Consider the following 232,837-nt stretch of genomic DNA (forward strand, 5'->3'; position numbering starts at 1 on the left):
AACACGAGTTTAAAGAGAAATATCCCTTGTACAATCTTTATTGTAACAGTTTACAGTCAAACACAGGGCCTGTGATCCGTGCTTAGTGTGTAATGTGCAAAGCCTCCGTGGTTCTGTGAAATGGAGAGATAGAGGAAGTGTGTTTAAACTGTGAGAGCAAGAAAGAGGCAGAAAGCGAGTAGCAAGGGGAAGTACAGTAGTATCAGCAAGAGTGGGGTCACTGGCAGGACAGCCATAACGTGGACAGTACTGTAGATGACATGATTAGCTGTGTTAATGTCTGTGCTGTAGTGTTTATGTGTTGTAAAATAGGTCTGAATTTCCCATTTTGATAGCCTGTAGCCAGAGGGCAAAACAGAAATAAGGCCTTACAGTAAATCCCTTGTATTTTAACAAAAACCTTCTACATGCAGAAATTGAATGGAAGCTCCATTACTAATCTCCATAAAACTAACCGCACGGATCCTGTCCGACCAGGTCGTGACCTCCTGATTAAAATACAACCAAAGTGCAGCTCCCTCCTATCAGATTTGCCAGGTTTGCATTTTCCCTGTGCAGATGAAAGCTATGTATATGCAGTAGCAGGTTTCGTTTTTGAGCTAGTTGTGCCATGGTCACCAACAAAATAAACTAGAAAAATAACGTTGCCATTCAAATTAATATATATACACTATACACTTAAATATCTTGCAACCTGAGGACAGAGTTAGTTGAACTTATCTAGAAATATTCAAAACCTTTAAGAAGAGAGAAACTCTACAAGAGAAGACTAAGTAGATGGAGGGAAAAAAAGACCTACATTCTGTTGTATTTGGGTGCATATACCATGACGAGTTTATAAAGTGGAGAAGAAGAGAGAAGAAAGAAGGAAAAAAGTAAATGGGCAGCAGGTTTGGGGGGAATAATAGAGTGCAAAATTCTGATTTATACACAACATACACATGCAATATATTGTAGTGTTTAGTGTGTGTGCTGCTGGGTTTGTGTAATATGTGTGTGTGTATATATATATATTATAGGTACAGTGGTGCTTCAAGCTGCAGTTCCCTTCAATGGCCACTAGATGCTGGTTCCTAAAACAGTGTTGAAGTCAGCAGAAAAATCATCCAAATGCTCTTCTGAACACTTTTTTTCCACAAGAATTTTTCATCTCATTGTTTCTTTCACTTATTTTAATGTGTGTCCTGGTGGTAATTTTGTGAATCATTGTTCCACCAAGGAAATACTTAATAAAGTTCTGAGTTGAAGATGGTGTTGGAGGTATCTCTTCCTTTCACACTAAAAATCAGACAGTCAAATATCACAGCACAGCAAAATCTTAATGAGTAATGACAATCCAGCATGTACTGTAGCATAATGTATATATATATGAAGAGTGAGAAAACACTGTACATAGCAGGAGTATTTCCTTGGGAGTTGCCTTGTAATTAAAGAAGAAAAAAATCTTAATACACAGATCTTCAAACGCTGAGTCACGCTTTCTTTCCTCTTTTTTTTTTTTTTTTTTAAATGTCATGACACTTCAAAGGCGATGGTCATTATCATTTCACAGATAACTGAGGAAAAGGTGGAGTTCACTTGGATTGGCACACTTAAACATCCTCCCAGTTAACTGCGAACAGAAGTCAAGAAATCTCATTTGTGTATCTGACGTCAGACATTGTGTTACCACATTTAGACATGAGATGGTTAACACTAAGAGCAAAACTTCGCCCTAAGATTGAGCTTCATATTTATTTTGATGCAGACTTGTCCTCAAATAACCTATACACACCATCTTCAACTGGAACACATCTTTATCTCTCATAAAAAATTCCAGTATGAGTTTGTGGCTGACAGCCAACACATGTAACCATTTTGGCTTAATTAGGAAATTCCTCCATTGTCTTCTTTATTTGGTCTGGAACTTGAAATGTTTTAGTTTCTTTCCTGCTTATAACTTCTTTGAAGGAGAGCAAACATTCAAAGGATCACCTTTTCAGACTGATGTTTGAACTTGAACCGGGTCACTGTGTGACTCATTGTGCTATTCTTTGAAGCTTTTCCCAGCTACTCTGATAAAATATGTAACCACAATATACAATCAATCATCATATAGATACAGTCTAATGTAATCAGACCCATTTTCTTTTTCTCCTTCTTTTCCTGGTTTAGTCTTTGACTTTTGAAATACAGAAGTGAACATGACAAAAATGAAAAATGCCACAGTGCACACAAACCTATAACTACTAAGACTACTGGTTAAGATGCAATCAGATGACCTTTGTTTCATGTTATAACCTATCTATTCCTCTGTTTCCTGTCTCTCTCAACTTTTGAATAATGGCGAACAATTTCAGGGCAATTTTTAAAGTCATCCATGTGCTTGACTTATGTGGAAAAAAATATGAAAAAAAAAGGTCAACAGGTAGTGAGTCCATTCAGACAAATTAACAGCATTCATTAACAGATGCTGTCACCGAACATGACTAACTGTGACCTTCATAATTCACCTGAATACACAATTCCCATAAACTGGACCTTGTCTCTTTGTAGAATTATAATTGGTCTGATTTCCATTAGCTACTGTATGTCTTGTTTAGAATATGTCAACATTGTTTGCACTTACCTGTATTGGTGGACAGGAATGGAGACTAGGTCATGTCAAATACAGCAAAAGAACAAAGACAACATTCATTTGTATTAGGTTTGCATTATGTGAATGAAATACAATGTCTGTTTTATCTGTGTTTGCACTTCACGTTATGGGCTGTGGGCGAGTAAAAGTGAAATAAAATAAATGTGACAAACTTGTACACCTATTCCAAGTACACAGCGGTCATGCAAACTTCATAGCTTGATAGCTGTTTTAACTGACTGAACATCAAAGGAATAGTTTGACATTTTGGGAAATGTGCTTATTTGCATTCTTGCTGAAAGTTAAATAAGAAGATTGTCTGTCCGGTAAATATGAAACTGCAGCCTTAAACTGGTTAGCTTAGCTTAGCATAAACACTGGAAACAGGGGGAAACAGGGGGAAACAGCGTGGCTCTATTCAAAGGTAACAAAACCAGTAATTAACCCGTTATATCTTGTTTGGAGTGGCCACCATAAGGTTGCCAGGCAAGCAGGGGAGATCCCAGGAAGTCGCTGCACCCACTGTTGTTTACCTCTGTTTTGTCTCTTGTTGTTTACTCTCCTTGTGTTTCAATTCAGTGTAACAAATAATCAAAGTGTAAATTCATTCTGGTTCTGCTTTATTTAAATGTCTCTTATTTCATTGTGTGGAAAATTAGTAGTTATGCTCAGTAGGCTTTCTCTAAAAGTGACAAGATAAAGATGATACCAAAGATGTACCAAACCACACTAGTATCATAGCCTTCAAGCTGTGATCTATTCATAGCAGGAAGTTACTGGTTAAACCATTGTTATCACTGTTCACACCTTGTATAGGCCTAAATATACAGAGTTTTTGATTCCTGATTCATATTTATGCAAGAGATGGACTAAATTATGTATAAATGATTCCATAATGACAATTCATGCATGAAAAGCATTCATTCATGAAGGTAATGCTTCATAAATTATTGGGAATGTACATGAATTAACATAATCTCATGCAACTATAAAATCTAAATACAACAGTAAATATTATGATTATCATGAAGATGAGGACAAAAAAATACAAGAGGGAGAAAGAGAGCAAGAGAAGGGGGGGGTGGGGGGAGATTAAAATGCCACAAGGCTAAGATCCTGATAGGGCAATTACAAGTAATGTTCTCCATTATTTGAGAAGGGGTCCTCGACCTTTTTGTGGGGACTGGCAAGCTAGCTAAGAGCGGGTCTTATAACCAGACTGAAGCTAGTTTGACAAACAAACAAATGCATTCAGTCAAGATAATCTGTCAAAATAAAAAAAATAATATCTATATAGTTAATTTATTTAATCCTATAGTTCAAAAGCAAGCCTTGGTTAGCTTACTGTTATAGTATGTTAAAATGATGTTGTAATACACATGTATTGATGAACATGTCAAAACCATGGACAGCATTAAGAAGAGGGAGAAAGAGACAAAAAGGCAGAAGGTGTGCGTGTGTCAGCAAGTGAGAAACGGGCAGCGTGCATATATGGACAGAAGGTGAGAAAAAACTCCATGTAAAATTAAGTGCACCACTTACTCAGTAATTCAAGTATATTCACAAGTAATCCGTTCTAGTGTGTAAGATCAATATCAGCAACAGACAGAGGATGTGTCTTTTTTCAGTTTCTTTTAGTCTACATTTTTTGAGGCTGACAGGCAGAGAAATGCTTCATGGAAGTATGTGGTCAGGAAGGGCAGAAAGGTTTGAAGCAGGGATGACGCATTTAAGTTAATCATGTCCAGTCATCTAATTTCGCTACTGCATAAAATACTACAAACCAAAAGTGGTGCTGCTACTGAATGAGTAGCACTATATATACCGTATGAGCACACTGTAACTTCAGTTCACTCAGACTGGGATGTTGGTGTCTCATAGGTTTAAATGGTGTGTGCATATTTATTTATTCATGCAGATAACATGACATTTCTTCCCTCAGCCCGCACACTATCAGCATCATCTCACACATGAAATTACTTGACTCTTGATCTCTTGACGGAGTTGGTGGGGCGACAAACAGAAAAAAAAAAAAAACATATACTTTATATGGCAGCAAAAGCACAAATGGAAAGAACAGGCCTGCAGAAAAAAACAGACATGCTGCGACAATCCCCAGAGGATTACATAACATTTCCTTGGGAATGGTGGGTCATAGTGACCAGTTCATATCAGCTCTATCTCTATTAGCAATCATCAGCAGGCCTCTTGTAACAGCCATTATAAAACAGTCTGTCACAAAGCAGTGGCAGCTTCGGCATCCAGTCTACTGTTTAAAGGTCAAAAAAAACACCCGCTCAGCGCAGCACATTTTTAGCAACACAGTGCAAGTCAAGAGGTGTTAATGTTACATGCAACCCAGCAGAGCAGTTCACAGTTATAAGAATATTCACTTTTACCGACACTTTAAGCGATACTCCACCCATTTGTCTTTTGAGTAACAAGCACTCACCCATTGCAGGCTTGAACAGTGGCTGTAAAAAGTATATAGCTTGCATGTTGTATCCCTGCTCAAATTCTCAAAGTCTGTTGCAATGGTGACCCAGTTTCACTGAGAAAAAAGAAAAAAGTATCAAAACATGCTTAAAAACGTCTCAAAATACGTCTCTATGACAGAGAACCCAACTCTCCAATGTACATCCATATTGTACAGTTTTTACAATGTAGGCCTACCATATTCCATTTTTTAATTCACTTCTCTCTGTCGTCATGCTTCATCTATCAAACTTCAATGCAGCAATGTTCAATGATAGAAAATGCAGCGTTACACAAGGTACTTTAAATTGTTAGTTACATATCTCTCTAGTCTGGTTACAAACCTCACTACATGTCAGCTGTCTTTCAACCATTCAAATAGAGTTGGTTGCGCTAATTGATGCCTGTTGGAAGAACAACATCATCTCACTGTGACAAAGCCAGAATTGCCACAAAAATGGCAACAAGCACGGATGAAACCAACACAGCTGTACAGAAGTTGTGATTCAACTTATACAAATAGCTCTTAAATCTGCAGATCTGTTACCGTATTGTTACTGACTGGTTAGGACAATATAAACATGATGTCCAACTAAATAATGAAGCAAGCCAAGAATTCAAACAATATTTAAAACGCTCCAGGAACGCTCACGTGAAGTTTTATTGTGTTGAGATTAACAATTCACCTCCAAGGTTTGTTCCAAGTGTTACGTGTTCAAGTAATAATCATGTTTTCACCATGTTAATTGCAGCAGCCATGGTTCTACAGTGATGAATTAACAACCCTCTCATACTGAAGACTCTTGATGAAGTGGAGGCTGTAGTGCATGGGCGTAGATCTGGCTGGGCTAAAGGTGCAAAGCGGCCCCTGAACTGACAGCTCACAAAACTCAGATCAAACTGTCAAACTAGGCAGTGCTGATCAAATATGGATCAAATTACTGCTTTGCCTATTTCTTGCCTCAAATGTTTTCAGAAATCTATTTTAATGTACTGTTTAGCTGTAATATGAGAAACTTTGTGACCGCCTTTGTGGCCGCCATGTTGGAAACCGACGTGGGAGGACGTGGAGGGACTCACATGCACAAACATGCAGGCACAGCCGGACTGGCTATCAAAACAAAGAACAGAGAAGCTTGGATTACAACACACATAGAGGGAGTGTGACTTCATTCCCCAGGATGCCATTACTTCACTATATCTTTACATAGCAAATTGTTGTTTGCTGACATTTAGTGGGGCAGAATGTCGTATATTGCACCTTTAAGGAGTTACTGAATTGTCCCTACCAATAGTTTTTGTGAGTGACAGAACAGGATATAGGGGGATACTTGACCAGATGATCTGGCAACCAGCTTGTGGTTATAACATGGGAAGTCGTGTACACAACATGCTTGGCGTTCAAGTGGTGAGAACTTCTCGCTGTTCTCGTTATTCTTCGCTTCTTTCCGAGAAAAGTTGACTTACTTTGCATTTTAACGCCATGCGGAGGAACAAGAAATGAGATGACAAGGGTGATGAATTTTTATATAATTTAACCGTCACTCATAATGTCAAAGGAAAAAGATGAGGCTGTTGGGAATAACAACATTTCCCGCAGACATATTATAAATATAGAAAAACTCTATATGACTAAAATTACAATGTATTAACTTAACATCCACCAAAAAATTTACTTCCATGGCCTCTGCCATTTCTGAAAATGTCATACATCACAACTGGTGAAGTCAGAGCTTTCATTTCCACTTCCGAAGTTGTGAATCCCACAAGAGGGGGGCATTCATATGGACTCTTCTCATGAACATGGTAAATATGACACCATTTGAAGGCACCAATAATTTGCTATCTATACTCAGCACAGTGGAGGTAAAAGCCTGCACCTGTGTAAGACAAATGAACTGCGGTCAATTTGAAGTTGTAGCCAAAGATGTCCACTAAAAAGTGAAAAAGGGAGGTCATCAGGTCCTTTTTTAAGAAGATCCAAAGTGTAAGTAAAAAGTTAAGCTCAAAAGAATATTCTGTAATCAAATCTTTAAAAAACATACAACATACAACATAAAATTTGGTTTTCATACAAAGTGCAAAACATTAGAATAAATATGCAATAACAGTGACAATCACCATTTTGCCTTCTTTGAATGTAAGACTTATTTTAATGTTAAGTCAGACTTCTGAATACATCATCGTCGTCATCATCATCATCAATACAGTTTATTTAATAAAGAAATATTTTCAGTAAAAATTCTTACCCAACAGTATTTTAAATATGCGATTCTGTGTAGGATGCACATTTTTCCTTGTTGCTATTCTGTATAATGAACATTTCATATTCTGTTTTAAATATAATTACTTTTTGTTGACAGCATAACTTAAAACCACTTAATTTTAAAATGGAAAAACAACTAACAATTTATTCAACAATGAAATAATACAATTTAATAATGCTCTGATAGACCTGATGCATGATACATTACATATTGTGATTCAGTTGTTTTCATTTTGCATGAGATTTTGAGTTTTGTGTACGGTTTTGTACAGTAAAGTTGTTTCCACTTGTGTTTTGTGTTGAAGCTTTTGCACATTAAAACTCTGTTGTGAAAACTGAGCCAAAGCAATAGTAAAATACTGTAAATTATCAATTATTTCATGCATTTGCAGATACAAAACAAATATTTATTGTTTTGCATCATGTCTGTCAGAATGTGAAGGTCAGATTGATCTGAAGGCATGGGAGAATCAGGTCAGCTGCAGTGGTATGGACATTTTGGGACATGAGCTGAACCAGACTGATCCAAAAGACATCGACATACAGAGACTTTAAAATAAGATCTTGATGTTTCAGATAAATTGGTACAGGCAATATTTTTGGCTTCCTTACAGCCCAGACTTGAAAAAAGTACTTTGCTTTTAGCATTAAAGCTTATGCTATCAAGATTAGTACACTTGAAAATAAAATCAGACCCTGCTTTTTCCTCAAATGGCTTTAACAACTGGAAAAATGCTCTCCCTATCAATGCTCAAGAGGGAAGGCCAATAGATACACAGCTATCAAGTGCCTTGGCAAAAACAAGAAAAGGCAAGGCATTGTCTTGAAGAAATTGTGGCTGCTGTAGGATCTTGCCCGGCAGTGTGTTGCTTTTCGGGGACATGATGCCAGTGAGGGAATATATTCCACCTCATAAAGTTACTAGCAAATGATGATCCAACTCTTGGTTCTTCTGTTGTCAGGACTATGTCAGCCCTCAGTGCCAAAATGAGTATTTAAACCTGTTGGGCAATACAATTGTCAGAGGCATAGCAGCAAGCAGGTCTCAGCCAGTTTGCCAATATTCAATATTAACTGATGGCAATTGTCTTAGGTACATAGACAACAACCTTGTTTCCCAAGAAGTCTTTATTGGCTTGTATGAGGCACCTGGAACAACTGGGGCAGAAATTGCAGAAATATCGACATCCTTTTAAGCTTTAACCTTCCCATATCTGGATTGCATGGTCAACAGGCAATGTTGAAGAGAAAGCAGCCATTGGTTCTTTATATGCACTGTGGTGCCCACTCTGTAAACCTCATCACACAACATGCTTGCAATGCATCTCCTTTGATTTGTGACTCTTTACAGTGGTTACATGAGCTGGGAACTCTACGTAACCAGTCAGGAAAATTCAAGGCAGTATTTGATGGACAGGCAACATCAGGACAAAACAAAACCAGAACACTGAAACCTCTGTGTCCAACCAGGTGGACAGTTATGGAAGACTGATACTGCTGTTCTAGGTCAGTAGGAGAGTATGTTGTTGAGTTTGGAGGAGATGGCCTATTGTAGTTCAGACACTGGAGTCAAGGTAAATGTTCTCCTAGAACGTTTTCAGAAAGGGAAAACTGTCCTTGGTCTATTTCTAGCATCAGAGGTAATTGGGGAGCTAGAATACTTAAACAAGTTGCTGCTGAAGAAAACACAGACCATTGCAGGCATGCAGGCTGCAGCAGAATATGTGAACTCCACTCTGCAAAGTAAAAGGAATGAGGAACACTTTCAGAGAGTGTTTGACAAGGCGTCGTTTATGGCGCACTCCTTGGATATTGAGGCTATCCAAATCCCTCACCAAAGCTAGCCCCTTAAAAGATACACTGGTGGAGCAGCTAAGCGTAGGACAAAATCACTAGAAGAATATTACAGGGCTGAATATTACAATGTGTTAGATACTGCGGATATGCAGTTCAAAGAATGGTATAATCAGGCAGATATGCAAGTCTTGCGCAAATCAGACAATGTTCTCCTCACTGGGGAAATGAACAATGTTGTCTGTCAATATCCAGAGTTTAACAAAGATAATTTGAAAGTCCAAGTACCCATGTTCATCTCAAAGAACAAGAACAAGTCCAGCAGTGAAGCTGAAGATATTCTACAAAAAATGCCTCTTGAGGTTAAAGGTTTTTTGATGAGGTTGAAACTCCTGTTAGGCTGCGGTTGGTTATCACCATCAGCTGAAGCTGAAAGAAGCTGGCTCAGGTCAACAATCTCACAAATGTGTCTTAACAACATTGTAGTGAGCCATGTCCATCAAGAAAAACTTGATGCCACTGACCTCAGAGCTGTTTGTCAGTAAATTTGTGTCACTAAATGAGAGGCAAAGACATGTGCTTGGTTCTTTTACATAAAAGAGGCCACAAGCTGGACACTGGAATACAAGCAGTAGGAAAAATCAGGAGACTCTGTAGAGTAGCCTACTAATCTATTGACTATAAGTAAAATGCTGTTTTTATGTTCTGTGTACTGTGTTGCTTATACTGTATGTCTACAGTACTTGTTAAATGATCTGGTAGATTTAGGTTATACACTGGTACACATCCATTCAATTCCAGCGTTTCATGAAAGTAGTGTTAGGAAGATTCAAAATGCACCAGCGGTATGTTTACACACAGTTTATTGATTTTCATTTTTTGGTTAAAACACAGGAACACATTCCTTTCTGGTTATTTTCATTTATTCTCTAGTGACATTATTACAAAAAATCTATCATATGTCAATTTTATTTTTATTTAAATTAACTGAATTTGAATAAATTTTAGTTTAAGATGCACCCAAATAAAATAAACAGTAAAATATCTTTTCAAATGCATTAAAAAATCCATGTGATACAAGTCATGTTTTCGGAAGTCAGCAAATACTTATGAAATAAAGCAAATATTTTACAGAATGTGTCTGTGTGTGTGTGTGTATGTGTGTGTGTGTGTGTGTGTGTGTGTGTGTGTGTGTGTGTGTGTGTGTGTGACATAGATAGAGTGTCTATATACCACTGGTCATATGACAAAAAATGTCCCCACCAATGTTAAAACCAAACCTACGCCCTTGCTGTAGTGAACATAGTTTTACTGGAACAAAGACTAAATTTAATACAAATAATAATTAGAGGAAAAAAACTGGTGCTCACAAAAGCTGAGACAATACTATGACGACTAGACTAGGTCATAACTGCAGGGCAAACAGGAATTAAGCATAATGGATAAAAGAATAAAGACAGGGGGTAAGGAGTACTTGGTGCCATGGATTAGATTATAATCACATACAAATACAAAATTATCATCCAGTAGTAATTCATTACATTGTTTATTGTCTACTTCTACATGGTGACACAAGGTGGACTGCGTCTGTTTTACAGCTAACCATGCATAAGAGCTGACTGTTATTTGCTGTTTCCTGCTGAGCGCCCTGTGACGAGGCAGATAAAAATGCTCTATAAATAAACTTTACATGACCAGCCCTTATTGTGCACACTCCCATATTATATTTTATTCTCGATTCTCCCATTAAAAGTCTGGTGCTGAACGGTAACAGAGCAGGTAGAAACCTCTCAACTATACGTTACATATGTGTTCTTTTAGTAAGAGTAAATAAAGCCTGGCTTCAGTATCTTTTACATCACATTCATATCCTCTGTTTATCGTGGTTTTATATCTCCTGTGCGTCATATGGGTGAAGTAGAGGTGTTGACTACCTGGGGCCCCAAGGTGCCTGAACTAAAATGTCTTTTGTGCTCTTTCACTGTACACTGCTTCTTTGAGGTTGCGTGTGGGCGTTATGCTGTGTTTGCTGATGTCACAAAACACAGTTGAATTAAATCATAACCAGAGTTGGGCAGGTTATATGAAAAATGTAATTAATTACTCATAGCCTACTAATTGAATAGTAATTCATTTAAAGAGTAATTACATTACTTTACTAATTACATCAAAACTCAGGCCAGCTCCATCAAAGGTGGTTTTACACAGTTTCAAAACCCCCACACCCACATGTCATATATTCTGAGAGAGAATGAGAGAATGAGACACTGTGGTTTAACAAGCAGCCAGCCAACGTCCATCAAACTCCCAATTTAACCTGAAAAATGCTGAAGTAATGGAGGGGTAACTGTAATCTAAATACTGAATTGTAATCCTGTACACTGCTCATTACTGAAAATATATTTTATATTACTATATGGTAATCACATTAACTGTCCAACTCAGTGAATAAGTTGTTCCTCCATGACAGGTGCAACAGAATTAACACATGCACACAGTCCTTAATCAGTTGAACTAAAACAGCTCTGTAGGCCATAAAGCTGCATACATTTCTGCAGGTTCAAACTATGGTAAAGTGAATGATTCAGACACCTGGAACCAGACTAGTAGTCAGGTAACATGAACACAAATATATGTACTGAAGTGATTAGGCATTGTCAGCTTGTGTCCTGTTACAAATCCAAAGTTTGTACAGAGAATGTTTTCAAAAATAGATAGAATGATTTTTTTTTTTAAAATTTGGATTTAAGTTTAATAGTGGAGCTAAGGTAGATTTTTTTTTCATAAGGTGTGTGTGTCATCAGGTGTGGCAGCATTTTTATTACCGTTTTTCAATCATTTTAGAGCAGCTTTCAGTGATTCAAACAAATGGTCAGAGGTGTTAGGTAAGTGCCGTTCATGATGACTGCGTATCTTTCTGACTGCCACATGAAGCCCCCTTAGACCCTGTCATGCTTAGATCCCATCATTCCTTGCTGCGCCCCTACACAAAATGCACCACCATCACTTGTAGCAGTGAAACACGGCCAATAAACTCAAGGAAGTTTTCTAAAAACATTTGCCTTGGCCGCTCGGCTTTGTGTAGTCTTTAAGGGGACCCCATGGATACATTCCTTCACCCTGCGTGGCCAAGTTATGGCAAGAATGTGGGATGACTCTTTTTCATTTCTGCATGACCAGGCAGCCCCTTCCTCTCAGTCCAAACAGTTTAGGCAGACACATGGCTGGTGATACTGAGGCAGAGGGGGGGTTAGATGATGAGAGGAGTGGCCGCTACTTCACTAAACTTCCCCGAGTGACGCGCCTGGCTGCGCGCTCCTCCCCGTTAACACCGAGAAAAAAAACTTTCCCCGTCACACTTAACTCTCCTGATGTAGATGGCTGTTTGACGGAGTGTTACGACTAAGAAATTCAGTTAATGGTTTATTGTCATTTCAAACGAGAACAAAGTTTGGACATGAAATCACTCACCGGCTAGAAAAGACACTCGAAACTTTTCCTCAACAGACCGGCATCATGAAGCCGCTGCTGTGCCTCAGCGTCTCTCTGTGGACTCTCCTGCTCTTCAGTGCTCTCCTCAAGGTAAAGAGGCCTCATTCATTTATATACATCACAGAATAAGATGTGACAGTACGGTTTTGTAAAGGGGGACGACAACAGGGCGCTTTGTTTTGAAGGATGAAGGTCTGCTTTCAACACACGGGTGTGACTGTGCACCTGTTGTGCAGGTAGCTGCCGGGATGTGAGGTCACATCAGCTCAGCTTCAGGAGGAAAGTTTGTTGAGGGAGGGAAAAAAAGCAAAAATAAGAAAAAAAGCATTTCAAACTGTTGTCAAAGAAGGTTTGGCAGCTTATTTTTTGCAGATTGACACTATGGTTTACTATAAGATGAATAATGGTCCTTTGAGAGTTATTAATTAAGCTGCTGACCTTCAGTTGGAGAGGGTGAACAATGGTAGGCTGTTCATTGGAAGACATGCAGAGATTACATTAGGTTTAACAATTTGAGACCAAAATGTTTGAGTTATTTAAACACACCGACATGTTTGAGTTCTCTCTTGTTTTGAGGATGAGAATCTCCTTATTGGTAAATTATTTATTCAGGATTGCAAAGGTCATCGGCCTGACCTGTGGTGTGAAATGTGTTATAAATGCATCCCATTGAACAAAGCTTACATAACAGATAGACCAGGGCATCCGGCACCCACGGACCCACCTGTCCTTGTTGCACTGGTCTTTCTAGAGGGGGGAGAGAGAGAGAGAGAGAGGGCGAGGGAGGTTGAGAATGGCATGTGAGGATGTGTGTGGCCGAGACAAAGGGGTCAGGAATGGAATGAGGTGCAGCTCAGTGTCCCTGTCACTCCTGCAGCCACAACTCTACACACTGAGACTCCACACGCACTGCGTAACCAGTTTATTAGGTACAGCTACAGTCTATTGTAATCCAGTAGAACAGACAGAGAGGTGTGTGTGGTGACCTTTGGACATTTTTGAGGCTGTAATTAGGAGGTGAAGGTGTTGTCTTGGACTATATTGAAATGTTCAAATAAAGATTTAAAAAGTTCTAATAAAAATTCCCTCTAATAACCAGAGTACTGATGTTTTTTATAACCCTGCGAGGCCAGTCATCATCCAATATTAGGACATCCTTTTTAAAGATGCACTAATTCAACTTTTTCTCTCCTAGTACAGATTCCAATAACTCGAGGTATTTACCAATACCTGGTACAAATCTGACACCTGTGCTTTCTTTTCCACATTTAAAATCTGTTTACCTCACTGCGTGGAACTCATTGGGATATTTTTTATGTAAGGTGACATGAGGCCATGAAAACTGCGTAGGCGTTGACTGATAGCGGAAACAGAATTATATATTAAGGAAACAGATAAAGTGAATCAGTCCTGTTGTGGACAATAACAGATCCACTAAATAAGGTCAATATTGGCACTGATGGTTCTGGTGTATTTGTAAATAGTTTAGATGGATGTACTAGTGACATGAATAATGTGGAGACTGTTCTTACTAGTAAAAAAAGACCAAAACATTTTAATTTTCTGGACAATTGCAAGTGACCTTTTAAGGTCAAAAGCAAAGGCCGCAAATTGGCATAAGTGGTGTGACGGTTTTATACCACAAAACCTCTAAGAGAGGAGGTTGGGGTGACTTTTTATGTGTACACAATGTAAAATGTGTAACCTTGACAACCAGAAACCGTGGTTTGTGTTTCGTCCAGATTAAACTGGATTCTTTTAACGATAACCACCAAAATGCTCATATACAAATTGTTTTGAAAGGCACTGACAAACAGCCTATTTTGTCATTTACGTATGAGGACATGGTTGGTAATGCACTGAGTTGATTGATGTTGTGCTGCAATATCCTAACATCACACAAAGCAGCTCAATTGTTTAAATAAAGATAGAAATTCAAGGTTTTGTGTGTCGCTTTCACTCCCAAAACCATTTAGAGGAGTTTCCTCAAACACAGTGGCTTTATTTTACACATTGCCATGGCACATTGGTCTATTTTTATACTTCTCAGCATGATCCTGTATTGGTTTGTTCTGTAAAATGTAAAATTAAACTACTAAAGACACATGCTTTTGTTGTAAATATGCTGTCGTTTGAGCTATTGAAACTTGTTCTTTTTCATTTAGTGCCAAAGCTCACCTTGGAAGTAGTAGTGCTACAAAATAAACCTGAAGAGGACTGTGAGATGTAGTTGAAAGGGCCGAAAAAAGATAGTAAGGATTATTTTGTCAGAGTGCAGTAATACATGCAGGTTAGGGTGAAAATACACAGGCTCTGTGCCCTAATGGCATGATAAATGTGTTGGTTTGGATGAGGAAGTAACCGTAATAGGTTCATTTATGCAACTTCTATGAAGAGTACACATGATAAGCATTAATGAACACAGGGCACATGATACACATGCAAATGTGAACCTGCCTCCAGCAGCACGGTTAGGGTGCAACAGGTAAAATAAGGAGACAGACTGATGATCAGATATAATGGCTATAACCAAGTGCTTTGTTATGAAAAAGGACTTTACATTGTGTTGTAAGCATACAGCTGTGACTTAAACATTTCAGGAATTATAAATATAAGTTGTTATGGTAAGGAAAAGTAATCCAGTGTTGTTTCACTTGAAAATTTAGATAATGGAACCTAAAGTTGTGATTATAAATAATTTCCCCAAAAAGATAATAGACAGGACAGTCAGGATTTTCTCGTTTAGAGACAAAACCTGCTGCAGTTAAAGCATCTTGTCTTGTGATGAAAATAGAGATTAGATTGTCTCATTTGCAGCTTTTGGACACTTGGAATCAGCCCTCAAGTGAGCCCAAGTTTGGGCTGTTTCGTTTTTAAGTTTGAGTTTAAAGTGTTATATCTGCTAATTTAAATGTGTCAAAAAATTTTCTACCAACACGAGTTTTAGATCTTAGGTGGAAATTTTAAATGAGGAAACTTAGAAAAAGTAACACCTACATGTTACAGACATTTGAAACTAACTATTCCAACATGGCCACAGAGTAGTGCAGCATTTTATATAGATATGATCTTTTTGTGTTTGGAACAGGGTTGTATTGATAGTGCTTTGATGACAAATACTGTATCATTTTCTTTGTGTGTATCAGATCACAGCTCTAATGTGGCGACGATGATGATGATGACGGCCATACTGAGCAAAACAAAAAAACATGCAATGTTTATGACAAAAGCAAATATTTGTTAAAGGCGGATGATTTTTTCTTACTCTTCTCTTTTCCTTTGTTGATTTTTCCGCTTCCTCTTTCCATCTTATCTTTTCCGCTCTGTTTAGCAGCTTAATTACTCTTAATGACTCTCAATCTTACTCTTTATTCTTGTTCTGATTTTTGTGTTGACATTATCTGTCCTCGCAGCTCTCCTTTTAACACACTTTTCTGGGTTTGAGGGTCTGTCGGGAAGTTAATGCAGGACACAAGTGTCAGTGCTTCTTTGTAGAATTTAGGAAGTAACAGTTGTGATGGGAAGGCACGCCTTAGTGCTCCTGTTAGGTCATGGAAACCCGGCACAGAGGATGAGTCCTAGGTCATAACTTAATAATAATAATACTTAACACCACAGCAGTTTAGGGACAGCAGCATGAATTTTGCTTCAAAAACAGAATATGCATTTGGAGACTTCAGGATACATTGGATCTGAAATTTTGTTAATGGTTGACAGTCAGAGTTTCAAAAAAAATGTAAATTTGGGAACATAACCTGACTTAAAGCGCAAAGGAAGTAGAAAAAGGGGAAATACAACACTTCCCTGATAGGAACAGTTTTGCATGATGACATTTTCCATATATCAAAATCTGTTAATAATCCACTTAACTGCACATCCCACTCTGCATTTTAACTACCTGTCGAAAGTGAATACATTATATATGCAAAGGTGTTCTATTTTATTTGTTTGTTTCTTAGTTCAAGAAACAGTTGTTCCCCTTTAAAGAAAGACACAAGCAAACTGAACAGTAATACTAATAATACAGTTTACCTGCTTTCAAAGTCTATTTTTAGATTTCTAGTCTCACATTTATCTGGTGGAAAAACTTTGACTAAAATATGGGATATCTGGTTTTGGGGATGAGTCTGAGGAGATACAGAGAAGATTGACAAGTATAATCCTGACATATAGACCTGCCTTTTATGTCAAATACATAAATAAGTTATTGAAAAGTGGCTCTAAACATATATGGTAGAATTTTTTAAATTTAATTTCTATTTTATAACAAGATATTATAGTGACATTTTGCATTTTTATATACCTTTCGTTAACCACGAATTTGTAGTAAAAGATGTCAGGGTTTGTTTTACTATGATGCAGCTCGTCCCATTCCCAGTTAAACCTATTGAGGTTTTTGTGCTCATAGATCACTCTAGTCCAGAACTGAATACGCTCAACATACTAATTAATCATATTATAATTTGTTAGTTATTTGTTTAATTGCTTATTCCATTCTTTTCCATATTGTGTTTGTCATTTTCCATTCTGAATCCTGTTACGTTTGCTGCAGCAACGACCTAAACTCCCAATGGAGACCATTAAGGTTTGATATGTAAGTGTTTATATTAACTTAATATATAACACAAAATTAAACAGAACTGGAATGCTAACATTTTAATGAATAATTCAGTATTCATTGCTACTTTAATGATTTTGTCCTTTATCTCAGCCACACATCCATTCTGTAAAGACATATTTTCTGCTCGAAAGATGTCCATTCAGTATTTATATACTATACATCTTTTTCTTGTATTGGGGAACTTTTCATGTTATTTGTCTGGCCAACATGCACAACAGTGGAAATCAATTTGAAATGGGAGTAAAAATAGAACAAAAAATTAAAGCGTGGTTTGTTAGGCTCAGTCCACAGAAAGTGCGTGCAAATCGCAGCTTGACACACACCCACTAATGACCCAGGAAAAGTACAACACTTTGCATGAGTTTATCATAGTACGGAGCCTTTCTCTATTCCCGTCCACTGTATCTGTTTCTATATCTCTTTCTCTGTCTCTGGCCTTCTCACAGCTTGGAGAAATAAAAGATCGGTGACGTCGCTATCAGTGGGAAGCATCTTGGAACAAGGAAATGGGACGTTTTCTAACACTTACAAGAACTGGCTTGTATCTGGCTTTAGACACTGTGATGAATACTACTTAAAAATGTGGACTCACACTACACCACTACAAACACAATTCTGTTTATGTCCTTCACGAGAATTTCTGGAGCCTTTGCTGACTTGATGACGTCTGGCCTGCATCTGAATACACGCATTCCCCTCGAAAATGTACTCTTCTCGCTGTATCTAAATTAGAAACCATTGGCTTCCTTGTGTCGTCATCCCGTTATTAGTCTAAAGTGCAAAAGTCACAAATCAAGCCTTCCTTTGTGGAATGCTGCACCCTCCACCCACTCATAACCCCCCTTCAACTGTATGAGGACAGTCCCGTTTCAAATTAACATCCCCAAACATGCTGTACGAGATGTACAAGATGAATTACAAAGAGTCACAGTTCCCCAGTACATGTAAATGAGACGCAGGCTCCTCTCTCAGCCTCAAAGGCTTTATTGTCAGCAGATAGTCATCATTTTATCAGCAGCCTCTGAGCGAGTCATGGCCAGGCAAAGACGTAGTGGGGATGAAAAATTATTGTTTTTCCCTTGTTTCACCCTCTGTCACTCCGTCATACTGCCTGTCTTTATTGAGTGAGATTTAAAACGCCCCGTTGTTCCAAATGACCATAATAAACTATGTAGCAGGTTCATTGGGTCATTGCTCAGTACTAATCACAACCAGGTGCAGAAATGTGTTTTAAAAACTACTACTCAAAAAGACTACTCACTTGTATGTTTTTAGCCACGCTAGCAGTTGGACAGTCGGTCAATCATTCAACCACATTGAGCCAGACAGAAATATCAACAAAAATTTGATGGATCACCATGAAATTTGGATGCTCATGTACCCCTCAGGATGAATTGTAAAAAAAACTTTGGTGATCTCTTCACTTTCCATATTGCGCCATCCTGTCATCATGTCAAACTTTAACCTGCAAAAATAATGATGTTCCCATCAGCCTCAACTGTACTTTGTGTTTTGTGGTAATTACCATTTGCTAACATGCTAACACACCATACTAAGATGGTGAATATGGTTAACATTCCACTTGCTTAACATTAGCATGCTGACATTAGCATTTACGCCAAAGCACCGCTGTGCCAAAGTATAGCCTCACAGTGCTGCTAGCGTAGCTGTGGACTCTTGTCTTGTTTACAAAACAGGCCTTCTCAAAGATGGAGGATAGCCCCACTTTCAAGTAACCAGCCATCACATCTTTATTTCAAACCACAGAAGGAAACGTCAGAGCGGTTTTACTTCACATTGACATCTTGCTTCTTGAGTAGCTCTAATTAGCAATCTACTACTAGCAATCAAACTACTGCAGTTCTACCATGAAAATGTTCCTTATACTTCTGTGAATGATAGAATCAGTGATGATGAAGATGTTGCATGTTCTCGATTGTTTATAGTTCCTACTTAAATTAATTATTTAGTGTTTCTGTAAGAATGGAAACCATTAAAAGAATATGTGTATATGTTTGTGTTGAGAGAGGCAGACATGGTGTAAATGTAGCTGTGAAGAGAGTCAAACATTACTTGTAACATTCAGAAACTGTTTGAAAGCTTCACAAAAGTAAGAATTACTTAATTTTCGGAACTGGTCATGCTGTTCAAGGTCACTGGGGACAGGAGCCTGTCCCAGCATACATTGTTCTTCGGAGTCTTTTAAAAGAGAAAGGGCGTGTATAGTCTAGTTTCTTTGATAATTTAAAGGCACACCCTTGAATAAAGTACAAAAAACTCACTATTAATATAAAACCTGTATCAGGCTTTCTCTGTGCTCAGCACACATCACAACCAAAGCTTCACTTTCACACATTTAAAACTTCACACCTCCACGATCAGTGTAATTGCTGAGTCTCTGTGTCCTGGGTGTGGGTACGAACGCATTCATGCACCTCTTCCTCTTGTTGCACGGCCAGCAGCATGTGGAGGAAGCTCTAATGGCAAGTGCATTGTACTCAGATGGGTATCTGCAGCCAGTAGCTCAACCCTCTTCACAGCGCAGCACAGTGCTAGGGACGGTAAATATTACGTCACTGATTTCCATATCCTCTGATCTGGCCTGTGATAGCAGTGGCAGGACTGTGGTGTGGGAGGCTGATACCTGGAGACAAACACACTCATACCTAACGCTGTCATACGCAGGGAGCATTTGGAGGCAGCAGGTATTTTTAGACATGGCTTTCGGCATTGTTTTATGATTCATGTTCCTATAGTATCCCACAGGAGGATACTCAGATTTAATTTCTCTTGTGCCATGTTGTACCACAGAAATGCTCAGACGATATTTAATATATGATAAATCAACAGATTTGGTCCAAGCTAAAGGAACAACAACAACAATCAGAATAATTTAACTTTTCTTCACCTGGTTCATTTGTTTTCTTACTAACTTGGACTAATTTTTATTATTTTATAAGACATATTTTGACAATACTATAGCTCCATCAAACACTTTGAGCTCCGTCAGTGGTGCTGTGAACCTGGACACTAATGACACTAATAAAAAGACTACAAATATGTCAGTTTTGCATACAACTCTCATCTTCTTGAAAGTTATAGAAGATTTTCCCATTTACTGAGTATCAATGTTTTAAAAAGACTCAAGTGCATGTTCATCATAAATGTGTACACTGAATGTCCTGATCACTGTGGAAATCCAGAGTTTGACTAAAGCAATGTGCTACTTACTGTTGAGTAAAATTATTAGCGTCAACTTTCTGAAGCCATGTAGAGGAAGATAAGTCAAAGGTCATTAGTTCCCCTGACACTGTGAATTATTCACTAGGCAAACATCTTAACATTGCACAGCAGAATCAGTTAGTCATGTGCTATGATACAGTTCTAAACAAAATTTAATACATGTCAATTTACTTTTTAGTTAATATCAATTATATTCCATTAAACCATCTCACAAGCTTTAACCAAGGAACTTAATTTGAATGACAATACAAAAAGTCATACAGCATGCACATTATTCAGTATAAGTTAAAAAAAACATATTGCTTGATGATGTAAAACAAACCCACAATTACAGATTGGTATGAGAGAATTACATATGGCACACAATAGAGGAAGGAGCACTAATACTTTAAGATAGTTTAAGCTAACCCAGACAGTTCAAGTGGTACAAGCATTGATTTATTAGCCAATGTCATGTGGCCCTTTCCTTCCTTTATTTGACCTTAATGAGCTGGGATATGAAGTACAGCATAAAAATCCCTTTATGTTGTTCACATCTGTTATCAAGGGTGTCTGGGTGGGTTCAGGAAGCGTCAGGAAGTCGTGTTAGTACAGAAACAATGAGTGGGTCGCTCATGAGAAACTTCTGAGGCAATGAACTTTAAATAGAGAACAAGCTGCCAATTTATTAGAAGCTGACAGAAGAAAGAGACACATATCTCACATATTCTCTCATATTCACACGTCATATTTGATGTTTACATCAGAGGATTAAAGTCTGCATTTGGAATAGGAAAGAGACAATTTGGATAGTGATGTGCCTGCGTGTACATTGTTTGTTTTTTAACACACAAAGACACAGACACACAAAGGCAGTTTTTAAAGCTTTATACACAGACAAAATCATTGTCTTTCATGAAATAGTTTGTATACTGATTTGAGTAGACTCAAATCTTTAAACACAAGGAAGAAATGTTCACAATATGCAAAGTGATTGATGAAACAGTATGTCATAATATTTAAAGGGCCTGCACACCCACACAGGTGCGGGTGACTGGCTAATTAGACCTCGGGTCAAGTTGAAGTTGTCTCTATTTGACATTTGTTTTACTGAATAAAAATGTTTATGCCATAGAAATGTGTAATTTTAGGGGGGTAAACAGTAAGTAGATTTGTAAGACCTAAAAAGCAGGTAAAACAGTGTCCGTACTGCGGCCAGTTATGGTTGTTGGCCTCAGCTAAAGTTAAATTACCCACTTTTTCCTGTTTTTTTGAAATTGAAAAATTAGCGTTGATGCTCCAGCGACTTAGTAACTAAGTTTGCTATACCAAAAAAATAAGGCAATTGCCAAATCTAATTGTAATGGAGAGAAAAAAGTAACACCATATAAACTAATCTTGCTATAAGGTAACTAGCCAAGCTCACAGCCGATTTAAAGAATTAAACAAAATCTACAAAAACAAAATCAACTTGATGACAGGAGATGTCAACACACCAATGCTGCAAGAGGAGAAAAGAATAAAAAAAGAATGAAGTGCAGATTTATTGGCACTGAGTTATACTAGACAACAAGATAACTGGAATAAAGCTACTACAAAGTAGCAGAAAAGGTCAAGAGAGGAAAAATCAATAAAGAAAAGGAGAAGAATATATCATGAACCTTGGGTATTATGTGTTGCTAATCATTAAGACACACACACACACACACACACACACAAATGTTTTGGTTTGAGTCAGATAACGTGATTTTGCAGAATTTACTGCTGTAGAGGAATCCTCTTACTCCACTCAGCAAGTCAACAAGGGCACAACCATGGCAACCTCAAAACGTTGGGTAATTCAAGGAGCAGAAACAGTCTAATTTTTAAATGTTTTTGTTCCAAGTTATCAGATTATGAGGAGCTAAGGTTAAATAGACTGATCCCTGAGCAAACAGTCTTTAAGGTGATTTCTTGATTGTTTTTGGGTCTGAGTGTTATTATGGAGGAAGGAACTGGGGCGTTATCAGGAGGCAAGCAGCAAAGGCAGACTGTGAGGAATGAGAGGGAATCGGAGTGGCAGGCCGGCTGCCTTTTGGGTTGATGTAATGTTTATGTAGTGGTCAGTACAGCCATTTCCTCCTCCTCCTCCTCCTCCTCCTCCTCCTCCTCCAGACAGAACAGTCAAAGGGCACATATACTGTACACAGGGCAAGAGGGTCCCAGCCAGGTATGTTACACAATGAACATTAAATATCGCTCTTCAAGTGAAAGTGTAAGTATGAGAAGGAACAATGAGCTTCTCAGTGCTGTATATCACCAACCTTTGAGCTGTGTCTAAAAGCAAGCAGCAAAATTATTTTTCTCCTTCTTTCAGTGGCTTTAATAGAAATATTATCCTGCCATTAGTGATTTTAAACAAACACCACTAACATCCTGTTAGAACATATCTCTAACACATATAATTTAGAAAGAGGGTTAAAGCAGAACAGGGGGATGTGCACAAGGGTGGAGCTGAGTCCCAGTGGATTCATAAAAAAAAAAAAAAAAAAAAAGTCCATTATTTGAACTTCAGTGTTTCTAGGCCACTATTTCTAAAATGGGAATTTGAGCTTGGGTTATTTCTTCTCGCTGAGTCAGTGCCAAAGCATAATGGCCTGAGACGTTGTTTTGTTTATTTAGCCAGGAGAAAATAAGTGACACTCAGGAAGAAGGCCAAGGGGAAATAAAACATTCTAGCTCAGAGAAGTCATATCCCCAGAGGTCAAGTTAACATGAAGATTTGTTTGAAAACATGAGGTTGTCATAGCATTAAGACACAGCTTTCACATACTGGTATGTGACCTTTACCATATTCTTGTGGGGCTGGAAGAGGTTTTATTCCTTAAGATTCTGTTCAAACACAAACAGCAACAGTTGTTCCTAAAATCAAACTCTGTCTAGTTATAATGTCTTTTACTTCTGGTCCGGTTCTGGTTCACACTGGCTTTTTACAAAGAACTGTAAACATGAAGTTATACAGACTGACAGGTAAGTCACTCATTGGACAGTGCTAGTGATGTCATCCTGCATCATCACGTGGGGACAATCAAATTCTGGTGACTGACAGCAACACATGCTGCACTTTAATGCTTCGGAGCGTATGTTAATGTTCTGCGGTATCACCGAGAGTTCATGAAGAAGTAACTATTAGTATTATTAGACTACTAATTGGCCACATGTAAAGACAAAAAGATAGAGACAGGATGGAAAAGAGGCATTTTGTACAGTATTACGGTGGGATTAATACTATGTCACACACTTTTAAATGGACTTGATGAACTGCCAAAGTACATGTAGCCTAGTAGGATACAAGCACAACACACTGCAGTCATCCATGCTTGTCTGGTTGATTGGGGACAGTCCCTGCTTTCACCTGTTACCATAGTTACCAAATTATTTGCATAACCATACACATCGCTTATATACAGTACATGGTTATTGCATCCTGAATGGTTCACAATCAACAGATGAATTTTATAGTGGTTGGTAGTGGCTTTGAAAACCAGTCTACCATCACAAATTCCTGTGGTTGGTCTGTTTGCATTCAAACCACAAACAAACTGCACCAGAATCTGATTTGAAGTAGACCGAGACCCACCATTTTAAACAGTCAGTCTGCACCAGAGTTCGATTGACAGCTTTCACGCCAGCCCACTCCACTAAGTAGTGTGGAGTTAGTTTAACCAAACCAAACAGGTCAGGGAAAACCAGTTTTTGAAAAGAGCTTAGCCGGTTGTTACTGAATAGGCCTATATGCCTGTCAAGGTTCAAAGTTCATTAATGACCTTTGGCTTCAAAAAAGCCAAAACAATCTCACCACAAGGTCTGTTTAGTAGCTGTTCTAGAGCTTTTGCTCACATAACATGATCTGTTTCTGCAGATGTTCAAATTTCCTTTTCTTTGTGAGCACTTAAAGGACCTCTTGTCCCTGTTTGCTTAAAACATTTAAGGAGGTTTATGTTAAGCTCCTGTGTGTGGAGTCTGAACATGACTACCAGTGGTACTCATACTCTCCAGAACTACATGAAAACTTACAAAATTAGCCAGAGAGGGGGCAGAGGACAAGCACACTACCCTTTACTGAAGTTTTTATATAAAGTACAAAGTTGCTCTGGCTAAAATGCAAAGAGTTGACTATTTACACATCATGTAATTACAGAGAAACATTAGGATTCATTTGTATCCGTTGAAAGTTTAGTAGGCTAGCATGTGAAGCTACCTCCTTTTTTAGCCTGTTTGTAATAGTAACAAACATAAACACTAGCTAAGACATTCCTTAACAGAAATAACAAATATGAATAAAAATGGGAGAACTAATGGTCAGTAAAAAAGAGAGGAAGGCAGAGTTTTAATTTTGAGAGATTTGTTAGACTGTGACCCTAACAGATGTGGATATTTTACCAACATACTGTCCAAACACAAGTCTAGACAGTGGAGACCATTACCACTGTGGAGGACAGTATTTCATCTCTCAAAAACCATCTATGTGGTGGTAAAGGGAAGTATGTCACTGAGTTGCGGACAGCAAGAAATTTTCTTAACAGCCATTTACACCCTCTGACAGGGCATTAGTGGGAAGTTCAGCCACTCTAACACGCGCTGCTGCACACGCAGCTGAGGTATAGACATGCAGATGTTAACTTCCTCATACATGCATACAAAATTCACCCAAAGTGACAGGATTTTTTTTCATACTAGCTGATAATGTAATAGTTTGTTGGTTGGTTGGTTATTATATTTAATTATAGTGTCAAGTGTCAAATATTGTGAGTGACTTCGGTAAAAGTGGAAACGCACACTGATTACTCTCATTTCATTGAAATGTATCTTATATAGACACTCATATTGATTGTCATATTGATGATGATGTTTCTTAACACATAGTACATTTTATCGCACTGACTTTCTCATACGCTATGCAGATACCCTCCACGAGAACCAAGAGCACTGAAGCCTTGAACCCATCCTGCATCACTGTGTGGCACCCTTGTGCTTCAGAAAGAATAGGGACCCAGACGGTTGGGAGGAAGGGCAAGGTCACTGTTGTGAATAGAAAGGGAAAAGATAAGGAGAGGACACTGGTCTCCAGGGACAGGCGGGTGGTAGGGGCATGATTAAATGCAGCATGTACCTTTTCTTTTTAGAATTTTTGAGTCTGGTCTTTTCTATTCTCTTAAAATGGTGTGACTATAATTAAGTACCATAATGCAAAAACATGTTGTGTAAGCTTTACAATGTAAGTATAAATGTGAAAGAATGAATGTACATAATGAAAATACAACAGTATTGTTTGCACATTACTACACAGTGTATCTGTACTACTGAAGACAAGAAAGAACTACTTGTTGCAAGCAAATCATGGAAAGAAAAAAAAAATACACTCAGTTGCCAGTTTATTGCAGTAGGTACACCCAGTTAACACTAACGCAGTCTAATACAACAGCTTTATAATAAAGCAGAAATGAACAGTTGATTTATCGATTACCTCCAAAAAAGTATGTATTATTTATCAATAATTAATTGTTTAAGTCTTTTATCAAGCAAAAATTCCAAATATTATCTGGTTCCAGTTTGTCCATTGTGAACATTTTCTGCTTTTCTCTGTTTCATATCATTGTAAACTCTGAGTTTTAGACTGTTGGTCAGACAATAAGACAATAAGACATTTGAAGACATCTTTGGGTTTCTGTTTTTTTATGATGGACATTTTTCATATTTTTTTGGACAATTTATAGACTACACGACTAGTCAATTAATAAAAAAAACAAAAACAATTGACAGATGAATCAGTAATGAGAATAATCACTAGTTGCAGCCCTAGTTGTAATGACTCTTATTTTGGAGGCTGTAGTTTGTGGTGCTATTGAATTGTATTGTGTTATATATTAAGTTATTAAGTCTAATCTCACATTGATAAAAACTGGGTTGACAAGTACAATATCAGTTTATTTTTAAATATATCCTCAAACAAACTGTATTTTCAGCTTACACCCTATAACTGAGTCTATGTCTTGTACAGTGAAACATACCTGCACTTGTCATTTTGCATTTCATTTCAAAGTACACCCTGTCTGATGACCCCGATTAGGTCTTTTGTGATGCAGGACTGCAGTAATGACCACTCTGTCACTGTTAGGGAGAGTTATTGATTGGTCCTATCTGTGATCTTTTATGGGGGGAGAAGAGAGAGTGATGTAATTTGAGCAATGATGTCCTGTGTTTAATGTTTAGCTGTGTGGTAAACAGACTGAAAGGCAACATGTCAGCGAGTGACTCTAGACTGTTTAAGTTTTGGCTAATAAGTAATTTTGTAACCAGAGTTGCGTGTTAAGTCCTGATAACCAGGACACAGGCGGTAACCAGAGTAGAGATATGGAAAAAGAGGTGTATGGAAATAAAGTTGTAGGCCCACATGTGATATTATTGTTTGCTATGATCAGCATTTGTTTGTAATCTTTTTGGGGCGTTTAAGATGAGTCACCCAGATGCGATCCTACGAGCAGGAAGAACAGTATCCTTAATAATGATTACCAGAGTTTACTTCCTTGTTTGTACTAACTGGCGTACAAACATGATCTATTCGTCAGTTACAATGGGACTTTATCCCATAATACAGAGCTTTTGGGTGTTAATTTACATCACGGAAGAAGGACGTGCAGCAATGACTAAAACAAATGAAGTTGGAGCTATATGACCTACATGGATTTGTGGATTTTACATAGCAGCCTTAAGGGGAGCATATCATTTATAAACTTATATATGGTGGTTATTTCACTGTCTGATTCTAGCATGCTTAGACAATATACTTAAATTTGGCTTCTTTTAGGCCAACAAAAGAAGTAATAAAGAACTAGGGCTGGATATCAGTATCTGTGCCTATGCAGATACGTTACTTTGAGCAAATAAAACCATGTTTTTTCAAGCATGACCTTTCCATATTTAACTCTGAAAAGAAAAACATAACACCTGCTGAAAAAAAACCTTTTTTGCTGACCTCCAGTAAGGTCATTTCTTATCTTGCTGCAGTGATGTGCAGGTGTATTGTGACATCACTGTTGGGTGTGGTTACAGGTGTAACAGAGCACATTTCTGTCAGAGGCCTGAAACATTCAACCACAGAGGGCAGTAAAGCACTGCTTTTCTGACTGCTGTTACTGCACATTGCTCTTTAAAAAATACATTAAACTGCTTGATGTTTCAGTGCAAAATGAAATAAAAATGCTTCAGTACAATAATGTCTTCAGTTAGTAATGTTGCCTTATTTTAATCAGGAAACATCTGATCAAATAAAAGAAAAAACAACCCAAACAATGTGACCAGGTATTCAATACCAACTTTTGATTATTGATGCTTTTTGATAATGGACTATGTACTCAAAATGTGTAGCAGTCACCCACCCCTATCAAGGACTCAGCATTTCCCCACCAGAGTTTTTAATTTTTTAATTTTGTTTTAATTTTATAAAAAAATAAGCAAACTGTTGATTTAATATATCTGCCTTTATTGCCCTGCTTTCTCATCACAGTTTCACTGTGACCAGTAAGATGCTTTTGGTAACCATAAAGAGAATGAGAGAAAGGTGCATCACTGTGTCGTCTCACTGGAGGAACCACATCTCATATCATGTGTGGCATGGGGTTATAAAAGGTTGTTATTTAATAAACCGAGGAAATCTTACCGCTTCAACAAGAGTTCCATTTAATGATTTCAAGGCTTTCATATCAGGCTTGTTCTATCAGTCGTCACTAACTTCTCTGACGCCCTGTGACATTGAACAGGTGGTTTGGTTTCTGGTTGATGCTTTGAGGTTGTTCCAAACTCAATACTGACCTCTTCTGGTGCAAAATGATTTACTTTGTTTTTCTCTGTCTTTATCCCTACAGAACTCCCGAGCCGCATGTGCCGGTAAGTACAGACTTGCTGTTTCCCTATTTAGTTTCATGTGCCACATTTCTGTTCATTTGTCTCTGCATATTTAAAGAAATACAAGCTCTCACACAGTACCATATTTGGTGTTTAATGTAGGCTTGTTAATTACTTCACACCTGTCAAAGAAGTTTTTTTTAAGAAATTTTGCTTTTTAAAAAATCTAGTTGTGCTCATTTCTTCTTTTTGGTCTTGTTTTTCTTCTTGTTCTTGTCCTCGTTCGCCTATCTCATAGATGGTGAATGTGACAGCAATCAAACAATATTGTTAACAACAGACACAACAGTCACGATTCAATCTAAGCCAAACTGCACCTTATCGGTTTCAAACATATCTGGAAATGGTACGCTAGTTGGTCTGATTCCTGGAGCTGTCTATAATATCTCCATTGATTGTTTGAACTGCTGCAAAGTGGTCACAACTAGTAAGTCAATTTACTTTGTCAAATCACTTGTATTCCAGTCATCAACAATTACTTTATACAGTGAATTATCTAAAGCATGTTATATTAAAGATTCAGCATCTTGTTGTTTGTACGACTGCAAACAAAGTGCTCTCAGTATGAATAAACAGAAATAAGAGATGATAATAATGTGTTACACATATGATGAGTGATGAAGACCTAAAATACCAATATTTTCTCCCCTACCCACCTCTCTGTCACTCACAGTGCCTGCAGTAGTCAGCGGTCTTAATGTCACTGGAATCACAACAACCTCTATAAATCTCACCTGGACTAAATCAGAGGGAAACATCTCCTTCTATAGAGTACAGTGGACAGGTGGAGAAACCAATCTGACTGTAAATGTGACTGAAACATCTAAAACCATTACTGACCTGAATCCTGGGATCCAGTACAAAATATCTGTAACTGCAGTGGCAGATGATGGCCTTACTGAAGCAGCAAGTGCAGAAATTTCTCAGCACACAAGTAAGTATGCATTTAATTTTGGCTTACATTGTAAGATGATCAATAGAATTCTTATTGTCTGACTCCAAATATCTGCAAATAACTGTGAATATTTGCAGCATTGATTGAGTGCATTTAAAAACGATCTACTTCCAGTGTAACCATTTTATGACATTTGGACAAAAGTTTTTGATCTATCAAAGAGTCACATTGCTCAGCCTTTTCCTTCAAAAAGACTCTTACCATTTATTCGCTCTCAGATTCAGAGGATATTTACATTAAGTTATATTTTCAACTTTCCTATGTAGTGTTTTTCATGTGCTTTGTCATACACAAATTACACAGAGCCTGAAGTAGTCAGGAATCTCACTGTCAGTGAAATCACAACATCCTCTATGACTCTGACCTGGACTAAACCAGAGGGAAGCAGCTCCTTCTATAGAGTACAGTGGACTGATGGAAATGCAATGAGGAATGACAGTGTCACTGAAAGATATATAAACATCAGTGAGCTGACTGCTGGAGTGCAGTACAATTTTACAGTCACTGCAGTGGCTGGAGATAACAAAACAGTAGGACAGGCAAAGACAATTTCACTGTATACAAGTAAGATGTGTCATACATCACTTTCTACATTTATCAATATATGTTGCCATTATATCCAGTTTAAGCCCTCCTCCAGTTAACCTTTTTAACTGTGGTTTCCATGTTGTTACTTCTGTACTTGGTCTTAGATGAATTATATATCACTGTCATCTTTTCTCCTTTGCGTCCACCTCTCTGTCACTCACAGAGCCTGAAGTAGTCAGGAATCTCAATGTCACTGAAATCACAACATCCTCAGTGTCTCTGAAGTGGACTGAACCAGAGGGAAGCAGCTCCTTCTATAGAGTACAGTGGACTTATGGAAATACAATGAGGAATGACAGTGTCACTGAAAGATATATAAACATCAGTGAGCTGACTGCTGGAGTGCAGTACAATTTTACAGTCACTGCAGTGGCTGGAGATAACAAAACAGTAGGACAGGCAAAGACAATTTCACTGTATACAAGTAAGATGTGTCATACATCACTTTCTACATTTATCAATATATGTTGCCATTATATCCAGTTTAAGCCCTCCTCCAGTTAACCTTTTTAACTGTGGTTTCCATGTTGTTACTTCTGTACTTGGTCTTAGATGAATTATATATCACTGTCATCTTTTCTCCTTTGCGTCCACCTCTCTGTCACTCACAGAGCCTGAAGTAGTCAGGAATCTCAATGTCACTGAAATCACAACATCCTCAGTGTCTCTGAAGTGGACTGAACCAGAGGGAAGCAGCTCCTTCTATAGAGTACAGTGGACTGATGGAAATACAATGAGGAATGACAGTGTCACTGAAACACATATAAACATCCGTGAGCTGACTGCTGGAGTGCAGTACAATTTTACAGTCACTGCAGTGGCTGGAGATAACAAAACAGTAGGACAGGCAAAGACAATTTCACTGTATACAAGTAAGATGTGTCATACATCACTAACTGCATTTATTATTATATGTTGCCATTATGGATGCACCATTAGTGGTTCTCTTCCAGTTAACCTTTCTAACATATAATTTACATTGTTTTTTCTTATGTAGTGTTGTGCCTGTTAATTGTATGTTTCACTGTCATCTTTTCTCCTTTGCATCCACCTCTCTGTCACTCACAGAGCCTGAAGTAGTCAGGAATCTCAATGTCACTGAAATCACAACATCCTCAGTGTCTCTGACCTGGACTGAACCAGAGGGAAGCAGCTCCTTCTATAGAGTACAGTGGACTGATGGAAATACAATGAGGAATGACAGTGTCACTGAAAGATATATAAACATCAGTGAGCTGACTGCTGGAGTGCAGTACAATTTTACAGTCACTGCAGTGGCTGGAGATAACAAAACAGTAGGACAGGCAAAGACAATTTCACTGTATACAAGTAAGATGTGTCATACATCACTTTCTACATTTATCAATATATGTTGCCATTATATCCAGTTTAAGCGCTCCTCCAGTTAACCTTTTTAACTGTGGTTTCCATGTTGTTACTTCTGTACTTGGTCTTAGATGAATTATATATCACTGTCATCTTTTCTCCTTTGCATCCACCTCTCTGTCACTCACAGAGCCTGAAGTAGTCAGGAATCTCAATGTCACTGAAATCACAACATCCTCAGTGTCTCTGAAGTGGACTGAACCAGAGGGAAGCAGCTCCTTCTATAGAGTACAGTGGACTGATGGAAATGTAACTCAGAGTTACAATGTCAGTGTCACATCTATGACCTTTACTAACCTGACTGCTGGTGTCCAGTATACAATAAGTATTACTGCAGTGGCAGATGATGATCACACTGAAGGACAGAGTACCACTGTTTCTCAGTACACAAGTAAGTAAGCATTTAAATGTAGTTCATACTGTCAGCTAATGACAGTCTGCTGAGGACACCTGGTGAAGGTGAGACAGGTAGTGATTGTGTTGACTGCTGGTGCAGGTAGCAGATGCAGTGATGCTGCTGTTGTTGTTCTGGTTTATGGATAAGTGAGATCACATGTCCAGTTCTGTTTTTACTAAAACTTTGAGATTATGGTACAGCAGCTGAAATGAGGTTTCTTCACAGGGTGGCTTGCCTCACATATCATTGTAGGGTTCAGTAAGTCTCTATGTCAAACTGCTGTTACTCTGTTATAAGATGAGTCAGCTGATGTGTTTTGGTCACCTGTGAAGGATGAAGGTGGATCCTTTAACACAAGGATGCTAGATGAACTTGCAGCTGCATGGAGGCAACTTGAAAGTGTTTCTGGTGCAACGAGGCTCTGGCTGCACTGTTATCACTGTGACTTTGACTCAAAGAAGAATTTAATAAAGTTACAATGTAGTGATTTTAAAAACTCTTCATTTCCCCTTATGACACCTCCTCCCTCACAGAGCCTGAAGTAGTCAGGAATCTCAGTGCCACTGAAATCACAACATCCTCTATGACTCTGAAGTGGACTAAACCAGAGGGAAGCAGCTCCTTCTATAGAGTACAGTGGACTGATGGAAATGCAATGAGGAATGACAGTGTCACTGAAAGATATATAAACATCAGTGAGCTGACTGCTGGAGTGCAGTACAATTTTACAGTCACTGCAGTGGCTGGAGATAACAAAACAGTAGGACAGGCAAAGACAATTTCACTGTATACAAGTAAGATGTGTCATACATCACTTTCTACATTTATCAATATATGTTGCCATTATATCCAGTTTAAGCCCTCCTCCAGTTAACCTTTTTAACTGTGGTTTCCATGTTGTTACTTCTGTACTTGGTCTTAGATGAATTATATATCACTGTCATCTTTTCTCCTTTGCGTCCACCTCTCTGTCACTCACAGAGCCTGAAGTAGTCAGGAATCTCAATGTCACTGAAATCACAACATCCTCAGTGTCTCTGAAGTGGACTGAACCAGAGGGAAGCAGCTCCTTCTATAGAGTACAGTGGACTGATGGAAATTCAATGAGGAATGACAGTGTCACTGAAACATATATAAACATCAGTGAGCTGACTGCTGGAGTGCAGTACAATTTTACAGTCACTGCAGTGGCTGGAGATAACAAAACAGTAGGACAGGCAAAGACAATTTCACTGTATACAAGTAAGATGTGTCATACATCACTAACTGCATTTATCAATATATGTTGCCATTATAGCCAGTTTAAGCGCTCCTCCAGTTAACCTTTTTAACTGTGGTTTCCATGTTGTTACTTCTGTACTTGGTCTTAGATGAATTATATATCACTGTCATCTTTTCTCCTTTGCGTCCACCTCTCTGTCACTCACAGAGCCTGAAGTAGTCAGGAATCTCAATGTCACTGAAATCACAACATCCTCTATGACTCTGACCTGGACTAAACCAGAGGGAAGCAGCTCCTTCTATAGAGTACAGTGGACTGATGGAAATGTAACTCAGAGTTACAATATCAGTGTCACATCTAAGACCTTTACTAACCTGATTCCTGGTGTCCAGTATACAATAAGTATTACTGCAGTGGCAGATGATGATCACACTGAAGGACAGAGTACCACTGTTTCTCAGTACACAAGTAAGTAAGCATTTAAATGTAGTTCATACTGTCAGCTAATGACAGTCTGCTGAGGACACCTGGTGAAGGTGAGACAGGTAGTGATTGTGTTGACTGCTGGTGCAGGTAGCAGATGCAGTGATGCTGCTGTTGTTGTTCTGGTTTATGGATAAGTGAGATCACATGTCCAGTTTTGTTTTTGCTAAAACCTTGAGATTATGGTGCAGCAGCTGAAATGAGGTTTCTTCACAGGGTGGCTTGCCTCACATATCATTGTAGGGTTCAGTAAGTCTCTATGTCAAACTGCTGTTACTCTGTTATAAGATGAGTCAGCTGATGTGTTTTGGTCACCTGTGAAGGATGAAGGTGGATCCTTTAACACAAGGATGCTAGATGAACTTGCAGCTGCATGGAGGCAACTTGAAAGTGTTTCTGGTGCAACGAGGCTCTGGCTGCACTGTTATCACTGTGACTTTGACTCAAAGAAGAATTTAATAAAGTTACAATGTAGTGATTTTAAAAACTCTTCATTTCCCCTTATGACACCTCCTCCCTCACAGAGCCTGAAGTAGTCAGGAATCTCAGTGCCACTGAAATCACAACATCCTCTATGACTCTGAAGTGGACTGAACCAGAGGGAAGCAGCTCCTTCTATAGAGTACAGTGGACTGATGGAAATGCAATGAGGAATGACAGTGTCACTGAAAGATATATAAACATCAGTGAGCTGACTGCTGGAGTGCAGTACAATTTTACAGTCACTGCAGTGGCTGGAGATAACAAAACAGTAGGACAGGCAAAGACAATTTCACTGTATACAAGTAAGATGTGTCATACATCACTAACTGCATTTATCAATATATGTTGCCATTATATCCAGTTTAAGCGCTCCTCCAGTTAACCTTTTTAACTGTGGTTTCCATGTTGTTACTTCTGTACTTGGTCTTAGATGAATTATATATCACTGTCATCTTTTCTCCTTTGCGTCCACCTCTCTGTCACTCACAGAGCCTGAAGTAGTCAGGAATCTCAATGTCACTGAAATCACAACATCCTCTATGACTCTGACCTGGACTAAACCAGAGGGAAGCAGCTCCTTCTATAGAGTACAGTGGACTGATGGAAATGTAACTCAGAGTTACAATGTCAGTGTCACATCTAAGACCTTTACTAACCTGACTCCTGGTGTCCAGTATACAATAAGTATTACTGCAGTGGCAGATGATGATCACACTGAAGGACAGAGTACCACTGTTTCTCAGTACACAAGTAAGTAAGCATTTAAATGTAGTTCATACTGTCAGCTAATGACAGTCTGCTGAGGACACCTGGTGAAGGTGAGACAGGTAGTGATTGTGTTGACTGCTGGTGCAGGTAGCAGATGCAGTGATGCTGCTGTTGTTGTTCTGGTTTATGGATAAGTGAGATCACATGTCCAGTTCTGTTTTTGCTAAAACCTTGAGATTATGGTACAGCAGCTGAAATGAGGTTTCTTCACAGGGTGGCTTGCCTCACATATCATTGTAGGGTTCAGTAAGTCTCTATGTCAAACTGCTGTTACTCTGTTATAAGATGAGTCAGCTGATGTGTTTTGGTCACCTGTGAAGGATGAAGGTGGATCCTTTAACACAAGGATGCTAGATGAACTTGCAGCTGCATGGAGGCAACTTGAAAGTGTTTCTGGTGCAACGAGGCTCTGGCTGCACTGTTTTCACTGTGACTTTGACTCAAAGAAGAATTTAATAAAGTTACAATGTAGTGATTTTAAAAACTCTTCATTTCCCCTTATGACACCTCCTCCCTCACAGAGCCTGAAGTAGTCAGGAATCTCAGTGCCACTGAAATCACAACATCCTCTATGACTCTGAAGTGGACTGAACCAGAGGGAAGCAGCTCCTTCTATAGAGTACAGTGGACTGATGGAAATGCAATGAGGAATGGCAGTGTCACTGAAAGATATATAAACATCAGTGAGCTGACTGCTGGAGTGCAGTACAATTTTACAGTCACTGCAGTGGCTGGAGATAACAAAACAGTAGGACAGGCAAAGACAATTTCACTGTATACAAGTAAGATGTGTCATACATCACTTTCTACATTTATCAATATATGTTGCCATTATATCCAGTTTAAGCCCTCCTCCAGTTAACCTTTTTAACTGTGGTTTCCATGTTGTTACTTCTGTACTTGGTCTTAGATGAATTATATATCACTGTCATCTTTTCTCCTTTGCGTCCACCTCTCTGTCACTCACAGAGCCTGAAGTAGTCAGGAATCTCAATGTCACTGAAATCACAACATCCTCAGTGTCTCTGAAGTGGACTGAACCAGAGGGAAGCAGCTCCTTCTATAGAGTACAGTGGACTGATGGAAATACAATGAGGAATGACAGTGTCACTGAAACATATATAAACATCAGTGAGCTGACTGCTGGAGTGCAGTACAATTTTACAGTCACTGCAGTGGCTGGAGATAACAAAACAGTAGGACAGGCAAAGACAATTTCACTGTATACAAGTAAGATGTGTCATACATCACTAACTGCATTTATTATTATATGTTGCCATTATATCCAGTTTAAGCGCTCCTCCAGTTAACCTTTTTAACTGTGGTTTCCATGTTGTTACTTCTGTACTTGGTCTTAGATGAATTATATATCACTGTCATCTTTTCTCCTTTGCGTCCACCTCTCTGTCACTCACAGAGCCTGAAGTAGTCAGGAATCTCAATGTCACTGAAATCACAACATCCTCTATGACTCTGACCTGGACTAAACCAGAGGGAAGCAGCTCCTTCTATAGAGTACAGTGGACTGATGGAAATGTAACTCAGAGTTACAATGTCAGTGTCACATCTAAGACCTTTACTAACCTGACTCCTGGTGTCCAGTATACAATAAGTATTACTGCAGTGGCAGATGATGATCACACTGAAGGACAGAGTACCACTGTTTCTCAGTACACAAGTAAGTAAGCATTTAAATGTAGTTCATACTGTCAGCTAATGACAGTCTGCTGAGGACACCTGGTGAAGGTGAGACAGGTAGTGATTGTGTTGACTGCTGGTGCAGGTAGCAGATGCAGTGATGCTGCTGTTGTTGTTCTGGTTTATGGATAAGTGAGATCACATGTCCAGTTCTGTTTTTGCTAAAACCTTGAGATTATGGTACAGCAGCTGAAATGAGGTTTCTTCACAGGGTGGCTTGCCTCACATATCATTGTAGGGTTCAGTAAGTCTCTATGTCAAACTGCTGTTACTCTGTTATAAGATGAGTCAGCTGATGTGTTTTGGTCACCTGTGAAGGATGAAGGTGGATCCTTTAACACAAGGATGCTAGATGAACTTGCAGCTGCATGGAGGCAACTTGAAAGTGTTTCTGGTACAACGAGGCTCTGGCTGCACTGTTATCACTGTGACTTTGACTCAAAGAAGAATTTAATAAAGTTACAATGTAGTGATTTTAAAAACTCTTCATTTCCCCTTATGACACCTCCTCCCTCACAGAGCCTGAAGTAGTCAGGAATCTCAGTGCCACTGAAATCACAACATCCTCTATGACTCTGAAGTGGACTGAACCAGAGGGAAGCAACTCCTTCTATAGAGTACAGTGGACTGATGGAAATGCAATGAGGAATGACAGTGTCACTGAAAGATATATAAACATCAGTGAGCTGACTGCTGGAGTGCAGTACAATTTTACAGTCACTGCAGTGGCTGGAGATAACAAAACAGTAGGACAGGCAAAGACAATTTCACTGTATACAAGTAAGATGTGTCATACATCACTTTCTACATTTATCAATATATGTTGCCATTATATCCAGTTTAAGCCCTCCTCCAGTTAACCTTTTTAACTGTGGTTTCCATGTTGTTACTTCTGTACTTGGTCTTAGATGAATTATATATCACTGTCATCTTTTCTCCTTTGCGTCCACCTCTCTGTCACTCACAGAGCCTGAAGTAGTCAGGAATCTCAATGTCACTGAAATCACAACATCCTCAGTGTCTCTGAAGTGGACTGAACCAGAGGGAAGCAGCTCCTTCTATAGAGTACAGTGGACTGATGGAAATACAATGAGGAATGACAGTGTCACTGAAACATATATAAACATCAGTGAGCTGACTGCTGGAGTGCAGTACAATTTTACAGTCACTGCAGTGGCTGGAGATAACAAAACAGTAGGACAGGCAAAGACAATTTCACTGTATACAAGTAAGATGTGTCATACATCACTAACTGCATTTATCAATATATGTTGCCATTATAGCCAGTTTAAGCGCTCCTCCAGTTAACCTTTTTAACTGTGGTTTCCATGTTGTTACTTCTGTACTTGGTCTTAGATGAATTATATATCACTGTCATCTTTTCTCCTTTGCGTCCACCTCTCTGTCACTCACAGAGCCTGAAGTAGTCAGGAATCTCAATGTCACTGAAATCACAACATCCTCTATGACTCTGACCTGGACTAAACCAGAGGGAAGCAGCTCCTTCTATAGAGTACAGTGGACTGATGGAAATGTAACTCAGAGTTACAATATCAGTGTCACATCTAAGACCTTTACTAACCTGATTCCTGGTGTCCAGTATACAATAAGTATTACTGCAGTGGCAGATGATGATCACACTGAAGGACAGAGTACCACTGTTTCTCAGTACACAAGTAAGTAAGCATTTAAATGTAGTTCATACTGTCAGCTAATGACAGTCTGCTGAGGACACCTGGTGAAGGTGAGACAGGTAGTGATTGTGTTGACTGCTGGTGCAGGTAGCAGATGCAGTGATGCTGCTGTTGTTGTTCTGGTTTATGGATAAGTGAGATCACATGTCCAGTTTTGTTTTTGCTAAAACCTTGAGATTATGGTGCAGCAGCTGAAATGAGGTTTCTTCACAGGGTGGCTTGCCTCACATATCATTGTAGGGTTCAGTAAGTCTCTATGTCAAACTGCTGTTACTCTGTTATAAGATGAGTCAGCTGATGTGTTTTGGTCACCTGTGAAGGATGAAGGTGGATCCTTTAACACAAGGATGCTAGATGAACTTGCAGCTGCATGGAGGCAACTTGAAAGTGTTTCTGGTGCAACGAGGCTCTGGCTGCACTGTTATCACTGTGACTTTGACTCAAAGAAGAATTTAATAAAGTTACAATGTAGTGATTTTAAAAACTCTTCATTTCCCCTTATGACACCTCCTCCCTCACAGAGCCTGAAGTAGTCAGGAATCTCAGTGCCACTGAAATCACAACATCCTCTATGACTCTGAAGTGGACTGAACCAGAGGGAAGCAGCTCCTTCTATAGAGTACAGTGGACTGATGGAAATGCAATGAGGAATGACAGTGTCACTGAAAGATATATAAACATCAGTGAGCTGACTGCTGGAGTGCAGTACAATTTTACAGTCACTGCAGTGGCTGGAGATAACAAAACAGTAGGACAGGCAAAGACAATTTCACTGTATACAAGTAAGATGTGTCATACATCACTAACTGCATTTATCAATATATGTTGCCATTATATCCAGTTTAAGCGCTCCTCCAGTTAACCTTTTTAACTGTGGTTTCCATGTTGTTACTTCTGTACTTGGTCTTAGATGAATTATATATCACTGTCATCTTTTCTCCTTTGCGTCCACCTCTCTGTCACTCACAGAGCCTGAAGTAGTCAGGAATCTCAATGTCACTGAAATCACAACATCCTCTATGACTCTGACCTGGACTAAACCAGAGGGAAGCAGCTCCTTCTATAGAGTACAGTGGACTGATGGAAATGTAACTCAGAGTTACAATGTCAGTGTCACATCTAAGACCTTTACTAACCTGACTCCTGGTGTCCAGTATACAATAAGTATTACTGCAGTGGCAGATGATGATCACACTGAAGGACAGAGTACCACTGTTTCTCAGTACACAAGTAAGTAAGCATTTAAATGTAGTTCATACTGTCAGCTAATGACAGTCTGCTGAGGACACCTGGTGAAGGTGAGACAGGTAGTGATTGTGTTGACTGCTGGTGCAGGTAGCAGATGCAGTGATGCTGCTGTTGTTGTTCTGGTTTATGGATAAGTGAGATCACATGTCCAGTTCTGTTTTTGCTAAAACCTTGAGATTATGGTACAGCAGCTGAAATGAGGTTTCTTCACAGGGTGGCTTGCCTCACATATCATTGTAGGGTTCAGTAAGTCTCTATGTCAAACTGCTGTTACTCTGTTATAAGATGAGTCAGCTGATGTGTTTTGGTCACCTGTGAAGGATGAAGGTGGATCCTTTAACACAAGGATGCTAGATGAACTTGCAGCTGCATGGAGGCAACTTGAAAGTGTTTCTGGTGCAACGAGGCTCTGGCTGCACTGTTTTCACTGTGACTTTGACTCAAAGAAGAATTTAATAAAGTTACAATGCAGTGATTTTAAAAACTCTTCATTTCCCCTTATGACACCTCCTCCCTCACAGAGCCTGAAGTAGTCAGGAATCTCAGTGCCACTGAAATCACAACATCCTCTATGACTCTGAAGTGGACTGAACCAGAGGGAAGCAGCTCCTTCTATAGAGTACAGTGGACTGATGGAAATGCAATGAGGAATGGCAGTGTCACTGAAAGATATATAAACATCAGTGAGCTGACTGCTGGAGTGCAGTACAATTTTACAGTCACTGCAGTGGCTGGAGATAACAAAACAGTAGGACAGGCAAAGACAATTTCACTGTATACAAGTAAGATGTGTCATACATCACTTTCTACATTTATCAATATATGTTGCCATTATATCCAGTTTAAGCCCTCCTCCAGTTAACCTTTTTAACTGTGGTTTCCATGTTGTTACTTCTGTACTTGGTCTTAGATGAATTATATATCACTGTCATCTTTTCTCCTTTGCGTCCACCTCTCTGTCACTCACAGAGCCTGAAGTAGTCAGGAATCTCAATGTCACTGAAATCACAACATCCTCAGTGTCTCTGAAGTGGACTGAACCAGAGGGAAGCAGCTCCTTCTATAGAGTACAGTGGACTGATGGAAATACAATGAGGAATGACAGTGTCACTGAAACATATATAAACATCAGTGAGCTGACTGCTGGAGTGCAGTACAATTTTACAGTCACTGCAGTGGCTGGAGATAACAAAACAGTAGGACAGGCAAAGACAATTTCACTGTATACAAGTAAGATGTGTCATACATCACTAACTGCATTTATTATTATATGTTGCCATTATATCCAGTTTAAGCGCTCCTCCAGTTAACCTTTTTAACTGTGGTTTCCATGTTGTTACTTCTGTACTTGGTCTTAGATGAATTATATATCACTGTCATCTTTTCTCCTTTGCGTCCACCTCTCTGTCACTCACAGAGCCTGAAGTAGTCAGGAATCTCAATGTCACTGAAATCACAACATCCTCTATGACTCTGACCTGGACTAAACCAGAGGGAAGCAGCTCCTTCTATAGAGTACAGTGGACTGATGGAAATGTAACTCAGAGTTACAATGTCAGTGTCACATCTAAGACCTTTACTAACCTGACTCCTGGTGTCCAGTATACAATAAGTATTACTGCAGTGGCAGATGATGATCACACTGAAGGACAGAGTACCACTGTTTCTCAGTACACAAGTAAGTAAGCATTTAAATGTAGTTCATACTGTCAGCTAATGACAGTCTGCTGAGGACACCTGGTGAAGGTGAGACAGGTAGTGATTGTGTTGACTGCTGGTGCAGGTAGCAGATGCAGTGATGCTGCTGTTGTTGTTCTGGTTTATGGATAAGTGAGATCACATGTCCAGTTCTGTTTTTGCTAAAACCTTGAGATTATGGTACAGCAGCTGAAATGAGGTTTCTTCACAGGGTGGCTTGCCTCACATATCATTGTAGGGTTCAGTAAGTCTCTATGTCAAACTGCTGTTACTCTGTTATAAGATGAGTCAGCTGATGTGTTTTGGTCACCTGTGAAGGATGAAGGTGGATCCTTTAACACAAGGATGCTAGATGAACTTGCAGCTGCATGGAGGCAACTTGAAAGTGTTTCTGGTGCAACGAGGCTCTGGCTGCACTGTTATCACTGTGACTTTGACTCAAAGAAGAATTTAATAAAGTTACAATGTAGTGATTTTAAAAACTCTTCATTTCCCCTTATGACACCTCCTCCCTCACAGAGCCTGAAGTAGTCAGGAATCTCAGTGCCACTGAAATCACAACATCCTCTATGACTCTGAAGTGGACTGAACCAGAGGGAAGCAACTCCTTCTATAGAGTACAGTGGACTGATGGAAATGCAATGAGGAATGACAGTGTCACTGAAAGATATATAAACATCAGTGAGCTGACTGCTGGAGTGCAGTACAATTTTACAGTCACTGCAGTGGCTGGAGATAACAAAACAGTAGGACAGGCAAAGACAATTTCACTGTATACAAGTAAGATGTGTCATACATCACTTTCTACATTTATCAATATATGTTGCCATTATATCCAGTTTAAGCCCTCCTCCAGTTAACCTTTTTAACTGTGGTTTCCATGTTGTTACTTCTGTACTTGGTCTTAGATGAATTATATATCACTGTCATCTTTTCTCCTTTGCGTCCACCTCTCTGTCACTCACAGAGCCTGAAGTAGTCAGGAATCTCAATGTCACTGAAATCACAACATCCTCAGTGTCTCTGAAGTGGACTGAACCAGAGGGAAGCAGCTCCTTCTATAGAGTACAGTGGACTGATGGAAATACAATGAGGAATGACAGTGTCACTGAAACATATATAAACATCAGTGAGCTGACTGCTGGAGTGCAGTACAATTTTACAGTCACTGCAGTGGCTGGAGATAACAAAACAGTAGGACAGGCAAAGACAATTTCACTGTATACAAGTAAGATGTGTCATACATCACTAACTGCATTTATCAATATATGTTGCCATTATAGCCAGTTTAAGCGCTCCTCCAGTTAACCTTTTTAACTGTGGTTTCCATGTTGTTACTTCTGTACTTGGTCTTAGATGAATTATATATCACTGTCATCTTTTCTCCTTTGCGTCCACCTCTCTGTCACTCACAGAGCCTGAAGTAGTCAGGAATCTCAATGTCACTGAAATCACAACATCCTCTATGACTCTGACCTGGACTAAACCAGAGGGAAGCAGCTCCTTCTATAGAGTACAGTGGACTGATGGAAATGTAACTCAGAGTTACAATGTCAGTGTCACATCTAAGACCTTTACTAACCTGACTCCTGGTGTCCAGTATACAATAAGTATTACTGCAGTGGCAGATGATGATCACACTGAAGGACAGAGTACCACTGTTTCTCAGTACACAAGTAAGTAAGCATTTAAATGTAGTTCATACTGTCAGCTAATGACAGTCTGCTGAGGACACCTGGTGAAGGTGAGACAGGTAGTGATTGTGTTGACTGCTGGTGCAGGTAGCAGATGCAGTGATGCTGCTGTTGTTGTTCTGGTTTATGGATAAGTGAGATCACATGTCCAGTTCTGTTTTTGCTAAAACTTTGAGATTATGGTACAGCAGCTGAAATGAGGTTTCTTCACAGGGTGGCTTGCCTCACATATCATTGTAGGGTTCAGTAAGTCTCTATGTCAAACTGCTGTTACTCTGTTATAAGATGAGTCAGCTGATGTGTTTTGGTCACCTGTGAAGGATGAAGGTGGATCCTTTAACACAAGGATGCTAGATGAACTTGCAGCTGCATGGAGGCAACTTGAAAGTGTTTCTGGTGCAACGAGGCTCTGGCTGCACTGTTATCACTGTGACTTTGACTCAAAGAAGAATTTAATAAAGTTACAATGTAGTGATTTTAAAAACTCTTCATTTCCCCTTATGACACCTCCTCCCTCACAGAGCCTGAAGTAGTCAGGAATCTCAGTGCCACTGAAATCACAACATCCTCTATGACTCTGAAGTGGACTGAACCAGAGGGAAGCAGCTCCTTCTATAGAGTACAGTGGACTGATGGAAATGCAATGAGGAATGACAGTGTCACTGAAAGATATATAAACATCAGTGAGCTGACTGCTGGAGTGCAGTACAATTTTACAGTCACTGCAGTGGCTGGAGATAACAAAACAGTAGGACAGGCAAAGACAATTTCACTGTATACAAGTAAGATGTGTCATACATCACTTTCTACATTTATCAATATATGTTGCCATTATATCCAGTTTTAGCCCTCCTCCAGTTAACCTTTTTAACTGTGGTTTCCATGTTGTTACTTCTGTACTTGGTCTTAGATGAATTATATATCACTGTCATCTTTTCTCCTTTGCGTCCACCTCTCTGTCACTCACAGAGCCTGAAGTAGTCAGGAATCTCAATGTCACTGAAATCACAACATCCTCAGTGTCTCTGAAGTGGACTGAACCAGAGGGAAGCAGCTCCTTCTATAGAGTACAGTGGACTGATGGAAATACAATGAGGAATGACAGTGTCACTGAAACATATATAAACATCAGTGAGCTGACTGCTGGAGTGCAGTACAATTTTACAGTCACTGCAGTGGCTGGAGATAACAAAACAGTAGGACAGGCAAAGACAATTTCACTGTATACAAGTAAGATGTGTCATACATCACTTTCTGTATTTATCAATATATGTTGCCATTATAGCCAGTTTAAGCCCTCCTCCAGTTAACCTTTTTAACTGTGGTTTTCCGATGATGTTACCCCTGTACTTTGTCTTAGATGAATTATGTTTTACTGTCATCTTTTCTCCTTTGCGTCCACCTCTCTGTCACTCACAGAGCCTGAAGTAGTCAGGAATCTCAATGTCACTGAAATCACAACATCCTCTATGACTCTGACCTGGACTAAACCAGAGGGAAGCAGCTCCTTCTATAGAGTACAGTGGACTGATGGAAATGTAACTCAGAGTTACAATGTCAGTGTCACATCTAAGACCTTTACTAACCTGACTCCTGGTGTCCAGTATACAATAAGTATTACTGCAGTGGCAGATGATGATCACACTGAAGGACAGAGTACCACTGTTTCTCAGTACACAAGTAAGTAAGCATTTAAATGTAGTTCATACTGTCAGCTAATGACAGTCTGCTGAGGACACCTGGTGAAGGTGAGACAGGTAGTGATTGTGTTGACTGCTGGTGCAGGTAGCAGATGCAGTGATGCTGCTGTTGTTGTTCTGGTTTATGGATAAGTGAGATCACATGTCCAGTTCTGTTTTTGCTAAAACCTTGAGATTATGGTACAGCAGCTGAAATGAGGTTTCTTCACAGGGTGGCTTGCCTCACATATCATTGTAGGGTTCAGTAAGTCTCTATGTCAAACTGCTGTTACTCTGTTATAAGATGAGTCAGCTGATGTGTTTTGGTCACCTGTGAAGGATGAAGGTGGATCCTTTAACACAAGGATGCTAGATGAACTTGCAGCTGCATGGAGGCAACTTGAAAGTGTTTCTGGTGCAACGAGGCTCTGGCTGCACTGTTTTCACTGTGACTTTGACTCAAAGAAGAATTTAATAAAGTTACAATGCAGTGATTTTAAAAACTCTTCATTTCCCCTTATGACACCTCCTCCCTCACAGAGCCTGAAGTAGTCAGGAATCTCAGTGCCACTGAAATCACAACATCCTCTATGACTCTGAAGTGGACTGAACCAGAGGGAAGCAGCTCCTTCTATAGAGTACAGTGGACTGATGGAAATGCAATGAGGAATGACAGTGTCACTGAAACATATATAAACATCAGTGAGCTGACTGCTGGAGTGCAGTACAATTTTACAGTCACTGCAGTGGCTGGAGATAACAAAACAGTAGGACAGGCAAAGACAATTTCACTGTATACAAGTAAGATGTGTCATACATCACTTTCTACATTTATCAATATATGTTGCCATTATATCCAGTTTAAGCCCTCCTCCAGTTAACCTTTTTAACTGTGGTTTCCATGTTGTTACTTCTGTACTTGGTCTTAGATGAATTATATATCACTGTCATCTTTTCTCCTTTGCGTCCACCTCTCTGTCACTCACAGAGCCTGAAGTAGTCAGGAATCTCAATGTCACTGAAATCACAACATCCTCAGTGTCTCTGAAGTGGACTGAACCAGAGGGAAGCAGCTCCTTCTATAGAGTACAGTGGACTGATGGAAATACAATGAGGAATGACAGTGTCACTGAAACATATATAAACATCAGTGAGCTGACTGCTGGAGTGCAGTACAATTTTACAGTCACTGCAGTGGCTGGAGATAACAAAACAGTAGGACAGGCAAAGACAATTTCACTGTATACAAGTAAGATGTGTCATACATCACTAACTGCATTTATCAATATATGTTGCCATTATAGCCAGTTTAAGCGCTCCTCCAGTTAACCTTTTTAACTGTGGTTTCCATGTTGTTACTTCTGTACTTGGTCTTAGATGAATTATATATCACTGTCATCTTTTCTCCTTTGCGTCCACCTCTCTGTCACTCACAGAGCCTGAAGTAGTCAGGAATCTCAATGTCACTGAAATCACAACATCCTCTATGACTCTGACCTGGACTAAACCAGAGGGAAGCAGCTCCTTCTATAGAGTACAGTGGACTGATGGAAATGTAACTCAGAGTTACAATGTCAGTGTCACATCTAAGACCTTTACTAACCTGACTCCTGGTGTCCAGTATACAATAAGTATTACTGCAGTGGCAGATGATGATCACACTGAAGGACAGAGTACCACTGTTTCTCAGTACACAAGTAAGTAAGCATTTAAATGTAGTTCATACTGTCAGCTAATGACAGTCTGCTGAGGACACCTGGTGAAGGTGAGACAGGTAGTGATTGTGTTGACTGCTGGTGCAGGTAGCAGATGCAGTGATGCTGCTGTTGTTGTTCTGGTTTATGGATAAGTTAGATCACATGTCCAGTTCTGTTTTTGCTAAAACCTTGAGATTATGGTACAGCAGCTGAAATGAGGTTTCTTCACAGGGTGGCTTGCCTCACATATCATTGTAGGGTTCAGTAAGTCTCTATGTCAAACTGCTGTTACTCTGTTATAAGATGAGTCAGCTGATGTGTTTTGGTCACCTGTGAAGGATGAAGGTGGATCCTTTAACACAAGGATGCTAGATGAACTTGCAGCTGCATGGAGGCAACTTGAAAGTGTTTCTGGTGCAACGAGGCTCTGGCTGCACTGTTTTCACTGTGACTTTGACTCAAAGAAGAATTTAATAAAGTTACAATGTAGTGATTTTAAAAACTCTTCATTTCCCCTTATGACACCTCCTCCCTCACAGAGCCTGAAGTAGTCAGGAATCTCAATATCACTGAAATCACAACATCCTCAGTGTCTCTGAAGTGGACTGAACCAGAGGGAAGCAGCTCCTTCTATAGAGTACAGTGGACTGATGGAAATGCAATGAGGAATGACAGTGTCACTGAAATCACAACATCCTCTATGACTCTGAAGTGGACTGAACCAGAGGGAAGCAGCTCCTTCTATAGAGTACAGTGGACTGATGGAAATACAATGAGGAATGACAGTGTCACTGAAACATATATAAACATCAGTGAGCTGACTGCTGGAGTGCAGTACAATTTTACAGTCACTGCAGTGGCTGGAGATAACAAAACAGTAGGACAGGCAAAGACAATTTCACTGTATACAAGTAAGATGTGTCATACATCACTTTCTGTATTTATCAATATATGTTGCCATTATAGCCAGTTTAAGCCCTCCTCCAGTTAACCTTTTTAACTGTGGTTTCCATGTTGTTACTTCTGTACTTGGTCTTAGATGAATTATATATCACTGTCATCTTTTCTCCTTTGCATCCACCTCTCTGTCACTCACAGAGCCTGAAGTAGTCAGGAATCTCAATGTCACTGAAATCACAACATCCTCTATGACTCTGACCTGGACTAAACCAGAGGGAAGCAGCTCCTTCTATAGAGTACAGTGGACTTATGGAAATACAATGAGGAATGACAGTGTCACTGAAACATATATAAACATCCGTGAGCTGACTGCTGGAGTGCAGTACAATTTTACAGTCACTGCAGTGGCTGGAGATAACAAAACAGTAGGACAGGCAAAGACAATTTCACTGTATACAAGTAAGATGTGTCATACATCACTTTCTGTATTTATCAATATATGTTGCCATTATATCCAGTTTAAGCCCTCCTCCAGTTAACCTTTTTAACTGTGGTTTCCATGTTGTTACTTCTGTACTTGGTCTTAGATGAATTATGTTTCACTGTCATCTTTTCTCCTTTGCATCCACCTCTCTGTCACTCACAGAGCCTGAAGTAGTCAGGAATCTCAATGTCACTGAAATCACAACATCCTCTATGACTCTGACCTGGACTAAACCAGAGGGAAGCAGCTCCTTCTATAGAGTACAGTGGACTCATGGAAATGTAACTCAGAGTTACAATGTCAGTGTCACATCTAAGACCTTTACTAACCTGACTCCTGGTGTCCAGTATACAATAAGTATTACTGCAGTAGCAGCTGATGGTCACACTGAAGGACAGAGTACCACTGTTTCTCAGTACACAAGTAAGTAAGCATTTAAATGTAGTTCATACTGTCAGCTAATGACAGTCTGCTGAGGACACCTGGTGAAGGTGAGACAGGTAGTGATTGTGTTGACTGCTGGTGCAGGTAGCAGATGCAGTGATGCTGCTGTTGTTGTTCTGGTTTATGGATAAGTTAGATCACATGTCCAGTTCTGTTTTTGCTAAAACCTTGAGATTATGGTACAGCAGCTGAAATGAGGTTTCTTCACAGGGTGGCTTGCCTCACATATCATTGAAGGGTTCAGTAAGTCTCTATGTCAAGCTGCTGTTACTCTATTATAAGATGAGTCAGCTGATGTGTTTTGGTCACCTGTGAAGGATGAAGGTGGATCTTTTAACACAAGGATGCTAGATGAACTTGCAGCTGCATGGAGGCAACTTGAAAGTGTTTCTGGTGCAACGAGGCTCTGGCTGCACTGTTATCACTGTGACTTTGACTCAAAGAAGAATTTAATAAAGTTACAATGTAGTGATTTTAAAAACTCTTCATTTCCCCTTATGACACCTCCTCCCTCACAGAGCCTGAAGTAGTCAGGAATATCAGTGCCACTGAAATTACATCATAGAGAAGGTAAAGGTTGGAGAACTTATGGTTTAGGGCCGATAAGTTGGCATCTGTTTTCAGTGTGCACTGGAGTGGTTTAAAGTTGGTATAACACAGGCTGGATGAGATTCAGCTCAATCTGAGGTTACTGTGGTTGACTGCTAGTTTGGACGTCAGCTACAGTGATGTTGTTATTCTACTAGACCATGGTGACAACAAAAGAGTTCACATGTGAAGCAAAAGTCCAGATCTTCCTTTTTTTGGATAATACTGGTCCAATCCTTAGCTTCGGTCACAACCTCTGGGTAGTGACTGAAAGAATGAGGTCATGGAAACAGCAGTTGAAATGAGTTTTCTCCACTGGGTGGCATGTTTCATTATAGTGTGAGAAGCTGGGTGATCCAGGAGGGACAGAAGTGAAATGAGGTGGTTTGTCACCTCTCAAGGGTGACCCGAAGAAGTGTGGTGACACCACTAACTGAAAGTGGATCCCATAATGCCAATCAAACTCGATGAATGGATGAATCAGCTTGATAACTTTGTCACTATTACTACTGTGATCTTGATTCAATGAAGAATTCGGAATATGGTCCATAAAAACACAATTACACATCTTTATGATAGGTTTCACAAAGATACATAGTAAGATGCAATTTGAAAATTCTTTATTTCCCCATATCATCCCTGTCTAACTCACAGAGCCTCAAGTAGTCAGAAACCTCACTATCGCTGTATTCACCACATCCTCTGTGTGTCTGAGCTGGACTAAACCAGCAGGAAACAGCTCCTTCTATAGAGTACAGTGGACTGATAAGACAGCCAACTAGAATCTCAATGTCAATTAAACAGAAATAAATGTCACTGCACTGACTGCTAGAGTGCAGTACAATTTTTGCTGCGGTTTTCTGATGATGTAACTCCTGTACTTTGTCTTAGATGAATTATGTTTCGTTGTCATCTTTTCTCCTTTGCATCCACCTCTCTGTCACTCACAGAGCCTGAAGCAGTCAGGAATCTCAATGTCACTGCATTCACAACATCCTCAGTGTCTCTGAAGTGGACTGAACCAGAGGGAAGCAGCTCCTTCTATAGAGTACAGTGGACTTATGGAAATACAATGAGGAATGACAGTGTCACTGAAACATATATAAACATCCGTGAGCTGACTGCTGGAGTGCAGTACAATTTTACAGTCACTGCAGTGGCTGGAGATAACAAAACAGTAGGACAGGCAAAGACAATTTCACTGTATACAAGTAAGATGTGTCATACATCACTTTCTGTATTTATCAATATATGTTGCCATTATATCCAGTTTAAGCCCTCCTCCAGTTAACCTTTTTAACTGTGGTTTCCATGTTGTTACTTCTGTACTTGGTCTTAGATGAATTATGTTTCACTGTCATCTTTTCTCCTTTGCATCCACCTCTCTGTCACTCACAGAGCCTGAAGTAGTCAGGAATCTCAATGTCACTGAAATCACAACATCCTCTATGACTCTGACCTGGACTAAACCAGAGGGAAGCAGCTCCTTCTATAGAGTACAGTGGACTTATGGAAATACAATGAGGAATGACAGTGTCACTGAAACATATATAAACATCCGTGAGCTGACTGCTGGAGTGCAGTACAATTTTACAGTCACTGCAGTGGCTGGAGATAACAAAACAGTAGGACAGGCAAAGACAATTTCACTGTATACAAGTAAGATGTGTCATACATCACTTTCTGTATTTATCAATATATGTTGCCATTATATCCAGTTTAAGCCCTCCTCCAGTTAACCTTTTTAACTGTGGTTTCCATGTTGTTACTTCTGTACTTGGTCTTAGATGAATTATGTTTCACTGTCATCTTTCTCCTTTGCATCCACCTCTCTGTCACTCACAGAGCCTGAAGTAGTCAGGAATCTCAATGTCACTGAAATCACAACATCCTCTATGACTCTGACCTGGACTAAACCAGAGGGAAGCAGCTCCTTCTATAGAGTACAGTGGACTCATGGAAATGTAACTCAGAGTTACAATGTCAGTGTCACATCTAAGACCTTTACTAACCTGACTCCTGGTGTCCAGTATACAATAAGTATTACTGCAGTAGCAGCTGATGGTCACACTGAAGGACAGAGTACCACTGTTTCTCAGTACACAAGTAAGTAAGCATTTAAATGTAGTTCATACTGTCAGCTAATGACAGTCTGCTGAGGACACCTGGTGAAGGTGAGACAGGTAGTGATTGTGTTGACTGCTGGTGCAGGTAGCAGATGCAGTGATGCTGCTGTTGTTGTTCTGGTTTATGGATAAGTTAGATCACATGTCCAGTTCTGTTTTTGCTATAACTTTGAGATTATGGTACAGCAGCTGAAATGAGGTTTCTTCACAGGGTGGCTTGCCTCACATATCATTGAAGGGTTCAGTAAGTCTCTATGTCAAGCTGCTGTTACTCTATTATAAGATGAGTCAGCTGATGTGGTTTGGTCACCTGTGAAGGATGAAGGTGGATCTTTTAACACAAGGATGCTAGATGAACTTGCAGCTGCATGGAGGCAACTTGAAAGTGTTTCTGGTGCAACGAGGCTCTGGCTGCACTGTTATCACTGTGACTTTGACTCAAAGAAGAATTTAATAAAGTTACAATGTAGTGATTTTAAAAACTCTTAATTTCCCCTTATGACACCTCCTCCCTCACAGAGCCTGAAGTAGTCAGGAATATCAGTGCCACTGAAATTACATCATAGAGAAGGTAAAGGTTGGAGAACTTATGGTTTAGGGCCGATAAGTTGGCATCTGTTTTCAGTGTGCACTGGAGTGGTTTAAAGTTGGTATAACACAGGCTGGATGAGATTCAGCTCAATCTGAGGTTACTGTGGTTGACTGCTAGTTTGGACGTCAGCTACAGTGATGTTGTTATTCTACTAGACCATGGTGACAACAAAAGAGTTCACATGTGAAGCAAAAGTCCAGATCTTCCTTTTTTTGGATAATACTGGTCCAATCCTTAGCTTCGGTCACAACCTCTGGGTAGTGACTGAAAGAATGAGGTCATGGAAACAGCAGTTGAAATGAGTTTTCTCCACTGGGTGGCATGTTTCATTATAGTGTGAGAAGCTGGGTGATCCAGGAGGGACAGAAGTGAAATGAGGTGGTTTGTCACCTCTCAAGGGTGACCCGAAGAAGTGTGGTGACACCACTAACTGAAAGTGGATCCCATAATGCCAATCAAACTCGATGAATGGATGAATCAGCTTGATAACTTTGTCACTATTACTACTGTGATCTTGATTCAATGAAGAATTCGGAATATGGTCCATAAAAACACAATTACACATCTTTATGATAGGTTTCACAAAGATACATAGTAAGATGCAATTTGAAAATTCTTTATTTCCCCATATCATCCCTGTCTAACTCACAGAGCCTCAAGTAGTCAGAAACCTCACTATCGCTGTATTCACCACATCCTCTGTGTGTCTGAGCTGGACTAAACCAGCAGGAAACAGCTCCTTCTATAGAGTACAGTGGACTGATAAGACAGCCAACTAGAATCTCAATGTCAATTAAACAGAAATAAATGTCACTGCACTGACTGCTAGAGTGCAGTACAATTTTTGCTGCGGTTTTCTGATGATGTAACTCCTGTACTTTGTCTTAGATGAATTATGTTTCGTTGTCATCTTTTCTCCTTTGCATCCACCTCTCTGTCACTCACAGAGCCTGAAGCAGTCAGGAATCTCAATGTCACTGCATTCACAACATCCTCAGTGTCTCTGAAGTGGACTGAACCAGAGGGAAGCAGCTCCTTCTATAGAGTACAGTGGACTTATGGAAATACAATGAGGAATGACAGTGTCACTGAAACATATATAAACATCCGTGAGCTGACTGCTGGAGTGCAGTACAATTTTACAGTCACTGCAGTGGCTGGAGATAACAAAACAGTAGGACAGGCAAAGACAATTTCACTGTATACAAGTAAGATGTGTCATACATCACTTTCTGTATTTATCAATATATGTTGCCATTATATCCAGTTTAAGCCCTCCTCCAGTTAACCTTTTTAACTGTGGTTTCCATGTTGTTACTTCTGTACTTGGTCTTAGATGAATTATGTTTCACTGTCATCTTTTCTCCTTTGCATCCACCTCTCTGTCACTCACAGAGCCTGAAGTAGTCAGGAATCTCAATGTCACTGAAATCACAACATCCTCTATGACTCTGACCTGGACTAAACCAGAGGGAAGCAGCTCCTTCTATAGAGTACAGTGGACTGATGGAAATGTAACTCAGAGTTACAATGTCAGTGTCACATCTAAGACCTTTACTAACCTGACTGCTGGTGTCCAGTATACAATAAATATTACTGCAGTGGCAGATGATGATCACACTGAAGGACAGAGTGCCACTGTTTCTCAGTACACAAGTAAGTAAGCATTTAAACGTGGTTCATACTGTCAGGTAGTGATATCAGAGAGAAGGTAAAGTCTGGGGAACTTATGGTTTAGGGACAATAAGTTGGCATCTGGTTTTAGTGTGCACTGGAGTGGTTTAAAGTTGGTATAACACAGGCTGGATGAGATTCAGCTCAATCTGAGGTTACTGTGGTTGACTGCTAGTTTGGACGTCAGCTACAGTGATGTTATTCTACTAGACCATGGTGACAAGAAAAGAGTTCACATGTGAAGCAAAAGTCCAGATCTTCCTTTTTTTGGTTTATACTGGTCCAATCTTTAGCTTTGGTCAAAACCTCTGGTTAGTGACTGAAAGAATGAGGTCATGGAAACAGCAGTTGAAATGAGTTTTCTCCACTGGGTGGCATGTTTCATTATAGCGTGAGAAGCTGGGTGATCCAGGAGGGACAGAAAAGAGATGAGGTGGTTTGTCACCTCTCAAGGGTGACCCGAAGAAGTGTGGTGACACCACCAACTGAAAGTGGATCCCATAATGCCAATCAAACACGATGAATGGATGAATCAGCTTGATAACTTTGTCACTATTACTACTGTGACCTTGATTCAATGAAGAATTCTGAACATGGTCCATAAAAATCCAATCTGCATTTAATATTATATGTTACCATTATAGCCAGTTTAAGTCCTCCTCAAGTTAACCCTTTTAACTGTGGTTTTCCGATGATGTTACCCCTGTACTTTGTCTTAGATGAATTATGTTTTACTGTCATCTTTTCTCCTTTGCATCCACCTCTCTGTCACTCACAGAGCCTGAAGTAGTCAGGAATCTCAATGTCACTGCATTCACAACATCCACTGTGTCTCTGACCTGGACTAAACCAGAGGGAAGCAGCTCCTTCTATAGAGTACAGTGGACTGATGGAAATATAAATCAGAGTTACATTGTCAATGTAACATTTAACACCATTACTAACCTGACTCCTGGTGTCCAGTATACAATAAGTATTACTGCAGTGGCAGATGATGGTCACACTGAAGGACAGAGTACCACTGTTTCTCAGTACACAAGTAAGTATGCATTTAAATGTGGTTCATACACTTTCAGGTAGTGAGAGTTTGCTGAGAAGATGAAGTGCACTGATTTCAACTCTCACTTCAGGGTTGGGTTCTTGCTCCGAAATACTAGTGATGCACCTTTTTAGTTGATGACATTGCTAATACTCAATTTTGTGCTTTACTGCTTTGCTTTTCTTACATGTTGATATTTTTCTTTGTGTTGATTCTGTTTTTCTTCATTTTCATGTTTTGGATATTCTTCTCTCCTCTTCTTTAGAACCAGGTACAATTGGGCATATTGATGTATCCACAACCACATCCTCCATCTCACTGATCTGGAAGGCATCTGCTGGTGAATCACTGACCTACAAGGTGGAGTGGCACAACGGTGGAGCACCGGTGTTCAGAAACACAACCAATACTTCCACTGTGCTATCTGACTTGAGCCCTGGTACAAACTACACAATCACAATTGTTGCCATTGCTGGAGATAATCAGACACAAGGAGACCCCTTCATATACTCTGCAGTCACAAGTAAGCCACATGTTCTGTGTTTAACATTTTCAATTTAAAAATGTGCAATTGTGACAAAAGTTACTTAAGAGGTTTCCTATTTGCACATGGTATCAGAAAATGCAAAGTGTTCTGTTCTTTCATTTCCCCATACAGTAAGTTTTCCACATAATTTGGGTTATTGCTGGTTTTGATGACAAATCTGTCAATGTATTATTCTATAGCTATAAACAATGTGTTGTTTTTATTCCCTTCTTCTTGTGTTTATCCTACATTCTCAGAACCTTCTGTGGTCAGTGATCTTACTGTGACTGCAGTCACAACATCGTCTGCGTCTCTGACCTGGACTCAACCAGAGGGCAATGTAACCTCATACATTGTTCAGTGGACTGCAGAAAAAACCATCAATAAGGCCACCAATGAAACCTCATTAACCATCCAAGGTTTAACCCCTGGATTCCAGTACAACATTACAGTGACTGCTGTTGCTGGAAATTCCTCAAACAAGGGAGAAGGAACCTCAATAACTACCATCACAAGTAGGTCCATGCTTTTGCGGGAAAGTGTATCTTTGTAGAAGCAAAAGTTGTGAGATAAAGCAAACAAAACAAAAAATAGAAGCTAAAATTAATTAAATAATAAAAGTTAAAAAAAAAAAAAAATTTATTTATATATGTAGGAATATATTTATTGATTTTAATTGATTAAATATCCATGTGCTGCAATTATTTGTATTATATTTAATATATGCCATTTCAAGATGTGGCCTATTTGTCTATTGTTTTTACAATGCAATCACTGTGTAGTGCCTGAGAATCCTGGAAACATCACGGTCACAGCACGAGGAACCGATAATCTGAGCATCAACTGGACCTTACCTGAAGGGAGGGCTGATTACTACATGGTGAACATCTCAAATGAGAATCTGCTATATTCGTATAGCAATACAACAGCAAACACCTCAGCCCACTTTACTGGTTTACATCCTGGGAGAGTCTATGTTATCACAGTGACTGCTGTAGCTGGAAACTTCAGGAAGACATCTGACCAGTCCTCATTTGCCACTGGTAAGTTCAACATCTTGCTGTTGACTTTTAACGTTTTTGTCATTTTCAGATCTTGTGCAGCAATTGAATGCAGTTTATTTAAATGGGTTTAAACCATTAAATCAGATCTGAATGACAGAAACATAGAAAGAAATGCTTAAAAAGTCTGATTGTGTGTCAGTCACAAACATTTTTCCCTTGTACATAATAGCCTATATTTACATGTATATCAGTACAAGAGCTCCTCAAATAATGATCAGTAGCCAAACAATTATAGAAAAATATAAAGTAATAAGTGTGTGTGTGTGTACCTGAAACTCAGTCATTATTTAAACTTTTATTCAAACCTTTTAGTTCCCACACCTCCTGGTTCCATCGTTATCAGTCAGGTGACAAACACTTCGCTCCATCTGCAATGGGCGACTCCCGCCTTGATGGAAGGTGCTCCAAACATCAGCTATTATATCACCTATCAGCGCCAGGGTGGTGAACTACAAAATAATAGCATCACAATCAATAACACAGTGCTGTCCTCGCTGTCCTCTGGAATGTCCTACAATATAACTGTGAAAACAATTGGACCCCAAAATTTAATGAGCGAGGTTGTCAGTAATTCTGCATACACCCGTAAGTGCTTCTCTATTCCTTGGAGTGATTAAATTCATTTTGCACTGTTTGTAATATTTGTTCTATATTCTAATTCTATATATTATTATAAATGTGTTATTTATATAGAAATTTCCTCTTATTTTTCTTTGCAAATAAAATTTTCCTTACTTGTTGTTGTTCTAGGGCCCAACCCTGTGTTGAATCTTGTAGCCAGCCCTAAATCCACCACCTCAGTAAAAGTGAAATGGTCATACCCACAGGAAGACCAGCCATACTACGTATACGTTGTTCAAACCTACAATTCTACAGGAACACTTGTTGACAACAAAACAGTCAGTAATAAAAGCACTGATGTACATGACCTTGAGCCAGGAACTAGATACAATATCACTGTCACGACAATAGCAGCACAAGGAAGTGAATCCACGGCAGAACAGACGTTCAGTTACACAAGTAAGGCCTTACATTGAAATGCTTTCAAACTGCTGAAACATTAACGGGTTCAGCAGTATCTATGTACATAGGATACCACAAAAATGCAAATTACACTTTTCTGTTGTGGTCTTATTTTACATAACCCTCTACTCTATTTGCTGCAGTGCCCAAAGCAGTGACCAACCTTACAGTGACGGATGTACAAACAACTGCCATCCAGCTGACGTGGCTCAGACAAAGCGATCATAAGCCTTCCTACTCCTACTGGGTGGTAGCACTCCAGGACAACGAGGTGGTTCAGAATAATTCAGCAAAGATGGAAAATTACACCTTCTTCAATCTGACCCCTGGAACACTGTACAGTTTCAATGTGTTCACGGTTGTAGAAGGAGTCAAGTCCACTGTGGAAAGCACATCAAGCTACACAAGTATGCCTTCAAAGTTTCTAAAATGTGTTTTTTTATATATTTTATACGTTGTTGCTGGTTTAAAAGATTAATTTACCTAATCAAAATTGCAGTGAGTAGTACTAACCTAAGGATTATAGAGCTCAGTAATGTATTCTGATTACTCTAAAGGGGTACTCCAACGATCAGATCTATGATCAAACTCAAAGGAGCAGAGGTAGAGATATAATGGCTTTTAGTCTCTGGTATGGGTCAGTCTCCAAAAACGCTGGAGCGTACAATATCCATAATGCAACTCAGAAGTGTCTTTCATTAGATCTCCCCTGCCAGTGAAATGCCCACTTGTTTCATACTCCACAACTCCAGTATTTAACAAAAGCTTTCTGCTAAAATTTGTAAGTCTCAAACCCGAGCCGAGATAAGCCAAGAAATAGTTTATTATTTATTTTAGTGGGTTCCCATTGTGAGGAGTGCCCCTTTAAGAATAACTGCACAAATAATAAAAGGGAAAAATTACAGGTTTAGAAAACGTATTTCAGCATTTTATATCTCAAATGTAATTTTGGTCAGAATGCACTTACATTTTGAATGTGTTTAGAATACATTTATGTGCTACAATTGTTTAGTTACTACCCAACCTTGTGTATTTCTTCAAGTTAACTTAATGTGTGTGTTTTCATTGGCTTGAGCAGAGCTAAAACTAAAGAGTTTCTAACTGTAAATTGCATTGAATTTAAATCTTTTTTTTTTCCAGGGCCTGCAGCAGTTTCTGACATTGTTGCCATAGGAGGCACAACTAACATGTCAGTGAGTTGGACGCTTGCATTAGGACAGGTGGACTCCTACACTGTCCTGCTGTACAGAGACTCACAGTTAAAGACAAACCACACAGATCTGAGCAACACCACTGTGAACACAGTGTTTCAGGACCTGAAACCAGGAGTGCTTTACTGTGTGGTGGTGATCACCAAAAGTCAACCTTTTCAGAGCAATAATGCAAGTGTTTACAACGCAACTTGTGAGTCGCCATCATGATATATTATATGTATACTGTATGTATTTTGACCAGTAGTTATTTTGGAAATGCCTGTAGTGTCGTAGTGTTGTTTAGTGTAACTTAGCACAAATGAAACAGTGTTCTTTCTCCTGTTCAGTTCCCAATCCTCCTGGCCTCATCAATGTGGAGTTGCAGACTGTGGAGTCCATCAACTTTACCTGGGCCTTTCCAGAGGACATGAACCCCTATCAGTACAACTTCAGCGTGTCCACTCACATAGGCTCTTTTATGACCCAAAACAACTGGTTCCTGCTGCTCAATCTCCAGTCTGGAACCCTCTACCACATCTCTGTTGTTACTGTAGGTGTGCTGGACTATGAGAGCACAGCTGTGACAGCAGAAAACTATACCAGTGAGTGTTATTAACACACACCAGGGCTATTACTTTGGGTGCTCTCACCTATGGGTTTTTAGATTTTCCTTTTGTTTTTTTTATTTCAGTCCTTTTATTAAAGGATAGGTTCACTATTCTTTTATAAGACTTTTTTAAAGCAATTATCAGTGGCCTGTATGAACACAGAAATAGGTTTTGCTCACTGTAATCATTTCTCCTGTTCATGGGGATGCACAGACACAGTTTATTCTATCTCTCTATCCAACCTAGTTTTCCAGTCTGTCCAGTAGTATTGAATGGTCGACAGTGTCAAATGCAGCACTAAGATCCAGTAACACAAAGATCGAACTTTAATAAGAACAGTTTTGGTGCTGTAACAGGATTGAAAACAGAGTGAAAGCTTTACACGTCAGTGGATGGAACTAGTGAGCGAGATGGAGAATGTCAGTGTCAGCGAGGAAGAGTTGTGTTCACTGACCGTTGTTGCGTTCAGGTGTGCTACAGGAATGATTTGTCATGTGCATGTGGTGGCGGAGACTATGAATATGAGAAAATGATTACCGCTGTTCTTAAAATTCTAAAAAAAAGATATTTATCAGTTTATCGAGAGAATGGCTGTGGTGTTATACCAAGTGATAATTGCTCAGGCCCCAAAAGGAGCGTGCACTGAAATATGGTGTCTATAGCTTTGCTTATTTCAGTCCAATATTGCTGCAATATGACTACCTCCCCCCGTCTTCACCAACAACTTGATGTTACCTCCTTGGAACACTTTGACATAATAACAGATGTTTTAAAGAAACGTAGTTGAATTTTCCAAGAGTACTCTCTCCAAATTAATGAACTTTCCATGTGTTTTCTTTCTCCCCAAATAAATGTATTAATAATTTTATCCCATTGGTTAAAGTTTTTTTTTTGGTACATGAATTGGCAAGTTTTGAAATAAAAAATAAATCTTGGTAAAATATTTGTTTTAATGATCTCAGTTCTCTCTGTTATTGTTAATGGGATTAATATCCATTTTTGTAAATCTTGTTTAATTTGGCTCCCCAAAATTATATTGATAAAGCTAATTAAAGTCTTGACAAATGGTCACCCCTAAATATCTCAGTTTATTTTGTTCCCATTTTAGGTTATATTTAGATTTAATAGTATGCGATATTGGCTGCCCAACTACCATTGCTTCTGCTATACCCATGTTTAGTGTTGTTAGTTAGGTAGAGAATCAAGCATATGTAGCATATATCGCTAGTTTGTGCTCTTCTTGTCCCAATACCAATCCTTATGTTTTAGAATTGTGTCTTATTTTCTCTGCAAATGGTTCCATTGCCAAAATAAACATTAGAGGGGAGAGAATTTTTGACATACCTAAAATATAAAAGACTAGGAGACCCTACACTGAGAAATTCACTTTTTCTGCATCTTTTGTTAGGATAAGCATTTGTTGTTTCGTTTTTGAAGAGTTTTCTTTAATATTTAAGGTTTTTCTGACATTATCGCCCAGAGTTCTATTGGAAACAAAGCCTGACTGATCAGGTTTATAATATTAGGAATAATGGTTTTAAGTCTATTTGCAAGCATTAAAGTAACTAATTTATGATCAATATTTAATAAGGATACTGGGCAATATGAGGCACAATCTTTTAATTCTTTACCTTCTTTATGAATTAATTCTGAGGTTTTGCTCCCTGTAATCATTGTTTCATGGGGAAGCACAGACTCAATTTATTCTATCTTTCTATCCCATATGTGATACATAAAAACACACACCTCTTCTGTATCTCATCTGTCTCATTTTCTCAGGACCGCTCGCTGTAACCATGCTGAGACAGACAGAAATCACCACAAATGCAGTGACCTTGGTGTGGGAGCAACCGGAGAGCAAACCTAACTACTCATATGTGGTGCAGGTCACAAATGGATCTTTTTCTCAACATGAAGTAGTAGAGTTCCCAAAAACCACACACACGATCACTCGACTTCTTTCTGGGAGCAACTACACCTTCAGTGTCACTGCACAAACAGCAGATGGCACTCAGGCAGATCCTGTGACAGTGTCCTACTTCACACGTATGTATAAATCCCATCTATGTGGGAAAAAACAATATCAACCCCAATTTAATTAAGCAAAACAACCAAAGTAAATAACAATTAACCAATTATTATTCCTTTAAGTTTTAGCTGTCTCTGTAGCATTTGTACTGAGGGAAGTTCTGCTTATTTGATAGATATGAAAGAAGATTGTGAGCTTTATGTTGACTCATAAGAAACACTTTCTACTCCGTTTGCAGGGCCGTACAGTGTTAGTGGGTTGCGGGCTGAAACCTTGAACACAACTGCTGTAGATCTGGCTTGGGTGAAACCAATGGAGTACAAGGATGAATATACATATCGGGTTGAAACAACCGTCTGTGGCCGCAAAAACAAAACCCTGACAGAAGAAGACATACTGATCTCAGAGCTCACCCCTGGGACCAGCTGCACCTTCTGTGTTTTTGTCAGGGCCAAGGATGGCACAGAAGGGAAAGCAGAATGCACCTCTCAGTACACTCGTAAGATTCTAACTTGCCATTTCTGTTTCTTTATTTCAAACTGTCAAGGTGGTTGATCAGCTTTAATCCTTCCTCCTCCGCACATTAACAGGGCCTGAGACGGTGCATCCCAGTATCTCCAGCCAGGGCTCCAATAGTTCAATCCGGGTGTCATGGACAAAACCTCCTGGGAACGTGGAGTATTATATGGTTTATCTAAAGAGCACTTCCCCAGATCCAGATTTTGAGCAACAGCAGATAAACTCTACCGGTATCTCCGAGCTGTTTGAGGGCCTGTCAGCTGGAAGGAAGTACACCACCTGGGTGACCACACATAGTGGACCCTTCAATGCATCATCTGAACCGGTCACTAATGCTACCTGTAAGTATGATGAATTTGTTATATTTTCAGGTTTTGTGTTGCATCATATTCAGTAATTTACAGCCAGTAACAAGTTCCAAACGTGCCAAAAACGTGGTTTGGCACACATTTTCACAACTAATTAGATTACTTTACGTTATTGTTAATTTTCTGAAGCATACTGTGAAGTTTTAGGGTTTTTTTGGAGCATCTTCTGCATCTTCCAGGAAACTGCAGGTTACTCGACTTGAATTTCGTCTGACATTAGGAATCAAGTTAAGCAGTTAAATATTCTTTGCCTTTCATGTGTCATCACGTAGTACTGCCGTTGTAAACACAACTGATGTTCAAACCTTGATGGTGCTTTCAAGGACATGATGGTGCTCAAAGATGACATGCTAGGTCACACCATCATTACTGCACTTCTCTGGCATCAAACAGGTCCTTCTGCATGACAGCACATATGTGCGGTAGGACATTAATACAAGAAAAAAAAAGTTCCGCCTGCAACAGCAATGCATGGCAGCAGACAGGTGTTGCATTGACAAACTGTGTTGTAGGAAAATCTAATGGACAAACAGGCAAACATGTATATAGTGAACAGGATGATTGGTACTTTGTGGTCATCTTCCCAAAAATTAAAGGCAATTACTTATTAACTGAGATGGTTTACCTGTCTTGAGCAAATTTCTGCAAGTTGAATTTCTTACGGTGGTGAAGTGACTGGAAACCAGTGGAAGTAAGAGCAACTAAAACGAAAAAGTATGCTTTGGAAAATGGCCTTCTGTAATGTCAAATATTTGTGTTTTGTAAACAACAGACCCTTTAAACATGCACGTTTTTGTTAGTAATTAAAGAATTTTGATGTTAACGTGCTGCAATTCCATCCCCTAAGTTCCTAACGCTCCCGGGCCAATTGAGATCGTGATGAAGACAACCAACTCCATTCACATTAGTTGGACGGATGCTCCTCTGATGACCGGTGCATCATTCTACTACCAGCTCACAAATATATCATCCCTGGGAGGCGAATACATCACTACCACAAACAACAGCTATACTTTTGCCCCCCTGGATTCTGGGACTTCCTACAACATCTCCGTGGTAACAGTGGGTGCCATGAACTTTATGAGTGAGAGGGTTCAGAGACATTCAGTCACCACACGTAAGTGTTTTATTTCTGTACCCAAACAATGTGCAGGCACAAGCCATTTTCTCTTGCTCCTTTATGGTCTGGATTAACTTTTACATTTCTCCAATCTCTTTAAAACAATCAGAACCATTCGGTGTGGAGGTTCCTAAGGCTTCTACAGACGAGGAGAGCATCACAGTCACGTGGAACCGCCCTCATGAATACAAAGAAAGCTATCAGTACAATTTGACCTGGCAAAGCTCAGATGCTTCCATCATTAACCATACCTTAACGAAAGACGTAACGCTTAAGATCAACCACCTGGTTCCTGGCAGCAGCTATACGATTACTGTCACCACACAGACCACAGATGGAACACGGAGTGATTCAAGATTGATTTCCGCCTGCACAAGTATGGACATAACAGCAGCTTGATTCATTTCATATAGACATATACGTATGAAAAATGTGAAAAGCAAGCATATTTTGAGAGTGATTCTGTATACTAAGTTTTTAAATGTTATTTAATAAGGATTGATTCAATCTTAGCTACTATTTAGATTTTTTTTTTTTAATCAAAAATTATTTCTTTGTATCCTGTGAGTCCTTTTTAAAGTTTCTGTCAGTTGCTCATAATGTTTTTTTTTAAATGATGGAAAAGAAGCTACCCCAGGTGGCCAAGTTTTAAACCACTCAAAGACATTGCAAAATGTTTTATTCATGGATTATCAAAGTTATTGTTTATCTGACTTTCATTTCTGTTTCTGCTGCAGATGCAAGCCCAGTGAAAGACTTAACATGTGAAGGTCCAAACAAAACAAATGCAGAAATCATCCTGTCCTGGACAAAACCTGATGGCCAATACAAAAGCTTCCAGATCAATAGAAGTAACAGTGAGACCATCAAGTTGACAAGCTCCTGTAACCCAAATTGTAATCACACTATCTCCAACCTAAGTCACAACTATGAATACAAGCTGGTTATGGTCACTCTGAGCTGTGGACTACCCAGCACTCCTCTGTCTCTCAGCTGCATGACAGGCATCACACGTAGGACATTATTCTTTGTTGACAATATAATTACAACTTTTAACTTTTAATTACTTTTATATTTTTACAATATTTGACAAAGAACTTCTCAAAATCTAATCTTTTCTTTCTCATATTTTTCTGCAGATCCACCAGTTCCAAAAGACTATAACAAACTGACAATGGTGACTGACACAGTGTACAACAAGTTCTCCCTTCAGATCAGTTCTGAGCTGCTGGTTAACACCAATGGGCCAATCACTCATATTGGCGTGCTGGTGACAGACAATTCACCGGGTGAGTTTCTTTTTCACCTCTTAATGTCAGAGAGTGTTGTGACTACGTCATGCTATCATTATCCCTTAGTGCTGAAATGACCCCTTGTTTAGCATGACTCGAATGCTGGACAGCAATTTAATTATCCCTAGTGTTACTTGCTGTATTATTTATTTGTTTTATATGATAAATAAAAAGAACTTCCCTGTCAAAAGCCAATAACTGTTTTCTGTAATTCCTGTCCTTTCAGACGTTAACGCTTCTAATCTGAGGGCGTACTTGGGGAAAACATATCAACAGTGGAGTGAAAAGAGTACTTCTGTTTTCCTGGCAACAGTCAAAGACAACGACTTCCAATCGCGCAGTGGAGAGAGCTATCTGATTGTAGAAATAGGAGATGAATCTAAATGGAACAGCTACACTAATGGTGCCCTCAAGGCCACTGAAAAATACCAGTAAGTATTGAAACCATATTATGTATAATAGATGTGCTGCAGCAGAAAATGTAGTAACTTCTCAAAAAGAGAACAACTTGTCAAAAACTGGTAAGATGACCTTCTTTATGTGTTATTGCAGTATTATGTAAAATCATTATTGTATGAATTGACAACTACTACTTCTTATGTGGTGAATTGTTTGCCTTTTGTAAGTAGTCATTAAAATGACTGATGATGTAGAAGTATGAACAATGCAATAACTGGAATGATAAAGAATTTGTGTGTTAAACAATGTATTTTAATCATTTTATTCTAACAGGTTATGTAATGGAGGATGTCATTAGTCATGTAACTTGTAGTACAAAGTCTGGTTACTTGTGTTTTACAATTTGATATGTTTAATATAATTTTTGACACATTAGAATGACTGTACACTTTGACAAGTCATTGCATTATTCAGCAAATATTAGAGCACGAGTTGCTTGAACCTAATGCTGTAATGGAACTGACGATAGTTTGTTTAATCCTGCAGATATGCCATCGTGTTGTTCACCAGTCTGAGTGTGGAAAATGACCTTGTGAATTATCAAAGGTCACTGGTCTCAATAACACCTTTTTATCCAGCTCTACAACTCCCACAGAACCCAGGTACCACATTCAACTTATTTTTGTTTGTTTGTTTTTTAGTTTGTTGTTTTTTGCTGTGAACTGTTCCCATAATGTGAGGAAATGTTCATTGTGCTCTTTCTGTGTCTTTCCATCATAATCTTTGTCAACATTTAAGCCGTCATTGGGTTTGCTATCGGAGCAACACTGGGAATTTTCTGCATTCTCTTCATCATCCTCATCGGCTTCATTATCTACTGGAAAAGGTTTGTCACCATCATCACTGGTGAAAATAACTATTAAGTGTGTAGGACTAAACTCTAAACTCACTGTTTATGTGCTGTAGGTTATCCAACAAAGAATCATCAGATATCCAGATTCATTCTATGAGGTAAGGGTTTTAATTTTTACAATGTTGAACAATTAAACTAAATAGAAAACAATTGTTGCTATAATTATTGATAAATATTGCATTTTTTCTTCTTTCTTTTTTCAGAGCCAAAGTGTAAGTATAAATCCTTTAAATTGCATCAAAGGTTACACATGATGACAAGTTGCACGGTCGGTGATTTTCAGAGCGAAACTTACTCCTCTTGTCTTCTGGTGTCCATTTGAGCAGGAGCGTTGCTGTGAGGGTGGAGGACTACGAGGCTTACTACAGGAAGCAGAAAGCAGACTCCAACTGTGGCTTTGCTGAAGAGTTTGAGGTGAAACATTACCTCAATATTCAAAGCTTATCCATATCAGTGCATCAGTGCTTAAAATTATTCTATCATCATAATTTTGATTTTGGGACCAATATCAAAATTATTCCCAAAATATTGTATATCATGAAATAAACTGGGATGTAATGCCAAAATAAATGTTATACTGCTATATATTTATTGTTGGTAAAGGCCGAAATGACCATGAAAGAAATTTTGATAATTGTGTGTCCTTGCTGTCATTAAGTTGCTTTTCTGGACCTGTACAAGCACCAGATTTTGGGCATATAGTGAGCCACCCAATCAACAGTCCCACTTTTTGTCTTTCATTCAAAGGACCTGAAGCTTGTTGGTACAGGTCAGTCGAAAACCAGTGCTCTGACTCTGGAGAACAAGCCCAAGAACCGCTACAACAACGTGCTTCCCTGTGAGTCACTTTAACAAATCCACCTCTGCTACTTCCAATCATAACACTCATTACTCTTTAAACTATATCATCTACTATCATATCTATTACCATCATCACACTTCTGCTCAGACATTAAATCAAAGTTATCTTTCAGTTCAATAACACAGCACGGGGAAGTATAACTGCAGTAATTCAATTCATCTCAATGCTTAACATTGTACATATATATATATATAGCAGTCCTTTCTATTACATTTTTTCATTTCATTTACCCTCTGCTCTCGCCCCCTAGATGACTCGTCTAGGGTGAAACTGTCTATTATCCATGGGAGCCCATATGATGACTACATCAATGCTAATTACATGCCGGTGCGTACTGACACTCTTAAAAGCAGCTCTCTGCCTCGTTCATTGCTTCAGTATCAGTAAACATCCTACTGGACCACATAGCTGCTCATTCTTTTGCTTAATGCCATGCTATTTAAACTATTCTGCCTTCGTCCACACTGATGTTTGAAACACTTGAGAATCTCCTTGAAATCTGAACAGAGTGGATGTTTGTGTTCTGTTGCTGGGCTCGTGTTCTGTTTGGCAGGGTTACAACTCCAGGAAGGAGTTTATTGCAGCTCAGGGTCCTTTGCCCACCACAGTCAACGAGTTCTGGAGGATGATCTGGGAGAAGAATGTACAGACCCTGGTCATGCTGACACGCTGCATTGAACAGGGAAGAGTAAGTACGAACACAAAACACCACAGCTAGCAGTGACACGTGTGTTCACATCCACAAACATAGTGATTTTTAGTGTGTGAGTGTGATCCATCCATAGATACATACAGTGTATGGTCCATCAATTAATAAGTGAAATAAGTGATGCAGTCTGTTACAACTCAACCATTGTCTTCCCACTTAAGGTCAAATGTGAGCAGTACTGGAATTCTGGCACCAAGCACTTTGAAAATATCACTGTGAAAACAACCTCTGAAATACCACTTGAAGACTGGACCATCAGGGACTTTGACATTAAAAATGTAAGTGGCAAGATATAATCTTCCTAGGAGGGTAAAAATCAACAGTGTGTCAGTAAAAATCATCACCTATTAGTGATTATTTAACAGCTTTAGTTTGGAATACTTGTCCCAGAGCCTTAATAGTTATATGAGTCAACAAACAATACTCAACACAATGTACACTAATCACACAGGACTACAAATATTTAACACTTAACCTGTGTTGGTATGTGCTCCAATTACTTTCTGGGCACCAGGAATTGTGATCTAACTTGTCAGTAATTGTGAAAATCTATATATTAGCATGCTTAAAGTCTGATTGTTCACAACCTTGTCTGTAATTTAATTCAATCAACTACTACAAACATTTTTGACTGTTCATATGTGTTAATTTCTCAGTCACAACTATTTTATGTGCATGTTTGCCCTTCAGATGAAAACAGCAGAGACCCGCACAGTTCGTCAGTTCCACTTCACAGCCTGGCCGGACCATGGGGTACCAGAAACCACCGAGCTCCTCATCAGCTTCAGACATTTGGTCAGAGAGCACATGGACCAATACTCCAGACACTCTCCTACCGTGGTCCACTGCAGGTCTGCTGTGGATTTTGTTCTATATAACTGTTTCAGAAATGACAAAAAAAACTCTGAATAAAAAGTCTGTTATTATATCTGTTATTCTGTCTCATTCTCCTCCCTCCTTTGTCTATGTCTTTACTCAGTGCTGGTGTGGGGCGCACAGGTACCTTCATAGCCATTGACCGTCTGATCTTTCAGATTGAAAGGGAAAATATTGTGGATGTGTATGGCATCGTCCATGATCTGCGTATGCACCGGCCCCTCATGGTGCAGACAGAGGTAGGACTGTGCCCAAACACATTGGTTTTTGTCACTAAAGTCTTACATGTTGATGATCACTAAGCTGCAGCTCAGTGAACTTTTGTACTCAATGTCTCTGCAGGACCAGTACGTCTTCCTAAACCAATGTTCAATGGACATCATCAGATCGAGAACTGGAACCAATGTGGATCTAATCTACCAAAACACTGCTGCACTCTCCATTTACGAGAACTTAGACCCCAAAAAAGGTTTTCACAAAAATGGGTACCACAACGCATAGGCCCAGGTAACCACTTCTCTCTTTACTCTTAGCAAGAAACTGAGCAGATATTTGTAAAGGGAACACTTTTAGCAGATGTTGTGCTGTATTTATTTTTTTTATAGTCCACCAGTGACGCTCTTATTAGGAATCTTCTAGTTGCCAGCATTTAAACTTTTTTCTGGTATTTATTTCTTAAAAATGTTGAATATTAGATAATGGAGAGAACTGTATATGGGGATACAATAATCAGTGACCAAAAATTTTGATTATATGTAAACTTTTGTCAAATAGAAAATTGGATTGTTTCTTACAATGGCATATTTTTGTAATGTTTAGCTGTCTTTTTTTATTTTTTGCTTGCTTACTACTGTATATGACTGCTCAGGTATGATGGATGCTGTATAGGTATTATATATAATACACTTTTGTCAGAGAAAAACTTCATTAAACCTTTGGAATTGCCTTGTAAATGTGCCTTTTCAAAACATGTGTGCTGTAATACCAGTAGGTGGCACTCTTCCATTTTTGTTTTTATGGCTGAGGCCAGAAATTACTGTTATATTATGTTAAGTGTCACAATCTATAGTATGACATTTTACTTAAGTTGGTTAGTACATCCAACCAATTCCTTTTTGACAACTTTGCACCTCTTAAGTTAATTTGAAATGTGCAATGCCTTTAATGAAGGAGTTTTGTTATTTGTTGTAGAGTCTCTTGTATGTGTATGCACTGTAGGGAATAATGCACTGGATGCATTTGTGTTTCTACTCTGTCCACTTTTTTAAACTATGGAGGTGTTTTTGTTTTGTTTTTTTATCAGGAGTGGTTTGGCCAGTGCTTTATGAAACAGTTTTGCTTTTGCTATGTAGGCATTTTGCTATGTACCCCGAATTTGATTATTACAATTGAACTAGATTACAAATTTGGGTCACATCAAACAAAAGCTCAGGAACTCAAACAGTGAAAGCTGAACATTGAACTGGTCGGTAATCCATACTGCACCAGTGTGTAGTGTGAAGAACTCAAAGGTCATATCCATTGTTTTGTTTTGTTAATGTCCTTCTTCCCTGCATTGTACATTCCTCATAAAAAGAACAATGTTATGTCACTTCCTGCTGCATATCTAGTCAATCTATGGACATTTCCTGTGATGTTAAAATCACCAGAGGAGCACAAGCTTTTTTTTTTTCTTTTGCTTCTTAAGGGCAAAATTTTCCATGGGGCAGGTACGTTTTATATTAAAAAAAAAAAATCATTCATGTGTGTGGTTAGCCTGTCGATATTTTAAATTTGTGTTTTGTTTTTATTGTATCATAATGTACTTAGAAAATAATTGAAAGCACTTATGTTTTTGATGAAAAGCAAGAACAGCAAATAGTCACAAAGGATGTGTAGGATGTTTTTGAAATGCTTTATGAGATGCTTGCTGGTACAATGCAAAGACATAAAATGAGCAAGGATTTATTATTTGTGTACTGTCATACAAAATGGGATTAAAGATGTTATTACATTTGAACCCCCCCATTTGTCTATGGCTATGTAGTGTGTGGTTTCATCATCAATCTTCCCTTTACTTGAATCCAACAGTTTCAATGACAGCTTTTCACACTTGCCATAATGTACTGTAATCGGTTCACAATCATGATTGATTTATGATGCTCTGAGCTGATGTTGCATGCTAGTTTTTGTGTTAAATAACATTTTACAAGCTAATATTATTAAAAACATGAATTCTGCAATCTGTGTGACAGTTGCACACTAGATACTGAACTGCTGATAAATTCATTTTGCAAATAGTTTCAAAACTATTTTAGTCAAGCAGAAAGATCAAAGGGAGCATAACAATCAAATATGCTGCAGGCTACAGAGGAGGACTGAGCTGGCACACCTCTGCATTATTTAGAGCAACTTTGAGGTTGCAGGTAGCTAAGTGCACCCTCAAAGGATGAATAGCTAATGCCATTTCTCTTTCTTACTTCATAGGAAAAAGCTTTTACAGAGACAAGACCGGGAAGCTTCAAAAAGTTCTAATTTTACAGCTAGCAGTCTTGGGGATTTTATTCAATATGAAGGTGTTTTTAAGGGCAATCATTTCCACACAGCACAGGGCTTTCCTGGCATGGTGGTAATATAAGGATTTTGTCAGCACGTCAGCTTCAGTAAGCCTGATATTTCTCACATCTCATATGACCTCTCTGCCCTTACTTTCCTCCATTCTCCATCTCTCCCCTCCACTCCTCCTCCTCTTCATTTTTCATGTCTCTCAGAGCCACAAATTGCATCTAAAAATAGATTTAACATTTGGATGCCTCTCTCTAGTTTCCTATGCTGTGAGATGCAATTAAAAAACAATATACAGAGAGCTAGAACCATTATATGGTAATGCAACCTGCAAACACAAAATGGACAAAACTGGGTAATCCTAATTTAATGACTCAAATGCTTATGTGCCAGCAAATCCTCCATAATGGATTACACCACGATATTTCAGATTATTATGGAAGCGGTAACAGGTGCATGTCTCTGAAAATCAGGATTCATGACCTGTGAAGTTGAGGAGAACACAACCACACAGCTATGGAGCAACCTGACCTTTAAGTTGAAGTATTTCTACCTGTAGTTACACTGTACATGAATGAAGACTACTATGTGTGCATATGGCTCTTGTTGAAAATCATGTCTAGGTCAGTAAAGCTATGATGGACTCTCAGTTTGACAAAGCCAATAAAAGCAAACATATTAATCCCAATACAATTTACAAGGATAAATACTTCTTATCAAATTGGTAACAACAGAATGAATGTTCTCTTGCTACAGTGCAGTCTGTAGTATTACAGCTGTTTTGTTTTGGTTCTCTACTCCAGTGCATTTGGTTTGAAATTAAACAATTACTGTGAGGTCAAAACTTTCCCCCTTCATTTGATTGTCTTTACATCCACCTGAGATAAACAGTGTAGAGACTGTGGCCCTTATACCCACCAACAGGAGTAAAAAGGTCTTTGATTCCCACACTGTCAAGCCAGTTTGGATGTCTGATCTGTACCCTCATAGTCTCTTGAAATGCACCATGCAATGTAACTACGTGCTGTACAGATTTTAGGTTTTTGTACTTTACTTGAGTGTTTCCATTTTCCGTTACTTTCTACATCTACTCCACCACAATTTAGATGGATATTGTACTTTTTACTTCACTTCATGTATTTGACAGCTTTAATTTAAGGTTTTCCCAATAAAACTGTTTAGCAGAGGTAGCAAGCCACCTAGACACAGACGCATATAAAACATGTGATATATATAACATACAGTATGATCAACTTATAAAATATGATGTATTGTTGTGGGTTTTATTACCCAACAGTAGATAAAGTAGGTAAACCAGCTCCACCTGGAACAGCTATAACAATAAAATGCCACTTAAATGTTAATTCATCATTAGTAATCATGCACAACTGATCTTTTTTATAGCAGACACTTATAGGTTGTCATAACAGGAAGTACAGGTGTTAATGTTAGCTGTGTTCCATTTCATCGTGTGAGTCAGCCATGTCAGTGAACGAGAGTACACAATGGATCATTTTTACAGGAGACATTTTGACATAGCAGGAAAAGCTGGAGTGGAAGTAATAACACAAACGATGGCTCAGTTCCATTAAGTGTCCCTGTACCCAAGTGAACCAGCATACACTACAGCAGGGAAGTGGCTAATCTAAATGGAACGCAGCTGTTATTAATGTTACTGATTACACTTGTGTTTATCCTGCCATTGATAATATATGTATATAACACTGACAGAGGCCATTGTGCTGCCTAATGACTGCTTTTGTGTTTGAGCCTTTAAGAACATTTTGATGATAATGCTTATAAACTTTTACTTTATCTGTAATAGTGTACTTTTACATTCTGCACTGCTATTTTTACCTAAATAAAAGATCTGAATACTTCTCCCAGCACTGTGAAATACATCTGTTGCTAATATTATACTTAATAAAATGTTAAAGGCTTCTCTCACCCCAGCTTGTAGGCAGTAATGAAGTATATTCAGAGCTTTTACTTCAGTAAAATATATATATATATATATATATATATATATATAAAAACCCTCAGTTACAAGTAAAAGTCCTGCATTAAACTGTAGGCTACTTAAGTAAAAGTACAGAAGTATTATCAGCATAATGCACTTAAAGTATCAAAAGTAAATGTACTCATATCATGCTATTATATATTTTTATTATCAGATGATACTGATGCCTTCATGTGTAAGCAGCATTTTACTGCTGCAGTTGGCCGAGTTGGAGCTAATTTCAACTAGATTGTAAACAATTTTAACAACAACAATGCACTGTATTTTTATGTTTAGGTTGATATTAAGTTGATTTCTGTATGTAAAATCTTAATATACAGAGTAACTACAGCTGTGATCCATAAAAACCTCCACCAGCAGACACAGGAACAGAAGCTGTTGCTTTACTGAACTGTTCAGTTATCAAACTGGACTTTACATATCACATCCCTCTTTTAATCTCTGCACTGGTCACTTTCATATCGACTTAATATTCTACATTGCAATCAACTTCCCTTTTTACATAATTTAATTATTTATTGTACATGTCACATATAATTTTTGCACTTGTCACCATTTCTTGGTCCATATTTCCTTTGTACAGTCAATATTTCACGTTTTTCTCCCATTTCAAAACTATAATTACTCCATTCCGTAAATAGATTTTAAATTTTTCATTTAATTTTAGCACTACTTTGTTTATTTTATCATCTCATTATTATTATTACCTTAATCTTGTTATATTTTCATTCCTCTATGTATGTATGTATAATTCTCTGTATGATTGCATACTTGGCTAATGAACAGATTCTGATTCTGGATTAAATATTGTTAAATAGACAATACAACATTTCCTTCTGGACTGTGGTGGAGCAGTACTTTCAATAACGCATAAAGTACAGACATCTAAAAATTGTCCAACCTGGGTAAATGTACTTAGCCACATTCCGCCGCTGCCTGCAGGTCACATTAATCAAGTTGATCCGCAGCTCGGAGCCATGCAGCAGGTGTGGTGCGCTACTGTGGCCGCAGGTGTCGCCAGAGCTCCCTGTGTGGCAGCAGACTGCAGCCACATGAACCGCAGCAGGAGGATCCAGTCCAGTCCGCTCCTCACTCTCCATGTTGAAACGGAGCAACTTCTCCTTCAGCAGACTCCCACCTTTTTACTGCTCCCCCACACAGCCCCGTGCTATGACGCCGGACTGGGAAGGAAGCTGGGAAACAACTGTATGAGCGCTACCCTGGTCGACACAGAGTAAGTTCACATTTTAAGTTAGCTCCTCTGTCTCACTACACCACACCAACACGCCGAGAAAGATAACTTGCTATTAATCTTTTTTTTTTTAGCCAACGTTACTCGTATTTCTACAACTAACGTGCGGAATATAATTTATGCGCTATTTTTACGCTAGCTAGCAAAGATAGCATTGACTCACAAGAATGAGGAGGATTTGTCTTCTCCACCAGAAGCCAGACGTGTAGTTTTGAGCATCTTAACGACGCAAATGTTTGAAGGAATTTGGTCACTTTATGTGTTTGGTTTACCGTCTGGCTAACGTTTCTAGCTAGCTACATAAAGTCAACCCTCATCACCATGTTAGCGAGTTAGCGGAGCGGACGGAGCCCCATGCGGCTGCAGCTTGGGTGTCACTTGTTTGCATGGCAACCATGATACCTACCCGATGTCTGGGGTGGCTATGACAAGCATCTGGACGATTTCCTTGTATATCAGTCGTTTTACCTTCGTGCTATCACCTGCGCTAAATGGGAAACTGTGTGTGGGTAAAGGGACCAGTCAACGGAATAAGAGCACATGTGGCAGAGCAGTCATCTGAGGAATAACCATAGCGATAAATGGCACTTAGTAACAACCTCCATTATTTAAGGCAATGCTAAGACTACTTAAATAGTACTTAATGACATGCAGCACGCAATGTGTAGCATGCAGCATGTGTAATGACATCACATAATGTCGTGTGACTATATGCAGAGGAGTCATAAAAAGCCTTGATAGGTTTGTAGGCATTTAAATGTCAAATAAAGGCACTGCAGGCCAAGCTGTAACCTTTGTGATGTGTTCACTACCAGCACGTTATGATTGTCAACAGACTTTTCTGCAGAGTCCTCTCTCAGGTGGTGTTAGGGGCATTTAGAGGTAGTTTTTTAGTTATTTGAGAAGGTTATTGCTTTGTTTAGTTTCATATTATCTGCTTTATGACACAGCCATTATGTGTGGTGTGAACATGACTGTCTTGACTAGAAATTAAATGAGGGGCTTTGTGATTAGAGCTAGTCAGATAATTCGGTAGCGCCAATATATCAGCCAATATAGGTTTACTGCAGACATGTCTGTATGTATGTTGGTTAATAACTCAAAATTTGCAGTAGAGAAATGCCAAAATATGCTTGAGATCACTTGAGAACACTTATGCACTCAGTACGTGTCTTTGGCCCCAAGATGATACTTATCTAAAATGATATATCTTTTATATATAAAAAAAGACTATTGGCTGATGCATGATAATCTGATTTTTTAAACTCTCAAATGAAAATATTGGCCTCAAAGACCCTAGCATTGGCAGGGCTTCACTTGTGATATTTGATCTTGATGAGATAATAACTAAACGTGGAGATTTTACAGTGCCACATCGCCTCATCCATCTCTGTCTACTCCCAGTAGAGACAAAGATAGAAGAGCTCATCATCTTTAATTGTGGGGTATTATGTGGAGTTGGGCTTGGCTAGAGATGAGAATAACACCAGAGTGCACTTTAGGTAATAGTTTAAAGGGTTAGTTGAGTGTGTCACTCAAAATACTGGGAAAAAATAAATCTGAAAAGAGGCAATCTGAACACAAGAGGAAATGATTACCAGAGTGCTGAAAGTGAAATGTCTAGTGATGTTTGGGAAATTGCAACCAAGTGTTAACAGACAGTTTAACAATATGTCTCTTGTTCCCCGCGTTCTGTTTTTATACTAGCTCTGCAAAATCCTTATTTGCTTTTTTTTTTTTTTTTTTACCTCAGTCTTTCTGCAATCTGTCTTCACTTTCAAGCAACATATTTTAGTTATACAGAGCAATAAATGTCCAGTATTAGAATTATTTGTCAGACTCGCATTTCACAAAAATTGATCTGATATTGAATGACCTCAAAATGTCATACTGCAAGTGGTGTCAGTAGCAGAGATGGTAACAGATTGGGCATTTGAAGGTCATTAATACTAAACAGCCATTTGGAAATGGGTCAAGAGATCAATAACAACAGACACTATTTGCTTATGCTAGTCTGTGTTGCTTTAAATACTAATGGTGTTCTTCAGATTAAGCTTTAATCCTCTACAACTAAGCAAATCAACATCTATTCCATTTTTCCAATATAGCTTTTGTTATGATGGGAGGTATTCTGTGCTGACCTGTAAACACCCGAAGTCTGGTCGTCATGCCATGTGACAGTCTACCTTGCACTAATCAGGCAGGGATATTTAATGGTGTTGGTCTCTAAGCCTATCAACTAGAACTGTGGCTTTGCTCTGCCATGGATGACAAATGAGGCGAGAGTGATACTGAATGAAGGAAAGAGAAGGGTGGTGAGAATGTGAAGAGCTGTTTGAGTCACTTTCTGTGGGTGGTTAGTGCTGTGTTTTTTTTTTTTTTTTTTTGTTTGGTTTTTTTTTTAATATCACTGCTTTTTCTAGGAGGAAGACACAGCAACAGATGTCCCAACTTCCATGCTGTGCTGTGAGAAATACTTAAAAAAAAAAAATAGCATGTCCAAGCAGACACTGTGGATCTGACCTAGAGAAGAAGCCACCCGTGTCCCTGGTTTCAGTCCAGCTGGGGAACTTTGATGCATGTCCTCCTTTTCTCTCCCCTCATTTCCAGTCTAACCTCTAATATCCCCTCTAAGAAAATGTGAGAAAATGCCCCGAAAATACTTAACAAGAAAAGAGGCTAGGGTGTCAGAATAAGGGAATCTTTCTTGACATTATAGCAACAGAAAACACAGTGACACAAATGACAAAGAGGATGTTTCAAGCCAGAATCAAATCAGTTCACGTCTGGTGGCACACTTCTTAAACCACTCAACCAGCGGAACAGTCATTGCATATTCAGGTTTATCTATGGGCAGAGTCAGTCATGAGTGAAGTCTAAAACGAAGAATGGTCAGCAGTTTGGATATTTCAATACATGCACCTGAGCATTTGAGAGGGCTACAGCACTGCGTATCTTTTGTCTCTGTCTGCTAGGGATTTCTGGAGCCAAACTCTCTCTGATACTTTTGTGTTTCAATTAATGATATGTCAGCCATTGTGTGACAGGAGGACAACCCTCTTGGAACAGTTATCTTGTGTATTTTTCAGTGACATTTTTCAGGTCAGTGTTTCCCCTATATTCATTCTGCAGCAGCGCACAGCTGCTAAAATTTTCACACGATCATTAATATCAATAGGCTGCTAATGATCAATTTTACCACCTCATATAGCAGACGCTTTAATCCAAAGCGATGTACATCTGAGAGTTTATACAACACGAGCAAGAATCAACTGCTGGAAAAGAGAAGGGAATTAGCCCTGAAGTTAGCAACAATGAGTAAGCCTAACCTGACCAGGCTTACCTAAGTCGACTGACCTTTATGGTGGACCAGCTATTCTCATTTTAGTATCTATCTCAGCCACTTCTAAACAAAGAAATGTCTGGCTGCTGAGTCTCTCCTAAGTCTTAGGAAGCACACCCCCCCCCCCCCCCCCCCCCCCCCCCCACCCTAAAGCAGTCAACCTAGGGGAAACACTGCAGGTGCACCACACCTCTGAATTTCTATATGCAGCTCATGCAGCTTTATGCTGTATTGAGTGTGCTCTGTGCAGTTGTAAAATTAAGGTACAAAACAGAAAACTAAAAAATGCATTTCCTGCATGCATACCCGCCATTGCTTGCAGCTAAAATATATTTACTTAAAAAGCTACAAGCTGAACTGCATTGCTGGAGAAGGTGGATGTGGTGTTGCCTGAAGGGTGCGTTACACCTCTAGACTTATGCAAAGTGTACTCTGTACAGGTGTAATATCAAGGGAAAAAAGCACACTGGTGCATCAGCTAGGGCTGGGATTCAAGATTTGGTATTTTCAAGATTAGTCAAATTTTGACAAATGTTAAATTGACAACAAATAGCAGCATCACATACATGCAAGTCAAAAGATATCACAAGTAGATTCTCACCTAGCTACTGTAAAACACAGGAGTTACTTTTGTTTTCCATAGTTTCACCTTTATTTTACTGGGTTATATGTTCATTCAACAGTTTGGAACATTGCTGTTTTTTGATCAGATCCAGTTTGTCATATCAGAGCTATAGTGAAGTTTATTTATCCCATGCAATGTTTCAGATGTTTGTTTCTCTGCCAAAAGCTTGTTGACAAGGGTGTTAAACTGAAATTGAAACTGACTGTTCTGATTTGTTTGTGTCATGTTGTCGTGCCTCATTGTTTAATGTTTAACTGCACCATGACCATGTGTTCATAGTGGCAGTAACACCAAAAAAAAAAAAAAAAAAAAAATCAAATGAGTGCCAAGAGGCGAGGAGAGACTAGACAACAAGGACTGATGGCAGGTTTACTTTCATAGCCAGTAAGTGGAGCTTTTGCGTGAATTGCAAAATACAAAATAGGCAGTACAAGGTGCAAAGAGTGCACTAATGCAGACTCTTGGCATGCTGTATTGCCAAAGAGTGTCACTTATCACTATAGCAGTCTTTTCCATAAACTTTGATTGCACTTGATTGTCAGGACAAGTGTGAAAATTCTTCCACTGCAGCAAGCCTAGTAATTTTCCAAAAAGCGAGTCCTGTGAACTATTAGTTTGAATCTGACTGCTCTTTACAATGGAAGTGTCCTACTCCAGGGTTTGATAAGTGGCTCAGGGCCTTTCCAGTTCCCCCGAGATGTGAATGCTTTCCCCGACATCTAGTGGGGGAATCTAGGCTAATACTGCTCCATATTGAATCTGTCTCTCTGCCCCTCGAGAGTAAACGCACTTTTATCAGCCTCTGTTGTGCCAAGATTCCCTTCCCCCTCCCTCGGTCTTACAGAGTTTTTGTCATAAGTAACTTTACAGCTGTAAGTTGTCCTTTATGTCAAAAAACAGGTTTTGTTCTTGCAGAATGTCATATTTTTCCCAGAGAAAACTCATTTGTGTGAACAAAATAGGGCAGTGCTGACATTTTCAAAGTTATGGTATGGTTTCATTATTCAATAGGGAAAAAAATAACAAGGTGACGCACTGTGTGCTATATGGCCCTATACATATGTAATAAGCTGTTGAAAGCTTTTAGAACAAGTATATCGCATTATAAAAGCTACATTACATCATTGTGAACTTTGATACACCTGTCTTTGATGTGGAAATCCATTCTGGCTCAGTGTGAACTGTTAAAATGTTAGCTATTCTTCATGAAGACACCAGGATTATAACACCCTGTTGTGTGTGTAGACTGTAGTCTTTTGTATTGGTACCACATTAATCTAGGGAAGCTGTTTCTCTTTTTCTTATTACGAAAGTGAGAAAAAAACACTTCAGACCTCATAAACTGCATTTGTGACATTTTACAATATAACTGGAAACTGGATTTTTCCATTATGCGATCTGTATGCAGATTGCAGAATGCTGGCAATGTTACTTGTATTGTGTGTTTTATAATACTTGATAACAAATAATCTCTGTCTCTTCAGGTTTCTTGTTGTTATTTTCTTAACTAAAACCTCACAGAATACTTGACATCTCAACAGTGTGTACTTAGTTTTGAACTGCTTCGTGGGTTCAACCGGGGTCGCTTGTGGCAACCTGTATTAATTTATGTATTGCAAAATTCTAAATAAAATTCTCTCTTTAATGTAATTTGGTAGATATTTGGCTATAACTGAAAATGCAGACTATTTTTTTAATTTCTATTCTTTGATCAGAAAAAGAGTTTACGTTACCATTCCTCCAGCGTCTCTCTGATTTACCACATACACGTGCACTCACACACCCACACACAAATTTAGGGTCTGCGACTAACCCTCATGACCCCTGACGTTTCTTCCTAGGCTGCAGGGCAGCCGGCCTGTGTATTTATAGAGCAGGTTTAACACCATAGATCCACTGTTCTTTTTACAGAGGCAGCAGCGGCCGCAGCAGTCTCACAGTAGCTAGCGCCTCTGCAATCAATATCCACCTCTCACTCGTCTCTAGCTTAATGTATGGAGCTGCTAAGTGTGTAAATGCTGCCAACTTTTTTTGGTACCTAGTCTTTCTGTTTTGTAGAATTTATAGGTACAGTTGCAAAACTTCACAGAGAAACAGAAAATCAGACAAGTACAAGCACCATGAAACTGTCCAATGTGAAGAAAATATTTATTTAATGCCTGTGTGTGTCTGTTTGTGTACATGGAATACACATATTATTGAGTTATTAGGTAATAACCAGTCACATGACTTCACTGAGTATTCAGACTGAAGGTTGATGCTTCCTGCATGTCCTATGTTCATTGATATTGTGTGTATTTTTATTTGATGTACTTCTGTGTAGCGGTCAACAATTGTACAAGTTAGTGACAAGTATGTGGCAATGGCACATAATGTCCTCGTCACTGTCTACATCTGTCTAAAGCTGTGACAGGCCTTGCACAGAGATTTGGTCCAGTCACTGAAAATGATTGGCATCGTGCACACCCCATGTCAAATGCTGATAATCTGCAGTTTCAAGGGATAAGCTGCAGCGTCTGTGTTGAGTTTACAGCAGGGTTGTTGTAGGTTTTTGACATACAAACTGTTTTATTACGAAAGAGGTGTTGTTGAGAGGCTTGATTACGTCATGGTTTTAACATCAGCCTGTTAAAGCCCTCTTTGGAGGGTCATCACGGTGCTCTGTGCAGACTTTGTCAGATTGGCTCTAATTTTTGGCTTTTCGTGTCATAGCATGTCATTGCCTACAGACAAATTGATCGGTGACTATCAGTGTAATGTCATAACTTTGTCACATTGTATTTATGAGACTCTGTTTTGCTAATGAAGTAGTCAGGTGAAGGGAGAAAGTGACACTGTGTTAGATTACAGTAAAAGTAAACTGGTGGCACCCAGGTGTAGCTGTCTTTGCCAACCACCTCCCAAAAAGCAAGCCTTAACCTTTTAGAGAGACCTCAGGTTTCACAGCATGGACGGTTTCCATGACACGGGACCATCATCTGACTTTGGTCTTAAAGTGATACTCCACCCAAAATCTGTCTTTTGGGTATTTTCACTGTCTAGTATTGAGAGGTGGCTGTAAAAGTGTTGCAGCTTTGACTTTTTCCAATAATAGTGCCCATGGTCAGCTTGAATCATGTTGGTTACAATGGATTCCCACAGTGACCAGGTGTCGCTCCGGAAAAAAGTGTCAAAATGTCCATGGAAACTGCTGCAGCATTGATTTCTCCGCTCTCCCTCCCTCCAGTGTTTGTGTCTCTGTGCAGCTAGCATTTCCCCCCTGCTTCCGCTCTTTTGAACTTACATAAACACATCTTGGTCTGATCTCTCTACTGAATGCACAGCGATGAAATTGATATCGAACTTCTCATCTAACTCCCGGCATGGGAGCAAACAAAGTATATTTTTCTGAAATGTCATGAGTATTCCTTTAATGCCAGATCATGATGCTTTTGTTGATGCGGCACTTTAAGCGTCTTTAAGTGATTGGTCTGTGTCCTCTTTCAATCATGCTGATAATTTTCACACAGCTACACAAGCAGATACAGCTGGTTATGGTTTATCGGCTGTTCCACTTACCTTTGAGAGAACTAGGAACATAAGTAATGATGTGGTGTTACATTTTTGATATTGACGTCTATATTTTATGAGACATGTCTTTTCTTGATTTCAAAAGAATTATATTTTGGCTGCCTTATAAACTATTCTGTCATCTACCAAGTATAAATTCTACCATGTTCTTTAAACGTCAGCATTTTCATGTCTGACGAGTGTGTCACTTCTGGATTCCACTCATTGTCCTAACTGTATTGAAGGATAAGTCTATAATCCATGGTCCATGACATGCTGTGATATGGTGAAATCAGTAGATCACCTGCTCCTGTGGTCAACAGATGGAAAAAGGAGACCTTACCTACCCTTCTATATCGACACAGTGGAGCGGGTTAGTGGTCGATCTGAATGGTTCCATGGCTTTTCCTCCTGTTCATGGTTGAACGGAGGTCAGACACCGCCAGACTTTGGTGAACAGGCATCTCTATTAGGGATGGAAACTTAATTACATGATACTGATGTTAAAATGTCATTTAACTAACTCGCAGGAGAGCAGGAGTGAGACAGAAAGTGTAAGTTAAATGTATCTGGTACTTATCTATCTCACGTTTACTAGAACCACGTCGTACCTGTTTCTTGTATGAAAGGCTTATTAAAACACCCAGTGGTCCCTCTATTTGTGGACTTTAACAGTTACTCTTCTAAGGCTGCTTTGCAGTTGTGCTGCAGGTGTGTGACATTCAATGAACAACTTGGTGATCACTGCGTAATTTAAAAACCTGGCCAACCACAGCCTTAGTTAGTTTATGAAAATGGCCATTCACATTTAATTTTTCCTATTTTGGTGATTATTATGCAGAATGACCTGGGATCTGAGTTAAGCAGAAGACCAGTGTAAATCAACTTAATGTCTGTTTTGATAAATGGGCTTTGACATACAAATACAAATAAAAGGCTGAGGTAATTCTTTTAAAAAGCCGTGTTTAAGAAAGCAGTGCAGACCTGCAACGATTAGTCAATTAACAGAAAATTAACCAGGGTGACACAATACAGACACATTTTACATTTACTAGAAATGTGAAGTTTAAGTTGCACAGGGCAAACACATCCAGTTAAATATAAGAGACTGTGCTCTGTGTTTGTTTACTTTGCGTTACAACAAATTGAACCTCATAGTATTTATCTTAGATATGTGTGTCTTTTGTATCATTATAATGAAAAAGGTTATTTTATATTGGTGCTGTTGACTGTTGGTCCCATGTTGCTGGTTCCCATGTAACAGTTGCTCGTCCATTTTATTGTGCCGAACCAGAGTTAAACCTAATGGCACAAACGAGCCCCAGTGTAGAAGGCCATGTGATGAGCAATAATTAGCCTGTAAGACATTTAAGTGCACTTACTGCTAAGTGCCCTTAGACCCAGTGCAATTTCTGTAAAGTCTAATGCAGTGCCATCATGAGCAGTGAGTGCTGGCTTTGTTTCCCTGTGACCTAGGCCTCTGACTTTTCTGTATTTAAGCAGGGAGGGTGATTACGTTTATGGTCTATTTGTCTTAGTGCCCTGGCTTAACTGGACAGACAATCCCTGTATACCTAAGAACAGGTAAATAAACAGCCTCCATTATTAATTTGGATTAAAGCCTGTAAGATTCAGGAGCAGATGAAAGTCTTTGTCAAAGCATCCATTAATTGAAAAGACTTAGTCCCACAAGAGACACTGACTTCATATTTGACTTTTGGGAGGTCTTTTGGCAACTTTCTACCGTCACAGCAGAGCCATGTGGCACCTCCCTCAGCCTTGCTTAAGATTACATTCAGATAAAGTGGACATGCATGAATGGTAGGGGTGTAACGGTACGTGTATTCATCTCGAACCTTCACGGTATGGACGTTATGGTTCGGTGCATGCAGTTGTTCGAAGAATACGCTTTGTGACCCAAACAATTACTGTTAAAATAGATCTGTTTTTTTCATGACAGTGTGAACAGCACAAATCACAAGGAATCTGATCTTATCAATTCAGATTTGGGCCACTTTCATATGTGGTCCTAGATCACGTCTGATTTTTTTTTTGCATTTTGACCTCAGTCTGAACAGTCATATCACAATTCATGCGACTTTTACATCACTCTAGATAGACATTGGTCAGAATTCTGCGCTGGCAGGAGTCACTCTGTTAATACAAACATGGAAGACAGCTGCGACAGTGGAGGGACAGTGAGATGTTAGACCTCGTAAGTACTTGGGGTGACACCACTGTGAGAGCAAAACTTGAAAAACTGCAAAACTAAAAGTTGCGTAGGCCTATGTTGCATGTAAGTGGTGTATAAATTTTGCCCAAATCTGATTAAATCAGAATGATTAGCTACAGCACAATGTAATTGGGTCTGTGCAGTCAGTGACAAGTCTTCCCTATCCTAGTAGCAGGTGTTAAACAGAACTTGGTGACCCATCAGATTCTGTGATACTCAGATCCTTTACTTAAGTATCAGTACCACAATGTAAAAATACTTCATTACAAGTAAAAATCCTGCATTCAAAATCTTCTGAAGTATATAACTATTACCATCTAAATTTTCTTAAGTGAATTTAGATGGTAATACTATTTACCTAAAGCAAAATTAGTACTTTAGTAATAATTACTTTAATATTTACTTTAATTTTAGTATTTTAAACCTCGTATTGTGTTTGACCCATGTTTGAATTCATTAATAAACACTGGAAAAAACACAAATTATCATCCAGTAAAATGTTTTATCTGCTAAGTGAGTTATTATTTATCCATAACCATAATATACACTCACCAGCCACTTATTATTGTGTGTGTGTGTGTGTGTGTGTGTGTGTTGTGCCAGGTGTGTGGTGAGATGTGAGAAATAAAGCACGAGAAAGCTCCAGTCTATATAGTGCTTTACAGCTGGGGAACAGGACATGTGTGTCTGTGTCTGTCAGGTTACTTTTGGGGACACATATCAGATTTAAGACCAGTTAATTGGGGACAAAAGCTGTGTACCCAATTTGGAAAAAGATGATTTTTGGGTCAGTGGTTATGGTTAGGGTAAGTTTCCAGGAAATTAATGTAAGTCTTTGTAATGTCCCCAAAAGTGGCTTAGGTCAATGTGTGTGTGTGTGTGTGTGTGTGTGTGTGTCTGTGTGTCTGTGTGTATGGTGAGATGTGAGAAATAAAGCACGACAAAGCTGCAGCTTATATACTGCTATATCGCTGGGGGACAGGAGATGTATGTATGTTTCACACATCTAAACTTGAAAACAGGTCAACTTTGACCCGAACACAATAGGAGGGTTAAGTCAATTTAGCTGGTAATACTTCTATACTTTTATTTTAAACGCAGGATTTTTACTTGTAATTAAGTATTTTTACATTGTGGTATTGATAGTTTTGCTTAAGTATAGGATCTAAGTACTTCTTCTAACACTGCAGGTCACAGAATCTGATGGGTCACCAAATACGGTGTAACACAGGCACTGTTTTATGTGAGCTTCAGTTTATTGTACGGTATTGTGATCTCATCCAATGTATAGTGCTGGTTGCTCAGACATGGGTTAAGCCTGGTCCTCGACTAAAAACCATTTTCTCTATGGAGGTCTCCAGCGAAAAGGCTTAACCCATGTCTGTGCAATCAAACCATAATTTATTTACCACAAGTTGTCAGAGGATGTTAAAAAATGTATAGGCTATTGCAAATGACTGATAAGCTATGGTCTAATCAGTCACAATATAGCATTATAATTACCTGTTTGTTTGCACCAGGTGATACGACCCTTGAGTCACTTCCATCTGCATCTTCAACATCTGGAGAAAGATGCAGATACACCTAGTACAGAGACCTGTGGAAAAAACACAACAGCTACCAAATCCTCTGGAAGTAACGAACCCTGTTTTGATCAGGCTTTTGTTAAATCATTAGTTAACACTGTTGATTGCCTTAGCTGGATGCTAGTCAGATCCATCCATTACTGTTTTGTACACTACTGTATTCTGTACTGAGAATACACTATACTGTATTCTCTTATTACTGTACTGTATTACTGCAAACCTTTCTCTTTCTACTCATCTCTACCCTCCTCTGTTAGCTTAATTATTTATTTTCTTTATATTAAATATTTATTTTTGTAATTCTACTACGATAGCTTTCAACAAATACTTGTCCCGAGCTTCACTTGAGCATGCAAGCTGCACAACATGAGCATAAGCTGAAAATGTTCTCAATGTTCACACAGTTTCTTGAAAGGTCAAACCACTCCCCACATCCACCTTTCTACCAGGCACCAGTCCAGCCTCCACGCCTTTACAACCCAAGACAACTGCCGCCTCAGCATTCCTTCCACAACTTTACCCAGCCCCCTCCATTCCACATGGCTTCACCTCAGTCTCCGCCATTTAACGAGACAACCAACCAGCCTCTATCCTTCCTGCAAGATCTGGCTCAACCTCTTCCTTTCAGCCATGCTCCTGCACATCCTCCAGATCTGGCTCAGCCCATAGGCCAGGCCTCAGCACATCCGCCATTCTATTGCCCTCTAGAGGATGAGGAAAACGAAATAGTTTTAGGAATCACATCAGAATATTGTGAAATGTTTTCAGTATTACAGAAGGATACACTTAAGTTTTGGACAAGTTTAGCAATGTTAAAGGTTCATTATAATTCCAATTTAACACTTCTTTCACCTAAGTTACACTTTGATGTTGCTATGTACAGTAGTGTTATTAAACCTGCAGAAATCAGAATAGCACAGTTTCACTTTGGTGTTCATTTTGGTCATCAGGTGTATGGGCAGCATTGCAACACTGGATGCTGCCCATTTAGCTGATGAAAGTCAGACAGACCGAAACGTTGTAATATTTCAGCAGCAAGCAAGACAGTGTGCAGGAATTCTTTTCATTGTTTTCAAGTTGCACCTTCTTCCTGCACATCGGTCACACATTCAAGTGTGCAGAGATTTTTTTTCAGAACGTTTGAGTCAGCCGTTTTCCAGAGCAGAACTGGGAAACAGTTGTTTCATCTGTGCAGCCTCGGGTTTAAAATCTGATTGTAGATCTGTTTTTTTTTTCTTTCTTTCTTCTTTCTGCTTTAGTACACTCTGGGAAAACCCACCTCATTCTGAAGCCTTTTAGGACCTTGCAGAGGTCATCTCCTTGAGGTATCTTAATGTAGTCAGGCATGAGGACATGGCGCACGGCCTTTCAAAACTCATGGACAATTAGGCAAACGGAGGATTGTGCAGTGCAAAACAGGTTAGACAACGTTCGGTAACCCGCTCTTGTTGCCAGCCAATACAACCCAACTCCTGCGTGATTTCTCAGGGAGATGGGTCACCTGAACTAAATGTATTGCCGCAAGAGTCTTTTGGAGAGGCGCTGTAAGAAAAAGTAGTAAAAAGATGTAGTTAAACGTAGCCCTTGACATACTGACATTTTGGATGAAATCTATGTCTGTGAGGCCATTTGTGTCACAATCCCACCACTCCTGGCTCCGACTCTGCATTCATACACACCTCCATACAGATGTATCGGCCATTGCTCCACAAAAAGCCATAATTAAAAATTTGTCTCTCTTTCTCCTCATTCTCCTCTTCCTTATCATCTACTCACGAATTCACTGGCTTCCACTGCAAATCAGCTTATAAAGGACACCGTTAACAATCACTTTAAATAAAATTGACTGAGGGATGGGAATAATCTGCATGGTGATGTGCAGAATTTCAAACACTAGATGTACAGATATGGATATGCAAGAACTTGTAGTATCAAGTTAAGATATCAGCTAATTACTGGTCTATCAGTTTTCCCTGAGTTTCTACCAACTACTATATTCTCAGTTGGAGCACCTACCTCTATCCTAAAGTCATTATTCACTCATTGATTCCCTTAATTGAGCCAGAGACACAACTATAAATCAGTGGGCAGAATCTGGCCTGGACTCTTCCCATGAGTCAGTCTTGACTCTCCTCTGGGAAAGTTGGTGAGCTCACAGTATTCAGATGTAAATGCTATTTAGTTGTATGCTCGGAGAGAAGCATGCAGAGTGCAGGTTATACAGTATCCATGTGGAAGTGTTACACCCATCCATTACCATGTGGTTTTCAATTTGCAAGTGGTGTGACTAATTTTTCCCTCGCTGAATTTTACTTGGCCCAGTTACATGAATCTACTATCAATAAAAATTGAATGTAAAAGACTTGAACAAACCCACCAGTCTCTGCAGTAACTGATAGTGTTGTACATCAGCTGTCACAGTGACAAGTAGTTTCTGTGTCTTGAATCAATGTGCGCTTTTCACCCTGACTGTGTGCTCAATTGTACCTGAGGATATATAAAAGAAACACATAAAAAGCAGGCTGTAGAACTGACCAGTTAAACCACTGGTCTCCTACTGCTACAGCCATTACAGCATGCTCTAAAGATCCGTTTGAGAGTGATATTTAAGGTAAATCCCCCACTAGGGGGTTTTAAATGTTGTTTTAGTGGTTAATTGTTGTGTTGTTGAACAGCATATTGGAGAATACATCTTCACAGTCTCATAGTTTCACTTCTTCGTGGCATGTAGTTTACTTTATTGCACAGTGGTCCCCAGAACTGATACTTGAACATCTGGTCTGCTTGAGTGATAAAATGTAGGACAGCAAGGAGTGTGTATGAGGAAGTGGTGTAGTTCTGGATCCCCTCCATCCAAACCATGCCACATTTTGGGTCACAGTGTCTTCCTCCACCTTTCACTCTTTTTACATTCATCTTTTTACTTGCACCATAGTACGTTCTACATCATACAAATCCTACTTTTCTGTTGGACAAAGTCAATGCATAATTAAATATAGTGCTGTTCTGGTTTATTTTAAGTATGCCTTGGCCCTCGCTGTCCATCTTAAATTAGCCCCCTTTTTCCTCGACTCCATGTCTTTCAGTTTCCCTCTAGTTGCTGTCTGTGTTTGGCTCCTATCTCCTCTGCACTGCCTCCCCCTTTGTCTTTGTCCCTCAAGCGCTGTCAGCTCAGGGATTCTCTCTCAGTTCACTTCTTATTTAGGTTAGATGTACTCAAGTGTTATGGTTTGCTCCTTTGCTGAGCGATAGGATTTAAAGGCACAGATTCCGACCCCGCTGCCCAACCCATTTTACACTTGCTGGTTTGCCATTAGATAGTTAACTGGGGTGTTATCATCAGAGATCCATGCCAAGCCATGTTTGTACTGCTGACAATATGCTGAAGTACATGCAGGATTCATACAAAACCTTGGTAAAGTCTGGGAATTGTAGTGGGAATTTATAATTTCTTTTCAGTCTGTTAAGTTCTCCTTACAATATGGCATTCTGGTGGGAATTATATAGTACTTGTATATTAGGGTTATGTACAGTATATATGTGTGTGTGCATGAAAGCAGCTGCGTACATGGTTATGTGTGTTGTTTTGTTTTGGTTTTTATGCCTCCGTGCTGGTGACAGCCATGGCCGACTTTCAGGCTGTCCGTCTGTCTGTGCCTCCCATTCTCGTGAAGGCGATATCTCAGGAATGCCTGGAGGGAATTTCATCACATCTGGCACAAACGTCCACTTGGACTCAAGGATGAACTGATTAGAATTTGATGGTCAAAGGTCAAGGTCACTGTGACCTCACAAAACATGTTTTTGGCCATAACTCAAGAATTCATCCGCTAATTATGACAAAGTTTCACACAAATGTCTAATAGGATAAAATGATGAAGTGATGACATTTTATATCCAAAAGGTCAAAGATCACCTTCACTGTGACATCATAAGGTTCAGCAAAAACACTTTTCTGGCCATTTGTTGGATACTGAATTGGTGACACTAATCTTGGGTGCCCACCTTGAAACTGTGGTGACTGTATAGATCTTCTGTGCTGCCGGGTTGAAGAGGTGTGTGAAGCATCCACGTTTTAGAATTTGTAGCTTCTTTGCATTTTGCCTTCCCAAGGTACTTGTATGAGTCCACCTTCTTCACCTCCTCTCCCTGGATTACAACCAGGACAGGGGGCCTCCTGTTCCTCTGGTAGTCCGCCACTAGCTCATTGGTTTTGCTGATATTGAGCTTCAGGTGATTATTGTTGCACCATATGATGAAGCTCTTTATCATTCCTCTGTACTCCTCTGTAAAAAGTGAAGACAGCATGTTTCTCACTGCACCCTGTTCACTGGAATGATACATGTCAATATAGTGCTAACTTCCATTTTGCCAAAAAATACACTTAATTCCTTTTTATTAAATTATTTCAACATCTTCACTACAAATATTATGAGTCTAGACAAACATGGATGTAAACTGCAACTTGAATGGTTGGTGGAGGCATAAAACCGCGAGGCAGTATTTCTAGTTGGATTTGTGGCTTATCACACATCCCAGCTGTTGGAGAATGCATTGTTCTCTGCCCTGGCAGGATTAAGAGGCATTTCAAGGGAAAACAGAAGTAAGACTAGAATGGGGTGTTGAAAACAGATTTTTTTCTTTTTTTATTGTAAACAAAACATGTCTAGTACAACCAATTACAATAAGAGTCAAATTTTTCAACTGAAATGGGAAGTGGGTGTGTTTAAATTGGACATCACACTATCGGCAGCAGTTACATTCCTCCTCTCTCACTGCTGGAATCACATCCTACCAGGATTTGTATTTGATAAATGTGGTGGTCCTCAACATGTGTGAATGTGTGTGTGTGCTTGAGTATGGTTAGCTGCAACTGCTGCTGTGTTTCTGTTGACTCAGTAAACACAAACTCTAAATAGAATCCCATTTTTTTCCATTAAAAAAAAAAAACACTAAGAGTGCTGTCAGTTATACTGTTACATTTTTTAATTTAATTTTTCATTGGGTTAAATCCATTGTAGACAGCTCAAGTAGTTATATTGTTCCAATTCTATGTTAGCAGGAGACTAGCTGTAATTAACAGTGGTGTGTGCGCAGGTGGCAAACAGACTTTATGCATTTGGCCCAGAGAGACGTTAACGGCTCCCTGTAGGACTGGGACTGGGGCTGGGTAGGGTGGGGCTCCACCCTCTCTAGCACAGTGGTGTGACCAGGAGGAGCATGGGAAGGAGAGAAACCGGGAGTGAGGCAGTTTGTCTGTTTATACAGCATGAGTTAAAGTTACTCTAACTTTTGTATCTCCGCAGGTGAGACAGGCTGCTCCAACAAAGGCTTCTGGATGTGGTGTCTCCTGCGGCTCAGGTGAAAGGTAAGCTGAGCTCTCACCTGCTGGCCCACTCCTTAATGTCTTAATAATGCATACGCTCTGTTCAATTGGCTTGGCTATCTGTTTTAGCTTCAGTCAGCTTCAGTCATTCATGTGCTACAGTCCCAGGTTATAAGTGCTTACATTGGTGTGCTTGTTTAATTCATGATCCAGTTTTTTCTCAGGCGTCAGTCTAGTCTCAAAATTTGACACGAATGCAAGCACATTTTTACCCAGAGTTGCCAGAAGGGATAACTCACTTTTTCAGCAGAATAGAGAATTAGGGCATGTCTCTAAAGTAGAAGTAGATCTACTTTCTGTTTATGCCAGGTTTTATTACATTTCCTTTTCTTTCTGCAGTTATTTGATCACAGTATGAGTTATTGCAGTAAAGCTTACATCTGTGCTGTTTTGGTGACTTCTGCATGTACACGTGAGCAATTGCGTCGGTGTTGAGAAGTTGGAGCACAGTGCAGCCTTGAAAGAAGAGAAAATGTTTGACAGAATTGAGATCAGCAGCTTACAGGGTGTGTCAGATTCATTTGGGTTAGAGGAGAGTAAATGTTTGGGGTTGCACAAGGACAGTTGGCTACAGAATGATACTTTAGAGAGATACACAAAGTCCTAAAACAGGCAGTTTGCCTGAGTACATGTTGATCTTTCAAACTGCGTTAAAGTGTAATGACTGGTTTCTGTTTCTTTTTTCAGCCTCCCATGCTGTGTGTATTTTTGTATCTTCTGGATGAATAAGTGTACCATGTCCGTATGCATGTGGGCTAGTTTTATAAACAGTACTGGAGACAGGCAGCTGTTCAGCACATCTGTCCATTGGGTTAAAAAATGGAAACCAGGTGATCTTATTACACTAATAAGCAGACACATATTCAAAGAAATCAAGCCCACTTACTGTAAAACTGTACTTTTGGTGTGGTGAAACCACATGAATAGTAATGCCACAGTAAATTTACTATCTCGGCTTTTAGTTTCTTGAAATTGTCCTCAGGTTATTTAAGTCAGAAGTCTCGCTTGGTTGTTTCTTACAGACCTAAGATGGTAGCACTGTGGTAGTCATGGAAAAACCTCATTGGCCACTCATATCAGTCAGGAAGTGTTTGAATTTGGACTTGCCCGAGCTGTTTATCTTGGCATGTGTTTGCAGCAGGAAGACGCTTGAGATTTAACAGAAAATTACACATTAACCAAGCAAAATGTCTCAACCTGTACTCAGCAGTTCACACCCCGGCTATTGTATCTCGTTTTTGGCTGCCTTAAAAGCCACACACAGTCAGACTATCTGATTTACTATGATGTAAAGATAAATATTTTCTGTCGACTGACAGACAGTGCACTTATCTGTTCTGCATACCATTTATAAGGCTTAATATTGTGCACACATTGTAGTGTCCATTTACTGAGCATGGAATTTAAAAAGTTCATGTGATTTTGGCCAGCGGACCGTGCACAGAAAGTGCAAAAAGCTAAAAACTGTCATGTTCTATATTCATTATCTCCTCTGGCTCAACTTTAAACTTGGTTTCACTTCAGTATTTAATTGACTGAAAAAGGGTACATGCTGAAATACTGAAATGTCACCTTTACTTTCTCTTTTTCTTGTGCACTGAGGTCTAAAATTTGAATAAAAAAATACATGTGTCATGACCAGATAACACAGGAGAGTAGGGAGCCTGTATTTACTGTTAATTAAATTAAAAAAAAACTGGATTTACCCGGTCATTGACTTGCTGTAGAGAGAGATAGCAAGATAAATACAAATATGGGAAATGGTGTCAATAGCAGCACTGCTCTCCTTTCCATATTTAGTCTTGCTTAAGGGTCTAATGCTTATCATTTGAACAACATATGATTTGATGTAGCAGTACCATTGCATAACATGGATGCAGTCAGAGGAACAGGATGGCACGAGATGTATAGGTCATACCCTAAATTAGCAGCCTATAATTTGTTTTTTACTTAATGTTAGCCTGGAGCCAGTTCCTGAAAGATTAATTATATGTTTAGGGCCTGACCTTAAAATAATGAATATAAAGGAAAAGTAAGTCCAAATTGGATGTCAGGCAGAATAAATCACAGGAAGTGTCAGTTATGCTAAATAGCATCCACACTGGGTATTGTAGAAGTCCATTCACAGAAAATAGACTATCCAGCAGTCTCTTTTGATCAGCAAAGCAAAGTGTAATTTAATGAGATCAACCCTGAAAGAGACAGAGATAGATTTATGTTTTATGTATTGTGTCCCTAATGGTTGGAGAGTGGACTTTGTGTTTGATCTTAGACTTTTCTTATGTATAAGTGACATGCAGAAAGCACTCTGTTACTCTCTACTATTCTTTCTGAAACAGCATAATGACAGCTAAAAATAACACTACAAAACATGGATCTCCATTGTATTAGGGTGGTGGTAGAAGTCTAAGTGGTTCAGATTTCAAACCTCGACTAATAAAACTGAAATTGTCTGCATGACTAGATATTACAAGACATGCTTCATGTCATTTGCTTGAACTGCCTTTTTCTTTTAGGAAAAACAAAGTGGCATCTTTAGCAGAACCGTTACTATGTGTTAAAATCATCCATGTCTCCTGTCTACCTTAATAGGTTGTCGCAATTAACACTTGGTTGGGATAAGCTTGTGTATTTGTCAGCGAAAAGCCTCGGAGCTGCCGCAAAGTGTCCGTCAGGGTGAGATTGATGAAGGGACAGAAAGAGGGCAGGTGGTAGATAAGGAACGAGGGAGTGTTGACAGGCTGTGGGAAGTGTTGAGCTGTTGACCAAAACCCTAATTATCAGTACCTAATCAGTGCTGGCAGACAGGAAGCGTGGACCAATGATAAAGTTCATAGCATCAGACAGTCCAGAGGGCTAAATTTCACTTATTTAGAAGAATGCCCTTGATGTCTGTCAGTGATGCTGCATTTGACCATTTACTTGTTGATTATAATATTGTAAAAGCTGTCAACTGTAAAAAATTAGTAGTTGTTTTTTTTATGTAGGATATTTCAAAATAAGCCAGTTTCTCAGACAGAAAGCTTTCTTTGCACTCCATCACAAATGCAACGACTGCTGAGGAACTAAAATGTGCACTATAAACACCAGAGGGACATTTTCACATCCCTGCAAGGAAGTAGTGCTGAATACAATCTGCTTTTCTCTCTTTGTCACACTTTTTCCTGCAGGAAGAACTGTGACAAACTGACATATTTCAGAGAATGTATGTAATCCTGGCGGAACTTATGTTTAAATGACAAACAACTAACAATGTCAGTACATTCTTGATAGGGATAAAAATGCTGGACAAGCATGAGCTGATTTCACCATGACAGGAGTTTAGCACAGTGGCTGTTACAACATTAGATCTATAGAGGAAGCCTCATTACATTACGCTTATTTAGCTCCTGGGGTGGTTTGTGACACGATTATCAAGTAACTGCTTGGACAAGTGGCAGAGCTTGCACTCCTAGCAGCTTGACCCAGTTGTTTCCCATTAAATGTTTTTAAAATCGCGAGCAAGTCTTGTTGTGGCAGTATCCATTCATCTCGTTTGTGTGTGTGAGAGCATCCAGCAGTCCAACACAAAGAGTGGTTAGCCAGCTTTCCTTTTTTTTTTTTTTTTTTTTTTTTAAGAGTTCCTTTTTTCCCAGATAAGAGAAGTTGGCAGTTTATAGAAGTGGGTTGAGTTAGCTTGTTCTCTCTCTCACCGCTGCTTGCTGGGAACAGGAGTTGGAGGAGCTATGTGCTGAGATCAGAGGGAGGAGAGTAGAAGCTCATTGATCTCGCCTAGGATTTCAGTTTTCTGATGATGGATTCAGCTAATGCAGTTGCAAGTGAAGACTAATTTGAAAAGTCTGCTCGTATGGTGCATTCACCTACTGACGACCTGAAAGTTGGATTCTAAGCAGCATTGCAGCTATTTTGTTGGAAGATAAAACCTTGAAGGCAATAAGAAACATGGACATTGTGAAAAGGATCATGTTTAATAGTGTTCTACCTTTATTTATATTTAAAGAGTGTCAAGGACAGGAGGAGGATGGATTTAAAGTGTATTGTCTGAAGCGATTACAATGATTACACTGGTCTGGACTAACACAAAACTTTTAAAAGCACTGTGAATAGCCACATGAATCTTGTTTTTATTTACATTTGCTGCTGTGATTATGCAGCACTTGACAGTTGGTTTGAGGTTGTGTTTAAGTTCAACGCAAAGCTCATTATTTGCACAAATTTCACATCAAGTTGCAGACCCCTGCAATGTACCTGCATGTACAACAACAAGTCAAGTCAGCATTGTTCCAACTTGTTTTTTAAAGTGCTAAGCGATGTAAATCATTTAATCCAGATGGACAAAACGACTGTTTGAAAAATGTAGCCGTGGGGGGTGGAGATAAGAAAGAGCTTGTACATACAAAAGATGTCACGTTGGTTGTGTGAGCACACTTTGGCTTCAGTCAACGTGATACAAAACAAAACTAAGCTAAATGTTAATACAGTCTAAAAATAGAAAAGTAGCGCAGCCTGTAAAGAAGTTCCTCTTGTGCTCCCCGACTACACTCTGGAGGCTGAAGCAGATCGTTACACAGGAAACAGTCTTTTACACAAGCGTGTGTTAAAATAATGTCACTCCGTACTGTAGCCTCTTTGATTTTCCTGTTTTAGCAAACAAATTCCTAAAAGTGTTCTTAACGACTGAATATGTTAAATATTACTCAGCATTAATCTACTCAGCACTGATAGACAATCTTGTGCACAGGTGTGTTTAAGCTATTGTTTTAATTAATTGTTGCTGAGGTGAATGTTACTTAATGTAACAATTAGGAGTGTAACAGTACGTGTATTCGTCCTGAACTGTACGGATGTTATGGTTCGGTGCATGCAGCTGTATGAAGAATACGCTCCATGACCCAAACAATTACTGTCAAAATAGTTTATTAATCCACGAAGTCCAAAGTGCGGAACAATAAGTTTAGAGCATGAGTTCCACCTGGAATGTTTTGGCAGCGCACCACTCAGCTATAGCATGCTTATGGGTGTATGCTAGCCAACTTAGCCAAATTATCCTGGTTACCGTGGTTAGCCTGTAGCGTCGCTGCCATCAGATTGACAAATGAGAGACCTATAACACTGACCGAGTGCAACACTATTATTAAAACATGCTCCGTTATCTCCATAGTGAAACAACACGGCGTCTCCCTGTCCCCCCTCCCCTCTCTGTGATGGTCCGGTTTTCACTCCACCTTTGAGTGAAGCTGTTCAGAACAATGATAAAAACATTTGATATCTGTGGTGGTCAGACAGCATGTCGACAGCACAGGAACCAGCTCTGAGTGAGAAAAACGTAGTTAAAAAGTATGAAAGTAAAAGTAGTGGTTTGATCCCTCTTACTGATATATATATTTTTTCATTATTTAATCAGGAAGTCCCTTGAGATCGAAATCTCTTTTGACCTGGTCAAGACAGCACATCAGTGACAGTTAAAATAGAGATAAAACACAACAGATAGAGAATATGAACATCAAACAAACAAGGAAGAGACTAAATCTAGCTCAAATAAGGCAGTTGCAATTCTTAGTTACATGGACTTTTAACATAGCTTTTCTACTACTTTATATACAGTTAGAGAATAAATCTGCATAAAGCAGCTGTCAGCAGGTGTCCTGACTCCTTGCAAGAAACAGAAGAGTTGTTTTCCCTTTCCACTGCAGCACAACTAAACCGTTTCAGTAATAGTTTCCACTGCAGCACAACTAAACCGTTTCAGTAATAGTTACGACCAGTGAGCCATTGTTGGATGTTTACATTTTTCAAAATGAAGGACCAAAATATTTTCTACTTTACTGAAACCATACCGAACTGTGACCCTAGCTGTGTACACTTACACCCCTGGTAACAATTAATCATGGTATTGATAGGTGATATTACCTAGTCCTACTGTGTAGGTGTTTGACAGCTCAGACTTTGACTCTAGTCTTTTGTTTATTTTTCTCTAGATCCTCTGCTTTTGTATCCTGATTGTTTATTCATGATGTTCTGTAGCTTCAGTTTGGGCAGATAGGCACATTTTTTGCTCAGTTTCAATACTATTTATAGATGCTGCACCACAGTTTAGCTGGCGATGCATTTGTCTTGCATTTATTTTGTATTTTTACGCTTATAGCTACAGTATTTTATTCATTTTCATATTTATTCAAATATGTAGTTAGTATTTAACAACCAACTCATGGACTGATGGGAAGATGGGAGCAGCATGTTAGTGTTGCCAAGCAAAGAGATGATTGAGGGATTCATGATAAACAGGAAAAATTGACAAATGACTAAATAAAATTTCATTTCAGAAAAGATGTAAGCTGTGATTCGGTCATATTTGGCAGCTGACCACTGATTAAATGGGATATTTCAGTCTGAGGAGTCTGTAATGGGGCTCCTGCCCTCTGCCTTCCACTGGACTGCTCTTTGCTTTAGCATCGTTAATTAAAGACATTTATCCGACACCTTGTCATCTATTATCTTTTGCTTAATGACCCTCCCTCTGTCCAGTCAGGGTAAGCAGCCTGCAGGTCTCTGCCGGCAGACATCTTCCTCCCATCCTCTCACACCTCGTGTGTCACCAGCAGACAGACCCTCACCACCACACTCACTCCCTTGAGGGCCACACTTCATAGCCTTTGCCGGCTTAATCAGATACAGGCTCATTTTCTCTTTCTCTTCCTATGCAACCTGCACAGCTTATTATTCCCTTTTCTGCCACAGAGGTTTTCAGCTCTATAAAAAGTCCTTGTCAAGAGATGTAACAAGGCTTTTAAATCGCTGCAGTGACTTGAAGTTGAGTGAGAGAAAGAATCTAATTTGCATCGCCCTTAGCTATATATAACTCAAGGTGCAATGCCATAAGTGAAATTGGCTGATACATTGCTTTTTATCACCTTGACCTTTTCGGATTTGGGAGTAAAAAATGTAAGAATGGTATTTAGAGCTGAAAAGAAGGTCGATGTGGCAGTGGGCTGCCTTAGCTGGAAATAAGTTGTTGCTGTAACTCCGTTTTTTTGCCCCCCATGAAGAAATTGCTCTTTTGGCATATGAACACCATTATGCGTTACCAAGACATATATTCCATTTTCACCTTTATTTACCCATTGGTTTTCTCGTAGTGCCTCGTATTTTTCAGCAACATCTTGCAATGCTGTCAAACACGTACACAATGAAAGCTGGGGTTGACGTTGTAAATACAAAGTAAATTGCTGTTCACTCATTAGCTTCTTCCCCGTTGTAGTTTAGGATTAAGTGCTTTGCTGAAGGGCACTTTGTTAGAAAATTAAAAGGGCAGAGAGGAAGTTAGCTTTGGATCTGTCCTAGTCAGATTTTCCCAGCCAGGCAGGAGATTCAGATCATCAGCTTTGATGTTAACAACCCACTTTCCTTAGTCATGCTGCTTTGAGCTATCATTTTGAATGTCCCCTCTCCAGCATTGTCTTCTCAGCCCACTTCTTTTCTCACTAGTGATAGAAAGAGAATTTATTATGGTAAACCAGTCCAGCACATTGTGTTTAATACTGATTGAAAGTGTATTTATGTTTATAATAGAAATGAACGCACTTTCACTATTCAAGCAAGCATGTCTGTTAATGAATTTCATATGGTATGAAAATGGACGGCAACAACTGACAACCTGAATGGTAGGAAAATATCCAAAAATCTAAAACTGTACAGCACGTATTTCAAAATGGAACATAGAAATATGGTATTATTAATGTAGTTAAAGAGAAAAAACCCCACTGATGTGGTCCTATTTTAAGAATGCTTAATTTTCATTTTTGTAAGTTATAGGATGTTTTTATAACGGGGTATTATAACTTAACTGTTTACTGTAATGCTAGATAAATAATAACATAAATATGTAATATTATAATTTCATTTGGTAAAGACATGGTCTATTTCATTTCTCTCATATTTACCCCCCAAAAATCTTTATCTTTAATCTTTAGAGTAATCAGTAGAATAATTTGCTGCTTTACCATGTTTGTTGACCAGAAATTCCACAGTGTGTCTTTAATCCTCACAGCTTAGTTAGTCACTACAGGTCTGTGTCAGTGTGTGTTTGTGTCTGTGTGCATGCATGCACTGTATGTGGGAATCAGTGTGCAGGCTGATCTTCATATAGCAAGTGCTGTTGGATCCGTGTCTGTATATCTGTATATATCTGCTGAAAGGCGGAAGTTGTTAAAGTGGCACTGTACTAAGAGTGTCTCTAACGTTCAGAGAGAATGGACACCATGAAAATGAAAGCATTCAAGAAAGTATTTAGGTCCTCTGATACTTTACAGCCAGTGTCTGTGTGTTTATAGACATGTGCATGTGCACTTGTGTGTTGATGCATTTGTATGTAAACAAAGGGGCCATGCTTGGCACCACTGAAAGGCCTACTTCCATCAGCCTGGTTAGGCCTGCCTAAGGCTGGTTCTCACACAAAGCCACCCCTGGCCTGGATCCAACCATCTAGACAGTCAGCTGGCTTGGTCTGTTCTCCTGCTCTCTAATAAAAAGTCTTCTATGAAAACAAATGTGAACATGATTTGAAATGACAGTCTGAAGTCTTTCAAAATCAATGCTCAATAGTTCATTTTTGACTTTCTTCCAGATAGTGTTGCGACAGTTGTTCGTCATTTTAGAGATTGATATCTCAAAGTAAAGCAGGTCCATGTACAATAATGAGTCTGTGAGAAGAGGTGGCCTTTTTTTAGGATCGTATTGGATTCTGCTGTTGAAAGTTGGACCATATCAACAAGCATATTTTCAGTTTTATTAAGAAAGGCATACAGTGTGACTGCTTTATCAAAACAGTCAAGAATATAAACTTTGAAAATGTTTGGTGGGTGACAGGAGAGGCACAGGAGCACAGAGAGAGACATACTGGAAGAGATCTTTTTTGAAACCTGTTATTTGTTTTGGATTTGTGTTTCTGTTTCGATGTAGCCATATCCCCGGCATCTGCTTTCAGACATGTGTCGGTTAATCTTTGCACCTACTTATCACCCACAGCTTCAACCAGGCTCTGTGCTCATTTCCCACCCCCTTGTAGGGATTTCTAGGTCTCATTTTCAGGCTATGTTTACCTTGCTCTTTCCCTTCTCCCTGACAGAAGCCTCTGTTTTCAGAAACTGTCTGTGTGTACCAAGGGAGGTTGTGTCTCCTTGCCAGTCTAACCTGAAGCACAGGGAACAGCTGACTAATCTTTAGCCCCTCTCCTTTCCTCTCAGTGCTCCACCAGATAAGCAAGACCTTGAAGAAAATTAATAGGTGGGCATATAGCCTAATAGTTACATGCTCTATAATTGTTGACATTACTGCAGCATGAGGGAGGAGCATGCTTAGTAGAACAGGGTGGAGATCTGGGGGGGTGGAGAAGGTTTGCCATTGCCATGGACTACTGCAATCCCAAACAACGAAAGGGGGTTTCCTATTTTAAGTCAGATCAAATTGGAAGTCGGGCTGGAAGGCATTTTTCCATGTGAGTTCCTTAAAATATACCTGCACCCCCGGCAAGACCAAGAATAGATCAACTAAACCACACATCCTCCCACAGAGTGTCACAAAATTAGCTCATGTGTCTCCTTTTCTTTAACAGTAACAGTAGACCTAGTTGTGCTGTCTTTATCTCTCAGACAAGGAAGTTTATTCAGTAACAGCCTCTAAAGCTACTCGCTCCAAGTATTAATCTGGACTACGGTTATTTAACACAAGTTGGTGAAACTGAAACCATCTTGTGGACACTAACAACATTTCTATCTCCATAGTTGAGTCATAGTAGCTGTATTTATTTGCTGGGAGTGACCGTGGGCCAGTGTTAGTGTGTTATTGACTGAATGGAGTCATTTAACTAAATAGTGTGTTAGGGGGTGGCTTTGCTGATGTCTTGACCTGAATTTTTTTAAACTTATGTTTTAGTGTTTTTATGCTTAGTCTGGAAAACCAAGGGTCATCTTGTATTAAAAGATGAAAATAAAATCTGGTTTTACAGTAATTGTGTTGTTTGAGTTAGTTCATATATTACTCTTTTTTTATTATTATTATTATTTAAAGAGAATGTTTTTGTACCAATTGTTTTAATTTTTCCTCTCATTTTCATTGATGATAATGACTATATTTGGAAAAGAATATAGTTACCATCTGCCTTTTCCTCAGTTTTCAGTTGTATTTTTAAGAATTTATGCCACACAGGAAGTGGCAATAGATGAGAAATTAAAAAATTAATCTGTTGCAGGAATAATCAAGCGCACGGACGTTGCTGAGATAGAAACAATGTATGAGTCTGAGCAATCCTGCAGCAGCAGTAGAAGGAGAAGCGGTTGAAATGCACCGCACATGAGCAAATGGAAGAACAAATGTCTGCACATGTCTCTTGTCTCCCTTGTGTCTACCACATTAAAGCAGTCTGACTGCAATGTGGCAGTGTTCATTGTTGATGCACATATTATGCTAGGCAACAGTCTATTGGTGTATATCTAGGTCATATGGCCATCCATTAGTCCTGTCGTCACTGGAGACGGGGAGGGGTTAACAAGGTTGGGGGGTGAAGGATAGATGAAGTGATGGAAGGATGGAGGGAGTGTCTGGATTTAATCTGTGCCATCATATTAGCAACAGCTTGCTTGATGCTGGCTGTCAGTATTGCAGTGCTCTCATACACAAGCTGAGCACGTACTGCAGAGCACACATGTAGACACACACGTACGCACGCACAGCAAAGTTTACTTGTCAAGGCCACGTTTATACTCGGCGGTCACTTAACTTTCACGCATGTACAGATGTTTGTGTGGGGAGCAACATTGTGATTCTGTGCTTTCTCTCAACATAATCTCCCTTTGACATTGAAGTGGTTCTTGAACCAAGACTTGTGCACTTTTCACCCTTCACCCATTTTTTTTTTTTTTTTTTTTTTTTTAAATCTGACCAAAATTCATGCTTAATAAAGATCTTTTGAATGGGCCACGAGTCAGGTTGAAAATTGGGGGTTGGTGTTGAGGATGTATATTTTCTCATTTTGATTAGGTATATTTCAAACATTTGTGTATATTTGTTCACTAGCAAGCATAGCAAGCTAGTTAAAGAGATGTAAGATTGTGAGCTGCTGGTAAAGCATTTGAAAATCAGTCTATGAAGCCAAGGGGGGAGCCAGTGTGAAATTAGTTCAGTCAGCTGTGAAAATAACTGAACAAACATCTAGTTTTGGCTCATTTTATAGACTTGTTATACTTGAAATGTACTATTTTTTTGACATTCAGCTGTATTTAAATATTGAAATATATTCTGACTGTGTGTGTGTGTGTGTGTGTGTGTGTGTGTCTATGGCATGAGACTTGAGGGGAATGGGCAGCAGGGACAGAGGGTGAAGGGCCAACATGAGTACCCTATTTACATGAGTAACTCCATATGACATTTATCACCTTAAATAGCAGTACTGTTGACAGGTTTGGTGTCAGAGTATAATTTAGGTTTACTGGACACTGTGTAAACCAAAAAAGTAACCACACTTTCAGTGTGAACTTACTGGAAAAAAACTCAGGACACTGCTGTCCACACTGAAACTGCTCCTTTCCTCTTTAAGTCTCTTAAGTTGTACTTGAGAGAAGTGGGATGGACACAGCATGCGTTCTTAGTTGTAATCTGTGTTTCAAGATAATTTATTGTTATTATTTATATGATATTTATGTTGTTAATCATATTGACACATTTTTCAGTTTCTTTTGTCATAGAGTATCAATATAGAAATGTGATTTGAGTGCAGCCCTGGTATGCTAACAGTCCACAGTAGCTCCTGCAGTGCTTCATGGAGACGGCTAATCTTGTCACCGTTTTATCTGAACATTATCATAAATAGAAGGAAATAACAACACTTTGACAGAGAAAGTTGAAGACAACACAAAGTTTGCGTCACAACATTACCGCCGCAGAGTGCCTGACTGCGTCGGGTTTTGGTAAAAGCTTCCCTTTTCCCTTCCACATGCGGAAGCATTAGATCGTCTCCAGATTTATCTACCGGGATTGTTTTCTAAATAAACAGCTTTTGGGTGTGAAAAACTTCTGCTCAGAGTGGAAGGAAGACCATAATGGACAGGAAAAGCCACATTTTCAAATTTAGCTGCGTTGGTGTATAAATAGACTTTGTGTTACTGTTTAAGCCCAGCATGATACCATCCTCCGTTCAGCTCCAATTTGGTGTTTATGTGTCTTTGTGTATTGAGTAAATGAAGTAAACTCAGTCAGATTGTCATACAGTGTTTTTGAGTAGAATTTAGGTGTGGATTGGGTTAATCTGAAATTGCTTTGCTATAAAAGTCTATTCTACTGATCCTAAAGCTGCGAAAAGCTTCAGGGCTTCATTGAACTAAGATAAAACAAATACTTTTTCCCCCAGTACAGCCATGGTTACTATCAGCCAGTACATCTATACTCCAGCCATGTGTTTCCCACAGAGAGATTTATGCTAGTTAGATCAGTCAAGCATATTACCAAAATACAGGTTTGAACATGTCAACATGTTCCCTTCCAGACATCACCCTCTACTCTCCCTCCCTCCTCCTCCCCGTTGGTGTAATGATTACTAAAAAGGAGCATGCCCCATGTGACAGTGCTGTTACCTCGACAAGGTAACTGTGGGTCAGACACTTTTGCCGTTATTGTTTTATCTGTCCTTCTACTCATAGTTCAAGGTTAATGTGTGACATAGGAATGTGTGTTATTGACTGGCCCAGTGCTGCTACTTAGCTGTTATCTTTTCCACGAGATGTTCATATCATTGGGTAAATATTAGCTGAGCTACTATGTAGCATGACTGTGGTGGATGAAGTTAATGTTAGCCTATCCTTGTGAACTTAAAGAACTGTGTACAGTAAGCGGGGAAAGTCAGCACCATCACATGCTGTTTTTCAGTGTTAATGAGGTCATTCAAAGGGTAGAATGACCGCTTAGAGGACACAAAATAGTGCTTAAATTTCTACATAGATTCTCATTGGATATGTTGCGCTCACATTTTCTCCTTTTTCAATATATTAAACTAATGTGACATAAAAGACCTTATATTTCACTCACCGTGAAAAACTTTCTCTTCTAATGTTTCTGCTAGTTTCAGTAGTATATTCTTCATTTCTGGCTTGTTATCTGTTTATCCGGGCCACACTGATATTGGTCCCACACTGATATGTATATATGAGTCCTTTTGATGTTGATGCCAAGTTATGTTTCCCCTCACAGTGGCACCTTCTCTGTTACACACACTGCATGTTCTCTTACTTCTGTAAAGGCCAACACTGCACTCCTTAACCTTGGAGGTTAGCCAAAGTTTATATCAGGACATGAAAACACAGTGAGTTGTAGTTTTAAATGTGCACTTGTATCTTAAACATTGAATGTGTTCATATTCATATCAGTGTGGCAAGCTGAAAAACAGACATTTTATGAAGAAGTTGCAGCGTGTCAGTTGAAATCATATCATCACTTTAATCTGTTGACCCACAGTAACTAGATGCAGATGCACCCGGTGTAGATTTAGTGTCACAGGTAGAGCAGCAGAAGTGCAGAGTGTTTCTTGGACCTCCCGCAGACTGAAGCAACAGGAGTTAATAATTTGGTTTTGTATAATATTACCGTTGCTGTTGGAACTCTTCAGCATTGAACATTTTCCAGCCAGCCAGCATTTTGCTATGAAAGGCAGACTGATGCACGCACAAACCGATATTTATCTGCTTTGCTTTTCTTTCAAACATCAATATTTTTCCACCACCTCTGATGTAGTTAGGCTGTTACTCAAGTGCCACTGCTGGTGTGTAGGTGTGTTTGTGTGTTTATGAGTAATGCACACTCAATGCGGCCCGCTCTGCCACTGCTGCTGGGATTGGCTAGTTGGAGAGGAGCATTTTCTCTCTCTTTTGGCGCTGCATCGTGTGCATGTCTAATCCTCCCTTGAGTCAGCAGCAACAAGGCAGGCACATGCACATGGTCACGTATGCACATCCACACACTCATTTTTTACAATTGCGTCATTCTACAAACACACAAACACTATTGGCATGTCCTCTATATATGCTCAACTGACAGACGGACTCCCAACACAAATACATTAAGCATGCGTGGACGCCACACCCACGCTCAGTCTAGACTGCGTAATGCGCTCATACACACAGTAGTCAGTCTTTTTTTTTTCCCCCCAACGAATCCCACCCTGCAGCTGTGAAGACCAGCTGTGATTGGTTTGTCCTGTCGGTCTGCATGTCTGCCCACAACATCTTGACCCACCCCAGGGCTTGTACTGTAAGTGGTATTAATTCTGTGTGTGTGTGTGTGTGTGTGTGTGTGTGTGTGTATGTGTGTGTGCGCACGCGTGCGCACGTGCATGTGTGTGTATTTCCAGCCATGTACAGTTTGCCAGCCCATTATGTTTACCGTTGTGTAACGCCAAAGCTTCTGCACTGTACTGCACATGCACGCATGCACTGCAGCAATGGAATGCTATTTATAGACCTGCCCCACAAGGACAAATAAGGCTCCTTTTTTGGAAGAATAAATTTACCTTTTCTCTCTCATATCTCAGTCATTCATAGCTGGCTCTTTAAAAAGGACAAAGGAACAGAGGGCAGGAGGAAGAAAAGAACAGGATGTATTGCAAGATCAGAAATAAGAAGGGAGTAAGGAGGGTGAGAGAATGAGTCACAGAGGGAGAGTAGAAAACGAAGGAAGCAGGGAGTGGTGTTACGGGTATACGGATGTGTGATGGTGCTTGTGTATATTTAATATGTACATGTATGTACTTGAAGAAGGAAGGTGCAGTTTATTAACCACCAAGACTCTTCCAACACTGTGTGTGGTTTCCAATTTCCAGTTTAGGCCACAGTTTATAACGAACTCTGATAAGGGTGGGAAATTAGCACCAGCCACCAGCCAAATGCTGGTAAAATATTAAAGTGGCTGGTAGATTTCAGACACAAAATAATGGTTTACTGTTGAGAAACTGGTGAATTTGAACATTTATCTGTCAGTGGGTGGTAGATGTTCACATTTTTAAAAGTTCATTTTCTACCCTGACTTCGATACAGGTAGTATGTGGACTTTTGACATTCTTCACTTGAATCGCAACTGCAGCTGAATAGTGTGGGAGGGTAAAATGATGAATCAGTCTGTGAAAAACATTCTGTGAATGAATTTTATGTAACATGCTGTTCTTGGATGTTTATAATTTAGGGCTTGTAGGCGAGACTGCTCTGTAGGCTGGAAGTCAGAGGGTCTTACTGTATGTGTTTGTGCACTGAGAGAAAATGAATGGGATTATATTGATCTAAGCAGAGCACAGTGTGGCAGTCCAGACAGACCCAGGTGGTAACAGCTACGCTCCATTAACCTCAGTGTTTTACCGTCAGTTCCGATTTGCTCTGATCAGCTCACCACACGTTTGAATGAGCATAATGATCTGTCTGGAAACAGCCGTGACCCTCAGCAGTTGTTAATAACATCTATCCACTAAAGGAAGGAATCTCTGTCTGTGTGTGCGTGTTTGTATGTCCTTCGCGTATCTCTTGAACCGTTCATCCGATCAATTCCACACTTGGCGGGTGCATTACTGGGGAACAAAGGGAGTGCAGTGACGAATTTGGTGCAATTTGGACATACAGCACAAATAATATTAATAAACCTAAACTCTGAATAAACAAGCTATTAGCCGCACCACTCTGCAGTGGCGAGGAAGGGCCTCTGGGCTCTACGACTATGTCGTGATCAGAGCTGTACAACCTCGCCATGAGAGGAGGGAAGGACATCTCTTTTCATTTGATAACGTTAAAAGTTCAGCTTTGTTATGGGTTTCCCAACTCATTTTAAAAAAGACGAGAGAAAGAGAGAGAGAGAGGGCAAGCGAGCTGAGCGCATGAGCAAGCGACAGAGAGACAGCAGTGGAACGTGTGAATGACAGAAATACGTAATTTTCTGATTGTTTCACGGCGGTTACGTTCAAATAAACAACCAAACTCTCAACAGGTGATTTACAGTGGAGACAGACGCTCTTTTGGTGCAATTTGGACACGCAACATGTTTTTAATGTTCATAAACTGTGAATAAACAAGCAAACAGCGAGCTGCTCAGCTCCCTATCTGAGTACAGCGGGGCTGTTTGATATAAACACCGTCACATCACAGCGGGGTGGAGCTTCTGGGCTCTGACTTGCTAAGCGGGACAAAGACACGTGCCCCGCTCAGTGAAACTGCTGGAGAGAGAGGAACGAGCACACACAGGAGAAAAAAAACAGAGGCGAAGGCAGTAAAACTAGCCAATAGGAGCACAGACATGTTTGATTGGCAGCACAATCAACTAATGGAAGGCCATAAACTGCCTCTATAGTTCAACCTCAGTTTAGTCTCACTGGTGAAATCTCTGTCTGGATTAAAACCATCAAATTTATTGAATCCTTATCGTTTTTAATTGATACATATATATGTGGTTCTCAAGAAATAATAAGCAATCGGCTGGTTTCAAACAGGCATGTTTTGAACGGGTACGGCACTACTACTATGAATAGTGCACAACTTGTCAATAGTCACAGAGCTCGGTAGAGGAGAACAGAAGGCAGAAGAAGAGACTGAATAGGCTGAGAGGAAACAAGTGCTACGTCATTGCGTCTCCGGGGATCAAAGAAGAAAAACATCTCTGTCATTAAGAACACACAGATTCACAGAAGACTAAAAATCTTGACACAGGTCTGTCTACCCCTGTTTGTGCAGACATGCATACAATATGTGTGTGGTTGCTTTTATGTGTGTGTGCTTGTTGCAGTTTCCTTTATGTGGGCATGGTGGTCTAAAAATATGACTCATCCACTCACTGCTGTAAATTAAGAACAGCAGCACAATGACAGCATGGAGCTGCAGAGTCACAGCTTGATCCTGCACTCATCTGCTGTAGCTGCATTTGCCCTCACATGTGCTAAGATGTGCATCTCAGTAGACGGGATCCTTGTGGATATCAATTGAATGACTAAAGAAACAGCATTACTTTTGGGTGCAGCGATATGTGGATTGAAGCCTGTTGATGCAGGCAGACAGGGAGGATAGCGGCGTAGCGGTGGTGGGGCGTCGTCTTGGACAGTGGTTCTCTGTGGACAGAGTGGCCGAATATGGGTGGAGACGCTATTTGTCATATACACTGACAATGTGCAGTCTGAACTGCTTGTCACTGCCATGCACAGTGCTGTTATGTGGACAGGCTGACATAATGTGGACAGGCTGACATGTCGTCTTACAGTAGGTCTTTGTTCGTGTCTGAGGATAGAAAGGGCAGGGGTCCAGACAGACTGATAGATACACAGAGAGAAGGAGTGAGGATGGAGTTAGAGAGCTCTGAGTCAGTGATGCAGGGAGACACAACAAGTAAGATCAGATTCAAGAGAAGAGCTATAGACAGGATGAATCACTTCACTGAAATGTTTATAAATCATTATATTAAGGAATGCATGCATGCAAAAATCTTGAAAGTAGTATTTTGTTCTAACCAGAATTTTCTTTCTTCCATCCCTCTGTTTTCTTCTTCCTCCCCACATCTTTTCCTTCCTTCCTTCCCTCCTTCCTTCCTTCCTTCTGTTCTCCTCCCCTTGCAGAGGACAAGCAGGTTGTCAGGATGAAGGAGGAGAGTTTGTTCCAGCGGAGGTTTTCTCTGTGCCCCAACGCCACCTCCCCACCCAAAATTGACCCCCGCTCCCTCACTAGGAACTTGTCTTATGGAGGAGAAAACGACCTCTACAGCCTCAGCCCAGGTAAAAGGCCAGAAGCTGACAAACAGAATATGAATCTCACAAGAGATGATATTTCAGTGATGTGTGCTAGTGGAGTCTGTGAAATGATGGTGTACTGTGCTGTACTGTACTTACTCACATACAAATCAGTGGACCTCAGCTGCTGTTTATTAGCTGCTTTTGGGGCTGTCATGCTTTAATTGTCTGTCAGCAGGTTTATGCACTGAGTTCATTTGTATGTGACTGTGTGTTGTGGGTTCCCACCAGGCAGTGAGACAGACAGGAACGGTCTCTCCATGCTGAGTAATGAACTTAGTCCTGCCCAATCACCAGGCAGCAAGGTAAGAACACAGTTCCTGATTGGGCAGCTCCTCAACAGCTCACTCTAACTGACTGATTAGGTGAGCACACAGTCTTTTGTATTTTATGATGATTTCTTTTCCTCTGATTGTTTGCAGCCTGAAATGTGAACAAGAATTAGAACTAGACCGACCTGCCACTGGTTTTACAGGTTTCCCTCTGTGAAGGGAAAATCTGGAATATCAAGGATTATTGAGATGTGCAAAGACAAATATTTAAGTAGATTTTTAGAGGAAGTCAAGTAAAATTAGGGCATCTTAGAAATGGGTCATGGGATATGAGAATGTGATTTTCTCCTAGTCTAAAACATTTAGTGCAATTGATATAGAAACCAGATAAATTAATTTTTGGGTAAATCCACATTAACATGCCAGAAATAAATTACATTGGTAAGTCATGGCAGTGCACTAGTGTAGTCATGCAACAACTGGGATTTTATATGTTAGGGCCATGGTGGGAACTGTGTCTTCAGCACCGCAAGCTATTTATTTTTGGCAACCAAGACCTTAATTGTCCTAGTGCTGCCTCTTGCTTATGTTGCATTAATTCTAACAATCTGTCTCCATTTTTCAGTAATACTAATTAGGAGTGGTCAATAAATGTTTACAGGGACAACTCGATATCTCATCTTGTCTTGTCTCCCCTCCTCTTGTCGCTTCGCCTCACCTCGTCTCGCAATATGGCCCATTTTATATGTGGAAAAATTCACAGGCGCAGCTGCATCGCTGGCTGTTTGCCCTTTCTTCCATCTCAGAAGCTCTTATGGGACAATATGATATTGTGCGAAGCCTTACCCTCGCATATTGTCATTTATATTAGGTTGTAGTTATGTACTATGCTTTAAGAATGGCTTCTTTTACCACAAATGGATACGGCTAAGTGCCTGTGTGTGCTCACCAAATAAAATTGCGGGTCATATTGGTTTAGTCCATAAAGAACAAGTCTTTATGTAATTACATATCACAGTGAAATCACAGGACGATTTACCACTGAGACTATAATCTGTACTTGCTGATCGGTGGAGACCATCAAACAGTCTTTCCCCTTTGTTGTCTTACCAAGGAAGACAGTGGTTGCACGGTCACATCACCAGAACTGGCTGCCTACTAAGTTGCCTTGTTGATGGAAAGGGCCACCCACCTGCTGCACACAAACCACTAGTGTAACAGATGTGATGCTTGGCAAAGGCTTTATTGGCTTTATTTAATGCAAATGACATAACTGTTTTTCTGTACTTTTGACATTTGGACTAATTTAAACTTTCACAATCCATTTTTACAATCAATCATTTTTCTAAAATAATATCTTGACATATAGCGCTGCAAAGTTTATTGCACAGTCATTGGTTGGCGAGCTAAATAGGTGTAGAGTTGTAATAGTAAACAGTTCCTGTATTTAGTTTAAATCCTTTACAGCCTCTGTTTTCCCCTCTTCTTCATCCTAACTGACTGTCTTCTCTCCTTCCTCCCTCCTCCAGTCTGAGTCCAGGATGTTTAATGGTCTTGAGAAGGACTGCCCCTCCCCGACAGAGAAGCTGGCCCGGAAGGAGTCACTAAAGGTACACGTCGCTTCCTGTTCCGCACTGAAAAAGCTTGCTTGAGACAATTATGAGTAATGTTGTGCAATGGGGTTTATCATTAAATCTGTACAATTTAGCACTCAAGCATCTCTGTCATTGTTAGCTTGGAGGGTTTCATGTACACAACCCATCTGGAAACCTTTTCAAATGTCTTCCAATTATATTTTAAATTTGTGCCCTTTTGTGAAGCGTTTCAAATAACCAACAATGAATCACATTAAAGATAACCAAAGGCAACAGGATGGCGGCATGAAATTAGTTTGACTCTGCTTCCACCTAGTGTTTGCACTTTCAGATCCGCTCTCTGACCAGGAAGACTGATGACTCATTCATATTTTTTTTTTCCCCTGTTTCACAGGTCCAAAAGCAGAATTACAGGCAAGAGAAGAAACGGGCAGCTAAAGAGCTTTCTAGCGCACTAAAGGACCCCAGTGTTGTCATCATGTCCAACTGGCTAAAGGTGCAGGGGTTATGTCTCAGCAGTGACGCACAAAGCTGCTACACTTTACACCCAGAATAATGATCGTCTCTGCAGTCACACCAACAATGTGCTATCCAGACTTTGTATTGTGTGATATTTACACCTTTTGCTAATTATCATCCTAGCTGTAAATTGCACATTCACTGTTACAACAGATTTTGCAGCACAGGAACAATTCTACAGCTCAGAATGTGCTCATTTATAGATTTAGTTTACAAAGCATGCAGTTACCCTTCTTTGAATCTAGCATGTTAATCCTGTAGTGTAATGTGTAACAATATTGTATTTCTTATGTTCCCATTCTGTTGGGATACTAATATTGTGTACCTTCTCATCCCTTGTCTTTATTTAGATCCGAGGCTCTTTAAAGAGTTGGACCAAGCTGTGGTGCGCCCTGAAGCCTGGAGTCCTTTTGATCTACAAGACCCCCAAAGCAGACCACTGGGTGGGCACCATCCTGCTCAGCGCGTGCAAGCTGATCGAGAGACCCTCCAAGAAGGATGGCTTCTGCTTCAAACTGTACCACCCACTGGACAAATCCATCTGGGCTGTCAAGGTTAGACATGTTTGTAGACTCACTGGCACTTTGTTTCATTCTGCAAATTCTGTATAGTTTTGTTAATAGTCTGTGATTTTTATTTATCTTTTTAATGTTTTTTTACAATGATATTTTGTATTTTTAATTGATAATTTCCCTGTTTAGTGCTTTATTATGCGAGAGTCATTTGTTTCTGTTGGAACAACATGACTAAGGTGGCATGAAGTGTGAGTCATTGTTTGATCCATATGCTCAGGGTCCCAAAGGAGAGAATGTTGGCTCGATCACGCAGCCTCTACCCAGCAACTACCTAATCTTCAGAGCAACCTCTGAGTCTGACGGTGAGGCTTATGTGTGTTTCTTTCCGCTGGAAGTGTATGTTCTTGCATGTGTAATGTAATTAGATGCAATTTGTTTATGAGCAAAATTTATTGAAGGTGCTCCTCCCTGTCTCCATAATCTGTCGGTCTCTCAAGGCCGGTGCTGGATGGATGCCCTGGAGCTGGCTCTTAGCTGTTCCAGCCTCTACAAGCTGACAGCCAAAGGAGGGAGAGAAGGAGATATCAGCACATCATCAGAGTCTTCCCATATACTCCACCTACTGCAGTCTACCGCACTCACAGACACAGAGCTGCTACAGTGAGTAATACACACAGCGATACAGCTGCATACACCCTCAGATGTAATTTATCTCCATCTTACATTCATCAGTTGTTGTTTGCAGATGATCTGTGTTTCCCGCAATCACACTCAAAGTTTTTATGCTTGCCAGTTCATGCACAAGAACGCTGGCATTGCTACCAAACACACTTGTGCTGTATTTTTCATGAAGAAGTCAGAAATTCCCAGCTGGTAGGTCCAAAATACAGTCTCTGTGCTTTCTGGTTGTCAGCTCAGAATAACATCTGAAGAAAAATCAACTCCCAGGAGGGGAGCATTATTTACTAAATTCAAAACACTGCCCCCCCATGGAATATCACAAGTTAGCAGTGTTAGCTATTTGGTGTGCGGTGTTAGCAACATTTCCAGTTTGTTCAGTTTGTTTCATATCTGTGTCAAATGATGTAACACAGGTGGGATTTGAGGTCATGTGGTGACAGAAAATTTTGAAAAGTAAAGGCTCAAACTCACTGAGAGCAATTATTGACGCACCTCATTTGACACACGTCATTTGATGCTGCTATGGCGCACTACAGGCATCAGAAATGCCATCACCACAGAACCAACACAGATTTGTCCTGTTGTTTTTTGTATTTATCACTGCATTAGTATTAATTAATGAAAAGGAAAAATGCAGAGGAAAATTAAACTAAGAGCATCTGTTTCCACAGTAAATCATCTGTTTGATGGTTAATTATTTCGTTTAGAACGTAACCGCCATGAATCACTCAGCCACCGCTGCGCTGTGTCTCTCTCTCACACGCTCGCTGGTGCTCTCAGCTCACTCTTGCCATCTCTCTCTTTTCAGCTGCATAAAAAACAGCTTTGGTCGCTGGGTCCTCATTTGACAAGGCAGTTTGACGTGCCTTATAACGCTTTTGGTTGCATTCAGCCATTTAAAACAATAGGTGTTCTTCAAAATGTGTGCATCAGACACTTCAGTGTGTTTGCGCCTGAACGCTGTGCTGTCCTTACATTGTCCTATATGTTCGAAAATTGTCCTAGAGAAAACAGGACTCCAACATTTAGTTTAGTTTAATCTGATCTGTAACCATTAAAAAGGCTAAACAGTCACACATTATTACTCTACAAGACCAAACGGCTGATAAATGAAGCCAATGTGGAAGTGCAAAAACCTGCAGTTCCTGAAATGGCCACTTGAGACTGGCTCCAAAAGCGAGTCAGTCCCCATAGACCCCCATGTTAAAATGCTCAACTTTACAGCAGAAATAAACGTGTTTACAGCCTGGTACAAAAATGGTTTTGGTTTCTATAGCTAATTAGAAACCTTTCATGACAACTGTACAGGAGTGAATTTTTTTATAACTCACAAATTTAAATTTTATTCAGGCTTAAAGTTATGTATAATTAAGGGCGTGGCTACTTGGAGTGACAGGTTGCTAGCCGCTAGGTGACTTGTTTCGGCAACCAGGCTTCATTTGGCCGGCCTCAGCTCCTCCCCAGCTCCACACTCTTGTCCAAATATGGTCACTTCTAATCACTTCTGGCTCCAAAAAACCAAGATGGCGGAGGTCAAAATACCAAACTCGAGGCTTCATAACACGAGTCCACAAACCAATGAGAGACGTCACAGTGGCTACGTCCATTAATTTTACACAGTCAAGACACATGCTCATACTGGGAAATGAAATGCTGAATTTAAGAAAAAACTATCTTTGTAGAATAGAAACTTCAAAACTTTGGAGGCAAAACAGAAAAGTATATCAAAAATAATAGAAGAGTACAGTAGACTCTACACAATACACTCATCATTTAACAATATAAAGCCCATGAAATTGACTTCTCACCAGCACTCAATGCCATTCACAGTCCTGTAGGATGGAGCTCCTCTGTCTATTGTAGCTAAACCTAGTAAATACAGTACCTTGCAAATGGAATATAAATGTATTTTGCTTTATTAGTGAAGCTGAGCCAGATGTGTCATTAATGCTACGTGTATGCCTACTTACATGCTAGTGCGAGTGCTTGTGTGTGTGTGTGTGTGTCTTTAAATGTGTGTTGGAACATAAATCTGTTTACATAGTCACATGTGGGGTGAAGACTTGGTTTAAAGTTAAGGTAAGTTTAGGGTTATGTTAAGGTTAGGGTAAGTTGTGGTTAGGTTTAGGACTGTAAGTCAATGTAACGTTCTCTGAAGTGATGGAAACATGACTGTGTGTGTGTGTAGTGGTATTTTTATGGTGTGTAATTTTTCATTGATGAAATATGGGCTATAATTACTCTCCTCTGCTGGAGCAGTGCAAACATAATGTGGTGTTGACCTAGTTTGTGCCTCTTGTATAATCATTCATCTTTACATTCAAACACTGTTTACAGTAGACTTCTGGTAGCCATCTTTGCTTGGTTAAGTGTTTTGAGTAGCACCTTGTAGAACCAGTTAAAAATCTGCTTTACTTGGGCAGAATATTTTCATACCAGCAGAACAGAGAAGACTTGAGCAGTGTGGAAACATCTTCTAAACAGCAGCTTATGTTGTCATGTTGTCATATGTGTTGACCCTGATATTGCACTGACATGTACTGTCTATAAAAATATTACAAATACAGCTTTATTAGCAGATTTTTAGCGTAAATTGAGGAAATCCTTAATAGGAAAGTGATTGAGAAGTTGATCCTCAATAATTGCTTTTAATGTACCCTCAATCAAGGCAGCTAACCTATTAGTTGTTAAACAGAAGATGACTGTGACTGTTCTGAAGTCTGAATGTGGAGCAAAATTAATGTGATGAAGAGAATTACTGTTTTGTAACAAGAAATCTGTAAAACTGTGAGCTACACCAAATGTTTAAATATAACCTGCCCCCCACCCACAGTGTGTATGTAGCCTCTGTTAATAGATCTACTTATATGAAATCCTACCAAATCCTAGTTTTGCATCTGCAATATTTGTTATATTTCTAGTTATAGATATGTAATAATATGTGTTTTTATATGCTTCTGCTTGTGAGTGTGCATGTCTGTCTGTCATTTCTTCATAAATGTAGGCATTTATGCATCTTACTTATTTTCTCATTTCTGCTTGAAAGTGAGCGTCATTTGTATACTGTTTACATCACACATCAGACATCCCTCTCCTCCCCACCCCCCTTCCTCTGTGGCTGAACCCTCCCTCTGGCCATCCATCCCAGCTCTCCCTCCTCTCCTGCTCCTCTCCCAGCCAATCAGAGCAGCCCGTATGATCACATGACTGACAGAAGAGCAGGAAGATGGAGTAGAATGTGAACCATACACCACCCAGAAAGAGACTGCAGCAACACAGCCGTTGCAAGCCCGCACACACAAACACTGGCACACGCACACACACATTCAGGAAGCAGGTGTGCCGGAGTCGAGGAAACAAAACAGCACCACTTAGACACTAGATTGAAAACATTTTCACACATACAGACAAGGAGACAAGAGACAAGGACAGGCTGCGCTTGTGTGTGGATTTGCTGGTAACACCATCGGTGGTGTTTTGATTCCTGAGGAAGAGTTTGTCTCTGTGCTTTATGTCTTTAAGGTAAGGAAAGCTGCCTCTGCTCCAGGGCGTGTTTGGGTTAATAAATAACATGACTGGCTGGTTGGTGATTCACAGAGTATGCAAGAATGTAATTGTTCAAGTCTGTCAAGCCTTCAGGCATTTCGAAAATTGAACTGCCCTCCATTGTTGTTTTGCCAAATAAGCTGTTTCGTTGTTTTCTGTGACCATTACTCAATCACTGAATGTGATTTTGAAAGCATAGAAGACACTACAGTTGTCTTCTGCTGTCCTGTTCTTGTTTTTCTATATCCTACAACCAGCGGAGTATGCATTTGATTAAGACCTGCTTAAATTCTGTGTCTGTCTACTTATGTGCCCGTCTCTGTTTAAAGGTGTCTTAGTGTGTTTCTTGATGTTTGCACCCACAGAGGACACAGACGTCCACTGTCTGACTTGTAAAATGGCTGTAGGATTGGAACCATGATGTTCCTTTTTAGCTATCGATTTCACCCCTCTGTCTGTCTCTCTCTCTCATTCTCGCTTCTCCTTTCTTTAGCCATTTATGAGCTGATGCGTGACTTGTTTCTCCGTGTTTTTCTTCTTTTCTTTTTTTTTAGACTTTGTTCTGGTTGTTAGAGAGCTTTCAGATCTGAGGTCTGTGTTTTATGTGGAACATTGGCCAGCATGAAAATGATAATTCAGCATAGGACGCATTTTGAATTAGTTGTCTCTCAACTTTGTGCGTACGTGTGCGTGCATGTAAGTATGTAATACACAAGCATGTACAAATATTATCATGTTTGTGCCCCCTGATTGTAACTAGTGACATTCAGACCAGGTCAAGAGGAGGCGGGAAATGGGGGAGGATGAGGATGTAGTGTGGTCTGGTTGTCCTAGCAACCAGACAGGTCAGATGTGTTAAATGCATTCAGACCCGCGAGGCTTTAAAGTGGAGAGTCTCTAACACTGTGTGCTTACTCATCATAGCTGTGAGGAGGAGGAGATCACAGATTCAAAACACATTCAAAGGCCATTCAGAGCCTTGAAGGTTCATGGCAGGTAATTCTGTTTTTCACAGAAATCTGCGTCATGGTTTCAGCTGTTTGTAGATTGCCTTAGTGACGAGGCAATCATCAAAGCTTCGGTAGCACAGAGCTATAATGAAGTAAGATGTTTGTGATGTTAATTTCTTGTCACATTAATCATCTTTAATGTCTAATCATGGTCAATAAAACTTCCTCAAGCTTCCATTCTCAATAAAATTAAATTATACCCGGTAATGATGTGCTATCATTACGAGAGCCATATATGATACCAGTTAAAATTAAGTTAAGTCAGAGATCAGAGTACAAAATCTGCAATGGAGGATGCACCTCATTAAATCCTTTGATTATTCAGATTCTATGTTTCTGAGCTGACTCAAGGACTGGATGTGCGGTAACAACAAAGTGTTTGAAAATCAGGGTTGGTTTAGTTCTTTCTTAAAGGTGCAGTGTGCATAATTTAGTGGCATTTAGCAGTACGGACTTGGCAGAAATGGAATATAATATTCATAAGTATGTTTTAACTAGTGTGTAATAACCTGAAAATAAGAATCGTTGTGTTTTTGTTAAATTAGAATGAGCCCTTTATATCTACATAGAGAGCAGGTTCTCTTCCATGGAGCCCGCCATGTTGCACCGCCATGTTTCTACAGTAGCCCGGAACGGACAAACCAAACACTGGCTCTAAAGAGAGCCCTTGGCCTTTTCGAGAGTTTTGCGGCTACTGTAGGTTCTCCTATTCGCTTGAAAGGGAGGAGTGAAAGGGAGGGGTATTCAGTTGGTTGCAATCTGCAACCTCACCACTAGATGCCACTAAATACTTCACACTGGTCCTTTTAATATAGTTCTAACCTTGATGTTCATCTCTCCTCTGTCACTGTCAGGTTGAATGACACCGTGCTGCTGGGCAATCACCACATGGACCATGATGGCTTTTCAGACAAATCGGAGCGCGAGGCTCATGATGACTGGGACACCACAGCAAATGAGAATGGTGGAAGGCTGACAGAGGAGAGCGACATGGACCAATCAGACGAGCTGTCCCCCGGGTCACAGGCCACAGCCTACACAGAGCAGAGCACAGAAGAGATGGCTGAGGTGAGGCACCAAGTTCAATATGTAAACATATATATATATATGGCTCTGTAAAAAAAAAAAAAAAAAAAACCCCACTGTGTACTCATGTTTGTATGTTTTACTTCAGGCTGGGGAGTCATCCCAGGTGGAGACTGTATCAGAGGAGAACAAGGGTCTGATCTGGGGCCTGCTGAAGCAGCTGCGGCCGGGCATGGACCTGTCCAAGGTGGTGCTGCCCACCTTCATCCTGGAACCACGCTCCTTCCTGGACAAACTGTCTGACTACTACTACCACGCTGATCTGCTCTCACAGTCAGTAACTCATAGTCATTATATTTTGTGCATGTTTGCATATGAGTAGACACATTTTAATGTTTTCTTTAAGAGGCAGATAAAGACTAGGTTTTATCATCTGCTTTTATCGTCATAATTTTGTCTTGTTTATCTTCTTCACTACCTTTCCATCTTTCCTGCCACAGAGCTGCACTGGAGGAGAGCGCATACAGTCGGATCAAACAGGTGTTGAGATGGTACTTGTCTGGCTTCTACAAGAAGCCCAAGGTAAGATTTGTTGACTGCCAAATGGCTTATTATCATGTTCAAATATAGAACAGCCCTTTTGCAACACCTGTTTTTGGATAAAGGCTTTACACAATACCACAATACCACAATTAACATCTCCTAAATGTATCATTACATTTTAATAAAGACACAATAAATCAATAGACACAAGATATCAACAATAAAGTAGCTAAATTCATTTGATTACATAAAATACAGTATACCTGACTTACTATTACTTAGTGAATTCCATTTAACAACTCAACAAGAATCAGTATTTACCAGAGGACTGAACTGTTAGGTGATTGCCAAAGCCTTCAGCTGCACAACAGCTCTGGAGACGGACGTCCCTCCATTCTATTTGTCCGTCACATACTCCTCATTCTCTCCTTTCTCCTCTCTTGGAAACAGCCGTTTAAAGAGCACTTGAAGATTTTCTGGTATGTTTCTATTTGGGCTCACCATCTTCTAACACGACATTCTGTGAAACTGTATTTCTTGGCCACTTGACAAATTACTCTGTCAAGTATCTATTTCTGCAAGATAAATATCAGGAGACATTTTCCCACTCGATAGGAATTTATTTCTTCAGTGGCAGCAAAACACCCCATTGAGCCAGCAGATAAGGCCTGTAGATTAAATTGGCTGTACTCCACATGACTTGCTGTACACGGACAGGTAGAAACTTGCTAATATAGCATTAGTATGGTTATGAACAACCCATAATACATTTTACACCAATACTGAAGTTTAACAGTAGTATATCAACTCCTCTGCAGTTTCTCTTAAATGTCTGAATTGAAATCTACGGTACTGTCTGTCTGCAATGCAGTGCATTGTTTCCTGAAGATTGAATTAATTAAATCTCATCGGTTTGGCCAATGTGGTGATGTGATCATCTGCAATGTAATTCATCCTCATCACTGGGTATTTGTTAAATGTTAGAGAACTGTAATTTGGCCCAACTGTGACAAAAAAGAAAGTAAAAATAGTCAATACACAAACACTGTGTCTATGTATGAAGATTCTAACATTGCTGTGTATGTTTGCATTTTCCAGGGTCTGAAGAAGCCTTACAACCCGATCCTGGGAGAAACATTTCGCTGCTGCTGGCTTCATCCTCAAAGAGATAGCTGCACTTTCTACATTGCTGAACAGGTTAAACTGTATTCTTAGCTAGAACACATAATACACAGGACATGATTCATCCCTTGTGTGAAATACTTTGCAGAATTCGGCGAGCACACACCTGTGAAATGCTGCAAGTGTGAAATTAGTATCTGCCAGACACCTCTTTTTCTTACGCTGCTGTTCAAATGTCTCTCTCTCTCTTTCCTCTGCCAGGTGTCCCACCATCCGCCCATCTCTGCCTTTTATGTCTGCAATAGGAAGGATGGTTTCTCTATCAGTGGAAGCATCCTGGCCAAGTCCAAGTTCTATGGTGCATACTTTCATATGTAATCTGTCTGTCATAATTAAAAGATTAGCATAGAGAAATACAAATACAGATTTCCTTTGGCCATGACCATTCAAATATAGAACAACCCTGATTACAAGATGAACCCCCCTTCTGCAACACCTGTTTTTGGATTAGAGTTTTTAAAGATGATACACACTTTTAATTAAACAACATAGATAGCGATGCTATATTTAACATCTATAGAGCATCATGTATTGTTACATTTCAATAAAAATGAAGCAAATCCCTGGAAACAAAACAATAACAATTAGTCATGTTTCAGTTTAAAGGAAACCTTCACGATTTTTCAAGTCTGTCTTAAAGTGGTGCCCATTTGAGTATTGAAACAGTTTCAGTTTCCCACTTACAAATGGCTGTAATTGTAAACTTTTTAAGGGGGATCTGCTCTTTAATCGTGTGCTCTGTCTGTCTCTCTGCTGTTGTAGGTAACTCTCTGTCAGCTATTCTGGACGGCAAAGCCAGGCTGCTGTTCCTGAGCAGGGAGGAGGAATATGTCATCACCATGCCCTACGCTCACTGTAAAGGTAATAGGTCGGCTGTCATTTTGATGACCACTACTATAAGTCTGTCCATGTTCTTGCTACTATGTGACCACTGGTGAAAATTGATTCTGTTTGCGCAAACCTACAACAAGTATCAGTATACACATAAATCACAGAAACATACACTATCACATTTTAATAATAATAATGATTATACAAATAATAATAATTTTATTTGTATAGCACTTTTCAAGCCAGGAGGACAAAGTGCCTTTCATAGACAGCACAAAAGAAACAATCACAAATGTAAAAATAAGAACAGCAAAATACAAGCACACAATTAAAAGATCGTATAAAAATAAATTTACAAATAAATCATCTAAAATAAGTGAAACTATTAAAATCAACTTAAAACCAGCACAACAGAGCTGTATTATGTAAACAAATAAGACTAATTGTCAGGCAAAAAGGCAAGTCTGTAAAAATGTGTCTTAGACAGGATTTCAAAGCAGAAACGGTGTCAGCAGATCGAATACTAACTGTAAGACTGTTCTAAAGCTGAGGTACCAGTACAGCAAAAGCTTGATCACCCTTTGACCTGATCCAGCAGATCTAAGAGGCCTTTTTGGACAGTAAGGAGTTAAGAGTTCACTGATGTACTCTGGCGCCTGGCCATGTAAAGCCTTGCAAGTCATTAGTAAGATTTTGAAATGGATTCTAAAAGAAATCGATAAAACTGGGGTGATGTAAGACGAGCTTTTGATGTGGGTCAGAAGTCTGGCTGTTGAGTTGTGCAGTGTGAAGTTGAGCTACAGCTCAGGCGCTGAGGCAGGTAAACATGGCATTACAATAATCCAGACGTGAGGAAATAAAAGCATGAATAATTTTTTTCTGTATTGCTAAAAGATAACATTGCTCTGATCATGGAAATATTCCTAAATTGGTAGTAACATGATTGTACTAGTTTATTTATGTTTTGTTAGATGATTTTAGCTCCTGCTTCATCCAACTGACCTTGGCTGTTTGCTACCAGGCTCTTCAGTACTTAAATCACTAAACACAGCTACAGTGCAGGAGGTCAACAAAGAAACTTACCTACCATGGATACAATGGAATCTGTCTACTATGACAGATTATGTGTGGGCGGTTACTTTTGAAGCCATCTGTTGTAACCAATATATTCATACCAATGGAAATCAAACAGGACCCTGCCGTGCTCTGGTCATGAACTGACACATGGCTGAGAGCCAAAAGTAGAGATGGATGATGGGTGGAAACCAAGTCGACTTGAGTTTCCGTTTATTCTCTGAGTGTACCTGGGTATGTTGTAAATTACCCTCTTTATCTTGTCTTACAATTCAGTTAAGGAATGCGCTCGCTGTGAGCACATCATAAATTACATTCCTAACTGAACAGGAACACAGGGAACAGTATGATAAATCAACAGGAACTTGTTGTTCTCCTCATCTACACTCTGCTCACTGATGTGCTGCCGACCTGATGCTCTAATACCGTATCTGTGTCTCCTGTAGGTATCCTGTACGGCACAATGACACTAGAACTGGGTGGGAAGGTTACCATTGAATGTGAGAAAACAAAATGTTTGACAGAGCTGGAGTTCAAACTCAAGGTACGGGTTAATGTTTGTAAACTTACATTGACTAGTTTTTACCTTTTTTCTTAACATTATAAGCTGTACCAGTTATCAACTGATACGTTCTGAGACAGTCTGTGTAAAGGTGTTGATTTTGTTCGATGCAGCCTTTCCTGGGAGGCGCCTGCTCTGTGAATCAGATCAGCGGGAAGATCTTTGTGGGAGAGGAGCTAGTGGCCACCGTTGATGGACACTGGGTGAGAGTTTTTACCGCCTCTATCTCCCTCTTCAATTAATATTTCAGCATCCCTCTCTGCCACCTAGTATTCAATAACTCTCTGTAGTAATGAGGGCAGAATTGGAGGTTAGGAGCAACACAGAGACGTGTTTAGAGGACACTATTAGGAAGGCTCTCAAAGTGGGCTGGAGGGTCTCAGAAAGTAAAAAAAAAAATTATGAAAAGTTAATTAACTATTGTATGCTCTGGAAATAGTTCATAAAAACTGAAAGTTTTAGAAAAATTTCTTCCAGTCTGACCTCACTGTGAAGGAGACAAAAGAAAATTATTAATTCATAGCCAAAGAAACATTTAGAGACTGTGTCATGAATTGATTTAGTTGATGGGACTTAACATTTGGTTGCCTTTGTTGTAATCAGGACGGCGAGGTTTTCATTCATGAGAAGCGCTCAGGCCTGCAGGAGACATTATGGAACCCGAGCCCGGACATCCGCAGCAGCCGCCTCAAGAGACAAGTGGTCCAGTTAGACCAGCAGGGAGAGTTTGAGTCTGAAAGGTAAACCACACATTTGCTTATTTTTTAACTAAAGTCACCTTCGTATGTTAATCACTATGTTTATTCTTAATGTACACAACGTTATTTGGAGAAAACAAACAGGAAAACCGGATAAGAGACACTTGATCAGAGAAAGAACAGATGTAACTTATAACATATTTGACGACATATATGTACAATATGTTTGTGAATCTGATTTTAATGTGGTTTCGACAGACTGTGGCAGCATGTGACCAGTGCCATCATGGATCGGGACCAGCTGCGGGCCACCCAGGAGAAGTTTGTGTTGGAGGAAGCTCAGCGGAAAGAAGCCAAGGAGAGAGGAGACAAACTGTGGAACCCTCGACTTTTCCATCAGGACCCTGTGACCTCCGAGTGGACCTACAAGCACATGGAGTACGAACACACACATCAAGCAAATAAGACAGGATATTTCACATATTTTTGTCTTTTTAGTTACGATTTTAGGTCTGTAAGGAGAGGAAAAACATGGAAATAATGTATTGTCATGTTTGGCAGCATGCGGCCGTGGGATCCTGAGCGCTGTCTGGTTCAGTTTGAAAAGGACGGAGTGATTCAGACGCATGAGAAAACCCAGAGACGTCACAACGGACTTTCCTACAGTCACAGCTGGACCAGCCAACAGAAGGTTAGTCAGACCTTAACACACATCTGTATACTGTCCTCATTTCTGACTGACTGGCTCTCACTTAAAAAAATGTTCATTTAAAAGTTAAAACACTCGCCTGTTCAACCTAACAGTCTTCTGCTTCCTCCCAGGCTGAGGTGAATGGGAAGCACAGGAAGACCAGCAGCCAGCCGTCCAGCTGCAGCCAGAACACCGAAAGCAGCAGCACCACACCAGAACCCACACACGAGTCTTCAGATAATGAAGGTGAGGAGCATACACACACTTACAAACACACAGACTCTCTTTAATTTCGTGAACTTAATTCTAATGTTCTCCTGTCATGTGCCCAGGATTCTCAAGCCAGTGTGCACGGTGCGCGAAAGAGGTGAAAGACATTGCCCAAATAGAGGCCTCCATCACATCTATACAGAAGACACAGCAGGATATCCAGAGGTAAAAATAACACACACACATTTACGCTCACACACATTTGTAGAGGAAGCAGGGGTTAGTAAAATGACTTGAGGTCAAAGATGCAAACATCCTCCCTCTGGAGATAAAACTGGTATAGAAAGGATACATGTGGTCATTGCTCTTTTCACTGTTGATAGTGTCAGACTTAACATTTTGTGACCCTGATTCAAAAGCAGAATCGGAAACTCACATTCATATCCACTATTGGATGAATGCAAAATAGGGTCTGTAACAAAAATACCCAGAATCAGATCATTTCAGTAACATTTTCAGAACTTTAATTTGGAAAATAGTTGTTTTTTATAGATTTTAATTGTGGCAATTTTACATTGTTTAGACTTCATTCTACTTAAATGAAATTTAAGTTGAAAACCTTCTCTTTCTCTCTCTATAGGAACCTGGTGGCTCTGAGTCGTCAGCTGACTCATCAAAGGGCGGCGGACGACAGTGTGTCGCTAACAGGCCGTCACTGTCTGATCCTCTGTGTTCTGCTCCTCTCCCAGTTTCTCCTCAACTACGTCTTCACCTGAGCCCGCTCCTCTGGGAGGAGTTTCCCTCCGGCACTGATCTGGCATCATATCCCTCCCGCAAGCACAGACTGTAATCAGCAGAGGGGGGCTGAGACCTCAGATCAGTGTTTGGCAGGCGACTTTGTCCCATTTCCTCTGAGAGGGCAGGAGCACGGACATTATAGCAATAAACACAGCCACAGCCACCGCCTGTCAGTCATCTGCAGAGAGGAACTGCACCCCCTAGTGTAGCCAGACTGAAACAGCACCGGCACCCACGCACTTTGGACAGGAAAGGAGGGATGAGAGACAAGAACGGCTAAAAAGATTTAAAATGAAAAGATGAAATGTATGATGAAGATGAAGAATGATTTTGTAAAAAGAATGACAGAGAGGATGTTTCACCATTCCTTAGTGTCTTTTTATATTGCCCTGCAATACTGTTTATCTGTGAGTGTGCCTGTGTGTGTGTGTGTGTTGTTCGTACCTACAGTAGGCCCTATGGGCGCAGGCAGATCACCGCTTGGACTTCTCCTACTTCCCTTCCACTCCAGATTTTGGGCCTTAACGCTGAAGCCAAAAAAAAAAAAAGGAGGAAAAACATGACGTATATATAACAAACGAAGAAGGAATATCTTCCAACAGTGCAATTCTGTGTGTTTTGTATCAATGTACGCTCAAATACACTCTGTCTCGTCTTTTAATGAAGATGATTTTACCAAAACAGTATTTATAATCCGAAAGGACAAAGAGTACTTGTTTACAGGGAGCACTGTGTGTGTTTCTAGTGACACATAGTGAAGGAAGGATAATGGGAATGAGGCAGGGCAGAGAGCCAAACAGAGTGTCTTTGTATTTGTGTGCCTGTGTTGCCGTAATGGAAGGGATTATAGCATAGCACTGCTTTGGTCTAGACCATGACACTAGTGTGTACAATCAGTTGCATATAGAAGCAGCGTGTGGAGGAAGGGACAGAGGGAATGAGTGAAAATATAAGGAAAAAAATGTAATACCTTGGCCTATTTAGAAGGGGTTTGTGTGTGCATCTTGGTCCACACCATGTACAAGTGACTGTTTAAAGATGTAAACACTTAGTAATTAGTTGTTTTTTTTGTTCTTTTAACCAATTTGTATATATTTGTCTGGAGTACATTGACAGTCTGTTTTGAAAAGAGATTTCAGAATGTATTTATTGGGTGATTAACCTTGACTTTCCTAATCTAATTCAGCTTGGAGGACGGAGACCAGGGGTGACAATCGCTCTCCCAGGGTTGTGTGGGTTCGTCATCTTTGTGTGTGTGTGTCTGTTTGTCTGTCTATCTGTCTGTCTGTCAGTGTGTGTGTCAGTGTGAGGGAGCACATGTGTGCAAGAAAGCCATTACGGTTGTGCTGAACAAAGCCAGGGTTGTGATCATAGTTCTTACTGGTTTTTAACCCTTGAATTTCAGTCCATTGCCAGTACTGATCTACCCGGCGGGAGAGAATCTGAGAGCACAAGAAGGAAGTCGACTCTTTGAATGCTTTTATTTACACTTTAATTTGTTTATTCTTTTCATGATTTTCCTGTTTTCTACTCTACTGCCATGTTGTGGGGATTCTACATGCCAGATATTTTTTGTCATATGGAACATAACTACAGAGAACATGATGATGCCCAATGTTTTCATTCATATATCTGTTGCGTACTGTAGCACTACAGTAAAACATTTTAACCCTGCCACTGCCTTTGGTTCTTATTAATGTCATATAAAAGGAAATTGTATCCATTGGTGTTCAGGATAATGATAAATGTTTCACTGGTGACTACAGAGAGAAAATATTCTGTCTGTAGTCAGATTGTCCAGCAGAGGGAGATGTTGGTGTGGGATTGATACAGATTAACCAGAGTATTCATCACCTTTATAGAGATGCAACCTGCTCATCTGTCTAATCCCCTCTACATTACTAAACTGCAGCAGTCAAGATAAGAAATCCTCCATGTTTTGGATACAAATGAAAGAAAATATGAGACTAGACAAAACTACAAGGCTACTTCAGGTGACAATCCTTCCCTACATACTACAAAAAAACGGTGGCAACTTCTTTTTTTTTGTACAAGCCACATAACTGAGATGAGTGGTTGACACAATGGCTGCAGACCCTCTCACAGGCCTAAGAGTCCAACATGAGCAGGTGAAAATCTCTTGGTAGACACCACATGGATCAAGATCTCTGCTACACACACAGATTTAAGCCCTTGTGTTGGTAACTGGATTGTGTTCAGGAGCCTCCCTGCGATGTATGAGGCTGTGGAGTGACGGGTGTTGATGCACTGTTAACATACAATATCTACACTGTGTCACTCCATTTACATTTTAAATAGAAGTACTGTTTTGAAAGTTAACTTGAGTTACCAAATAAGGTTTTGGAGACAAAAAGCTGCAATTAGATTTATTAAAATACTTGAAAATTTTAAAATAAAGATCACAAATAGATCCGTTTACTGCTGTGCTCATGAGAAGCTGACAACATTCATACTTGTCTGTGTCTCAACAAGTAAAGTGAACTACATTTCTTGCCAATTAATCTTTCAACAAAATTACAGATTTAAACACATCCCCAAGTACAAGTCCTCTCAAAATCTACTAGATCACGGTAACAGAGGTGTAGGAGGTGATACTAAGTTGTATTCTGCTTCCACAGACATGAAACTAACAAGAAAATCTGATGGCAGCATTTTTGTAAATGAAATTGGATAACTGTGGAGAGGGTCGTTGTTTTAAAAATCTGTAGGAATAAAAATAAATGAATTAGCATGTTCACATACACCAGAACATCTGTTCCACACTAATATTGTAACATTGCTTTGTACCAGTTTAATCACCAATTAAAAACTAACTTTCATGTTTGCCTCACATATCATTTTTATATTTGATTTGTATGTTACATTAGATAACAGAAGTCTCTTGCAGAGGAGTTAACAAGACTTAAGCTGTCTCTTGTGTAACATTTCTAATATAAATCAACCTGTCACTTCACTTTCTCTTGCTTCTACATGTGATGATATAACTTCCTCTCAGTCACTTTGGTTTTTCCAGAGAGCCTATGAAGTGTGATGAAGTTAATACCTGGCATATCAAAGTGTCAAGTCTATCTAAACAGACTTTAATCTGCACAAGTGGAATGTGTTTGTGGTTTAGTGATTACTGTAGCTATCTGAAACCTTTGGTGTGGATCAACCTGATTTGAATTCCACTTCTCTCACTAAAACCTACTTGTTACAAACCCTGTGAAATAACCAGGCTTATATAATTAGAAGTTTTTACTTTAGATATTAATGCAGCCTACAGCAATGCCACACCGTGCTGCTTCCATTTATGCTCAGATTTTGCATTTTTAAGCCTGTGAACATCTAGATAAAAGGTGAAAACTTGAGCCTTGCAGAGATATTTGTTTTATTTTCCTGTTCCCACCTCCACATGGGGCTGAGCACCAGAACAAAGATGTGAAGCTGGCAGGGATTCATTTTAAAATGAGAGGCTTGTGGTGAAGAGTAAGGTAGAAGCAACAGAGTGGGCAGATCGGTGGCAGAGTAAAGATCAAGGGGCAGTCTCCTCCCCCATGTCTTGTTTCTATTCTCCAGAGTTAGCTGGATATCTGAGTGGGTGCACACTGGACCATTGTGTTGCACGACTGTATGTGTGGGGCTGACGGAGGGAGTGACAGTCCAAATTAGGCCATCGGCGTGTGTGTCTGTTTATTTTCCATGCAGTAAGCGCTCCATCAAAGGAGGTCCCCTACAGTTTGTGTGTAACTTTGAGCTTACAACAGTTTCCCTGCTCTGGATTGCATTTTGTCTGTCAACATGTGTGTCGGTGTGTTTACTTCTCCTGGCACTGCATGAGCGCTGTCAAATACAATATCCCACACACTGTTAGTATTAATGGCCACAGTGGAGGTTAACATTCAAACATCACTGAGTCAGATGGAAGTGGAGGGATGTGACATCAACTAGACTTATTTCATCTTTGAAACATTTCCTTTTCTCATCAAAATGCTTCTTACATATCCAGAAAAATCATTTCTCATTGCTTAGAATTGAAATGAATAGTTTGACATTTTGGGAAATACCCTAATTAGCCTTCTTGCTGAGTTAGTCAGAAGATTGATGCGTGTTTAAATAGGAGAGTTGCAAAAATGCAAATACCGATAAGCATATTTCCCCAAAGTTGACGTAAAACTGATCATATTATGTAATATATGAGATTATGATGTCTAATAATGACTTAACCTAGATCTTATTCCATAATGAGCACAAGCTCATTTTGAGCAACTTTTTTTTCTGCTCCAACTTTCAACATCACTGAGCCATAATTAGACAGAAAATAATCCTTTATTCTCTGTCTATGATCCCCGCCCTCGTCCTCCTCCACATTTTCTCCCCAGGTAAGCCAGTGAGAGGCCAGCTGTACCGAGGCGTGCCCTGCTTATTTTGGCTGAGTGACACCAGTAGTCAGGTCGGATGTTTGCTCTGTGGGTTGCTGCTCTGTTGCAGCCCAGGCCCGTCCCGATTTAAGCTGAACCATCATGTTGAAAGGCCAAAGGGAGGCAGAGACACAGGACATGTTAGAACTTGCCTTAAAAAGAGCAGAACAGAGGATGGAGACAGAGGAGAGTCTGGCAGTCTGGGACACCCTCAGGCGATATGTGTCATGTGTCTATTTCTTTATCTTTCGCTGCACAAGATCAGATGGTGTCAGATTAACTGCAGTAAAAGTGATTTAAAAGCAGTAAATCACTGCTGAGATCTTGATTTTAATTGTAGTCATGTAATGATGGGGAACTCCTTGCTCTCAGGGACTCATTGTACCATACAAATGTACTTAGACAGTGGCAGAAAGTAACTAAGTACATATGTTCAAGTATTTAACTTGAAGTAATTAGTTTCAAAGTACTTGCTTCACTTAAACCTGTATTAAAGGTGCAGTATGTAGAATTTAGTGGCATCTAGCGGAGCAGACTTACCAGATATGTAATGTAATATTCATAAGTATGACCATAATTTACAAAAACGAACATCCTGCAAATTGATTTGTTTTCAAGTCTCTTTGGTCTGAGAATGCTGACTGTAAAAATGAAAAGACTTTTGAACTTCCTCCATCCTAAATTGTGCTGATAATGTTTAAACATAGCTGAATCCTTTAGTCATTCGTTTTGACACGTCTGAGTAATAATAAAGCCCACGAGTGTGAGAGGTTCCTCATGATTTAACCTTATTCAGTTTTATTTAATTTAATCCAATATTTTATGCACTGTAGATTTGGGTCTTGGGGCTATTCTGAACTTTTATCTGTATTTGATTGCAGATCCTGTTGCGAGTTACTGTGTGATGATCTGTCCAACTTTGTGTTTCATTAATTATTACTGTGCCTGCACCATCTCAGTGTCATTGAGGAGATAATGACCCCAAATTTACATTTTTTTTATTCTAAATTAACTCATAAAACATGGTCTTTGATGATTCAAAGGATGAATCATTAAACTTCACTATAAAAGGAAAACTCTTTTAGGCGTGTTCTGATTTGTTGGGGTGGTTTTAGCGATGTCTGTCTGTTACCGTGCCAACCTCCCACAACATGCGATGTAATTGCAAGGAAAAGGATGTGGGGTGGTCTTGTGTAGACAGGGACACATGACCCGTAAGGAACACTAAGGGAGAAGGAAGAAACATTTATAACCTAAGTACAGGTGGAAAATGACAAAAGCGGTGAGGCGTAATAATGATCCATCTCTAAGTTCTACTGTCAGCAAACCATTACACAACCTTCAAACACAGTTATTACCACCTGTGCTGTGTCAGTTGATCTGTTGCCATGGCAGCCGCGTTGCCTGCCTGTCTGTCTGCCTGCCTGCGGAGTTTCCATATAGTGTTGTCGAATCTTGTCCCACAGCATTCAGCCCGTCCCACAGTTTAATGAGACAAACACACACTCGTTCAGATGGGATTTATCACTACACACCCATCCATCTCACAATAAGTAACTCCCATTCATCTCAGAAAAATAGGTCATCATGTTCTGTCTATTCAAACACAAAAAGAGTGTATATCACTCCAAGAGGAGAGAGTATTCTATCATTTTTATCACAGCTCTTAAACATTTATGGACTGCGGGGTCACTGGACAAGTGATCTTTGACCTGTACAGCATGCATACAATCCTACAGCCGCATGAGGATGTATGGTGTCTAAGTATAGTTGAGGCATCTATATATATGTATGGTGCCAAGGTTATGTATGTGTTTGATCTTGTTCCTCTGTGTGTCCTGTTCAGCGATTGAAAGTAATTAAGTACATTGTACTTGTACTTTACCTGAGTATTTCCATTTGATGCTACTTTATACTTCCACTTCACAACATTTCAGAGGGAAATATTGTAAATTCTATTACATTTATTTGACAGCTTTAGTTACTTTTCAGATGAAGATTTGTCACAATGGATAGTATAACAAGCTTATTAAAGATGAAACGAGTGATTTCCAACCTTTTTGGCTTTTGACATCTTACAAAAAGCAGTGTGTAGTCGGGTCACATTTCAGATGTCTCTGAGTTTTTAACAGCTCCACCAAATAGTGATTTTTCCCTCTAAACTTCTCACATGGTTTCATTTCAATTGTTCAACCATTCACCCTCGAAAGGGGTAAAATTTTATATTGAATATGTCACAAAACAAAGCAAAAAATGCAGTTGACAGTCCAAAAACTGAAAACAGATTTGTGTATGAGAACTTTGTTTTTTCTTCTTTCCTCTCGCATTAATCGTCTCAGATTTATCTACTGACCCTTTGGAGGGGCCCGACCCCTAGGTTGGGAACCACTGGACTAAACTAGTTAACTGTATATAAAGTAGTTCAAACTAGCTCCACCTCCAGCAGCTACAACAGTAACATGCTGCTCTAACACTGATGCTTCAGTATTAATAATCTAATGATGTCATATATAATAATATATCAGTCAGAGGGACCAAACCAATACTTTTACTGCAATACTTCAACTACATTTTGCTGCTAATATTTATGTATTGGATTTTTCATGCAGGACTTTTACTTGTAATGCAGTATTTTTACATGGCTGTATTGGTACTTCATTTCTTCTTAATACTTCTTCCACCACTGGTCCTGTTTACATACACTGAAAGCTATTGTGTACTGAGCTCTGCTTCCTGTCTGTGTCTCCTTGTTGTTGTTGTTTTGTTCTCTAAGCACTGCAAGCTTTTGATATGAGGTGTTACTGCTGTCCAAGTCATGTTGTCATGTCACTTTAAACTCTTCCCTTCTTATTTCTGCAGTTGCAGTCAACAGTTGCTCATGATCTAATAAACAGGAGAGTGAAAGCTGTGACATGAGGTCACAGCTGGTGTGTGTGTGTGTTTGTCTATGTGTGTGTGTGTGTGTGTGTGTGTGTGTGTGTGTGTGTGTGTGTGTGTGTGTGTGTGTGTGTGAAATCCTATACAGACGTCATACTTGCTACCAGGATCATCGTGGGCATTAACACAGAGATGTGACACAGGGGAGTTTGTTGCCAGACTGTTGTTGTGTTTTCGAACAAACACGCTGGTGTCTCTGGGTCGAATTTGCACATTAATGGACATTGTGCAACCGCACGTGGGTGCAAGAGGAAAAAAGATGAAAATTAAATTAAAAATTTGCAAGTCACAGACTGAGAAAAGCCACTAGATCTCACTTTAATACCCAGAATGTCAAAAAATAAACAGATCTTTGTTCTGCCATACACTGCCACTCACTAATATACAAGACACAGTTTCACAGTGTGTATACCAGCTCACTATGGAAAGATAATAAATTACATTGCACTTTCACAAAGTACAGACAAGAGCATACTGTACATGCACCCGTCAGATTTTCTACAGTAGAAGCCTTTGTCATTGGGGCCACGTCCTTTGCAGCAAGATCCTGACCCCAGTTAGCGAGAGAGAAGCTGTGTGTGTATGTGCGTGTGTGTGCTGCTGTCATCCATGTGTATGCACACTGTATGTGGCCTGCCCACTCAGCTCTTCCATCCATACAGGCCCAGATTCCAGCGGACCTCCCTGCTCGGGTGTTCGGGAGGGGGCGTTGAGGTTGGAGCACAGGCTTTGAAGGAGGCTCCAGTGACTCATTACCCAACAATCCACCCACCCTTCATGTCCCCTCCACCTCCCCCCAAAACATCTCCATCCTCGCCCCGGTCCAAGTCCAAGCCCCTGCCCCTTGTCCTCTGGCTCAGATGGCCGACACACAGCTCCTCGCGCACACACTCGTCGATCGTTGACTGAAGAAAAGAGATTCTGTTTCGGAGGAAAAGGGATTGTGTGAAAGATTGCTGTGAAAGACTCCTCTGTGTGTGTGTGTGTGTGTGTGTGTGTGTTGTATGTCAGCTTCCTTATGCATGTGTATTGTCATGCATACATGCACAGCCACCGCACTATGTCATCTAATATTTTTAACAGCATGTGGAACACATTTTATCAGAGAAGATCTCAGATTTCATATTTAATGTTACAACCTTTCATGCATAAACCTGAAATGCTAATCTCTTGCTCCATCTCTCCTGCTGGAGTCATTTCTTCATGTGTCCTTGGGGGTTGTGTAAACCCACACCACATCTCCTGTTCCCATAGCTCACATATGTCATACCCCCACCTTTAACTGGTGTGAACACGTACCTTGTGGGGACAAAACCAGACATCTGCGCCCATGTTTTAGCAATTGGTCTGGGAGATGTGTATGTTTTTACCATACTGCTGGGTGTCTGTATACAGTGTGTTCATTAAAGATGACATCCATAGGAGATGAGATCATTGGGACTTCCTGTCTGGAAGACAAGGGGCAAAATTAAATTTTCAAATACACACTGACTCATGAGACATTATAGTAATTTGCCTTTGCATTCATGGGAAAATGTTATCCATAAAGTCACACACTATGCATGTTGAGTATGAATGCAACACTTCTGGCTTACAGTCTATGCCCAGTTTCAGACTGATTCGATGTGAAATGTGAGGCAGGGTGGAGAAGAAAAGGAGTCAGTGAGGCTGCTGGCACTGCTTATAGGAGAATATCACTTTTTCTCACATGAACTAGTTGTGCTAGTTGTGCAAGATCCTTGCATTCACATTTTTCTCAAAACTGAAGCCAATACTATGGTTACAATTTGAAGAAAAAAAAAAGTTGCTATGCCAAATATGGGCTTCCAGATTTTTTCTTAACTTTTTAACAAATTAAAAGCTCCCATAAATACCACTATTATGATTTTTGGAATATACTTTGAAATTACACAACTCTGTCCAGATTAACGAACCTTTTATAGACAAGGACCCACATTTTTATTGGTATAGCAGGCCCATGGTGTAAATACCTGTGTTTACATAGTTGAAGTGTGCTTGTGCTGCACTTTAAATGTGCTGTCTAATTTGATTAATTCTGACCTCCAACACAACCGTAGCCTATTTGGCAAAAGGTTGCCACTGTGCTCAGTCTCGGTGCTGCGTGCGGACAGAGAGGGCCATTGTGAGTTCCCCTGCTTCTTGGGAAAGACCCTTGAGCCATGAAAAACAGGATTTCCTCTTATTTCAGGCTTTAGTCTTCCCATTTCCCTCTTCTATAGGGGGTTTATAAAGCACCCACTTACAGCTCTGTAATGTCACATAAATTCAGTGTCAGGTTTGACCTTGACACATCCAGAGTTTTGCTTTGTCTCGTAATTGCGCAGTTTGAGTTTTTAACAGAGATTTATTAACATTTCAGATTTTTAATTATGTAACAGACCTGTAATTAATAATTAATGATAATCGATGGCTCTGTTCCATTAAGGTGTAACAGTTCAACAGTTCAATGGCATTGAGCCATTATTAAGGTAATTAGTTACACTTGTTTCCAGCTATGATACATTGCAATGACAAAAAACTATAAAAGATGTTAAATTGTTTCTCTCAAGCACAAAGTAAAATCCATTTTTTACTCTTTATCTGGACTGTCAAATGTTAATAATCAGCTCACTACAAAGTGAGACACAGCTTTGCTACTGCTATGTATCAACATCGTCTTAAATGTACAAATAAACTGACTACTTATATTGGATAAGTTAATAATGAAATAAGTATTTAAAGGAAAATTCAATTTTTTTCAACTTGGGTGATATTTGCATAATTTTGTCAAGTCATGCTAACTTTGCGGACTCCTGCAAAACACCATATACTAGGGCAAACATCTCAAGCCTCCTAAAGCTTTCTGGAATTTTTCATAAATCATTAAAAAAAAAATTCTCTGATTTTGACTTCTTTGATTTTTTTAAGTAGTAAAAAACATAAGTTACCCCCCTGAATGAGCTATTGTAGCTAACTGGATCGACAACCTGGATTATCCATTTTGAAAAATAGAGGAGTTTTCCTTTAGTATATCACCATAAAAGACCAAAATGCTGTATTTCTACTGCATTTTTATTGCTACTACTTTTACCACAATACTACTTCACTGCTAGTTTTTCTGTTTAGCAAAACTACAACTTATGCCAACTGCAACCATTATTCTTCATCCTGTTGCAAGTTGATTAATCAAGAAAAAGACTAATTCAGTTTGTTGGTGTTGTGTCTTTTGGTCTGCTTCCTGAGTACCACTTCCTGTCCATCCATCCATCCATCCAGTCATTCATAGTTCAGCCCACGCAGGCGTCCAGCTCCTGGGTGGCTGTGAAGGTATGCAGACTCGGAAACACCAGCCTACACCCTGATCAGCAGTGATTAAACACCCTCCGCAGTGTCTTTGCACAATGCACCTCTGTTGCATTCTGGTATGATTGATGGAGATTTTTGTTGTTGGGTCAATACCACACTGCTGAAGTGATCAGCGAGCTGGAGCCAAGTAGCCAAACAATACGTAGGATCTGGGACTGCAGGAATGCATTGTGTGAGAACCTGTGCGCTAATAAAGGGACTTTCCAGCTTCCTGGGCTTGCTCCTTGTGGTCCCATCACGCTGAGAAAGACATTTTCAGACAAACAGCCTTCATTTCCCTGATGCACAATTCCAAATATCAAATAAAATATAACGTTTTCCAAATGTTCCCCATAAAAACACTCCAAACAGGGGAACATGTTCTGCACATATAAAGACAGCTTTCCAAACTCTTTTAGCAAAAGTTTGCAACAATGGTCTTTTCATTCAATATCTTTTCATTCCTTTCACACAAAATTTAAACTGGAAATATCATGTGATGTAATGTTAAACAAATATACTGCTAAGGCAGAAATTGCCTCCTTTTGTACACAAAATGCAAAACCTACCACACCACTGTACGAAAACTTTTCTGCAACAAACTATGGACAAAATGCCACAATATAAGGTCATGGAAATTATTTCATATGATTCTGATATATGTTTGGTGCCAAATTAACTGATAAAACTGCATCCAAAATGGTTTATCTTCATGCATAATGTGTGTTGTTTTATGTCTTTGCTCATGTCAGACCATTTCCTAGATGTGAAAGATGAATTGAAAATCATTTAGCAGATTCTTTGCACAAGGTGCGGTGCCCCAGTTGATTAGGTTGAACCTTGTGTGTTATTGGCTTTGGTGTGGCACCGGGAATTCCTGCATCCATTTTTTTTCTTTCCTTTAGCCAACTCGTCTTCTGTGAATTCTCTGTGCTGGAATTTTCCCTTCCCTGCCTTTATGTGCTCATTTATCTTTCTTTCTCTTTCACTCGCATTGCTCTTGTGTAATATCTGCACTGAACTAATTTCCTCTCGCCCTGATAACGGTTCAGACCTGGGGTCATCATTACAGGTTATTACAGCCATTTATTTCACCTTCAGTTTCATGGCATGAAATGCTGCTCATGCCGCTGCCTTAGTGGCTGCAGCAATAATCTGATGTAATTTACTGTAACTCATGTGAGTGACGGTGAGCGTTTCTTAGCCACACCTTGAAGAAATCATAAAGTTATTACACAGTGTCACCAGCACTTTGCCCTCAGATGTCATGTTGAGGTTCGGTCTTTTCTTTTTTATTTGATTTAAACTAATTAATCCTGATTAATCCTACTCAGGGGTGTATCGTATGTAATGAAAATAGGAGAACAGCAGAACATCTAATTATTTTGGTTAAATTTTTTCCCAGACATCATACCACCTGGATGATTGAGATAAGCCTTCACACTCACTGGCTGCCAAAACAGACATTTACTGATGTAAAAAATGTTAAGGATTTCAAGTTCTGAGTGATGTCTTACATTAGACTTCCAGACTGAGAAATGTAATGTTATTGTAATCTGTTCTGGACCATCTCTTCACACACCCACTCAGGCAGGTGCTGGTAACTAAAGCGCCCCTCAGGAGCTCAGTTAGACTGTGTGATTGGACTCTAACTGTGCAGAGCAGCTCCAGACATGAACCCCACAGCTGCTCACAGTCCCATCATCCACTGTGAACCACATCTCTCTGTTATTGACTTTTTAAAGGATTGGTTCACTGAAATTAAATCACTGGTGGTTTCAAGTGTTGGTTTTATTTGTCCCGGTTTTGAGAACACTGTTTCTGAGATTTTTGCCTCCATCCCAATACAGAGGAGGTGGATGGAATTTTATTTGTTTTGCTCACAGCATTAAAAAATAGCATTTAGCATTTTCAGAAGTTACATTTATTTACCACAGATTAAGGCCCTTTTTTGTGGAAAGAGAGTTTGCTGTTGAGTTTTTTGTTTTTTGTTTTTTTAAGCAACTATTGGATCAATTGCCGTTTGTTACAGACATTTATGCTACCCAGAGGATTAATCTTGATAACTCTGGTAATCCCCTCAATTTCCCTCTGACTTCCTCTGAGTACAATGTCTCAAAAAATACAAGATGGATTGCCATGAAATTTGTTACAGACATTCAATCCCTCCTCAGGGTGAATCTGTAATCACTTTGGTGATCCCTTGACCTTTCATCTAGTGACAACATCAGGTCAAAATTGCAATTGGCCAAAAACCTGCAAGACTAATGGCTTAAATATTTTGCGTTTAGTACTGACAAGTAAATGTTATCTAACATGTCACTGTTGTCACTGTGTTAGTGGGAAATTGCTGATCACACAAACTAACACTAAACTGAACTTAAACATGTATGATATATTTTCTTTCACATTAGCATGCTGACTTTAGCATTCAGCTCAAATCCCCACTGTGTCTAAGTAGAGCCTCACAGACCTGCTAGCATGCCTGTTAGACACTCAGTCTTGTTAAAATGTGATCTTTAAATGCTGCGAGCAAACAAAATTATATTCCATTCACCTCCATTGTGTCAAGGTGGAGGCAGAAATCTCAAAGAGGTTACTGTTTCTCAAAACCTGACCAAATAAAACCAAAACCATCTGAGATGCTACCAGGGGTTGAGAAATATAATAAAGCTTACATCAAAATACTTTGTCTTTCAGGTGTTTGAATGGACACCGCATTTCAACATGCTCCCTTCAGTAACGTTTTACATCAGTGCAGTTCTTTGATTATTAAAGCTTTGAGGCTATGGAGCACCTCTCTGTTGCTGTTGTTTTTGGTGTTGATTGTTGTACGAATTTACAAGGTCAAACCTTGAATGTTTTTGCCTATAAGTTAAAGGATAAGTTCAGAATTTTTCAAGTCTGTCTTAAAGCAATAGTTAAGTGTCCGTATGAAAACTGAAACAGGTTTTGATTGCTGTAGTCAGTCTTCCTGTTCATGCTGGCCATCAAAAGATCCCGTCTTAATGCGCTTTCAGTGTAAGTGATGGGGGACAAAATCCACAGTTTGTTTGAAGCTTTTACAAGCCTTCAGCAGTCTGAATGAATGAAATCAAGTGAAAATCTTCAAAAGTTACTGTCTTTTTAGTAGAAAATTCCCCTTTTGGGCAGCGTTTCCCTTTTGAACTGCAGCGATAGTGACTAAAAGAAGGAATTTTGTACAAAAAACATTTGATTTAATTTGTCTAACTAGGGCTACTTACATTTGAACACATTTTGCACAGAATGAAGGCTACAGATTTTGTCCCTCATCACTTACACCTTTTAATGACCAGTTTGAACAAGAGGAATGATAACAGCAAGAAAATGCAGTTTCAGTGTTCATATGGGTGCCTGATTAATGTTTTAAAACAAACTTGAAAAGTTGTTTTAAGTCTTCTTTATCTGATAGTAGTCTTTGTGTTGCCCTCATCCTCAGGCCAGAGTACACGTGGAGCCCGCTGCCTTGTAGACATTCCTGACAGCGTCTCCTCTCTCTGTCTGAAGCTTCTCTCTGGACAGCTGGGTCTTAAGCAACATGATCCCCGCTCAGCAGTGCAGCCCCTGCTGACACTCGGTGTGTATATATACAGCATTTGTGTGTGTGGTTGAGTGTGTCCAATACACACGCATGTCTTAGATATGAGAGGTGTCACATTCATAAGATTCTCTTTGAAAAACAGGCCTACAAAGAGAGTGACTCCTTCTATATTTGGGAAACCTTACTCTGACATATGTTGAGTTTGCTTGTTATTGTAGACGGGGTTTTTTTTTCTATATTTACAGAGTAGCGGATGTGGTCAGGATGTCCAGAGCTATTAGATTGCATCAACGGAATGGTGCGCAAACTGCCAACGACGAGTCACCATTCCCTCTTGATGTTTGATGTCGTAATCCCAGAAAAGTGTCTCTGAGGCTCACGATCATGTCATTCAGTCCCAGTGTGTGTGACACAATAGTCCTTGTGAATCCACAGGTTGTTTCTCTGCCTCTCAGGTTATTTGAGTTACTGAGCTTGGGTTCACCAGGTTTATGATTCTGACTATCACAACCAGAGCAGATAAAGCTAAGGATGCGGATGAGGGGAGTTCTTTCCCCCGTGACTCAGCAGACAGAAATGGGTGTCCGATAAAAAACAAACACAGTTGTCATGGCTACAGACAATTAGGAGAATGACGCCTTTGTGGATAGGGTGAAGGGTGGAAGTTCGTTCAATTTATCTGCAAGACAAGATCTGGGAATCAGATGACCTTTATTTGGATGAAGGGATGATAAAAGGGGCCAGTGAACCATGAAGAGCTGAATTTTGGATTTCCTTTTTCACAGCACATTTCTAACTCTCAATTTCCAGCTCACCGTAAAAACCCGGTGACTTCATATTGCCTCAGTCATGGCCTGAGGGTGTGTGTCTGTCTTTGTATTTGCTGAGGTATGTGCTCAGGTATGTGCTCACCTGAGCGTCACACAGTGAAATACCATAGAAGGTTGTTTCCAGTAAAACAAGCCTGTGAATTGCACTTCTCTGAGATAATCCCATTCCTGAAGTATTGTCTAAAATATAAAAGACCCGGTACACCGCTGCCAGCATATTCAGACAGCTGCAAAGTTTTGAGCTATCAGAAAACAATAACTACAAAGCTATGACTGTGATACACAATTGGTAAAACCTGCTACTATGAGACTGATCTTGGAGGTTGTTAGTAATCAAACTTGGCCTTGCTTAACATCCTGCTGGTCTCTGCTGTTTGGGTTTCGTAGGTTTTTATTTATATGAAGTCAATAGTGTTGTGTCCTGCTGGCGTCAGATTAGACTCTGACGGGAAAAGCAAGCGAGGAGGAAATGACATAACAGGTTGAAGTGAAACAAAAATGAGAAGATTCCTACATTATAGTGGCTTACAGGAAGCAGAGCGATGTCCTCATTCAGCGTGGGGAGCTGCACTGAGTCATGATACATGTCTGAGCGAGCGAGTAGGTTATGCTCCTCCGGCTGTGCTCCCAAATTGAAGTGCGGTTACTATTTGAAAGGCTCAGACAAGATCTTCATGATTTGTAAGGCCACTCAACGTAAGATTTCATGTAAGAACAGATTTCTCATCACAGACTGAATCACAACTATGCCTATTTTTATCGTCTGAACCTCCACATCTACCAAACTGAGACCCTTTCATTTTCAAACCAGGAGAAAGTTTCTTTTATCATTTTCCTATAAAATAAATCGATTATGTGTAACAAAATAATCAGGCAGCATCTAATTTGGATCTGGCACAGCTGTCATCACAAAATATGACAACAAGACCATGAGAAGACTTGAAGAAGGAAGTATGAGTTGTGGTTGAAAAGCTACTAAGTGGACCTTTAATGTTAGATCATTTCGTTACACATGTTGTTCCCAAAGGTCAAGAATGAATTTACATGCTTAAGTGCATTTACTTTAGTTTAGAATCATTTGGAAGAGCCAGAATGTAAACAGGGCCATAGCCACGTTTTTAGAAAAACTGAAGCCACAAATGTTCAGTTCAGTTTTATTTCTGTCTGTCAATTTAATCTTGCGAAATGCTGTTTTAAAGCTTCCTCCACACTGTCATAGAAGGATCCTGGGGGCAGAATCTCCTCCTTCTATTTAACTTTAATGATATATTTAGTCATAAAAATATAAGAATCAGCCTTTAAAACCTACCACCATGAGTAATTTGTCTGTAACTGTAGAGTTTTAAGGTTGCTGAAACCCCCAAACAGGCACAATACTGAAGACATGACCTCAGTGTCTGCAATTGTAGCTACAGTAGGGCCCTGCAAAATGTTTTTCTTTACTATTTCTACTTTTTCTTTACTATGTATAGCATTAAAAGTCAATTACATTTTCTCAAATTTTTCCAAATTTTTATTCTTTCCCATATTTTCCTTTCCATCTCTAGTGAACTGAGTTGTTTTTCGTGTTGAGGAAACCTCCTTTAAGAGCACAGTGTAAAGATATTGATGTCTGCATCAATAAACATAAATCTCCTGGGATATTATAGATTTTGTGCTGTTAAGGAGGTGAGAGAAGCGTGTGTGGGAGTGCTGTGGAGCATAAATGATGAAATTAGAGTCAGACATGTTTCTTCTGGCCACCCGACCTTCACTTCACAGCAGCCCGCTCAGAGATTACACACTGTCTCACTGTTTACAGTGAACGCCTCTGAATCAGACATTTTGTTCCACTCTGTTTTAAAACTAAAGATTAACTGAAGATGTTTATACAAGTCACGGCCCCGCACACACTTGTCTTAAATCCTCTCTTTTACTGCATTTATGTTTTCCCTCACAATCTAACAATGAGTTCACTGTTGTTCTGTCCACATAACGACGGCCTATGGAGCAATGACGCCAAGTATGGCCTGACTGTATGCCAGTGCTGCGTCAGAGGATGTTTATAGAGCCTGAGCTCGGAGAGGAAGACACAGTGTGTGTCCAGATCAGCGAGGAAGTAAAGAAGACAACTTTGCATTCTGTAGACAGATGTACACAGATTATGTGACTCTCACTATCAGCTTCTAAAACGCTGCTGAGAGTCACATGGAGTGTTTCAGGATTTAATCATGAAGCACCCTGAAATTCTGCATCAAAACAAAAGAATGGGGTGTCACTGTCTAAAAACAGGATCTCCTGTTAGGTCAGTGGTGGTGGTTACTAACACCTCAGTCCATATGAAACCTCTGTGTGGCCCTCGGCTCAGGGGCCAGAGGTTTGTGTGTGTGTGAGATTAAAGTGGTGCCAATTTGTGAAGCAGTATTTTTAGAAAGGAAGCCCATCCGCTCCGGTAAGACTCCTCAGATCAGTCTAACCCTTTGATGCGTTCATTGTAGTGTGATCCTACTTCAAAGCTGCCCGCAGGGACGGGATGGGACGGGGAGGGGTGTGATCTACTATACACTTCATTACTGCTGGCCAGAGATTCGGCTTTCTGTCACCTCTGACCCTCAGGCATTTGTGCTCATAACACACTTCCACTCCATAAGAACCACGACCAGAGGTATTTATGTGCAGGAGGGCTCAGGGCAAGAAGGGCAACGTGTTTTTTCATGTCCCGATTTTTAAGGAAATCAGTCAATTAATATAAATATCAGATCAGCTGAGTCTGTGCTGCTTTTAAAAACGCACCTGTATAAACTGGCATGCAACTTATTTGAGTTTAATGGTTTTATAATCTTTTATTTTTATAATTTTTTTAATTTGTTTTACTTACTGTGTTTGACCATTCCCTGAAATGACTGTGTTGTGTATTTCATGGTATTGTATTCTACAGGCACATGTGAGGCACCTTGTAAATCTGCTTATGAAAGGTGCTGCAGAAATAAAGTTTACTTTCTCACTTACTTTTCAAATAGTCTCAAGGAGCTCATAATAAAGCCCCTGAAAATCAATGTGAATGACTGTGTAATTGTCACGGCTGAATGTAATGTTTAGTGTTCTGTCTTCTTCATAGATTTTAACATAAACATAACCAATCTCAGAAATTTAAAGTCTTCTGTTTGCATCTGCGAATATGCTGAGAAAAAAAAAACTCATATGGTGTGGTATTTACAACTATAACTTGACTTTTTAATATCAATCTAATGTCAGTTTCTCATTACAATGTAAGGCTACTTTAAAACAACTAATTATTTCATATCAGCTTTTTAACCTGCATTTTACAAGTTTCTCTTCTGAAGGACGTGTCATGTTTTCTGCATATGACCAAAGCCATGTTAACTGGGTTTATTGCAGTAGGTATGTAGGTGTGTACCTGCTGTCACATTATTTCCATTGACACAGCCATTATTTCATGATAAAAGGGGCAGTAAAATTGACTTCCGGTGTGTTTTCTCTGCATTGTAAAGATCAGAGAAAAGATCTGATAAAGAGGCTGTGGAGCAATATGTCATCTAAACACGGCCTAAATATCAACTAAAACAAATTTCAGATTTTGTGAACACTATGAAGCAACAGAAATATGCCAAATTAAATTGGTAGTTTTTAGATGTAATGATCAAGCATTCCCAGCCCAACAGACACTATAAACTTACCACACCTTGGAAGCAGTTAAGGTGTGTTCAAAGGCACCACTGACTTCTAAGTGTCCCATGCTTCTGACTGAATCTGCCGCGCTTATCAGTTGTGACTAAGGCCAGAAACTCTCCCAGTGACAATAAAGAGTCACATTCCACCTGACAGCAGAGAGGAAAGGGACTTTCCTGTCCTCCACTCCCTTTTAACTGTTGCATGTCTGGCATTTACTGAGGAAATGCTGCTGGTGAAGTGTCCCAGTGGGAGAATTATACTGTTACTAACTCTATAATGTGGTAATGAGATACCAACAGACCTTGACACCAGGTGGTAAAATATTTCTCCCTTAAAAAATGACTTGAGCTTGAAATTATGTCAAAAATGCATGAATATTTATTCAAATAAATACACACTCAACACACATTGAAATAGAGAATAATTTAAACAACACGAGCTGTTTGCCAGTAACACAATATCCTGGAAACAACTAAATTAACAAAATGTTGCAACAAGGTTTTAGGAGTCATTCCTCCTAGAAGCGCAAACTTGAAATAGTTTTCGCCAATTCAAGGGTTCAGTCCTGCGTGTAGAGCTTCTCAAAATCTCAGTCTGTCGTTTTAGATGTTGTTCAGGATCCGCTGTCAGTCTTTCCGAGAGCTCGGTCCCCGAACAATCCTTCATCTCTGGACCGGATGACCTCGTCTTCCGTTTGGTCCTCGTATTATTTCTTTATGGTCCATATTGACACTGGAGGGAAATAAAAAAATCACGCAATTAGTTTCAAACACCCCCTCTACTTTCAGCTACAGTTTATATTTATTTTAACTCATATTTATATTCATATATAATGTCAGCTATATTTCATGGTGTGTCTCTCACCATATTAGGAGTGGTTAACTGCCAGAGTCCCCAAGGCGGCTCAGGGCGCCCTCGCCATGCGCCTCTCCTGCTGTCCAGGCGACGCTGTCTCATTGTCTTGCCGCGTTTTAAAGTCCTGGATGGCTTTTCTGTTCTGGTAATCAATCAGGGCCATGGTGATCACTGCATTCCAGCAGTTATCCTCTCCAGGGCACCGGAAATCAATCTCCTTATTGTCTGTGGTTACGATGGTGAAATAGACGAACTTGCCGGTGCGCTCCACGCAGTCCACTTTCTTGATGGACTGCAGCTTGAGCTCCTTGCCCTTGGTGCGCTTCTGCGTATCGGCGTAAATGTTGAGGCTGTCCGTGGTCAGGACGCACGTCTTCCTCTTCCAGAACTGGAGCAGATTGTCGCTCCTCTTCTCCAGCTCTCCCTCCTTGAGGATCTGGCTGATCTCCGCCGCTGACATTTTCATTGTTTATGTCTGGCAGGTTTGTGAACCTCCTGCTGTGTCAACCGAGGAGCCCGAGGAAGGAGCTTCTCTACAAAAGGTTGTGGTAATCCAGAGTGGCGTTGTGAATGAACCAAGGTGGTAGATAACTTTTATACTCTGGCCTGAGCCCTTCCCACTTGACGTCAGTTGGTTTGGGAATGCATCAACAGTTGCCAGTGGAGTAATTCAAGGCTGTGTGTGGGCGGAAGCTGTGGCGCAGGCGGGGGAGAGGGCAAAGGAAGTCCTAACGTGGACCTAATTACACAGCCAACATGTTAATTAGTAACCCACATCCTACCGTGGAGATTAGTCCAAATATTTGCCCACTTTGCACTAAGCGATTCAGTCTGCGCTCTGTGCTTAATTGCCAGATGTGCACTCTAACTGAGCTGAGCGAGCTGAGCACATGTATACGCAGTCTGGCCCGGTAAATCATTTCAGAGGGATTTTTGAATTCCGAGTTAATTTTTATGATCCAGACTTTTTCCATGTCAGCCCAGTAATTCATTCCCTTTATAAGACTCAACTCTGCCAAGAAGGTGTTGTACCACCCTGCTCTCTATGACTCTTTTAAAAGTAAGACTAAACGTGTTTCGCCTCAGTGGTGTTTTACATAAATTCTGCTATTCCTGTCTGTGGATGTCAAGCCGCTGAAATGCAGCCTAACAGATCCCAAAGCACAGTTTCCATTCAATGAGCAGACCACATGTCAGCAGCTACAGGAGAGAATGGGTAACAAGGGTCAGAAAGCACAGGCAGTCATGCAGTACCTCAGCAGTTAGAGAGCCAAGAACATACAAGCAGAGTTGTTTTTTCATGTTGAAAAAAGAAAAAAAGGAAAAAGAAAAAGTCAACTATTGTAATGCTCTGATTTTACAGGTGTCACATGATGATGATGCAATCTGAGGGGACTATGACGAATAGTGAAAACCAAAAGGAAACCATGTTGAATGAATCATGCCCTTTGATATCACTTCATAGGTGTGTCCACTCTGTTATCATCCTCATATTTGCCGCTCCCATGCTGAGCCCCTTCACTATAAGAATTGACCCGTCGCTCTGTCAGTCACCTGACTCAGTCACATGACTCAGTCCTGGTTGTTCATTTGCAGTGTGATAGTAGCATGCTCACTGTGTGTCACTGAGCTCCTGGAGTCTGTGTGAAGCAGCAGGAGGAGGTGGTAAGGAGGCGCATGTCATCGACTCTTCTCCTGCAGCTTGTCCTGTCCTGCTGGTGGAGCAGCTGCAAAAACCACAGTTCAGATACACCAACCATAGTTGTGCATATGTGTGTGTGTGTGTGTGTGTGTGTGTGTGTGTGTGTGTGTGCGCATGGTGGTGAACGTGCATCAAGCACCCACTTCAAGCTCTCCTGTCTGCCCCTCTATCAGTTTCCTCTTACAGACTTTTTGGCAACATCTCCTCTCCAGTTTTCCCCAGGAAGTGAAATGTCACTGTGGACCATCTTCAGTACACACACACACACACACGCACACACACACACACACACACACACAAACACACACACACACACACATACATATTTCAGTTCTCCAGTAGTTATGTAAATTGCTGGGTGCCCTTATGGAAACCACTTTGTGTACCAATGCGTTAGCGGACCACCCATAAGACTTCACACATCAACACCACTATGATCATACAGACATTCGACAGCGCCAAAGGCGTAGCCATGGTGACTAACTTTAGGCAACCAGTCTGCTAAGCAACCCCTGCATGACTACTGACACTGGCGGCTTTTTGTGGCGGCCGGTTTAATCCTCTGATCTCAAATAAAAGGAAACCACATGTGTGCATGGAGTCAAACAGCATGCTGCCTTCGGCTGAGTGAAGAGGTGCACCGCTGCCTCTTTACTTCCTTCTGCCTTTGTTTAAGGGGCTTTGCTCTTTGTTGCCTGGCAGTGTGTGTACCTGATGTGTGTGTGTGTGTGTGTGTGTGTGTGTGTGTGTGTGTGTGTGTGTGTGTTTGTTTGTTTCTGTGTATATGTGTTTCATTTGAGGAAGTATTGTGGTGGAGCCTCACAGACATGTCCAGGCAGTGACTCAGCATGTGGTGGAGCGCCTTACTTTGGAGGAGTCTGCTTGCCAAAGGAGGGCCAGGTGTGTGTGTGTGTGTGTGTGTGTGTGTGTGTGTGCACTGAATGAAGCTGTTGGGAAAAGAGAGAAAAAAGGATGAAAATACAGAGGAAAAAGAAAATAAGAAGAAACTTAGTTTAGGGTAATAATGGGTAACGTAGACAGTAGACATCACTAGTTACTATTTAGAGTAAGTATGATTCATTTTTAGTCAATTCCTCCCTTAGTTTTTCCTCTTATTGAGTGCTGTAGGTCTCATATCCCTGTAATAAGCTCTCCACACATCATATACTGTAGACAGTGACAGTGGTGGCAGAGCTGAAGCACTCAAAACATCACAAACCACATAGTGTGACTGCTGAATTACAGCAGCAGTAAAAACAGAATGTGTCACTGTTTACCCCTGTTTCTCAGGCTTGTGGGAAAGAACGCCTATTTCTAGAGGGAATCAGGCTGTGTGATGGATCCCTGGAGGGGTGTTGTGACAAATCAACACCTTCCGGTTCTCGGTGTCTCCTCATAGACAAAACAAACTTCCAGAGACACATTGGAGGGAGGAAATAAGATGATGTGTGAAGTGCAACAATTGAGGAGGTTATCAATCACAAAATGAACAGACACAACATGAATAACTGAGCACAAGGTTTGAAATAAGAGATACATATCTGATGTTTTGGGGTCTTTTTTTTTTTTTTTACTTCAGTGTGACCGTGCTTTGCAGCCACGGGCACATGGGTGTGACAAGATAGCAGGTGGAAGGACCAGAAAGAGTTTGGCAGTCATGTTGGGGCATGAAGCTGTGAGGAGTTTACTGTGAGTCAACAGGAGTCAACTTATTCAATCCTGCTTCAATTACTTTATGTGGGTTGAAAATAATTAAGTACATATTAGAGAATCAGATGTATGAGATAAGATTCTTTATACAAGATTGGGGCGTTGTATGTTATATAACAGGACTGCAGAGCTCTGATAATAAAAGGAATAAATTGAATCTATTGCAACTAGTAACTTAAAATTTGAAAAATGTACTTGATGAGGTATTATTGGAATATTAGTGCATTTAGTTTTGTTTTATTTTGGTTTAACCTTTAAATTGGTCTAATAAAGATTTTAAATCTCAGTTGGTACACAAGCCTGAAGCAATGAAGTAATAAAGGTGTGGACTCTGTAAACTGTCACACCCAGCATTACACACAGTATTTACAGATTGTAATATCCTCCGCACGAATGTTTGCCTTTACTTCACACTGCTAAAAAATTAATGGAAATTACTGTAAAAGATGATAGCTGTTAAAATTCAAATAGACTATCCATTTCGTTGAAAACATGTATTACATTTTTGTTCATTTGTTCATTTTTATTTTAATTTCTAGTAGGAAAAAACAGCAGAGCAATGTAGAGCATTACCAGATGTGGGCCTGACTCAAGTTAGAAACTGTTTTAGAGCAGTTTTCCTGCTGTCCCACATTGAGGACAAAAGCAATTATAATATAAAACAAGACAGGCAGATTAAAGATAAAACAGAGGAGTTAGACAAAGAATATTATTCATATAGTATATGGGTTGAAACATACTTGTTTTTAAGGGTGGATTATCAATAAAAGAAGCATTTAGCAAAAAATAATGAGAGTAAATAAATTTTAGATGTATACAGACAACTTACACAGAATTCAGAGGGAACAATAAGGTTGATTATTGAGAAATTAGTGGTTATAATTTTGATTCAGAGGGAGGAAATATCTGTGTAAATGTTTAAATTGTAAAAAGGAGGGAGAAGTTCTGATATGAAGTGGGATTTTGTTCCAAATTATAGTGTATGTTCAATGATTGAAAAATGATTTTAAACCATAGTTGTTACTCAAAGTGGGTATTGGGTTCAGTTCATTTCAGTTCATCGGAGGACATATAATAAATTAAGTGATTACAATTTCATGTAGGATTAATGTGACCTCAGAAAAGATTTTGGAATCATTCATTTCCTAACCTGGCTTTTGGATTTGCACATATTTCTGCACATTAGTGCAGTTAGCACATTACTCTATGGTTATATATGTTGTGATAGCTGGTGAAAGCCTCTCTCAGAAAGTGAACTATACATAGTCAGCCTAACAATGGGGAGCAGTATGGATCAGCTGGCTGTGATGGGCCGCTGACAAGTACAGCAGAGCCCGCAGGTAACAGCTGCATACTATGACACGTTTACAACTTTGGCCTGTCTATCACATACACACACACATACACACACACGCGCACACAGACACACATCATCTTCTGCTCCTCTGCTCTTTGGTGACATGCCCTTGTGATGAGACTCCAGAGCTATTTGAGGCATTGTTCTGATAAGCCCTGTGCGTGTGTGTCTGTGGCCACGCTGGCATTCAGCAGCGTGGGAAAAAGAACAAATGGCTGATGAGCGCAGTGCTCAGTCAGACACAATGCTGCAGGAGGAACCGTCGGAGAACAATGAAAACAGAAATGGCTGCTGTCATAGACTCGACTGTCTCATGAGGAACTGGGCAGTTATGAGGGCCAGTGGTGGAAGAAGTACTCAGATAGATACTTAAGTAAAGGTAGCAATACCACAGTGTAAACTTACTTGACTGCAAGTAAAAGTCCTGCATTTAAAACCCAACTTAGGTAAATTTACTGAAATATTATCAGTTTACTCAACTTAACTCAAGGTATTAAAAGTAAAAGTTCTCATTTTGGATAAAATCATCCCCTGTGACTCATGTATTAACTATGCTCATAATGATTAATACTATATGATTAATGCTGATGAATCAATGTGTAAGCAGCTTAACTGTTGCAGCTGCTCGAGGTGGAGCTACTTTTAACTATGTTGCATACAGTTAAGTAGTTTAGTTGAGTATTTCCCAACCTTGCGGTGGGGACCCTCCAAAGGGTTACAAGATAAATGTGAGAGGCTGTGAGATGATTATTCAGACAGGAAAGAAGAAAAAACAAAGTTCTGACACACAAAAATGGATTAATTTTTCTCTAATATTTGATGTGTTTTGTGAAATATTGGAGAGTTTAACTTATTTGGGCCTCAAAAGGTTTTATAAATGGAACCATGAGAAGTTTAGAGGGAAATATCTGTGAACTGCTAACAACTCATAGACATCTGAAACATGACATGAAGCCACAACCATACACTACTTTTTGTAAGAGGTCTAAGCCAAAAATGTTTTGGAACCACTGGTTTAATCTTTAACAATGCAGTGTAACTTACAAGCTCATCATATGTTATTTCATGTAAAAATTTAATCTGAAAAGTAACGAGCAACTAAAACTTTAAAATAAACGTAGTGGAGTAAAAAGTGCAATATTTCCCATTGAAATGTAGTGGAGTAGAAGTATAAAGCAGCATGAAAAGGAAGTACATTCCACTCTTAATGATGGTAGAGATAGAGATGCCAAAGAGGATGAAATCTACTTCATCATAATCAATCAGCCAGTTTCCTTGTTATATTTCTCATGTAACGACAGATGAACTCATCAAATGTCTTAGTCTAATAAAAGTGGCAATGCAAAAATGTATTGAAAAGTAAAGTAAAATGTATTATAGTTTTATATTTTTTAATAGATGATTCATTCTGATGCATGAACATATAAGCAGCATTTTAATACTGCAGGTGGTCGAGGTGGAGGTACTTTTAATATCCTGTTGTGTGGTTTTATCTATAACATTGTGTAGTTTATGTAGTGATAATATATCATTCTGTAAAATCTTATCCTGCTAAATAAATATCAATTATAGCTGTCAAATACATGAAGGAATATGTCTGAAATGTAGATGTGCCAGTACCTCAGTGCACATAATTATACTTGATTAAGTAAATGTACTTTATAATTCTTATTACTCCCACATGTATTTCCAGAATGATGTTCAGGCACAGGAAACAATCACATAAATGTCAGGGCATACTAAACGCTCTAATTGTTGTATAACACTGTCATTACTTCAGCACTAAGGTGTGTGAACCACGCATTAAGTAATAACCACACTTCCTTCACACACCAAACAAGCCACATCAAGAGACTCTGGTGAGAGTTATGAGATGTGATGTAGCAAGTTGCTCTGAGGACGCAACACCTCAGTGCTGCCAAACCAACTTTTGCAAAGAATGGCAGGTATGCAGGTCTGCAATCCCTCTCCTTGCCAGGAATGTAGAGTTCACTGTCTGCATAGTTTATATGATAAACCTAGAGTCTTTCCAGAGAACCTAAACTAATCTATGATGGAAGCAGGGCCATGGACTGGGCTTTTACACTTGACAGTTAAACCTTTTAGGCATTGTGCCATCCAAGTCTGACAGATTACTTTTAATAATGTGCAGAAATGATGCCAGCATAAAGCCAAGAGATACAGTGAAAAAGCAGATTAATTAACAAGGAAATTCTCTTGAATCTTGACTCATTTATGCAGCAGTGACTGAACAAGTCTGAATCTGATCAATCAGCTAAAGGCCATCAATTAAAGTCATTAGATTCCTTTGAGGATTACCTTGAATTACGTCTTTCTCTGAGGAACTTTAAGACTTAACTTGAATAATGTGATGCAATATTTTGCTGCAGCTGAGCGTTTAAGTCCATAATTACACCAAATGCGTCAATTTCTGCTCTGTAAATTTTCTGAGCCACCTGCATTCACCTAATACCACCAAATAAAGCTGAGCATAGTGCAGCGTGCAAAATGTACGTATATTTAAGCCAGCTCTGCCTCAGATTGTTTTTTTTGCTGTGTGTAACCTAAATCCTGTTCATGTCGTCCAGGTCTGACAGCTTTTATCTCTCCTCGGAAGTCAAGGAGTGTGATTCAGGTTAAACATACCACACCTAGTTCTATGTCCATTCACTGATCCATTCATAAAACCAGACAGAGGTGTTCTGCCCTGTCGCTGTGCTGTGATTGGTCACGAGGCGTTCTTTCCCACACATACCAGTCAGGTCAATTGGTGATAATGCAGGAGAGCAAATAAGATTAGCTCGAGTATACTGGCCATTGTTAATAACCACACATGTTGAGCACACATAGATCAACATAAAAGAACAAAGTGTGACTATTCGACAAGTCACTTAAAGAATGTTTTTGATAACGCTGTTACATTTTTTATATTTGTCACTGAGCTCCTTTTAAATTACTTTTTTCTCCCTTTTTCCCACACCTGAGTCTCTCTCAGTGTTTCCTTGCACCTTGTCTTTATGGAACAATGACTCACTGGTCGGCACAGTTTGAATGTTCCCTTTATACTGCCTTGTTTTTCCTCCCACACACCAGAGAGACATGCCAGTCAGGTAGACTGAACATGCCCAATGCATGCTGGGATAGACTCCAGCTAGGAGTAAGTAAGTTAAAAAAAAAAGTACATGAATTATGTTTTGGCCAACAGCTGTCAAAATTACTCCATCACCTGACACCCATGTGCAATTTTCAAACAGCACAGAATACAGTGATTGAGGGGATTTTGAAAGAGGCGATGCAGGAAGCTTTATTGTGCTTGTCACAAACCCACGCTGAAATGTTAGAAACAGCCTTGTTTGGTCACACTTCTGGAGGAGACTGTGCACTGCTCTCCCCAAGAATGCTTCCCTTCCCTGAACACTCCCCTGAGTTTCCTAAGAGAGCTCTCTGCACTAAGTGGCACGTCTTGTTTATGTGTTGCAGGTGCTGCCAGGAGAGGTTAAGGTGACAGCTGCCCTGTTAGCATGTTTTTGTTCATTCATTTGCTCACCATTGCTTTTTAACAGCACAGTTACATTTTTGAATTTGCTCTTGTTGTTCTTTCTAATGACTGGATTGTGTTTTTTCTCCCAAAATGCATAAAATGTCCACTATTTTTAAAGAGCTTCTTGAGCATATTTTACATGTTTTTTTAGGTTTGATGATCTGAGTTCTGAGTATAGCTTGACCAAAACAGGATTATTGAAGTCAATACAGGTATTGATATTTGATTTAAAAAAGCCAATAATTATATATCTGCCAATAATGATTTCTTTTACACATCCCATGATATAAATAAACATTTTTGATAAGGCTACTTTTATTTATTTATTTATTTTTTGACAGTTGTGACATTTAACAGTTAAAAAATAAACTTCTCTCTGGTGGACAAAAAAATTGAATGGTGACACTGTTTCAAAACATATCTTTGGCAATTCTGTACCTCGGTTTCTTGTCATTTATCAGAAGACACGTACGCTGATACCGATATGTCTGCAGTGAGCTGTACTGGCCTTGCCAAATTATCTGTCTTTACTTCTGACTGAGCAGACTTGGGGGGTTTCCATGGAGTGACTCCCATACGCCTGCTGACAAAATCAATATGTCTCAAAATAAGACACGTCTATAATGTCAGTGTGTGCATGGCTGTGAGTTGTGGTGTCAACACCACCAGTAACATTATCAGATTCAGGAGGTAATGGGCTCTTTATCACACTGCCAGTTCAGCTCATCCAGTTCTGAACCACCAGCACAGCATCAGCAGCATAAAGCATCTCTCTATTCCCCTCTCTTTCTCTGGAACTCAGTCTGGCTCACATCACTTCCGACCAGGAGGCGACGATACAAAAGACCCCACACAAGCGTACACACTCATATCTGTGCTCACATACGAGTAGAAGCGCTGCCAAAAGCACCTTGGGGCCAAGAGTGGGACGGTGGGTGCAGCTGCAGCTGGGAGGAGTGTCGGAAGAAGACTGCACCCTCTACACTTCTGCTGGATGAAGATGAGACGACGGCAGACGGCCTCACTTAGGGATAATCCCAGCAGTCTGAATACTTTCCTTTGTTCTGCTTCTGTGGACATGTGCGCAGTTCAGAGATCATCTCCCTTTGAGTCCAGCACTGATTTCTTCTATATTTGTTGTTGATTCATGTTAAACATCCTTTCTGTCTGTCTGTCCATGTGCACACACTCACACACGACACAATACATCAAACAACTGAGCATGCAGAGGACGTCAGAGAGCACAGAATGAAATAAAGCCTCACTGTGTTTTCTCCTTTTTTCATTTTCTTTTCATTCCCCCTTCTTTCAACACGACCAAATGAGTTAATTTATCGAATGAATGGCCTTCTCAGTCCCAGACACCCATCTCACTCTCTGGATCTCATGATGTCACCTTTCTAAAATTACACAGTGTGACTTGTGATACACCTGGCTCTGCTTGTTCTCTTAATTTGTAAATTCAAAAATATTTCCAATAATACCAATAAGACAGAACTTAGCATAACTTTCTGTCTAGTTTTCACATTAGTACTGTTGCACATGACAGGAGTCATTCTGATACAGTTTCAGGAGGCAGAAAGTCACTGACCTACTTTTCTCCACACAGATGGATTCTCCTGCAATAATGTGAACATCCAGCTGTCTGACTGTTGAGTAATTTCATGCAATTTTCATGGAGCTGAAAAAGCCGTTTGCTTCTCAAAGGATAATTAAAGTATTTCAGTCAAGCTCCACATGTTTTATACATTTCTTAAGAACCAGACTGAGTCTGTATAAAATTACATCAGTGATAATAATCACTATATTTTGGATTAAAACTAAATCTACATCCACATTCTTTAGTGTTAGATTCAGGATTAACATGTTCTTACATCCTTAGTTTTGTTTGTCTAATATACATTTACAGTATATGAAGTCTTTCAAGTGTATTGTGTATTACAACTTAATTGCTGAACTAGTCTAATGTTATATTGGCATACTAGATATATACAGAGTAAATTCTGTCCTCGGATATTAATTAGCTTTTTGTGATTTATGTTAATTTTAACCTGTTGTGATGTTGGATATCTACGTTAAACATGGTCAAAGTTCCAAAACTTGAGGTAACGCTTCATCTTGCTCTTAACATTTTTTGGTTGCTGAGGTTGTTGCTAAGATTTTCTATGTGTTGTTTGCATTGTCCACTTTGATATTTTGGAACAGATTCTGGCTCTGACATGTACGGATGTATTTGAGAAGTTGTTGAGTAAAGAACGAGAAAAATTTGTGAAATCCTACTACTACGACTGTTTGTTTCATGGTTTGTTGTCGTACTTTCTGGAGCTGGCAGATGGGGCAGCTTCCAGACCAATCAGAGCAGAGTGGGCTCATCGGGAAAGGTGAAATAGCCTGTTTCAGACAGAGGCTGAACTGAGGGACTGCATAAAGGGTCAAATAAGTTACGTTTAAGTAAGGATTTTTTTTTCTTTTTTAACTGCAAATCATGCAAAGATATTCCAGCAGAGACCAAGATTAAAAATACTGACCTGGAAATGTGCATAATATGTCCCCTTTAATTTTCAGTGCAAACTATGAGCAAGAGCATCAGTCTAACTCCACTGTGCAGTTCCATTTCCCCTCTTCAGACACAATCGGACGCCTTGTTACAATGAGGCGATCCTCAAACCCCCACACAGCAGCCTCAGCATGAATAGCGTCTTGTTCATAAGTCTGAACGGCCCAATCCCCTAAATTACAGTAAGAGATTTCAATCTGTTTGTTTGCTGTGGAGGATGGAGGGATCAGAATTCACTGCTGCCTACTCATTCCCTCCATTATATCAAAAACCTCCTTACATTTCTTATCTTTTAAAAATATTATGGACTTAGTATTTTGCTTGTCATGATCTTGATCTAATCCAGGCGTCTCATGTTTTCTCACACTGTTGCATGTTGTCACTTCTGTTCCCATGAAGATAGAAGCATAATCACACAGCTATACTGTAAGTGTTGCTGGACAAGGTGACAGGATAAGAAAGCACCTGTCTTTCAGCACTTAGCAGAAATTCTGGGTTGCTAGGACACAGTTTCGCCATTCTCCTCCAGAAACTTCAGAGCACTCAGTCATTATCTCCCACAATGCATTACAAGGGTCTCTCAGAGGAGCGAACATGCTGTCTCTATCTCCAAGACAGAATTCCAGACATTCTGGTTGCCTTGCCTGATGTTGGGCAGACCGTAAGCAAATTCCTCCAGCCTGGATACCACCCCGCTGTTCCAAAGTCATCAGGCTGTTTGTGAGGAAGAAAGTGGTCCACTGCTCTCACGTCAGCATGTTGAGACTGTGACTCCATCTTTAGCTGTTAAGCTCTTGCCAATTATTCACAAATCATCACCCGATGCCGAGCTGCTCAGTAAGACCAGTCTGTACTGAAGGCCTCTAAGCAGCTCTGCTGGAGCAGTTCAGGATTAAGTGATCCTTCCTCAATCAATATTTTTCACAGCAGGCATTTTGACATGTTATATATACAGTTAATGATGGCTGAATTCCACTTAGCTGATTCAGTTTGAATGTTTTGGTAGAGATCCTTTTCACAGCATTTTGACTTGTCATGGTAGGAAAACCACAGATGTTACTAATATGATTAATGATGAATCTACTCCATTCAAATGTCCCAGTAAGACATCAGAGGGTAAAAAAGGGTGAAGTTTCCATCCAAATGTAGCACAAATTTTAACAAAATTTGCAGAAAATCACCAAGAACAAGTCATGCGTGTTCCATCCACTACTGTTATGCAAATATTAGGAAGAAATATCAAGATAAGCAGTTGGTAGTGCAAAATCTCCAGTCGTGCCATTAAACCATCACAGAAGAGGGTGCAATGAGATGACTCAATTAGAAGAGCAGCAGTTAAAACTCATATGATGGAAAGCTATGTGGAAAAACGTGATGGAATTATGGAATTCATGTTTATTTTATGTGTTCACTCGAGGAACGATACAGTCACCTCACCAGATGTTTTTCTGCTGGAATTTTTCGTCTCCTCAGTGGAACCGAAGGAAGGCTGAGTCACAGTCACACGCTTCATGTACGTCATGATTCACCAATCCATTTCCATTATACAAAACCTTTAGCAATATTTTGACTAAAAAAAAAAACTGTAGTTCTTTTAATGTGCAAATAGAATATAAGAATAAAAAACAAGTGGATAGCAATGCACTTAGTGAGCCAGCATGCACAATACCAGGTCACTGACACCAAAGCAGCTAAATGGAATTCAACCATTGTTGCTTGTATTATTTATGCTTGCACCTTTACACTGTTATATGTCAAAATATTTTCAATGAAAAAGGCCTATTGTGCATGCTGGCACACTTGAATAGAACAGTCATTGTAAATGTTATTAGTTAAACCTCAGCTTTTCCTGCTAAAGTCAAAATGTGTGTTGTGAAAAAGGCCTATAGGTCCTAACAGTTAGTTAAAAAATTGAAAAGCTTACTGACTTTTACCTGCATATTATTTAAACTGTGTAATGTAAACTGTGAGAGGTCACAAGACAAAATGGTTGGGAACCACTGCTCTACACTACCGGTAAACTCTTGAATGGGACACACACTCACAAAGGACAGAAGACACGCAGACACATTTCCATGTCGCACAACTTTAATAGAATATCTTAACTAACTCTGTACAAATTGAAAAGAAATATTGCGCAAGTAACAAATTGTGAATAAGAACCAGTTAAGGCCATTTCTAGCACACGGTCCAATGTGGTAGATTTGAAGATGTCAACCGTGGCTCTGAAAGATCTGTCCGACAAGATCTACAATCGTTCTTTTAAAAAGAGAAGGGGATGGGTTTTATTTCACTGTCACTGCTATCGATGACCAGTCACCAGGCGAAGGTGTTCAACCAAACGGCCAAAATCCAAGTGCAGTATAAAATACATTGGCAACCTGTTCCATTTGTATTCCACAGACATTCTACTGAATCATTAGACAGAGATATTTATATATTTTAAACAACTTTAAACGCTGAATTAGATTACATGGTGTTAATAAGAATTGGCAAACAATTTCATAAAAGAGGACGGTTGTGTTTTGTCTTTCATTTTGGCTTCTTGGCAAAGAAAGTCTTGAATCCTCCACATTAACCATCCTGCACCCTGTCATAACGGACTCTAAATGACATTTGTTAAGAACTAGATAAATACCAGAAGAGAGAAACTTATGTCTGCATAAATCTGTAATCTTAAAGAGAGTATTCACCAGAGTGAATGTGATGACTTGGGCAGCGGAAATCCAACTAGCTGAGAATCAGCCTGTGGAGTAAAATCTGTACTTCTGAAATGTCTGGATAAATTATTCTTATTATCCTTGTTGACACAAGTTGAAAGAGTTTTACAGGAGTGACGGGTAAACCAGGAAGAGCAATATATAACAGCTCTGAGGTACAACCACGTATGTACAGTACCTCTGCACATGCCTGTCACATGATCTAAAGTAGTGTTACATGTGTCCTCTCAAGTGCTCAGTTTAAATGCTTGTTAGGCCCAATACAAGCGGGCAGAGGTGAGCAAAATAATGCAGAACACAATTATTCAATGTTTGAAATACATTTTGATAATAAAAAAACATGACTTGGCAGTATTCACGTTTTGTTGACCTGCTAAGCCCAAATAAGATTTGAGCCAATGAGAAATAAGCCTATAACTGCGGCTGGGCCTCAAGGGTTCCCAAAATGCACCACTTCATACAGCTGCATGACACCAGAATAAATAGTCCAATGACATGACAATGAACATTTAAAAAAGTAAATTAAATTCGAAATGATACATTGTATGTCTCTTAAAAAACACCATAACAAAAGAAAAACAACCCCAGTGAAAGATTAAGTCAAATTTGTTCAGCAGTTTCCTGGTAAACTAACACTTCTCTTGTTGGCATTAAAAAACCCTGAGTAACTGATTTATTTCCATGAAAACTAGAGTTGGGATCCATTCCTTTCCTATCTTTTTCCATATGATGATGTTCTGAGGTTCTTGGCAGTAGTAACCTACTCCACTTTACCAAAGAAGAAGACTGTCCCTATGTGACGTTATGCTGTTTAAATTACACTCAAGTCGCTTCCGCTTTGAGGTCGAATGAAGCAAAATTTAAAAAAAAGGGGTGTGATGGGCGCAAGACAAAAGAAAAAGAAGTCATGCACATAGTAAAAACGCAGTTTGGTTTGCGTTCTATTGCGTTCAGATGAGAGTTCATAAAAGGGCGGAGACTGCAAGAGTAGGAGGACTTGCTGATTGGCTAAGAACTGATTTGACGGACAGCAGGTCTCCACCTCCCCTGATCACCACGGTTACTGCTGTTTGCATTCGGCAGGCTGGGGCTGTTCTTTCTGTGGGGAGCAGGCAGAGAGAAAACCACATTAGACAACAAGTAGACAGACAAATAATGAAGCCACTGGGCATTAACTAACAACTAGAAGAGGCTAACAGGAAAGCAGATGCTAGAGAATGACAGCCACTTTTATTTTTAACCTGGTGTGGTACAGAAAAGAGGACTATGTTAGAAACCTGGGGGTGGGACTACGAATAGATTGAAAGAGCAAAGACAGGAAAGGAAAAAAAGGAGGCCGTATCTATCCAAGATGTGAGTTGAAGGTCTTAAACACCTCAGACTACAAGGAGAATCAAAGATGTAGTGAAAGAGAGAGGCAGCCACATTAATAAACTAAAGCCAATATATAATGTGTGGGGGACGCCATCCTTATTTCTCCCTTACCTAGAAATGCATGGGGTGAGAATGAGTGATTATGCCTGTAATGGAAGGGAATCCAGGGGGAGAGAGAGACAACAATATGCACAAATTTAATTGTCACATTCAGAAATAACATGGTGAACACAATGAAACGTTGCTAAATATGGTGAACGAGCACGCTGAATTCCTGGAGCAAAACGAATAACTGTTAGGCTGACAGCAGTTATCATGGGAGAAAAATTCAACACAACAAGCTACTACAGAAACTAATTCACGGACAGAGCAGCATTGTTGGTCACTCCCAATAAAACTGCTCACAGTGCACGTTATGTACTCACTCACTATCAGACTGGAATAGCTCATAAATGAAGAATAGCCATCTCAACTAAACCATCAGCCCGACTAGACCACATAAGAAAGGACTCTTTCACCAACTGTCACGACATAATAGTTCACAGATTATTTCTGAGAGAATAAGTGCAGAAAAAGCCAACACCTGTTGTAAAGTCTGACAAATACAGGATGTTTGAATGAGGTGGAGGCGGAAATTGGACGTACAATAAAAACTGCTAAAATGGCAAGTTTGCTAAAACAAAGCACATTGTACAATAATGTACAAACGCTTCTGAGAAAACTCTGTCTAGTGAAGACATGCTAATGACAGCTACTCCAGTGTAACATACACAGAGTTGTTCTGTGCAGATTTTCAGTACAAAACAGTCTCATGACGGATGTCTTGCCTGTTTAAGCTGAACCATGCTAGTTAGCTTAAGGAAGCCCAGAGAAGTCAGAGCTGCAGAACCTCCTTCCATTTCTTTTTGATCTCATGTGAGAGGATCATGATTTCACCGTTAACTAGAGTGCAGATCTCCGCCAGGTGTGTACAGTCAAGATGGAGGCGAAGTTAACAAAAACAGGGATTTATTGACTCACAACAAAGGCCAAAACGTGGCCTGCAACAGCCTGGCTAGGCCCCGTTTTTAGCCTAGCTGATTGCCGGAAATGCCTTTTGCTATGTCGTAATGCATATCGTAAAATGGCAGGACTGCTGCAAAGACCAAAGTCTAAGCTTTACGATAGGCTCATAGGGAATCTTATCAATATATATTTGAATTCACAACACAACTCGCTCTCAAGGTACTGAAATTTGGCCTAAGTTTGATCTACTGTGGTAACAAGGAGTGATTGGTTGTCCCTTGTGGAAACAAGATTCCTAACTGAGGCAGTTGTTGATCACTTGAGGCCCCTACCAGCCTGTTAAGCGGAGTGAAAAGTCAGCAGTCTGTGGTGGTATAAAATAGGTTTTTCAAAAACTGTGAATCACTGCAACCATGAGAAGTCCTTGAGCATATCATAAATAAACTATCATAAATGCACAAAAAATATGAGGCTGATGGGTCCCATGTATGCGAGATTAGCTGCGGACAGAAACACACCTGCGACCAAATGCATGTCCCCCTCCAGGCTTACGCCTAGCGGAGATAATTATAGTGCAACACCAAACAAGGAGAAGTATCAGATAAACTGTGTCAACTTTGTTATAACCATGACAGGTAATGTTTGCACTCTCCCAAACGTGTACAAGCCTGGGTCAAAACGGTCTGAGATGCAAGTCTTTACCCTCATGGCGCTCATAGCTATATGACCACACTCAGTCATAAAACACAAATTGGAGGAATTCTGCCATATTGCCTTTTTTTTAAAAAAAATTACAAATACGGTTAGGAATAATTAAGACATGATGTGTGTTTACTGTTTATTCAACTGTGTACATCTTAATTATCCTGCCTCCTGAATAATTTTGTACATAAGTTATTGCGTACATATTATTTCTAGCAAGTTGCACTATATTGGAGTAACAAGCCTGTTGGGCTGTACTCAAGTAAAACTGAATATTCGGTGCAGGTACCAGAGAAGTGAAAGCCTTTTGGATTTATTACACCATGGTGGACAATTCATTCCTGGAAGCGGCTCAGTGAGTGCTTCCTGTGTTTATGCCATGACGCATGCAAATTTCTGTCTTCATTCCCTCCATGAGCACAAAACAGAATTATGTCTTGGTGTCTTTTAAACAAATTGTGGATGTAATGGACCAAATTCTGATAGTTCAGAGTGTTTTTTAAGTATGTAGTAGGCTTGGGCGGTATCTATTTCTTTCATATCTTCCTGACAATTTCACCGGGATATATATATATATATATATATATATATATATATATATATATATATATATATATATATATATATATATATATATATATATATATATATATATATATATATCCCGGTATTTATGCAAAAACAAAAAAAAACAACATAAAAGCTGAGCTGCCGGTGACAGAAGTCATTGTAGCATGTACGACATTGTCTAGATTACAATGCTGTGTGTCTAACATGCAATTAGCCTATTAAGACAAATCTTGCTGGGTTTAAATACTTATGTCCTATCTATTCATTATTCCTTGGCCCATCAATGGGCTGAACAGAGATGATGTGTGGGTCGTGGTGGCAGACTGGCAGCTGAATAAAATCATGAGGCTAATAAACTGCTTTTGTAGTTGGAAGAAGTCATCTCAAGATAAAGTTATATGTGGCATTCGGGACTAAACCCAAAATACTCCCAAACAGGGGCAGAAGCATTTTCTTTTTTACTGGTCTGTAACATTATCCCCACCACTCGCAGCCGCCATCTTTTCAGCTCAGCTGTCTGTTCCACCAGTAGAGACGGACCTCTGATGACACGTGTACAGCACGTGTCATCAGAGGTCCGTACACACCTCAATACAGCATCTCCTAATCAGTTTAATAGAAAGAGGAGCGTCTGTATTTTTGACTGTATTAAAATAATTGTACCTTCAAGATTTCTAAATACCCTTGTATACTGTAATACCTTGATACCACCCAAGCCTAGTATGTAGTTTGAGACATTTTTCCAACAGTTATTAAGCAGCTTTTCTAACCACTCCACTAAAATTGCCACACAGCACAGCGCTGCTCCAGAGGCTTGGTTGCATGTTCAGCTAAATAAGCTACATGGTTAGCATCACTGTCACTACACCAGTAAAAGCACTAACATTGAAAAACAAACCAATAATGCAAACACATCATTAACAGGTTAAAAATAATCAAATCAGAAAAGAAGCCAGAACTCATACTGACCTTGGGGTCAAAGTCTCCCTCGTCATCATCATCATCACCCTCCTCGTCTTGCTCCTGAGACACCAAAACAAGATGATTTAAGTTTTTCAAGCAACCACTGGTTTAACAGAAGTATTAACATGGACTAGTATGATTATATAGTTTGGCAGGTATATCAGGTCAAATACAGTGTTTGTAAGTGAAAATGAAATATCAAACCTCTTCATCTACATCGTCCAGCTCCTCCTCTTCAAACTGCATTAAAAACAAAATCAAATGTGAGTGAAGACCCACATGTGGTACAACAGTGACGACAAGTTCTAGGTTATGTATCGTCAAACTTTTTTTTCAGTCTGCAAACATCCCATCTTGTGGCTTGTGTGTAGGAACATGTTTGTGTTCTAGTGTAACAGTGTGCGTGTGAGACAGAGGAAAAACTCACACTCTCGTCATCTTCCAGGGCCTCTCCAGTGAAATACAGCACTGCTCTGGGAACTATTCTCTCACGGAAGAAATGACCAATCTCAAAGTCTGTGGCTAGGGTGAACTCAGAGTCTTCGTCCTATAAAACAAGAACACAGAGAGACCAGTCTGAGAGATGTAATGGGAGACACAATATAATATGGTGATTTTATGATAGGTAAGCTACATTTTACTCACCATTTCTCCATCTGGTGAAGCTGTAAGAGAAAGGAAAGTATATGTAATTTAAACCATAAGCACCTCAATACACTGGTTTACAATGACTTTATAAGCCAGTCACAGGTGGATGTTACATTTGTTTTATTATCGACTTAAAGCCTTTATTTCTATCTTAATATTTCTCATTCAGTTGTAACCATCCGAAAGCCCATTTATGGAAACAAGTATGCCATGACATCATAATGCGTGGTCCACAGGAAGTGACAAGCCATTCGCAAACATCTGTCAGCCTCCACCACCCAGACAATGAACTGGCTAAAGGTGACATCACCCTGTGCTTCCTTTCCCTTCAACAATACTGTATTTAAGCAAACTGTTCTGTTACACTAACAAGGTTCCCTACGCGCTCTACTGTATGTCCATCAGTTTTACTCTAATGTCGTATCCCATCACAGTAAGATCAGCTTCACTTCACTTCACAGCAGGCTAAACATGACTAATGCTTCATAAGTAAGAAAAGTATCTGGAGAGAGGAAGGTGCAGTGACTAATGTGTATGACAGTTGATTAGTTGTCATCAATAGTCCACTGTTTTACTGAGTAACCGCATAATCTTGCTCTGAAAGGCCTGCATGGATGGCATTACACTGCACACTTTCCTGGTCAGTTGGTGCACATTTTGGCTGATGTTAGTTGTGAGCTTAAGTCTACAACTAAAGTCATTTTGATAAAGAAATAATATTGGCACTCAAAGTTATATTCCTTTATGTAATTTCACTGGTTTGTATTTCAAGATAATTCTTCAGATAATTCTTGGTGGAACATACAAATATAGCTCAACTGACACCTATAATCAATATTTGAGTTAGTTGTTAAATAACAAAAAAATATATTGCTAATATTTTTTTAACTAACATAAGAAACAAACATTTTATAGTAGTCCCTTAAAATTGCTTTTTCAAATGTTTAATTATGACCTCAGAATGTACCAAGAAAAATATTTCACAGTTGAAAAATAAAACTTGTCAGTTCTCCATGGTGGACAAATTTTATGATAGATACGTTTTCTAAATTACCTCAAATATATCTTTAGCATTTTTTACTGACATTTCTTGTTACTTATCCAGCGTAATTTGCACCAAAACCAATATAACTGCAATATTTATGTCAGCTTTGACGATTTATCAGCCTAGATCTGCTGACAACGTACAAAAACATTCTTACAATACTTTCTCACACATCCTGATAAAAGATACAACTGATTACAAAAAAATGCACTTCCTCTCGGGACAGCTGTACATATGTTGTATGAGTTCATGTTGTTTGGTTGTGAAAAATGACATGAAAATTTGTTCATGTCATTTTTCACATTATCACTATTGTCATGTCATTTTTCACTATTATGTTCAATAATTTTCATGTCATTTTTCACATCTTTCACCGTTATCTTCAATAATCCTGTGACAATCCATCAAAATCAATGAGCTTACAACTGAATCAGTTTACAGCATGTTGGGTCTCTCAAAGGTTCTCGAATCAAATCTAGTAAAAATTTCTGTCCAATTTATAAATAAATATACAACAAACTTCATTCTCACATCTATGAACTCCAGTTAATATACACGCATTCTTTGTGTGTGTTGACATGATCACTGAGAGATGGATTATTAACTAATGAACATCTCAACCCCAGAGCTACACACCTGAACATACTTAAAGAGCTATTTATATTCACCAGTCATATCCTCAGACTATGACTGAACCAGTAAGACAAACGTTTGTCAGCCTATGAGAGCTCAGGACAACTTCTCAAAGTCAGAATAAGTTCAGGCATGTCTGACAGGAATGCTGACTATACAGGAAAGATGATAATTCTTGAATAAAGAATGACTGCTTTCAAGATATTTGACATAATGGATCAGTCACTGTATTATTCACCTATTGCTTACACAGTTGAACAATTGTAACCAAACTGACATAAGAGACTGCTGATGTCTCTCACTTTTTGGGAAAATGCACCAATATGGGTTTATCTTTTCAATTAACTCACATCAGACAGAATTATTCTAAAATGTTAAACATTTTTTCCCTTCTCTATTGTCAAAAGATGTGCTATAAATAGACTTACAAATTTGAAAGCACAAATCAGTCATTTGTAGAATGTTTTGGCTAAATAGGTTATCTGTATATCTAGGTTATCATCGGTGGTTTCACAAGTTTGCCCTCACATTGTTTGTACATGAGTCAGTCATTAACTGACTGCACCATAAACACACCTAAACTCCCTGAGCTCTTCTGGAAAATAATGCTAAAACCAAAGTTGATGTAAAAGTTCCAAAGTTGAGTGAGCACAGCTTTATGTATAAAGTCCAACTTCAGTGAGCAACAGAAAAGCTGATTGTTCCACCTACACCCAGCAGAGAGCACATGAATTCAAAAGTCAGGAGTTTGGCGCCACCTGCTGTTGAATTTAGCTCAACGCCATGACCAATGTGCATGTGCATGTATGTCCTCCTGTGCGTGCAGTGAAACTAACACAATGGGGACCAACTCATAATAACACGACTCCATAGTGCTACTAGTGATCAAAACTCCACAGGGTGTTTTTAACGTGTTTCCACACTACCTGCGGATGAGCACAGACATGTTGACTGTTCAGCACGTGTATGTGTGTGTGTGCCTCTCCCTGTCAAGAGTTGTCAGTGATTTAGTGTTTGCTCAAGGAGTTTGTGAACAACGTGTCTAAAGCTAACACTGTAAAGATTTGAATGGTAACTAAATGGTTAGTGGTTATTTCTACTAGATACAATAATTTCAGAAGTTACTGAGAAGACGAAAGGGTCAATGCTTCAAAAGGTTACACCTACACCTCCAGTGAAATACAAGCAAAAGCTTTACTATATTTTTATGTATACAAATAAATACCGACATACTGCTGAGTGATTATTGTGTGTGCTCTCACCTTTAACAGGGTTAAAGAAGTTGAAGAATGAGTCATTGGGGACCTGTTTGGTAACAGTGCGGACAGTGCCACGGCCTTTATGCTTCTGCTTCTTCTTAATAGTTTTCACTGTCACATCCTTCCCCTTGTGCCAATCTATCTGACAGCTAGAGATAAGAGATGTACAAAAAAAGTAAGAGTTGGCAGTGAGCAAGAACGCTAAAAAAAAAAAGAAGCTAAAAGTAGGAAGAAGAGGAGGCCGACATGTGGGATGTAAAATCAAGAGAGACTAATATAGAAAGAGTGAACAGATTTACATCCCCTCAAACCACACAATCTCTATTTTTGCCTTAAAATTCAACATCATCAGTGTCAAAGCCACAGTTTGAACAAGCACGGTTTTTGTACTGTGGTTCTCACCCTTCACAGTCAATGATCTCTGGCCCCTCGAAGGAGAAAGGGTCCGAGGTGTCAGGCTCTGACTTCATCTTGTAGACTTTAGTGAGGACTGCATTGTTGAAGTAGCCATTGGGCTCAAAGTGGAACTCTAATGTGAAACTCTGTGAGAAAGACCAAAATAGATTATTTCACTCAGCATTTTAAATCTATTTAGTTTGTTCATTTTCATTGATATCAAGTTAATACTGACCATTGGCTGTCCTGGTTCAGAAAACTTGACTTGAATATCTTTCAGGTGCTTAAGGATGGGCTCATCATGTTCCTGATAAGAGAAGCAGTCAGGTCAGAGACTTAAGATATTGTTCAGACACGTGGTGAAATGTGCATGAGGCATGATTCAGAGATGAATCACTGAAACATACTTGTAGCATGTCACTGAGCATGTCCACACTCCTGAATATGGTGAGCCAGAACTCAGGGATGCCTTTTGGATCTTCCTCTGGTGTGGCTTCCTCTTTCTTTGCATCCTCAATAGCAGCTTTTTCCTTTACTTCCTCCTGCAGACAGTGGACAGGACACTCATCAGAATTCACTGTTCATAAAAATCTCAACTTTAAATTCTCATGGAGTCTCATTGGGACCAAGATTTTTTTTTTTTTTTTAACAAGAAAGAGTTTATCTACTATGAGCGATATGGCCAAAAATGTTATCACAATAAAAATGTTCATATCAGTCGATACTGACAATTATCACAATAAATATCAAATCATTATTTCTTCAAAGTTTAAAGGCTGATTTTTGATCAAAATTTTTGAGTAAAATTAAGTAAAATCCTTTTTCAGTCCTTTTCCCCTCAACAAAATAAATATCTTAATAGAAAAATAAAGTGCTGCGGTGTGATACAACACATATGTAAGATGGCTCAGATTGCAAAGTTAGTTACACGTTCAGTAACACACGATAACGTGAGCATTTCAATTTCGACTACATTATACAAGTGAGAACAACCACAATCACCTCTGCTCAGAAGTTGTGACCTGATGTGCTGAGGTAGATGTATTGTCTCATTTCCGGTTGTTGGCGCTTCTGTTACTGGTTGCGTTTTCGCTGCTTTTAACCACTTAATTTTGCTATATTCTTCATTACAGCAGCTAATTACCCACTGTACATTTAAACTTACACTAGTTCTGCTCAAGCACTCATAGCTCTCTCCTTTTAGTGACCTTCTCGCTAATCCAGCTGTTTTCAGATATGCTAGTTACTTTAGCTTAGCAGTTAGCAATGGCTTCTCCCTCCTCTACTCTCTCTTGCTCGGTGTGTCTTATGTTTAGCTATTCCTCTGCGTCCTTCAGTGATAATGGTAAATGTACAAATGCACCATGGAAACCCAATCATTAGCTGCTGTAGTTAGCCAGCCCCCAGTAGCCGGTGTGCCGACCCAGCGTAGATCTGCTAGTTACTTAGCTTAGCAGTTAGCGATGGCCTCCCTCTTAGTTTAATTATATGGAACATTTGTTATATTTCTATTGAGGAAAATTATATCAAGATAATTATTGTTATCGCTTTATCACCCAGTCCTATCTACTATCTTCATGCCAGTAGGTAGATAAACACACACACTCCCATCACATTTTGGTAGTGATAGTGTTTCTCATAAATACATCTCTTTCCCAACCCTTCTTTGTTCCAACTGGACACAAGCCCATTCACATATTTGTCCAAATGTGTTTTGTTTTCCGTTTACTTTAATGAGGAGGAAAGAGATGTTTAAAATTATTTTTCCATGTAGGCCTTACAATCATTCCTTCATCTATCAAGGAAAGACATTCAGAGAGTTTTACACTTAAAGCATTTTATTCTCAAGTTATTTGGCAGATTTCCTGCAAAACCAAAAACAGTGCCACATAATGGAAGTCTGGCATGTCGCACGCAATCTTACTTGGCAATGATCTAATCAGTTTGTTGTAATTAAAGTAATGGAAATTCACTGGGTAATGACATCTGATGTTTTATAACATGATCTAAATCCACAATTCCCAACTCTGTTCTAGGGGGGATAATTTAAGCATACTACTAGATTCATTTATGAGGTTAAATTAATAATTATTTTTCCTTTGCTGAAGAAAATTAGAAGTAGTTGGCAAAGTGATCAGGCCCTAAAGACAAATCAAAGCTGTACTTACAGCTAGTTCTTCCTCTTCCTCTCTGTCACTGTGCCACTCACACTCCTCGTCTGTGGGTTCCACTGTTCCTGTGACAATATCTCGTCGCTGTGACACATGACACACACACACATTACAACAAGATTTAGCATTTTAAAAAAAGACTTGGGAATATTAGAGTGAAATGTCTGCACAAGCACTTATTAGATAAGGCTGAATTATTTTCAGCTAGCACATTGAAATCAACACCATTTGAGAGAGACTGACACACACAGACATATATACTGCACATGCACAACATACACACAGCACAGACAGGTGCTGCAGGATTTCAGCTGCCAGTCTTCAGTGCAACTAAGAATGGCTGAGTTCTTGTCACTCGCTCTGGAAATAGCCTTGACTGACAAAAGAACAGTTGACTACTCGTTGTGGCAGTACTTAATTTAGCACCAGTGATGTGTCTTCACTGACCTCAGGTCAGACCAGAAAGACATACAACACCACCCATTAGTGCAGAGAACAAGTGGACCTCAAATCTGTGATTTTCATTCAAATGACCCAAAGAGATCTTATGTTTCAGTAGACTTTGCTTTGTTTGCAGCACCATAAAATTAACAAAGAAAATCTAAACTTCTAGTATTGCAGTTGGGTACAAAGCGGAGAACAATAAAGTAATGTAAAGAAAAGGTAAATAAATAGGTAAATAAAAACATTTACAGTACCTTGTCAAAGAGTGGCTGATAGAGGGCAGCATACTTCCTCTCTAGCTCATGGACCTCCTCGTAAAATTTAGCCTCTATGTTGGCACACTGCACCTGTAGCCTTTTCAAGGCGTGCACTCGCCTCTTCACTGCTTTGGGAAGCATGCTACGAGAGAGAGAGAAAAAAAAACATTAGAATTGATGTGAATCTAAACAAGCAAGATTGTGAACTACAACTAAACTGTAATCCTGAACCAACTGTTATACAGTCCGTAATACTTTAAACTTGCGAGTCTTCAATTTAGGGGGTTGGGAACCACCAAAGGATCTCAAGATGGTTTTAAAGGATTGAAAAATGAGGTTGTGATAGTGTGGCAGATGTCTACAGTGATACTGTATCATTTACCAACAATGATCCATTGAACTGAACTGGTTAATGTATCAAAAAGTCAAGTCAATAACCTAAAAAACAGGTTTTGTTTGACACATGAGAAAGAATTTGTCTGATGTTATGCACATTGAGTTGACTATTGAATCTGAATTGAATAATTTTGATTTTGCATATGTTTGCTTTTGTGCCAAAGTATTTCAGTAAGTATTAAGTATTTCAAGTAAGTTAAAAACTATCAGATGATATCAAGTCCACAATCACCACCTTGGATAATGCCAATTCACATCATGCACAAGTTACTGTAATTATCTTAATAATCTTTTGGATAGTAAGTACCAGTTATATCATTATGCAAGTGGTAATAATGACCAAAACATTAAAACAAAAGTATTATCAGGTAGCTGATATATCGCCAAAGATGGTAAATAATATGAAAATATCTGAAGAGCATGGAAACTTGGTTGCCTTAAGTCAACTAAAGCTCAAAGTATAAGCAAACTACGTCCCCAGTTATTGATATTTAGAAATATTAGCAAATCTCATCAGGTTTAGGTTTTTCAAAACAGTTACAGTCATATAGTTACTGTACTGACCTCTCCATGAAGTGGAAGCTGACAGGTCTGTCCATCTGTCCACCTGGATTTTGCATCCCTTGTTCCCCTTTACCTGCTGAGCCAACACGGAACATTAATGGAGGTATACCGCTCATATTATCATTACACAAATGACATATCAGAATTACAATACTGTGGATTGTGCTTTTATTTTCATTGATGATGTTGTTTAAAACACTAAACAATATGACACTATCCAACTATCCAATTAAATAGCACTCATAAATAAAAACTACCTTTGTCAAACTTGCTATGGTCCTTTGATGTTAACACTTTGTCATAATTGCTGAAGTTATCAGAATCAGAAACATCTTTATTGGCCAAGTATGTTAACACATACAATGCGTTTGACTCAGGTTGAGTGGCTCTCAATGTACTTACACAAAATAACAACACAACAATCTTCAGAAATATACACAAGGGATGACTATATACAGGTGAAACTGTGTCTGTGAACTGTAAACAGCAGACAAATAGTGCAAAGAAGTGAAGAGTGCAAGGAGTGTGTACAGTGTGTGTGTTATAATGAACATTTGGAGTTTCACCTTGATTGTAGTTTTCATTTCATACACGTATAGACAGATGAATATTTAACAGCTTATAATCAGATTGAATTCAAGTTTTTTCACATCTTATTTCTAATGTACTATGGCCAATTGAAAAAATTACACGTGTCTTTACCTTTATTGGCGTCCATTACCGATTGGCAGCTCCTTCCTCTGATTGAAACAGATTAATTATATTAGACATATATGCTCAACATGAGTCATGACAGTGAAAACCACAGACAGAGCCAGCAACAGAATGAATAAGGGGGGGAAACACTGTCGATTGCATTTCACGAGTGAGCTCGAGTTTGGACTTGTGATTTAATCGCTGCATGTGAAACGTTTTCCACAATTACATCGCCAATATATCATGTGTCAAAGTCTCAAATCTAAAAGCGATTAACTCATAAGAGGTGAAAATAAACAAACTTTGGGACTCGTGTCAGCTCGTCACACAGACTGACAGCTGACTTCAACTGATCAGCAGCAGCAACACTTGTATTGAGCAAGCGCAGGCCGATGACGCATGGACAAGCTAACGGGCAGCTGTGCTAGGCTACGACAACCAAAGTTAGCATCGCTCCGTGTACTATGAGTAAAAGAAATGACAGTGACAGTCACAGAGTACTACCGACAACACGATATCATATGAATCTACATACTAATGTCGGCTTACTAGCAAGGACCTACAAATAACCATCTAGCATGGGCGGTGCCATAAATGTGACAGCGGCTAACTAGGCTAGGTAGCTAGAAAGAAACGTGTCAACGTGCTATGAACAACGCTTTAGTTAACAGCAACTGCGAAGGTTGACGCGTTGAATTTCCCCTTTTTCTCCCAGTCGAACAAAACATTTGGCAGCGATACTACGGTGCGGATAAAACTGACCGTTGACGTTACAGCTGCTAGGCTACCGCTAGCCGCTAATACCAGCTAGCCATCGATAGATCGCGGGTTAATAAAAGCACCAGAGTTAAAGCAAAAGTGTCGTGAAGACAGTTCACCAACAGCTCTATCAAATTAGTGCGATCACTCGTAGCGTTAATGTTTAGTAGTCTAACTTACTAACCTGAACTAGCTGTTGTGTCAGTCTTACCTCGGGCTGAGCGGAGTTCTAGCTGGTCCTTTCTATTCAACCCCCACACGCATGGTGCTGCGTTCAAGTGCTGCGCGGAGAAAATCCTTTTGGGGGGGTCTGAGGTCCACCTAAGTGCCCCCCTTAGATGGCCCACTTGACCCCCAGTTACCTTTTAGTAAACTCTTGTACAGTGGTTCCCAACATTTTAGGCCTGTGACCCCTAATAGTAAAGGAAGGTCTACCTGGGACCCCCCCTCACATGTTGCATTGTCTACCACTTAAGTTACTGATTATTGTCTTGATTAATCGGTTAATCGTTTTATCCATGAAATGTCAAACATAGTGAAAAATATCCACAGTCCAAGGTTACATCTTCAAATGTCTAGTTTTGTCTGACTAACAGTTCAAAACCCAAAGATATTCAGTTTATCATCGTGTTTTGTTTTTTTTTTTTTTACAAAGAAAAGCAATAAATCATCACGTGAGAAGCTGCAACCAACTTATTTTTTTGATTTTTGCTTTAAAAAATGACTAAAGCGATTATTCAGTTATCAAAATAGTTGCTGATTAATCTTCTGTCGATCAACTAATCAATTAATCGACTAACCTTGCAACTCTAGAGAGAGGACTTATTTTGATTTATTTGAATAACTTTTAGAGGCTTGAGGACGTACAATAAAGTAATACACAAGACATAAAGCAAAAAATAGAAGAAAGTTTTAAAAAAGTCATAATTTTTGTGTGTCCAAAACATGTTGTTTTTTTTCTGTATTCTCTCCTGTCCTATTACCCCATGACCCCTTTGATTAATCCAGCAATGCCTTGTGGGGGTCCTGACCCCAGGTTGGGAACCACTGCTCTAGTGCACTCTCTGCAGGTGCCCTTTACAGAGTCCACACTGGCTGTAAAGCAGTAGCTTCAGTCCTCTGTCAGTATCTCACCTACACTTGATCAGCCAAGGTAAGTTACTGCTGTGTGTACAAATACATAGAAGAACTTTACATAATCAAATAAAATATTAGGTCCAAACTATATTCCATATACAATACGATCCTGTCAACTCATCATTGAAAAAGTAAACTGTGCCTATAAACACTGACCCAAGATCATCTGAGTTATGGCCCAATTTCAGATCTCATGAGTCTGAGGACGCCCTTGCCACATGTGCACAGGCATGGTTGAGGTGGTGTACGACTCCATCTTCCTTATAAGATCTACTGTTTGTATATAACGGATGGAAAGTTAATTCAAGGTTTAGTTTACAATATTATGTCTTATATTTGCTTCCCTCCTTTGCTCAAATTCTGTGTCAGTTCTGATATAATCTGTCACTTCTATCACTTGTACAGGTGGGAGTTCATGATATGATTCTCATATCTAATCAATCTAAGTACATAATATAACGGATCATCATGTCTATCAAGCTTATATCTGATTGGAGCCCTGCCTCTAATAAACACATAAAGTTGGGTGTGGTGGTCCTCATCCCAAGTAAGGCTTTTATCACAGCCAAATTCACTGTAGTCAGGAAAATAGACTGTAAACCAAGTTAAACTCAAGCTGAGATACAGCAGCTGTATTGATTAAAATTGCAGCATACCATATTTGTTCTGTCTGTATGTGTCTATTTTGTTCTGGATGATTGAAAAGCACAGCTTAAATGCATCTGGTGTTGACAGGATGTAAGTTTAAAAATTTCACCTCTGCTCCTAGAGCCTGCAGATGTCACTGCCAATATCAAGTAGGCTAACTTCCTACAACTCCTGGATTCGCTGGAATCTGAACTCGACTGTGATTCCTATTTCTTCTGAACTCTAAATAATGACGTTGAAATACATGATTAGTACAGTGCAAGTAATTAAGATTCGATCAAAAGTTCTGGTATTGTGCTTACAAAGAACATTGTGCACATTTTGGAGTTAATGAGAATTAAGCTGACTCATGAAATGAGCGAATTTACTGTAGCATTTACGGTTTCAAAGTCCAAATAACTTGAATAGAGTTAATCTGTCGATGCATGTTGTGAGAGTTTGTCCATATTATGTTTGGACCACAAGAGGGCTTCATACACCAGCACTTCATAGCAGACAACAACACAAGTCGTGTCTGTTCACTGACTGAGACTCTCTCAGTGTATAACAAGTCGACAGGTAATGTTTTGAACAAAGTGCTCTTAACAACATATAAGATGTACATATTTAAGTGGGATGAACTGGCTCCTAGTTAGTGTATTGACATCGCTGTAAGCGAAAGTTTGACAGGCTGATTGATGATTGGAGTGTGTACAGTTCAAATCGCTTTCAAACATTTGTAAAGTCTGGATTCATTTAACAACTTCTGTTTGCTCAGTAGCAAACACAGGATTGTGGTTGTAGGCTACTGGTCAACTACTAGTGTTATTATAGGAATGTGAAGTGGAGCACTCTTAGAAATTAAAACCTTTTCTACATGATGGTGATCAACATTTTATTCTTACATCAGAAGAAGACTTCAAATAACTCTTTGTGATGAAACAAATTGAACATATTTGACAAAAGGTATCAGCAACGTGTAACAACATGTTGTGAATGAGGCAGTAGGACAGAAGCTAACATTTACCTGCTTTGTGAGATAACATCAGTGTTTTTATCAGATCCAAGATACGACATTGAGGAAGATTTTAAATATGTGTTACAGAGAGGTTTCAAACTGGAAAGTGATAATAGCTTTGAGTCATTTTCTGTCAATGTCCACAGACAGACAGACCAATTTGTTTTTCTTTGCTCGTCATTAGAATTTAAATCTCAATTTAGAAGATGCAGCCTTTTCACAACTCATTTATTTAGAAATAAGATGTTCTGTAGTAAGTGCACAAAACATGACACAAGACTAAATCTAGTCATGATCATCTGTTCATGTACACTACAATATTCCATTAATCCATTTTTTTTTCTTTCTTGGAAATGTCCTTTTTGCGGAAATAGCCTATTCAGTAAAAGACATGAAGTCACTAAAATCCGGCCTTCTTTCTGTTTGCTATCAACCACTGCGAAGTCTACACACTTGAGAGGAAGTGACAGCACCGGGGGCCCCCAGGGTATGATTGTGGTGACCAGGCTTTGTGCCTGTCACAGTGTGACATTTACCAGCAGGATCTGTACTCACAGAAGAAATCAAATGTGATTGTGTAGCATTTGGGTTGAGCCAGGGATTTAGAAACAAGTGTACAGTAATCGCTAATTTTTGGAAATGTAGGGTGATGTGAAATGGAAACATTGGCTAAATGTACGTATATGGAGCACACTGTAAGCAATCACCTTAGTGTAATGTGAATATTTGAATTTCAAAATACAACAAAAATAACTTAAAGCCTAATTCAGTCGTTTCAGAGGCTTTGATAGTTTTGCGACCCTCTGTGGAAGCAAAGTCTTTGTTGAAGGCCTTGTGATATTGTTAAGACAATACTAACACCTGCGGCTCTCGCACAAAGCTGTACTTTATAGCGTCGGCCTTTCAGTAATCCCCCCCCCCCCCCCCCCCCCCCCCCGCCCCCCCAAGTGGGCAGAAGCACACACCTGGCTGTTTAAATGTTATGTATGCTTGTCTAGTCAAAGGGCTGTGTCAAGCTGTGTCTGTTTGAGTGCATGTGTGTACATTTCATTGTGTAAGTAGTACAAATGTTTGCTCTGCACATATAGAGGATACAAGATAAACTCTTATCACATTTCTGTGCATTCTGTCAGATGGTTGATAGCAGCCAGATCTTTTGAGCACTATCTATACAATCTATACTGCAAAAGCAGTATACTGTTAAAAAGTGAAGTTCACTGATCCATGCACGCATCATACTGCACTCTTTGTCTTAAATAGACATAGAATATCATAGAGTTCACATCTTCCATGACTTATCCGCCTCGATGATGTAATAGGAAGTGTAGCCCAAAGGTAAATGTGCCCCCTCCCTGACCCCAACATGTATAGGTCAAATGTCTGTCACTAACAGCAGTATATACTATAGTATATCCTTCTCTTAGTCTTTCATTCTTGTCTTCTCTTTCCAGCTTAGCAACTAAGCTATAGTGCAGAACACACCCACATGTTGTTCAAATGGTAAAATTCTCTTGGACAAATTTGTGATTTTGGGCTATTTAAAAAAAAATGACTTGACTCTAAATATGTGGACAGCAGTTTTTGAATCCTGTCTTGAATGGTCTTGATTTCCTCTTGATAATCAGTTTTAATTCAGACTTTTTGAGTCAACATTGGATCTAAAAACAGTAGATACAGAATAGAAATAGTACATTCTATCAATGCTCACACAGCCTTGAATCCTGGTTCTGAACGTTTGTGAGTTTGTATTTTCTCCCTATGTTTCCTCTGGTTGCACTTTTGTTCTCACAACCCGAAACATACAAGTTAGCTGAAAAGACACAGAAAAATCATCAACAGGTGTGAATGTGTTTGTCAGTTTCTGTGTTAGCTATGTGACCAACTGGTGACATGATGACAAAGTTGTCTCCTTGCCTTCTGCCTTTCTGCCTGCTTTGATAGGCTCCTGCCCTCGTGACTATGAATAGCAATAAGTGGATAAAAACAAAAATGAGTGATTGAGCCTTTGTATGTAATTGTCTTCACATTTTTGTACATTGATTAGTCAATTCCTCAGCATTGATTGGTGGAATGTGGGTATGTGTAGTGCAGACAGATCTGGAGAATGAGCTGTTTATTATTTAAAAGCTCTCTAATCAATATTTTAAACTTTGGAAAGAAAAGTACACATTTTGTTGTCTATATTAGCCGTGATCTAGAATAGGACTGGTATGGACACCACAGTAGTCTTGTCATTGCCCCTGTTGTAATTTACTTTTCTCTGTCTTTCTTTTTTCTGTCTTTGTTTCTCACTCGTTTCACTTGCACAAACACATATGCACACACAAAACAGAGAAGAGAAAAAAATTGACATCCCTCTGAAAGTGGATATCATGATAGCACTTGTCTTTTTCCGTTGATTGAACACGTAGCAACAGCGTCTACGTTGGCCCACCTCATCCCACCGGGGTATTGGTTTTGTGAATGAAGTGGTCAAACTCCTAGATGGCAGTATTGATATGGCCAGGAGGACAGGGCGGTGTTTACGAACCATCCTGCCCCTGCATCCTCTGTCGTCCATTAAGCCCCTCTCCTCCTAACGCATGGGTAATGGCCTATCTGTACACCATAATCAGACAGACACACACACACATACACACTGACTGTAAAAAGCCATCAAAATAAGACACACAAACAAGTGCACACACGCCTAGCAGCCACATTGACACAGCTGCAGTCATTATTCACAGGAGGGGGTCTCAAGTGGGAGGTGAGGGATGAAAAATGGCAAACGGAACTACTACATCTCCTCTGAGGTGGCTGCGTCAGAAGGCCCTGTATGCGTAACAAATTCAGCAGAGCCATCGATCCAACTTATGGCAGGCTGAGTTCTCTGCTCATGCTTTACGCGATTTGAGTGCAATTGACTTTCATCTGCACCGATAAGCAATTTCAATCATGACATCTTGTTTGTTTGTTTTTTTTTATATTTTTAAATTTGTTTTCCTCTGCAGTGTCTGTCATTCTGATTCTGCAACGACAGCTAAACCTTTTAGCCATCAACAAAAACAACTCATAATACCTTCTAACACACACACACACACATACACACAAATACGACAATAAGACAAAATGTAAAAGACCAGGAACAGTTTTTCCCCGCCTATAATTCCAGCATCAAAATTTTGACAACCAAACAGGTTTTATTAAATTCTGACAGTTAAGGATTTTCTGTGAAGGGCACACTAACTTTCATGTTATTATAAACTAATTATTGATGGAATTACCCTGCAAATATATAATATATATTTAATATTTCTTTTTTCAAAAGAGCAGTTATGTTTTTGTTCTAAGTGCTTTAATTTAGGGTTTCCTCTTGTGCTAACAAGATTTGCATATTGGAGTTATTATTTTGAAGGAACAAGATAATGTACTTTAAATTCACATGCTTCTCTACCCTGCAGCTAACCACCTTCAGATGCACACAGATACTTAAAAATGGAGAGAACTCTGTTTTATTTTCACCTCAGAATGTCAAACAATGACTAGATGCGGATTTTAAAAAGACAACAAGCTTAGCCAAGACTGCACAGATTAAGACTTTATCAATTATCAATTATACAGCCAAGGGAAAATGTAAAACTTTAGATGGACATTTATGAAGAGCCCAGAAAACTGCTTCTCAATGAAAAAAATACAGGGTCATATATAAGGGTCTGATTAACTGCTCTCAGCACACAGATGGCAACGACTTTTGAGAGGACAGTACATCTCAAAATAACTAAATTGTATCTGGCACGTCGACTCAAATAAAACTTTTTGGTGTGTGTATTAATGAGTAACAGCTTCTAATGCAAAAGAATTTGGCTGAGTGGCTACAAAACAATCAGTAACCCCAAAGTTAAATAAATATTTGAGGGTCATTTGAGGCCCCAAACTGGTGCATACTTTTAAATATCTTGATTTAAAAAAACATTATTCATTACTTTAGGGGCTTTGTACTTTTATAAAACATTTAAAATGTTAGAATATTAAATAAAATTCTAGAGAAGACATAACATTTAAATGGCCTAAGTTCTTAAAAGTTAAGGTTTTCAGAGCTTTCAACCACATCTCATGGTCATCAAACTGCAAACTCCATCCTTAAACTTAATTAAGCTAATTTAAGCAAAACTTACAAAACCCTAAAGACTGAGAAGAGGTAAGGTATTATAACTATATTTCGGTGTAAATATCTGATGTCAAAAAATTAAATCTGCTGCAAAACAACAGCACTAATGTCTGTGGTTTTGTGCTCATCAAATTGGTCCAACAGTGTTTTCTCACAGTTTACATACAATATGTGTTGCAGCCAGTCATAGAGTGTGAAACATAGTGACATCCTGCTGGGGAGGCACTGAACATTCACACTTCACATACTTAACTGTAGACAGTTCACTGTCTTATTTACATCAGTCAACATCCACAGGATGCTTGAGACCCCACCCAAGAACATCGATACAAGTTGCATGCATCATTTCCTTACTTGCAACTTTTCTGGTAAAAGTGCTATTGTATTGCTTTTGAAAATGTATCAGTTTTATGATGCTTTTTAAGTGAATAATGATGTAATACAGCAGAATTATAATTGTAACAGCTTTGCCTTAATTTGGTATTAGTCATTCAAAAATGCTTGAAAAGAAATATGCACATCTCTCTCAGGTTGATCATGTGAACAGAACTATTATCAGACATGAATGATTTTTGGACATATGTTAATGGTGTAAACAAGTAGAGTTAGTTCAGTTATATGACTGACAGAACAAGCAGTACTAACACTACAGGTGGGGTTTATCTGAGGCTCCAGCTGCTTGATTTTCGTCATGCTGTAGTTTGGCCCTGCAGGCTGGTGGATGACAGGGGCCCATTAAGGAAAGGTAAATCTAATTAGGAGTCTCTCCAGCCACAGAGCCGTGTGTCACTGCTGGAGGGGGAATAGCCACTATTACAACGTCATTATGCTGCTTCTGTGACCCCGACACAGGGCAAATGGTTGGATAAGACTTTAACATGGTGCTTAGACTACTTATCGAAGAACAGGTTTATGTTTATGGACACTGAGGGAGGTCAGAGATGAGAAGTGCTGAGTCGTAAGAGTGTCTTCTCAGCATGTGTGGTAGCTTTAAGATAATGAACTACAAGTGTTAAACAAATCATTGTTTACAGTATGTTTGTGTGCAAATGTGTGCATGCATATGAGAGAGGACACTGTTCTACAAAAATTACAAAATACTTTTATAATTGAATAAATCTTAACATCTTAAATCTGGATTTTTTTTCTCCATCATTCCTTGGAGCCATTAAGCCAGAAATAAACGTATTTGTGCTATGTGTGACCAGTTAGTTCTCAGACCACTCACAGTGATTGATGGAAATCATTGTTGAATGACTTATAACTCCTCAACTGAATTTTTATCCTGCCAGGCAAATCTGACATGACACACAGAAGATATGTGGATGCATCCGGACCGCAATCACACTCATCAGATATGACATTTTCGAAAAGCACATGCTGCTCGTGAAACAAATAGTGTGAGAGAGAGGAGCACAGCACATGTTGCCTAAAGCACAGATAATGAAGTATCAACAAATCGCTTAAAAAAAATGAAAGCCACTGCTTCCTTTTACCTTCTCTTGCAATGAACTGGTGGGAAATTTTAAATACATCATCCTCTTTTAATTTCATGTCACAACCACTGTATTTTTTAGACATCCTTGTTTCTTTATTATCATAACATGCTGTTTCTTTTCTAAATGAGCAAATGTGCAAACACTTGACAGGAATGATTTGTTATAAGTTTAGACTCTGTACCTGATTTAGAAATTTCAATCATCTTGCTCTGTACGGTCGTAATGGGATCACATTAAATTACATTTGTACATTGTGTGAATGTGAGAAAACACACACTGAGAACAAACTAAACTTGACGCCAATAGCTCAGACGACTAAAATTAAAGGGAAATGAAGTGTTCATTTAGTATGAATGGAAAGACTCTGCTTCGGGTCCTAGTAGTGACAGTTTGAGCTGTGACAGGGTCACGCCAGCCTGCTGGTAATGTGTGCGGTTGTTGTGTCACAGCCGCAGCTGTAGTTGCCAGCCACCATGGCATCAGTATGATGATGGCAGTTGACATGGACCATTGAGCATCAGTCCCTCAACCGCTCGCCCACCCCAGCAACACTTTATGCCACTGCTGTCAAATTACACATGTAGACAGGCATTGGAGGAGCACTCTGTGTGATTAGCCATTCCACTTGGCAGCTGTATTTTGACACATGCAAAAACAATCACAGTCATCGCCAGTCACAGATGCTCAGATGCCTTGTTAAAAAGAGAGAGGAACAGAGAAAGAGAGAGTGAGAGAGGTGATAATTTATGCATCATTTCATGAAAGCACAGGACTTACAGGGAATAAAAATACCTAAAATACATCAAGTTATACTGAGTTTCTCAGTTGCTTGAGAGGTTTTGAGTTAATATGTGATCATGTTATGCTTTTGAGATCTGGAGACTGCCTGACCTCTCACGCCATGTATGGAAGCATCTGAATTTGCTGTGTTTCTTTCTTTTTCCTTAGTCACCTGTCTATATATTCTTCATTTACTAGAGATCTGTATTTAAGTAAAAATTAAGAATGACAAATCACAAAATATGTGAAAGCTTTAACCATAGATAAATTTTTTTCCCCAAACAACTGTGGAAATATACCAGGAATCACATTTCTGACTTGCAAGAATGAATGCAAATACAATATCTACTCTGTCAGTGTTACCATGGATGCATCTGTGCTTGAGCCAAATCAAGTGCGATACAATTTGATCTTAATTACAAGAGACAATCAGATGGGTGGCTCGAGCATCACAGATGCAAAGTTTCTCTTTCCTCAGTGTGAATCTCTGAATTTCAGCTTTTCAATAATGTTTAGATATCAAATATCATCATAACAAACATCTCGAGGCAGTTGCAGGTTGCTGTGTGGAGAATATCTAAAAAGTAAGAGCATTCACTGCTATACAGACAGAATATTCACAATGCACATTAATGCACATGTCACACATGTACAGACGTGCACACGTGCAAATTCATGAGAGTATGGCTGGTCATGCAACAAGCACTAGAAGTTGATATGCTTGTTTTGAGGCTGTTTACCCAACATTATTGCGATTAATAGAACAGATATTTTGTGTTTCCTCTTCTCTTTATCAACTGGATGAGTCTAATGATCCCTACAAAGGTGACCAGCATTGTTCAGCAGCAACAGAGAGAAAAGAAATGTGGAGGATGATGAATAATGGCCCAGCTGGTCTCGTTAGCTGCAATTAGCCTGTTTGAAGTCCCACAATTATGCAGGGAAAAGCTGACACTCACAATGCCACAATGCTGCTACTGAATCAATACATAATTGTAATAATTATCATTCTGGTGTCATTTGTGGGCACGTCCGACACTTCCAGAAAAGAAGACAGAATTGGATAAACACAGAGGGATGAATGGCAGAGAGATATCGCCTCTTCAAGTGCAACATTTCTAACAAAAGGTAGCCTCGATATGAGCAATGATGGGGGTCGACTCAATGGTGACAATGAGTCAGCCTAACTACACACAGAGAAAAAGGACTTTGTTACCCATCTACATCTGAGCTACTGTACACCACATCAAGAGCCCTGTAGGAGAAGGTGAATGCCATAATCTCTTAAACCTTAAAATGCATATTCATAAATTTCTAAAACACTTCTCCAATTTCCAAATCTCTCTCATGAGCACAGATGAGACACTTTGAGATTTGAATGACAGGTCCCTTAATTCAGTGGTGTTCTGTAATATAACAATATAAAATGTTAATTTCGGATGAAGCTAAAACAAGTTTGCTTTAATTTCATTCCAATAAGTTTATATTCCACTATATTGAAGAAGATGTAAGGCCTTAATTGACAAATTGTAATTTACATGCATATATATTAAACATATATTTGTCACAGTGATATGTGCATAGACTATATTTTAAATCAGACATGGCCACATCTGACCATCTAGCGGCCCTAAGCTGAAATTGTTTTGGGCCACTCGTCTTCTTTTTCCGTCAGCCTACCTTGATTTACCAAATGACAAGTTTAGAATGTGTTTGATAACTGTGTAACTTTACTAATCTGTTTGAAAAGGTAAATAACACAATAACAATAACAGCAAATAAGCACACCCATACATGCAACATAAAAAAGCAAAGCAAATATGTGTAATGGTAACATCTTGAGCTTGGTCAGAGTTGCCAAATACTGTACAGTAGGCCTATTGTTACTTTATAGGTGATTAACATGTCCTCACTGAGAGGTAAAAGCCATCAACCACAGTGGAGGTACCACTTGAGTATTTACACTATGAGATACAAAAGGAATAGTTTCACATTTGGTGTATGTTTGTATAGAATCTTGAGCTTGTAGTCATAAACTTTCCTGCTGTCTCTCAGCTCGGTGCCAATGCAATGCTCTGATGTACTGGCTTTAAACCTGCATTAAGAACCAGAGCGTGCTGTGGTCTGAGCTGTGCTCTGTTAGCATGAGCTTCAAGAGCTGTTTAAAAAAACAACAGGCCCAAATTCAAAAGAGGAATTTTTCTTAAGTGAGGCCAGGAATGTTTTGGCTTATCTCAATCTGTTGTGGCTTTATCCTTTGTTCTATGGATATTAAAAGCGGGTCATAAGGGGAAGGACATGGCCTTGCTGAAGTTTTAGAGGGAAACAAACAGAGCATGCACTGAACACAATATGGGAAAAACTAAAAGATTTGGACAATGCATTAGTAATTATTAGTTCCTCTATGCTTTTAATGGAAAAAGAAACACACACTGCCAGTTTGGGGATAGTTAATATTACTGTTATCATTTGTAAAATAAATCCATTGGCCACCTGCAGGTGGAATGAATTCTGGCCTGTGTGGCCCCTCATAGGACAAAGCATAAACTAGACATTTGAAAACTTTCTTAGAATTATTTAGCATGTTTTATCATCTTGCATTTATATACAGTTCAACACTTGACTATGAGTTGGAAATACTCGGCTGCCGTATGTCTGGGTCAGGATAGATAGCAAATAAAGCGAAGGGCAGGGAAGATCGGGAAAGCTTTCTCTCTGGGCGATTTCAACCAGTAATAGGCTATAGTTGTGATAAACTGGGCTGACACAGGAAAGAAGACATTTAGAGGGAGGAGAAGGAGCGATATCAGTTTATCTTGATCCTGATTCAGCCTGTAGCTTCACTGTCTTTCCTCAGACACAAAATCTGGTTGAACTTGAACAAACCTGGGCTGCTGTACGATCATTAGGTCTCTTGTGGTTTGGAATGCAATTGTTTTATATATTTTGTTTGGTTTATGTATACTTTGAATGGTATGATATTTTTGAATGTCAAATGTTATCTGGCTAATTGGGGTACCTCAATAACTTGTGAATTATTATGACAGCAAGTAATGTGAATTTTCTGTATTTTATCATACATCAGCCTGAGGCATAATTCGTGCGATTTCTGATGCTGCAACTACAAGATTAAAAAAAAAATACTTGAAAGGCAAAGACGCAACAAACCATAAAATGGATAATTGTTCCTCTCTCAGAATAAATGTCAAGCTGCTGCCTGTTGCTCAGACTTTTATGCCATACCACTTTCAAAAAAGGTCAAGATAAAGAAAAAAACATAATACACCTTCATTTCCAAAGACATACCAATTTACGCGTCTCCCATGCAGAAAACAGGCTTAAACAAGGTGGAAAGGTGATTTGTATCTTATTGTCTGTTTGCTTTATCTTTCTTTCTTTATACTCACTCAGTCGCCCCCCAATAAAAGAAGGGACCACTGTTGTCTGTGCCCGAGGCTACAAAAGTGCTCTTTAGCATTTTCTGCCTGTTTGTTCAGGTTGGGGGAAGAGTCACACTGGGGCCCACTTGCCTTCTCTGCACCCTTGCAAGGTTGCTACTGTGGCAGCATGTGGCCAAAGGGTCCACAGATAATCCTTTTACCTCCGCTCGCCTGTGGGCACCGTACATCACTTCACAATCACGTTAACCACCAAAGTCCTCAGCCAAAAGCGGTACAAATTCACTTGATGTGGTTGTTGCTGAGGTAAGAAACAGACCCAACAAGGAAAACGTGTTGTTCTCTCTTACTTGTGTGTGCATGTGTGTGTTTTTCCACAATCAAATCTAATTTGTGAGGAGCTGTGGAGATTGGATTGACCTGATAAAGTGACTTAATTTTCCACAGTTGACTTTTTTCTGGTCTAACCTTTATGTAAAACCCTGAGGTCAAGGCTTTGATTATTGTCTAAAGATGACTACAATGTATCCAAATGTTAGTTGAAACCACACAGGTTCACCTTACATATGATGTAAATATGAATCAAATGAACATTAATTAAGAAAACAAACAAATAAACAAACAAACAAAAAACCCTTCAAAATAGCTTTTTATTGAAATTTAGACAGATCAGGAAAGTATTATTGTCTGGTGATTTTCTATTAAAATATACAGTTTTAAACAATTAAATGATAACTAATGACTTTGAATATATTAGATATTGTTTATTGCCAATGTTAAAAATTTGCATTTTATGAAGATCACTGAGAATGTGCCAAACAGGAAAATGCTCCCTGTTTCAAAATCTAATGTGTGTACTTCATAAAAGGTCCAATACTGTGTATAGACGGCTGCAAGTTGGAGATGTGTGTGTTGATTGATTAGAGTGGGATTAGCGTGTTTGACGTCAGAAACTGCAAACAAATGACCCCATAAAAAGGGGAACCTGTGGAACCTGCTGTGGGCGCACAGCACAGTCTGAGAGGTCTGAAGAGCGCCACAACTACATTGTCACTTCAGTCACTCTTTGACACGCAAGAAAATACAATACAGAAGACTTCTGCTCCTAAAGATGCCCCTTTCAACTAGCTCCACGTCCTCCTCAAAGAGCATCCGCAGAGCAGCATCCGAGCTGGAGAGATCTGACTCCATAACGGTAAGAAATATCAATAGAGTCACTTGACATCAGCCACTTTTATTTTTTTAGACTGTAGTAGTCTATGATTGTGTTAATGACATATCTAAATGATATTCACTAACACTAACAGCTCTTACACTACTGCGCGCAGATAGCTTGGCGAGCTGCCCATTACGCAGCGGCGGTGCCCAATGCGCACCACATCATATCCATATAGAAAGAAAGCATGTATGCTAACATGTGTGATGTGGCAGCAATATTTTCCTACTCAGTCTTAGCTATGTCTTAGGTATACCTTGACTGCATTGCTGTTCTAATGCGCATTTGGAGATGTAAAGCGCTCCCATCAAATATCCAAAGTGATGCTCAAAAGGTAAGATAAGCTCAGCAGTTACCTCGCTTTGTTGATGTGCCAGTGTGTTCTGTCAGTGGGTTCAATCGAAGCATTTGCGATACGCATGACTTGAATTTCTCTTTTGAAACAGTCTCCAAGATTCCTCGGAAGACGGCAAAGCTTGATCGAGGACGCACGGAAGGAGAGAGAAGCCGCCGCTGCAGCTGCAGAGGCTGCAGAGGCCAGTGAACAGATTGTATTTGAGGAGGACGATGGAAAAGCGCTTCTCAACCTCTTCTTCACTTTAAGGAACTCCAAGACACCTGTGCTGTCGCGGACCCTTAAAGTTTTCGAGGTATCACAAGATATCCGCAAAGAAAGTTCTCAGGAATTATTAATATATTTAGGTTGCAATAAATGATAGCCTGCCCGTGTATACGAAAGCAAAATCTGCCAAAACATTTTTTTTAAAAAGATAAACGTGTTTTGAAGCGTTTATATACTGTACATATAATATGCTGTTTCATTCACGAACGGATATGGGAAAGTGCATCTTTTTACTGAACAGTAAAATCCTGATTATCAGTGGAAGATGATCACTTCCAAACTCAATTTGATTTAACTGAGGTGGAAATATGGTCAATATGGTTTAGTCAGAATGCAAATAGTGCAGTGTCACCGGTTGGCACTTATTTGGGAGTGTTTTTAAGAAGTATCAGTCCTACTGTTTTATGTGTTATAACAATATGTTTGTGTTTAATCTTGCTTTAAAAAATCTAAACTAAATAGAAGCAGTTAGCTTGAAGTTATCAGTTGGCCAAAATACAGCTTAAATCCTTTGACAAACCAGTCAGTCATAGACCAATAGACTTTTTCCTGCCCTAAACTCATGTTATGTTTACTTTTCTTTGCCATTTTGCTAAAACTCATGTTAGAGACACCCTGTGGATTTTTAAGAGATAGTTTAAATGTTTATATAACCTTGCTTTTGTCAAAAATGAAGAACTTGTATAAATAGTGTGCATCCAGAATACAGCACAGCGAATACAAATGCACATACCCACCCTGCCTTCGTCAGCCTTCAATAGCATTCAGTAGCTGGACCTACATTTCAGTGTGTTGATTGTGTTTCAGACATTTGAAGCTAAGATTCACCATTTGGAGACACGACCATGCCGGAAGCCCAAGGACAGCCTGGAAGGCCTGGAGTACTTTGTTCGCTGTGAGGTGCACCTCTCAGACGTCAGTACTCTTATCAGCTCCATCAAAAGAAACGCAGAAGATGTTAAAACTACCAAAGAAGTCAAATGTAATGCCCTTCACTGTTTTTTTTTATTAAATACATTTGATACATTAAATACATTGTATTCAATATTTTGCAGAAGTAATCACTAACCCAACTGAAGTTTTTCCTCTTTTCTCTACTAGTTCATTGGTTCCCAAAGAAAATAGCAGACTTGGACAGATGTCATCATCTGGTCACAAAATTTGATCCAGACTTAGATCAAGACCATCCTGTAAGTAAAGACTTTCATTACTAGGCTGGTTATTGTTGGACCAATATGTCATGACACAGAAAATGTGATCAGTGTTTGATATATTTGATTTAAACAGGGCTACACAGACCCTGCCTACAGACAGAGGAGGAAAATGATTGGAGACATTGCCTTCAGATACAGACAGTGAGATACAGCAGATTGTCTGAATACTACACAAAATTCATAAGAAAAATATGAAAAACAGACAAAACAACTAAACTTTGTTCCTAATACATTTATACATATTTCTGCCCGCAGTGGGGAGTCGATTCCCAGAGTGGAATATACAGATGAGGAGATTGGCACATGGTAAGAGCTGCTGCATGCTCATTTTCAGTTCTGTGAATACGATGTGCATGTAAAGACTGAAAATTTACACTACCGAGCATGAAATCAATATTTACACTATAAAGAAATTTGTCTTTAACTTGACCTTCCTGCTGTTTCCATATCAGAACATTATTGCATCCACTCACTGCTCAGTCCCTTTCATACAGTTTCTGAGATAGTTGGATATGATTTGCCTTGCATGGGTATTTTGGTAAATTAGTTACAAATGGAAGGGTGCTATCAAAGCAGTCTATTTGTGGCAGCTTGAGCTCGTCTGAGCGTAAAATGTATCTGTGAGATTGACAGGAATAGTTTACAAGTCAGTGCAGTTTCACTTGTATCATTAATTTTGGTTACTTCTAAAAACGAATGATTCCATCAATTACAAGTTACTAAAGAGTCCATGTGATTATAGATTTGTGAGGCAAGTTTATATATGTAGCACCTTTAAACAAGAAAGCAATTCAAACTGTTTTACATAGCACTTAAAATGGAATTAAGATAAAATATTAAATAACCACACAGCAATATAAAAAGACATGTAAATAGGATTTGAAAATAATAACATAAAACAGAGGAAAAAAATAATATACATTTGAAGAAAACTGATTAAATGTACATGTAAATGATTTACAATCGATTTTATTATCATTCATTGTTGCACAATACACCAATCAGAGGTTTCTACCCATTTTTTATATTCAAGAAGGAAACAAGAAAGATTTTATTTGAAAAAAGAGATCAGATTTTTTTTATGCATTTATATCCCTAAATAGGAGGGAAGTCTACTCAACCCTGAGGGACTTGTATTCCACTCATGCCTGCATTGAATACCTTGAGGCCTTCCGTCTGCTGGAAAGGCATTGTGGGTACAGTCCAAACAACATTCCCCAGTTGGAAGAAGTGTCACGCTTCCTCAAAGGTAAAGACGGGATAAAAAAAAAAAGAGATGACATGTTAACACACACAGCAGAGCTGATGTTTAGGGAATACACTGTTAATCAACCTATCTCTATGTCTCTCTCATGCGCCTCCTGAACACACACACACACACAGAGCGTACAGGTTTCCAGCTGCGTCCTGTGGCGGGTCTGCTCTCAGCCAGAGATTTTCTGGCCAGTTTGGCATTCCGGGTGTTCCAGTGCACCCAGTACATCCGACACGCCTCCTCTCCTATGCATTCCCCAGAGCCGTGAGTATATCTGTGACTCCTCTTGCTTCTCTCATCAAATCCTGCCACACATTTTGGCCGTTGCCATCGAAAATATGTGTGCTATCAATGTCTCTACGATAATGTTGAGTAAACCTCCCAGTAAACCTCTCGCTCTGTCTCTCAATTCATCTTGATGAAACTAACTGTTGACATGTTATTTTGAACATGTTGACAAAGCAAATACATCAACAAAGAGAGAGCATAAGATACATAAATTCACAAAAAAGTTAAAATACAAAGCGCATAGAATAAAACAACTAGTTACTGATAACAAACATTGATTAAGTGAGAAACACTTCTTGATTTAGAAATAGAGCACAGGAAAAAAATCTACTCATTGCTATGCATAAAGTAGAATTGAAACAATAAGTCAATAAACCAATAAGTCAATTGACAGAAAATTATTTAGCTGCTAGTTTGATAATTGATTCATTGTTTGAGTCACTTTTTTCAAGCAAAACTTTCAATCATTGTCTGGTTCCAGTTTCACAATATGAGGATTAGCTGCTTCTCTCTGTTTTTTTATTTATCATATTAAACCGAACGTCTTTGGGTTTTAGATTGCAATCAACATTTTTTTACATTTTATACATAAGAAGAATAATCAAAGTGTGATCAACAGATTAACCCAAAATAAAAGTAATTGAAAAGCCTGACAAGAGACAGGGACTGCAAATAAATACATAACAAATAAATAATTGTTGGTTCCATCTCTAACGTAAAAGTTAATAGATAATTCTAAAATAAATCTCCCAGTTCTGACACATGAACTGTTTCACAAAGGAAGAAGTTTAAATAAGTTCTATTCTTGAGGAAAGAAAGGAAAGTCTGTGTTTGTCTGTCTGTGTAGTCTGTGCTCAGAGAAATATTCTTTTTTTCATTTAGTTCCTTTTTTCACATTTTGGGTCATCTGTAAGAAAATGAACTTCTGTCTTCAGTTCTCCAGTTTCACAATGGGCACGGAGTTATTTTTCACTCTGTAACCATTGTTTTGTAATGCAACCAGTGTAAATTGCCAGTTTGTGATCCCAAAAATCTGTATTCAGTTAAATCTATCTGTGTAAGGTTTTTTTTTCAGTTTGGATCAAATATGGTCACAGTTAATTCTCTCTCTCTCTTTCTCTTCAGTGACTGTGTCCATGAACTTTTGGGCCACGTCCCAATGCTGGCTGACCGCACTTTTGCCCAGTTTTCACAGGTGAGGGGAAGATCACTGAAATTAAATTCAGGGTCTTGCAGATTATTTCTCCATGCTGCACTACTATATTTTGATAATGGATTATCTTCTGCAGAACCTCGGTCTGGCGTCACTGGGTGCTTCAGATGAAGATATTGAGAAACTGTCCACAGTAAGGCCAGCAGTGCTTATGTAAAATGTGACATAAAAATAATTAATTGAATGTTCTTACTGGTATCCTTCCCTTTGTCAGTCACTCTCTTTATGTTTCTCCTGCCAGCTGTACTGGTTCACCGTTGAGTATGGCTTGTGTAAACAGAATGGTGAGGTGAAGGCTTACGGCGCTGGACTGCTCTCCTCTTATGGAGAGCTTGTGGTGCGTTCCGGCATGTTTTCTCTGCTTAATGTACTTATCTTTCCCAGAATTAAAAAAAAAAGTACAATAATCACAGCCACCATCACCTCATTCTCCATCTTTTTATTTCACTTGAATCCAGCACTCTCTGTCCGATGAACCAGAGACGAGGGAGTTCGAACCAGAGGCTGCAGCGGTGCAGCCCTATCAAGACCAGACATACCAGCCTGTCTACTTTGTTTCTGAGAGTTTCTCTGATGCCAAGGAGAAATTCAGGTACTGCACTATATGTTTTGTTTTTTTATTTGGACTCACACAACATGCAAATATGCAAGAATGTACAGAGAAAGAGAGAAGATGGAAAAAATAAAAAGATAGAGAGATAGAGGTTATGTAAGGACAAGGTCAGAAAACAGCCAGCCAACCCCTGAGGCCACAAACTTTTGTAGGTCAACCATAGCAGCCAGAAGACAGCTGTTACTAATGTAGTCTTTCTTACCAAGGCAAAACGCTGTAGTTTTATTTGGCAAAAACATCAAATGTTGCACGCCCTGCAAAACAAGTAGCTTTAGTGAGTGTTTTGACAGTATTTGGTCTCTAGTAGAATATAGCACATGACATCCCTGCCACACTAGATGTAAAAATATCTGCATGTGAATGTTTGTAAAAGAATAGCAAATATGAAATAAAGTACCATTATACATTCTTATGTGGTGCTGATACAAGCAGGATAGTCCAGTTTCTATTAAGTGTATATGCATATACAGCACTTCAGGTCAAACTACGACTGGGGGAAACTTTTTTCTAGTCAGTTAAAGGGAAGTTTCCTCTGGCCAAGTGAAATATTTGGGTGTACAATTCTAAGACGGGGCAGCTTTATGAAGAGCTCAAAGATATCCTCACCTTTGAGTTCTTATTTTTCTGTTTTCTGATCTCTTTATATCTTAATCTTTGAGCAGGACATATGTGGGCGGTATCAAGCGTCCATTTTCAGTGAGGTTTGATCCATACACCAGCAGCGTCGAAGTCCTGGACAACCCACTGAAGATCCAAGGAGGACTGGAGGGTGTGAAGGATGAGCTTAAGGTTCTGGCAGACGCCCTCAGTGTTTTGTCATGATAATGCCCATATCCAGTCTGTGACCCTCCTGCTGTTGTTTGCTTCCTCTCCGCTGCGCTCTGCAACGTCTGATGTGTGACGAGACCAGTGTGTTCGTCTTTCTGTGCTGTACCTCCTGTATGAAGCTGTTTATGATGAGTTGTCGCTTGTTGTGGCTGGCCGACAAGGTTGCAACCATTAAAACCTCAATACGCAGTGAAGGCAAAGTTTCCAAAGATGTTTAACGCCTTGCTGGGTGTGGATCCATTTGTGAAATGATGGGGGGTTTATCAACTGGGCCATTCATGCTTTTAAAGAAAAAACTGTGTTGTCTGAGAAATATGACAAAATCTGAACCAAAATCAAAGGGAACTGTGATAATGAATGTATTAAAAGATAAGTAAATGGATATGTTATAGTTATTTTAAAATCAAAGAAACATAAATGTACAATGAAGATTAAAGTGTATATTTAAATCATATTTATTTTATTTAGAAAAAAATATCTCTGCTGTGTTACAGGCTTTATTTTCCACATATGTGAATTTAGTATTTGGGTCTCACCTATAAATCTGCTGATTTATTTGGTTTAATGCTGTTTTTGTCTTGCAGTGTAAATGCATAATAAAATATACAAAAATTAAAAAAAAAAACTTCCATGTAATTACTGCTTCAGTAAAAAGAATATGTGAAATAATAAAGAATCACAAATGAACATTTTGTTGTCATGTTTACATAATCTATCAAGCTTTTATTACAACTCCTGTGGAAAAACATGTATATATGTTTATCTGTTTATCTCATGCATGAGCCGACATAAATCCTTTAATCATATGGATCCTCCTTTAATGATGCCTGGTTTACATTTGTCTACCACAAGAGGGAGCAGTCCAGTAGCTCATACGTGCCTGATGTTATATTAAAATCACAGCAGATTCTTATTGAACTATTAAAGGAACAAATCTGCTTATTGCTCTCCTCCTGTCTTCAACCGCAATGGCCTATTTTACAATTTTATTATATGTTTAAAAAAAACCCCAATACAAAATAAACTCATGGAGGAGTACACAGAGGAAAAAATGCTTTATAAATACATAAATTGATGTCAGATATAATATTTACTAGCATCACAAAAACAATCAGGATTAATCCAACTTAAATTAAAGGAACAATTATTAATACATACAATACATTATTGTGGGCTAGGTGTACATATTATTATGGACCATAAAGAAAACTATGTAACTGTGTCTTGAACCATTGTTTCGTCAAATTTGAAAGGACAAACCTCTGAGAGTTTGTCGGGCAGAGCTCCTGCTGGTCAGGTTTAGGTTATGATGTCAGATCCTGGATCAGCAATCCAGCTCAAACAACAGCCCTCGAACCTGTGAAAGCTGCTGTACAAACAAACGGAGTTTCGGTCGAAGACCACTAGGTGTCAGTCTGAGAGCATATCCCATATCTTCATCCTCTGCAGAAGCCACAGTTATATAAGGAAACCTTTACACAGTGTTATAAAGGGGAAAAAGTGAATATGGCTACTTGCTAATATGTAAAATCCCTTTTTCCAGCTTGTTGTATGCAACTATTTTTGTGTACCGTAAAACAGCTCATGCAACATCTGGATGAGGTTTTACAGCTGGATTTTTGAAAGGACAAAGTGTGTTTGACATCTGCCGTCCACAATGTGTGACTGATGCTTTATCAGTTTTTGTTGTTTGTTTGTTTTTTTAGTTAGTGAGCAGCCAAATGTCACGTTGCGCAGTTTCTTCATCACTTTATCCCTCCCTCCTACCTCTTCCTCATATGATGCAGCTTCAGTGACCCAAAGCTCTGACAGCACATATTTCTGCATCAGTCAGTCAATGACAGTCAGTGCTGCTGCATCATTCTCCTCCTCTGTGTCAACCCCGGTATATGCTCAGGTAAGACAACCGTTCAGACCTGCGAACACTCCCGTTTTTCCCGACTTTCTCCTGTATTTCAGAGCCATCTACCCAGCGCCCTCCCATTTTGTTGTTTCTCCCGGGAAACTCTCGAAATTTGCATGGCCCTCAAACTTTATTATGAATAATCGTCATACACGGATCCCTAAATTTCGTATGTTTGTCTGGTGTTATCCAAGTTGCCAGATCGTCTATGAAACACAATCCACGCACACTACATACAATTTCAACTCAGCTGTCACCGCAACCTGGCAACCCACTAAACGATTCGAGGGGCGTGTGCGCAGCTGCTCTCTGCGCAGGCAGGCGGGCCAGGTAACTGCTGTCAAGATGTCAGAGCAGGACGGCGTTCCTCCTTGAGAAAAAAAAATCCAAATACACCTGCAAATGTAAGCAGAGTTGGACTGAACAGTTTCCATTTATAGCTGCTAATATAAATTGCTATTTGTTTTCTACTGCAACGACGTCCAAAAGCGACGTCACTATGAACGCTTGGCCGCCACAAGTCAGTTATCCCTGTGGTAACTTTTCTGACACCTCCTGCTTAAAACCCAAAAAAGTCAGAAGGATTAGTGTTTGTGTGATAAATTGATGTTGAAGTTTTGTCATAAATATAAATGAAGCTGGTTATTTATTTATTTATTTGTTTGTTTGTTTGTTTGTTTGTTTGTGTGTTTGTTTGTTTATTTATTTATTTACTACTACCACCCACCCCAACCCCCCCAAAAAGAAAAAAAAATCTCCTGTATTTTGAAAGACAGATGTTGGCAGGTATGGGAGAACCTCTGAGATCAGCATTCACTTCATTGTCAGACACATTTGACCCCGGTGACTAGATTTGCACCTGAGCCAGAGGGAAGCCGCAGACCTCGGCCACACTGAATGTTAATCTTAATTACAGCAGGGCGGAGACATTGACATTTTTCTTGGAGTCTGAGGAATTACGTCTATTCTTGTTCAGTCTGCGTCCTGTGTGTAAACATTGTGATTGTAGGTTACAGTGCGTAAACGTGGAAAATGCCTATGGAATTGTTCCATATTTTGTGACTCTCACTCTCTCCCTCTCTTTTTCTCTTCTTGCTTTTTCTCCCTTTAAGCACTTTTCCATAAAACGTCTCTGGAGCATTTTTTTTTTTTTTTTTTTTTACCAGCCATGAAGAGGAGGAGCGAGGGGGTGGGGTGTGGGTGTAATGGGCGTGTTTTGGTATATAATACTTCTCCCTGAGAAGTTTTGCCTGTCGCCTGGTCTTTGGGACAGCCTCTCACACATCATCTCTATAGCCTCACCAACTGGGAAACTAACTCACCTGCAATCCTGCAACCAAATAACCCCCCAACGTTTTGACTACTGCCATCTGACATGGAGACCCAGCAAAGACACGGCCACCACTCACTTTGCCACACCTGCCGGAGAACGGAGAACAGCAGAATGAAGGTAACCAGCGGGAACAAATAGTTTTATACTCTCCGGTCGCACTGTTCGGGTATTGAAAGACCTCTGGCAGTTTTATAACGATATTTTCTTGGCTTTATTATTGAGAAAACCGCTTCGGGTTGAGCAGATGCATTGCGCGCATCATGTTTTGACCAATATGAGCTGCCTGACATCTCTTAATTTGCATGCAACAGAGAAAGTTCAAGATGCATAAATTACGTGGGGAGCGCCTGAAGCTTTGAGCCATTTGTGCAACAGGTTACCTGAAAGGACTGAAGGAAAAGACTTACGAGGTATTCTGTTCGTCTCTCGTCTGGATGGTGCGCCGTTCGCAGGACTCGGAGCAAACAGCTGGTCTTTTTGCCCGCAGATAGGGGGCGGTAGGTCTGAGGGTCAGTGAGCTCACTACAGGGTGAGCAAGGGGAAAATATATGCTGAGTCTGGCTTTTCTGCTAGTTAACTATCGAGCAGCCGGTCTTGCAACTTTTGGAGAGTTGTGTAAGAGGGTGAAAGCCAGAGATACTGTCTACTTTTTCCTCCAGAATAAGCACTTCTCTCAGGTGCGACATAGTGACAGTGGCTGATAACATTCAACGGGGTAAAACTGCACATTTGGCATCATTTGTCTCACGCAATGGGCTTTCGTGAGTTAGTAGGTCAATACATAGAAGAGCATCTAACACTGGAAGTCGTACATCTTGTACAAGCGTGCTAAATGCGTGTGCGTAAAGAGTGGATCCTCGTATATCACACTGAAAGGCAACATCTGGCTGTCATCGGAGAGTCTTTAGAGAATATTATATGTCATCACTGCTGAAATGTGTGGCTGCATTTGTTGACTCGATGCTTCATTCAGCAATGTGTGTGTGTGTGTTTGTCTGCAGGTCAAGAAGATGTCTTCGTCCAGTCGTGCGCTGCTGTTTGCACTGGCCCTGACGCTCTACGTTGTGGAAATGGCCTCGGCAGAGACGCTGTGTGGGGGAGAGCTGGTGGATGCGCTGCAGTTCGTCTGTGAAGACAGAGGCTTCTATTTCAGTAGGTTTCAAAGCATTTCAAGTTTTCACAATGGGCTGCATTTTATTGCATTGTCTCTGCTGTTCATTCGCACACATCTGTTTGGATAGCTGAAACTATCGCTCCGTCTGTGGCCGTGTGGTATGCGTGTTTGGTATTTTTCTTTCTCACGCACTCACACACGCACACACACACTGACTGAGAGACAGAAAGAGAGAGGGAGAGAGAGAGGGAGAGAGGGAGATTATAGCCAGCTGCGTGTCTGAAGACCTCGTCCAGGCGGCTCTGCTGAGTGTGCGCATTCTAGCCCATACTGTACCTCTCATTGCATATGAAAGGCCGGCGAGCTGTGAAGGCACACACGACTCAGCGCGACACAATGGGCCGCTTGTTTACCAGTAAAGTAATAGCACCCCAAGAGGCATACCAGTCACCTCAGCACCAGTGTTCCCAGGCCAGGCGACCACACTGATGAGTCGGAGGGGGTGGAGAAGGGAGCTGTTTTTGATGTCAGGTTAAGAGGAAAGATCATTAACATCAATTCTGATCATTGCTTCCATTGTGGTGATGATGGGAGTAGCTGTAAAGCATTATGGGAAAGCATTGTGGTAGCTGTTAATCCTCAAATGGATAAGCTTCTGTTTGCACAGTCAGTACAGTGTTTGCGACAAACATAACTTTCCTCAGATATCAGTCTCTGAAGCAGAAAAGGTATTAGCTATGTCCCACCCACTGTTTTCACCTTTGACAGACAGGCTGTTTCTTTGTGTGCTGCTTGCCACAGAAGCCTTTCTTCAATCAGAGAGATCATTATCCAATTTGGGCCAACATAGATATGCTTCCTCCTTCTCCTTTTTGCCTTCTCATCCCCCCCGGATCACCCGCTCTTTTTCTCTCATGTTCCTCTTCCTGCAATCAAATCTAGCCTTCTCTCTCATGAGATTTCTCTAACATTGTGTGGGGTGCAGGACTTCAAACAAGGCCTTTATTGATTGCGGATAGTGGTCCCCTGTGCAACATGCTAACCCTCCACCCCCTCACCTGATTCTTCTGTACCTTTTTCTCTACTGCCTTTACTTTCTTCCTCTTGTTTTGCATTCTTTTCCTGTGTTTTGACCCTCACACACCCTCTCTCTGCACTGATCCCTTGCCTCCTGTTTTCTCTACCTCTCTGCCCCTCCTCTCCCTCCTCATCCTCTTTATCTCTGCTGACTTGACAAAGGACAAGGTCACAGAAGAGTTTCCATTTTATGTATTTGCTCACTCAAAGGTCTGTCTGAGAGCTCAGCTGTCTGTCTCCATCACTCTTCTGGTGTCTACATTGCAGGGTGTTTACTCGTGTATTCACTCATTAAAGGACTTCCAGATAGCCCTAATCAGATTATCCTCTACAAACAAAAAGATTTGTTGCAGTTGGTCATAGATTTCCTTTTATCCTCTTTGCTCCATGGACTGCTATGATTGTCAAAGTAATCCTGCGAAAACAACCTAGATTCATTTCTGATGCCAGTGTTGTGCTCTCTGCATTAGAACTCAGGCCTTGCCCTCACCCTCCTCATCACCTTTCCTCATCCCTCACTGTGTTTCTCCTCAGGTAGGCCCACCAGGGGTAACAACCGGCGCACCCAGAACCGTGGGATAGTAGAGGAATGTTGTTTCCGTAGCTGTGACCTCAACCTGCTGGAGCAGTACTGTGCCAAACCCACCAAGTCCGAAAGGGACGTGTCGGCCACCTCTCTACAGGTCATACCCGTACCACTAAAACAGGTACGTCTCATCAACAACAACACACCAGTATGGGAAACAATGCCTGTCCCCATCTTTATCTGTCCTCCCATCTCCTGTGCCTCCATTCGCCTCTGCGCATCACCCCTATGTCCTGACACTGAGTACAGACTAAAACCCGCACAAAAGACTGGTTTATCTTGTTCAATGGTTAATCGTAAGCAGTTACCTTCCATGCAAAGTGCTGACCATCATGGAAAACATCACGACAGTCACAGCACATTATATTGAGGAAAAGGCAGAGTCACTCACAGACTTGAGTGTGTGTGTGCGAGTGAGAGAGAGAGAAAGTCTGTGAGATGCTGGGGACTGCTGGTCCGTAACAAAACAGTGTGTTCTGAGTGTGTGATTATTAGTCACGGAACAGCAAGCTCTGCGAAACTGGCATGCATTTTGATCTGTGCGGTCAAAAACACCTGACCTGGCCAGTGGAGTGTTTTTTGAAATATGCCACAAACTTGCAGGGAATCGCCAAAGTGTTTCGGGTCCTTTCATTGCGGTCACAAGACTGAGCTGTGGCTGTGTTCCAGGCCTCTTAAAATCCCTCCAACCTTCCCTTAGACAAGAAAAGATGTTTATAATGTTTCTGGTTTGGCTTGTTAGGAAATCAGTTTCAGTGGCGAGAGATTCCTAGTGATGTAAACAAAAACAAAAAATAAATAAATATTGCAAATGTCAGGGGGAAAGTAATGGACCCTCTGTCTGAAATGCAAAAAAAGAGGCTGCTAGGGAATTAGTTGGGACATGTCCCTGGTTTGTCTGGGCAGGGAGACTTGATGGGTACAGCCTGCTCCGAGGGCCAGCTGTTCTTAGGCTATTGAGCGGGCCTGGAGTGAATGAAGGGGGATAAACACTCTTCAAGTGGCAGGACCAAAACAAGCCATTCAGATGGAGCACTGGCTACTCACGCATAAATTCTAGCTTCGCTGTTACCACTCCCACTTTTTCTCAATCTGTGGAGCTCAGCACAACACTTAACACTGTTTAAAAGAGTTTGCTGTGTAAGATTAGAGGTTTTGAAATGACAATGTTTTTATATATTGTGTCATTCGGGAGGCTGCAGAGGTTAGTCAGTTCAGCGGGTCGTTGGGTGAACAACGACGTGCTCGTCTTATGTATATGAGGCGAGTGACCGCCCTTCCCTTTGACAGTATGTTAAAGAGGCTGAACTAAGCACTTGTTGACAGCTTCTCTCAGTCAAGGGAACCAAAACAAGGAGCAGTTGGAGGCAAGCGGAGTCTGTTATGACGCTCTGCGCTATAAGAATGACATTTGATTTCCATTTGACTGGCCCAACAATGACTGAATGTTTTCACAAAATAAACAAGGCTTTCCTCCATTGTAATAAGCATTGCACAGTATCTTATCACCCCTAATGAACTGACTCCCTCTTTTCCCTTTTTCCTCTATTTTCGCCTGCACGCCACAATAGGAAGTCCCAAGGAAGCAGCATGTGACCGTGAAGTATTCCAAATACGAGGTGTGGCAGAGGAAGGCGGCCCAGCGGCTCCGGAGGGGTGTCCCCGCCATCCTGAGGGCCAAAAAGTTTCGGAGGCAGGCAGAGAAGATCAAAGCCCAGGAGCAAGCAATCTTCCACAGGCCCCTGATCAGCCTGCCTAGCAAACTGCCTCCCGTCTTGCTTGCCACGGACAACTATGTCAACCACAAATGAGCCCGCTGCCAGCCCTTTGCACAGACAAGAGTTTGGAGGGAGAAAAAAAGACTAGGGGATTATAGCTTTGTCTCTGACGTCATTTCTGTGGCAGTCCACTTTGACCTCCCCTGCCCTGTCCGAGCCCACCAATCCCTCCCCCTGCTCTCATCCACTACTTCTTGACCCCCTGCCCCTTCTCTAATGCCCCCCCATCCCCGCCCACCCACCCTCCTCCGGCACACAAACATGCCTTCACATTCTTCCTGTCTGAGGTCTTTCGCTCCCTCTCTCTTTCAGTCACTGACACAAAAGGCACAAACACAAATGATGAACAAAAAGTTAACAATTCGGCTGAATGCAATTCAGGTGGATCCTTAAGCAAAAGAGAAAAGGGAAGGGAGAAAAGAAGATGAAAGAGATCTGTGGTTTGCAAGTGTCAAGAGGACACCCAGCGGAATGTTTTTTTTTTTGTCCTTGTGGAAGACAACTGAAAGTGAAGAGCAGCTTGCATGAAAGAATCCATTCCACATCATTTTTCCTGAGGCAAAAAGAAAATCTCTGTTAGTTCTTTTTCTTATTAGTTTGCACCTCTACCTATAAAGGGACTTCCACACTGTAAGGAATTATTTTGTAAAATTAGATTCCTGTTCCAGCACCTTTTGATCACAAACAAAAAGCAGAAAAGAGTCTGCAAAATTGCACATTGCCACGGATTACGTCAAAGTAAAGAAAAAAATGGCACTATTTTTTTATGAACAATGAACGTGTAGCTTAAAAAAATGTCATGGTGCTAGCTTTGGGAATGGACTCAAAGAAGAGGTTGAAAAGCACGTTTTTTTTCTTTGAATGAATATTAAAACTTTCCGTTTTAAGGAAAGTGTGACTTTTTTTAAAAAAAAAAAAAGGAAAATAAAGGATATGGGGGAGCTCCTGGCAGTGGCAATGTCAAGGGGGAAGTGTCACTGAGAAAAGATACGGGCTGTGTTGGCATCTTGGCTCACAGCGAGTACTAGCGGCTGCTCATCACTAGCTTGCCAGCATAAGCGGCAAGGGGGACCTGAGACCCAGTCCCTGTTCCTCCTGTCCCTCTGAGGCTGCCGGACACAGGGAGCAGTGTGGGGACATATATGGGACACCGTGGACTGCCTGGATTTGGACAGTACTACAGTTCTGGGACAGTACTTCCTGTTTGCCATGGCTTTGCAGACTGCTCTGACAGGAAGTAACATGGCATGGACAAAGAGCGAGTGGGATAATGATGATTATATTTTATTTTGTCTTTTTTTCCTGTTTTCTTTTCATATCAATGTTTCAATGAAAAAAAAGGAAAACCCCGTCAGTTTCTGGTACCGTGACATTCCTGTTTTTCCAAGTTAGGCATTTTTTTTGTTTCCATGGTTATTGTTATGATGTTATTTTACAGTTCTAAAGAAAGGCACAAAAATTTCGATTCAAAGGGAAAAAAACAGCAATAATGTCAACTAACATTTTATTTTTATTGTATATCAGTAGTATTCACATGCTTTTGCCTGAAAACAAATACTTGAATATATATATATACATCTATATATATATATATATATATAAATATAGATATATAATTAGTTTCCAGGGACGTTGTGTTATTTTCCTTTAGTCTGAGCTGTATCTTGCGTAATGAGCCGCCAAGCTTTTTTGTTTGTTTGTTGAAATACAAATAAGGGCACTGTATAAAGGCATTATTTATTTTGTTATAAAATATATTTGAAAAATTGGTCCAAATAATATACGTAGCACTGATGCTCAACTGACGGATTTATTTTGTATGATCTCTGTTTTCCAATTGGAGTTGTAAGGCTTTTTTGTAGATGCTTTGTACCAAAAATAATGTCTTTTTGTTCCTTTTTCGTTTGCCATAGTAACTTTAAATTAATATTTTAACAACAGCATAGCCTGGATTGCTTAGGCATGTTATGTCACAGAAATAGGCACATATTCTGAATACGTTGGTCTGCATGGATTTCCAGAAACCTGTCAGGGTTATCTGTGAAACGGGAAGCATCAATGAGTGACTTTATTATTGGAAAAATAACTGTTCAACATTGATTGTACTCAACCCACTATGTTTTGAAGCCACTTTAGTATTGATGGCGGAGGGAATGATGAGTCCTTCATTAAATCATTTCTTTGTAATTGTGCATGGTGTCCTATGATCTTCTAAGGAGCATTTTGCCTATGTGCCAGTGCCACTGATGTTTTCGCGTGTTGATTGGGTCATGAGGCCAGAAATGTCTGCTCAGTTGTAGATTTAGGGCTTCGCTTACATGTGACTGACACATGTGACTGACGCACAATGACACGAAACGTTGTGTTGTTGCCCTAATTGGAGGTAATATTGTCGCTATGACGCTAGTAACATCAAAGGTCACCTAAAGGTCATTGTCTATGGTGGAGAGCTTATCATCATTCAACACCTCACTGTTCTCTCTCTGTCTCTCCATCTCTCTCTCTCTGTCTATCTATCTATGTTTTCTTCTATGTCTTTGTTTGTAAAAGACAATGCCTCTGATCTTATGCATCAACCATATGTATCTGTATTTGCATGGAGAGGGGAGGAGGCAGGGTTGTTAGACTGCCATTCACCCCTCAACATCTTCCAATCATCCATCCATTATGCATTTGATGAAGGGCTATCAGGCTGAACCATTTCTGAAGCAGTCAAAGCACTCAGGAAAAAAACAAAACAAAAAAAAACAAAAAAAACAATCTACGCTCTCCAAGGGAGAAGTGGAGTAGTTGCTGAGTGTAAGGGATAATCTTGTTGTGGAAGGGCAGCTGAGGTTGTTATCCATACCTGGCCACAATGATACAGCTCTCTGTGACAAACCACTGAAGCCCATGTCAGAAGCAAGGTCATTCTGTGCCACATTATAGTTTCCTCCTCTACTGTGTCATGCATCACCCCATTAAATGGAGACTTAATGGATACTCGCCATGCTGTGGTGAAGAGTCACGCCAATACTTAATATCTTCTTTCTGTCAGAGAGATCTCAATTATCAAGGCTGTGTCCTGTCTCTAATTATATTCTACTTCAGTTGTGCAACAAAGCAGGCAGTGCAATTACTATATTATTATTATTATTATTATTATTATTATTATTATTATTATTATTATTATTATTATTATTATTATTGATAATATTATTATTATATTTTCTATTTTATTCTATATTTTCCTGCTAGGACTGCATTCATTCACTATTGTAATGTTCAAACAGGCTACTCTAGTGTTCTTATGAATGGCGTGAAAGACAACCACTTCTTTTCGCTGAATATGAAGAGATATCTTGCCAAGCAATGGCAACTTTTTCTGTGTCAGTAGCTCACTCAGCCTGTGTGTATTTTATTGATTTAACCTCTGCACGCTAGAACGTCCGAAATGCACAATTCATGTACTTTCATTTTTAATATCAATAAAAAAAACATTTTATCAAACATACAACGTCTAAAAGAGTTACTGCTTTGTTCAGTGTATTTGCCAGCCTCGGATGTTTTCTGTATGTTCAGATTGCATGTGTGTTTACACTTTTCTGTGCGTGTTGAGCTTGAGGGCCATTTTTGAAATCTTTTAATATCAGTTAAACCTTATGTGCCCTGTAAATGATTTATTACATCTTAAGGCCTTGCAAAGAATCTCCAGCTGCTTTTAGCACCCTCTCTTTTCCTCTCACCCACCCTCCCCTCTTTTTCCTCTCTTTTCTCTCCATCTCTGCCTGCCTCCGTGTCTATCCGTCTGTCTCTGTCTGTCTGTCTCCTGCTCTGTCATAGGGCAAAGTGTGCAAATCAGCACTCACAGAGTGGCAAGCAGGCTTGCCGCAACTCCTCAGTCCTTTCTCTGCTGCATGCCACACTAAACCTGACCTGCTCTCACTGCCTCTGACACACCCTTGCGCACATCCATCCCTCCATCCTCCAGCAGCTTGCTAACTACTGGAGCTAGCTCCACTTCAGTAGCTAAGTTTAGTAACCGACATGTCTCAAATTATCACATGCATATTCTGAAAATGGCACGACCTTTCATTGTTGACATGCATGCACATACCCACCCATGGGATGTCTGTTACTGGGCAGATTTACAGTATAGTATCTTTGTTCCCAGAATGGAACAGTTTTGGGCACAGGGGTTATCTCGGTGCAGCAGAGTTTACTGAAGGCTTTCAGTGCTGTTATACGTAGGCAGAGTTTTAACTTTACAGTCAGAAATGGAGAAATCTACTTTTCTTTGGCTTTAGTGCAAAGTTCTGCCTTACAGTGATGAGATGCACATGTGTTGCTTCTGGGAAAGTGGAGAATCTGGTCGGTTATCATTGTAGAGGAGCCCGTGTTCTGTGTTTTATGGTCATAAATTGCTCAATTAAATTACCTTTGCCTGTCTCATGAAACCTTATTGCCCTACTAAGGAGTCCACCCTCATGCAAAAAGAGGGAAAAACACTCAGCTGGAAGTGTATGCTGTCAAAAACAGTTCATTTCTGAAAGATGGCTAGAGGCTGAACAAGTTCACACATAATCGTGTATGTACTGTACCTGCATGCAAACACAGGCAATGATCACATATTTTCACCTCTCTCTGCAAATGGATTCTGCACTAATACTTTATTCCCCTCACTGATAAATGTGTTATTGGTGCAGTGGTGTTAAAGTGTTGTTCCCAATAAAATATTAAATTCTCGCTGACTTTTTTTTTTTTTTAACCTACTGGCAGGTGCGTGCGCATGTGTATGTGTTCTCCAGCACCCGTTCTCAGACTGAGCCCATTCCCTGCAGGTGTTTATACAATAGCATGACTCTCTTGTACTTGGTGATGAGATCAGGGACTCTCTGGTCCTCGGGGCTCGTCACGTCAATGCTGTTCTTGACGGGACAGCATTTGGCACAACATAAGTCAGTCAAAACAAGCCAAACCCAGCCGCAGTGCGCCAAGTCATATACTTGTTTTCCTGACTATTGACTTTGATGGGTAGGTTGGTTAGATCTTGTCAAGATCATTAAAGCTGATACATCAGCGGTGTGGCATCGTAAAAAAGAAAAGGAGGAGATTTCAATGTAGTTAGACAGATAGAAAATTACATTCATATCTATTGAGGTATTGTATTAATGTCCTATTCATGCAAAGACCTCAACAGAACTAAAAAAGATGTCATTTCTGTCATTCATTTTTCTTGCGTCCAAGGTATGTGTGTAATTTTGGAAGGTACATTTTTAACTTGTTGTCAAATCTAAATTTACATCTGCTTCTAAATCTGGTACCTATATATAATCACTATAACATTATCCTAAATAAGTAAACAATAGCAAGAGCACAGAAATGCCACCTCAACCTAAACTGGTAGAGCCAGATAAACCATAAATCCCAACCCACGCATCCATCCCCATCAGAGAGGCCTCCTGAATTGTGGAGCGGAGTGTAGATGTGGGTGGCACAACTCTCCCAGGCCTGACATTGGAAACTGCCAAAGAGCACACTAGAGTTAGTTGTGGTTGGCCGGATGCACGGGATGCATGTAAGGCCAGGCCAACTATTGAGGCACAGGGTTTGGCAAGCCCAGACCATCACAGCCCAGCGTGGCCACACAGGCCAATTAAGACAGGCCTTCTCCTCTCCTTTCTTCTCCTCCCCTCCTCTGTCTCTCTCTCATCTTTCCCTTTCTCTTTATCTCTCACTTTCTCTCTTGTACTCCCTCTCTCTTTCTCTCAATCCTCACAAAGCGTGCTCACACATTCCTCTTTTCCCACTTTGCCTCTCTAATTGCTGTGGACTGAAAAGAGGGATGGAGAGAGGGGAATGAGATTGAGAGAAAGAGACAGAGAGAGGGAGAGTCAGAGGGAAAGGGGGTCATACCACAGAACCTCTATGGCCAGGACAGACTGTACTGGCCCCCTGGAATAGTCAAAACTCCTGTGTGCGGTGTGTATGGGGCAGAGCATCCAGCCCTCTCTCTCTCATTAATTACACAGAAATATAAACTATTTGGCTAATTTCCCCCAAAGAGCTTAATCCCATGACGAAAAATATAATTCAATCTACATCCTTGCATGGGCTCTGAGATGGTTACAGCAGAGCCAGAGCATAAAGAGGGGATTGTGTTTCTTCAGTGCCCCACAAAACTATCTAATTGTTGATTCCTAATCAACCAGGAGCTGCGAAGAGGCTTTCCTAATTATGTAACCGTAGGTTCTGACAACAAAGAAGTGGAAGTTTTAGTTGATTTTGCACAAAGTAAAACTGTGTGAGGAGAAAAGAAGAGGGTTGGGGAATTGAATTTTCCACTTGATTAAATCTATGTTTGTTTATGTTGACATGGATTAAAGGTGCAGTGTGTTGAATTTAGTGGCATCTAGCGGAACAGACTTGGTAGAAATGGAACATAATATTCTGAAGTGTGTTTTAATTAGTGAGTAATCACCTGAAAATTAGAATCATTGTGTTTTTGTTACCTTAGAATGAGCAGTAGCCCAGGACAGACAAACCAAACACTGGCTCTCAAGCCCACCTTTTGTGTGTTTTTTGCGGTTTTCAACTTTTTTGCGTGTTTGTGTTTTTTTGCGTTTTTTGTGTTTTTTGCATTTTTTGCATTTTTTGCGTTTTTCATAAGTTTCGCGGCAACCATACATTCTCCTACACGCTTGGGGGGATGGGGGGGTGCAATCTGGAACCTCACTGCTTGATGTCACTAAATCCTACACACCTCACCTTGAAGGTGTCATAATCACAATTCTTTACATACAGTAGTATATCACTAGTTAGTTAAGTGCAAAATACAGGATCAAGGGTATGAGGATGAACCCAAAATAAACTATTTGAGTGTATAAAAACAACTGCATATCAGTGTTTTTCTTTGGTCTATGTCTGATCGTCTCCTAAAAAGTATGAGAAGGATCCATACAACCCACTCACACACTAAACATAGAGCACTTTGAGTGCTACATTTGTGAAGTTTTGCAATTTTGAGGCTTTTGGTGTCTTTGTCAACACACCAGTGAAAGGTCAGAGATGGCAGACACAGCGGTGAGTGTGGATGTGACAAAATGTGTGGGATAGACTGTATTCTGGAGGGCCAGAACATGGGAAATGAGGTGGTTAAGCCATACTAAATCATAACAAAAGGGGAAGTGGTTTCCAGTGTGGTCACTGGGTCATTGCATGACAATTTCCTTTTTCTGGAAAACAAGGGGGTCACAGCTTTACACTGAAATATACTCTGTGTGTGGTGCAGAGACCGCATGGCCTATACTTATTCACAGGGGTCAAATGTTGCCCTCTGTGGCCTCTTAGTTTTAAGGTTTTAAAACAATCTAAATTGTCAAAAAGGCAAATTAAAACATCAATCCACATCTACATTTTCCAACAATGGTGACCTTTATCACTTTTGGCATCTCTGAAATATTCATGGATTTGTTAAAGGCTAAATGTAATTGAAGGTGTGGCAGAAAGAGTGAAGTGGGTGGCAGTAAATGTTTAAAAGCAAAATGCTGCACTTAATTAAACAAGGAGGTCAGCATCTTGTAACGTTTAAGGTTTCTGAGTTTTTAACTTTAACATTATCCAGGTGGGTCCTTACTTCACTCTCTCAGGGCATTCATCATTGTTGCACGTCAGTGTCACTATGTGGAGGTCACCAGGCCACTACCTGGGACTACACACACACATACACACATGCAAACACACACACACAGGCACTGCCTTCCTGCCAGGCTCATTTCGGCACATTAAAAGAAAGACAGTAAAGGATGCAAAACTGTGGCAGATACGCTAAATTTACTGGATACAAACATTTCAGTTAATTTAAAAAAAGAAACAATTTTAACTTTGAGACCAGAGGCAGACAATCAGTGATGCTAGCACTTGTTATGGTGGTAGAGGCAGAATAAAGCAGGCTGCACAATAACCAGGGACACTCCCCTCTATGTTTGAACAACATATAATTACAGATCAGGATAGGAGAGCCCATTCTGAGGGGAAAATAGCAATCTCTCTTAATTACAAGGCAGGCCATGATCCATACCTATCCGTCACTTCAAATAACTCTGTTGGATGACTCTGTGTTGGAGTAGCTGGCAATAATATTTCTGTTTAGGTAGAGATAAACAACACAAGCAGCGCTGAAAGGACTACCAGATAAACTGAAATCTATGGAGTGACATCAGTAAAAATCAGCTGGTGAAACAATGCTCTCATTTCACAAAACTTTAGATTTTTGCAATTTCTACATTTGAAACTAAACAAATTTGATACTTGACTTGATTGATTTAAAAGAAGAAAAATCTTCCATGTGGGAACAACAACGTCTGCTAACTTCTGTTCTGCACGTTTCCCCGTTTTTATAAACCAGATCCCTGTGGATGTTATTATGTGCTTTTGAATGACAAGTGTTGAGTTGAACGTTTGTGCAACAGTTGAGTCAGTGCCAGGGTGTGTGACCAGCTGTCATGCTCACACACACATAAACAGGCTCCAGTCTCTAGTCTCCAGTGAACAGTGTCAGCATACAGCTATGGTGGAGGTTCCTCTCTCTCTGGCCAGATGAGCATTCTAGTTATCTTCCCCACATAAACAAGATAAGCTCCATTTCTTTGGCCCTCGCCAGGGCCCAGGGGTTACAGAGTTCTTTCCTTCTATTGCTCTCTTTCTCTTCCTCTCCTTGACCTTTTTCCTCCTTGTTTTTCTGCAACTTCTGCTCTCTGTGTTGTAAAGATTTCTGCAGAAACTCAGACTGCTCAAAATTTCCTCACTCATAAAAATTATCCCTTGGTAGCGAAAATGTTTAATTATATTTCAGATGATCCTGAAAACAACCAGTTTTTCTAAGAATGACAGACATTTCAAATATTGTCATACCCACACACACACACACACACACACACACACACACACACACACACACACACATACACACACACATACACAGAGACAGACAAAAACATGACAGAAGAGTGCAAATATTTGTAAGGAAATTGCTTCAGAAGGACATTGCAACTGTGCCATTTGGCTGCCCCAAACCATTGTCCGTTGAGACTTGCCATGGAAGCTGGCAGCGGTTGTTTGTGTCTGCTGTGCCATCCTTCAGCTCAAGACTGTCAATTTCATTCTCATGGTTCAGTAATGCGGATGGGACGACGTCCAGAAATGCCACAACTGAAAGACTATGTATACACGCGTGTGTGTATGTGTGTGCATGTTTGTGTGTGTGTATTTAAATATAACAGCAGTGCTACCAGTCTGGCACACAACTGATGACAGCTTTCTCTGTGAAAACACACACATATACTCACTAGCATTTACACAAACATAAACAAACAGGCGTGCATACACATACATATATGGGTGAACACATGCATCCATTACTAACACATGCATGCACACTTATACACATGCACACGCAAATCTGGACACATATGCTCCTATACACACACATTTGTGTTCACGGAGCCCTGCTAATGATGGGTGGCAGTATGATGTTTGTGTGTGTTCCAAAAGAATTGGCATTACTACTAGGGCCAAATCAGCAGCCAACAGCAGCAGGCTATTAACAAAACTGTTTCTTTGTTTGCTTTTTTTCCTCTTTTTTTTTCTTTTTTTTTTCTTGAGAGGCACCAAGCAATTAATGGTCTGCCTATGGGAGACCAGTAAACTGTGCCACAGTGGAGAACATATGCACAATGATGCAAGACATGACAGAAAAGAATAGATGATATTATGCCTGGCCAGCATTCATCATTCAGAACTTTATTACGGGATGGATCAAAGAAAGACCATGTTCTGGGACAAGCTGACATCCAAAAGGGCGAGACACACTTTTGACCATCCTGACCAGTGCTACCAAGTTCAGAGCCTCCAGGCATGTACAAGAATGAGAAACAGGATGATGTGTGAGTTTGTGGTGGGAGGTAGGAGTGCCATGTTGAATGAATCCCATTCAAAACATGATAGAAAGAGAGACAACTAGGAGCAGACGGTTTGTTGCTTTTTCTCAGCCAGGTCTTTCTAGGAAAAGACTCATTTCTAATCTTAATGGTGCAAAACAAGGTTTTCATGAAGGTGAAAAAAAACAATTAGAAATGACAGGGAGAGAAGAAAATGTGGTTCATCCGTGACTGGGAGGTGGTAAAACCACAGCATTCAAATAGAAACAACAAACCTAGTAAATGGCTGGACTGTGTATGAAATGCCAGAGGGCATTTAATTCGAAATGGATACAGAAATAGCAGCATTCGGCCAACCAAAGGCGTAACTTCATCACTCATTCAGTCACGGACTTTCGCCTTTATAGGACTCGCCCCACCGTTGCAGTCCAGCCAACAACTTCTGTTGAAGAGCTTTTATCTGCTGTTTAATTGTACCACTTAAACAAAGCTGATAAGCAGTAGATTATAGATAGCAAGAGCAGGAAAGAAAGAAAAGGAACAACTGAACTTAAAAGTGATGCATAGGTGAATATTTCATTTTTTATTTGAAGTTTCTTTTATATTTGAAGTGTGAAATTCTCAACTTGAAGAAGTCACATAGCTGCCTGTAAACTTGGTTATCTGAGAATTTAGACTCATTGCTCTGGATAGGACGGTCTTGTATTTGGCTATAAATAAAAATATATGAAATAAGCAAGTCAAGCTATAGTCTTAGAGTAAAATCTTAATTCTTACCAGGATTTTATCTCATTATAAAGTTTCTTCATTTTGAACATTGGGCTATAAAATGATTGAGAGACAGAGTATAAAATGCAATGTGTCTCATGCTTTTTTTTTATCCAACCCGCCTTCCTGGATCTGCCCAGATTGCATTACTGAGCACTAAAGGCAATGGCACGTGGCCAGCGACCTGACTGGAGACCAGTCCATGGTTCAGTATTCACACCTGTTCTATTCGGTGGTAAAAAAAATCATTTCCGCTGGATGTCGTGTGGAGAAAAGCAAATAGATTGCCATAAATAGGGCAAATGTGCACTGAGGATGGGCCTGATTAATGTTCAGCCAGATAATACTAAATTAGAAGATATGACGGTTCCATGGTTCCATAAAAATGGCAATAATGATGTGGATTTATGGCCCTTTGGTGGTGCTCAAGCTCATGTGACTATTTTACTGTAAGTTTCACCATTTTGACAATGACACTTCAGAGTGAGCAGTGTGAAATGTATGTATGTGAGGTATGTAGTCATACATGTGGACAAGGAAAAACATGTTAGAATTAAAAGGAATTAAACCATGTACTGTCACTATCCTGTGAAAGACATCTTATCTTGGTGATGTCAACTTTTCATGAACCAAGAAAAACAGCCTGTTGACAGTAATTTAATGATAGTTTTTACGTAATTTGATGTCATTTTCAAGCATTTATTGAACTTATGAATTACAAGAATAATCTGAAACCACAAGAAATCATTAAACTTTGAGATACATGTTTTTCACTAGAGAGTGACATTCATCCCTGAGAGCAATAATCAACCCACTCAGCACTGGAACAAGGATCGCTCTGCCATTACAGTCAGTGGTCTCTTATGTATTACAAGGGACTAATGATGCTAGAGACACAAAAAAACAACCAAAATTGCCTTTGTTTTTTTGCAAATTAACAGAGAACAGCATCAGTAATTTCTTGTTACTCACCGACAGCAAATACCATCTGGGGTTTTGAATGACCCTGAGAGATGAGGTAACAGCAGTGGTTTCACCTTAACTATACGGTTTTCGGCATGAAAATTAGCTGCAAATCCACGTTGGGCTCCCTGTACATCTTTGGCTAATTCATATGTGCAGTATGCACATGTTCTTGAGTGCATGTCTGTACACGCGTGTTCATGTTTAGTGTGTGTTCATCACCATCAAAGTTTTTTTTTCTGGTATTCATATGTTAAGTGTGTTTGTGAGAAGTGGCTGCAACAGGTAACCAGGAATTATCCAGTGGCTTGTTCCCCAGACAGACTGTGTGCGTACTCAGTGTGCCAGGCTAGTAATTGTGGGCTCGGAGGGAGAGAGGCTATACCATGTTAGCCTTATTATTATCATTAAAGCGAGAGTTAGCTCGCTGTCTGAGGCCAGGTGGAACAGGGAGATGTTCCTCCAGACAAACTGATGCTTACAAGCCCTCTGTTTGTCCCACATGTGCTCTGTGAATCAACTGCTGCCTAGTAGCAATTACTGCCAGGCCATCACTGCAAATAACAATTTGTCTTTATTTTACCTCCATGCTGAAGCTAATTTCTAAAAATTGAAAATGAAAGGTTGTGCTGATAGTAGCAGACATCTCTCTCTTGCGGCAGTGTGCTGTGTGTTAAATTAATAATGTCATTTATTAGCCCTGCCGGTTTGGCCACCTGCAGCCCTCAGTGCAATAAACAATGAGAGCTGCTCAGCTGCCGGTGCTGAGAGCCAACTGTGAGTTTCTGTGTGTAACAAACTGTACCTGTGCATCAACTCTGGACTCTTTTAACACCTGTAACTGCTCTGACATCTGCTCAGCTGCTCGGACTGTATTAAGAGAAAGAGCGGGAAAGAAGATGGTGGGGGTGAGGGGTTGTTTCCCGGAAAGTACACATAATTTATTTCCTGACAAAGATAAATTAAACAGGAATGGGAGAGTGAAGATCCTCAAAATATGTCAAAAATCATCATTTCAAAACTGAAAACGAACATCCTGTGGTATTTTCTGCTTCCACTTTTTTGTTACAATAATTGACTCTTCAAAAACAAATATCACTTTCTTCAGAAACAAAGATATCATTCTTACAATTATGTATCTTTCACAAGTCAGGAGGGAGACAGAGTTCTCGCTATGGACTGGCAAACCAAACAATAAAGTGAGCAAAACAGTCCCGGACAACAGACAAAGTTTTATCAATAAAGATGTTCTTTCTATGAAAATAATCACTGCGGCCAAACAAAACATGGTGCAGGATCCAGAGCTGTTGTCGGAGGTTTGGCAGCAGACGCTCTTGGAGGAAACTGAGCAGCAGCGGGGACAGGGATGACGCCACAAGGCCTTTTCCCCTAAATGTGACCCCTCCACCTGTCTCATTCCACATTCCTGCAGTATCACCTGCTCATCTGTGTTCCCTGCAGGTAGAATCCAAAGGGTCCGGGAGTCCTGGGCTCTCCAGCAGTCTGATAATAAGAGATGATTTGCCTCCTGGCTCAGCTCGGTGTCATCAGAGAGAGGTTTTGTCGAGTGGGGGAAGGGTGAGGGGGACAACAGCAGAAAAACAGGGAGATTAAAGCACACAATAACACTTTTTTATCATTTACTATGTCCACTCTACGTGTCAGTCTTTCCCTAGATGAAGTGAAAATGAGCCTCGACCAACAAAAACAACACTTCAGAGGAAAATAACACCCAGAGGTCACTTTGTTTTTTGCAATATCCCCTCGCTTGAGGAATTTTCCTCCTCATCATCATTTTTTTCAAGCAGAAACAAAAGGCACCTCTACTTTTAGCATGGAACCCTCATCATCTGTGAGAACTTTGGCATGTTTTCCCAGGGCCAAAGTCAATTTGTAGGTGAAATGAATGGGTTTGAATAGCAAAAATTCTCAGCAATGGAAAGGTGAGGTGAAATATGGGTTGAGGAGAGGACAGAAATGACAAAGAGACTCTGGCATTGGTCGTTTAGAAAGGAATGGAAAGAATTTTGATTTCTTCAATTTATTAATAGCACATGGCAAAGAAGTAGTGTGTGGGACTGTGTGCGAGCGATGTGTTTGTGTGTGCATGTGTTGAGCACACAACAGGTGCCAAACATAACAGAGGAGACGAGAAAAACATGGTGGGGTTAGCTCACAGCTGGGCTTCCCGCTAATGCAGTGTCACAAACAAAAATGGGACGGTGCGTAAGTTTGAGCGTGCCTGTGCGATTTTGTGACTATGTGTGATGTTATGTGTGTGTGTGTTTGTGTGTATTTGATAGATAGTGCCTGAGAGGATGCACATGCCGGTGAGTATGTCTGTTTATGCGTGTGTCAGTGTCTGCAGCTGTACGTGTGCAATGAGTAAAAAAAAGTATGGGGAAATGAATGAGGTATGTGTAATGGCTTGCTGCTCTGCTATGTTCATTAGGCTACAGCGTGTGTGAGTGTGTGTCTGTCTGTGTGCCCGAGTGTGTTTGCTTTGCTCAAACACAAATTCCTGGGAAACAGTAGGAGGTATGGAAAGTGTTCCCTGCACAGCTTTTGAGGTTTGGTTGTCAACATTGTCAGTATAACATCACTGACAGTGACACATGAGACAGATGCTGACACTGTAGCGGATTACCCTACATTTGTTTGGCTCCATCGACCAATAGATCACTTTTCTCATTTCTCTGCTGCCTCTGTGGAGAGTGACATAAATTTTGGGCTCATGTTTTGTGGTGAAAATATGTTATTCAGATGATGAGTGAGAGCCTGCATGTCCTTTTAGAATGCCCTCACTGTGGTGCAGTGGTGTGCTACAAAACCATATATGTATACACTGCATGTGGGCCATTTTTTCCAATATTCAGGCGTTATATCGTACATTAGCTGCTGCCTGTGTCTGCTTCAGTAACTCTACAAGGTACCTTTCAGCTGTTTGGATCCAGAATGTTTTGCATAAACTTATTTTCTACCTCCTCGTATATCACCTCACTCCCATCCTATTACCTCTTCTTTCACACGTAATCATTAAGTGAATGTTTTTCTCAGGGTTACTGAGGTAATTCAGATATATTGTCCACATGCACTATATAGCTCAGAAGTGCAGGGAAATGTCGTGCCAGAACAATGTATAAAATATAATTGAAAACAGAGTCAGATTTTTCCCACAGGATTAAGTGGATATAAATAAGATCCTAATGCGCTGTGACACTTTTGGCAAGCCCTATTACATATACAACACATATATTTCCATAGAATATGCTGAGACAAACTCTTTGAATTCTCTGCCCCCCTCCCCTCAAAAAAAGTGATCTTGTGTGCCAGATCATATAATAACCACCCTTTTTATAGCCTCAATGCCTGGTTGTCCCAACATCATTAAATGTATGTTAGAGAGGCCTTTATGTTAATGTAGTTGAAGTTGTTTTCAGTATAAGGCTGTACATTTCCCAACATACCTTTGGCTGTCCTCATATGGCAGGGCTGAGCTGGCTGACCCCTAACACACTTTACTGGGAGTTTCGCTTCTACAGCGGTTCCCGAAAAGCTTTCCGATACAGACAGCTGGCCGTTCTATAGCTGACATTTACAACCACCACTCATCTGACAGTGATTCACAGCGCACACACACACTAAAGATGTATATCATACCAGATGGAGAAGTGGAATTGTACAACAACAACCAAGACATCAGTGATGAAATATGTCATACTGAGCAGGTGAATAGGTCATGCAGCCTGAAGTACTGTGGGACAAAATCTGAGCTTGGTGCTGTGTTCTACATTTACACTGACAGTTTCCTCCAAACAAAATCGAATTTGGTGTCTTTTCAGACTGACGTCAAATACAGTGCTGCGAGCAAAGGCCAGTTTACTCACTGTGACTCATGATCAGTTTTTTTTAATGTCATCCATGTCAGCTGGATCAGCTTGCAAGGATGACATTAAAGGATGACAATAGGAGCAAATATACCTTTTAAGTTCTTCAGAACAAGAGACAAATATATGTTAAAGTAAGGAGGTGTATGGACCTTATTCAGTCACATCAAATTGTGGACCAGTTGCACCTGATGGTTTACTAAGGGAAGACAAATAATGCTGTGAGAAAATTTTGACAAGTTCAGTGGGCCAGCCTGCAACCAAAGCTAAATATGTTCCTTCTTTTTGGTCATCAATCTGCTGCTTTGTCTGTGCAAACACTGAAAATCGGAGGTAACTGTTTAAATTTGAAGTTTGCAGCAGACTGCATCACTGAGGCTTTTCAGCCTTTAGGCAATGGTACCAACGGATTCCGAAAAATCCACATTTCCCACATTTTTGTGGAAAAAATGACAATCGGCACCATAATTGGCATGAAAGAACTTGCTTTATCTGATAGTGCTGTATCAGTGTGCATGATTGACAGAGAAAAAAAAGTTGTTGCTGGCAGCAAATTCTTTTTAACCAGCTTTACCATATGAGTAAATACTTCAGCTACAGAAGTTATTTCCCCTCCCCTGGCCAGCGAAGATCAGTGGTGTGCATGTTTTGGGCAATAGTGCAAGGTGGGATTGCAAATAAAAGTCCTGACCCCAGGCCGTGGAATTCCAGGGTTGGTATTCGAGGAACATGCCCAGCCCTAAGAGCAGGCGAGCCCAAACCCCCCTCTGGGCAACTTCAGCCTTACACAACACGTCTGCAGCACACACAAACACATATGCAGACACACATACACACACACAACACACACATGCACACAATAAGCAGACAGTCCCCTACCCCCTTCCTTTTGTTGTTGTTGTTTTCTCTTCTCCCCCTCTCACAATGGAAAGGCATCTCCTCTCTCTAAGAGGCCACAGGGAGAGATTTGCTCAGTAGCGGAACAATAAACAGAATACTGGCTACACTCTGCGCCTACCTTGGACTTTAGTCAGCCAACTGATCCTTAGATACAAGAGGTAGATAAGAAACAGGCATGCATGCTCCAGCAGGAGTAGCAAAAACACACATAAACACTCCCTTTCTGTCAAACAGAGTTATTGATAAAGCCTCTCGCTGCTTCAAACAGCATCAACTTCTCGGGACACTGTCCGTCCATTGTTGAGGCCCCAACGGCATTGAGGCGCTCGGTGAGTCGCTGTCAATACAAAGCTCCTTTGAGCTTGAGCATTGTCTCCTCCCTGGCTTGGTCTCTATGATTAGTCAGCAATCTGCTATCATACAGGGCCTTGTCCTACTTCTGCACAGGAATTCGACCTATGACATCAGTCTGCTGCAAAGAGGCCAAAGTCTGTCCGGCAGGGCCCTATAAAGTCCAGGTGGAGAAGATTTTGGCCGTTTTGAATTTCCTATCAGTGATTGTCACCCTCTCTTTGTGTGCTTCATTAACACATGCACACATATCACACAGACGCAGAACATTTACTGAAATGTTATTAAATGAGCATAAAAGTGAGAGAATGTATTATCCTTCCCTGAAAAGATTTCGTGACAGAGTCATGACTGGAAACAGACACAAGGTAGACACAGAAATGTTGTTGTGGTAATTTTTGTCTTATTTAACCATAACCAAAGCCTTTCAAACTCTAACCACAACCATAAACCTAACCTAAGCCATATACCAAATAGTTTTATTTTCTTAACCCTAACCAAAACTTTAACTGCCTAAACCTCACATTAACCTTAAACATTCAGTAAACATTCATGTGATTAACACATGCCAAATGTGCTATTATCACATAATCTAATTCGCAGTAGAGAAATACCGTATCATACAATTAGTGTCAGCAACACGTAATTTGCATTTCAGACTTTACGGTCATTTTCCAAAAGTTTATGAGGTCTTGATGGTGCACACAAACACACACACACACACACACACACACACACACACACACACACACACAACTGCAGATGCACACTCAGACGCACACATGCAAGAATGAAAAAGACACTGATGGAGGAGGGGTTAGAGAGAAGAAAAACAGAAAACGTGAGAACAGAAATGGAGAAGAAAGACTGATTAATCCTCCCTTTGGTGGTGTTCTTAAGACGTTTGATTCAGCCGCTCACCGCCCCCCCCCTTCCCAACCTGTCTACTTCTCTGTGAGGTTGGTTTGATGTTTCATTCTTTCTTATCAATAGCACCTTTGCATCAATTACCCAACAAAAACATCCTTCAGAGGGAAGGGGATGGGGGAGTGCAGGGGAATGGCTGTGGTGGGGGGGTGTGGGGTTTCTCTGAGGGAGTGTGGGAGACAACCTCCTTGTAGCGCATTCCAGGCTTTTGTCATCCCTGGGAATTTGTTTCCTGTCAACGTCTTAAGCCAATAGATAATATGTTATCAGGGATGAGAGAAGCCTCAACGACCCCCCTCCCCCACGATGAGAGAAGAAAATATATATGAGGAAATACCTTTTAAGTGAGACGTCTTCTTTAGTGATGAATGTTTGCTGGTTTATGTCTGCAGCGGTAATCATTAAAACAGAATGGGGAGACTCAATTGGTGGAGTCATGATCTAAAGCATGAGAGAGTAGAAGAGAGGAGAGACTGAACGGTCTTCTTGGGACCCCCCCCCCCCCCCCAAAATGATTATCAAGAGAGCTGATAAAGTCAAGAGGCTGCCAGGTTCTTACTCGAAGTAACATAAAAGATGTTTACAGATTTCTCTCTAATATGGATGTTTTGGGGTATTGTTTCATAGCTATTTGGCCTAATTTATGAGGTGCTCCACACATGAGCTCGTTCAGTTTTATGGCCCTGTGTTTCCCAGTGTCTGCAAAGAGATGTGTGTGCCCTCTAGACGGCCAGCCTGGGGCCAGTAAACCTCTCTCTGTACAGGCAACCGCAACCATTCTCTCTAAATTACATCACCTTTCCAGATCCCACCAGTGAAACCGACATTCAGCTGCTGCTGGATTCACCTCTTTTTTGCACTTCTCTCTCCGTCTCCCTTTTCTTCTTTCCCTAGATTTTTAACATTCAGTGTGTAAAATCTGATTCTTTCTCTGACTCATGACCCCAGTGACAACCAAAGAAGTTTTTAGATCATAGCAATTTCTAGAGATTTTATCGTTTTCCTGCTTAATTTTATTCTTAAGTCATAGCTTTCTCCAGTGCCAAGTGCCCAACATCATCATCATCTCCTTTTAGGTTCCTTCTCCCTCATCCCTCTCCATCTTTGAGACCTACTTGGAAGGAAGTGACTGTGGGTCAGTGGTATGTCTGCAGAGTAAACAGTGGCTAGCAGAGGCCTGGACCAGGCTTATCAGGTCGCGTCTGTCTGATTGACCCTCCACTCCCTTTTTGTTTAGACGTCCTGACAGGCGGGTCACCACTCCACATCCTCCTCCGCCTCTGTTCCATTATTCCCACAATTTCGTGTTGTAAAAGTGAAAGGCCATGTTTTACTTCTTTATTTGAAGGGCAAACAAGCAGCCAGAGGTGCTTTTTGGGAAACCAAACACTCCATAAAGGGACTCGGGCTGCCACCTGAGACACTACAGGTCATGATGCTTAGACAGGCATCTCTGATATGTGGCTCACTCAACAGAAACAGTAGGGAAAGGTAAAGGCATGTTGCGGGCCACTGACAAATATCTACTGCTCACTTGGACAACAGGAGGAATGTAGGGGAACGTCTCTATCTCACCCCCACCTTCCTCTTTCCCCTCTGTGTGTGGTACCGCTGTGTTCTTCAGCTATCCCCCAGGTCTGTCTGAGGCCGCTGTGGCCTGTCAGCCTGTCAGATTAAAGCTTGGGTCTCCCAGTCTTCCTTAAATGCCACACGCTTTGTTTTCATTGCGGAGGGGTGCAGAATGCGTGTGATCTCTTGTCAGCCTCCTTCTCATCCATCTCTGCCAGAAGCCGAGGGGGCAGAGGGGGTAAAAGGGGGTTTAGGCAGGGGCAAGGGGCAGGGTCACACAGGGGGAAGAGCAGGGTCAGAGGTTAAGCTGGGTTACCCCCAGCCTTTGCACTAGAGCGGTGAGGACCTGAAGAGAGGCCTACCAGACACACAAACACACACTCACACATATACACACTTCTCTGCCCACCAATAATAAAGCCTTCCACTGACATTTCGCTCATGTCTGCAACACTGCCGTTATTCATGCAGAGCGTGGCCTGTTATTGAGTGCAGATGTTGAGCTGTAATGAGCAGTGGCTCTGGCACTGACTACCCGGTGATGAACAGAGAGCTGCGCTGTGCCCAGACATGAGGAAGAGAAAAAGAGATGGATGGAGAGAGTGAAACAGATGAACTGAATGAGATGAGTCTGTGGGGAAGATGAGGAGTTTCAGGGTCTTTCGCAGGTGCAGAATTTGTCGTTCGAGTCACCTGTGAGCTCTCAGTGCAGCAGTGTAACTACCTTCTTTTAGAATATCTGTTGAGTGCGTGGCTTATAAACTTTTTAAACATACTGTATATAAATTATTATCATTATCTTTTCCCTGTTTGTGCCGAGTACACAGAGAACAAAACAAAGGAAAAAGAAATCCATCATTGTGACTATGTACTCTTTTCCTCTGGACAGATGTAGTCCAAACCAGAGTTTGAGTGAACATTGGTCAACTCCTGCTGGAGCCTCTCTAGTTCTTACCCAACTTCCTGATATCAAGTTGTAGGGTTCAAAGATCACTTATCAGGTAAGCTACCTTATACACCAGCACATTTTCCTGACATCATTATAGTTTATAAAATGCATACATATTTATGTAAAATATACAAAAAACTCAGTTATGTTGAATTAGTATTACTGTTTTGCAACAGCACTAAAGCTCATCATAGTTTACTGGATGCACACATGACATTTTTTTTCCAAAGTGAAGATATCCTCTTTTTTACTGTGCAACTGCACTTTTTAAATGTGAGGTCAGCAAAGCTAAGTTATTGCAGAATTTCCTCAGGAGATTGAAACTATTGAGTAACTATTGAGTTGCTATTTGAAAGTGTTTTCACTTCCCTAAAAGCTGTAAACTCACTGCAGCACTGGTGGAAGTAATGAAGCTAACAATAGGATGCAGCATCCAGTGATTCATCATGTGAGAGAATACATTTAGCAGTTGCTTTCATTGCTACTTTTGTCAAAACACTCATTGTCACTTTGGAGTTAAAGATATATTTTTTAAAATCTGCTTCAAGCTATCAAATCCTCATTTTCTCTAATTTAAAAAAAATCCAAGAAAATTTTTTGGCAAAACAGCAGAGTGTCTGAATGAAGGCAAATGAAAACAGTTTGGGGCACAAACCTTGGCCCGATGTAGTGCTTGTCAAACAGAAGGCGGGGACAGACCAGTGTCCAAATATCTTATCTCAGTCTGTTCCACTTTTAAACTGTCTGAGTCACTTTCTGGGAAAATGTGAGCACGACTCTCTCTGGCGCCATGACAAACGCTAACTGAGAAGGCCTGTATGGTTTATTCTCTTTATGACATGTGACTCAGGTTATGGACAATTCTATATAACTAGACATATTTTCACCCATAAGATGTTTTATTTTAAAAGAGATTTTGAACTTGCACCTTATATCTGACATCAGTCTGAAGTTTAGAACATCTCTTTCCAGCAGATTCAGGGTGGAGTGATCACAGACTATGACATTAGTGGTGATGACAGGGGGTGAGGGAGGCTCCAGCAGAGAACATCCAATAACAGACTGTGCACTTGTCTGAGCCTCTGTCCATGGTCCTGAACCACTCATCTACACCCATAGACCTAGAGCAAGTAGAATAGACTGGCCAGGCATTTTACCAACAGGCTACCCAAACAGATGTTCAGTTCAAGAAAGAAACAGCCTGCAATCAGTAAAACAGTAAAATAAGAACAAGTAATGGCTGCTCTACCTGAGGGTATTCTTTTGAAAAATATGTGAAGATTAACTTCAAATCTCATAAAAATTTTAAAGCTATTAAAAGTCAAAACATATAACGTAAATGGATCAAGCTATCTGCTAGACAACTTCCCACTGTCTTCTGTCCTTTTCCCTCATCTCTGCATGCCATCCTCCTTTGTTTTCACCTTCTCTTGCTCTCTCCTGAGATGTCAAAGAAGTAAGTGTGCCGGGAAGAACGGAGCACTCACCTCAAATGGCATCCACTCACATAATGCATGAGTAGATTTCCTCAGTAAACACCACAACAGGAAGTGTTTGAATCTACGAAACATCCTGCTTTCTGAAAGTTAAATGACTTGCTGTAAAGAAGTTGTCTCGCCGGCCGGTGTCTGTGTGTGTGTGACTAATACAAAAACAAGCTACCAGGCTACAAACTGTGCTGCACTCAGCTAAAAAAACAAACAAACTTTAAAGTAAATCCATTAATTAGACAAATTTTTCACAGTTTTTACAGAGTGGAGATGTTAACGGGGCGCCTGTGACTCGCTGCGGATGTGCGTATGTGTCTTACTCACCTCAAGCTAAAGACCATAAAACCCAGAGAGATCATGCTGTGAGCTCCTGACCTTCCACCCTAATAATGTCCACCTCACACAAACTCACATGTCTAACACAAGCACACAATCAAACACACACTTTGTTTACCTTTATACAATCACTATTGCTGTTCAGTCTGTCAAACAACTGGATAAAACCTTAGAGACTAATTGAAAGAAGGGCATTTAGAGTTATTAAGAAATTAATTTAGTTGACACAGTATGTGAGAAATTCTGAATGTGAGGAGTCTTTAACCATTAGACGTCATTGTGGCATCATTTTACCGCGGGGTGAAGGAGTGAAGCTAAGCTGAAGATCTGGATGGATGTGATGTTGAGTGATGAGCTTTCTGGAAGGACTGATTTGAAAGCTGGCTCTGACAAAACCTGTAGATGGAGGGGTGGAGGTGGGTTGCAATCACTCGAGCACTGAACAGACATCTGCCAGCAACAGAGAAAGGAACATATTATAAGTTTGACAGCAATGAGATGATTGGCTCGTGGCAAGTTGTGGCAAAATCTGAAGGTGAAAGTGAAAAGTGTCATCTGATTGAGTTGGAAGAAAAAATCTTAATAAGTAGAGTAAGCATGAAGATAATCTTAAGCTTCATTATTAGAGAAAATGGAAAAACCTGATACTTCAGTTACCTAACGTGAACTTTTCCGTCAATGACTCAAAAAATCTATGAAAAGCTTATCTTAAGTCTGGGACACTGTTCTTCTGGTGCTGTAGTGTATTTCAGGTAAGATAATTAGACTAGACTATGTATCTGTGTGTGTGAGGACGTGTAGTGTAGATCCAAAACATACAGAAGAGAAGACAGGGATGTCCCTTTCTTTGCAATATTTACTGTTGAGTCTTACTGCCACCATCCTTCATCTTGACATGTCTCTGTCACTCCTGTCACTTGTTAAGAGTCTTCTTTTCTTGCTTTCCTTTTCTCGAAATTACTGTTAATGCACACAAACACATTTACACACATGCACAGCCACACACTTTGACGCACTATAAGAAACAAGAGGCATGGAGGAGACTTTTTCAGCTGAAGCTCAGTTTGTGTTTAGGCTCACTTGGCCCAGTATGATCTCAGCTCAGATGGTACATACTGTACACACACTCACATGCTTTTCTCAGGAACAACCAAACACTTCCTCTAAACCTGAACTATGCAAATCCCTCTCTGAATTCAGCTGATTTTCACGGTCCTTCAAGAACAACGTAATGGGGGATACAAGTGTTCAGCATTGACCCTTCCAGTATCAGAAGCCCCAGCTTGCTCTGACTGGTCACTGATTAACCAGAGGCTTGATAAGATCTGTTGGCTGAGCTGATAAGACTTCTCGTGTCAAACACATGGGGAGATCATTGACACTCGCACAGCATTATGAAACACTAAAGCTTCAGCAGCAACCTGTCTTTTCGCAGAAGTGGAAGGCTGATTGATTAATTCTGTGCTCTCCCTGTGTGTGAAATGGGCTACCTGACCGTTGCTCTCCTCTTATAACCCTGTAACCTTTAACAGAATATGAATAGTACCTGGTATCATGTGAGGATTCCGCAAATTTAGAGGATGCATATTGCACTGTCTAAGAAAAATCGAAGGGGGTTTATCTCATTTTAGGAGGCTTTAACTTAGTTTCAACATTTAACTTGCAGACTAACAATAGACAGAAAGTCTTCTGTAGATTCAATTGAACAAATTCATGTTTGCTTTAGAAAAAAAGACATAAAGAAATCATTTTGTATAGTTTGCACAGACTATGTACATCCCTCATGGGATCCATTGTGTATTGTGGCTTCCAGAGTACTCTTTTATATTTTTAAATCAACAAACATCACCATGGTTACACCTTTTGTAAACTTAAGTGCCACTGGCACTTGTTTCTGATAAAGGAAAAGGGTTCCAGAGTTTTATTAGAAATTGTTTACAGAAAAGGTTCATATTTTTTAAGTCTGTGTTAAAACAATATCCACAAGCCCATATGTACATTGGAAGAGTTCCTGATTGCTGGAATTGTTCCTCCGGTCCATACTGGCCGTTGAGAATTCTCTTCCTACGTTAGACAATAAAGTGTAAATCTTTCATTACTTTTTAGTGCGAAATTCCCCCTTTTTCTTATAATCTCACCACTTTGGCTCAGCAAGAAAACAGTTTGTGGATGCACAAAGAGATAATTTATTCTAAAAAGGCTGTAACTTTGGAAGATATGCACTTCATTTGATTAACTAACTGCTGAAGCCTCAAATTAGCTTCAACTTTGAAATGCATTTTTTAAACAGAACGGGGATTAAAGTCACTTTAGGAAGGGATTTCTTTGCAGCCAATATGGACAGCAGGAACAATGACACAAAATAAACCTTTAAATGTACATATGGGCGGGTGAGTATTGTATCAACAGACTCGAAAAAATGTGATCCTATCCTTTAATCTCAACTGAACAACCGCATTGCCACTGAATCATCCTGACTTTCCTGAGGCAACCACAAAATAACAATTAAATCAATCCACACCTATTTGAAACTCATTTGGAATTTAATAAAAAAAAAAATCTGACGCATGTCTAACCAGTTCAGACTTGTTAAATGTTACACCATTTCATCTTGATATACCTATTGCTACAGAAGCTTTCTTAAGCAGATCTGCCCTGCAGCTCATGGCAGACACTTACAGATCTGTATCCAAGCCCCTGAGGTTGACACCAGAAGCCTGCCTGTAATTCCTGGGAACAGGACGTGTGGCGGGACATCCTGGCATAGGAGGATCAGACATCGAGATGCTGTCTGTGGGGCTGATGATTAACAGAGAACCAACCAGAGGAGGGAGAAGCCACACTCCACCGTGACTATGATTGGTGCAGAGAGTAGACGTTGCAGTCATAAACTCCATGAACCCGCTCTGCCAGCATCCAACCCCGCCCATTGCTAAATCTCTCCAACAGCTCACACTCCACTGTCCAACTAGCCCTGCCTCAGGGGACGGACTATGATCTTTGATCAGGTATTCAAAAAGCCTTCATTCATAAATTCATCTTGAGTTCATTGATAAAAATAATTACAACATTTTTATGATGCAAGATCTTTATCACTTTATTATCAAGCATGACTTTCTAATACGTGGAAAAAAACTACAAAGGAGTGACTACATTTGACTACAAACTCCCAAAACACAAGCACAAAGCTGTTCATTGAGACTACTGATTTTTACAATTACAATTTCTGCAATAATAATAATTTGTACTGATTTAAGAATCAACATATCAGTAATTTGTTTAACATCAAGCTAATGACATCTATCAAACATTGTTGGACTAAATGTATTTTATGAATGATTTCCAAATAGAAAAACCCCTCATTCTTTAAAATTGTTCATAAATTTGTCCCTCTTCTCTTCCTCTACTTTCAAGTTCACCAGCCTCTTTCAATGTTTCCTCACTCACTATCTATCACACATTGATGCACACTCAAAGTCACGTATGCACACACATACACTTAGACAAAAACACCTAAAATACCTGCACGCAAGCACATGACACGCTCATATACATGCACAAGCACACGGCTCATGCGCACACATTTCCATTGCAAACAGTCACTTTCATGGGAATTATACTTCCAGGCAGGGAGCAAAAAACTTTGCTTAGCACAGACTGCCCTTGAGCAGATAACTCTGTTTGATGAGTTAGATTTTGGACTTTAGGTTCAGAGATGGCCTGGGAAAGAAATGCCCTGAAATCACGTGGATCAACAGACTCGTTTCATCATGATGTCACTGTGCTTTTAATTAAAATTTCAGACACATCATAGTTAATTTAATCACAACATAGAGTAAAACCGACGATCACTGCAGCAAATCAAATTAATTTTAAAGGGATTTTGCGATCATACAATGACTAGTTATTTGGAAATTTTAAATAAGATCAAGCTGTCTCTGTTCGGATTCATAGAGGTAAACGAAATGTCAACAGATCTCAGCTGGAAGAACAGAGAAACGCCAATGGGTCACCTGTGGTTTTGTGGTATTCACAGACCATCGATGCCCTCATTCTTTTACGGAGTGTATTACAACAATATTTGGAGATGAAGTCATCCTTTCCCCCAATAATACTTGAGGATATTTGTTCAGTGAAAGGATCATGATATCATGATGTCATGCAGGATATGACCTCAAATGGCTCAGATGACATAATTGCTATCACCTGCACGATGCCCAGACATTCCTGAGGCTGGTTACCGTTGAGGCTATGATAATCATCATCACCATCATCATAACAAAAACATGCCGCGCTAAGAGGTTTTTGTAAGCACGTGAGAGTGGATTTCATCTTACTATGAAATGTGACAGAATTTCCTACCACCAGTGGGTTTCCAAAGCTGATGTTTCAACACTGCTGCCAAAGGATTTCCATGCAGACTGTGTCTTCTTTGGCTGCCTCTGGGGATTTTGTCTGGGTCATAGTGACCTGGAGTCTTGTGGGAGTTGTACAAGCAGCAGCAGTAAAAGAAGTAGTAGTTTTTCTTGTAACAGCAGTAGTAACAGACCTGAAGTTTTTAACTGTTGTTCAATGTCAGAGTGGAACATTAGGAATTCATTAATGGCATTCCTGTTGATGCGTGCTTAGAGATTTTTGGAGAAAAGCCTCTTTGGTTTCAAAGGCCACAGCAATATGCTGCCATCTGCAGTTGTCTGCATGGGACAGAGCTCGCTCTCTCTCTCTCTTTTTGTGGTGTGTGTCTATGTGCATTTGCAATGCTGCACATTCAGGTGTATGATCTTCCTGCACTCATGACACATGCCATCACCCTTTTAGCTGGAGCCTGACTTGATTTGAGTTGTACAGCTCCACAGTCATACTTCAAAAAATCAGACAAAACAAACTGTACTCTTATTACAATTTATGTCAAGTGGATGTCAAATAAATGATTCATCTGGTCATGACCAAACGCTTTAACAAGGCAAGTATTCATGTCAAATGCATTTATTACCAAGCATTTTGAATGTTGTCCAAAACAGTTTTTTTGCTACACTTCTCACACACACAAGAATCTTTAATAAGATTAGCTTAATAGCATATGTGGACTAATTTGCAAAATTTAGTTGCACTTGATCCCTAGGGGGCACCACGTATTGAAAAGTTTATATGTTGAAAGTGACTCTGTGGCTTTTAATTCAGTTGTTTGCATGTCCAAACCAGTTTATGGAGATTTGTCACAATTTATAAAATCAATTTTAAAAGCTACAACAGCAAAACTTTTACTGTAAAATTTAAAGAAGATTTTTGATGCAAATTAAGAATTAAGCTTATGTATTTCTTTTTTCATTCATATTCTTTTAAAAGTCATCTTCAGTCCTGTTGGTGAACTGTGCTTAGACCTCACTGCCACTTCATTGTCTTGCTGACACTGTCCTCACTGTCCCCACTCTCCACTCTCTTGCAAAATACCAAGAGCTGTTGCACACAAACCGTGAACTTTGACCCAAAGAGAGCAAATAGCAATCAGCACTATATTATTAAAGTCCCCCTCACTAAAAAAATGTGTTTCTCTTATTGTTACTTTACATTGATGTTTGACGGCCACTGTGTAGAACGATGTATATAACAATGTATTTTTCACATTTATCTGAACCTACGAGCATGATTTGTGACTTCTCAGTGAAGCAGGGTAGAAGCTGTAGTTTTTAATGAGGTGACTGAACTTTTTTGTGGAAAAACCATATCAGACACATATTAAAAGTGTAATATTTTTATATGTCCAAAACATGTCTGGAGGGGCCTTTAACTATTCTGCTATTTCTTTTCCTTGTCACATGAGTCATATAATGTGTTTATGTCTTATTTTTGCCAATCTTATCATGTGCTAATAAGTGTAATGAAGCAACCAGGGAACTGGCAGACCATCAGCATGTTTTGCAGATCTTCTGCTAATGAGAAGATGCTTTAGAGAAGTGTGCTGTCACTAGTGAATGGTCAATGTTGAATAGTGAATAGTGAGTAGGGAGTTGTTGTCCGGCCTGATTGCCCACAAGCCACATCAAACGTCTGTAGTGTGGAATGCCTCTGTAATAGGTCAATGTAATGATTCACAGCGAGCTCTGTCTTTCTGGTGTATGAATGAAATAAATTCAGCCCTTAAAGGAACCAGTTTTCCTAAATTATTTTAAGAACAAAATTTTTCCTCCTTCTCTCTTGCTGACTTGGGAGAGCCCACAAAACCTGCTATGCCGACATGCCCTGGAACAATGGGCATAAACACACCCAGGAGTGGTCACGCATGCCTCTTCATGGCTGCCACAAAGGTCAAGTGTAGGTTACATGGAGCTGGCTGACCTCAATATTAATGTAACCACAGTTACTCTGCCCTCATGTGTCAGCCAGATTTTTTAGGTCAGAGCAGAGAGGGCCATAAACCACAAAAACTTAAAAAATAAGATTTGTTCAGTGAGTAAATGCTGGAAAGTTCTGTTTTTCACAGCTAGAAGACTGAGCCATTATTTCTGTTGATGATGATAAAACTTTAGTCAGACATGGGTTTGTTCAACTTAAAGCAGTTGGGTATGACCGGGGTCTCAGGACAACATATACATGGACAATCAGGCAGGTTTCAACAAGTCTAGTTCGACCAAATTATTTGAACAACAATGTAGAAGTGAAAACAAAGGTGAGCAAACCAGAAAATCTAATCATTCATTGTAGCTTGAGCATATAACTACAGCAAGTAAATTAGGTCAAAGTTGAACAAGACAGTAGTTTTTCAAGCTCTAATTGACTTTTGCAAAAGGCATATAGGATTTTTTTAAAAACAATGTTCACCATCATTTACAGTTTTAAATAAGAAGTTAACATGCATTTTTTAAATTAATTAATTAATAAACCTGTCTAATTGTTTGAACTGGTAAGTAAAATGTTACAATAACTCTAAAAATTGATGATAGACCTGATTGTACCCTGATTGTAAAAAATTGGAAAGTGTCCTGTCTGATCATGAATAAGATGATATGCACGATGAGCAACAAAAATGGATTCAAAGTTAATATAAAAATATTGTTTCATAGAGCCATAATGCCTTTACAGTCTAAGTAAATTCCACAATAAAGTTTAGCTCCTACTCTGACTGTTCTTGGAATCTGCTGCATCCTGCACAAGCTGGAGAACACAAACTGACCCTGCAGATTTTACAGTCGTCCAATACAAAAGCTCAGTCCGCACAACCATCAGGAGTAGACGTGTCTGAGCATGTGCCATTTGATCCATGTAATGGGACGATGGTGAACTGGAGAGAGAGCACTCAGATGTTTTTATGGGGCTTGCAGCATTAGCATACTAAAGCCCATTTGCAGATGGAACAACTAAATTCAGCTGTGCACAAGTATTTCCTGAATGTCTCTATGAATAAAATCGTCCACCACATTACCATTGCAGTAGACTTGCAAGCAGTGGAATTATGGCCACATAAAGTTACCATTATAGAGCTGAGGATCTCTCTCATCCTCGTTTGATGGAGAAAAATAACATACCGTTAGCCACAACGCCACAGCAGACAGGCTACTGTAGGCTGCGTATGTCAGTCTTCATTTTACAGTAGCACGACTAGAGCGCCTTTGAGCCCGTTCTATCAGTCAATCTGGCTGCGATCATTAAAGCCACAGCTCATAGGCTGAAAACTACCTGCACTGTAAAAATATCCCTCACAGAATGACTCAAACATTCCTCGCAATTTCCTCCTCACTAATAGAAACAAGGCTAAATCAGACTTTCCTTTTTCAAAAACCCACACGGTGTATAAGTGCTTACAGTAAAGTCAAGTGTGGACGGTGGTGACCTAACATGATGACATCATCTTATTTTGACAGTTGCCCCATTTAATGTGGAAACGATTAAAGAGGAAGACAAAGAGGGATTTCACCCATTACCCATTAAAGTTAACCACCAAATTACATGGGATTTTATAGGCCATAAATAAGAAAATGCTGCTGGATTTTGCCCTCCTCTAGCCACTGTTGAACCTCCCCTGTGAATGTGTGTGTGCGCTGCCAAGCTCAGGGGGAGAGACTTCGCCACGGGACTCACCCAACTCACTGCTGTAGACACCCGGCACACAGCACACACGGTTAGGACAGGCTTGGGCAGTAGGCACTGGATAATTCACACACATTCACTTTCAACATATTGAACAGAATTCAAGCCTCTCAAATTACAATCGTCTCTTAGCCAGCCACCCCTGGCAGGGATCATGTTAACAGTGCCGACTGTTGAATGCTGTAATTCCTGAAAAGCGATGGGCAAGCTTTTTACAGTTTAGTATTTCATGCAGCTCCCTCTCATCCATCCATGCAGCCATCACAGCAAAGGATCTCTCAGCACTTTCACCATTGCACCACTCATTCTCTGGGCCATTTGGTTGTGATTTACTACCAAAGAAGTTTACAGCAAATTGTTCCTTCCTCTCCTTTTTTCTTCATCTCTTCTTCCCCTGTATCCCCTTCCCATTCTGATCTGTATTATGGCATTTCATTGTGTTTTGTTTGTTTCCCTGTGACTGCTTTCATCTCCCAGTCTGTCTGGCCTCATATCATTTTTAAAGTGGACCCAAATGCTTTCCCTGGCACTTGCCAGCATGCGCTTCCAGTAAGTCTGAGACATAAATCGAATATTTGAAAAAAGACAAATAAATACAAGTGTAAATAGCCTCTTGGAAATGGCCTTAGCAACTTCTGTGTATAATTAGGCTGTCGTCTGTGAGTGTGCACATATGTGTCCGTGTGTGTATGTGCCTGTAAGTCTGTGTGTGTAAGAGAGAGAGAGAGAAGAGTAACAAGAGTAGCAAGATGTTAGCAACTGTGTTTGTGTGTCTGCATTAGTGTCGAGTGACTAAATGCCCTTTTAAACCAATGTATGAAATGTTCCTGGTGGGGCTGGAAATGACTTAGAATCCCCAAGGGATGGTTAAAGGGTCTTTTCCGTGTTGGCAGACATCATAGTGATGACCCCCCCCCCCCCCCCCCCCCGACCATCCAACACCCCCACACCTCCAGCACCAACAAAAACACCGCTATGGGTTGGCATTTACCTTATGGCTTTGTGTCTTACTGATTCACTGCTGTCTGGCTGTGACTCCAAATGAGCTTCCAGGAACACAAGAGAACGAAGGATACAAAAAAGACAGACAGAAAGAATGACATATTTGGCATTGTGGAAGATGATTCACAGAAACCAATACATGTCTGGCATCTGCTGTGAATGTCATAACCATGATGAGATGATGGGGCAACCCCTTTGTTTTTCCTTTCGTTGTTTGTTTGTGCCTGCGTGTGTGTGTGTGTGTGTTCGATCATACACCAGTATGTGTTTTATGCCAGTGTCGCCAGTGAGTTGGCACATTTGCCATGTTTATGTGTGGGTATTGTGTCTGCACTGAGTGGTCATTGTATTCCAGACATGTGGTATATTCAATGCCGAGTGATTCACTCCTACCAGCATCTGTTGTCTACCTCTACAGTCTCTGAGAGGTCTGATTAACACCACACAACTGACCCAACCGGAACTGACCGGACCTGACCAGATCTGACCACACCTCCGTAAATACAACAGAGACAACAGGATGGAACCAAGACAGAGGAAGCAATCATCCCCTGCTACAAATAACACACATCACAGCACAGGCAAAAATATTTTTACTGGTGTGATTTCTGGAAAGAAACATTTTAGTGACCTTACCAGTGCACCAAAAGGCTATTTCTTATATTTATGGCTGATCTCTGGGGCGTCATTGTTATGAACCTCAGTTTAGTGAAGAGGAGACAGACACACAGGCAGCTGCAACACTCAGAGGAAGCCGAGTCATTACGCTCATCTCAATCAACAGACCAAGCACTTAGGCAGTGTTTAACTTTGTAAGCTACAGTTTATTTGCTGATCATTTTCAGTAAGTTACACTTTTTATCCCCAAGTTCACTATTTTCTTTTTCAGTAATTGGAGATAAATCTAAAATTCCGTATTGTGCAATCCTAAGATTTGATTGTGGTATGGCAGTAGCGTTGCCAATGTCAACTTCCCAGAATGCCACTCCCAGAGGCAAAGGGAAAACAAGCGTCCTCTGCTTTGAAACTGATATTGTAATTCTAATAAAATCATTAAAATAAAAGTACTGTAAATTCTCAAATAGTGCCAGAATTAGGGCCTTCGTTTACCTCAATGGAAGAAAGAACCAGGACTGGAGACAATCTATTATTAGAGATCGGACATTATTCCCAGTTTCTTTGTTTATATTTGATCATATGTTAGCGAGAAGCCTCACTGTTCCATTGGGTTCCCATTTGTTGTGTTAATTTGGATTTTTGCTGCAGCTCTCGGTGGATGAAAACGCAACACTTCCTTCATCTGTTTCACATTAAAACTGTTACAGTGGTTCAGGACGCATAATCCCTTCCCTGGAGGGCTTTTATTGTGAAATATCTGCAGGAAAGGTTTCGTTAACAGCAGCTTAACTTTGGGACACAATGGCAAAGTAAAGTCATATCAAATGAATTCAGTGAGTGGGAACATATTTCTGTTATGTAAAAAAAGAGAAACCCAGAGATGCAGAGTGGGGGCCGAGACATGATTATGTTGTTGCACTGATGGAATGAACACTGTGGGATTATAGATTATGCTAAACTGACCATACAAGCCACTACAGTCCATGTACTGATAATCTAAAATAAAGTTTTGACCCTGTTTTTCCCAGCTTTTATTCGTTCAAATAGGCTTGACTAAACTCTGAAATGGACACAAATAACATACAAAGAGGCAAAAAGTTTTTTTCACAAGTGTTTCTGTCTTTCACAAATTTTTCTCACAATCAAATAAGCGATCAGCATTTCACTGAGAGGTTGCTTGGGAAATGTGTATAAAAGCGGGATGTGCACGCCTCATTTCTTCACACAGCTGTTTAGGAGAATACAATTGTAATCCTTCAATTAAAACAATGGCTTTTCTCTGTTTAGGAAAATACTAACATGTCGTAGCACCGCTTGCACCGATCTTTGTGCTGCCATAAAAGTAGAGCCCACAAACAGATTATGTTTTGGTTTATTCTGCTTCATCGTGCTGCATCGGTTTCAATCAAAACACGGTCTTCAGGCTAACAAAACTTTTCATGTCAGCCATCTTGTGGAAATTACAAGTAGGATTTGTTTCTTGTAAGAAATGTAATTGAGATATTTAGATAGCCTCTCTGGAGACACAATTTGAAGACTGATTTATTGGAAATGAAGTGAAAGAAATAGAGGATAGGACACCATGATTTGGATTATTCCCATTTTTATATTTTACAGTAATCCTGATATCTGTAGTATCCAATATTTCTGTTCCAAAGCTTTCAAAACTCATAAGAGCTCACAATTCAACGTATTTAGTTATCATTATGCTGATGATACCGGTGTATGTGGCTTCTCTTCTCCCTTTAATGTTTTAGGTGACCAATACATCAATGTGACCGCTCGTGGAGATGCTGCCTCAGTCAGCTGCTTCCATGAGATCTGGGGAAGATCAGTCACAAGCCCACGCAAATGCAAGTCCTTGAGGAGGCTGTGAAAAAAGGCAGCAGTATTTATCCCACTTGTGGCTGTTTTCAGGACTGGGAACAATGCTGTCTTTATGGTGTGGTTTTATCTCTCTCCGGCCACAGCCAAGAATGGTTGCTGTCTTGTGATGGCCACTGCATAAATCAGTTTTGGTGCTCTCACTTGGCAATGTAGCCGGGCAAGAGTTAGATAAGATGAGGATGAGGAGGGAGAAGGGAGAGGGGAGAGACGGGATGGGGTAGGTCATGAAGACTGACGGAAGAGTTTTGTAGAAAAATTGATAGAGAAGGAAAGATGAGGACAGAAATGCAAAGAGAGGGGGGGGGGGCTGCAGGAAAGAGGAGGAGGTCTGGCTATTAAACAACCAGTACAGTGTGTGCTTTTAAGAACAACTCATCCCTCCAACCACCTAAGCTCCTTTTGAATAACTTACCATAAATAGAGGTTTACAAATCGACTTATTCATCAAAGGGGGATTTCATTACAAGGGCCTGTGAATGAGGCAGAATGAGGTGTTCCTCCAGATTACAACTCCTCAACTTGGTCTTTGAGGATTAGGGGGAGTACAATAGAGTACAATGGAGTCAGCCAGGGTGGATTCTGCATATAAGTATTCATAGGAATCAGCAGAGGGGTAGATGAAAACTACATGTTTTCCTGCCCATGTATTTCGGGAGAGCCTCTCCAAACCAAAGCTGAATATTACTGTCTGAATATATGAACAGAGATATTTAACTTGGCTAAGAAGATTACTTTTCTAAACGACGTTAAGTGGCTCAGTCAACATTTAGACTTTTTTTTTCCTCCGCAGACAAACTGTACTGACTCAGATAATAGCAGTTGATTAACATCCAAGAGCTGAACAAAGCGCATTTATCAGATTCATTCACAGAAATGCAGATCATAACTTGTGCGCAT

At 39.9% G+C, this 232,837-nt stretch overlaps 10 protein-coding genes across 25 annotated transcripts; 8 read left to right on the top strand and 2 right to left on the bottom strand.

Annotated features, from left to right (window-relative positions):
* Positions 1-12,464: 12,464 nt before the first annotated feature.
* LOC122985757 (receptor-type tyrosine-protein phosphatase eta) lies at positions 12,465-69,468 on the top strand. Of its 5 annotated transcripts, XM_044356639.1 has the most exons (32): positions 12,465-12,734; positions 28,392-28,413; positions 28,670-28,858; positions 29,105-29,365; positions 54,234-54,491; positions 54,752-55,009; positions 55,277-55,537; positions 55,871-56,143; positions 56,309-56,578; positions 56,725-56,988; positions 57,722-57,985; positions 58,122-58,376; positions 60,162-60,428; positions 60,650-60,910; positions 61,002-61,271; positions 62,146-62,415; positions 62,528-62,794; positions 63,156-63,431; positions 63,558-63,707; positions 63,937-64,141; positions 64,656-64,771; positions 64,908-64,995; positions 65,076-65,120; positions 65,226-65,234; positions 65,349-65,436; positions 65,770-65,860; positions 66,135-66,211; positions 66,438-66,572; positions 66,755-66,871; positions 67,284-67,444; positions 67,573-67,708; positions 67,812-69,468. In XM_044356639.1, exons 1-32 carry the CDS (start codon positions 12,669-12,671, stop codon positions 67,968-67,970), a joined length of 5,829 nt encoding a protein of 1,942 aa, XP_044212574.1. In that variant the 5' UTR covers positions 12,465-12,668; the 3' UTR covers positions 67,971-69,468. The 5 variants fall into 5 exon arrangements, with proteins under 5 accessions (XP_044212574.1, XP_044212575.1, XP_044212573.1 ...); XM_044356640.1 differs by lacking the exon at positions 28,670-28,858; XM_044356638.1 differs by lacking the exons at positions 12,465-12,734; positions 28,392-28,413; positions 28,670-28,858; positions 29,105-29,365 and adding exons at positions 50,837-52,463; positions 52,651-52,911; positions 53,708-53,968.
* Positions 37,086-39,517, top strand: LOC122985762 (receptor-type tyrosine-protein phosphatase eta-like). The gene is made up of 3 exons (XM_044356648.1): positions 37,086-37,639; positions 38,627-38,887; positions 39,075-39,517. Exons 1-3 carry the CDS (start codon positions 37,501-37,503, stop codon positions 39,341-39,343), a joined length of 669 nt encoding a protein of 222 aa, XP_044212583.1. The 5' UTR covers positions 37,086-37,500; the 3' UTR covers positions 39,344-39,517.
* On the top strand, positions 41,726-46,268 carry LOC122985759 (receptor-type tyrosine-protein phosphatase eta-like). 3 transcript variants are annotated; one of them, XM_044356643.1, is made up of 8 exons: positions 41,726-42,279; positions 42,467-42,727; positions 43,267-43,527; positions 43,715-43,975; positions 44,165-44,425; positions 44,965-45,225; positions 45,413-45,673; positions 45,861-46,268. In XM_044356643.1, the coding sequence occupies exons 1-8, from the start codon at positions 42,141-42,143 to the stop codon at positions 46,127-46,129; spliced, it is 1,974 nt and encodes a 657-aa protein (XP_044212578.1). In that variant the 5' UTR covers positions 41,726-42,140; the 3' UTR covers positions 46,130-46,268. The 3 variants fall into 3 exon arrangements, with proteins under 3 accessions (XP_044212578.1, XP_044212580.1, XP_044212579.1); XM_044356645.1 differs by lacking the exon at positions 44,165-44,425; XM_044356644.1 differs by lacking the exon at positions 42,467-42,727.
* Positions 46,815-48,075, top strand: LOC122985761 (receptor-type tyrosine-protein phosphatase eta-like). Its single transcript, XM_044356647.1, has 3 exons — positions 46,815-47,032; positions 47,220-47,480; positions 47,668-48,075. Exons 1-3 carry the CDS (start codon positions 46,822-46,824, stop codon positions 47,934-47,936), a joined length of 741 nt encoding a protein of 246 aa, XP_044212582.1. The 5' UTR covers positions 46,815-46,821; the 3' UTR covers positions 47,937-48,075.
* On the top strand, positions 48,118-50,790 carry LOC122985760 (receptor-type tyrosine-protein phosphatase eta-like). Its single transcript, XM_044356646.1, has 3 exons — positions 48,118-49,748; positions 49,936-50,196; positions 50,383-50,790. The coding sequence occupies exons 1-3, from the start codon at positions 49,436-49,438 to the stop codon at positions 50,649-50,651; spliced, it is 843 nt and encodes a 280-aa protein (XP_044212581.1). The 5' UTR covers positions 48,118-49,435; the 3' UTR covers positions 50,652-50,790.
* A 3,568-nt stretch (positions 69,469-73,036) lies between the features above and the next one.
* Positions 73,037-125,225, top strand: osbpl5 (oxysterol binding protein-like 5). Of its 3 annotated transcripts, XM_044356261.1 has the most exons (23): positions 73,037-73,267; positions 89,928-89,989; positions 107,628-107,783; positions 108,030-108,103; positions 109,600-109,680; positions 110,060-110,161; positions 110,535-110,738; positions 110,977-111,061; positions 111,197-111,359; positions 116,791-117,004; positions 117,111-117,295; positions 117,463-117,544; positions 118,604-118,702; positions 118,889-118,985; positions 119,450-119,548; positions 121,039-121,136; positions 121,268-121,357; positions 121,758-121,894; positions 122,111-122,290; positions 122,414-122,543; positions 122,675-122,789; positions 122,876-122,978; positions 123,394-125,225. In XM_044356261.1, the coding sequence occupies exons 3-23, from the start codon at positions 107,648-107,650 to the stop codon at positions 123,527-123,529; spliced, it is 2,610 nt and encodes an 869-aa protein (XP_044212196.1). In that variant the 5' UTR covers positions 73,037-73,267; positions 89,928-89,989; positions 107,628-107,647; the 3' UTR covers positions 123,530-125,225. The 3 variants fall into 3 exon arrangements, with proteins under 3 accessions (XP_044212196.1, XP_044212197.1, XP_044212198.1); XM_044356262.1 differs by lacking the exons at positions 73,037-73,267; positions 89,928-89,989; positions 108,030-108,103 and having other exon boundaries at positions 107,638-107,783; XM_044356263.1 differs by lacking the exons at positions 73,037-73,267; positions 89,928-89,989; positions 107,628-107,783 and having other exon boundaries at positions 108,077-108,163.
* Positions 125,226-142,673: 17,448 nt separating this feature from the next.
* Positions 142,674-143,758, bottom strand: phlda2 (pleckstrin homology-like domain, family A, member 2). Its single transcript, XM_044356693.1, has 2 exons — positions 143,183-143,758; positions 142,674-143,050 (listed from the first exon to the last, which is right to left on the bottom strand). The coding sequence occupies exon 1, from the start codon at positions 143,637-143,639 to the stop codon at positions 143,223-143,225; it is 417 nt and encodes a 138-aa protein (XP_044212628.1). The 5' UTR covers positions 143,640-143,758; the 3' UTR covers positions 142,674-143,050; positions 143,183-143,222.
* Positions 143,759-156,110: 12,352 nt separating this feature from the next.
* On the bottom strand, positions 156,111-170,989 carry nap1l4a (nucleosome assembly protein 1-like 4a). 7 transcript variants are annotated; one of them, XM_044356504.1, is made up of 15 exons: positions 170,854-170,987; positions 169,890-169,927; positions 169,188-169,263; positions 168,225-168,369; positions 167,524-167,610; positions 165,763-165,897; positions 165,591-165,662; positions 165,362-165,501; positions 164,963-165,108; positions 162,020-162,039; positions 161,802-161,921; positions 161,579-161,614; positions 161,381-161,434; positions 158,246-158,280; positions 156,111-157,859 (listed from the first exon to the last, which is right to left on the bottom strand). In XM_044356504.1, the coding sequence occupies exons 2-14, from the start codon at positions 169,903-169,905 to the stop codon at positions 158,275-158,277; spliced, it is 1,053 nt and encodes a 350-aa protein (XP_044212439.1). In that variant the 5' UTR covers positions 169,906-169,927; positions 170,854-170,987; the 3' UTR covers positions 156,111-157,859; positions 158,246-158,274. The 7 variants fall into 7 exon arrangements, with proteins under 7 accessions (XP_044212439.1, XP_044212433.1, XP_044212432.1 ...); XM_044356498.1 differs by lacking the exon at positions 158,246-158,280 and having other exon boundaries at positions 170,827-170,989; XM_044356497.1 differs by lacking the exon at positions 158,246-158,280 and having other exon boundaries at positions 170,854-170,988.
* A 13,278-nt stretch (positions 170,990-184,267) lies between these two features.
* Positions 184,268-191,126, top strand: th (tyrosine hydroxylase). Its single transcript, XM_044356757.1, has 14 exons — positions 184,268-184,464; positions 184,718-184,801; positions 184,914-185,117; positions 185,897-186,071; positions 186,191-186,279; positions 186,377-186,444; positions 186,559-186,609; positions 187,407-187,552; positions 187,687-187,822; positions 188,972-189,041; positions 189,136-189,192; positions 189,301-189,396; positions 189,518-189,651; positions 190,335-191,126. The coding sequence occupies exons 1-14, from the start codon at positions 184,363-184,365 to the stop codon at positions 190,492-190,494; spliced, it is 1,572 nt and encodes a 523-aa protein (XP_044212692.1). The 5' UTR covers positions 184,268-184,362; the 3' UTR covers positions 190,495-191,126.
* A 2,511-nt stretch (positions 191,127-193,637) lies between these two features.
* igf2b (insulin-like growth factor 2b) lies at positions 193,638-201,784 on the top strand. Of its 2 annotated transcripts, none has more exons than XM_044356678.1 (4): positions 193,638-193,853; positions 194,738-194,888; positions 196,462-196,634; positions 198,085-201,784. In XM_044356678.1, exons 1-4 carry the CDS (start codon positions 193,779-193,781, stop codon positions 198,322-198,324), a joined length of 639 nt encoding a protein of 212 aa, XP_044212613.1. In that variant the 5' UTR covers positions 193,638-193,778; the 3' UTR covers positions 198,325-201,784. The 2 variants fall into 2 exon arrangements, with proteins under 2 accessions (XP_044212613.1, XP_044212612.1); XM_044356677.1 differs by lacking the exon at positions 193,638-193,853 and adding an exon at positions 194,270-194,413.
* The last annotated feature ends 31,053 nt before the right edge of the window (positions 201,785-232,837 follow it).

Source organism: Thunnus albacares, chromosome 7 (assembly GCF_914725855.1).
Source record: "Thunnus albacares chromosome 7, fThuAlb1.1, whole genome shotgun sequence".
NCBI classification, from domain to species: Eukaryota; Metazoa; Chordata; class Actinopteri; order Scombriformes; family Scombridae; genus Thunnus; species Thunnus albacares.

What these genes read in the sequence shown, in the direction of transcription:
- osbpl5 (XM_044356261.1), top strand. Translation starts at nt 107,648, where the DNA reads ATGAAGGAGGAGAGTTTGTTCCAGCGGAGGTTTTCTCTGTGCCCCAAC. An exon ending in ACAGACACAGAGCTGCTACA is followed by an intron (nt 111,360 to 116,790) that starts GTGAGTAATACA and finishes TGTCACTGTCAG; the next exon opens with GTTGAATGACACCGTGCTGC. An exon ending in CTTTCTACATTGCTGAACAG is followed by an intron (nt 118,703 to 118,888) that starts GTTAAACTGTAT and finishes TTCCTCTGCCAG; the next exon opens with GTGTCCCACCATCCGCCCAT.
- LOC122985762 (XM_044356648.1), top strand. Translation starts at nt 37,501, where the DNA reads ATGAGGAATGACAGTGTCACTGAAACATATATAAACATCAGTGAGCTG. An exon ending in GACAATTTCACTGTATACAA is followed by an intron (nt 37,640 to 38,626) that starts GTAAGATGTGTC and finishes CCTCCCTCACAG; the next exon opens with AGCCTGAAGTAGTCAGGAAT. An exon ending in GACAATTTCACTGTATACAA is followed by an intron (nt 38,888 to 39,074) that starts GTAAGATGTGTC and finishes TGTCACTCACAG; the next exon opens with AGCCTGAAGTAGTCAGGAAT.
- LOC122985760 (XM_044356646.1), top strand. Translation starts at nt 49,436, where the DNA reads ATGTTTCGTTGTCATCTTTTCTCCTTTGCATCCACCTCTCTGTCACTC. An exon ending in GACAATTTCACTGTATACAA is followed by an intron (nt 49,749 to 49,935) that starts GTAAGATGTGTC and finishes TGTCACTCACAG; the next exon opens with AGCCTGAAGTAGTCAGGAAT. An exon ending in GACAATTTCACTGTATACAA is followed by an intron (nt 50,197 to 50,382) that starts GTAAGATGTGTC and finishes TGTCACTCACAG; the next exon opens with AGCCTGAAGTAGTCAGGAAT.
- LOC122985757 (XM_044356638.1), top strand. Translation starts at nt 52,151, where the DNA reads ATGTTTCGTTGTCATCTTTTCTCCTTTGCATCCACCTCTCTGTCACTC. An exon ending in GACAATTTCACTGTATACAA is followed by an intron (nt 52,464 to 52,650) that starts GTAAGATGTGTC and finishes TGTCACTCACAG; the next exon opens with AGCCTGAAGTAGTCAGGAAT. An exon ending in CTGCATGACAGGCATCACAC is followed by an intron (nt 63,432 to 63,557) that starts GTAGGACATTAT and finishes ATTTTTCTGCAG; the next exon opens with ATCCACCAGTTCCAAAAGAC.
- igf2b (XM_044356677.1), top strand. Translation starts at nt 194,285, where the DNA reads ATGCTGAGTCTGGCTTTTCTGCTAGTTAACTATCGAGCAGCCGGTCTT. An exon ending in AGAATAAGCACTTCTCTCAG is followed by an intron (nt 194,414 to 194,737) that starts GTGCGACATAGT and finishes GTTTGTCTGCAG; the next exon opens with GTCAAGAAGATGTCTTCGTC. An exon ending in AGACAGAGGCTTCTATTTCA is followed by an intron (nt 194,889 to 196,461) that starts GTAGGTTTCAAA and finishes GTTTCTCCTCAG; the next exon opens with GTAGGCCCACCAGGGGTAAC.
- LOC122985761 (XM_044356647.1), top strand. Translation starts at nt 46,822, where the DNA reads ATGACTCTGAAGTGGACTGAACCAGAGGGAAGCAGCTCCTTCTATAGA. An exon ending in GACAATTTCACTGTATACAA is followed by an intron (nt 47,033 to 47,219) that starts GTAAGATGTGTC and finishes TGTCACTCACAG; the next exon opens with AGCCTGAAGTAGTCAGGAAT. An exon ending in GACAATTTCACTGTATACAA is followed by an intron (nt 47,481 to 47,667) that starts GTAAGATGTGTC and finishes TGTCACTCACAG; the next exon opens with AGCCTGAAGTAGTCAGGAAT.
- th (XM_044356757.1), top strand. Translation starts at nt 184,363, where the DNA reads ATGCCCCTTTCAACTAGCTCCACGTCCTCCTCAAAGAGCATCCGCAGA. An exon ending in CGGTAAGAAATATCAATAGA is followed by an intron (nt 184,465 to 184,717) that starts GTCACTTGACAT and finishes GCTATGTCTTAG; the next exon opens with GTATACCTTGACTGCATTGC. An exon ending in GGACCCTTAAAGTTTTCGAG is followed by an intron (nt 185,118 to 185,896) that starts GTATCACAAGAT and finishes ATTGTGTTTCAG; the next exon opens with ACATTTGAAGCTAAGATTCA.
- LOC122985759 (XM_044356643.1), top strand. Translation starts at nt 42,141, where the DNA reads ATGAGGAATGACAGTGTCACTGAAACATATATAAACATCAGTGAGCTG. An exon ending in GACAATTTCACTGTATACAA is followed by an intron (nt 42,280 to 42,466) that starts GTAAGATGTGTC and finishes TGTCACTCACAG; the next exon opens with AGCCTGAAGTAGTCAGGAAT. An exon ending in CACTGTTTCTCAGTACACAA is followed by an intron (nt 44,426 to 44,964) that starts GTAAGTAAGCAT and finishes CCTCCCTCACAG; the next exon opens with AGCCTGAAGTAGTCAGGAAT.
- phlda2 (XM_044356693.1), bottom strand. Translation starts at nt 143,639, where the DNA reads ATGAAAATGTCAGCGGCGGAGATCAGCCAGATCCTCAAGGAGGGAGAG.
- nap1l4a (XM_044356498.1), bottom strand. An exon ending in CTTCACCAGATGGAGAAATG is followed by an intron (nt 161,922 to 162,019) that starts GTGAGTAAAATG and finishes CTTGTTTTATAG; the next exon opens with GACGAAGACTCTGAGTTCAC. An exon ending in AGGGAGACTTTGACCCCAAG is followed by an intron (nt 157,860 to 161,380) that starts GTCAGTATGAGT and finishes TGCTCCCCACAG; the next exon opens with AAAGAACAGCCCCAGCCTGC.